The sequence below is a fragment of the Grus americana genome, chromosome 2 (genome assembly GCF_028858705.1).
Source record: "Grus americana isolate bGruAme1 chromosome 2, bGruAme1.mat, whole genome shotgun sequence".
NCBI classification, from domain to species: domain Eukaryota; kingdom Metazoa; phylum Chordata; class Aves; order Gruiformes; family Gruidae; genus Grus; species Grus americana.
Window position 1 is genome coordinate 51,626,152 of NC_072853.1, and position 228,217 is coordinate 51,854,368.

The 228,217-nt window shown below is 42.3% G+C and overlaps 5 protein-coding genes across 10 annotated transcripts; 2 read left to right on the forward strand and 3 right to left on the reverse strand.

Moving 5' to 3' along the window:
• Positions 1 to 11,973: 11,973 nt before the first annotated feature.
• NPC1 (NPC intracellular cholesterol transporter 1) lies at positions 11,974 to 40,338 on the forward strand. Its single transcript, XM_054814869.1, has 25 exons — positions 11,974 to 12,285; positions 19,416 to 19,538; positions 20,801 to 20,907; positions 21,496 to 21,671; positions 22,588 to 22,755; positions 23,389 to 23,638; positions 25,553 to 25,629; positions 26,294 to 26,664; positions 27,049 to 27,275; positions 27,828 to 27,928; positions 28,865 to 28,967; positions 29,741 to 29,930; positions 30,340 to 30,522; positions 31,248 to 31,362; positions 32,356 to 32,483; positions 32,566 to 32,706; positions 33,284 to 33,373; positions 33,487 to 33,677; positions 34,450 to 34,565; positions 35,141 to 35,270; positions 35,669 to 35,869; positions 36,729 to 36,960; positions 38,016 to 38,129; positions 38,916 to 39,078; positions 39,710 to 40,338. Exons 1-25 carry the CDS (start codon positions 12,202 to 12,204, stop codon positions 39,790 to 39,792), a joined length of 3,864 nt encoding a protein of 1,287 aa, XP_054670844.1. The 5' UTR covers positions 11,974 to 12,201; the 3' UTR covers positions 39,793 to 40,338.
• Positions 40,254 to 57,030, reverse strand: RMC1 (regulator of MON1-CCZ1). Its single transcript, XM_054814870.1, has 20 exons — positions 56,613 to 57,030; positions 54,245 to 54,321; positions 52,580 to 52,664; positions 52,147 to 52,203; positions 50,950 to 51,036; positions 49,699 to 49,839; positions 47,348 to 47,451; positions 46,788 to 46,877; positions 46,573 to 46,678; positions 45,440 to 45,551; positions 44,326 to 44,370; positions 43,853 to 43,906; positions 43,467 to 43,595; positions 43,033 to 43,139; positions 42,246 to 42,365; positions 41,990 to 42,067; positions 41,699 to 41,803; positions 41,545 to 41,613; positions 41,178 to 41,403; positions 40,254 to 40,431 (listed from the first exon to the last, which is right to left on the reverse strand). The coding sequence occupies exons 1-20, from the start codon at positions 56,784 to 56,786 to the stop codon at positions 40,352 to 40,354; spliced, it is 2,046 nt and encodes a 681-aa protein (XP_054670845.1). The 5' UTR covers positions 56,787 to 57,030; the 3' UTR covers positions 40,254 to 40,351.
• A 2,040-nt stretch (positions 57,031 to 59,070) lies between these two features.
• Positions 59,071 to 71,097, reverse strand: RIOK3 (RIO kinase 3). The gene is made up of 13 exons (XM_054815188.1): positions 70,444 to 71,097; positions 69,254 to 69,375; positions 68,248 to 68,393; positions 68,013 to 68,117; positions 67,367 to 67,476; positions 66,501 to 66,644; positions 65,497 to 65,624; positions 64,283 to 64,468; positions 63,633 to 63,792; positions 62,587 to 62,667; positions 62,409 to 62,498; positions 61,927 to 62,034; positions 59,071 to 60,409 (listed from the first exon to the last, which is right to left on the reverse strand). The coding sequence occupies exons 1-13, from the start codon at positions 70,861 to 70,863 to the stop codon at positions 60,308 to 60,310; spliced, it is 1,902 nt and encodes a 633-aa protein (XP_054671163.1). The 5' UTR covers positions 70,864 to 71,097; the 3' UTR covers positions 59,071 to 60,307.
• Positions 71,098 to 74,048: 2,951 nt separating this feature from the next.
• Positions 74,049 to 142,337, forward strand: TMEM241 (transmembrane protein 241). Of its 5 annotated transcripts, XM_054815191.1 has the most exons (16): positions 74,064 to 74,189; positions 75,100 to 75,181; positions 76,527 to 76,573; positions 79,137 to 79,214; positions 84,084 to 84,165; positions 87,415 to 87,492; positions 88,858 to 88,883; positions 90,312 to 90,363; positions 91,526 to 91,574; positions 93,588 to 93,633; positions 94,588 to 94,623; positions 101,914 to 101,948; positions 103,194 to 103,263; positions 106,010 to 106,103; positions 128,126 to 128,190; positions 131,619 to 132,305. In XM_054815191.1, the coding sequence occupies exons 2-16, from the start codon at positions 75,116 to 75,118 to the stop codon at positions 131,677 to 131,679; spliced, it is 885 nt and encodes a 294-aa protein (XP_054671166.1). In that variant the 5' UTR covers positions 74,064 to 74,189; positions 75,100 to 75,115; the 3' UTR covers positions 131,680 to 132,305. The 5 variants fall into 5 exon arrangements, with proteins under 5 accessions (XP_054671164.1, XP_054671165.1, XP_054671168.1 ...); XM_054815189.1 differs by lacking the exon at positions 75,100 to 75,181 and having other exon boundaries at positions 74,049 to 74,189; XM_054815190.1 differs by lacking the exon at positions 75,100 to 75,181 and having other exon boundaries at positions 74,049 to 74,189; positions 88,861 to 88,883.
• Positions 142,338 to 145,518: 3,181 nt separating this feature from the next.
• CABLES1 (Cdk5 and Abl enzyme substrate 1) lies at positions 145,519 to 219,577 on the reverse strand. 2 transcript variants are annotated; one of them, XM_054816021.1, is made up of 10 exons: positions 218,740 to 219,577; positions 182,970 to 183,041; positions 180,638 to 180,730; positions 174,249 to 174,326; positions 164,176 to 164,275; positions 162,524 to 162,680; positions 161,623 to 161,726; positions 151,440 to 151,546; positions 150,299 to 150,506; positions 145,519 to 148,704 (listed from the first exon to the last, which is right to left on the reverse strand). In XM_054816021.1, the coding sequence occupies exons 1-10, from the start codon at positions 219,255 to 219,257 to the stop codon at positions 148,564 to 148,566; spliced, it is 1,578 nt and encodes a 525-aa protein (XP_054671996.1). In that variant the 5' UTR covers positions 219,258 to 219,577; the 3' UTR covers positions 145,519 to 148,563. The 2 variants fall into 2 exon arrangements, with proteins under 2 accessions (XP_054671996.1, XP_054671997.1); XM_054816022.1 differs by lacking the exon at positions 174,249 to 174,326.
• Positions 219,578 to 228,217: the final 8,640 nt, after the last annotated feature.

Consider the following 228,217-nt stretch of genomic DNA (forward strand, 5'->3'; position numbering starts at 1 on the left):
GAAAGAAAGCTGAGACAACGACATGCAGGTGTCCAGTATCTGCAGGTTGCCTCTCCTTTCTGCCAGGCGCATTTTCTTGTGAGAGTGGTCTCACCCCAGAGGGAGCAGCTACTCCGTGAAGAGCTTCCTCCTGAACTATGCCTGCCCATGGGAAGATGCATGTCTGCTCCCCACCATTTAGAGTAGGACTTTCCAAGTTGGGAGTCCAGCTGCCTCCATGACTGGCCACCGCAGCTGGAGCTCTCGTGCAACAGGTGAAGAACACCTGGGATGCTACGTCCCTTACAGAGCATCTGCTGACCTTCTTCGGAGAGCATGCAGTTACCAGGTCCTCCTTTTTTGAGTGATATTGGGCTATACCTGGCTTTTCTTATTTCTAAACAAAATATGAAATGTGGGGCTGATGCAGGTTGAAGGGAGAGGCTTGTAGCTCCCTCCTCGCTCTCATCAGTGCTGGCTGATAGAGCGCACAGCCTGAGCGGGGCTCCGTGGGGGAGAACCGGCAGCAAAGTCTGTCTCTGTCCTGTTCAAAGTCAAGTTGAATCTAGCTTTAACAAAGAGACTATTCAGCCAGCATGGGATTTTTAGGCATGGAAACCTTCCCATTGGGAGCATCTGTTTCATCTTGGAGCCTTTGGAGAGAGAGCTAGGTTTAGTTTTGGGTTCCCTGTAACCAAAAGGTGCTTATTCTGCCTGTATACAGGCTCGAAAGCTGCAGTACCGTTTCTCACCATGCAATTAACCTTTTCACAAAGAAACCTTAATAATTCTTTGTATTTATGTAGCTGCCGTTATCTTTTAAGTGCTCAGTAAATACTGCTGTGGTTTGTTTGTTGTTCTAAAACGGAAACCTGCTTTCTCTTCCTGGCTGAAGTGATTCACTAATATTGACAGTAGTTCTTTGCATAGTTGTCATGCCTTTTGGGCAAGGCTTTCAAAGTGCTCTGCAGGCACCATTACCTTTGCAAGTTCCAAAATGCATTGCTGGGGGAGGCCGGGAAATAGATGATTTCATTCACACACCAGTGAAAGGCAGCAGCTCTTCATCAGTTCACGTCAATAGACAAGAGTAAATTTAGACTAGAAATTAAGGGGCACCAAATCCATTTCATAGATGGCAGGGTGAAGGTAGGTACTATATAATGATGTGAAATAGAACTGGGACAGGACAACAGGCCAAACTGGGTTGGGTTTTTTTTTGTTGGGTTTTGGCGTCTCTTTTCCCCTAAAAGTGCCATACATATATATATATCTATATATATCTATCTCCATCTTACACCTCTGAAAAATCATCTCTGCCAGCACACTGCTTTTAGGCCTGCCTCTCTGCACATTCAGATCCAGGGGCCCAGCCTGCTGATCTCTCCACCTGGTAGTTATGCGGGTGCTATAGCCTGGTGACTTCCCATCAGTTGCAAGTGAGTACAAAGGATGGGCACCCAAGAACAGGCAACACAAATGAGTCAAGGAAAAGTATAGGGCATCTTTCTTCTATTTCACTAGTATCAAGTCATTGTAGGATGGGGATGAACACAAGGAAAGGCCCATGGGGTATAGAGAGAAGTGGCATCCCATCAGTGACATGGTAGTGGTGTAGCCTCAGAAGTCCCAAATACATGGAGATCTTCATTTAAGACGATCACTGCAGTGCAGTGTGTAGGGACATGTATTTAGCAGTGATACAAAAGGCAATGTGGTACCTCCTGACTTGCACATGCTGTTCTTCCCTGGGGGTGAAACCATCTCACTATTGATCCACCCACCTTTGTTTAGTTCAGAAGAGCTGAGAGGATTAGAGCACCAGATCAAACAACCGCAGGTCATATTTAATGCACTTTAACAATGATGATTATTTGCCTCAGAGTCAGAGCCTAATTGCAAGAATAATTCACGCTTCTTTATTCAGCCAGTCATGGTGACTATTGGGGGATCCATAAGTAAACCAAATCTCGTGTTGTCTCAGAAATTTCAGAATTCTTGTACAGAAAATGAGATAGCACAAACCCTGTCCCATTTGTACTTCACTTAATATGAACACTTAACAGACATAAAATACTGCCTTTGTTTGGTACCCTGGAGTCAGCGGTGTTAAAACGTTAACATTTGCTACGAGTCCAACCAAAGATTATACACATGGCTCTTTTTTCCAGCAATGGAGTATTGTATTGCACACACGGGGCTAAATGGAGTTGTGCCTTCTCATTGTGGCTCTGCATTTGGTCCTCGGAAATGCCACAATAGTTTCATGCTTTTCTGAATTCCACAGTTTCTTTTGACTTGCCCTTTTATGCATTTGATAAAAGCTATATAAATTTGTTAACTCCATGTAAGACTAATATTCTGCAACAGGAATGTTGCTTTGCTAAAACACATTTTTCCATACCATCGTTTCAATAAAAATTACTATACTACTCGGATTATCTTGTCTGCATACTTCAATATTTCTTTCCTTTCCCCCATTCCCTTCCTTTCCACTCTTTCCCTTTGTAGAATACCAGAATTAATTTCCTATTTATGTAAAGACCATTTTGTTCTATTCTAGTTGATTGATTAGACTTTTATTATTTTCCAGGTCTTTACAGATGAGATAGCATTCACAAAACAAATAAAGCCAATGCCCTGGCTTGAGAAACAGGAAAACGTAATTTAGCATGACATAACAAGGTTTGTTTCAAAGAGCCAGACATCACTGACAGACTCCCCTTGACCTTAACAGCCATTAGGTCAGATCTGAAGGGAAAATTATAAAGAGTAACTTAGGAACCAAAGGAGTAAGACTATACTTTTATTCAGTTAGTCAAACATGTCTTGGTGGTTCTGTTATTATTCTGTTATTATTCCTAAATGTTAAACTGGCCCTTACACTGATCTGACCTACTTCAGTTTAAAAAAAAAAAGTCTACACCCTGCTGATATGCTTATTGTGGTATGCAGTAGATTATGAACATTATGAAAGGGGAAAAGAGTCTACACTGAAAACTGTATTTTTGACCTTGTGTTTGACATCCCAGGCTTTTTGCCTTATTCCTACAATTTTCTATTGTGGTGAGCTACATTTTAAATCATCATGAAAAATTCCTACAACCACAACTCAGTAAAGCATCTTCATCTATTCAGAGAATATCAAGAGAAAGTGCTGTGACTTGTTCATGGCCTAAATCACTGCAAAGGATCATTTCTGGTAGTGGAAAGCTCCTTAATTTTGCACATGAAAGCATAACAAAACAGTGTCAAGAGGCTGAAACTAGACAAGTTCAAACTTAAAGCTGTAGATTTTCAAGAGTGAGGATAATTATCTGTTGGAAAAAGTTGCTGAGATAATTCCTTCATAATTTGAATTAAAAAAATAATAAAATTACTTTTCATTCTGAAAGATGTGTTCCACCTGAAACATTTTGTGTTTGATTCGGGAATTACTGGATGGAATTATGTGATATGCAGGAAGTAACATTATGTGATCATAATAGTCTCCTTGATCTTAAAATATATGAATCAATACAATTTTGCGTTATCTCCTCGGTGATTCAAAAGGATGCTAACTCTCATGAGACAAGACCATATGCCTAGCAACTGTGGCTGTAGCTGCATGGCAATATGAAATCTGAGACACGTACCTAAATTGTCTCTAAATAATCCCTTTCGCTCCCACAATGTTGACAAGGCATTTTAACTGGACGAACGCTCTAGTGTCCTGCTTTTAATGTCAAGTCAGTGCGTTCAGAGCTGGCACAAGGGCTGTGTAGTGCTGCACCTTGTCAGGGATCAGCAGAGCAACCTGGGACGTGCCGGTGCGGGACACAGCTAAGTCAGAAAGGAACGAGGGATGCCACTCTTTGCTATGGTAAATGTTTCACTAGCTTGGATACACAGATGGAGCATGACACAACACAGACCTGAAACAGGCTGCGATTCTATATGTACTGCACAGTTGTGTTCCTGTGTGGTATATATGTACACACATATGCAAACATACTTTGTATCCAGTGTATTGGTAGAGGGTCCTAGAATCCCCTTGGAAAAGTGTTACCAGAACCTCATGGTCTGCTTGTCCGGACTACATCACACGAGGAGGCAGGAGAACTATTCCACTTCCTGAAGACTCCCAAAACAGTCTCTGCAGGCACTCCCTTGGCCATGCGACTGCATTGGACCCTACTCACTAGGACAAACTGTTATACAACTGACAAAATGTCTTCAAGCCCATCCATAAACAGGCTGTCTCTCAGGTGGATTGTGGCTCATAAACCTGTTCCTGCCCTCAGGGACTCCCCCGTGACAGTTAATCCTGAGTTACTCACCAAGTGGCAGCATGGTGTTCACAGGGACTCGGTAAACCGATGTTAATGCAAACCAGGAGCCATTCACAGCCATTAATAGGTCAAACCTTGAATTTGTTAGCAAAAGGAAGGGATGAGTGCTCGTAATGGATGACTCTCTGTTGAGGGTCATGGAGGCGCCCATCTGCCAACCTGAAAGGGAGTCATGAGAGGTGTGCTGCCTTCTGGGAGCTAAGGTCCAAGACATTGCCAGGAGGGTGCCACAACTTGTCAAGAGCACAGACTACTATCCACTGCTGCTCTTTCACATGGGCATGAATGGCACTGCAAGCCAGAACCTGGGCAGAATCAAGGAAGACTACAAAGCCCTGGGGGGTACAAGCAAAAAGTATTGGTGCCCATGTTTCCTTCCATTTTACCAGTTGGAGGAAAGGCGCAGCCAGAAATAGACGTATCATGCAAATCAACTTCAATCTTTGTGGCTGGTGCTGTTGTGAGGGTTTTGACTTTTATGATAACAGGACATTCTTTGATGACTATAGCCTTCTAAAGAGGGATGGGATCCACCTGTCTAGAAGAGGCAAAGGAATCTTTGGCAGCAGGCCACTTGGTGAGGCAGGCTTTAAACTTAAGGAGGGTGAGGTCCAAAGTGGCAATACTCACACCACTGCAATCAACTGGGGAATAAGCCAGGCCAACCAGAGCAGCAACAAATGTTCCTTAGCTGCCTCCCAACATGTGAACCACAAGACCAATCACCTCAAGTGTATGTATACCAACGCACACAGCCTGGGGAAACTGGAGCTCTGTGCCCAGTCAGAAAATTATTATATCACAGGAATAGCTGAAATATGGTGGGGCAACTCACACAACTGAAGGATTGTGGTGGATGGCTATAGGCTGTTTTGTAAAGACAGGCAAGGAAGAAGAGGTGGAGGAGTCACACTCTATGTTAAGGAGAACCTTGAATGTTTAAGTGTCAACTACGGAGATTGTGGAAGCCCTATTGAACGCCTCTGGGTCAAGATCAGAGAGGTCATCTCCAAGGGTGATCTTACAGTATGCATCTGCTACCAACCTCCAAACCAAGATGATAAGGGTGATGCAGCAATATTTGGGTCACTTAAGCAAGCTTTGGGTCAACAGAACCTGGTTCTTATGGGTGACTTCAACTACCCAGACATTTGTTGGAAGAACAATACATCAGCTCACATCTCATCCATCAAGTTCCTCATGCAAATGCTAGATGTGACAACCGGGAATGAGGCACTGCTGGACTTGCTACTCACAAACGAAGAAAACCTGCTTTGTAATATCATGGTTAGTGATAGCCTTGGCTGCAATGATGACAATATTGTGGAGTTTGGGATCCCGCTGAGCACACTGAAGGTTAATACTAAGACAAAGGGTTTAGATTTTAGAAGAGCAAACTTCAGCTTGTTCAGAGCTCAGTTGGGAGGGATTCCATAGGAAGCTTCCATGGAGGATAAAGGAACTAGCGAGTCCTGGGAGTTTTTCAAGACCACTCTCCTGGAAGCACAAAACCAGTTCATCCCCTTTAAAGGTAAGGGAAGTAGGCAGAGCAAGAGACCCCCTTGGCTTAACTGTGAGCTTCTGAATCTGCTCAAAACCAAAAGGGAGGCATACCAGAGATGGGAAAGCAGATGAATCCCCTTTGAGAATTACAGGGACATTGCCAGGGCATGCAGAGATGCAGTTAGAAAAGCAAAAGCTCAGGTCAAATTGAAATTGGCCAGATATGTCAAAAACTATAAGAAAGGGTTCTTCAGGTATGTAAACAACAAGCAGAAGCAGAAGGATAATATTGGCCCACCGTTAAACAGGAGAGGTGAATTTGTCACCAACAATGCTGAAAAGGCAGAGGTTCTCAACGCTTTCTTCACCTCTGTCTTTACCAGCACTGTTGGGCTCCAGGTCTTGGGAACAAAAATCCCAGTCAATGCAAACACAGACCCACCATCAGTGAAGGAAGAGTCGGTATGTGAACTATACAGGAGTTTGGCCCTTACAAATCAATGGGCCCCAACAATACCCACCCAAGGGTGTTAAGAGAGCAGGCTGATGTTGTTGCGAGGCTGCTCTCCACAAACTTTGAGAAGTTGTGGAGATCAGGGAATGTCCCTGAAGACTGGAAGAAGGCTAATGTCACCCCCATGTACAAGAAGGGCTTAAAGGAGGATCCAGAAAATGATAGGCCCATCAGTTTTACTTCAATCCCTGGGAAAGTTATGGAACAAATCCTCCTGGGAGCTATCACAAGTCAAATGAAGCACATGGGAAAAGCCAGCACAGATTCACCAAAGGAAAATTGTGCTTGACAAACCTGATCGCCTTCTATGACAAAGTAACCTGCTCAGCTGATGTGGGGCAAGCAGTGGACATTGTCTACCTGGATTTCTCCAAGGCTTTCGATACGATTCCCCACAGCCTCCTCCTACAGAAACTGATGCATTATGGTCTAGACAAGTGGTCTGTGTGGTGGGTGGGGAACTGGCTGGCAGGCCGCACCCAGAGGGTGGTGGGAAATAGCTCCTTTTCAAACTGGCAACCTGTCACAAGTGGGGTCCCCCAGGGATTGATACTGGGCCCAATGCTGTTTAATATATCTTCATGAGTGATCTGGATGATGGGATCAAGTGCACCCTGATGAAGTTTGCAGATGATAGCAAACTGAGTGAGGAAGTAGACACTTCAGAAGGGAGAGCCACCCTGCAGGAAGATCTAGATAGGCTGGAAGAGTGGGCTAACAAGAACCTTATGAAGTTCAACAAGGACAAGTGTAAGGTCTTGCATCTGGGAAAACATGATCCAGGAGTGCAGCACAGGCTGGGATCCACCTGGCTGAAGAGCAGCTCTGTGGAAATGGACCTGGGGTTCCTGGTGGACAGCAAGCTCAATATGAGTGAACAGTGTGCTGCAGTGGCAAAGCAAGCCAACAGGATGCTGGGCTGCATCAACAAGGGCGTCACCAGCAGAGATGATGGGGTCATTATCCCACTCTACTCAGCGCTTGTCAGGCCATATCTGGAATACTGTCTTCAGTTTTGGTCCCCACTACACAAAAAAGATGTGGACAGGCTGGAGAGGGTCCAGAGGAGGGCCAGCAGGACGATCAAAGGACTGGGAAGCCTGCCATATGAAGAAAGGCTGAGAGAATTGGGTTTGTTCAGCCTTGAGAAAAGAAGGCTTAGGGTGACCTCATCACCATATTGCAGTACTTAAAGGGTGGCTACAAAGAAGATGGAGACTCCCTTTTTACAAGGAGTGACATGGAAAAGATAAGCAATAATGGGTGCAAGTTACTCCTGGAGAGATTCCAGTTGGACTCTAGAGGAAAATTTTTTACAATTAGAACAATCAGCCATTAGAATAATCTCCCCACGGAAGTGGTGGATTCTCCAACATTGGACACTTTTCAGATAGGGCTGGATGGGATGCTGGGGCATCTTGTCTAGACAGTGCTTTTGTTTAGACAGAGCTTTTACCAAGAAAGGTTGGACCAGATGATCCTTGAGGTCCCTTCCAACCTAGTATTCTATGATTCTATGATATTACTGCTTATGTACAGTATCTGGCATGAGTACACACTGCACCTATTTGCTCACAGCAACAAGTGCAGCATGCCTCCAGGCCCTGCTGCAATAATTAGCCATGTTTCTACAGTGTTTTCCTTCATCAGCCACCAGGTTGAAACCTGGTTTTGGAGCTCTTGGGCCATGTGTTGCCATGTAATTGGCACCACTTCGCAGAAGAGAAAATTGTACTGGAGAGGTTGGGACCTGCCCAGATCATCCGGTAGCAAAACTGGAATAAACTTTGAATTGTTTGAATTCAAGTCCCAAACTTTTGCTACTAGGCAGTAAATAACTTTGCCTAATTGTAATAAAAATGAACATGTTTCAATGACTTCAACGACAAACGCAGAAAGGATACAATCTTAAAGAGTGACTATAGGACTTTCTAAGGTTAGATAGGGACACACTGACACAGGTTGGTAGAGCAGCCATCAAAATACACTAGGGCAGATACAAAGATGAAAAGATAAAAAGACTTGATTGAGCATCACCTGACATACTACATGTATATTTAAGCGAGTACTGGCAGCATCAGGCAAATTGCTGTCAGCCCCCTCAGTCTGATTTGATCCCACATGGGAAGTCTGAAGCCAAGAGCATCTGACCACAGTAATAGGTACACTGAGGCGGGTATAATTAAAAGGCAAGCAGGCCTCCACAGGTGAGGAAGGCTGACAAATGAGAGCTGATGAAACAAATATGATTTGCTTACAACACCAAATAGGAAACACCACCTTTGATTAGTACCAGTATTATTCTGGTTTAGCTGGAAAAACAGTCTTGGAACAAGCTACAGTGGTTTGGACTGGCCCTACAAAAAAATGGAGGTGTGAGAAACTGGGTGAAACTTCTCACCCACCTGTTGCAGCTTGTCTTCACACAGATTGCAAGACATCCAAGGAGAACATCCTGCTTTCCCATGTGCTTGTACAGGGTGTTGCTTACTGTAGCTCCCACTTCTTACCCGTGCCTCTGGGTGCTATTGCAATAGAAATAATAAATTATGGAGAATAAACAGCAATGGACATTTTAATTGATTTTGCTGCAAAGCAATCACGTACTGTGTTTCCATTTGTATGTGCAAGTAATTCTTCAGACAGATTGCCATCTAGAAATTGCAAGGTCATTACCACTAGGCGCTTGAGTTTCTAGTAGAAGCGGCAACACAAGTTTCATTTCTGCATTGAGCAAAGTGATGGAAACAGAGGCCTACACCTCTGAAAACGATGCTCAGGGTTTTCCGTCAAAGATGTAGAACACAACAAAGCAGGCAGCTATTTTACACAAGCTTCCCAGCAGGCACCTTTACACCATTCGGGGTATTCAGTGAGGGAAAGAGCTTATTTGATCCTAACGGACAATTAAAGGACTTGTTGCGTGTGATGGAGGCACCAAGTGACACCTTACACTGTGAATTAATACTGGCCTCTTCTTCCAGGCAGCAAAATTTAGTTTTGTGTATGCTGCTGAGAACCAGGATAACCATTCCCCATTAGCCTTCCAAGCGGACAGTCCCTAACAGCTATGCATAATCCTGGATTTAAAAGGGAACCTTATAAGACATCACTTGATAAATGTCCTTCGACAGGAGCAGCTGGGAGTGGGGACAGTCATTTTTGGGCCATGTGTACCACAGACAAGGCAATGAGCTGTTGGCAGCATTTACCTGAGTTAACTATTGAGGGCTACTTTTGCCTGCCCGGAAGGAAAGAGATAACTTTAAGATGACACAGTCAACAGTGCCAACTTTATCATCGATAACATTCATGCAACTACATTTAACAGTAATGCAACGAAGATCGAAGGCTGCAGCAGGACTGAAGGAATACCCTACTCTGGTCTGCTGGCTGCCACTGTGCAGAGGCAACATAAAACCAGATACATGTTTGAGTTTCTACATCTGCCATTATGCAAGATTTCAGAAGTCTATATGACCAAAGATAGTCTGATTAGTGGTTCTTAATCAGTCTTCACATTTATATCACTTCACTTTAGCTTGTGAGTGCAAAAAGGCAGTGTTCTCTGAGGGACTGCACTGGAATAAGTGTGAATTTGGACAGCCATCTAAATATAGATATCCCTCAGCGATTTAGATAAATATTAAAATACTACATCTTCTCTTTGTTTATACTGTAGGTGGTAGACAAGTGTGATGTTATGGACTTAATTATTATGGTGGGAATTGTCACTGCAATTGATTCCCTTTTGTTTGTTTTGCAACATTGTAAATCAGTTCTCTCTCACCTATGATTCTTAAATGGCTTCTTCTCTATGTAATTCATTCAGAAGGGAAATGCCATTTTTGTTTAGTCAGTTTTGCTAACCTTCACCTTTTTCATAAGCACTGAAACAAGATTCTTGCATTTTTTTTAACTTGTAGCTATGCAACCTATGCCCACTGCATCCTCTGCTTATGTGGAGTACCTAGAAAATGTGGCAACTGTTTTCAGGATCACACTGCATAGTGCTGAATATTTTTTTTTATTTATGACATAAAAATTAAAACACAATACAACTTTAGCTACTCTAGCTTTGTTTAGCACTTGCCAAAAACCAAGTCCTGCACCTGGGATGGAATAATCCCATGGAAAAGTACAAGTTGGGCAGCGACTAGGTGGAAAGCAGTTTGGCAGAAAAGAACAGGGTGGTTGGGCTGGGCAAGATGCTGAACATGAGTCAGCGGGCTGTATCAGCGAGGCGGTAGCCAGTAGGTCAAGGGTTGGGGACCTTGCTCTTTGGGACTTGCAAGACCACATCTGGACTACTGTGTCCATGTTTGGGCTACCCAGAATGAAAAAAGAAGACACAAATCCAGTTTGCTGCCACCACGATGGCTGGGGCTGCTGGAGCACATGAGCTGTGTTTGCTCAGTTTGCAGAAAGCTGGCTCTGGGGACATCTTGCCACTCTCTGCAGCTATCAAATGGGAGGATGAGGAGAAGGAGGAGCCACACTCTTCTCAGGCGGGCACAATGACTGCACAACAGGCAACGGACTCAAGCTGGAACATGGGAAAATCTCTTTAGACACAGGAAAAAAAAACCATTTTATTCTAAGTGAGGTCAAAGTGTGGAACAGTTTGTCCAAAGAGGCTGTGAAATCTCCATTTCTGAAGGTATTCAAAACACAACCGGACAATTCCCTGAGCTACCTGATCCAACTGGGCTCTGCTTTCAGCAGAAAGTCGGGCTACGTGACTACGGAGGTCCCCAGCGAACAAGCTAGCCCGTGAAGCTATGACACCAAGACTAGGCTGCATTTTTGTCAGCAGATGGCAATATCAGCTAAATTACGTATTGTATTCCAGCAGCGCAATGTGCGCTACCTGGCCGCGAAGGCAGTAAAGTGGAGGGGAAAGCTCAGAGAGGCTGCGTGGGAATGCGTCTCACCCCGCTTTTAGTGTGCCTCCTCCCTGCCAGATCCCAAGCAGATCCCAAACAAACAAACAGATCCCAAACAGAACGGCAGAGCGCAGTCAGCACTCCCAAAACTGCTGATTGCACCATGGGTCAGGCCACATGATGTCAGCCCGTCAGGAGCAGCAAACAGCTCTGCCCCGCTCCCGAATTCATCAGCAGCAAAAGCCCTGGGAGAACGTGGTCTGGTTTTTGTTCGTGTGGTTTTTGTTTTGTTTTGTTTTACCAGGCAGCCTGACCTTGCTTGGGACTCACATTTATTGCAGCTGCACGGTAATAGTACATGGGATTGTGAGACTAACGCTTGGAAATCATGAATTAGTAACTTTGAAGCAAAATTAAGACGCTTTTGTCAAAGCCTGGATTTTTAAAGCGACTTTGGTATTTATAAACTACGTGATTAACGCGTCTGCGCCTATACAAAGCCGCTGACCGGGTGCCGATGCAGCCTAGGCGGGATTCTCCATTCCAGAGAGGCACAGCTGCGCTCTGACACCGGGCTGAGCTTCCTGCCGCCCCCCCGCAGAGCACAGCAGAGCAGAGCACACCGGCACCGGCACCGGCACCGGCACCGGCACCGGCACCGGCACCGCCGCCCCCCGAGGCGCGGCCCGCCCGTGGCGTGAGGCGCGGCCCCGCCCCGCCGCCGGGGGAGGCGGTGCCCAGGGGCGGGGCGGCGGCGGCGGTTGGCGGCGGCGCGCGGGCGCGGTCCCCCCCGCCGCTTCTCGAAGGGGCCGGTGGCGGGGCTGGTAGCGCCGCCCGGCAGCACCGCCCGGCCTGGCGAGGGTGGCCCTTCCGGACCTGCGCGGGCGCGGCTGTCTGTCCCCGTCTCCTCCTACCGCCTCCCTTTCACCGCTTCTCGGTGCTGCGGCCGAGAGCCCTGCTGGCCCCCCGTGCCCCTGCTCTCGCCGCCATGGGGAGCCCGCAAGGCAGCCCCGGGCAGGGCGGCCTCGGCCTGCTCGTCCTCTTCTTTCTTCTGCTTCTGTCGCCTGTGCGGGTGAGTCGCTACCGGGGAGAGCGCCGCGGGGCGGCCGTGCCTGCGGTGGGGGAGGCCGGGCCTCCTGGCAGCGGCGGGAGGAGAGGGAGCGGCGGGTGCCCGTCGTGGGGAGCGGGATCCCCCCGGGTGTTGCTTCAGTGCTGAGGGCAGCCGCGGCGGAAGCCGTGGATCCTTTGGGCGGGGGAAGCGGCTGTCCCGTCAGCCGCCAGGTGTAGGTTAGGCCGCTGGGCTCGGGGCGAAGCTTAGCGCGATACCGCGGTGTCCCCTCCTTGTCCCCGGTGGGGCTCTGCCTCTCCTTTCCCTTACTTCTCCACTTGGTGCTGGGCGGGACGGAGGCGAGGGCCGGGGTGTTGCAGGGGTGCGGGACAGCCTGGTGACACAGCAGGCCCGCCTGGGAGCACCTGTGGCCCGAAAACGGGCGTGCTCGGACTTAGCGAGCTTCAACTTCTGCCCAGTCCTAGTCCCCTGCTATTGCACATAGCAGGAGCTGCCCGGGATGCCGCGCTCCTGCGGTGTCCCTGGTTATGCAATGCCCTATGCATGTGAGTAGCCATGCAGTCACATGTTCGTGCAGAGGCTTGCTTATGTCCTCTCAGTGTCTGGTTCAGTTTGCTCAGAGTGTTTGTTATGCTAGGTGACAGCTTCCCACAAGTAATAGGCTGTGTGCAGTAAGATCAGTTATTTATTGATGTGCCAATATTAAGACTACATGTTTCCTTAATTTTAAGGACTGGAATAAGTTGGACTTATTGATAGTTTAGGAAAAAAAAATCTGTAAAACCTTCACTCTTCTCAGTCATGTTTTATTTATGTTGTAGTCCAAGGTAGGAGTGAGATATTCCACATTCCTCTGGAGAAACAAGGAGTGTCTTGCAAGCCTTAGTGTTGGGCTTGGTTTTTTTTTCCTGCTCTCTAACCAACTTGAAAACATACTTCCTAGGTCAAGTTTAATGCTTAACTCTCTTTAAATTCACAAGTTTATCATATTGTGTGTTCTCCTCTTCTTGTATCCTCTTCAAATAACCTTTAAAGAGCTTGATCAGGAAACTAGGAATTCATTCTTCTATTACTACTAGAGAAACTGATTATTTAGTAATGACTCGTGATCTCCAGGTGCATAGGTAATGGACTTCACACCTTACCAACACTCCTTTATGTAGTGTTTCTGGAGGGAGATACCATCTTGTGGCAATGAGGTGTGTTCTAGGCTAGTAAGGAAATGACAAGATGCTTTCCTTTAGGTGACAGTAGGATACTGAATTAGAGGAGCTTGAAAAAAGTTCCTCTAAGATTTAGGGGATTCTTGTAGAGGATGTGGCCTTATGATCCATAAGAAGTAAACATTGCAAAATTAGTGTAACCATGCAGATTTCAGTTTTATAATATAAGGAGGCAACATTTTTTTGGCCACTAACTGTTACTTACAGCCTAACATGCCACAGAGTGGACCTTGATGTCTTTTAAAGAGAAGCTGGTCCTTCAGTTAGATTGAGCCTATATAGGGTTAGAACCTTGCAGAAGAGAAGCATTGTGAAAGTGAACCTGTTCTTCCCCTCAAGTACACTGGTAGCATAACGTTTTCATGCTTTCAGTTGTGGTGTGAATAAACCAAAGTGCCATGTGTCATGCTGCTGCTTTTTAAAGAAGTCAGTGGACTAGAGTGACATTTTAATTTGCAGTCCTTCCATTACGTACACTGTCACAATGAACTTGAAGTGGTCAGCCTGAGTAGGATGTAACTTTGACTCTGAACAGTGCACGGTACAGGACTTGTGCCAGCTAACCCATTACTAGTTGATAGTTAACTACCTATTTATACCATATAAGAGCTACATTGAAAATCTTGGCTCCTTTAGTCCTGTTTCTGAATGTGAACTTACAGGAGGATGAAGTCTTGAAACTGTTCCTCTTAATATCCTAATGTACTGGATGGCATCTTGTGTGCTTAATGGCAGCTGTTTCAATTGATCCTTGTATAATTATACTAAAACACAAACTGTCAAATTAGTGACTAAGTGAGGTTGGACACAGGTTTCCTATGGGCAACTGGGATCCCAAGCTGTAGGATGTATTTGAGTTTGAAATCCTATGGGAAGATGTTAATGGCAGGTGCTGCTCTGTCTCACTTGCCAAGTGACCTGCAGTGTGGTGTTACCTGGCCTTGGGCATGAAGTTCTGAAATGCCTGTGTGGAGCAGCTTGCTTGGCAGGGATGGCAATGTCGCTTCAGATCAAGACAGTAACCGCTTTACTTAAGTTACTTCCTGGAAAATCAGGAGGGACTTGTTCATAGTCTTTCTGGATGGAAAGTGAGGAAGCCTTCTTAAAAGGGGAGAGGGGACTGAAGGGAATGACTGGTAGAATTGAGTAGTACTTTGCTGGGTAGTAGACAAAACAATCTAAGTGTTGTGCAGTATTATTACTATTCCCTTGCAGGATATCAGGTGTTTTGGTGCAGATGGCCTTAGTTGCAGACAGCTACTAGTTAGGGCCCTGTACTTTCTGACCATGCATGCAGTAAGTGTGTAACTTCCCAATAAGTCACTGTCAGCTAACACCAGCTTGCTCCCACAGATACTGAACTGTTACCATTATTGCAACTTTCTCTTCCTACTTGACCTTGACTTTCCTGTGACATGTGAAGTGTGCTTGGATAACTCCAGAACTGGGGCTTTGCTTTGCTTGACTAGGAGTAGCTAATGATTTTTTTTCTGTCTGAAAGGGAACAGTCCCTTACCTATGAATGAAGGAACGAGAGGAGTTTGGCAGATAGCTTGTCTCTGAATTGGCTGCCTCTGAACAAGTTACTGAAAGACAAAGTAAGAGTAAGAATTAAACCCGTAAAGTTTCTTTTAGTCCATGGACCCCCTCCTCTCATAGGGAGGGGGCTGTGAGGTGCAACTTCTGGGGCAGATCTGCAAACTTGACCTGGTCACTTGTTTCCATAAATCAGTCTTGCCATTTATTAAGGGTATTGTGGTAATTGGGTTTCCCTAGAACTCAATTTCTCAACCTAGTGGGCAGTACCAGCTATTAAGTGTGATGTGGACTAGATATTGGGGGTGGGGGAGGGGGAGGGGAGTGAGTATGCTGTTTCTTGGAATCTTTCTTCTTGCCCCACAAGATCCCAGATGTACCATCCTAGATGAAGGAAGGGGAAACAGCTGTATCTGATGTGGTTGCCTTTTCCATACATTAGTAATCTTAATCTGGAGAGCCAAACAATGTTCACTTGTCATCTGGTATTTGCAAGACTACAAATAGTTGCTGTTTCTGTATACAATGCCATCATTGTTCTTTGTCTGCTTAGCAGCTACATATTTATTGTTGGTGATGGCTAATGTTGCTGGAAGTGTTGAATATTATTGATTTGTTCCAACATGCAGTTGAAGAAACTTGGACTGAAGTAAATGTGTTTATGATCTGTTGGAGCACTAGTGTTGTTACAAACAAATGATAATGTCTGGGAACTAGAAAGCTGTAACAGAACCTTTGTAGAATGTTAATAGTCATGAAATGCCCATACTTGCTTGTGTACAAGTTCTTTATTAGGGCTCCTGGAGCTTTGATCTGAGGTGAAATTTCTCTTCAAACAGAATAAGTCTACCAGAAGTATGAATACACTTTTCTGAACTCTGGGGATGTACTGAAGGCTAGTGTTAGTGTACTGCCAGATGGTTTCTAAGCTGTGCTGGGGACAGGAGGGAGCAGCCTTAATCTAAGGTTATGTTGCTGTTGCTTTGTAAAGTACTTAAAGTCCCATTTTAAAATATGGAGCACTTAGTAATGTGCTAACACTAACATGAAAACTCAACCCTGTGTTAGTCTTATGGAGTATCTTGCCTTGTTTAGAAGGCAGTTGGGTTCAACACAGCATTTGTCTTTTAATTTGGGGGCTAGGAAGGCTTTCACCCTTTAAGAAAGATTATTTTTCACCCAAATCTTAAGTGACTTGAAAGTCTTACTCTGCAAGCAGTAGCTTTGGTAACTATGACTTCTTTACAACCACACTTACTCATCCCTATCTCTTCCTACCAGTGCAGGAATGTTCTTCTGAAAGAATGGAAAGAGCAAAGTACTTGTCTTATTCTGTAACTTAATCTAGCTTTTACTAGAGGGTTTTTGAGGGAAGAACTTCCAGCTATATCTTATCAGTGGTAGTGGAGTAGTTACTTAGTTACTTGTAGAATCACTGAATACTGCCTGAACCCTAGGAGACCAGCCCTCTCCCATTTTTTGTGGCTGACTCAGTGATGAGCATGCTATTATTGACTCTTTAATGTCTGAGAGCAATGTTGGTGACTTCAGGCTGCTGGCTTCGAATGATTTAGTGTTTTGTAGGTTTATTGTCTTGGTTCAGCCACTGAAAATCAAGGATCATCAAAGCTTACTGGTTCAGGGAACAAATTCAGACTTTTGAGTGAGATCCTGCTAGGTCATGGCATAAATACCTAATCTCAGATTGTTTCTGAAATTTAATTCTTGGTGTTAATATTGCAATAGAGTATTCAAATTTGCAGTTCTAGGTCTAAGTGCTCTGGTAGTAGTTAAAAGTAACTGATCTGTACAGCTTTTTTAAACAGGCTGAAAGTTTGAGTGACAAACATTGGGTTTCGCATTGTAGGTTTTACCAATGTGGAACTTCAGTAATACAGTTCTAAATTCCTTATTCATATTACAAGTGTAAGCTAACACTTGGCTGAAACACCTCATCCGGCTCTATTTTCTTGCGTGTTTAGCTGAATACTTTTTGGTGCATGATAGTGTCATTTGCAAGTCAGCTGTTTTATGTTCTGTCCTGAAAACAATGGCAAAAAGCCTTGTAGGTAAATTTACGGGCATAACACAGCTTGTATTTTATTTTGTGTCTGTGTAGTTATAACCAAGGAAGTGTTACCTTGAAATACAGATAACATTTTTAAAACTGTAGAACTATCAGTCTGACTGATGTGGTAGCTGAAATTTACTATAAGTTTTTCCATGCAAGAAGTGCCCTGGGAAGTTTTTTGTAACTAGTAACAAAAATTGCCAGTTTTACCACACTTCCTACTCTGGAAGAAGCTATGTTTTTCTGAAGAGAGTAGGTTGATAACTTTGTGGGATTTAAAAATTGAAGTGTTAGAAAACAAGACTTAATGAAGCATAGAAAGTGGTTGTGTGTGTTTTTTAGAAAGCATTCATAGAAAGAATGATTACAAACCATTCTAGTCTAAACATGGAAGCCAGCCTGATATTGAAGAAATACCAAATTCTGTTCTCATGGGCAGTAGCAAGCAGCTCAAAATTCTTTGCCCTTTTGCAAGAATAACAGTCAATCTGTGCTTCCTCTTGAATAGATGATTAATTCACTTCTGACACTGGTACATACAAACACTAAACCATCATCTTTCCCTACTAGTAGATTGTTTGCTATTAAAACTGGGGTATCTAGATGTGAGGAAGCAGAGGTGAAGATAGTGACTTCTAAACTTGCATCAAAGAAGTGTTGACTTCTTAGATCAATTTGCATGAACAGCTTTACAATGTAGCTTCTGTAGATAGTCCCCAAATTATGGGAATTTAACTTTTAGGCTTATGCTGATGTTAAACATTCAGTGTTTACAAGTGCAATCTTGAGGGATGCTTTCCAGCTTGTATGTAAGAATATGGTGATACTTAGCAGCTGGTTACAGCTTTAGCTAGGAGAAATACTAGAGTAGACAAAAGAAATAGTGATCTGGATGACTGGTACTTAAACTGACTTTTGGACCTGGCTTATAGTGAGTAACTTTGAGTTGGGCCATGTTGCTTAGGTTAAGTTAAAGAGAAAACAGTTCTAACAGTCAGGTAAATTGGTGATGGTTAGTGTCCCTGATTTAAAAAAAAATAAAAAATTATGTACTTTTTGAAGAACTGTCAGTGTTGTTCAGCACAAAAATAGATGCTGTGGAGGCATTATAATTCTGGGTAGCTCTTGGGTATTATGAATACAGCCTTTCAGGGGCCTCCCTAGTCAGTAAACAATATTATTCATGGTCAAACACAAAGCACAGCAGTCTGTCCTTGCAGTGTAAGCATATGGTGTTTCTACAAATGCTAGGTCAAAGTTGTTCAGGAGATAAAAATAGGTCAGTTATCTCTCAAACTGTACCATGCAAATTTCTGATCAGAGCTGGCAGAAGTGTAATAAATATTTGTTCAGTCTGTTTTCTGTTTGCAGCCCAGGTGCATAGGAAAACCTTGAAGCTGTCTTAAAGATTTTGCTGTAAATAACTTGTTATTGCATTAAATGTTTTAATTTTCAGAATAAATATTTTGGTTTAGCATTTCAGATGTTCAGTGGTACTGACACTGAGACAAATACAAGGCTTGCAAGGTGCCTTTTTTGTTTCCTTCATTTTGTGCACATAATAAAGAATCAATTTCTCAATTTTTCAATAGTCCCTTAAATCAAAACATCTTTAAATGAGACTTGAAGCTTTTTTATCTTTACTTAGCACTGTAAGCCAATTTAAATGTTGCATGCTTAGTCTTGAAAGTGGTGGAGAGTGTCCTTTGAGATTGTGAAAATATATGGTGTTCTATGGTGAGTGCAGAGCTGTGAGGATTCTGAAGCAGAACTTTTTTTATGCTGCTGCTTCCTCCAAATCAGTCACTGTAAGTGGCTGAGTTTGCAAGGATTAAAAGGTGATAGGAGGAACTGAAGTATTGCATATAAGTAATGCACTTTTCTCCATGTACACTGACTCATGTGCTCTAAAGTGACAGTTTTAACCCACTAATTATGTGCATGGTCTTGCATAAACAAATTGTCTACATCACCTTATATTTGGAGATACTTTTCAAGTATTGATTTAGGTATTTCTTAAGTAACTGTTATACTTTGTCTTAACTATAGATGGTGTGCTTTCTGTTTCTAGGCTGGGCAAGGAAGGATAGGGAGCTGACCTGGAGATCAGTGATTTGTACCCTGTCAAAAAACCATGCTTTTGTTAATGGGTGTTTTATGTTGGACATGCTGATGTTTAAATTAGCAGGAAGCTACCTAATCTGGATTGTAGATGATTTTTTGAATAGTTGCACATAAACTCTCCAATAGCTGAGGAATTTGGCGGTTATTCCTTGCAGTTAATCAGTTCTCGTGTTGATTAGGTACTTCCACAATCATGTGTCTGGTATGGAGAATGTGGAGTTGCTTCTGGAGACAAGAGATACAACTGTGCTTATGATGGACCACCAATAGCACTACCAGAGGATGGCTATGACTTAATGCAGGTGAGTTTCTTTTGGAGGTCTGCTGCTAAAAAATAATTCTACACTTTAGAGTTCTGTGTGGATTCTGTTGGACTTGTGCTATGACCTTTAGCTTTTTCATCCTAATGTGATGAGAGAGTGACAGATTATCTCTGATTTCTCAGGTATAGCTGGTAGCCCCAACTGTGTGAAGGTAATATACCTCAGTTTCTGTTCAGAGATGTGAGGTGTCTCCAAAACATATGATTACAGGCTTTCACAAACATGACCTTAAATATAGAACTGGTTTACTTTCCTGTTTATTTTTCTCACTGGTTTGAGCTCTCTAGTCAGACTAGGTTTTTTTAGGACTCTTCCAAACTATGATACATTCTGTGGTTATGCCCTTCTGATCTCTAAAGGACAAGACTACTGTGTTTTCCATCAGATGATTATTCCTGGTCCTTCCTTAAATAGGAATGCAGTAACTGTCCCTCATTCAAATGGAGCAAACTTGGACAAAGTTCTGTCTCCTTAGCTGTACCTAGTGTGAGACCATATTTTCTTATCTGAGCTTTAGCTGTCAAAACGAACAAAACAGCAGTCAAAGCAGAGTTTATGCATCTGATGCACAATATAGGATGATATTGCAGACTTGCCTTCTGGTAGATGCTAGCTCAAAGTTTTTGAGTGTGAAATAGCTGTAGAGTTAAACAATGGTTTGGCTGGTGGCAGAAGTGACTTAAATATGTAGGTGAGCTAACTGCTATTTTATACTGTTTCTGAAGACTTAATGTACAGTTCATGTATGTTACTCTCAGTTATTCTTGTATTAAATGCGTTTGTCTCTTCTATAAACTGAACATGAAATAGCTCTTCCAGATAATAAATGATTTTGTGGATAGTGGCTTGCCTTCTGAGACTCCAGAATCTGATACTATCCAGAAGGTATACTGGAGGATAAGCTGCAAGAATACTTTTAACTTGGATAAACATGTGTTGTCCTCTCACCAATAGACTCTCAAATACCATTATCATTCTATATATAGACCCTGGTGACTAAAGATCATCTGAAGGAGCTTGTTAAAAGGAAGTGATGCCTTGAATAAAAGAAGTGATTCTTTTCCCTATTCTCTAAAGAATCTTATTGGCTAGACTGATATTTCTTTCTATGTATCTCCCACAGCAACAGCTAGTGTCTTCTGAAATATGTTGTAGCAGAATCCATAACTAATGAGTTCTGAAGTCTTAAACATGCTTTTTTTTCTTTCTTCCCCTTGATCTTAATACTGCTTTTATTGAAGGAACTCTGTCCAGGTTTATTCTTCGGCAATGTTAGCACTTGCTGTGACGTTCGTCAGCTTCAGACTTTGAAAAACAACTTGCAGCTGCCTCTGCAGTTTCTCTCCAGGTATGCTAATGAATGGCAAAGTGACTAGAGCTTTGTAAGATAATAAGAAAGCACATTAAGACTCTTCTGGTCAAGCAGCCTGTAGAAAAGGTGGTCATTTCATTTGAAGGCTTACTGGAGCAAGCTCTTGGAGAGACTTCCTCATCCATATCAGGATGCTTTAATTTCGTGAAACAACTGCTTGCAGTCTGGATTGAGTTAGTTGGTAGAATAAACATTACCTTAGTTTGTCTCAAACTACTGTATTTGTAACAAAGCCTTCAGAAGAGGGTGACGTAAAGTACTGTTCGGTCTTCTTGTTCTAACAGAAGTCTTCCTGCTAGCAGCAGTTAAGTTTTCTGTCAAATTCTGCCTATGTCTGCTATTTGAGGTAGGCAGTTTTGCTAGTGAATGGTGTTGATGCTACTGATGAGTAAGCAATTTTAAGCACCAACTAATGTTGCATTGCTGATTAAAAATTTGTGGAACTTAAATATTTTGTTCTGTCACTCTGAGCAGAACGCTTATGCTTGCTGTGTAGGTCAAATCAAATATGCCTTGCATCTCTACCTCTTAATATGAATACTGTTCATTGACTTTCCTACCCAGATGTCCGTCGTGTTTTTACAACTTGATTAACCTCTTCTGTGAACTGACTTGCAGTCCAAATCAGTCTGACTTTTTGAATGTTACAAGCACCATACCTTATTATGATCCAATTTTAAAAGAGAACAAAAGTAGCGTTACGGAACTGCAGTACTTTGTTGGAGAACGCTTTGCAAATGGTGAGTAAACAGTGTGTTAATATACCTAGGCTTTTGTCAATGTAACAAGACCAATGCTTTCTCAGGAAGAACTGGGAGGGGGAAACATCTTTTTGGCTGTCTTTTGAAGTTTGAGACCTCAAATAGGCACCAGTAGGTTCCCCCTTGACACTGCTGGAACACTAACTTCTGCCTGGGTAGGAGACATTATGCTGATGCTGTTAATAACAGTGTTTTTGAAGACTCAGCTGAGACTGGACATCTATACAAATGGCTAATAGCTGATAACCCTGATGGCAAAATCTTTGTTTTTCTAAAGTTAAAGTCAAACACTGAATGTCCAAAGCCTACCTGATATTGAAACTGTCTAGCAAGTATGATAGTGAAGTTTGAATGCAGCATGCTACAATGGCTTTCTAAGAGGCACTTGCTCCTCTTGAAATGGACTGTTCTAGTCCTTTGTCAAATACAAATATTTTGTCCAAGAACAAACAAGTCTGGCTTGTATTTGGGTTTTATAGCAAGCCTGAAGCATTAATTCAGTCTTCATACACTTCATGCAGTGACCTTTAATCAAGTTATGAGACACTTGTAGGCCATATATGACTTCCAGGTCAAGAGTACCTTAAATATTTGTCATAACTTTCCCTGAAAGGAACTTTACTGCTTGAGTGGGAACAGTACTTAATATTCTAGGTTCTAGCATAATGCAGATTCAGGTGGCCTACTCAGAGTAAGATAGTTGTAACAAAGCATTGCAACCTCGAATACTATAAATGCAACCAAAAGCATTATTTCACTATTTTAAGATGTTTCCTCTTGAAAGCTATAAGCATGTTCTTTGAACTTGGTCAGGCTCTAATTATTGGAAATACTTGGAATGCTCACTTAACAACACTGGTTTAATGACTTTCCTGTCTTCATGCACTCTTCCTAGCAATGTATAATGCCTGTAAAGATGTGGAGGCTCCATCAAGTAATGTTAAAGCACTGGGGCTGCTGTGTGGGAAGGATGTCAAGGACTGCAATGCAACCAACTGGATTGAGTACATGTTTAGTAAAGACAATGGACAAACTCCTTTCAGCATTATTCCTATCTTTTCAGGTAAGGAACGGAATACTCTTTACCTTTTGAAGCTTCTGACAAAGGCTGTGTGCTATAGCTGGTATACTAACTTGTTAAACAGCTGCCCAGCAATGAATGTCAGCAGTCAGAGGCTTTCAAAGCATTGTAAGATAAACTGATTATCTCTTCATTTCTGCTTGGAAGCCATACTTTGGGCTTGTTTTGTATGCAGCTTCTTGCTGTGTAAATCTCTAAAACTCATTAAGGGATGGACTGAGCTTAGGCGACTGGATAGCTTGTATTCCTTGGGAAGCTAGGGCAGTACCCTGATCCTTTAGGATTTCTTTAAGGAAATTGTTACACATCTCACAATCTGAACAGATGAGGGGGGTGACAAATCATTGCTGGGATGATAAAGTGTGTGCTTATTAGTTTTACAGACTGAAGTGTTCAAAATATGACTAGTTAATTAGTAGACAACTGTAAATAGTCAGTACCTGCTATGGAAAAGGCTGTGGCTTCTTCACTTTTAAGACCAAGATAAGCTATTCTATATAGAGGCTAGGGGCTTTCATATAAAGGGTTAACTCAATTAACTGTGAAGCTTGTGTTGTGAAGGTCTGAATTTTTACCTGGTAGTAAACTGGTTCTGCAACTTGTGATTTGTCACAGATGTTCTTGTCCATGGAATGAACCCTATGAACAATGCTACCAAAGGCTGTAATGAGTCTGTGGATGATTCGACAGGACCATGCAGCTGTCAGGACTGTTCAATTGTTTGTGGTCCAAAACCTCAACCCCCTCCACTACCTGCTCCTTGGCTTTTGTTTGGTTTGGATGCTGTGTATGTCATCATGTGGATCTCCTACATGGGATTTCTACTCATATTTTTTGCACTAGTTTTTGGAGTCTGGTGTTACAGGTAAAGCACTCAAAATGCTCAGCTCTGAAAGTCACTTGCCTTTTCCCTGAAAACTTCATTTGCCCAGGACAGAATTCTTATGTGTTTACTTCTTCGCGCAACCAAAAGTCATGCTCTGTGGCAGATGCTTATACTTGCAGGGAGTGTTCCAACACCTAAAACCATGTGATAGAAAGTGAGTGCAGAAGTCAGTTTAGTTGATGCGAGACTCTCATAGCATCTCTAGCTACAGGATCAAATATACAAATCTAGAACTTTCATAAGCAAGAACTTGAGAGTATGTAAAAGTCTGGGAAAATGCATATATTTGCTTAATCTGATATTAAGCCTTTGTGGTAAAGAGTAACGTCTCGGTTCAACCGTGTCTGTTCTTGAACGGTATGCATTAAGATAGTAGAACAGTGAACTGCCTTCGTACTCAAATGGCAAACTTCTCTGGAAGCTGTGGGGTTTTACAATGCTTAAGACTACTAAATAAACTACTAATAAACTAATACCTTAGAGAACCCATATGACTAAGTAAAAATGCAATCCTGTTCTCTTCCTGAAATCACTTGTTCCTTAAACAATAATTGGAATGAGCTGGAAAATTCCAATGATGGAGAGGCCTGTTTACCACATAGTAATAGAGGCTTTAATGAAACACTTCTGACTGTTACATGTGCAACAAAGTGTTTAATGCACCATGCTTTTTGAGGAGATGTGGCTGAAGGGGAAAGAATCACTAAAAGTTTGACTTAAAGATAATGGGATTGTAGGAACTCGATTCAGGATCAGTGGGAGAGAGCAAGATCTAGTATTCGCAGTCACATGCAATCATAGCATAGTTTTCCTGCAGACTAATACTTGTAAAAAACCAGTTACTATCCTATTGCAAATTAAGTGGTGAATACTTTTCCTTAGTTTCCTGGTTTGAAAACACAAAAGCTGAGCTTCCAGTAACTATAGCATTTTTGTAATGGCAGCAAGCCAGCTTCTCTGTGCTTTGTGATACTCACTAGTAAAGTGCACAAGTAACTGTAGCTGTAAATGCTTTGGTGTGGGTGTGCTAGCAATCCAGAGCAGTGGAAACCTATTAATTTTTCTTAATAGTGTTTTCCAGGGGCTTACACTATCTAATATCCTTAAGTATGGTGGTACTTCTCAGTGCAACTTTAATACTGTTCAGTTATGATCAGGAATCTGAAACTGCAGTATAGTAAGAATTAAATCTGTGTGGAAGAGGATAGTGGGTACATCAAACTTATGACATGCTCAGTGGCCTTATCTTACTGTGCAACATGCATAGTAAACTATGTGAAATGGTAAGGGTGTTTGAGATGTCTGTTTCATAGCCCAAAACCTCCTGCCATAATTGGAGGTCTGATTAGATTACCATGAGAAAGCTGTTGAACTCATCTCCTGCTCTGGGTATCAGGAATGAGTATAAGCAATATAGGTCTATCATAAGTGCTCTGGGCTATAACTTGCCTGTCTTCAGGACAGGAAGAAAGTACTGTACTTCCTCTTTTCCTCACTTCCCCATTTCTTCAGGATAAGTAGATGTAACTTAAGCAGTTTGACTAATGAAGTCAAATATTCCTAATGTAGAAATTTCTTGCGGATGTTACCACTCTAAGTCATGATCAATTTAAAGAGATTCTCTGTGCTGTTAATACTGCTGATCTTCTTAAATGCATAAAGAATGTGTGCTTGATCCAAGCTGGAAAAGTTTAAGACAGCATGGCTGTAAGTTGTTCCAAAGGATCATAAAGCTGGAGAATGCCATTCTTGAGTGGATGGGTGTACATGTTGCTTGTAGATTCTGGAGGAGTCAAATATCAAATTTATTACTAGCATTGGACTCTATTACTGTAAAAACCCCAAAAGATACCTTTTGGGGGGAGCAGGGTAACATAACTTTTTGTCTTGCAGGAGGCGGCACTTTGTCTCAGAGTACACACCAATTGACAGCAATATAGCCTTTTCTGTGAATTCCCATCGTGACGATGGTATGTCTTGGACAAGAGTAGTAGATTTATTAGAAACTCTGCTTTAGTACATCCCCTTCCTGTGGATGGCCTCTGGAATTTTAGCTTTGTTAGGCCATATAACCCATTTTTACAGGGTTTTATTTCAGTCTTTTAGCTAGTATCTCTCTTCTTAGAGTAGTACTTAACCCTGTTTTGCTGGATGCTGAAAGCCCTGGTTGCACAGTTTATGGGTCTAGCTATATCCTAAGAAGTTCTGGAGTGCTTTGCAGCTGGGGGCAAAGGGAGCAACATGATGCTAAAATAAATTTGATCATGTTCTGCCCCATCCTTGTATCCATTCAAAGCATGCTATGAAAGAAGTGTAGTTTAAATTCTGTAGCAGCTAAGGTAGCTCATTTTAATGCTTATGTATCTTTTAGCTGCTTCCTACTTTTATTTACTATGCCTACTACTGTCAAAGACAATTCTGCATTAGAAGGGGGAGTGTTAGGTACAAGCTGGTTTCTGTCCCCTTGACCTCAGTCAAGGCTTGGTCCCTGGGTCTGGCTGTCAGTGCAGACATAGCTTCTGGTGCTTACTACAAACAAAGCTAGAATAAAATTTCATCTTTCCTAGTGGACTTCAAGAAAATGCTGCTTAACTGACTTCTCAAACACTTACTGCTTCTGCCTTGCTCTTACAGGGAAAATTACCTGTGGTGAAAGGCTTGGGGAAAGGTTTGAGAATGGCCTGAGGATGACATTCACATCATGGGGGGCTTTCTGTGTCAGAAATCCACGTCCTGTTATCCTCTTCTCTGTGGTCTTCGTTGCAATGTGCTGCTCAGGCTTTGTATATGTTAAAGCAACTACGAACCCTGTAGATCTCTGGTCAGCACCAAGCAGCCAAGCTCGCAAGGAGAAGGAGTACTTTGACACACGCTTTGGGCCTTTCTTTCGTACTGAGCAACTTATTATTCAAGCACCAAACAGCCGTCCAGACACCTATTCACCTTACCCATCAGGAGCAGATGTACCTTTTGGGCCACCACTTACCAAAGAGATTCTCCATCAGGTAAGTGGGACTTCCCAAGAGCAAAGACCTAAACATGCCTAACAGGTATACCCATATGGAGTGAGCTTCCATCTGTAATACCATGTGTCCATCAAAACAATCACTAGATCTTTTTGTATTAAAAATCCTAGTCTTACTATAAAGCTTTTTGCTGAAAACCTTGTATTTTGATGTCCTCTGTTAGAGGTAAACTTGCAAGCTGAATCCTAGTAAGTGTTCTTAGTGTGAACACAGAAATAGTAAGATTTAGTCATGTGCTTCTATTGATGTGTGCCACTGCCTTTAGAAACTTAGAGGAATATAGCATGCACTTAAGTCCTGCCTTGTAAGGGAAATGCTTTCTTGTGCTGCACTTAAACTATGGTTTGGTTGGTTTTTTTCAAGGTGCTGAATTTGCAGGATGCTATTGTCAACATAACTGCTTCTTTTGACAATGAGACTGTAATGCTGAAAGACATTTGCCTGGCTCCTCTTGCTCCCTACAACAACAACTGCACTATACTGAGTGTACTCAACTACTTTCAGAACAGTCATTCTGTTCTAGATCACACTATTGGGGATGAGTTCTTTGTCTATGCTGACTACCACACTCACTTCTTATACTGTGTTCGGTAAGCAGTACAATCACGTGTTTTTTCAAAGTGTAGGCCAACTAGGTATTTGTCTTGCTGGCAAACAAAACTAGCTATTTCTTGTTGCTGCCCTGAACCTTTTCTTGCCCCTTTTTGAACTAGCAGTACTATGTGGAACCACAGATTAGTATAGGTTACTTGTTTTACTATGTCTTAGTGCTTTAGCAGGAGTTACATTTTCATCAGGTTTCCAGTTAAGCTGGGTTTGGTGCAGACACTGGCTCTGTTTTACCTTAAATGTGATTCAAACACATCTCAGAAGTGGAGTTCTGTAGCAGAAGACAGTTTCTAAGCATTTGTTTCAGTTTATTGTTCAGTTGGGTAGAAGATATTCCTTGTCTTAGAAGCTATAGGGAAGACTCCTTTAAAACAGTATTTGAATTCAAAGCGCATGTAGCACAAGGGCAATGTATCACTAGCAGTCTTATTTCTCATAGTCAGTCATAACACAACAGCTTTTTACTTGTCATGTGGTGCTGTGCCTCAAGTTATCAAGCAGAAGCTAACAACTGTTGCTGGTGGTCTCTTTAGGGCTCCAGCATCACTGAATGACACAAGCTTGCTTCACGATCCTTGCTTAGGAACATTTGGTGGACCTGTATTTCCATGGCTGGTGTTGGGAGGATACGATGGTAGGTGGCAACAGTATTGCAGTTTAAGTCTTGAGAGTACATACTTGTGTGCTGTCTTTGACGCTAAAGGTGCATTCTTAATTAACACAAGTTTAAATACACTCCAGAGAAACTGGAGTTTTATTAAACTTTCAGTGAGTAAGGATATCTTAAATAACTCCGCAGTGGATCAGTGCTGAGATTGGAGGCAGATTACCCTGGAAGTGCAAAATGTAAGCAGTCTATTACTGGAACATACTTGCCCTGTTGACAAGTACGCAAATGTTCCATCTGCTTTGGGCCTGCTGAAGGATCTCTAGTTTCTGGAGACTAGAAAAAGATGTGAAGTATCTCAAGTTGATGTGCTGGGATGTGCGTGTATTTTGCATTTGAGTTAGAATAAAGTTTTGTTACTGATCTGACAAAGCAGTTAAAAATAGATCAAGGTGTTAATAAAGGAAATTCTTCCATAATTATTCTGAAGCCAGAATTTTGTTCAAGCAATTTATCCAGCTAAACATAACTTGATAGATACATCAAACACAAACATACTAAAACAGCCTTTGAAGGCAAGCAGTTCTTGGTTAAATGGTAGGACTTTTGCATACTTAGATTTTACTCAGAGCAAGTACAAGAGGCACAGTGTAGGAAACCACATCCTCTTTCTCAGTCATAAGCCCTAGTTAGATTTGTTGCATGGTTAGACAAGGTGCTACTATTTAATGTTGGGGTGCCATGAGCATGGTAAATAATGAATAAGTATGTTTTCAAACAATCTGGAGTGCTTATTGTCTTCTATTCTTATTTCAATACTGCATTTAAGAACTCTGTGTTGTTACAGATTGCTTTTAAAGGAGTTGTAGGGATGGGATTGCTTTGGACAATACTCATTTTAAACTTAATTGTACCTACCTATACTGGAATGTAAGTTCCATTTACATTTTTTCTATTCTATAGATGATAATTATAATAACGCTACAGCTCTTGTTATTACTTTTCCTGTCAACAACTACTACAATGACTCAAGAAAGCTAATGAAAGCCTTGGCATGGGAAAAAGAGTAAGTAGGCTTCCTGTATTCTGAAATACCTTACTTAAAGCAGCTTTAAATGTAGATACATGAAAAACACCTGTACTGTACTGACAGTCTCTCAGTATAACTACAGGGATGTCTTGAGAGGCAGCAAAACTGGTTAAGGGCAGACTATACTGGTCATAAGATTTTTACTTTATCTGTCATACTTCATTTGCTTTGAGGAGATAGGTTCTAGTCTTGTTAGTGACCATGTAGTCTAGTAGTACTTGCTGATAAGTAACTTGATAAAGATTTGATGTGTTTTACTTTGGCTAGAACGCAGGTTAGACTCTTCACTCTACTGGACCGTTAATCACCAGTGGAAAGGTCCAGCATTATCCTGTAATTTTAATTTTTAAAAATGTCTTCCAGATGAAGATCTAAAGCTTTCATCCCCTTCACCATCTTGAGGAGCTGATGTTGGCTTACACAGGCCAACCACTCTGGCTAACAGTTCAGATAAAAACTACTGTACCAGAGTGTCTGAGACTAAGTATGAGTATAACTAGTGTCTACCTGTGTCACTCTGAAGAGAACATGCAAAGTATTTCAGCATGGTGTATTTCTAGTGCTTGGAGTAGAGTGGGGATGTGTAGCCAGCACCCCTCTTCTAAAAATGAGGAACATCTCTAAGTACTGTCTGTCCACAGTGCACTCTTGTACCACACAGATGATTTAAATTTGCCTTCAGCAGACTTCCAAGTATGTCTAATACAAGGTGGCTTAGCCTTTAAAGTGTGACTGACTTTTTTTTTCAGGTTTATTAACTTTTTGAAGAACTATGATAATCCAAACTTAACTATATCATTTTCTGCTGAACGGAGTATTGAAGATGAGATCAATCGCGAAAGCAACAGCGATATTGGTACTGTGTTGATAAGCTATATTGTAATGTTTGTGTACATCTCCATAGCTTTGGGACATATCCAGAGCTGTAGAAGACTGCTGGTAGGTGTACAGTTCTCATTGCTGTAAATACTGAAGCTACAGCTTGCTGACTAGTTTCTCTTAGCTTTAAGTGGCTTAAATGTTTTTGCAGAATACTCTTATTCAATCTTGTCTTAAAGCATTGAGCCTTCCCTGGGCAGGAGCTACCGGGGAGCATTGTCCTTGTCATACTTGACAATTTGTGTGTGCTTCATAGCCTCAACTCAGTCTATTTTCACTTGAAATGTGCAGTTAACTTAAACTTTAAGGCTTCAAGTCTGTTTTTAACATATATCTGGATCTTCAAAAGAACCAGAAAAGCTTTCTACTGACTATGCTAAATATAAGAATATTTTTTAACCTTTGCTATAATCTGTTCTGTGTGATGATGCTAGTTTGGTTAACAGTTGTTACCACCTTTTTTTTTTAGGTGGATTCAAAGATCTCCCTGGGCATTGCAGGCATCCTGATTGTACTGAGCTCGGTGGCATGTTCTATAGGCATCTTCAGCTACTTTGGAATCCCGCTGACACTGATTGTGATAGAAGTAATTCCCTTCTTGGTGCTGGCTATTGGAGTGGATAACATTTTCATTTTAGTCCAGACACTTCAGGTAGGTGTTCTTTCATACAGACTCTTCTAAATGTGCCTGTCATCTTTTGAAGGCTGTTAACTTGGAGCCGAAAGTCTTCTGCATTCCAGTGCTCAGCCCAGTCTGAGCAGCTCTGGGCTCTCAGAGAGTATCTAGTGGTCTTGAAGAGAGCCAAGATTATAGGTATATTCCACCCCCAAAAAAAAAAATTAGAAGACCTCTGCTTTTCCTTACTGCTGATTGATATCAAGCTCATTTAACATAGTTTTTAGTCCACATACAAATCACGTACAAATGAATAATACTTTTAATGTCCTTCTTTGGTAGCTGTAGAACTTGACTACCGTTTTGATCACTTGTAACTTTAGTGTATTGTGAGCAGTAATCATGGACTGAACTACATGCTTCTGACACTAAGTCTTAGTGGCTTATTGGCTTTTTAATTTGACAGGCTCAGTAACCCACTGAAACTGGCACTGCCTCTGGCAAGTGTGTGGTTTGGGGTGAAGTACTCAACTTACTACTGTATTTTAACCTAAGGTTGAAGCAAGGCAACAGGGGTATTCATGCTGCTTTTGTATTAGAGAATCTCTGCTTTTTTTATTTAACTTGGGTTAATGCAGTGAAAATGATAAAAGATAGCTTTGGATGTTTGAAAGCTGTTGGCTTTTTAAAGCAACATGAAATCACTCTAAATTGCATGATTGCTAATTATAATAATTATAAATAATAAATTATTGCCTTAGAGAGATGAGCGCCTTCAAGGTGAAACTCTGGATAAACAGATTGGCAGAGTCTTGGGAGATGTGGCACCCAGTATGTTCCTCTCATCTTTTTCGGAGACTGTAGCATTCTTTCTTGGTAAGACTTTCTTAATATTTTAAGATAAGAGCCTTATGTCTGCATGTTGCAAGAATAAATGTAAAACTAAAATATAAAAACAAAGCAAGAATTTGTAGAGGAAGCTTAGCTTAGTTGTTCATTACTATAATCAAATTTGACTTGACTTCTGCTGGGGATAGGCATCATAGTAATTTTAGAGACTGGCACAATTAAAAAGATCTAATTCTGAATCTGTCAAGCTCTTCAGCTTGAAAGGCTGGAGCTTTTTACTGACTTGTGACTGAGAAGTCTAAATTTGACCTTAGCAATATATTAAATGTCAGGGTGTACTAACTCCTATATGGCACTTGGTCATCTTGCCACTGCCTGGAAAAATGTCCCATGACAGGTTATATTTGAGGTTCGCTCCTACAGTATGTGTTAGAGGCATACATTATGTTGTTACCCTTCAAGTATAACTTGGCCTCCTTTCATAATGAACTTGCTTACTTGGAGTGTAATTTGCCATTGATTCAACTTGCATTGAGTGGCTTCAATATTGAAGTAAGATCTTGCTTGACGGCACTCCGTAACTACCCTTTTACGCAGCCTGCACAAGACAGGTAACTTGAATTGAGAAATGTCTTAAAGCTAGTCACTACTTAGCACAACCTTAATGCTGTCAAACAAGTCAAAGACAGCAATTGTAGCCAGGCTCATATCAGCTGTTTTCTTTACTCTGAAGAGAAAGGCTGTTTGTCCTGCTAACACTTAAATTGGACATCTGTGTAGAAAATGCTCATGCGCCTAAGAGAAGGGAGTGAGACACTGGAACAGGTTGCCCAGAGAGGTTGTGGATGCCCCCTCCCTGGAAGTGGTCAAGGCCAGGTTGGATGGGACTTCAGGCAACCTGGTCTAGTGGAGGGTGTCCCTGCCTATGGGAGGGGGGTTGGAGGTAGATGATCTTTGAGGTTCCTTCCAACCCAAACCATTCTGTGATTCTGATTTAACAAATTGGATCACTTCCTTCAGGGACACTGTCTACGATGCCAGCAGTTCGCACGTTCTCACTTTTTGCTGGAATGGCTGTGCTCATAGACTTTATTCTTCAAGTCACGTGCTTTGTAAGTCTCCTGGGCTTGGATATTAAGCGTCAAGAGGTGAGTAACTGTAACTGCAGTGTAATAGGGATTAGCATCTTCTGCAGAACTGTACTAAATCTGGCATTTAATCCATTTTCAGAGGAATAGACTGGATATTTTGTGTTGCATCAAAAGCAATGAAGAAATGAGTGGAGTCCAGTGTTCTGAGAGCATCTTATTTATGGTCTTCAAAAATCTGTATTCTCCATATCTGCTTAAGGATTGGATGAGACCAATAATAGTATGTATACTGTCTTTAAAGTAAGCAGTCTTCTAAACTTGAGCAGAAGTGTAGTGAGCCTGAAGGTCTAAATACTGAAGAAAAATCTTCAACACAATGAAACAACTGAAGCTTCTAGTAATTTTTCTTTCAGCATTAGTATTGGAATAAGCTTTTGTAACTGCAGGAATATTTCTAGTAAATAGAAGCTTGACCTTGGATTATCCAAAGCCCAGATTTAAGAGTTGTATTACTGACAATCACATTACTTTAGGCGTATGTCAAAAATCAGCACATGTTGGCTCCTACACTGCATTAATCTGAAGTGTTGTTGCTGAATCCATGATTCACTTTGAGGTTACTGTGTTTGACACATCTTTCACTTCTGCCTTCTAAGTATAAATTTTCCCTTACTGGCCCCGAAGGGAACGCCAAGTCACTAGGTTTTACTGCCGCTGTTGTACTAAACCTGGGTAGCATACATAAACTAGAGCCTCTTTGCATGGTTCCTGTTAACTTAGTACATCACTTCTGTTGCTTGTTGTTTCCGTACAGTTCTTGCTTCCATGAACTTGCTTTTTTAAATTTTTTTTTACAGATAGCAGTGTTTGTAGGTGTTCTGTCATTTAGTACAGCAGTTATGCATAATGTTGAGATTGGACTGGATCAGTCTCTCTCAATGCCAGATGTAAGTCTTGAGATCATGTTGCTCTTCAGCAATTTGTGACTAAATTGAAACCTTGATATCTTCTTGTGCTACCTCAATATTATGTAATAGTAACTCAAAGCTTTCTCTTTAAGGACTCCTATGTAATGGATTACTTCAGCCAGATCAGCAAGTACCTGCACACAGGTCCTCCTGTCTACTTTGTCCTAGAAGAAGGGCACAACTACACCTCTTTGGAAGGGCAGAACATGGTGTGTGGTGGAATGGGATGTAATAATGATTCACTTGTCCAGCAAGTCTTCAATGCTGCAGAAATTGGTAGCTAGTAAGTCTTTCGTGCTCTTCTCTGCATAATCACATGGAAGATATGTAGCTGACCAGTGTGTCTTCTACTTTAGTTCAGGCTCAGCTGTTAATAGTATAACTGATGCTCTATCATACTTGCTTTATACTGTGGTTTTGGGAGGGGGGGAGGGAAGAAGCTGTGGCATCTCCTAGAATGAGGATAAAACTGGTGGGATATATTGATGTACTTGGGTTTGGAAGAGGGGCTTGATCCTTCAAGGAATCTGGGAATGGTAGGAACTAAAACACATGAAAACATCTCAGTATGGCTAAGCTCTCCTGGAAAATGTCTTGCATGCTCAGCTTCTACACTTGGTGGATAAACTAGCCTAGAAAGGCTAAGCAGGAATTGTATCTGGAGTTCAGTAGCTAACAACTGAAGAAAGTCTCTTCCTGACTCCTTCCGCTGTAGTTTGGTGGCTTTACTTCAGCCTAACTGAAGGAGGAGCCTTGCTTGAAAACTGAGGCAGCAGTATGTGGAATAAGCTGGGGTGGAGAGTGGACAGGAGGATGGAAAGCTGAGCTTGGCAATGGAACTTGAATGCGGGGAAGAAGCTCCTGCTGTTTGCTAGCTGCAGTGTTATGAGGAAGACTGGCTCTTGGATGGGGTACTAGAGCAAGAGACTACATGGAGAGTTAAGTAGCTTGGACTAGAATGAGCTGACATGGAGTAAGTCAGCACTGGAGAGGTTAAGGGATACATTCTGGAATGAAACATGAAAGTACTGATTATGCATATGTTCTTTTATTAGCACAAGGATAGGCTATGCCCCATCATCCTGGATTGATGACTACTTTGACTGGGTGAAGCCACAGTCATCCTGTTGCAGAGTCTACAATACTACTGGACAGTTTTGCAATGCTTCAGGTATTAACATCCATTTCATTGCTGGGGATTAGCTTGGTTTGTAATTTTTGCAGCCAAAACATTTTATCATGGTATGAGTCAGGGGAATAGTTTTTTGTACTATGAGCAGGCACATCTTGAGCTGCCCTCTAATTTGTTTGAACTGCTGTTTGAGTTAACTTAAACATTCTGCTGGAATGCTGCAGGTTGAAGACGGCCTACCTAGACAGCCAATGTAATGACTATTCCAAAAATAACTTGTTATAAAAAACTTTATCTTTCTGCTGGTTTCATTAGAGCACACAAACTTAGTGCTCTGTTTTGTTCAGGTCCTTCAGTTTGGTGTAATTCTCATCGGGTCTAATGTAGATAGTGCACAAGTAACTGAATGGTCTGGTAGCCCTTGCCTTAGTAGTAATAAATAAAAAATAAAGGACTACAAATTTTGTACAGAATTTCAGAGCTAATCAGTTATTTTTGTCAGTGTAAATGCTTTTTATGGAACTGTATCCTGTAGTATTGCAAGTCAGACTTAACTAGTGTTATGACAAAGAATACTTGATGCTGTATCTGACCATATTCCTGTATTTCTTCAGTCACTGATCCATCCTGCACTCGTTGTCGACCACTGACTCAAGAAGGCAAGCAGAGACCACAGGGCAAAGACTTCATGACATTTTTGCCAATGTTCCTATCGGACAACCCTAATCCGAAATGTGGCAAAGGGTAAGAGCCATATGCTGTATATCTTGCTTAGACTAGCATGTCAAAGATACTTGCTCTGGAAGTGTGACTCTTTTCTGTCTGCAGGGTTGGGTATCTAATGTCCTTCTAAAGGCATACAAACATTGACATCTTGCCTGTTCTTCAGTGTTTTCTGAAGCAAAACTGGGAAAACAAATGCATCATCAACTAAATGGAGCAGCAGTTTTCCCCTGTACAAAGAGAAACAACTTCTATAGTCAGTCTGTTCTAGTGTATCCTGTGCAATCTTGAAATGTATTGTACTGAAGCTTTTATCAGTTTTGGGAACTGTTAGAAACAAGACTGTAAGTTATAAAAGCTAATGAATTTGAATGGTGTTCACTGACATTGACATCTAAAATGTTACTATGTTGATATAGAGGACATGCTGCATATAACTCTGCTGTCAACTTTATAAACAACAAATCTGATGTTGGAGCTACTTATTTTATGACTTACCATACTGTACTGAAAAAGTCATCTGACTTTATTGATGCTATGAAGAAAGCTCGGGCTATAGCAGATAACATTACTGAAACTATGGGCATCAAAGAGAAGAACTACCGGGTGTTTCCTTACAGGTATGCTTAGATCTTTCTTGCCTTAGTGACAAATATTCAGCTTGAGGAACTGAGAAGAGGTACTGGTTAATAACATTTTAGAGACTTGAGTCTGGAGTTTGGCTGAACAGGAGATAATATAGACACTGTGGAATTTCTAGTATAAACCACAAAAATACAACTTAGATCCACAGCACTAACTTCTCTTTACTGTGGTTGATAAGCATTTTCTTTTTTTTTTTTCCAGCTGTCCTTTGCTACAAAGGTAGCTCTGGCTTCAGCTTGAGCACTTCCTAGCTTTCATAGCAGGGTTTAATAGCTCTAACTTAAGCAGATATGTTGATCTGGGTTCTTGCAAGCAGTAATGTCAATGTATTGACTTCAAAGTTATTTAAACTTAAAGCAAAGGCAGCAGTGATGTCAAGTACTGCTTGTCTAATGGTTGCATGGTTAACATGCTAAGGACTCTGTAAAAGTACCACAATGAAATTGAGTTGGAATCTGTACAGCTGAAATACTAATCTGCTTCACAGAATGCTATCCACCCCTGTGGTCTCACTGCATAATGAATCAGTTCAAACTCTCTGCTGTAGTTCCTGCAGACACCACAATCAATGTGAGAAACTACCTTCTGGCAACTACTGTAGCTGCTTATATGGAAGTGTGGGAATTGCTCTGACTTCCAGATACAACCCTCATTTCAAGTGTTAGTGAAGGGTTGTCATATAACAGCCAGAATTCTGTTGGAGTCAGTCCACTGATGCCAGGAAGCCAGTTCCTGTTGGTGACTCCTATAAGGAGGGAACTCTTCTATCCTTAGCACAGAAGCTAATCTAGTAACAAGGAAGATGGCTAACTACAACTTCTCTTCTTTCCACAGTGTGTTTTATGTCTTCTATGAACAATACTTGACAATTGTGCATGATGCTATCTTTAACCTCTGCATCTCCTTGGGATCAATATTTTTGGTGACAACTGTGCTGCTTGGTTTTGAAGTATGGGCTGCTGTTATAGTTTCAATCACTATTGCGATGATAATCATCAACATGTTTGGAGTGATGTGGCTCTGGGGCATCAGCTTGAATGCGGTTTCATTAGTAAATCTTGTCATGGTAAGTTAACAAGGCATCCCTCTGCTTCTGTTTCCAAGTCTTGAACAGTTCTGTGTGTCTTATGTATGTATTCATGATGCTGAGTAATATTTTCTACTGAACTTTGCCAGGCGTTTGAACAGTAGTGGAACTATCTTAAAACGTTGAAATGGTGTGTAGAAAACAGGCTTATTCTGACAACTAGTCCTAGTACAAGATACGGCAAATGAACTGTAAGCTGTACTGCATCTGGTGGGGGTCTCTTCCGTTCTGCAGCAACGGTTGTATTGCTCCTGTGTAGGCTAGAGCAGAGGTTGGTTGTGCCTGAGGTAAGGATACATAGGTTAGTGTTCAGGCTTCTGCTGTATTTGTGCTTTACAGAGTAAACCTGTGATGTGCTAGCACCAGCCTTGTCCTGTATAAATGGATGAAACCACTCGGGCAGAGCACGCCTTGGTGAAACACTCCAGAACCTGGTGAACAACAGCTGAGTGCTGGAGCTCTGGTTTACCGTGCTCTCTAGGGACTTGGGGCAGATCTGAGAAAGTTATGAGAGAGTAAGCTATTGCCCTATGTTACAACTAGGCATATGTTCATGCAAGTCTGCCTGCTAGATAAGTCTAAGATTTGTTGACTGTTCAACTAGCGTTGTAAATGACTGTTTCAACAGCTGAACTTTTTTTATGGTATCAAATCAGCATATATATATTTAGTGTTGCTCTCAAGCAATGTTATTGCAGCTAATATCTGTAAACTGATTTTAGTGTTCATTGTTCACTGCCTGCACAGTACTGAAGCTAGCTTTCTTCAACATCAGGAAACTTTTGTCCTCCAAAACGATCTCGTGTTCTGATTCCTGTTTAATCAGATTAATTGTCCTTTAGTAATGGCTGGTGGTAAGATGCCATACAGTACCTGCAACAGCCTCTAGACTGAGCTTGTAACTTCCAGTGACACTTTAACTCTGGGAACTGATCGTGGCTGCTAGAACCTTTCTAGCCTGTCTAGAGTTCTGAGTAAACCTTACCATCAAAGTGCTCATCTAAATGGTATTTTCATGTTTCTTTTCACTCTAGAGTTGTGGTATTGCTGTTGAATTCTGCAGTCATGTGACAAGAGCATTCACTGTTAGTACCAAGGGCAGTCGAGTAGAACGTGCAGAAGAAGCCCTGTCTCACATGGGCAGTTCAGTAAGTATCTACTGTATGGGGTGGGGGGGAAATGAGTAGCCAAGTTACAACTTTACAGACTGTGCCAATATTCTTCAGTCATAAGGGTGGCCTTGCCTCTTCTTTTTTGGAATACTTGATTAAAACTCTTACAGGTCAACCTAGGCTTCTACTAATAATAGGGGTGATCAAGACTCCAATTTTTAGTCTGATGTTATGGCTACCTAATAGTACAGAACAGTGTGAAAAGCTTTAGCTGAACTAGTAGTTTGGATTAATCTTGAATTGTCCCATTAAAGTGCTTTTCCCTTCTAAATACTCAGAGGTGACTGGGAAAGGTGGTTGTGAATATCAGATGTGATTCCTGCTTTGGGAATGCAAGCAGGGCTCGGTATTTAGGCAGTACTGTCGTATTGTGTAGTCTAAGGTAAGTGACCTGGATGGGGTTGGAATAGACTGTTCTGGTGATGTATGTACTGGACCCAAGTAAGAACTTCCCTGGAATGTGAGTTACTTCATCTGTTTCTGCCTGAAGTAAAAATTAAACTAAAACTAGGTGGCTCTATAGATCAGAGTAGATTTTTAATTGTACTGAGCCTGTCCTGTGGTGTGAGTTTCTAGTAAGACCAAGAAGTTGAATTCTTCTCCTGAGTAGGTCTTGGATTTGGTTCTAAGGACTAACAGGGAAGGAGGTATATTGCATGTAGGAGCCTCAAATTACATGAGAAACCTAACAAACGTTCGGTACTTGAAGGAAAGGGATTACATAAAGCCCTGCTTCTCACTTAAACACTTCTTTATTGACAGGTTTTCAGTGGTATCACACTGACCAAATTTGGAGGAATTGTAGTACTGGCTTTTTCCAAATCTCAAATCTTCAAGGTATTCTACTTTAGGATGTATCTAGCTATGGTTCTGCTGGGAGCAACACATGGACTAATATTTCTTCCAGTTCTGCTTAGTTACATAGGTAAGATGTGACAGTCTGCTGTGAAACAAATTTCAAACAAAAATAGCTGGCTACCTGTGGATGCTTCCTCCCTGTTAAATGGGAAGGACTGCAAGGATCAAAAGCAGGCCTTGAATGTGCCTCTCAGTCATTCAAGTTGCCGGTCTGTTGGCAAGCAAGGCTGGCTGGTGGCAGTGCAAGCCCAGGCTCAGAGGTGTGCAGAACTGCAGTGCCCACAACCTGCCCTGAGGCCTTGCACTGTGCTCCTCCTTCTGGAGGCAGCTGCATAACAGAGAGCAGCGTGGTCCATGTCTCCCAACCTGTGGGCACAATGGTGGGTGGAAGCAACAAACCTTCAGTGGGGCAGTGTTCCTGCACTTGCAGAAGCAGTCTCGCTTTGCAGTAAGGACAGTCTAAACACTGTCCTCTTGGATTTGGAAATTCACACCTACGGTGTAGTTCTTAAAAGCAGGCTTTAACTGAGCCTTACTTATGGGGGTTAAGACCAATGCAGATTCACCTACTGCCTTTGCTGCTGACAGCTGTTAACAGCTGAGAAGAAGCGTGTGGCTTGCGTGGTGTTATTGACGACTGACTGATCTGCTATAATGCTGAGACTTTGGACTAACTCTCTTTCTTTTCTCTCACTCAGGCCCATCAGTAAATAAAGCTAAAACTCGTGCCACACAAGAGAGGACCAGAGGTACAGAACGGGAGAGACTCCTCTACTTCTAGTTTTTAACAGTGTTCAGTGGACTCATGAACTGTGGTTTAGGTTTAGGCCCAGCTCTTAAGAACTGAAATGCAGCAATGTTCAATGACTATCACACTGTAACCACCACTGACTTGGCTCCTGCACAGATTCAACTAGAAGATATCAGCTGCAGCTTTGGATATAGCTTTAAACTCAGGAAATGCTACGTGTGGCTCATGTAACAATATTACTAAAACTAGATGTGTTAACAAGATTACTAAAACACTTCTATTTTCAAGAGGTTGCATCTTTCTTCTAGAAACCTAAACCAGCTGTATTAAGAGTTGAATAGCTCTTTTCATTGAAAACTGAGGTAATGTGTAAGAGAACGGACAGCTAAACCACTGACACTAATTTTAAATGCAGGTCAATGCAATTTTTGTCTCTATTTTTAGGGGGAAGCCATCACAAGTTGTAATATTTTTAGAACTATTTGCCAAAATGTCTTGTATATACTTTATTATAAAATAGCAATTTTGTAGTTCAAAAATCTACTTAAATGCAATAAATTAAGTTTATACATTTCAGTGGAAGAGTCTTTCAGAATGTCGTGGGCTTCATGAGAGCTTGTTCTCCAAAAACTTGTTTGAAGAAGGTGACATGTTCTTCACAGTGCTCACCTGGGAGGGGTGTGGGGCAAAATACAAGTTAACATTAACTTTGAGAAACTGAGAAGCAAGATTGCATAGTTTCACTTAACTCAACTTGTAAGTACTAATTCTTATCTTTAATGCCTTAAAGGAGTTTAACAATTTTAAAGCAGTGGACTACTGAGGTATCTCCAGTCCTGTGACAAGTACTCTTGTGGTGAAGCAGATGTCTGATCTAGTTCCTGCATCTAACCAGCAGATTAATAACCATGTGAGTTCTTCACTGTCAAGTTGTATCATCTTGGAATGGGATTCAGAGCCTACAGACTATCTGGTGATTAAGAACATCTTGCCAGTGCAAGCAGTTTAGCTTGGGTTTTGTGGTGAGAGGAACTGCAGTATACAACAGACCTTGAATTTTTGTAATCTGTGGAAATAGACAACTGAACTCAAAAGTTTCTTGGCCCAGTTCCTGGCTTCAGGAGAAAGCATTAATTGGAGGTAATGGCTTTGCTAAACTAAGCAAGCAACTACAAGCCAAACAGGTTAGCTTAATCTGCAAGTTCCTGTTTGGCTCAGTCTTTACTCCTGGGTGCAATATACAAAGGGGTAAGACAAGTTAACTTTAGAACTATGCTTAAAGGTAAGCCTAAAACACAGGCTAGAATGCACCAAGAGTTTTATCCTGTAACACAAACTCAGCTGAAGTGGAAGTGAAACAAACTTTAGTTCTGTTTGCACAACTGAGTATCTTGGTCTAACCACTTATTGCTTACCTGGTGTGAAACTAGGGTTTCCTCGTAACCGCTGATTTCTTTGTTCAAAGAATCTGAATATAGTATAGAAAAGCATATCATCTTCTGCTTGTTTTGCCGCATCGAGGAATTTGCGGGCTGAAATGCTGTCATGTCCTCCAATACCCCTGATGAATCTCAAGGCAGCCAAAACTTGGTGTTTCGACAACAGAACTTCCACTATTTCATCATTTGCTGTGGAAAGTCTCTGTGAAATCAATCACAGCTGTAAGACTATGCTTCTAAAAAATGACTGAGATGTTAGCTAGTCACTTCAAGCTTGGTCAGGTAAACTTTGACAAGTCTAACCCACATGTGACATGGAGTTACTATAGTCTGAAATGCTTACTTTTAACATGTCCAGAGAGAGCTGATGTGCAGGAGGATAAATGCTTTCCAGGGACAGTAACAGACAAGCCTAGGGCAAAAGTAAAAATAACCTTAGAATTCTAAAGACCTCCTACCTCCTTCACTAGCTTATTGAAGCAACTTGCTTTACATACCAAAGGCTTGGAGTCACTGAGCACATGGTACTGCAGAAACTGATGGAGCATGTAGAACAAGTTGTGTTGAACAAGGGTTTTGATGACCAACTCATACAAGTAGTGCTGTGAATACAGGAAGACGACCATCAAAGGTATGTCTCAATACCAGTGTTTTACAATCTAGAAGGTAGTATTGTATAGGACTTAGACCAGTCTTGATCATGTCTTTGAAATTCTTTGAATTTGAAGTTGAATAACTTCATGGAGTGAGGTGATATACTTGGTACTTCATGTATGCAAGTACTTTACCTGAACTGCAATCTGGAACTGGTTAAGAGAGCGAATGTATTCCATCAAGACTGCTATAGTGAACTTGTGAGGCGCTTCCTTGACAAGAAAAAAGTGTTAGGTGCAACTTGCATAGTTTCCCCTGTTAAAGACCACCCTGTAAGAATGGGTATTTTGATGCCCAAATGCTGACACTAAAGTCTTCTGCAGGCTATTTCAAGCAGCCAACTTGTTTGCTGTGAGATGGCTGCCAAACTAGCACTTAATTTTAACTTACCTTCTTCTCTGTAAACACAGATAAAACATGTGTGTACATGTCAGACTGGTCAATAACTGCTTGAGTGCGGACTGGACGCTTCAGGAGTGGATTACTTCTACTCAGGCCTGCTTCTACCACCTACAAGAAGAAAGCCTTTTTAAAAGAAAACCGTAGTGCTGCAGTACAGTTTTAGTCAATCTCATCTGTATAGAAAGTGTTTTCCACTAAGAACATAACTATAGACATGTTTTGTTACTGAGCAAATTCACAGCTGTGGTCATGTTATACTTGGATGCATTCTCTGCAGTGTGGGCTTTTGTATTAAAACAGCTTTTAAAAGTTATAAATGTAGCTGCTATTATGTCTCAAATCCAAAAGATGAATCAAACTTACTATGTTGACACAGGCCCTCAGCTTTAAAAGGATATTTAGTATAAGGCTGTACTATGTGAACTCACTAGTTCAACAGAAATAATTGAGATGTATCAGTGCTGCATATGTTGTGCCATGAAATCAATGGCTTGGAAACTATGGTAGTAGTTATGGATTCCAAGTTGCTCTTTGAGCTTCTACCCTCTGTCTGTTACTTGTCGTGCTGCAGATGAACTATGCAGCATCTGTCACACCAGAGTCCTCAGTGGGAGGTCTTGTTGCACCTTGCACAGTAGACTACCTACTGTGAGCCTGAGGCAGCCTCATTTCCTAAGCAGGAAAGAACAGGTATTTCACCTTCACTATGATGCAACTTGAAACACAAATAGCATCCTCCTATCTTTGTAAGCTGCTGTAGCTAATAATGGTTTACCATAGTATAGCTTTGCTCAGCTTCCAAGTACTTCTTATATTCGTAATTCAGTTTGTCAAAAACTGTTGCAATCACAGACAGCGATCCCCTTTCTGGCTCACTGAGCACTGAAAAGATAAAAAGAACAAAGAACTATGAGGAGGAGTAACCAGGGGCTTCAATGTTGTCTTTTTCAAAAGGTGAGCTCTATTCTAAACTTCAAATAAACAGTCAGCTGTCAGATGTATTTTAATGAAATGAAGGGGAGTTGAATTCTTTCATGCTGTTAATTAACTCCTTGAGGATGGTGACTGAGGGTACTCTAGGCATCTGACATTGTCCAGGACCAAGCTAGCTTCAGAAGGGATCTCAAATCTAAGAACAGCCCAGCTAACTTGTGAACACTTATTCATAAGCAGTATTGTATTTTCAAGAGACAAAGCATGTGAACTTACTTTGAGAGCATACAGAAAGGATAACCATTTTGCATTCTTTCCTTTGGAGAAGGAAATCCATTAGTTTTCCTTTATCTAGTAAGAGGTTAACTACAGGTTCAAGTTTCACTTGAAGACTCCAGAGGTAACCTTGATTTGAAGAAGTAAAAGTCAATTGGCTTATATTGTATAGCATAGATACCAACTTTTCCATGTTAAGTTAGAACACATCTAGATTATGATTTATTTGCCTTCCTCAGTCTATGTTTTAAAGCAGCATTACTACAAGTTTGAGGGTAAAGATATCAGTTGTCACTACCAAAACTAGTCATCTCACTGGGTACATCTGCTTAGTCACTTTAGTTTTAAGCTTTGTACACTGAAGGTGTCAAACAGTCTCCACTTACCTTCACTTGCACTGATGATAATATCAGGTTGAAAGACAATCCAAGATGAAGAATCTAAATGTTAAAGTTCTAACATCCATATTAACATTGATTCTAAGCTACTGCTACTCAATTCACGTTACTGTACTGAAGCAGACCCCATTAACATACTTTCATTTACCATCACAGCCCTCTTCTCATACAGTCTTGAAACGTATTCTTAGAATTGTAGCTTCAGTTTCATGGTGTTCCTATTCAATAATTTCATACAAGCATCTCATGACCAAGAAATCTTAATGTAAAATACTGATTTCCATATTTACAACTCTATGAAAGCATTAAAGTCTCTTATGAAGCATACTAGTTTGTCTTGAGGTAAATATGCACAGTTAGCTAAAGCTGGACTTAATGGGTCAAGGTAACAAATGCTTAGCTGCTTCTATGCTTGGTAAGTAGCATGAGGCTTTTGCACTTTTAGAGTACTTAAAGGATACAGAGTTTACATGGAACAGGAGACTGACTTGTCACAGAGGCTGGACCTGCAGAAAAATAAACTTCAGGTAAAGTTCTGGCAGTTCTACACTAACAAAATACATGCTACAAGCTTACACAGGAAAGGCAAGTATGGATTGTAACATGTCTAGCAGTCCTACAGCATGCAGGCAAAAGAGATATCCATTTGTGTAGTCAGATCATCTACAAAGAAAATCTAACATGTAGAAAGGCAAACATTCTTCAAAACAATTCTTTTGTTTTTCAGCCAAGTGAAATCATGCATGCAGAATTATTCTATCTCTAGTACTATAATTCTAAATACACAGATTCCACATGCTGTATTTATGTAATCACTTCGGTTCCTTAAAAAGCAAGACTGGTTTGGACTTTCTGATCCTAACCTTTGTTTAATACAAACCTCCACCCACAGATTTGTCAGTCATACTTTCTACTAGTGACTTCAACATTCAGATGTTAGAGCTTTTTAAGGTGCAATCATTCCTATGGAAGAGTCTCTCTTCTATACAGAGAGCCACACTATGCTCAGATTATTTCTAGCCACTTCCAGCTTGAGGGTAACTATCTGCTACACTTCTAGGAAAAGATAATCCAAGAAGAATCTTAAGTGCTGAAGTACTAACATTGATCTTAGCATTGCTTCTAAACTGGATTTGAAGCTTGGATTGTCTTTCAGCCTTTTTCTGTGACTTAGGAAGTTAAATAGTCATGATTTAAGCCAGAGAAGAAAGAAGCATTTTTGAGCGAGACACAAGCTTTTATAGCTGGGGGGGAGGAAACAAAACAACAAAAAACCAAAACAAAAAACCCCCACCAAACAAACAAAAAACCCAAAAAGCCCTCCCTTTGCTTTTACGCTTCAAAGTACTATGGGAATTATACACCTTCAACAGCAACTCTTTCTTTTCCATAGTATGCACAAATTTGGAACAAAAATTTGTGCTCAATTCCTTTTCTTTCTTCCCTCACCCTCTCCTAAATATGTACAATAGAAGTGTTAGGAACCAGTTACACTGAAACACTCTTGCATGCCAGCTGTTACATTTAGATGATACTGATGACAGTGCTAACATATTTATTATATAGTAGTTCTACCTGCTACAGGTATTTGATATGGTTGTATTGATCGAGGAGGAAGTACAAACTGATGGATGGTAGTAGACCCATCGAATTCTCCTTTTAGCTTGATGTCAAATATAACTGAAGTCTGCAATTAAGAAGAGGAAATTAGTAGTCACAAACATGAATTACCAGCCATTTACATGTATTTGGGCTGCTTTTCACATTTCCATCTTGTGTTCTCCATTAGAATCATAGAATGGGTTGGAAGGGATGTGCTGCGAGCAGGGACATACCCTCGTACTTCTACCATTCAGTATTGTTCAACTCCGGTCACTAATGCTCCTAGACTGTATGGACAACGTTCTTAGCCTTGCACAGTGGAAATTTGCTTCACTTTCAGTGGTAATGAAGCATGACTTCATTTGTTAGTATCTACCCTATTCAATCTGATTTTGTTTTCTGTGTTTATATAGTTAGATGTTTATAGCTTGACTGAAATGCTGGAGAATAAGTGCCCTGGGGTTGAATGCTAATGTGTAGAATTAACATCAATTACAACTGAAACATCAACTAATCATCCTAACAAGATACATGTCCCACTTCTTGAAGCTGCCCAAGAGAAGATAATACAAAAAGCTAAAGCCTTTCCACATATTAAGAGCAAGGTACTACTTTAGCTTTACCATTGATCAAGCCCTGCTACTGAGACTACAGACACGCAAGTTTTACCTATGCTACCATATGCATAAGATCATTTGTGTTCACAGAAGTTTTTGTAGATCCAGGCCTTCAACCTACAAGAGCCTAAGTTTGTGTCACAGAAGAGGTTCCCAGGATTAATAATTTAGTATCCAATTTCACTCTACTTCTTTGTATAACACCTTAAAAGCCTACACAGTGCAGCAGCAGAATATCATAGCAAACTAAAAAGGAAAAAAAAAGCATATGAAAAAACAGGTATTAGCAACAGCCCTGATTAAATGTTAGCCCATCAATGTAAAAGGATAACTTAGAATCTCTTATATGGTTTTGTTGTTGCAAATACTCTGGCTTTTGGCAAAACTAAGCACATACAAAAATATTTTCTAGACCTTACAGGCACTGTTAATAAAATTTGCACATAACTTTTGAAAGGTAAGGCACAACATAATATAAATAAATCAGACCTCAGTATCCTGATGATGCACTACCACCAAGTTATCCACAACATTCAGTGCAAACTTTCCAGTTCTGTTCAGCTTTAAAATATGTGTCTTCTTACAGGAGCCCTCTCTGTGGAAAAAGAGGTGAGAACTGGTTCAGTAAGCCTATTTAAACTAGAAAAGCTGAAGTCTCTTACACACATGTGAATTGCCGCTAATGTTCTTCATTCTGCTCTTACCTTGGTAAGTGATAGAGGACTACTTCTGCTCCTGTGCTGTTGGAAGTCCTTGAGTGATGCCTCAAATAGAGAACATAAAGCTGCCCATATCTAAAAAGACAACAGGATTAAAGCATTATTTTCAAATACAAGGTCTACCAGTCTGTTAGAGCCACATATTTTATCCTAAAAGATGATGTGAGATTACCTAAGTCAGGTAATCAATTAAAAGACTAAACCAAGCACTTGATAAATCACAAGGCACAGCCTATACTCACGCAAGTTAGGCACCTAAGAACAACCCTGCCAACCTATCAATCAGTTCAAAAATGAAACATTCTCAAAATTTCTGCACTAATCAAGAACAATTTAATGTAAGACTTCTCAGTTAGCTTTCCCTCCCCACCTTGCTCTAAAAGAGTTGGTTAGATGCTTTGTTCGAGGCAGTAACTGAAGCATTTTACAGCAGTAGCTCTGCTAAAAAAAGAAATACGTGCAACTATGTTAACGTTCTTGTCTTCCCTCAGCATTCCCAAACTATCATACTTTTCCAAGAAAGGCCTGATTAGTTAGATACATACATTGTAGCCATAGCAATATCTCTTTCAGAAAGGCTGAGCTTGGAGGACTTGGGTGCTGCAGGTAACTCGATTTCAAATTTTGATAGTTTTGACATTGTTCCACTCTGTTAAACAGAAAAAAAAAAAACCACCCAAAGAAATCCATTGTTAAGACTTGAAACAGAAAGGTCTCAAGTAACTTATACTCAAAGGCTGTATCAATAGCACCCCCATGAGGTGAACAGTGGTGATAGTTAAACAGGAAAAAAGGGTTCGATACTTTTTTCCCAACTGTGATCCTAAGCACATACTTCTGGTATTTTAATTTTAGCAGCTTTATCATCTTAATTTTATACTATCAGCTTCAGCTAGCAAAACACTTCCATTTTAATAAAGACAAATTTGTATGCAAATCTTTTTTACAACTGGCCTGGAGATCTCAAATAGCAGTTCTCTTGACTTCCTCTCTCCCAGCAAAAAAATACATGCCAACTCTCAAATACCTACTCCCTATCAGTCAGAGTCTCCTTTTGTTCTTGCTAACACCAGAATCTGCCTCATACTAGAATGTGCTGCTTTTGGCTGTGATGGAGTTAATTTTCTTCAGAGTAGCTAGTACGGGGCTGTTTTGCATTTGTGCTGAAAACAGTGTTGATAATATAGATGTTTTCATTATTGCTTAGCAGTGCTCACACAGAGCCAAGGCTTTTTCTGCAGGGACACACTGCCCCACCAGTGAGCAGACGGGGGGTGCACAAGAAGCTGGGAGGGGACACAGCCAGGACAGCTGACCCCAACTGACCAAAGAGTTATTCCATACCACGTGATGTCATGCTCAGCATATAAAGCTAGGGGAAGAAGGAGGAAGGTGGGGACACATGTTCAGAGTGATGGCATTTGTCTTCCCAAGTCACCATTACATGTGATGGAGCCCTGCTTTCCTGGAGATGGCTGAACACCTGCCTGCCCATGGGAAGTGGTGAATGAATTCCTTGTCTTGCTTTGCTTGTGCACGCGGTGTTTGCTTTACCTATTGAACTGTCTTTATCTCAACCCATGAGTTTTGTCACTTTTCCTGTTCTGATTCTCTTCCCCATCCTGCCAGGGGGGTAAATGAGTGAGCAGTTGCATGAGGCTTAGATGCCAGCTGGGGCAAAACCACATCATCAGAGCATATCGCTGCTCCTGCCCAACATTTCCTCTCTCCTCTTCCTCTTTTCTTATAGAATTTATATTTAAGTTTTCAGAGTTTCCAAAGCTTCTACTGAAATTCACTTCCTATTCTCATTAACTCATTCTTGAAAGTCAAGTGTGAACACTATAGAAATATCTTATTTGCTAGAGCTCTATTTTCAAAGATTATTTTAGTACAGTACCTTTCTCAGGAAATCTTTGAGGATTACCTTCTGAACACAAAATAAAAAATATTTAGCTTCAAGCTACAACTTGACACAAAACGCTAAGGAGGGGGAAGCATGACCTAAGTCCCTAAAAAGAAAACTGTGAGAGACTAGTAAGTTCCACCTAGCCACCTAAGAGAACATCATTTCAGGATCCAGTACAGACCCTACACAAGATCAACCCAAAACAGGAAACCTATTTTAATAAGCTTCTTTCTAATCTCTTCCCTTACACTACCAGAGAAATCTTCCTAATCCTCTGAGAGAAGGAAGATGAACTCTGTAGTTCTTTTCCTCATTTTTTAAATCATCTTAGTGCATGATTAACTTCAAACAGATACTAGCTTTCACTACGCACTTTTTCCAAGCCAAAAAGAAAAATATTTTCCCAGTAACCTTAAGTGTTGTCCACAGGAAAGAACACCAAGAGAAAGAAATACTGTAAGGTCAGCCACAACATGCTTGGGACAATAGTTGTTTCTTAAGCACTACCTTTTTTCTCTCTTTTTCCAATTCATCCACTCACATTGGGAAGGTTGTAATTATAATCACAAGTGAAAGGCCCTTATTTTCTCTTTATTATCACACTACAGAGTGCAAATGTTCATATTAAAAGTAGATAACATATACTTATTTAAGTGAAAAAAGATCTCTTGAAAGATATTTAAGTTGTCAAATATTGGGTCACTAGGGTTTTTTTTTTTTTTCTTTCTCAAAATCAACTGTCCAACTTTAGCTGGACACATCTCTTTCCAAAGAGGACATAAGAAAGAGCGAATTACTTAAAATTAAGCCAACACCTAGGAACTACCTTATAGATTTTTGCTTTGTCCTTTGCTTATTATCATACAAGGATGTGAACACGTGCACCTCTTGGAAGAAATCCAGAAAAAGCAATAGAATATTTTAGTGAAGCAGCACCCTAAAAAAAGTAAGCACACAAAATTAAAAGTTTGGAGGATATCCCTTTACCTTGAAATAGAATGGCTGCAGGACATTGCCAAGGACAGTGGTTGACAGAAGAATAACAGAGCTTTCTGGACAATACATGTACCAGTTGACATTAATACTCTGATTCTTCAGAAGTTTTAAACTTCGTTTCTCTGGTAATACCTGGAAACACAGGATATTAGCATTACATTACCATCGGGATTCTAACAGCATAAATGGTACTACACAGTAGCTAGGAATGTTAACTGAGAAACAGTTAAATGTAAGAGTATTTACAGTGCTAGAATTAAAAATCATAAACCTGACAATTACAGCTTAGGCCTCAATGATACTATAGCTAAGGAAATGCACATTGAATCCTCCTCAAATTCTAAAGAGCTGAAAGGTGTTGTGTCTTCCACCTCATCCAGGTCTGGGTATAAGTTCTGTCCATAATGGAGAAAACACCTAGCTTGACACAACTAGTGAAGTTTTATTAAAAAGTTATTACAATATCTTCGCTGCCTTCACTCCCCAGCTTCCTTAATCTTTTAAGAACTAACATAGTATATAAAATGATTCTCTTCATTTTAAGGACTTAAATAACTTGTCTTCAAAATAATAACTGCTTTTTCAGTTACTTTCTTTAACACTAGTTATTAGTAATAGTAATTATGTAAAACACCACGTCTTAGCTCCAGGACTGCAACTACTGGGAAGTGCACAACTTCCTCAGAAGTTTATCATATCACTCATCATGAATGTCAGAAAGGGCTATTTACTCATTAAATTTCTTCAAAAACATAAGCAAAGGTAATTAGACATAACGCAGAGGAAGTCAGACGATGAGATCAACATAGTGGAAAGCTGTCAATTTGCAGAAGGGTATCACTAGTCAATTATCTGTTCTTTGCTGCATTTTAAGCATGCACACATCCTCCCCAAAGCGGATTTGTTTTGCATGAAGTGATATTTCACATTGTATTTAGATACTCATTTCCATACAAGCCAAGAGCATCTATTAATCTAGAGTTCTCAAGGCTTAATTCAGTGCTCCTTTACACAGGGCCTTTGTTAGCTGTGCTAAATAACCTATTAATGATAAATTCCCTCTGCCCCAAAAATGTATTCCTCTCAAAGAAAAATAATAGTCTGCAAACAAAGCAGCAGAATCTCTTTTTTCAGTAGTGCACTTTCTCAATTATAGAGCTTGAGGAAAGGAATTAAAAGATACAGTCCCAAATTTACATTCTTAAATCTCTAAATATGTGCTACAGAAGTTATTTGTATTACCTGGTAGAATTCAATTCCTTGATCTGTGATGAACACGATTTCTGTAGAACTTGTCCAGCAGAATCCTAGAATATTGGCATTCTTTGTCTTTTAACAAACAAGCAAATGAATACTCTTTTACTTGGAAAATTTAACTATTCAGATAAGCTAATATTACTAAATGAAGAATGCCAGTCCAAAGGCAATTTAGGTATCCAGTCACTGGTGTTAATGCTTTTGGCCAATTAGATATCCAGCATGCATCAGATACTTTTCTAAAGACTCCCAAAACTATGTATGAACACAACTACCATATGACCTCAATTTTTGGCAGGATGTGAGATTCACACATTTATTACACAGCCAATTTTTTCTTTTCCCCCTGAATACAACCAAGTTCTTCTGGTTCAAATCATACTGCCAATTCAAACAATTCCTGACATGAAAAGATGGTTCCTTCTGTGAACAGCAATCAAGAACTAAGTGGAAATATTTGTCATGACTTCACTCAGAACACTACCATAAATGCTTTACCAGAATGGTTTACTCAAACACATAATCCTAAATAAAGAAGCAGAGGATGCTTCAGGTTTAAAGTCTACAGGAATAAAGGGATCTTTGCAAATCAGATGTTTAAAAATTTACTTTAGCATTCAATTACTCCAAAATGTAATTTATCTTAGTTAAAAGTTGAAAAGTACCATACAATGACAATGGTACTTGTTTCTGCTAAAATAATCATCAAAAAACTAGAAGAGTCCTTTAAAACCACCAAACAGCATGCAAACTAGTAATCTACTATCACTATCACTGATAAGTGATCTACTTAATCTACTAACCTACTATCACTGATCAGTGTAATTAGGGTAAAACATCCACATTAACTATCTGGCATTAGTATAATTCCTGTCCACTGTTTCTGTATCATTGGCACTTTGTCTCTTCTCCTTCCCAAACCTTGACATTTGTTGCCTCCACAGCATTTCCAGTCCTTTCTAGGAAAGGATTAAAGTGACTGGATCAGGAAGTTTTTTATGGTATTGTTAATATCTGTTCATTTACCTCAATTCAGATCGGTAGTAGTGACTACATATCTCACTGAGTAAATGCTAGTGTTTTGAAAGGTATCTCAGTTAGTTCTCCTGTAGAGCAGAGGCCACCAGTGTAACTAACATTACAGTTTTACTTAAGCATATAAGCTCGGGTCATTTAACTTACCTTACATTCCTGTGTATATTCTAGCTGAGGGCTATCTGGAATAAAATTCAAAAAATCCTGCAAAAACGCCCATGAATTGTATTAGCAATTATGAAGCACAGACAAGATACATACATAGATACAAGGGAATAGATACTAGTTTATCAAATTATTTTGGATGAGATATATAGAAGAAAAACTTGACTTACTATATTCCACTTCACCCCTGCCAAGGAATTCTTTATAGAAGTTGGCTCCCCCCACACTTTTTCTCAAATGATACTAGCAAAACAACAATGTTGCCTGTTCAGCCTCTCAGGATGGTAGAGGAATTTTCGCTACAGCTGTTGTTAGCTACCAGACCTCTTGAACATTTGTCTCAGAGGCTTCTACTCTGGTACTCTAAGTAGATTTGCAGCTCCAATTCCCTATCTGCAGGGTGCAGGTTTCTTACCACACTCTTCAAAGTTCTCTGCACAGCCAGTATCTTGTTCCCCAAGGAAAACTTGATGCACTTCACTTCTCCTTTGTCTTCCATCCTATATGGAAAGAAAAAGAAGTTATGGAAATACAGTCTAAAATAGTTTCTTACGGAACTCTGTAATATACCCGCAAAAAGACGATGAGAGGGGAAAAAAAAGCATAATGCAAATGCTCTTGAATACAACTTATGAGTGTTGCCTGACAAGTACAGGATTCAAAATTCAGATGAGATAGTGGCAGTCCACTCTTCAGAAGTCCTGAACACATCTGTTAGAGAAATATGGCTAAGGTCACACAAATTAGCATCTGAAGTTACTAGAAAGGCTCAGCTCTGTTGGCCTGTGATGTGGAATTGGAAGACTGGGACTATTCAAACCTGCATTGTCAGTTCTCCCCAAGTGAGTCTGGAGTTCTGTGACATGCACCAACATCCTGCAATCAACTCCTTTACTCCCAGATCTACTGCTGATTCATAGAATCACAGAATGGTTTGGGCTGGAAGGAACCTCAAAGATCACCTAGTTCCAACCCCCCTGCCATGGGCAGGGACACCCTCCACTAGACCAGGTTGCCCAATGCCCCATGCAACCTGGCCTTGAACACTTCCAGGGAGGGGGCATCCACAGCCTCTCTGGGCAAGAGAGACACAAGCCTACTTGCTTTCCCATTAGGACACATCCTCTAGAAGAATTGCTCACGTTAATGGGAGAGTGAGGCTGTTCTTACACCATTTGAAAAAATAAAAACTGTATTCTTACCAAACAAGCATCAGTACAATTGGCATGAGCAAGGCAGCTATACTTCCAGTATGCGTTACTAAGTCCAGACAAAGAGAGAGCTAGTCAGTCAAGCAGGAAAATTGTGGAACCTCCTGAAGTTCACTCAGTATTTTCAGCTCCCTCAGGATGTGTTGACAAGTGTAGTCATGTAAAAATAGCAACTTTCAGGACAGGCCCTGTGCAATATCTGACAGATCACAGTAAACACACCTAGAGTACAAATCGCTTCATCTGTATCTGGACTGAAGCAACCTTCGAGTAAAAGAATACTTCCTTACATATGGACAGCAGAGTTCAAAGAGCCATCACTCTTAACACAGGCATATATAAAGTAGTTTTCTAAAGATAAAGTAGTTTCATTGAAAGCACTGTTGATTCTGCAAAAAAAATGTTTCCACAAGAAATGGAAGACACAAAAGAAGCCAGTTTAGAATAACAAGAAACAGAATGTAGGAAACACTGTGCTTGAATCACAGGCATGAAATTCCGAAATCATGGTTCTCTACATATTTATTTTGTTTAACTTGCTAAACTGCATCCTTGGATAAGTCATTGCTTCAGTAGGAATCACAAGTTTGAATCCCCACAAACTCTCAAAATATATTACGTGTTTTAACAAAACATTGCTGTTAAAAAAAAAAAAGCCACAGCCTAGTAACTTTTTTTTCACCCCAGAAGACTATAAATTAATGAGGGCAAAGCTTGCCATCTTAATTGCAAGATTATGTCTAAAAAAAATAAAAATATTATTACAACTACTGATAAGCTTTATGCCTGAATTAGATCAGAACTAAGTACCACATCATTTTGAGACTGCAGAATTCCATCCCAAGACAACAAAGATGAAGATGCCTTACCTGAAGGAAATGGGATTTCTATCCTCCAACCCTTTAACAACAACTCCTGTAGCTCCACCAGATCGAACAGCAAAAACCTATAAAAAAGGTTTGAACATATTTGTAGCTTATTCAAAATCATAACCTTAACATGCTTTCTTTTCTATAAGCCATACCTTTAATTCTTTTACTAGACACGATTTTTGTTCTTACATAATCTGCCAGTTCACACTGAGATTCAGTAAATAATCAATTTCTTCCTCTGGAGTTTCAAGTTTACTTAAGAATTGACAGGTTTCCAATGGTACACTAACAGTCTTCTAGGCATACTCTGAACTACTGGACAAGTTAAACTGGTAAAAGTCTGTATAAGCTTTTTTTTTTTTTAAAGATTTTTCTAAGTCAGGTACTAGTAAAAGTATCTGAGACACCAGGGCATTGTTTAAAACAAAAAGGAAGTCAGCTTGGGGATTGGGAAGAGATGCGACACAACAATCCAGAAGCTTGATCTTGTCAGAACATGTTATTAGATAGGAATAGTGTAATAGTAATCTGCAGTTTTGCATGTACCTAAGAAGTTTCAGCCAACTTGCACTAACAACTTAAAGAATTCCTTTAGCACAACTGCACATATACATGTATAAAACCTGCTAGAGCTATACCATTTGTTGACCTGGAATAAGATAACATTAAAAAAAAGTGATGCTGTTACAAACTTTAACTGGCTTAGAAAAAGAAAGTCAGGCAGATGCTTTATTTGTTCTTGTTATATATGTAGAAGCACTAGACACACAGATCAGGTCTCAGAATAACAGATACATTGTTTTGTAATACTAGCCATACTACTGGTGCAGTATGCTCATATGCAGGAATACAGGTGTCAAGACTAAAAATTGCAAATAAGCTCACAGCCTTCCTAGAATGACAAATACTTAGTTTAACTACTTTTAATATTGATGTACATAAAAAATGAAGGCAACACTCTCTCTTAATCTTTGCGAGATGAGAAGATTACAAGGACGGATCTCTCGGCCATTCACGTAGGAAACTGTCACTGCAATGCTGGTTACAAATGATTTATAGAGCCACATCAGAAATTAAACGATTTTAGACTAGAAAGAAAACATGTAAGTTTCTTTCAAGTGAGCTCTTAACTATCAGTTTCTGTGTAGTTATATCATACCCATGCTATGATTTAGTGTCTTCTGACAGGCATGTTTAAGTAATCTTATTTCAACCGGCCCTCAAAATGTAAGTAAAGGATTATGGTTTATAAAGAGAAAGGACACCAATAATTCTGAACAAAGTACAACAGCAAGAAACATATCCCAGAAATACTCCCCTCCTCTCCAAATATACTACCGATCATGTCCACGCTGCATGTGGCAAACCACGCCATTGATATGGGGAAGAAAGCTTGAATGTTTCAATTCTGTGAATGCTGAAGTCACAGAATGGTTACAGGAATTAGACAGCGGGATGTATCAACATCTGTATAAGCCTCATGACAGATTGTGGATCTTTTCGCTATACTGAGTTGAATCTCAGAAGCCCACAGGGATATTAAGGAGAAACACACTTAAAAGAACTAAAGCCAAGAAATGAAAAGCAAACTGTCCACTCAGGTCCAAGCCACAAATAAAGCTACAAATATTAATTTGTATTAATATATTGAACATTAGGAATTCAAAAGGAAAAAAAAAAAGTCAGAGAAATGAAGCTAAGAGCAAAGTGACAAAGTTTGCCAGTAACATTGGTGCATTTGGAATAGAAGAAAATTGCTGACTCTGAAGAATTTCAGAAAGACCTTACAGCAGTGAGAGTAAAGGCAGGCAAAATTTAACCTAATAACTCTATGTTGATGCATTTGAGGAAGAAAAAATATTCTACTGTCTCTAGCAAGATGACAGGTTCTGAGCCAGCCACCCAGCAGCAGTACCTCGCACCGCAGCAGTTCCACAGAGGGGGAACAACCAGCCTCATGCTCAGCAGCCGAGGAAAGGGGAGGAAACCAAACCCTGGCATGAGAGCCTCCAGACCCCTCTTCTCAGCAGGGCAACAAAGCAGCAACGGGAAAGCCTGAGGCAACAGGCCCGAAGCCGTGACCCCAGCCAGCAGAACCATGCGAGGCACGGGGAGGAAAGTGTCCAGGAGCCGCCGGGAGCCCCGTCTCCCCACACGCCCACCAGGACAGGCTGGCGGGGCGGGGGCTCGGCGCTGACAAAAGGCAGCGGTTCTTCCCTCACACAGCCCCGAGGCAGGGCGTGGGCCCAGGACTTGAGGCGACGATCCGTCGCTCGACAAACACCGCCCGGCGGCCTGTCAGCACGGCGGAGCGCGGCCTCCCGCTGCCCCCGCGGGGAGGAACCGCCGCCGCCGCTCCCCCCACCTGCTTGTTGGCCTCGTCGAAGAAGACGCAGTTGACAGGGTTGGCCTTCTCGAAGTGCACGGGCCGCGCGCAGAGCGCCAGGTAGCAGCCGCCCTCCCCGGCTCTCGCTCTCCCTTCTCCTTCTCCATCTCCTCCCGGCGCCTCTTCCTCCCCCGGCGGCAGCTCGCGGCTCATGGCGACGGCTCGCGGCGTAAGTCACCCAGCGCTTCGCTAAACGGTCCCTTAACGAACCCACCCCACCTCCCGGCCGGCCGCTTCCTGTTTATACTCCCCTCACATGTGACGTGGGACCGGCCTGCCTTAAAGGCGCAGGGCTCCGCGGCGGGAGGGGAGAGCGCAGGTGATCGCCGCCGCCGGGCCGGCAGGGGAGGGAGCGGCCGCTGAGGGATGCGAGGGCCCCGCCCCGCGCTCGGGCGCGCGCGCCTCCCACACAGGCGGTGTGCGCGCGGGGAGGGGGCGGGGCTCCAGTCTGCCCCGCCTACCCCGTCCTCTGGTTCGCCATCGCGGGCACCACGGCGCCGGCCGGGCCCTTCGCCTTCCCCGCTCCCCGGGCAGGGCGGGCCTCCGTGGGAACAGGTCCTGCCGGCGCAACCGGCCGCTTCCTGGAGAGGGGCCGCGCCTCAGACGCAGCCCGTGGTGTTGCCGGCGTGGGAGCGGCGGGGGTTCGGTACCGCTCTGCGGTGCGGCGTCACGGTGAAATCCCTTCCGGTACGTGGGAAAGGCCTCTTCGATAGCTAGCTGGTTCTGGAAGGAAAATACTGACAGCCGAGAGATAAACACGTTTGGGCCAACCTTTTATAGTGCTTTCTCAAAAAAATACCCCAAAACTTTTGGGTGGGGGGAAAAAAAAAAAAAACCAACTGCTTCAGAGCTCTGTTGTAACTTGGCCACGCTTCACGGCATCACCGCTGAAAAGCGGTCACTGTTTACACTGCTGCCGGGCATGAAACTGCTTTTTAGTGGCTCGTAAGTGGAAAGGGAAATTACAAAGAACAATATTAATAAAGCATTATTGAAGTGAAAGTCTGGGTTGTTTTTCAGCATTTATGCTTATTTTTATTTTAGATTGGACAATAAACTAGCAGTGGGGTTTGTGGTTGATGGTTAATGCCTTAGTTCGTTAGTTGCAAAACCTACAGTATAATTTAGAAATTCTGTGAGAACATCAATTACATACTTGCTTATTAAACTGCCTTAAAGTTTATCATTTTTTACAAAATAAATTCATTGCACATTAGCAAAAGTTTAGTGAATCTGACATCAAAAGTTAAGAAATTCTACTGATGTTTAACTTACCCTACAGGACAGAAAGTACTTTCTAAAATTGCAACAGGAACATTAAGTAGAAACTGAGGTATGGGGGGAGAGGGAAATCAGCAGACAACTATATAAACACACAACTTGGGAACTATTGTGATAGTTTTAGAATAGTCATGTCAGAAAAGTTAAATTAAGCCAGTGGCTTCATTAACAATGAAAAAAAAATCTAGATTTACTTTTAATATTTGCTTAATAATAACCCTAGAACCTCTTATTTCAAAGGAGTTCAGGAAAACACTTGTTTTAGCAATTTCCTTGTTTTCAACTACTTGACAACATGCCCAGGTGTCTTAAAATCTCAAAGCAAATTCCCAAACCAGTTTTACTGCTGGAAGTGAAAAGATGTTTAGGCAATATAGTCGGGGTCAGGAGCTTTAAATTAGAGGCTTGAGGACCGTTCTTTCGGTTTTTTGACTCTGTGCTAGGTTTTAGAAATTAAAAATAACAGTAACAACTGCGGCTTCAGTCCAAGCACAACGATAGGAGCAGGTGCCTCCGTTTCAAATGACAGCTCAAAAATCACCCTCCTCTCACTTCCCCTCATTTCTGCTCTCTCTTCCTCTCACTTCATGCAAATATCCTTAACAATCACCATCTTTCCTAGACAAGCACAGTGTAAGGTATTAGCAACTGCTTGGAGGTATTTTTTTCCTCTAAGAAATGTTAAGAGAATTGAAACTTGTAATAAGCCTAGAATAGGAGTATCCTTTTTCTTTTTAAAAGCCTTCTCCTCTGAAGGAGATTTGGTTATATTAGACAACAGAAGCTTTTAGTCTTCCTGAGGGGGTGAGGTAACTAGCACCTCCCTCTCAGTACCTAGTCTGTTCTTTCCCCCGTACTGTTATTTTGGGCAACTCTTTCACTGCGCAATGAGGAGTAGACTTAAAGGAACTTAGGTCTTTTCAAGACTTATTTCAAAAGTATGGGGTAAACGTCAAATTTAGAAAAGGGAAGAGGATCAAAGTACTGGGATGAAACTGGCAAAAAACATCAAGGTCGTTTACTGTTTACGTAGCACCCACCAAGAGAGTCATTTTTCTATTGTTACAAGGACCTAGGGTAGCCCTACCCTAACACTGCTTTAGTGCAGCACTGAGGATCAATGAAGACCTGTACAATGCAAAGAACAACGCAAGAATACCACCACCAAAATCTTAAGTTTTTACTTCACCAGTTTTCCAACCAAAAAAAAAAATTTAAAAAAATCACTTTCACAGCACACTGTGAGAATGTCACATGTAGCAACACGATATTCTGCTTGATAAAGAGCAGCATCAGAAACAGCAATCAGTTAAAAAGAAGTTGATCAGAATTAATTTTTTAATTCCAAACCACCCTACTGCATCAGTTCATCTTTAAATGCATTGTTTTGGCCAGAAACATTGCTAGGTTTTTAAAACTTGCTAAAATAGAGACTGACATTAAGAATAAAAGTATGAGAAAGACAAATTTGAGTATTCTTTTTGCACTTGTAAGCAAAAAGCTTCATTTAGAAATAATGATGATCAATATTTAGTTTTCATAGTCTATGATTATCTTCGGACTGTTTGATGCTCTACTCAGAATTTCTGTTTAGGGACAGGATTATTATACAGGTTTTTGGGGTTTTTTGTTGCTTGCACCGAGTTCTTGGAACCACTTGTATATTAAGAGTGAAGCTAACCGAACTTACTCTTTGTTACACAACATTGATGCAGCCCTCAGGATTTCCTGGCACATCACCAAAGAAGTCCTCTGCTAGTTGGATTCAAATCTGTTTCTCATGTAATACCCAATTGCATTTACAGAGATAGTTAGAGCCATATTTCATGTACTTCAAATAAAAAGGTCCAGACTTTTCCATATATAAAGACATTGGTTTGTTAAATTAACATTTGCATATGATTGCAACACATAGCTTGACTTTTCATTTTGTCCTTGGTGGAGATGGATGAAAGATTTTTTAATTAGTTTTTCAAGTAGCAAGGGGTGGGGGGGAGAAGAGGGACTCTCCTAGTGTGCTTTCCCACTAAATACTTCAGACCATCTAGATGATTAATTACTTTTTTTTAAACTAAAACATCTAAGCTCTGAATCACGCAAAATATGACCACCTCAGCTACATTAGTCTAACGTAACTGGGCGATTGGTGAAGTTGTCAGACCATCCAAAGAGGTAGTGACAGTCTATTCTCACAGTGCCAGCCTGATATGCAGGCTAAGTTAAAAAAAAAAAAAAACCACCAGGGCATCACAGTATGCTCGCTGTGTTTTCCATTTTGGTATTCCCAGTCAACCACTCTCTCTTGACATTGGTAGTTGACGTTTACCACTGCACCAACATAGTTAGAAGCAGTAAATTTGTGTTTCATTTCATTAGCAGCTATACACTCAGTGCTATTCATCATATATAGGGGGGTCTCCATCGCTTGAAAACATTGACAGTTTCTTTCCGTGATTCTGCACATGATCTTCATTCATCTTCTCCAAAGCTTCAATCTAGAGAGCCAAAAATAAAGCCATGCTGAAATCATAAAACCACACGTGCACCAGAATGTTTCTAAACAACATTAAAAGGCTGCTTTACATGACTGATCAGATATATACAATATTCCTACTTCAATGATTCAGTCACATATATGGGAGCAACATAGTTTGTAAGTACAGATTGAAATATCAGCTCTCAACAAGTTCCTAGAAGAGCAGCACTCCTTTATAGTTTCATGCTAGGTAACTGAAATGCATCAGTTGCAGTGAGGACTGGATGATTCTTAAGACTTCAGCTGTATTCCCCAAATACAGAAGTGTCCCTTTCTCCAACTCCAAACATCTCTACTGTAACTCAGCCAATCCATCAGCACTGGAGAAATTCTAAGTAATACTAAAATTACAAATCCACTGCAACCATCTTTAAGAGCAAAAGTTGAAGATGGTTACACTTCAGTGTTCCGTGCAAAGTAACACAGTACAGTAGCTTATTTTGATCTTCAGATTGTTATGCTTGGATTACTTCCTCTTGTACTCCAGGGGAGACAATTTTAGTTACTGGTGACTAAAGTCAAAGCCTGAAGTTAAAGGATGAGCTGCTCAAATTCACCTCTATGTAAACAGCTATGTAAGTCTTTCCCATAAAACTTATAAGCACAAAAGAGGATGTAAAACAACAAAAAAAACCAACCCACCTCCCAGTGCTCACAACAGTCACTGAGGGAATTGGTTTTCACTTGATTAACTGATACATAAGGATCTTGGAACAGTGACATTGTGTTCCCTTTATCCCTTCCTCACTTTGAGGACTACTCCAGGAGTTAACGAGTTTCAAGCTCCCACATACCAGGTGCTGGAGTAGCATAAACTGACACTGTCATTAGGAATCCAAGTAAAGTGGAATAGACATGTTGCCCTTACTTTAGTTAGTAAATACAGAATGTTTGACAACTTATTTTTATAAATGTCTGCTATGAGGATGCACACCTTGAGGAGTTACAGCCAAAATTTGAAAATTAAAAGCCAAAAGGTGACCAAAGATTCCTAGTCCATATTTCCATTAGCATGATTTTAGGTTTGAAAAATTGAAAATGCTAGCCTAAACTTTAAATTCAATTAAGTTAAAATCTGAAACACAAAACATAAGCCGTAGAACAATTATTATTTTTAACCCAGCTCTCCTTTCTCTGCACAACCTTTAACGTATGTAAGGAAAGACAAAAAAGCTAGCCTTTAAAGCAGCTCACTAAATTTTCCTCAACACCGAAAGAAGCAAGTTATATGCAACATGAAGCCTTTTATGGCTAGGAGCAGGAAAAGGACGGGGTGGAGAGAGGCCTGTCAATCTGAGTTTCTGAAAACATTTGTACTAGGTTGAAATAATCAAGTTTTGAAAGGAGAGATGAAGAATGATTGCTGAAATTATACTTCCACACACTAATCAACAAACTAAATGTGGAAAGTTAAGGTATTACAATAGCTACTATAGCTAACCAAGTTAAAAATGTGAGACACAGAGAAAGCTATACCTCTGCTTGGAAGTCTACTTCATTGTCAGCTGTAATATTTAAACCTGAGACAGCATTGAAGAGTTCACGCTCATTAAGTGCTTCTGCCACACCTCCTTTCTGGAAGAACTAGTCAATATAAAAAGCACATGTTAAACACTTTACTACACAAAACGAAATATTCCTTTTCCTTCCCCAAGCTACAACTACAATATTTAGTCAAAATGACATTTTTTGCTTTTGTTGACCTACAGATAAAAATATCTGAAAGAAATTCTTAGTTCCAGTGGTACCGTTTTACTCTTCCACACTTTTTTCCCCTTTTGGAGAACACCACCATCAGTATGGACAACATGCAAGAGTAATCTTACATGTAAGTGGTGGTAATAATTTTTTACACAGTTGCACTGGTTGATTTTTTGTTAGCTCTGAATTGATTTGATGCTGTTTTATCTTGAAAAACATTCAGCGTTACAGAGAATTGTCAGATGAAGAGGTCCTACCTGTGAAACATTCCTACAGTCTCTGAACAAAAACTCGAGTCCATGAGGATGGGTTGGCTCCACGGACTGACTGACATCAATAAGCCAGACCTGTAGTCACAGAGAGGTGGCAATTTACTTTGTATTAACATTTCACATTAGATGAAACCTCTCCTTCCCACGTTAAGAATATGCTCACCTTCCCATCATGCCAAAGCATGTTATATTCACTCAGATCAGCATGGACCAGGTTGCACTCCTTATACAACTGTTGCATCATCTGCAAGGAAACAAATTAATGAATCAAGTGTGCTATACTCCAAATAAATATCGTTTGCATTACTATAACAAAACAAAGCCTTTCCCCAATCACCCACCCAATTTACATAATTTTTTCCCAAGTATTCAATAAAGTTTCACCCAGGGAATGGCAATCAGTCTGGTAAACTCATGTCAGCTCTGCCAACTCTGTCCAAGTGCACCAGACTGATAAATACATTCTCTGAATACACCTGTCATTCTCACCCCTATCACACAGGAAAGAAGTCTCACTGGTTTAGATACTGAATCCTAACTAGTACGTATATTCACTTGAAACATTCTTGTGTTTTAAGTGAATTTTAATCTAGTCTCAAGATTTGAGGCACAGACCACTTGCATTATCAAGCTGCAGAGTTGGTTGGTGGCTGGGTTTTTTAATGTCTATAGGAAGCTAAAAGTGAGTGGACAGTTAGCAGGTACATGTTTAAACCAATTACAGCAGATAACAGGAAAGTAAAGTATCCACCATGAAATACTCTAATTCATTCTCTGATTTCTAGATTTGTGGAAGAAAAAAAAAAGGGGGGGGGGTAGGGACAGGGCTATCCACTGGAGAGTGCTTACACATTGTAAATCAAGTATTCAGTAAGCCCAGAAAGACTTCAGAACACTTTCTAAACCATGTACTGCTTCTATAAAAGGAGGACTAATTGCTCATAATTTCTCTGCTGCTAAATATCTGTTTGTCATCAAGTTCTAGCATGTTTTCTACTCAGATTAAGATTCAATTTATTTTTTTTAGCGCATAATTTCTTATTTACTCTATGTCACACATTAAACAGCAGCAAAATAAGCCTTTGGACTCCGTATCTTGAAAGTGATGCAAGCATCCTGAAAAGTAAATAAATGCTAATTTGTCCTTTAAATTATTCCCCTGAAAGAAGACAAAACCCAGAATTGGAGAAGAAATCAGCATTGTCTTACATTAAGAATCTGATAGTAGGCTTTTTTCATATCTTCACTACTAAGTGTTACATCCTTTAGTTTAGGAGCTGGGACTTGATCCTGGCCAATGAAAGACATAACCAAGACATGTTTCTTAAGCATAACCACTTGAGGACAAGGAATTCCTGCATTTTGCATTCTGTGGATCAGAAAATAGATACTGATTAAGAAAAGCAAAACAAAATATCCCAAACCCTACAGTTCTAGTCCCTGCCTCCCCATTTCAAATCTTAAGAGAGCTGTGAGAAACTTGATCCAGAGTCAAAAAGCCTTTGAAATAGACCGAATTGAAAACTGAATATATATATATTTTTCACAGTATTTCACATAGGAAAATTCAGATCTTAAAGTCATAAATGGGTCTAAAAACACTCACTGAAAACGAATTAGTTTAATAGGCTCTAGCTGTACATTTCATTGGCTTGTAAATACTGCTGCCAAATCACTGAAAATGCTGACAATTCATTAAACTGTAATAAACCAGAGGCCTATTCAGTCTGTGCCAGGTTCTATATTGTGTAGCCTAAAAATGAAATGTAAAGTTCTACCCAGACATAGTGTAACTTCCTTAAGTAGAGAATAGGAAACTGACAGGTATCTGGCAACAGCTAAACTTTTTTTTTCTTTACCTTGTCAAGTTATGCATTTCTTTCTCAGCCCACATACGAATAATCTTTCGTGGATTCAATTTACTGAAGCGGTCTTTAAATCTGTAGTCATCCTTAATATATTTGTCACGGTTCTTGAATTCATTAAGAGTTGTTTTAAACACTTTGATGGCACATTCTGGAGGTATAACTTTATCTTCAGTTGCACTTCAGGTGGAAAAAGTCAAATATATAACAAAAGTTAACTATTCACATCTTTACAAGCAAATGCATGGGTATGGTTTTTTTTTTTTTAAACACTGCAAGATATAGCAATTTTTAACATAAGAGGGGAAAAGGTCTGATTTTCTATCAAATTTGGAAGCCAATTCACATTAAGTTTAGAAGAGTTCTATGACTAAGCTTATATATGAATGTTTGGGTTTTGGCATTTTGATTACATGTTGCTTACCAAATAGGTTCCATCTCCCAATTTCTTAGTATTTTACTTAAATGTCATGGCTAATAACAGCCCTGTTCATGGATGTACTTGCTTCAAGAAATTACGAGTGAAAAAAGTCTTGCATTAGAACAATAACAGTAGTATCACAATGTTTTCTTAAGCACCACAAAGATATTGCGCATTGAATAATACTAAGCAAAAGAACACTCCTGACCATCATCCAAGCAAAGGTCAATTAAAAAAAGCAAATAGAAACCAACACAAAAGCAGCATCTTTTCTCCCCACCCCCAACTTACCTCTCTCTCAACATCTCTAAATAGGTTACCTGTATTTGGGTTTTACTACTTCTTTCTTAACTCACTTTAAACTAGTGGTCTTTCACTGCATTACAATCACTGCTAACATACTACAATCCTTCCAGCATGGTAGTCTTTAAAACTGGACTCTTGCATGACTTGCAAAGTGAAGGGCATCTCAACACTATTCTCAAGGTAAACAAACAGCACCTCCACTGAACTGCACAGGTGGAGCTGATAACACAGAAAGGTATAGCGGATTTGTCCCTCTTCAGTAAATGGTCTCCCAGGAGGAAAGTAGGGATTTTTTTTTTACTTTACGGTTGGTACCATCTGGTTTTTTTCAAATTTTATTATTATATGCATGTACATGAATACAAACTTTAAGTCTTGGGAATGAAAAAAAGCACAGGTTGTTTTAATATTTTTGTGGTTTCTGCTTTTTAAACCATCTCTAGTACTTAAAGCTACTGTTAGTAACAAACAACATACTTACTTTCCTCCATATGCATGAAAAACAACAGATTCTTTTCCTGTGCTGATGCAGCCTGTGATGGTCTCCAGCATCCCAGCATTGACCATCTTGTACAGAAGTAAACGTGTTTTAGGATCCACTGCTTTCTCCTACAGTCAAGAAATGAATACTCAGTTTATTAAAATAATTGTTTGCTTTACAGTGAGTTTAGAGTATTTATACACTGCAAGTGTTCAACTAGGCGGAAAGAATAAAGTATTGAGAGCATTCTCTCAACTGATAGAAAAAAGCCAACAAACCAAACAGATGAAACAGAGCCGAACTGCTCCAGCACTGTCATCTTTAGTCCTTAAGATTTAATACTCTCAGGTACCTATCAGCTGTGTAGCACATACACTATTTTACCAATTACACATAAAGTACATACTGTGGGTCAAAAATACTTTCTATAGTGTTTTCAAGAAGTCTTTGAAAATCATGAATCAAAATATCCCAAATATGATATTCCTTTTATATCAGTAACAATAAAATAAACACCCAAATCTGAAGAAGTCCGTAACAGGAATTAACAGAGGCCTTGCTATAAACTCACCCATAAAGCATATCAACTGACTTCCTAAATTATTATGTCAGAATTTATTTGGTCACCTCATCTTCCTGAAACTTGCTATGAAGACAAATATTTGGAGTCACATGATTTAGCTGCAGATGATTAGTCCTCTGGATGGTTTCTATAAATACTTTCTAGGCAGTTTATTCATTATAACTGATTAAGAGACAAGTTTAGAAAGACAAAAGAGAGAAAAATGGAAGCTGCTTGTTCTTATTTTGATACGGCTGTCACAACAATGCAGCTCAGATAAAGACAGTCTTTTTCTAGTAGGAGCTGGCTGATACCATCTCCTTCAGCAACATTAACATAATATTGCTTAACTGTTTTACTAAATAGCAAATGTTTCAAATAATTACCAAAACAGTGTTACACAAGATAAAAAGTATATAGAGAGAGTCTATTAAAAACATACAGCAGTGGAGTGCTCCTTCTTTTCGTGGAGCCTTGCACTTCGACGTTCCTCAGAGTAGGCATGCTGCTTTAAGGCATTGAAGACTTGATTTGACAACTTTAAGTCCATCCCAATTCCATCCCCAACTTGGAATTCAGGTGCAAACTACAAGTAGAAATAATAGAAATTTAAGCATTGTTACTAGTAGACACCAGAAGATGGCACAAGCAGAAATTTCTCATTCTGATTTGCAAAAGCCGGGGGTAGATTAAGATCTATGTGAAACCCATTTTGTGTAATGTCATCACTATGTTAAAAACCAAATTGCTCTAAACTCAGAACTCGAAGTTCTGCCCACATTGATATGAGATTACCTAATATCCTGTAAAAAGGGCCCTTGCAGCATTTCCATATTTGCAGTTGTACCAGTTACATTAAAGAAAACAGAAGGTATGTGCTATGGATAAATAGACTGAAAAGCTGCAAATCAAACAACTAACTGAAAATAAGTTACTTGACTCAGATAAAATTATTTTAGTTTTTTTAAATTAGGTTACACGATAGCTATGCTTTTCAAAAATAGCTTTGGTGTTTTATTTGTCTGTGTACCAAACTTGTGATAGTTTTGTTTTGCCAAAATAGTTCTGTGCAAATTCTTGAATCATGGTCGTTAACAAACTATTATTAAACAAAAAACCTGCACAACTCAAACTGCCCATTTGAATAACTAATCCAGACACCACATTGCTTTCATCTGATGAAAAAAACCCCCAAAAATTAAAAAAAAAAAAAAAAATCAGCACCATATACAATAGCACAGATGGACAAGCATTAGTTGGTTGAATTATAGCATTCCAGTTTTACACACAAAATAAGTTTTCACTTACATTTTCCATGCGAGCAGTGTTCTTTCTTCCACATACCACTTCATCATGTTTAGTAGTAATGTCTTTTCCTTTTCCTATGAAGCCCTTTCTTGATGTAGTAGTAGGTTTATCTGCCAGCAGTGAGAAAAATAAATCTAACTTTACATCTAAACAAACATAACTAATGCTCATAAGCATTCCACAATGCCCACAAAAGTAATGTAATTTTATTTATCAAAGAGAATACAATACTTCAATTGTATGATCTTAATGCAGTCTTCTCTTATCCTAAAGATGACAGCTTCTTTTGCTATGTTATGACTGACTTCTGTGTCTCCTCTGGACATACCTTTGGCATGTTAAAGACAGGAATATTCAATATCATATGCAGATGCCCCTAACCAAATGTAGATGACAGATACATATATCCCACAATACTTTCCATGTACAACAGTTATTTAACTAGATTCAGCCACCAAAGCCAATATACTGGCCAACAGAAGCCTGAAGTTACCCGCCCAACTTCCTGCATAACATCTCCCAATTAAGTGACCTGATTTTACATAAAACCAGTATGTCTCCTTACATTAAAAAACCCTAATTTAACTATGTCATATTCTCAGATCTATTCACCAAAGAAATTGTATTGTTTAAAACTGCCACATACCTGCTCTATAAGGATCATGACGAGTATCCTGCCAATCAACCTCATCTTCTGAGCTGTCACTGTCATAGGGATGTACCTTCCGATAATTTTCAAAGGATATGGAGACTTGAGAAACAAAACAAATAAGGATGTCTGTGATTATCAGGGATTTGCTACTTCCTCACAGCTCTGTCAACTTAAGCACAGTGCCAAGAATATCTCCAAAGCAAAAACATATTTCTTCTGATGAGGGTACCTTTGCTATCTCCATTGATCTTCTTCTCTTCACGCCGAAGCTGTGCATCATATTCCCTGTCAAATTCCATCTGCAGCATCTGAGCTAGCATTAAGTCACTAGAAGTGTCAATATTTTCTCCTGTAATAAATGGTCCTTCAGCAACACTATGTAAAATGAAAACAGAAATTTAAAAAATTAAACACAGTAATCTAAACAGAAGCACCGCTTTCTACCATTTCATATCTCTGTACAAAAGATCTCATACAGAGCTGCATAGAAACTAATGCATCTCAACTGTTCACCCCCACCTCCAAGCCAACACTAAGTATTAAGAGAGCATGACTTCATTTCTCTGTGCCATTCCTTTACAATGCAAACATTACTTAAATTTTACTTGTTTACCATTTTGTAAGAAGCATTAGGCCCTATTTTTAAGATGCCCTTCATGAAATTGAAAGGAGGCATACAGGGGTGTGTGTGTATGTGTGTGTATACATTTATATATTTTATAAATAAATAAATAAAAACAAATTAAAAAAACAACCAGTGTTGCTTTGCTCTGCTTCACAGAAAAGCCCACAGGCAAAATTTATATGAATTTAGAACTAGTAAGCTCTTGGCCTATGTTTAGAGCTTCCAAGTATTAGGAGGATACAGGTGATACACCTGACAGTTCTCAAAATAACATTGTACACTGTTAACAAGAGTCTCTAAAAGGGAAAGAAAAACCCCACATTTCAGACAATGTTTCTCAAAACATAGCTTACAGACTGGCCTAAAGCACCCAAAACAATGCAAAGAAAATATCAAGAAAGAAGGAAGGGTGACAGAGAAGAGAATCTAAGGAAGAGTTTTAATTAGGGAAGCCATCTTCACTGAAAAAGACCTGAAGAAGCAGAGTTAGGAGACAATAGGCAAAGCATTTACTATATCACTATACCTTAAGCCCACTGTAAGAAAATGCACAAGAGAGAGAAGATGGCTTCACAACTGTGGAGATCACTAATCCAGGATTTAAACTTACGCAACCACTTCAGGAAAAGCAGCATTTTCTTCTTCCAGCTGCAGCTCCTTCGCCAGCTGTTCACTCATTACATCAGCAAGGGAACATGATATTGATGTTGTGTTAGGGGCTCCCCATGGACACTGTAAATAAACATTTTATTCAAGTCAGCAAGAAATGCAGTGGCAACACAATAATCAGAATAATTAGCCACCACTGGCTCTAAAATAAGCTCATGTAATCTTATAAGAGCTTGTCTTGTACAGATACTTAGGGAAGTATGATAAACTAAACTACTGAAAATATCTCAAGGAGTAGTTTCATAAACTCAATAGGGAGAACTGTGATTAAAAGGACGTTGATGGTCACTTACTAACGGGGTGGGAGGGGGAGAGTTAGTTTGTCAGCATCAGCAACCTCTGAAGACAGGGGCACAGCCTTCCCAGAAAGCTTGCTTACAAGTGTACACAGTCAATGTAAAACTTCTCTTGGATTAACACTACATTAATGGCTTAGGCGCAGCTTCCTCCCCCATATCTAGAGCTCTGCAGAGACAGCCATCATAAACATCCCTTCAAACACTCAGCAGCATGCACACAACTTTGCTTGAGGCGGCGGGGGTTGGGGAATGATGAATCCAACCAAGTTGTGACTCACTGCCTCGAAAACCAAACTCACTTAGATCCAATTTCCTGCTCACCAACAGAGCCTGGAGAGAAGCGACTCACTTATCAGGGTCTAGCAGCAGCTCTCTCCACCAGGAAGAAAGATAATTGCTAGTAGCAGCGAACCACGCTATACCCTGTCCAGCGCGGCTGCCTACTCAGGCAGCGGAGCCAAGCGCTCAGTTTGCCAAATAACTGGGAGCCTTGTTTTGTTGGCACCACTTCGCAGCGTCCTTTCCATGGCCTCAGAGGGAGGCGGGCGGAAGAAGGGCAGCCGCGTACCGGCGTTACCTACGTGCCTGCCCCCCTGCCGTGAGCGAAGATCGGCCGGAGACGGTGCCCGTGCGCCGGCATGCCTTTGTCTTCATCCACCCTCAGGAGCCAGGCCAGCGGCGGCCGCATCTCTACGGCCCTGGAGGGTCGAGGTACCGCGGGCGGCCGTGGGGTGCCGGACACAGCCCGGACACAAGGCCTGGCAGCGCCCAGCCGCCGCCGTTAAGGCCCGCCGGGCCTGCGCCCACGCCCCCCCGCCCAGCCCACGCTCACCTTGCTCTGCCAGGCGGGGCCCGGCCCGGCGTCGGGGGCGGCGGCGACTCCTACCGGGTCCATCTGCGCATGCAAGGGCGGGCGGGCAGCACGGCGACGGCGGCAGCGGGGGCTCTCCTCAAAGCAGCGACGCTCCGAATGCGAACCCTTCCGGGTTCTCCCCCATTCTCTCCTCTCGTCACCTGCCGTAAGGCTCCCCATTGGCCGGCGGCTCGCGGCCTCACCCGCCTTTCCGGTGATGTCACCGTGGCGGCCGTGGGGTCCCCAGTGGACTCCGGAGCCGCTCGGGGCTGGAAGCGAATTGAGGCGGCGGGCCGGCCGGCCAGCTGGCCGCACCGTGGGAGCTAATGGGTAGCGCTGGGTGCGAGGGCGATGGCAGCGGCCAGACCGCCGGGGAGCTGTGCTCACAGAAAACCACATAGCATAACATTGGATAAGTGACGTTTGCTTTTATCGAAGGAAGTAACCAAGAGAAGCGGGGGGGACGACACCAACACCCCATAAGTGAACAATTTCATTTGATCCTGGTCCCATAACTCACTGTAAATACAAAATCAAATACTTCGTATGTGATCTGACACCTGTTACACCTCAATGTTATATGTGATGTTTATCTGGAAAATAGTATTGTGATCAAAATGCCCTCTTTCCAGGACAGACACAACTGCATGGTGTTTTGTTGCAATACAGTCACTGTCTGACATCTGCTTGAGAAAGTTTCCCAACAGGAAGGAAGCAACGCCTAGAAACCCCCTCGGGCCTGGCTCACCTCCAGCTATCTGAGGCATCTGCTCACATAGATGAATGTGCTGTAGCAGCTGCTGTCGGTAACCAGAAAACCACCCTAGCAAAGCTGGCTGGCTCCAAGAGCAGGAGAAGTGGGAAGGGGTCGTACATCCCCCATGGCATCCCCCGGCCTGCTCAGAGTTAAGTTCCCCGTTACACATCTAGCAAAGCCAGCGCTGCCAGGGCAGGCCCAGCAAGAGCCGCTCTCGTCGACTCGGGAATACAAGAATCAGGTTTGTCAGCCAAAGTTCATCTAATTTGTCTTTAACAACCTGCAATGACGTAAGATGTTACAATCTCCCAAGACAACCTGTTCCAGTGTTCATTCCTGCAATAAGTCTAAAGGGCAGATGGTTTGGAAAAGGGTTGGGACCCAGGTCGCAACGCTTGCCTCAGCTACGTGCAGCCTGTGGGCACGACACAGGTGTGTGCCACGGAGGCATTAGGACAGCCCAGTCTGGTGATGCAGTACCAGCGTGGTTCTTATCCTCTCTGCCCTTAGCCCTGGCAGAAAGAGATTATTTCTCTCCCTTTGCAGTCACCTTTTGGTGTGTGAAGATTGTTGCCATGCCCCCTGCAATCTTCCTTGGCTAAATTTATCAGTTTTATAAATAGGCAGAATGTCAAAGCAATGTCCTGCTGCCCCAAGAAAATCATTGCTCTAGCAGAGCTGTACAAGCACTGATTAAGAAAACTGGGTTTGGTATGTTTTATTTCAAAAATATATTAACAATGACTTAATATTCCTATGTCTTTTAATTAAGTTTTTAATTTTCAGAAACAAGTCTTTTATATTAGTCTCTTAAATATTACATGATTAGGCCTCGATCCCACAACCTCTTATATGAATGGATCAAGCTTCAAACTGAATTATATTAAGAAGAAATGTTCTGTAAGATTACATGTAAACAAAATCATTTGCCACACATTCCCAGCTCCTAATAAAAAGTTAAAAATCTAGATAGAGCAGAAACTTCCCTTCATAATACTCAAAATAATTCCAAAGCTGCATAGCAATTACTTAATATGTAATTCAAGTTAGTCATGATAATCAACATTGGCATAAACTTCTATCTTCATTCTTAATGTGACAGAAAAATTCAGGTCTGCTTCTGCATTTTGCTGTAGGAAGATAGATCATCTTTGCCCGAGTCTCCCACTTTTGAAAAGAAATGCTGCAAGAAACACAGAGAGAGATCACTGTAATAATTTGCATGAAAATGATACTCCACTAAAATAAAAAGTCAAGAGTATTCTTATGCTTACATTAGTGTTTGTAGATACCTCTAAACTTTTCTTATGTTTTTTTAAAGCTTTACAGCCTGAATTTGTGGTGCAATGTGAAGTATACTTTTGCCTGCCCAAGTACACGTTTGACGTGCATACAGATTTTCAGAGCTTTTTAACATATGCTCTGCAAAGTGGAAATGCTGTGTCACCTACCCTGCCATCTCTATCACATCCATTGCTGTGGTATGTCAGTGATCTCTGTAGGCCTGCATGAACCAAACCTTTCAGCACTGGAAATCAGATGTTTGGTTTGGGCCACCTCCTTACAAACCAGATAGGATGGTGTCTAATGGACCAAGGTGCTTGAATTTGTCTTGGTGCAGCAGAGACCATTGAGCTGTTGTGCTCTGTCTGCTGACTTTGTCTTCTGAGGCTAAACGAGGCAGGTTAGACAGGCTTATTTTGTGGGCTGGATTTGGCCTCTGGTCTACCAGTTAGTGCCCTCCTCACTCCCCAGTTGAGGTCTCGCTCGGTTCCTTATTTGTGCTGCTTTGCTCTGTCTCTAAAAACAGGACATACGTGTACGGAGAGAGCCCTGCACTTTGCATTACCTGCGCAAAGTCAAGGTGAGAACTGCAGAGACAGGGCCTTGCTAATACCAGATCTGGGAAGAACAAGGCTTATCTAGGCCATAATAAAAGAACACCCAGTAATCGTGACTTGGTAGAGCACATCTTTCACTCCTTCTCTACCTCCCTGGGATATTTATAGTTTACACGTCACTGATGAATCATAGAATTACAGAATCACAGAATGGTTTGGGTTGGAAGGGACCTTTACAGGTCATCTAGTCCAACACCCCTACAGCAAGCAGGGACATCTTCAACCAGATCACATTGCTCAGAGCCCCATCCAACCCAAACTTGAATGTTTCCAGGGATGGGGCATCTACCACCTCTCTGGGCAACATGTTCCAGTGCCTCACCACCCTCATCATAAAAAAAATATTCCTTATACCTAGTCAGAATCTACACCCTTTTAGTTTAAAACTACTACCCTGTGTCCTCTCACTCCATGCCCTTGTAAACAGTCCCTCTCCAGCTTTCCTGTAGGCCCCTTTTTAGGTACTGGAAGGCTGCTATAAGGTCTCCCTGGAGCCTTCTCTTCTCTGGGCTGAACAACCCCAACTCTCTCAGCCTGTCCTCATAGGAGAGGTGCTCCAGCCCTCCGGTCATCTTGGTGGCCCTCCTCTGGACTCGCTCCAACAGCTCCATGTCCTTCTTATGTTGGGGCCCCCAGAGCTGGACGCAGTACTCCAGGTGGGGTCTCACAAGAGTGGAGTAGAGGGGCAGGATCACCTCCCTCGACCTGCTGGCCACGCTGCTTTTGATACAGTCCAGGACACGGTTGGATTTCTGGGCTACGAGGGCACATAGCCGGCTCATGCCCAGCGTTTCACCCACCGGTAACCCCAGTCCTTCTCCACAGGGCTGCACAGCACCGCTGCGAGGCGGTAGCCACGGCACTTTAAGGAGGCGGCGCCCGGCGGCGGGAGCCCGGTGCCCATTGGAGCGGCCGCGGCTCTACGTGTCGCTGCGATGGCCGCCGCGGAGCGGGTCCGCGCACCGAGGCGTTCGCGGCGGGTCGTGCGGTGACAGATGTATTTGAAGAGGCCGGCGGGCGGCCTCGCCTTCTGCCTCTTCTACCTGGCGTCCTGCTTCACCAACAAGGTGAGGGCGGGCGCGGAGCCACCCCAGTCTCGGAGGGGCCGGGACCGGGCGAGGCGGAGGGAAGCGCGGGGGCGCTGGGCGCTCCATCCGCTGTAGCAGGAGCGGGGGGCCGCGCCTGAGGGGGCGAGATAAGTGCAGGGACCCAGGAGGAGGAAGAGGGACGGTGCCCTCTGCTTGCCCTGCCCTGCCCGGGGAGAGCCGGCGGCTCAGCCCCTCCCGGAGGAGGACTGCCCCACGAGTGAAAAAGAAAAAATAACCAAACCCTGGCATTTCAGCGCAACGGCCCTCCGCCGCCCATCCCCATGTCCGCTCGTAGGTGAGGAGACAGCTGTCCGCTCCCACTGGTCGCGTTTTTCTCAGCGTGCCATGTCTTCACCTTTCCATGACATACGTGTTTCAATAACGGCATACCTCAGAGAGTAAAGGGGTGACATCGTATTACTTAATGAATGAAATGTCAGTCATAGTGCCAGGAATTATCCTGCTTTGAAAGCATCAGTGATACTGAATATATTTTATTATTGGGTATCTAGCAACCACTGAATGCACAGTCATTCCTAAAAGATCTGTTAACTGGAACAATAATACCGAGTATCCAAGGGAAAAAATCTGAAATATTCAAAGCATTATAGTAGTAGTGAAACAAATATTAACTTCCATGCACCCTTTGACAGTTTAATTAACCTGCAAATTAAGGACAAGAAGTCTGTTTTCCACTGTGCAGCTTAGTTGCCTGTTGGTATTGCTGAAATGCCAAAGCAGAAGGAGAAGTAGGCTGAAGATGGCCACACCGTGAATAAAATTGTGTAGTTTAAACATAGTTTGAAGTAGTTTGTTTGTTCTGGGTGTAAGAGATAGAGCAGCAACTCCTTGCTGTCCAATTTATTAGAGAGTGTGTCTGTGTTTCTAGTGCAGATTTCTGAAACATGTTTTTGAAGCAACCAGGATGTGGATGTCCAGAGGGAGAGTTAGCAAAAAGCAGCATTTCAGAGGTAAAAATGAAATCTCTTCTCAGCATCAGCCCCTGGTTTCTGTTCCAAGGTACACTTGCCATTAAGGATGCCCAGAAGTAGACTGAAGACCAGACGTGAAGTTTGTAGTGAGAGATAATACACTTGATTTGACAGATTGCTAGAAGCAGTGATTAGTTAAACAGAAAAGGGGTAGAAGAACTGCCAGATTGCATCATGCATTGGAAAAGGTACTTGGCTTAACTATACTTGAGAGGAAGATGGAAGGACTTTAACATGAATGTACCTGAATGTAGGTTTTAGTGCAATAAAGTTAAAAATAACCAGAATATGGACCTTTCGGTTGTCGCAGGTGGTATGTAACTGCAAGTGGGGGTACAGGCATGTGCAGGTATATCATCTTGATTTAAAACCCACGTGGCAGTTCAGACAAGCATATGTGTAACACGACCCTTTGTGAATCAACATGCCTTATCTCTGTATATTGATGCCAGCTTCTTAGCAATACACCCTGCTAAAAACTGGACCTTGCACAGTGCTCGGCACAGTTTCCTCTCTGTTGAAAGGTTTCAGCTTCTCCTTTTGAGAACTTCTGCTGGCTCCTGGAAGGAATGGCAGGTATCTTTCCTCAGAGCAAGCTTCAGTCATTCTTCTCCTTTGCAGAAATAATATTTATATACTTTATTATGGGAAGTTGTTAGATACTGATAGACACATCAAAAGGCATATGTATTTCCACCTCATACTTGCATATTACACATATAGTGGGAGAAGACACTAGCATCCATACGTGCAGACCCTGACAAAGCATCCTAAAGCAACGACACAGAGGCTTTGCTTTTTCCCCCCATATATTAATCTCCAGAGGGCTTTATGGACTTTTTAATATTTTACACAAAACAATGCGTGAACAGAATGTTAAGTCTGTAAAATGAATTAATCATCAGGAGACGATTATGTTAACATTATTGATCTTGACTCTACCAAGGGTTGCCTCTGAGGTATGATATGATTTTAATTTATAAGTGCTTGTGTCTTTTTGTTCCTGTTAATCCTTTTCCCATGCAGTGCGATGTGTGGAGTGTGCTCAGAAAGTGAAAGAGCAATTCGGAAGGTAGCCTTCTCTCCATTGTTCAGTGTGTCCACTCCACACCTCATGTACTTCAGTGTCTGCTACCTTCCACAGTGACTGGCGCAGCATCCAGCAGTTCTGGCATGGGAAGAGAAATTACTGATTTTTTTTTTTTTTGGTCTTTTTATCTTTCTTTATTTTGGTAGAAACTTTTCATGTTTTGTTGCTCTCATGATTGTTAATGTTATAAGCTGTAGGTGTTTGATGTCCGTTAATTTGGTATTTGTTTTCCAGTATGTCCTGTCTGTCCTGAAATTTACCTACCCTACCCTTTTTCAAGGGTAAGTACCATTTTAAGAATACAGTTCTTTAAATAATTACTTTAATCAGTAAATGTCTTACTGTTCCATGCTGAAACTAACTTTAGTACCTCTTATCATTACTGGCTTTTGCTGTCTAAAGAGCATACTTCATGAAGCCTTAGTAAAGCATTCATTAATTTGTCTTGGTTAATTTTTAAATGTCATGGTGGTGACGTAATTAAGATATATAGACTCCATCACTTCTCATTTTTCTGAAAGTCTTACGCTTCAGCATAGAAAAGTTGCAATTACAGTACAACCTGTCTTCTTTGGAAATGTCACTCATGGATAATGTCCAGTTGTGGTATATCCTTTCGCTATGCTAATGAAAACCAACCTTAAACCCATCTTTAGGCATACACAAATATCATGTGGCTTATCTTCACGCTTAGCCTTTGTTGTAATTCTGCATCACAAGTCACTATCATATCTTAATGATTATAACGAGAAATGTAATGTTTTGTCAAGTATCCATATATACCATCAGAGTTGTTAATAATTTGTGAGACATTTAGCGAAAACCTGACCTCATAGAGTCAAGACTTTCCCCATTTGTTCTTTTGAGATAATGATAAAATCTGCAGACACTGGATATCTTTAATTCCTTCACTGCTGCTTGGCATGGCTTATATTTTTGCCTGACTTGCAGGCATAGGACTGTGATCAGCTCTAGGAATAACTGCCTTGGGAATCTCTTTTTTTTTTTTTTTTTTTGAGTGTACTCATCTCTATTAAATATGCAACGAATGCTTTCTTCAGTTCTGACACACACACAGACTGCCTCTTGGACAAGGCTTTTATCATATGGGGGAAGGTTTTTGAGTAATGTATGTAAAATACGAGTGTGGTAAATCAGCAGTAAAAAAGCATATTTCAATGGCAGGTAACTGCCTTATGGTATCTGTATTACCAGTTATTTCTTTTTCTATGATTTGGAAATGCATCTCAGCATCTTAATATTTTTCTGTAAGTTCTGGCTTTTAAAGGTGACCTTTCCTTGATAATTATTAAGTGGCTCAGATGCTCTTTCATTTAGAGCTATGACAGATGAGCAAAGGAGGAAAAGCGTGTTATTCTCAGTTCATGCTGTTATTGTTCGTTGTCATTGTTTATGTTCCCTATATAATCTAAGACTATATTGCATAGTGCTAAGGATCTGGAGCTGTTACCAACTTCTGTCCTTAAAACCTGAGACAAGAGGAAATACTTCACAATAAAGTTGATGGGAATTCATCACTGGCTTGGAATAGAGCACGGTCAAGCCTACAGCAAACATCAGGGATACCTGGCTTTTAAGCTCTCATATGCTCATTTAAAAAAGGTGAAGTGAGCTGTGATAGTAGCATTGAACATTCATCATACCCATGTGGACAATGAGCTCGCTTTTCTCTGATACTGTCCAACTGTATAATACTGCATAGAGTGAATATTTGTTTATTTGCATATGCGTGAGATTTTAAATCATTTCTTAAATGCATTGCAATGAATGGGAATAATAAATCACCTCTATACCTGTTACAGATGTTAATGTGATTTAACACTGTAGTACAGTATCTCTATCTGAACTATGCTAGATGTTCAAGGATTTTCACCAAGAAACATGAAACACCTCTCTGAAAACCACTAGCGTAAGGAAGAAAGAAGCTAATCACATATTTTAAAGCTTTTTAAAAAAAGTGTGTCTCATTACTAATTTTAAGTTATCTGCAAGCATTTCTAAGGCTTCACATACTATTTCTATACTAGACTAAGGAATGCCTTTATGGTAGGATAAGTCATTAGATAGTTAAGTCAGTGCAGAATGTGTGTAATTGTAACATACCTTTTCAACGAGAAAACCACAGTATTGTGGTTTATATGCAAGGGTATCTGGCTGTAGAGATGTTTTCTCTAGAGGCTCTGAATCAGAGGCTCATGCAGCATAAAGATATTATTGTTGATGACACTTCACTTGGTGCTTGCTGCACAAGAAGGGGGGGCCGCAGGAAGCAGTCTGAGTTTGAGGGAGCTTGTAATCTAAGCTCAGCATGAATAAACATGGGAAGTTAATGTTTGAAACTACTAGGACTACACACGTCATCCTTGGGGCCTATTACTTCAGCTGAAGCGAGTCTTTGAATTCTGAAATCATGTTTATTTGTTCTAACAATAACAGTTTATGTATGAAAAGATATTATCTCTTGTCGCAAACCTTGCCTCACTTGCATCTTCAGATCATCATAGCTGTAGCATTGCTATTATTATTGTAAACCTTGTTGGGAAGAGATGATAAAATGAGGATTCAATAACATGACTAAGGTAATTGTGGTAGATGGTAATTCACAAAACATATGAAACGGAAGGTTTAGAAAACTTGGAGAAAATAAAGGCCCATAAAAATCAAAGCTTCAAAGAGGAATAGTGGCATCCCTGGAAACCTAGAGAAATGGTAGATAACAAGAGTTGTGGGTGTGCTGTGAGAAATTTTGTGGATTCTAAGGTCATGCTCCACGTGGTTAAAAAGGAAAAACAATTCACAGGTGCTGTTTTGTTTCTCTTTCAGGTGGCAGACATTAGTGGGTGCACTTCTGCTTCATGTCTCCTGGAGGCTGGGCTGGGTGGAGATAAACTTGTGTTCAAGGTACTGTGGGGGTTTCAGTATCTGCTAAATACTTATTTTCTGTAGCTGGGTTACGACATAGTTAAGTTGGCTGTGGAAGTTACTAACTTGCTAAAATATAAGTTGGTGTGTGTTTGTATCCGTTCTACTTCACAGGTATAGGAGAGATCTTGTGTTTTAGTCTAATGAATGTTCAGTGACACATACTTCCAACCGATTACTAATATGAAGTGGATTCAATTTAACCTTGGTAAGACAATCAAAAAAGCATAGCCATTAGTGAAAACTATAAGGATAACTTATCCAACCGTCTGTCCACATCTCTTCCCTGGATTATTTTACAGTATTATAAGAGAAACCTTGGTAATGTTAGTTAAGTGCATTGACACATGCTTCCGCAAAACCTCAGTACAGCAAAGTCCGCAAATGTGATCTGCCTTTGTCTCTAAGAAGTATGTCCCATAAATGGGAATCTTTCACCCTTGCCTAACTCTAGCATTTATAACTGCACTGGGAGAGCAGCCATTGCAGTACAGGATTGATATAATAATCAAATTAAAAGGTGCTTTGTCAACAAAGATCATCTGCTTGAACTGAGTGTGACAGCAACTCAGAAGAGTCATCCGGCATACTGTACTCTGCTCAGGTGGATCCATTCTGTGGTATGGAATGTGGCATGTATTTTTTTATTTCGCAAAATATTGTGATTTAGAAGATGTATGCCCACGGCAATTGCTGAATCTCCATCTCTGGAGATATTAAAAACTTTACTGGACAATGTACTGAGAAATGTGACTTGACTCTGATGCTGGGGGTTTTTGGACTAGATGGCTGCTAGAGTTCCCTTCTAATGTAACTTTTTCCAGTGATTCTGTATTAGCAAGTTACAGCTGATGAATTTTCTGTTTAGGATTCAAACAGTTGTTTTGCAAAACTGAATCTCCTCATTTGGAATGAAATCCTGTGTGTATGTCAGAAGAATTAGGCTAAGTTCAGTTTTCATGTCCACGCAAGTGACTACATCACCACTGAAATCTAAATGCAATTGTAAATGGAAACAGAATTTAACTTCCTAGCTTTTATCTGCAGTGTAGATAAAATGAGGATATTGGTGTAAAAGCTGTCAATGATGTAGGTAGAGGCAGGATTAGGGTCCAAACCTTGCTTTAGTGGCAGTTACTGATACATATATTACTATCAAATGCATATTGTTCAGGCAGGCTTTGTCTGTTTAAAGGACAAAGGAATATAGCCATCAGTAATGTCCTTTTTAGTTCAACTTTTCATCGCTAGATGATCACTTTTGCTTTAAACTGTGAAATTGAAGAAGTTGAACTTTTTTCCCCAGATTGGAAAATATATTTTCATTTTTTCAAAACTTGGAAGACATTAAATAAAATATGGACAAGAACCATTTTCTGCTGTTGAAGAGGATATTTTTATCTAAGAAAAAGGTTTTGGTGAAAAATTAGTTTGTGTTTTGACCATGGAGACTTCGGGCCACTAGATGTCAGCACACTATAGGAAATAATATAGGGATTAAAAACACGTCTTGAGAAACCTCTTCATTAGTTTATCTTACACAGAATGCCTGTTCTAGAATAAACCAAATGAAATGACCAGAATTAATGAATATGTTTTGACTATAATTCAGCCAGCTACTTAAGCATGAGTTTAAATCCGTCTTTCTTCAGAAGAATTAGGCATGTGCTGTAATGCTTTGCTGAACTAGATTTGTAGCATGTATCTCCTGTATTTAAAAAAACCAAACAAAACCACACCAAAACCAACCACCCCCCCAAAAAAACTAACCAAACAAAAAACTCTCCAACAAACAAACATAATGTCTACCACTTCTTCTCAAGTTCCTTCCCCCTCCAAAGGTGAGGACATTTCCGCCCCGCCTTACAGAATCGTGGTCTCTGAATCTATCTGGGATTTTTTGTGGGTTGTTTGGTGTATGTATAGGATACTTAAGAATACCATATCTAGTCCTCAGTCTTGTCGTGCTTCAAATAATAAGCTGCTACCCATTTGTTTGTTTATTTCCACAAAGTCTCGGTATTTCTTTCATGTAGACTGATGTCATGTGCTGTTGGAGCCAGTTCAGGTTATCCCAGAGTGTCTCAGCAGAATTTATTTATTACATGGACATCATCACACTTTGTCTAAAGTCAGAAATACTAGCTTCACAATAAAGACCAAATAAAAACATACTACTTAGAGTAGTTTCTCTTGGGTTTTGTGGATATCCTGCTTTTCATCTGCTTCCCCCCAGTACTCCCAGCTGTAAGGGACTCTGTCACCGATATTGGTTTTTTTAAAAGGCGAATGGTGACTGTCTGCAAAACCTGTATCCAAAGCAAGGGCTCTGTGGAGTGCCGAGGAATATGTGTAGCATCTGTATAATGCTTCCAGCACTGCCACCCAGGTTCTGCCTAACCCTTGTAGGCACTTAAGTCCTACGTGTTCTGGTTGGCATTTCTTGCAGTGTTGAATTTTCCCCACAGCTAAGCAGCAGCTCAAAGCCTTACTTAAACCAAAGCTCCTAAGTGTGGTTTAGGGGAAGTTACCCATTGACTTTAGTGGGCTTTGGATCTAGCTCTACAACTACAAGCTCATCAGTTCTTTGTGTCACTGAGCTTTCCTGTTTTGCAAGTACGTCACTGTATTGCCAACATAAGAAGCAACTAATTGGTTTACATACAAGACAGATTGTTGGTGCTGACACTTTACATCAAACATCCGTGCATTCTTTTTCAGTCCTGAAATTCTCACTTGGCAGCATAAAATTCTACGCTTACATCATGGAAAAAACATCTGAAGTCCTTTTCCATTGCACTTCACAGCATTGCATTGGAGATGAACATTCCTAGAATTTAGTGGTGGGGAACATGAAAGAGTGTTATGCTCTAAATGAAAATTCAGTTTTCATCGTGTGTTCCTTTCATCTTCCCAGCTCTCCTTTCTTTTCTTCCCTCTCTATTTCTTCCATTCGTTGCAGTTCCAATAGGGTGGGGGTATTTTTGTTGGTATCCAAGGTTATTAACTTCCAGTGTTCCTTAAAAGGAAGTGTTTTTATAAAAAATAACGGTGACTACCCAAAAAAACAGAGCAAATATTTATGCCAATGAAAGGATCCCCATTACCCTGGGTTTTTGATCAAGTATCTTAGAGAATTATGTATAGAAATGTTGTGGTTTAACCCAGCAGGCAGCTGAAACGACGACGCAGCAGTTCACTCGTTCCCCCTCACACCTTCAACCAGTGGGATGGGGAAGAGAATAAAAAAAGAGTAAAACTCCTGGGTTGAGATAAAAACAGTTTAATAGGACTGAAAAGGAAGATGGTGATGATGATGATGATGATGATCATCATCATCATCTGCAAAACAAGTGTTGCACAGCACAACTGCTCACCACCTGCTGACCGATGCCCAGTTAGTTCCTGAGCCACGGTGCCTGCAGACTAGCCTCCCCCCAGTTATATACAAAGCATGACATCATATGGTGTGGAATATCCCTTTGGCCAGTCTGGGTCAGCTGCCCTGGCTGTGTCCCCTCCCAGCTTCTTGGGCACCCCCCACCTTCCTGTTGGCAGGGCAGTATGAGAAGCTGAAAAGTCCTTGACTGTTCAGCAACAACTAAAACCATCAATGTGTTATCAACATTGTTCTCATCCTAAATCCAAAATACAGCACTGTACCAGCTGCTAGGAAGAAAATTAACTCTATCCCAGCCGAAACCGTGACAAAACAAAAAGGAAACATGATGTTTAGGGTTTTTCCTTGTCTGGGTTTACATGAATCTTTGGGCATGTTTTATCTTCATTCAGACTGTTCTGATTTCATCATTTAGTGGTCTATTTTTCTTTTGTTCCATGAAGCGTGATAGTGTAGCAGTACCTATAGTTACGTTTTAACTCTTACACGCTTAGTTGGATCTGTAATCCAAATTAAAGAACTGCAAGCAGTTTAGTTTTGTTTTGAGAACCGGCATTATTCACTAACATTTTCTTGACTTTAGTTCAAAGCTTGGGAAGAGTGAATGGGGGTAGCAGTGTCTTCAGTCCTGGAAAGTCTTTGGATCAGGCCTTTAGATCACTGCTACTCCTTTCCTTCCTTGCTCAAAATCTCATGTTATTTTCTCTGAAATTTACCGCCTACCTGATCCCTTTTTCCCCTTAAGTACCAAGATCAAAAAGAAAAAATGTAAATTCTGAAGCCCCTTCTCAGAACTGAAACCTGACCCTACTGGAATAACCATGGCTAAAAAAAAAATATCAGATCAATCTGTGATGACTTCATGCCTCCATTAGTTGTCAAACTGCCTCTAGGAGTTTGGCTTAGTTAAATGAGTATCATTAGGAAATCTCAAGAGACAAGGCTCCCACAGAGACAATCTGATCTTTAGGAAGAATCTCTTTGTAAATCTGGCTGAGAAATTAATGTGTGGGTGGGCAAGTATATTTGTATGTAGTGAAAATGTGTGCTGTCTGTGCAAGTATGCCATTTTATGCCTGCATTTGTCAGATTTTCTTCCTTTTACAGTGCATCAAGGAAATTAGTTGAAATTTCTCTCCCTTAAAACCGACAGGAGTAATTGCTATGAAACAAACAAGTTTGCAGGGAGAGGAGCCAGGGAAAGAGTAAAAGAAAGAAAATATATCTGCAGATAGCTCCTATCTGGGATTAGACAAAGTGAGTAATTACTGTCTCAGACTTCTTTACTACATGGGACGAATACTGAACAATCAGAGAATGAATTTAATGTGCACACCTTTGAAATATATGTCCATATATACGTATTACTATATTCCTTGCAAGCAACTGTTGCTGACTGTATGTAAACACAATGTGGTGAAGTAATGGGATTTTAATTGTTTTCACAGGTCTGAAATCCTGTCATGGCTTCCTGCTTCCGTACTGTTTGTTGGCATTATTTATGCTGGCTCTAGGGCACTCTCTAGATTGGTAAGAAACGTGCAAGTAGAAGTTGGTTCTTTATTACCTCTACTTTATGAGCAAAGACCATTCCCTTCATACAAGGTGTTTAATGCTGTTCCTGGGTTGGGAGGAAAGAAGGGAGGAGGGGTTTAAATAATATGTACATTGTTTGTGGTGCTAGAGCAGCAATCCCATCCTAGGAAGCGTTGAGCAGTACCAAAGAGCACTTCTGTGACAGTCCAAAGCACTCAGCATCTCTCCAGAGCACTCAGTGTCTTGCAGAACAGATCCTTAGTGATCTGAATTGTGCAAACAGGGAACAAGCTGAAGAAGTTGCTAGCTGTGACTTTGCAAAAGCGGGAATGGGGCTGTGGGATGTGGGACATCCTTCCAGGAAAAGGATGAAGACCGTTTCAGTGAAAGGCTTTTGATGCTTTACAGGATTTGAAAAAATAAATTGCAAGTTGGAAAGGGATTATGGAAGAGTTAGATTAATCAGTTTTACGATCCATTTGAATCACAATAACCTACCAAATGTTCAGAGGATATCAAATCTGCTTTCATTAAAGTTGAATGCTTTTTACTTAAATGATATAATCTTTCTTAAAAAAAAAAAAAAAGCAGCGGTGACATGAATTTTTAAAACCAGCAATGTTTTACTGCTGTTATGCAGTCTGCAAGGCCATACTCTGCACTAGTTCCCTTCTGCATTCTGTCAGTGCATCTTAATCTAATTCCAGAGCCAGGTCCCTCCTGCCAGCTCCTAAACCCCAGGAAGGATCAAAAGGGAATTTTGGACAAGATTCTGCTTGTAGTGATCCCTTGAACATCCCAGTGGAGAGGCAGGGCAGAAGTGCACAGGAAGTCTCTGTCCTCACAAACACAGCTGGGGGCCTCATCTCGGACTCAAGTGACCTTTGGAAAGCACAGGCCTGTGCTCAGAAGCCCCATGCCTCCAGATTAGCTCTGTCTTGGGGTGATTGCATTTACTTCCTCTTGGTTCCTCGTCAAAGTGAGTCCCATTGGGCTTCCCTGGTGTAAACTGAGCAAAAATCCCCAAGGAGAGCCCTGTCTGGAAACAGCAGTAAAGCATTGGCAGCAGCATCTTTTCTGTCTGCTCACCTGGGAGGTGGAGGAGGTATGAATCGCATCCTCTCTGCTATTTCTTCTTATTTCCCAGTCATCCCATAAGTGACCTTGTCTCTCCTCTGTCCCTGCTCTGGTCATTCAGAGTGAGATGCGCTGGAGTGGCAGAGGGGCTGTGAATGGTTTTGATTTGTGTCCCAAACCTTTCTTAAGGAGCATCTCCCATTTCTGCATGGCTTTTTGTTGTACATGAATGGGGATTTAAAGGCCTATTTCTGTGGCCATTTTGGAGGAAAAACAAAAAGACAAGTAGTCTTAGGCCATAGTTACTATGCAATGCCTTGTACTGGGGCTAAATTCAATCCTACGTAGAAGCTTTACTTACAGTAACTTGGCGTACAGCAATTTTATGATATAGTGAGAAGGAAAATGGACTCTCCCAATGTCGTAGCTGAATTGGATCACCTCAGCAGTGTATTTGAATTAAATGGATTTATTCCTAAAGCAGAAATTACGTGCACTTTTTTGATGAAAGCCAGGGAGACCCAGTTTCAAACACTCCTGTATACTGGCAGGGCTACAATCTTAATCTCTGTTTGTGCCTCTCCCTAGAGGTGCTGGCAGTCTCCCCTGCCCAGGAGTTCAGGGCTGGAACTGGAGGAGGGCTGCTTAGCTCTGGACTGTGATGCATTAACAAAAGTATGCGGAGCTGTGAGGGGAGGTTTGTACAGAGTCTATTCACCCTGCCTGCCCAACCAGCAAACCTTTCTTTTCGTAAGCTTTAAGCCCACTCACAAATCTAAGAAATAGTCACATCAAAGACAATAGACATATGGAGAAGGTTAACTGGGCTAGGCAAACTGGAGCCATTGTTGGCTCCAAAACACATTTGGAAGAGCCAAAAGCAAGGGGGAGGAAAGAAAAACCCAATAAATTGGCTTCATAAAAGGAAGAATGTAAATTCTGCTGTCAGCTTTCCTTGTGTATGGTTATTTCTTGTATTTCCTATTATTGTGTCAGGCTCAGGATGCTTATGTTTGACACTTCTGGTTTTATGTTCTCAGTTGTCCAGCAACAGGGCTGAGAATTGGTTTTCAGAATCAGTGAAGCTGGGGCTGACAACTTCATGCCAGTTGTGTTTGTGTGATTTTCATTCCTTGCTTGTTTAGAGGTATTAAAAGTTATCTTGGTGTAACTGTTCTGTTTATGGATCCCCATGAGTTGTCATTATGACTTAAAATATTTAATTAGCAATGCTTATCCAGTTTTATGTGAATGAAAAGAAAAATCCAGAAAAATACAGATTTCTGAATACCAAGTCAAACTTAAGAGATATTTGCTGCTTATATCACCTGATACTTAAAAGGCACAGACATCACTGAGGAATTAACTCATTCTCTACTCATGTGATTTAAATACTGTACATAAGTGGGGAAATACTGCTTCCTAAAACTGCCTTAGTCTTTAGATTATCTTAATTGGAGCAGAGAATTGCTTCTCTTTCAACTGTCTGAGAGACCATGGATCTGATTTGGAGGAAGAATTATGAACCACTAATTCTGGATGAGTTTGCCTGGGGCAATGGGTGTTTGATTCATTATTGTTATCACTGGGGTTTGTTTCTTAATGATTTCATGTTGGGATGGCGTCCAGATACCTCAATGGGTATAATTTCAACATCACTTGTGTATGAACTATTACATTTCTACCCTTATTTTGGGCAGCTCTTCCTAGCAGTAACTGAAAGCAATCACCTAAAATCATCTTGCCCATAATTCTGTTGCTAGGAGTCACGCTGTATTCTTAGTTCCAGTAGACAGAGATGGGAAGACTACTGAGAACTGTTTACTGTGGAGGCTGCAGATATTTGAACAGAGAGGCAAAACTAGAGGCAGAAACCTGGAGCAAATCTCACCGAGGTAGCTGTGTACAAACAAAGCGACTGAGCGCTCGAAATTGGGGGAAGCAGCAAGCAGGGTCTGCATTTAAAGATGCCTGTGCCATGTAATAGTGATTGGAATGGGTCTAAGTCCCTTTTAGGAGATGTGGCATGGGTTTACAGCTTAAAAAACAGAACAAAAACCACAAACACAAACATGTGGGACAGCTGTCCCTAAGAGGAATGCCCCTTTCCTATGTGTGTGACTGTTCTGGGTTGATTTGGGAATTTTTGTTCTCTCCCAATGGCAGCCGATCCCAGTGTTCCTCACCGTGCACAATGCGGCAGAAGTTATAACCTGTGGGTTCCAGAAGTTTGTGCAGAAAGAGGTAATTGATCTGTTAATTGATATATTCAAGGTACCTCCTGTGATATAATTGCCTTATAACAAGAAACCTAATTTCTTTTAATACGAGCATTACCACCATGTGCTTTTCTAGTCTCGCTGTGATAGCTAGTCATTAATAAGACCCAGAGAGAGCCTTGCTGTTGACAAGTATCTATATTGATGTTTTCTTTTCCGCTTTAGTTGATGAAACACTGCAAACGTGTATCGACAGTTTGATCTGCATTTTTAAGACTGGCTTGGTCCTATTTGTTTTTCCTTTTGAAAATGAGTATCACCTCTCTCTCATGCCCCACGTAAGATTCTCATTGAGCTGAGAGAGAGGAGGACTGGGTCCTTAGATCTAACTACGATAATATATCTAGTATCTGATGTATTGCATGATTGTAGATAGATCACATCTCCACATGAAATGCAGGAAAAACAGTGCATTTTTGGATTTGTTTTGAATGCTCGAGAATCTGTCCCAAGATCTATTAAAGTCAGGAAAGTAATTTAGTAAGAGCTCACACAACTACAAGTCCTTACAAACTACATTGGGAATCCTCCTTTTTAGGCCATGAAATGCTTTTCTAATTGACCAGAGAGCTGCTGTGTGAGGTAATGCTGGGAAATAATTTATCACAAAGTTGTTTCTACAGCAGCCCCTGGCTTGCTGTGGAAGCGATCTTCCATTCATTGCCTCTGTGTATATATAAAAGACAAATAGCCCATGTTTGCTACTCCTAACACACTGAAGAGGTCACTAAGGTTACGCCTAAGGGACATAGCAGTGTGTACCATGGCATGTTCCTTGTTGCATTGTCCTCTGATTAGTGTCCCTCTCGAAGTGTTTCATATTTTCCTTCTAGCTCAGATGTTTATGTCTCCTCTCTTGGAAAACAAAAAGCACTGTGGACAAGGATAATGCAAACACAGGTCTTGCTGGGAAGATTCTAGAGAGTAATTTTGGACCAAAGGATTGGGAAACTCTCATGCGTTTAGACCAAGACTGATTTGGCTGGACTAGTACCTAATTAATTAAGAATACTCAACTATTACATAGTTTTGGTATAGACCAGGTATAAAGTTCATCTCTGGTTTTAGGTTTACCTCCTGGTAAGTAATCTGAAAATATAAATCAAGTTGAAGTAGACTGATCTGTAGTCCTGGTTCTTTTTTTCAAATTAAATTTGCTAAGCAGTGCTCAAACATAATGGGCTGTTCAATGTCACTCACTGGATTTTTAACGCGTTTGGTGTAGTAAGATCAGCTGTCATCACTTTCCTGTTTTTGGAAGGAGAAAGCTCTGCTTCACCATTTTTATTTTTAAATTTTAATTTTTTTAATCATACTTTCTTTTTTACAGCAGACCTCTCATCTGAAAGTCTGTAGGTAAGCTTTTAAAACTGCTCAGATTCAGATTCAGACTTGTTTTGGCTCCAGCTTCTGTATTTGCTTTAGATAATGGCACACCAAAACAATGAAGAATGTAAGGCACATTCCTGTGGGCGGTGAGCCTAAATTGCAACATAGGAGTAATTAAATATTTTTAAAATGTTGTGGGTTATTTTTTTTAACAAGTGCTTAAATAGAGACACTTTTTTCTCCTTATAAAAATAAAAAAAGCCAGAAAGCCAGTCTTCCTGAATAACAAAGCAGTGCTTATAAGTATGTTTTTGGAAAGGAGATAGAAATCAGATTTGAAGTTCCTGTGGGTAATTTTAAACAGTAAGAGAAAGATAATTAATGTGATAGAAAATAGCTAAAAATGCCTTTCCTAAGAAAGAAAAGGTGAGTGATATCCAGTTCTCCTGGAATCATTCATATTAAGCCACACAACCTACCAACCCTCGTTGGTCCTAGTTGTTGAGGCTTCGAAAAGGAGATAGAAAGGGACAAGCAGAAGTCGGCCAGTCATGTATTAAAAGTTTCATTCTTCCCCCCTCATCCCTTTGATGAATGCATATTTGCTGTCCTCCACATTCTGTAATCTTTTAGCTGTACTTAGAGTGGATAATGTTGGGTGGTTATTTAGTGTACTTAGAGGCACCATCTTCCTAATTTCTTCCTGTTGTTTCCATTATCATCTGACTTGCTGTGGCCTTGTTTTCACCACTGGATTATTTTCAAGGATACCAGGGTTTTTATCATCTTTATTCTGTCTTTTCCTATGCCTCTAGAGAGCAGGAAAATAAGCTGCAAAAGCAAATGTTTGTTATTATTAATAGTGACAGGCCACAGAAATTTCACATCAGTGTATTCAGCGTAGCCTGTAGAAATACTGACTCAGCCACAGGTTAAGAATTCATTTAGTCCAAATCAATGGACTAGGGGAGGACTTGCACTGTCCTTAAGCCATTTCTAGCATAATACCACTCACTCCCACTTTGCCTTGTGTTCTGGAGTTACACTTTTAACTTTTAATGGAGTCACACTATTGTCGTAATAGCAATTCACCTTAATGAAAGAACTTTTTGGTAGCCGTTGACAGCCAGAAATTGGTTGATTTTGGCTTTCTGAAGCAGCATAGGGAGGCAAGATGGCAAGTGAAGAATAATATTCCCTACCAAAAAACTTGTTTCATCACTGCTGAGATGTTTTGTGCTGCATCTCTTCTCAGACAACTTTGCTGTGTATGAGTTATGAAGAATGCATGATGTAAAACTTAATGGTGGTGGCAGGAATTACTTTTTAAATATGGGATAAAAAATAAACAAATGAAATGTCAGTGTAAAATTGAGTGGAATTACTTATACTTTGCTGAGAATACAAATCCAGCTTTTGGTCGTCTTTGTTGGTTTTTTTTTTTCTTCTCCACAGTGTGCTGTTCCTCCTGGTAGCAGCAGTGTGCCTTCCTCTGTGTGACACACAGGTGAGCTCCGCTTTGTAAAGCAGCTCTGTTTAGACCTCGATGTTTGACATCTTGTTAGCATATGAGGGATGCAGCTTTTACTTGCAAATTAGGGTGGGATTCCTGCAAAGGAATTGTAATTGTTGCCTGTTGCTGTGTTGTAGTCTTGCTGGTTTTAACGTGTTGGCATCATGGTAAAACCTCTGAGCAGTGCAGACATACAGCTCTTTGGTGAAGGTCGAGGCTGGGGAATCCACTAACTTCTTATAGGGCTTAGAGCAAATCACTTAGGTTTGAATTAATTGCACGTACTTTCAGGACGTTCCTAAAGTAGCTTTGTAATCACTCTACACGCTTTCTGTACCTGGAGAAATAAAGGAGGTAGCTCCAGAGAGTGCTCAGTCCAGCAAAGATCCTATTCCTCAGAGGTGCTTTTCTCTTTTGGAGACTTAGGAAGGCTGCTGCTTTGTTTTAGATACTTTAGTTAATATCTGAAGTCAGTTGGGATGAATCTGGGCACTTGTCTGGATGCATCTGATCGAATGTAGCCATCAGAAGTGTTGCACCTGCGCTAGCTCCCTTCATAGTCCATGGTGCAGAGCAGGAACTTCTGGTGTATAATTCATCTCCCCTGAAAGCAGACATCTAAAATATGCCAGGTGAATTCCTCTCAAAAATGTTTATTTTTTTCCCCATTGATTGTGAAGAGAGCTGACCTTGCTCAGAGACAGATGTCTGTTTAAAGCACTCTTTTCGATACTCTCTGTTTAGTTGGAGCCTTGGGGAGACAGACTGCTTAGCTGCGGCAGGGGCTGAGAGGGGAAAGGAGACGAGACAAAAACCTTAGTGATGGTCTTCTGATCCTCTTGCCCCTGCCTGCCTGCCAATGCAAGACTAAACAGACAGGGGTCCTTATGTTCAGATTGTTTAAAGTGGTATACATCTTTGAAAGAAATAGAGCTATTCTCACAAAGACTAGCCGACAGCCTGGGTCACGGGCATATGCCAGGTGTCTAAGCAGGACAGGAAAAATTTCAGTCTTCCTAGTCTTTAGCCATGTTCTCTTTCTTTGTAGCATAGCTCCCACTCGCTGTACTTGCTTCGTAAAGCTAACTGCAGGGGAATAGCAATACATATGTTTACATGAATGTGCTTTTATTTATGTAGATGTTCTTCATTGCAGTTTGATCCAAACGGTTATTTATGGGCTCTGATTCACTTGATCTGTGTAGGTAAGTCATTTTCTTTTTGGAAAAGAATTTGGAAGAGTAAATGTGTTGGGGAAATCAGCTTTATTATGAAGTTACTGATGTTTAAGGTTCTTAATGTGAGAATCACTTGGAAAGAATGGAGAAGCTCAGTAAATGTTAAGAAAGTGGTTTCCTTTTATAGCTTTTACGTTGAAAACAATAACAGAATATACTAGATATTTCAGTCAGTTAACAGGAGATGAGAAAATGCACATACAATTTTAATCAGCACTAAGCTCTTGTGGGAGTTTTTGATGGTTGCCTACTAAGAGACACTTCTTTTTGAGGGGAGAAGAAACATAAAAAAAAAAGCAATGACTTAGAGCTTTATTGCACACACTGATTTTATTTAAAAACTGACAAAAATATTCTAAAATATCATGGAATATGCTCCCAGAGGAAGGATGTTGAAATGTTGGGGGTTTTTATGCAATCATATGCATTTTTTAAAAATTTTAACAATGAGTTGCATAACCTGTCAGGTTTTCTTGTGTCTTTTTCAGACTAAACATTGATTTGGATAAATCATAATTCTTCCCTGAAAAGCTAGAAGCAATCAGACCCAAAAAATACAAAGAAAACAAGAGCAGTAATTTTTAAGTAGGAGATTTGTGTCTTTTGGAGCATTAGGCTGGGTAGTAAGGGACTTTATTTGGTTCTTAGCTGTCCTATAGGCTTAGCGAGTAGACTCATTCATATGTTAAGTCTTGTCTGCAAATTAGGGTTGATTCCTTCCTAATTTTGTCTCTTCATACTGTAAAATTTTCAGGGCAGAGGTAATGTGTTTATGTGTATTTGTGTCTAGGGAGGTCTAGAGATCCCATTCTAAAATGTTGTTAACAGACAAATAAGAAATAGTATAATTTTTTTTTTCCTTTAGGAAATGTTATATGGTAAGCATTTGCTTATTTAGATAAAACAAAAAGCTAAGGATTTTTCATTTCATGTACTTGTTTGCTGTAACAAGTGATGTTATTGCTTTCTCAAAGTCAAGAGGTCTCATTTGTAAAGCAGTGCGAGGCCACGGAGGTGGAAAACTGCTTAGAGAGTCTTCAGGAGGCCTCTTCTGTGTGCTTGAAACGTGTAGGAAGTGCCAACATAATGTTTATTCTCAAAATATAGCTTCTTTCCATTTCTCTTGTTTTCAAGAGAAAGTTGTTTGATAGGACTGTTGGGGTCTTTTTTTGTGTAATTAGATTTCCTATCAACTGACACAGAATAAAGATGCTACAAGAAAGGGCAAATAGATGAACTAACTTATTGCACAGTTAATCAAGACAGCATTAGAGAAAGGACATCTTTTCTACCCTTCAGTTTGTCTAATGGATGCAGAATTGAGGACACCTATTATATAGTGTTCTACTGGATTTGCTTTTCATGTTCTGGTTATCTTTATGAATCAAAAAAAAAAAAAAGTCTTGAATAAAGGGTCTGAAAAAAATAGAGCTTAAAGTTGTATTGTTCCTTCCGTGAGTGCTTAAAGCTTTTCCCAGAATAGAAATGGGAGCTAACCAAGAGGTAGGTAGGTCAAAAATGTAAAGAACCCGGAGACCCTAGAGGTGAGAGAACTCTAAACAGAAAAGACAGTTCAGAGCCAGCAGCTGTAGAGGTCTACATAGATGAAAACACTATAGAAGTTACCCAAAAAATGGGGTGGGCTGAAGAAACCATTCTGCAACACTTTTCTGTATGTATTTACATGTACGTACATACACGCACACACTTTCCTTTGTAGTTGCTGTGAGCTAGGAGTTGTCTCTTCTTCAGAAGGACTAGCAGAAACACATAGCATGACAGCGCTCTGAGATAACACTTTGAAAACCACTCATTTGAAGCAATAGGTTCATTTTACTCATGGTTTAGGCATCCTTTGTGCCGTATTGCTAAACTGTAATTTAGAGGGGCTCCATGTCTGCTGGTACCACAGCCAAACAAGCTGTTGTTTGTCAGAATGATTGCATGGTATGGCAATTACCCATGTCATTTCAATTACAGGGGCTTACAAAGTATTTCACAAGTTATGGAAACCTAGCTCTTTAAGGTAATGTGTTTTCTTATTCTTTTAAAAAGAAAGAGGTTCCTATCAAAGAGGGTTAGAGACACATCTGTGTAGCAGTCAGGTAAACTCTAGGGATCTCTGCATTATCAGTCTGAGCTGGGCCACCTGGTAAATCATTAATGACTTCTCTTGCAAGAGGAGACTTATTTACTGTTGATAACAACAGCATGTGGTTATTGATATACTGTGAGCTCGAACACTGAATTAGTTTTAAACAGTGTGTTATCAAAGGATGATGACAGTCCTGGAAAAAGAACCCCTAATTACTGGCACAGGCATTAAGAGGAATTGTTTGTTTACATTAGCCTTGAAAGCTGCATGGTTTGAATCTGTCAGTATCTGCCTTTGTGACACAGTCTCAAAAGTGTTTAGCAGCTGGTGACTTGCCACAGGACTGGAACAGCTGAGTACCTTAAAAACCTTGAAACCTTGCGCTAATCCCACGTGCATGTTAGAACGTCACCCAGACAGTAGTTGTTTGGAAAGCAGGTGGCATTACATGTTCACAGTGTCTACAATCTGCAGTTGTCTGTATGGATGGAGATGTATATGTTGCCACTGCAGATTATGTATATGTACATAATACATGCATGTATAGGATATGGATAGATCCTGTTTAAAGGGTCTAAATTTTAGTTGGTCTCACTTTATCTTCACTTTAAATGAGACTCCCACTGACATGGTAACAACAGAAAGAATGTGCAAATGATGTGTAAATTAATATGCTGATTAATATATTGATAATATTATAATATAGATTATGGTATAATATATATAATTATAATATAATGTTAGTATTACCTAATTATAGCATTGTGTCATACATAATATTATGTAATATTACAGTGTTATAATACTACTTAATATACTGATCTCTTATACCAAATGAACTGCATTACTAAAAGAACACCTTTTTTTCTTTCCCTTTTCTCCTAGTGATCTGGACCAACAGTACATCAACTATGTATTCAGGTAAATGAATAAGCTTTTGATACATCATAGCTGGTTTTATGTGGTATATGTTTTCATTTTCAACCATGGCTTGTTTAGGAAACTCATAGCTACCACTACTTTAATGTATTTATTTAGCAGGACGTAAACTGAAAGAACACTGCTAAGTTGAATGGTTTAGCAGCTGAATTTTTTTGGCTCTGGTTATAGATGGACATGCCAATATACACCTGGGGAGGTAACGAGGTGTCAATTATGAATTTTTTAATCACCATGTGCACAAGTGATCTATCATTTCCAGAAATAATATTTACAGAGTAACTCCCTAGCAATACCCCACTTCAGAAAATAAAACTTGTACAAAATTGCCAGAAGGGGAGGTAGTGGTTACAAAAGTACGATGTGCAAAGAACATGAGCAGTAACTGATTGTTCAGAGTGCCGTTAGTGGGATTGAGTAATTCAGACTTTCAGTTGTTTTTCTGATTTGGAGATATAAAAGTGGCTTGTTATTTTGTAGTTAGTGAAAGAGCCTGAGTCACTGACCAGACTCCCCTGCGTTTTTTAATTTAAAAAAAAATAAAAAGTCAGTCCTTTCCTCAAAGAGCCATATAAGCCAGAACATTTGGTGTGCATGGCTTCCGCTAGGTTTTTGTAAGGCTTTATTTGAAGTAAGGTATATAGGGACTTAGTAAATTCTCCTCCATCCACAATCCCATCTTGTATATGTTGACCTCTTTTCTTGGAATGGTAGCTAAAGTTGTATGGGAACACTATGGAATATGGATACTAAGTTCTAAGAAAGGATGGTCAAAAGTAGTGAAAGAGAGAGCAGAAGTTAGGAATAAGGATAACAAAAGTGAAGATGTGTTTGTCCATTTGATTAGATGGATGTGTGCTCTTGTCTGACCACATTCTAGATCCTTGGTAAGAACACATCAGGGACACCGGTGTAGGACAGTTACTTCACTTCAATTCCCATTTACCTTGTGAGCATCATCAACGTGATAATACTGTGTATCTCTTTCTGTCTTAGTTCAATCAAAACTCCTATTTCCATAAATAAGTAATGCAGGCCTCTGATTTTGCATTTATATGATTCCAGTGTCTGTTCACCAGGGTCCCATGCATCAACAATATCTGAATATCAGTTTGCTTGAAGTAGGCTCGTTTAAATCAGTTGATGTTTTCCATCTACTATGAAGTGCGAAGCAAATCAATTTTATTCAAGGTAGTTGTGTTTATTGAAAGTGTTCTGAAGAATTAGTTATGGAACTTGCAAATATCTGCTGTGTGCAGAAATAACCCATGAAGTCTTGAATAAGCTGTAGCTATTTGACAGTGTTGAAGGGAGAATCATGAAATAAGCAGTAAAATCAGTTGATTTTTCATTTGTCACCTGCCTGACTATGGCTCTCAGTTGTGTTCTTGGTTGAAAACTGCATCTGGGCCTGAACTTTTACATTTGCATTTTGGCTGAAGGTCTTAATTTTGCAGTTTTGATGGAAAAGTCAGGGCTGGGTTCCTGCTGTGTTAGTTGATGGTATCCTTTGAAGTCTGTGAAGTTGCGTCCAGCAGAGAGCAGGAGTTACACATTACATGGAAAGTATGATTATTGGTTTAGAGGCTTATGAAAGGGAGAAACTTCTCGCTAAGAAACTGCGTGGTGCAGTGGTATGTATTTTAAAACTGTTGTTTTAAAAAAACAACCAAACCAACCAAACAAAAAAACAACAATGGAGTTGTGCAAACTAGAAGGTGGCTCTTTTTTAGCATCTGCTTAAAAGCAAAAATGTGTTATCAAAGTTTGCAAAGATTTTCACCATTAAGGGGCTTAAAGGTCAGTGTAGCTTGCGAGATGATGGTGCAAAGGAATTGCAGGAAAGCAGGTGGCTTAGAGGAGGTAGAAGACTGAATGCTTGTTTGTTTGTCTTGGGTCTGTGGATATCTTTGTCTATGTATCTATAGATGTATATATGTCTATATTTATGTGTGTTAGAGAAGCTCACAGTCCATAGCATTTGGACCTCATCTTGTCTAGGGAAAACAAACAGTACCATGGGCAATGGGATAATGATTTCTTTTAGAGTTTTGTTTTGTCACAATAGTGGATGATGTTTGAAAGGGTGTGAAATTTGGCAGAAGCTCTCTCCTTGTTTCTGACTTCCATGACATGCCACTGCCGTGAAGGTGTCTAATGGGGCTGAAGTCTTTCTGCTGCAGAAGGCACTGGCAGGGTTTGTCTCTTTGAGAGATCCCTGCACATGGTGTTATCTTGGAGATGACTCCCACTTCCCAGATTTGCATGAAGCTAGTCAGCGTATTTGAGAGCTACGTAGAGCTATGCATGTATGTGTACACACAGCTTTATTGCACAAGCTTAATTTCTGTAGAAAACAGTCAAAAGTATTTTTAAATCACACCGAGTGGAGGGCGTTTTACTGTGAACATTCTCTGAATGAGCGCTAGCTCCTTCCAGGCAGTTTTGGGTCAGAATTGCTGTAAGCGTGTGCTTGTCTCTGTTAGAGGGTGCCCAGCACTAAATTTTGTGATTTAGCAGGCATTAAGGTATACGCTGCTTCCTCTACTCAAGGCTGAGTACTTGAGAACTGTTTTGGTCATGACAGGATCCCAGTTCTGCCTCCAGAACAGGACAGTCTAATGCGTACTGGTGGTCTTGTCTCTACAAGCATGATTCTATGATTCTATGATTAATGAAGGAACTTGCTAGTGTGGTATCAATGCAACTTGCTCCTCTTAGCACTACTATCAATAGGCCTTTATAGCTCCTTATTTCTAACCTAGATCAGACAGCTGACATGCAGCTGTGCAGGGAAAAGAAAGCTGCTGTGTGGGCACAGCCAGATAGCGTTTAGAATCATACAATCATAGAATCAGGTTGGAAAAGACCCTGAAGGTCATCAAGTCCAACCGTAAACCTAACACTGCGAAGTCCACCACTGAACCATGTCCCTAAGCACCACATCTACACGTCTTTTAAATACTTCCAGGGATGGTGACTCAACCACTTCCCTGGGCAGCCTGTTCCCAAGCTTGACAACCCTTTTGGTGAAGAAATTTTTCTTAATATATAGGAAAATATGTAGGTTTGCTACAATGGCTGTTGAAAGTGTTTATGTTTGATATGAAAGCAGAGTTGTACTCTGAGTGTAGAGTGCCCAAGCTGCTGGGTGTTAGAATGTACCACTATGTTAGATTAAAAAAATACATGTATTTAAATTAAAAAGAAACATTAACTGTATTGGCTCTGTTGGACACTTTCAGAGGTGCAACTGAAATTAGCAAAGTCTCCTAACATATGCTGTCCCTACATGCCATGCACTGTTTCTTGTTTTAAAATCTGGAACAATTTGGGAGTGGAGAACATCTTAAGCAAATGTACATGAACGGGAACTTTCCAGAACCAAACAGTTCTGAAGAAATATTTGCTGATGTTGAAAGTGTGGCGTTCTCACTTCATCACTTACAGCATGACTATTCAATAGCTTTTTAAAAAGGAGCCAGACCAGGAACAAGTGTAGGAGGGAAAGCAGAGCTGTGCTATGCAGAGAAGGGAGGGGTGATGTTGCTTCTCAGTGCCCAACCCCATCCTGTTCATCCATCTCCCTTGTGTTTAAGCAAGTGGGGCAGGGAGGGGAAGGAAGAGAAGAGGGGAAATGTCCTCCAAGAACCTCCCTCTAATCCTCCAGTCTTGTTCCCACCACCTTTCTCTACTGCAGCATTGTATTTCCCTGCACTCTGACTTCCGCATTAGTGTTCTACTTCCTAGTGGTTTTTCCAGTAATCTTGTATTTTCTTTTATTCCTTTCCAGTCTCCCACTTTTTATCAAGGAGGGAGCCAAGCTTCTCCTATCCCCAGCTAGGTGGCAAGGGGTAGCATGGAGGGGGGTAATAATGTCTACCTGACATGTTGAAGGATGCATAATGCGTCTTAAAAGTCGGTCACGCTCATCTTGGGCTTTCTCCTATGCTGAGGCAGGTAGAGATATGTTACTTCTTGTGGAGAACCTGGAAGAAAGTTTGAGTATATCCCAGTATCCGTCACTGTCTGATATTTGTTCACAAAGGCATGCCGGATAGCCTAGCAGTCACTGGTGAGGAGAAAACAAAGACTGGTAGCGGGAGAGTTTCAAAAGGGGAATAAATGGCACTGACAGAGGCGTGAGGTAAAGGCTCTACTCTATGCAGCTAAACTACATCTGGCTTCTGGAAGAGCTGCTAATCTGTCACTTTTGTGAATTAAAAAAGCTGCAGTAGATTTTCTGCAATAGGGAATAGGCATAAATTGCCATTCTTGCTGACAAAACTTCTTTTTAGCCAGAAAGAAAACCATGGCTGACCCAGCCCTCGGTATTGAGTACAGGGGAAAAAGAGAGGAGCAGAGAAATCTGGCACAGGAATTTTGTTTTTTGCTGCAGCTTGCTGTCCTGCTGAAAACCTCTGCATCCCTAATCTGGTTTTACAGCATCATGGTGTCTTTTCTACTGATTTTCTGTTCAGAGCAGAGTTACAGTACAGCTTTAGTGCCATCTAACCCATTTGCCTTAACCTGCCCCACGCTGGACAAAGGAGGTTTTGTTTTCCTCCTATGTTTTCTTTGGATCAAGGCCTGGGATGTCTGGTAGGGTTATCAATTCCTCTTGGTTGCAGAAGGAAGTTTCTCTCTGAGCATTTCCCAATCTCACTGGATTTTTGTTTAAAAACTAATAATGCCAAAAAGCAAAAGTGGAGAAACATGGCTTAGTCGCAATTCTCACCACTGTTGATACAGTTTCACTTGCCCTGCCAGTCTCCTGTTTTCTCCATTAGTCAAAGGCAATAGGCCTTCCCTTCCTTTTCTCTCTTTACCGGGAAACTGAGGAATTGTGAATTCCTCTTGGCGTCCCGTGTGGGGAGAGCATGCCTGTGTGGGGAGGAGGGGTGGGGGGGAATTGCCTACTGGAAGTGATCTGCTTTGCCTTGTTTAATATCTTTGTGACAACCACATCTTTTAAAAACATGTATAGATATTGACAGTGTGAACATACTGTACCAGCTGATGCCTTTCAAAGACATTGTATAAAACGTTAAGCCTAAAATACCTGCCTGCCTGTCACTCATGAACCATTTCCTCCTTCAGCCCATTGTCTTCCATGGCTGATTTCAGTGACAAGCTTCTGCCCGAGGCTTCCCTGGCCACGGGATTTCCATGCTCTTTGCAGTTCCTTTTGCTACCGCCATCTCTGCGAATGACGCCGGGATTCACCAAAGCATGCCGGGGGCAGGCCACCGAGCACCATAGCCTGGTCATGTAGAGACCTGGGACCAGCTGAGGGCAAGCAGGCTTGGAAATGGGTAGCTGTGTTAATGCTGGCAGGGGGAGTTGCCCTGGTATAAGCACCACACTGATGATACTGTACTGCTGCAGGTACTGGAGTTTGCTTATTTACAGCGAGTTTAGTTTTCTAGTCATAACCTTGTGTGTTGGGAACCACTTCCAGCTCTTTCTCTGCCTTAACTTTTCATTGTGCAGGCTTCCATTCCTCTGCCGGCCGGGTTGGCACTTTACTGCCATTACTGGGCCGAGTGAACTGTAAGAATCGCGGGTAATTAGCCAGGGAAAATTGTCTAGCTTTAGCATTCATAACATTAATGAATGTCTTTTTACTTTTGTAAGTGCAGTGCTTGCTGCTTATCAATAAGCAACCTCTCCAGATACTCTTCTTCTCCCTCTCGTCCTTTGTGTTTGTCATGGACGTTTGTTGTTGGTAACTGGAGGAAGCTGTAGCTCTGCTTTGGAGACATGCATGCCTCTCCCATCTTGCAGTGCCCCAGAATATGTTTCTCTAGCTTTCTAACCTTGGAAAAAACACAGAATGAAAAAATTTGACAAAAAAATCAGAAATTTACCAGAAGAATCAGTAGCACTGAAAAAGGCTCTGTACAGCCTATACCGCAAACTCAGAGGATGAAGTCTTTGCAGGACCTCAGAAATCTTAAGTGATGCTCCAGGTAAAGAACTGGTCACAGCTGATTTTCTTGGTCAGTTGTATCTTTGTGAAAAGTGTGCATCATTTGGGCTGGTACTTGGTTTTATTTTCATGTGGGTTTTTTTTAACTTCTTTAATTGCAGCATTTTTTCTTTCTCTAACTGGCATTTTTGGCATGAATGTGCAATGCATAAGACTCTATATTTGACTCTTATGCTATATATGCATATCCCTATAAAGTGGGCATCTGCACACACACAGCCGAAGTTAATCCTTGGACAGAGAGACACTCAAGTCTAGACACAAGTACAGTTCTCCACAGATTCTGTCTCAGTGGTGTCACCAGCTGGCTGAACAGCAGGTCTATAGAAAAGGACTCGGGGCAACAGTGAATGCTGACATCTATATGGATGGGGCGTTGGGCAACCTGGTCTAGTGGAGGGTGTCCCTGCCCATGGCAGGAGCGTTGGAACTAGATGATCTTTAAGGTCCCTTCCAACCCAAACTATTCTATGATTCTATATGAGGCAGTAGTGCATGCTCATGGCAAATTAAGGCAAATCAGTTATTGGGCTACATTAGAAGGAGCGTGGCTGTCAGATTGAGGGAAGTTATTATGAGCATTGCTGAGGCAGCAGCTGGAATACTCTATATTCAGTTTTGGGCCTCCCAGTTGAAGAAAGGCACTGAGAAATTGAAGATCTAGCAGACAGCTACTGACATTGTCAGGGACCTAGAGCACATGGCCTGCTGCAAGGAGAGTTTGAAGGAGCTAATCTTGTTGAGATGGGCAAAGGTGCAACCTAACAACTGCCTACACCTTCCTGAAAGGGAGTTACAAAGATGACAGAACCAAACTCTTCTAAGGAGTAGCAGGCAGCATAACATGGAACAACAACCATAAATTGCAGCTTTGGTGGTTTAAAAACGGGTCATCAGGAAAAACTTCTTCACTAGGAAGGCAAGGTGGCCCTAGGAAGAGTTACCCAGAGAGTTATGGAATCTCTGTGCTGGGAGGTTTTTGAGACCTGGCTTTTTGAGACAGAGCCACAGAGGACATGATCAAATATGGGTGATAGTCCTACTTCAGGTGAGAGGTTGTATTAGGTGACTCCAGAAATTCCTTCCCTACATACTTTTTTTTTTTATTTAAATTGATACTTATGCCTCAGCTATTCTACTTAACTGGAATAGGTTTCACCACTAAAAAAAAACCAACCAACCAAAAAAACCCAAACAAACGCAAAGCTGTCAATTTATAATGTTCAGGCCATGTCATAAATTCTGTAGTATACAATTAATCCTTTTTTTTTTTTTTTTAGTGTGGTCCTGTTGGCCTCTGCATCCCATCCAGCAGGTAAAGTGGATTGAGTTGTTCCTTTTTTCGGTTTCCATATTGCCTTTTCTTTCCATGCATGTTTTTAGAAGCCAAACCATATAGGATTTTAGCACTGGAATTCAGCAGGAATGTGACCAGTAATATGAGATCCTGTAGGAAGAGGAGAGGAGGGTATATAACACCATGTAATTTGCATATTTACTAATACCTTTCTTGGCTACCCTTTGCAAAGCAGGAGTGTGGGACAGACAACAAAGAACAGCTTTTGAGGTGGTACATGGTAAAGAACAAGGATTCCCTAGGCGAACATGTCCTCTTCAGAGCAGCGTCCCAGCAGTCCATATAGAACTGAGTTTCCTTCTCTGCATTGCCCTCAGTGCTATGCAGAGATTTTGTTACTTTCATAAGAACAGGATGGGCTTGAGCCCACAGCAGGATTTCAAGTAGCAAAAGATCAAAGCTAAAAATGGAGAAATTGAATATTTAATGGTGGCTAATATTGCTACCATACTGGTGCTTTAATAGTTACAAGGTTAAAGATGATTGCCTGTTTCACTAGACATTTGTTCAGTCAGAAAAACAAAGGAAGAAGCTAAATAAATGTAAATTCCCCCATATTGTGTATATAGCATTCCCCCACCAGGATGGATAGACATGTTAAGCAAAGTAGCCCTGCATTTCAAAAAGTGAAAAATGGAGCTTCCTACAAATCTGTAGAGCCTGATGGCTGGAGAACTCCTGGGAGTTGTTGCTACCAAGAGCAACCAGGGCCCAGGTTCCTGGAAATGCAAGTACTCAAGAGCTCTGCTTGTATCTGGCAGAATTTTTTTTTAAATCTCTCAACTTGCTCTGTGTGACAGAGTTCAAATGCCAGAGGGGGAAGCAGCCAACATATGTCTATGTTTCCTGTTACTTCAGGAGGAACTGTCATGAGCTCTGTAATAAAAGAAGTGGATATGATGCATGTCTATCCACTGGCAACTGTTGCTTAAGCAGGATCTTCTGTGTGCTAGTAAAGAATACTCTTACGTATTCCTTTCCCTTTTTTAACCAAAGGCAGGAACTGGCTAGAAGCAAGGTCAGAGAGAAATCATTAAACACACTAGAAATGTGGAAAGCATCATAAATGAAAAGTCAGCCAGCTGTAAAGGCTTGAAAGAATGTTAAACTAGTGATGTTTGTGTAATTGCTGTTCCCCTGCTTGTAACAGTGGGTAATTTTTTTTCCCCTGTGTTCCACTGAGTATATTGCTTTGTCCCTCAGGTGATCTCTTCAGTGCCTTGGACTTTCCATTCCTGTACTTCTACAGGTTTCATAGCAGCTGCTGTGCCAGGTAACTTCTCAATAACAGGAATGTTTCAAAATAAGAGATCCTGCTGACTTCCAACTTTGACTCTCAGTGAAAAATTTTGGAGCATGCAAAACCTTAGTTATTCTGGTTTCTGCTGGCATAAGCCAGTAAAACTGCAGAGAATATGTATCTGTGCATTTGAAGGCCTGAGATTCAAATGTGCTGGAAGTATATGTGTGTGTTTGAGTGCACTCTGATCAGGAGAGTTCCCAGTCACCAGTAAACTAATTTTTACCTAATGTAGCAAAGCTTTGATAAACAGCATCTCTCAAATGCTTCTCAAGTCGGATTAGCCCTTGTAAAACTTGCTGTTTGCAGTGATTACAAAGTATTAGTCTCCAGCAGTATATGGGTGTACATGGATTTATTTGCCTGTACATCTTGTTATTTGGCAGAATGGGTTTTTTGGGGTAAAAGGGAAAAGCTTTAACAAGCGTTCCTTTATTTTGAGTAGCAAAAGTTCACTGCCCAATAGTGTAACTCTCACAGGACAATGTAAATATGTTTCCTATAGGTCTTAATTATTTAAAAAAAAAATTTTCCTGTCTTTCCCCTCCAGTCTTTTGCCAAATGGAAGTATTTTCTTTTTAGAGGGGAAAAATATTTTCATGCTAACTGAGGGCAAAAATATTTCTTGATTGTTAAGGATTTTCTTACTTGTATCTGGATTTTCCATTAAAACAGAATACTAAAAATGATTGTTAAATAAGTTCCCTATATACGTAGTTTTTGTGTACAAAAGTGGCTTTTTTTCAAGAGTGTACTATCCACACTACAAGTAATTTGCAATTACATATTAATGAATAAGTTGTTCCACAGTATGTAGGTGAAATTGATTTCTTCATGAAGGCAAGGTCTAACTGTAGGCTCTAATGGATATCTGTCTAGCTCAGATATTCTTCTCTTGCACTTCATCAGAATTTTACCACTGTTGTAGCCTCCCACTTTTGTTTCTGTTGCCCCAGCTTCAGTACACGTGTAGCAGATAGCACTGTACACTACAGCAAATGGAAAGGAATAGTTAGATGGAGAAACAAGCATCTCAGTTGCTCTGCTACATTTTGTAATCTAGTGTCTTTGTAGACATAAGGGATTTGGAGGAAAACCTGTATGATGTAAAGTAAGGGTAACTGATGCAGTTAAATCTACTACCTGTGCGGAATGTCTGGAGCATTAGTACTAAGGTGCAAAGTGCTTCATTTATTTAATGAAATAACTTGGTGTTAATTGTGACATCAGTATTTCAGGTATTATAATTAGCTGTTTCACTTTTTATCTCTGAATTACACTAAACAGCTTCAAATCACTCTGACTAAAAGCCCTTCTCAGCAGGGCAGAAGATGTGGAATTAACTTAAGCCAGCTACTGGACTTTCAGAAGTCCGTGCAATCACGCTTCATTGAACTCACTGATTTCTCAGAGTGGAATGCTCTACTGCTCAGCACTTCATCCTCTGCAACAAGGAGCTGAGTTTGGGCCTATCTTTTATCATCAAAGCACCATCTGCTTTCTTGGCTCCAGGCACACTGGATAGTCCTTTGGGGTCTCATGTTACGGCTCAGTGTAAGAAACCCTAGTACTTGCTAGTCCTGGGCACTTACCTTACCCTAGTGTTTGGTGTATCAAAACTACCGACGCTGACATGTGGCTGAGATGCAACTTTACTACATGTACTGAGCAGGGAGCAGCACTTGGCTGAGGTGCTGGAGCCCAGCATGGAACTTCTGACCTGGGGAGCCACCATCTTCCACCCTTCCCGCTATTGCAGAGCAGGCACCAACTGCATTGCATCACTATCCAGAACAGCATGCCCTCTTTGAATACCACGGCACTTTTTGTGTCACTGCCTGTGTGCTGTGTTGATCCTGTCACCTTTCCCATGCATCTTCCCACAGTACTTTGTAATCTCTTCTGCCTTTCAACCAGCCACACAGTAATTTGTGCCTTACGTATTTTGAAGTTGCTTTCTATTTCCTGCTTGTTGGTTTACACTATTTCACTGGTTCACAATCAGTGGGTTGTAGGTATGTCACAAGTGAAACAAAATCCAGAGCCAAAGCTTATAAACTCTGTGAGGTCCAGTGAGATGTGGAACAGTTTCCTTAAGAGTAGCCTTGACTATGGAAGCACTGGAGACTACTGTCCTATATGACTTGAGAATCAAAATTCCCTTAATTGTCAGTAGAGAGCTTTGGAGTATTCAGTTCCCAGCACTACTGAGTCATCTGTCTATTTGTTATTCAGTAGAGATGTATTTGACTTCCTAATTGGAATTAAGGCTTCGTGAAGTTTAAACAGCTTGAAAGCTTCAGGCAGAAACTTTCCAGTGGTTATTTTTTTCAGTTCAAGGCTCTGTGGAGGTTGAAGTGAGTTAGTTGCCAAACATGTGTGGCTCCTGTTGAAATTAGCATTGCCTTTATTCAGAGCCATTTCAATGCCTGAAGTTAGTATTTCACCTCATGTTTCCAATAATCTCTAGTTTTCTGATTATGCAAGTGCATTAGAGACCAGCCATAAGAGTGTCAGACTTACTTTACTCAGACTCTAGTCACTGACTGAACAAAACCCAAGATGTACTGGACATAATGTAAGCTCTTTGTCCACCAGCTTTCTTTCTCCAAATGGGATTAACACTGCAGTTCTGCATGAGGAAAACCAAGACGCCTGTAAGAGGTTGCTTAGTTGAAATTAAGAGACTTTATTAACAAGCTTTCCCCATCCCTTGCAGTGGACTGTTGGGATTCTTTCTGATGTTGCACACAGTGAAGCTAAAAAGCAGCACAACCTCAGGGCAGTATGCAGCATGGAGTTTCCTTGCAAAGGTAAGAGAAGGACTGTCACAGGAACACAGTGGATCTGTGTGTCTCCTAGGAGAACTGAGGAATTTCTGCATCTCTCTGGTTTCCCTTGCTAAACCTAGTTGACACTCCTAGGGCCTGTCTGTGCAACCTGCACATAGAGCTGAGGCAACAAATATCAGATGCATAATAAGCCAGGATCATTAGCTGAGATGAAATACTGTGTATAGACTGAGTTTATTTGAGCTGGGCTGATTATTGCAACTAAGGGTTTGGCCTACTGAATCCCCTCTTTCCAAAGGTGTTTTGGAGAAGAATACTCCTTCTGAGTGTTTGTGCACCAGCTGTTGTTTCCAGTGTGTCTTCCCAGAGCCAAGAGTTAAAACTAGTTCCCTGAAGTTCCATACCAGAACTGCCACTGCTATCATTGCAGGGGAGAGCAGTGGATGTCCTTTGCCTTGACATGAACAAGGCTTTTGACAGTATCTCCCACAATGTTCTTATATCCAAATTTGACTGTTAGAGTTTGGGTGGGCAGACAATTAGAAAAATAGTTGGATGATCAGGCTCGGATGGTAGAGGTTAATCATTCCTACTCTAACTGAAGGCTTGTGATAACTGGAGCAGCACAGGGGTCTGTCCTGGGACCCATCCTGTTTAACTTCTTTGTTGAAGAATCAGAGGTGATGGAGTTCACTTACGTTTGCAAAGGACACCAAACCGGGAGGACCTGTTAATAACACTGGAGGATGGGGTTGCCTTCCAGAGAGACCTGGACAGACTGGAGGAATGGGCCAACAGAAATCTTACAAAAGTCAGCAAGGACAGATGTGAAGCCCTGCACGTGGGAAGGAGGACCCCCTGGCGATAATACAGGCTGGGGACTGGACGGCTGGGAAGCGGTTCAGCAGAAAAGGACTTCGGGATTTTGGTAGACAGCAAGCTGAACATGAGCCAGCAGTGTGCCCTGGCAGCCAAGAAGGCCAAAAGTATCCTGGGTTGTACTAACAGCAGCACAAGCCATAAATTCATGGACATGATCATGCCCCTCTACTAAGCACTTGTTAGACCATGTGTGGAATAGGGAGCCTTGTGGGGGAGCCTTGTTCTAGGCACCTCAGTACAAGGAAGATATTGATAAACTGGAGCAGGTTCAGCAGAGGGCTGCCAAGAAAGTTGGGGGGCTGGAGCTCTTGTCTTGTGAGGAGCGGCTGCCAGACCAGGCTTGTTCAGCCTGGAAGAGATACAGTTTTGGGACCACCTAACAAACAGCAGCCACCCAGTAGCTATGGGGAAATTAAGACAGATCCAGGCTCTTCACAGTGCTGCATGGGTCAGGGGAGTGGTGAAAAATAACAAGTGTAAATTGAAACAAGAGAGGTTCAGATTTGGTATAAGGAAAAACTTTTCCACCCCAAGGACAAGTCAGGCAGGGGCACAGGTTGCCCAGCGAGGCTGTGCAGTCTCCGTCTTTGAAGGTTTTCAAGACCCAACTGGACAAAGCCCTGAGCAACCTGGTCTGACCTCCTAAGGTCCGTTTTGTCCTATGATCTAGGATAGATGTAGATCTACAGTCTGGCTGTACTTGATTTAAGTTATTAACAGCTCATTTGTTAAATTATCAGTGGTAAATGCAGTCAGAAGAGTTTGTCAGACTCCTTTTCCCTGGTTAAATTTTACTTAGTTTCATCACTCTGAGCTAGGTCATCTGAAAACCACAACCTTCCTACGTGGTTTGTGATCACAGCTTTCCTACTACAGTGAATGAAGCTGTTACCTTACCAAAAAAAAAAAAAAAAGTAGACTTGCATAATATGCTTATTTAGAAACTGTAGTCAAATGAGTCTTTGGTTTTTCTGGGGATAACAAGAAGGGAGTGATATGGCTCATTTTGTGCTTTGCAAGCTGTTCCATGCTGTACAAGTCACATAGAGTTTCTCACCAGTTTGAATTTCTTCCAAAGATTCTGACTGTGCAGATTTTAGTACCTTAGCTTTCTTCTTGCTCCTTGGTAGCAAGTCAACTGATCTAAAGCTTGCTGTTGCATCTTTTTTTTTTTTTTTTTCTTTTTTAACAGACTGGGTTGGAGATGGGAATAGCTGGCTCTGCTAGTAGGTATTGTGAATAAGGAGAAATGGTTCTACATGTGGTATTTATGACCTATCCGGAAAAAAATGCAGGCAAAGATGTGTTGTGAAATATATTTTAAGCAGATTTGGGTCCTTCCCAGCAGAAATGGATCAGAGCCACAAAGTCTGGACTGGATCAAAGCTTTCCCAAAGTTCAAGAGTTTCTAGATTTGTGGGGTTTTGGCCAACTCTGGACATAAATTAGACAAAGTTTGTTCTAGCCACTGTTGTCAATGAAATTATGTGCCTTGATAGCAACTAAAGATTTGTCCCTGTGTCACCGTGACAATTTAATCTGTTCTTTAGACTTAAAAGTCTGTGTTTGTTAACATGCATGGTTTAATTATCTTGCTTAGGAAGGTTTTTATAACAAAGCAAATTAGTCCTTTTCCTGTTGTAGCTTCTAACCCAGTGCTCAAATTATATCTTGTCTTCAGTTCACAGACGGGAATAAGTAATAAGGACATGAGATCTGTCTGTAGCACTAATAATTTTATCAAAACTAGCAATTTCCCTGATGTCTTTCACTAGTGTTTTAAAGCTTGCTGTAAGAATGATTTTATGGCTCAGTCATACCCACCTAAGGCAGCATGAGGAGCATGGAAAAACTGCTGCTCCAAGTGCTGAAATGCAGCTGATGATGTTGTAGAAGTCAGTGAATGCTTGAAAAATTTGGAAATACTATACATCAGTTTCAGAACAGGGATCAAAAGAGACTGCAGAGACAGACACAGGCAGAAAGCAAGAGCTGAACTGGAGCTTGCCTACAAGGGTAGGTAGGGACTGATCTGCCAGCTCCTTGTAACTGTAAGGAACCATAAATTTACATATGGAGTAGTTAAGAAGAGTTCTATCTATCTGATTACTAATGCTGCTTCCTCCAGGTGTTTGGAAGTGTTAAAACTACATACTGATCCAGCCCAACATTGCCGGGGTATGAGGGCTGTCTCAATCACATCTTAAGTCATCTTAGGTGCAGAAAAACAGTATTTAATTAGTATGGTAAAAATCTGTTTAAATCCAAGTGTGTGACTCCCTTTAAAAAAAAAAAGTTAATGTGGATAAAGAGTAAAGATAGAAACTATTTGAATCTGAACTTGCAGAATGAGATCCAGTAGAAAAAAAAAAAACCTCTGGTCATAACAACAGCTTTGTGTTCCCACATGAGCATTTTTCTTGGATTGAGTAGTGCCCTAGATCATCCTCTTAATCTCTCAGACTGACTGGAGTTTTCACCAGCAGTTGGGAAGGAGCAGCGTTTGAGGCCAGAATATGTTTATCTTGCAAATGAGCCAAGAAAAGAGAATGCTGTAGTCCTCAGACAGCAACGCAGGCCTCTAGGGAGGTGCAGAGAATCAGAAAATCTGTTTTCCATTTGGATGCTTTGTACCTGTGTGACTGATGAGCTGGGGCTGAGATTGTTGCCACCACTTCATTTCGTGTTAAGTGCCGATAGACCAATAAACTAACCATGAGATCTGATCGAGCCTGCTTTGCAGATTCAAGGAGACATTCTTTGTGAAGCCCACATATTTGGCCTCCTTGCCCTCTAATTTTTCATTCACTTAAAAAGTGGAGCTGGGTCGTAACTTGTTTTTATGATACTTACTTTGGCTACGGCAACTTAATCATTGTATGAGGTTTTTAAATTCTTCCCCATAATGATTTCTGACAGCTTTCGTGTCAAAGCATTGCTTTGTGCAGAGACAGATGAAGCACAGGTTTCATCTGTTTATATAGCCCCTGTGATATTTATAGTGACAAATGCTCTCTGCACTTTTGCTGTGAAAGCAAATAGTGTGTGTTAGTCATATCTGTATAGATTCCTGAGAAATGCCAAAAAATCGCTAGTGATCTGCAAAACAAAATAATTGCTTTTAAGAAGCCCAAGAAAGATCAAATGCTTTGTCATAGCCTTGCACAGATTTAATCCCCAGAAGAGCAAAGATTTGAAGCTGTACTGATATTTTTTTGTTTTAATTTGAAAGCTATGCTAGTATCATGGGTCATGTACTGGAAAGAAAAACTGGAGATGCTCATATATACAGGCAGAAGCATCTGGTGAGAACACTAATGAGCTCTAACAGTGCTGTCAGTGAGTTTGTTTAGATTAAGGCTGCCAATCTATGTCTGGTGATGAAACCTGTTAGTGTCTCCAAAAGTTAAGCAGCAGAAATAATTTAAATCTTGAATAGGAGGGGGAAGTGGTATTTCAGAACATTTCTTCAGCAAGATACTGGTTACTTATAAATTCATACTCCCATATCATGTTCAGTGTTATCCCAATAAACTTGTAGTAGGGGATTCAGCTTGTTTCCAGTAGGAACCTATTGAGACAGCTTGTTATAAAGTGGAAGAATAAATGGGAAGGCCAGTGGAAAGTGGATTTTAGATTCTCTCTTTCTTCCTCCCTCCTCTGAAGAAGTGAAGTTGGATAACTGAAACCAAATCTCATTGAGTTTTACACTGGTTTTCTTATGCATTGGTTGGAAGAAAATTTAGATTAATCTGATCAGGACTATGCAGCTCTTTTCTATATGGCCATCCCATGCAGCATTATGTAATCTCTGGTGTACCGGAACAGTGTTGGAGGCACCCTGATACATAAAAGCACTCCCTGACAGCTGCTTCAGTTCCTTGTTTGTTAACTTTAGAAGTGCGTGCCCCAGGTCACCCCATGTTTAACGCTGGCTGCCAGACATTGTGAAAAGTATTTTTGCAGGACCATCTGAAAGAGTATCTTATCCATGGGTCCTATGTACCTAACTGTAGCCCACCGTATTTATACCTCAGCAGTTTTAGTCCTCCCTCAAAATATATAACAGCTATTCAGAATGCCTCCTTTAGTCTTTGATTTTGTATTTTGTTTCTGTGTATCTGCTTCTTTGGTCCCCATGGTGTCTTGAAGAGAATGGATAGACTAGATCTATCTTCATGTCAGTGCAAAAAATGGATGATATCCCTCTTAAAGATTGGAAAAGTACTGATGTTTTTTATTAAATTTTATTTTAAAATTCTCTTTTTCCTGCTTCTCATAAAATGGGAGAGGCCACAACTGCAAGTCTTTTGGAGCTCCTAGCCTGGTTGTGCTCATTGCACCTCTCTTCACAGATAGCAGTTCACATGAGAATTTTATCTGCTTTAGTTCCAGGGGCAAACCAACCAAGAGAAAAAAAAAAACAATTCATATTTTTTCTACATTTTTTGCAGTCTTAAAGTCTCTCCTAAAACATGTGCTCCTATTTGTATCTCTTAATTTGTCTCGCATTGCTGCTTTGCATGCAAGTGCTATAAAATATTCTGGTCCAGAATGTCAGTTCTTTACTTCTGCTGAGGGCTGGTTGCTTGCTGAAATAGGTGCCACTCCAAGAGATTCCTGCCATTGGCATCTTTTGAAGCATATGGTTCTCCTTGTTCATCTCTGCCCTGATGGCAGAGGATTCCACATTAAAAAAATAAATCTTTTTAAAATTTGTATGCATATGTCATAACCAGAACAAGAATGTGTTTGGTTATCTGGCACTTGCCCACTTGGTTATACTGTAGACTGAAGTAGTCTCTTCTTTGCATGCTGCTGTGCTCGGGCAAAAGGGACAGTGAGATTCTTGGCTGAAAATCCCATTGCTTTCTTGGCTTGGACGTCATAAAGCTATAGCAAAAATGTCACAAACTCCCACTGGAGTTCCATAAACACAGTGTGTTTTCATTCAGCAAAGATCCTGCACTGCGTGCGAGGCTGTCTCAAGATCTCTGCCTGCCCAATCTGGAAAAACCTTGGGCAGCTGCAAGCCAAAGCCCTGGAAGAGAGGGAGAATTGTGTGCTATACCTGACCACACTCTGCTGGTAGGTGCTCTCCGTGGCACCAGTGTGGTATGAAGTGCATCTCTAATCTGAGAGAGGGAGTTTCCATGACCCTAAAGCTTTCAAGTGTGCCAAGAAGAGGTTCATAAAAGTAGAAGTGAGCTTCTTCCATCTACACACCTTGTACTCATATGCATGTGGGTATGCACACACATATGCATAAAGATAATTAAAAATGGCAAGAATCCTTATTGATTTGTGGTTGATCCTCGCTGTGTGAAATATGTACATTTATTCTTGACACACATATTTGATTCCTGTGAGTCACCATGGGGACTGTGCAAATACATTGGAAAAGAAAATGTGTTTCTCAGCTGAGCTTGACGAGCAGATAAGGCAATCAGTGTGCCCCTAACTGCATCTCAAGGGTCTATAAAAAAGACCAGTTGCTGAAACCTTAAAAGTATAGGTTTTCAGGTAGTTTCCATGGAGACAGCTTGATAGTTACCTTGTAGCATCCAACACTAATTACACCATATAATTGTTGGGAAGACATCAGTCTCCATAACAACTCCTTTGTGTGCTGCATGACCACTAAGCTGAGTGGCACAGGCTGCCTGGGGCACTAATGCAATTTAAGGAAGCTGTCTTGTAAGAATAGCAGAGACTTGAATCTCCAGGTAATGGCAAATTTTAATATGTACATTAAGAGGGGTTGTATAGGGCTGCAGTTGTGCATCCGTTGAAAATGGGAACTACACAGCTTTTGGGCATGACATGGTCACACAAATAAGTACCTGAAGTTATGTGTCGGGACTTGGGGTAGTACTGCAGCACAATTTTCATCTGTGCTTGATATAATAAATCCAGTCTCAGCAGACATTAATTGATAGATTGAGCCCTAAGAGATGCTCTGAATTAGTTTGTTTCCTTTTATCAATCGTGATATCCATTTGAAGTGCACCATGTACATTTGGTATTGTCATTTTCTTGAACATAAAGCTAACTGCAGAACCACTAGCTTGGAGTATGTCTTTGGAAGGTACTTTTCCACCCCTACCCTGGACAAACCATCTCTATATACTTGACAGTAGAAAATGACAATTTAAAAGTAGATTTTGTCAAATCTAACAGAATTTTGAATTGCAGAGGGTGCAGGTTCATTGATTCCTCTACATAATAGATTCCTAGTCTCCCAGTTTTTTATTTGGTCTCCTGGAGTTACTTACATACGGAGAGCCGAGGCTGGGAGATGAATCCTAAGTGTGACAAAGAGAAGACAAAAGAATGAGAACTGTTTTGGAAATCGTTTCCATTGCTGATGTACTGATGTAAACACCACAATTATATGGGAGAACCGTGCACTATATAACATACTAATGTAGAAGGTTTCAAAGCTAGCTAAGGCTAGGCTTCCAAAAATGAGCGAAAATAGCCACATTTTTCTCCCTTGCTGGTTCGCTGTTCTTTACAGGATCTGGACCACTAGCTGCCTTTTTGGTTCTTAAAAACCTTTGTGGGTGAAATGTCTCCAGACTGCCTCACAAATCTTGACCCTGATCATTGACCTCTCTGTTAGGCACTTGCTGTCACACTCCAGGTTGCTTTCTTCAGAAACTTCCCATGTTAGCAAGCTGCTGCTGTCTGAAGCAGGTCTCCCTGTCTTTCTCTTCCTCTCCCTCCCCAACTCAGAATCAATCTTTGCAAAACCTCAAGTGCGTTCATTTCTCAATCCCACTCTGTACACCTGTTTAAAGATTAGATTTTGACTTTCAACAAAAGTCAGCAAACAGCTGTAGGGCTCTGGGGGAAGCAGACTGAATGGCTTATGTCCTGTCCCTGCAATATGTGGTGCTCAGGGAAATCACAGGGGCTTCAAAAAATCTCAGGAGATGACTGTGAGCTCTTCTCATCCTGTCCACGGCTAGCACGGAGAGGAAGAGAGCAGACTCCAGCTTTCTCTCCATGCATGTTGCTATGGATGGTTGTCCTAAGGGGACAGAAGAGAATGGGTCTTCTTGCAGAGGCTTCTGCACCCTTTCTGAGGGAATGGGAGGCCAAAGGCTGTGGTCAACTATAGTCACTTCTGTCACTGTCTTCCCATGCACGGGACATGCAGGGATTGCTGAGGCACACAGGGCTAAGTGTGTAACCTTGTGACATTGCTCATAAGAGGCATTGCTCAAAATGCATTTGCTGTGTTAATGTTTTAAAAAACATCTTGTCGAGTATCACGTGTTTTAAGGTTTCTGATGGAATATTTTGACCTTTTGTAACAGTGAATGGTTAGAAAGCCCTGGAAAGATTTTTGGTTTTGAATGGAAAAATAAAACCTTAAAGAATACAATTCTTCCTTGCAGTCCTTAGCATAATAATAATAATAATAGCATGTCGATTTCTTTCCATTACATCATTACTAAAACAGCATAAACACACTAGAGAATGGCAATGCAGAGACTGTGTCTCTGTTATTATTGTTGAGTTGTACGGAAAGGGGTCAGCAGGGAGATTTAGTTATCTGGTCTGGGAATTGTTTGTTTATGAATTAGGTTTTCCCAAAGGAGTCGTGAGATGGGAAATACAATAGGAAATGGACTTTATACATGCACAGAAATATCAAAACTGTAAGTGTCTTGCGGGAGAGAGGTTGATGGAAACTTGCTATTTTTGCTAACAGATTTTTAAAAAATACTTGATTACGCATCCTGAAGTTTCCTATACTATTTTTGATACTAGTGATATCCTCCACGGAGTTCTGAGTTAGTCATGACAGAAAAACGTTTTACATATGGTAATGTTGACAAGGAACATAAGCACTTCAGGTGTTTCTATAGATTTTAACAATGGAAAAATGCATTATATTGCTTTTCACTAAAATATTCCCCTTGAGCTAGGCATCCTCATTGGTTCTGACAATATCCTTGAACCCTTTCAGCAACATTTGTGCTTTCTGTGTATAAGTAAAGCAGCATGCGTAGAATCTGTTCTCTTACAGCAGTGATACTGGGCGCAAGAAGGGGTTTGAAGATGCTCTCAAAAAACCACACAGGTCTTGAACGGACAATGGCCTCAATCTGCAGTGTTCAGCCTGAGACCTTCGGGCAATCTAGCATGGAAAGAGCAGTTGCTGAGGATGTGTGCAGCATCCTACCCAGCATCCCCCTCTTCAGCAAGGTACCCCAGATATGGTTGCTCTTGGCACACAGACCCCAGCTGCCAGCAACTTTACACTCTGCCTGCTGGAACCTGCTTTTTTTTGCTTTTTTTTTCTTTTCCTCTGGATGCCAGCTGAGCCACTGCTGAGGGAGGTCATGGTAGCCACCTGTGAGGAGTTTGGAATCGCCTCCTCTCCTGCCTTTAGTCAGAGGTTCTGCTACTGCGGGGCAGTTCTAGTAACAGTTCCTGCCTGATCTGGCTACTGGCCCACCCACTGGCATCTAGCACTTGGGAGGAAGACAGACACGGGCAGATGCTGAGCTTGGTCCTTCCCAAGGAGCCAACTCCTTTTGTGCCGGTTACACGTAGCAGACTGTTAGTTTGCCTGTTAAATTTGCCGCTTAAGTGTGACAATGAAAAGCATGATTGTCTTATCTGGGTTATCAGCCTTCTCTGTCTCTTTATGGTAATCTCTAGTTCATGATCTCATAAGGGTTAGATGAGGTGAAGAATAACTTGGAATGCCAGAAGGCTAGCTCTTGCCGAGCTTAACATAAGATGAAGTGTGTTTTATTGCGGTGTTTTACAGAAGCGGAGCGTTACAACAGCTGGCCACTCCCCAAAACTGAGAAGCAATTATTTTCAAATCAGATAGATAGAAGAAATAATTCTTTAACCCAGTATACCATATTACTTACCAATAAAATTCAGGGCATCAAACAAGATAATATTGAGATAATTGACTGACTAAAAGTAAAGAGAGGTGTATATTTTTTACAGGTTCAGATCTGCTCAAAAGGTTTCAGTGACTGGGTCACTAGTAATTTCAGCAGAAGCAGACATTATATGGAAATCTTTCTAGGACAGAAGTGGAAAGATTAATAAACTGCATGCCATAGGTTGTAAGTTTTGTATCAGCTAAGGTCAAGGAGCAGATCCCTCTTTTCCTCTGATGTGCACATGGACTGCAGACCTGCTGCATTAAGGAAGGATCATAAAATCTCCTGAATTCTCTACCATCAACCAAAACTTGATTAAACAAACCCTTGGTCCACTCCAGTTGGTATCCGTGACCCTAATAGGTAGAACACTTCACTGCTGTTGTTGTTGCTGTTGCAATGCTTACTCCGTTACACAAATATTTAATAATTCATAAAATAAGAACAAGACGATGAATCACATTGCCCTGTCAGCTTTGGAGCTCAGAGGTTTCAGGGGAGAGACTGGCAGAAGTTTAAGGCCTTTGCACTGGGGGCAGCATATAAGGAAAAGAGAGTCCTTGATGGGCCAAAATGACAGAGGAAAAGGACAGTTACGCATTACAATGCACGAAGCATTTACTGGAAACAGTCTTAAGTTTGGTATAACCTGGAAATACAACTATATTTCAGCTTTTGGTCAAATATAGGTGCATGAACAGTCAATCTTGTAACAGCAAGAACGGACAAAGCACTTCTTGGCAAAGTCAATCAGTTATTTGGCCGAAAGAAGTCTTCTCATATCCCTTGTTAAATGACTTTTGTTGTCCTTGCTTGACAAAGCTTCAGCTGCGTGCGTTGTGCCTCTCATTTGCAGAACTGACCTGAACAGATGCTGTTAGTCTGGTGCATGTACGCACACCTGTTTGAATCATGATTGATAGTGTTTCCGTATCAGCTAAGCATGCTTTGGGGAGAACATACGTGAATTGTGCAGGGTTTTCCCTTTGTCTCCTTAATACAGAACCGGAACACCAAGAGTAATAACAGTATCTGCATTACATTTTCAGTGGTCACATTAAGAGAAATATTTAAATATGAACAGAGGCACTGTTAAAATTGTGTTCTGTACTATAACCGCTCTACACTTTAGAGTAGGAGATTGGTGGCACTTCACCAGCTATCTCATTAGTCATAGGAATGGGAAGTGTATGTTTTGGCCATTATCTTCAGTAGCAGAGGGCAAATGTTTCTTGTTTTGGCTTTTTCTTTATTATGCCAGAAGCTCTGATGTTTTTGTTTGAGTGAAGGTAGGGTGGAGTGGTTACTTGCTGTCCAAAAAGAAATAGCTACCATAATTTTCAACCAAATCTAGTATTTTACAAGGGGCAAAGAGTTTTGGTTTTGTTCTCAGGATATCTTTCACATTTTGTAGGAAAGCAAAATGAGTTATGATGTGCTTGTAATAGTTCAGTCCTATCTCATCAGTGATGTATGTTTATATATATCTGTGCTATATATAGTATGTGTTTATATATGAATGTGTCTATGGATGTATGTTTATACATTGATAGATGTAGGCCTTTCTGAAAAGAAAAGGTCTTGTCCTGTTCATGTCTGATCATTGTAAATATGACCATGATATCCTATTTCTTATAAGAGATTTTTCTTACACAAATTCTATTAATTACATTCAGTAACCCACATATCCTTCTTTACTTTCTGTTCTTAACTATTGTAAGGTGTCTCTGCAACATAAAATAATTGCTGTATCTTTCTCTGTGGTGACTCTTGTAAGGTTTAAAAAAAGAGACAGTGCAGAACCAAGGAAATTAAGTTATCGCCAAGAATCAGAAAGCCTGTCCGTTAGCTATACACTAAAATCTCTGTATGGCTGAGAGCTGTAAGACAGGTGCCATGTACCTTAAAGAGGTGAAGGCAGAGGGTTCTCTAAGAAGTTATTCAGAGGCAAGAGACAGATGGGCTTTTCTGAGCCCTTTCTGCATTGCAGGATGGGGCTGGGCATACAGCTGGGTTCCAGAATGACCTAGTAACCACAGCTTCAGTATGCCCTAATGGGTCATTTTCTCCCACAGCCAAACTGCTAATGAGATGCATACGGTGCAAGAACAATAGCTTGGCCACCTTTGTCTCATGAGGAATAAAAGAATGATGACGTTAGACAACGATTCAGCAGTTCTTGTGGCATTCACGTGATTCTCGGGGTTAAAAAATAGTTACTGTAGCATACTAATCTGAAAGGATTATACATTAAATCCTTGACAATGTATTAATCTGATAAAACAGGATGCTGAATGATTTTAAGGAAGCTGATAAACCACCTATTGCTACAATCTTGCACTTGCAGGATCAGTGTCTTGGTTGTATTGGTCATCTCATCCTGGAAAGGAAAAGAACGTACAGAAAACAGCACTGAGAAAAATCTTCATAAATGCAATAGAAAGTAGAGGATGGATACCTAATTCCCTATGAGTATCTAGACACAGAAATGCAGACGAATATTTGCCCTCTAAATGCATACTAGGGATAATTAAGAATTCTGCTTTCTTATAGCAATTGAAAAGCTGGTATATAGAAATACTCCTCTGTGATACAGAATTATTGTTTTGGGTATTGGTAAGGTGAAAGAAACACACCCAACCTTAAAAATACCTGTTGATTTTGCTAGAGGTGAGCATTTATATTGCTTCTGTTTGGAAAACATTTTAGAGGGCAGGTTGCTGGTTGTGTTTGTCATTTGATCTACTCTCCCCCTCTTTTTTTTTTAGTATGTTTTATGTTTTAAATGCAACATGTAGCTGATTTTAAGTTAGGTCAGAAGTTAATTGCTGTGAAAACCCAATAGATTCATTTATACTAGAACTACATTTTATCATTATCATTAGGCATTTGACTGCTAAGGCATGTTTAAACACTGCCCAGTTTTGAGTCACAATACACAGAACTAACTGTGTTCTTAAAGAACCCTTGGAATTTACCATTATTGTTTTAATAATGTGGAAAAAAAATAAAGAGAAATAAATAATAAAAGGAAAGGGCAGAAGAGAGTGACCAAACCTCCTTTGAGAAAAATGTGCATTAGGGAAGCTGGAGATCCGTGCAAGCATCTAGGCAAACATGAAATAAAGGATCGCAAAGAAATTCACAGCTGCTGGTACAGCTTCCGTGTGGCTGGATCAAAGCTGCGTGGATCACAAAGTTGCTGACTCTGTCACCGTTGCCATGGTGCCAGCGTTGCCATGGTGCCAGCATCACTTATCATTTAAATAATAACGCTGCCCAGGCCCATGCACCTCTTGATCCAGGGTGTGTGTCAGGGAGGGTTAAAGGGTTTTCTTCCTTCTGGAGAGCTGAGCAGAGTCCATCTATGAGCAATGAGCACCTAAGTATGCTGTCATGAGCAAACTCATTGCACTGTCTGCTGATTCTGTAGACTGACAGACTCCAGTTAAGTCTCTCAGGGAACGAAAACCCTTAGGGCATGTCTGCACTTTGGTCAGGCTGTGAGGGTAATTCAGTAGACGTGCTCAAGTTAAACTAATGAGCAGAATTGAGAGCAAAACCTGTTTTGCTTTCCCCCTTTCTCCAATGTATTTCACTTTGGATTGTTTCTTTCCCTTGTTTAGGCTGCTCAGCTTTTCAGGCAGGTTCATGGCATTGCTGTGTCCTTTGGGAAGAGCTGTTATTTTGGTGGTTCATGGCTAAAGCTTCATTACTTTTCCTTGGAAAAAGCTGTGTCTCTGCTTAAAATCTTTCCTTGTTGGTGGATTTATTAGTACAGCTCCTTCAGGGGCGTTGTATTATCAGCTGAAGCCATTAGGTTAAGCAGCATATTTTGTCTTGCCTTTTGACCTGGTAACAACAGACCCTCAGAACAAAGTTGAAAACTCTTACAGTTTGTTTCAGTGTATTTGATTAATTTGATTTGTATTTGATTAATACAACTGAATCAGTATCCAGGGGAAGGAGGCTTTACAGGAGAGTTGGTCGGAGGAATTTTGCCCGCATTTGCTCTGTCTCTTTTAACCAGAGATTGGCTTTGGCACTCTAAAGACGGTTTACAAGGAGCCTTCAAACTTCTAGAAATTATCCAGATTGCACAGAAAGCTTTCTCATTGCAATAGGCAGTATGCTCGAAAGCTTCCAGGGAAGTTTTTATTTCCATGGTAGATCATCCCTAAAGCTGACCTGAAATTAAACAGTTAATGCTGGTTTGATTTTGGTCTGGTTCTGTGTGCAGGATCCGTGCAGTACTGTATAGGATGCAGGAGATCTGTGCACAGTATCTGCAGCTCTTAACGGTGCTTTAGTTTGATTGATGACAATGGGAGAAAAATAGTATATTCTTTTTTTTTTTCTTCATGTTTTCATTTGTATTTAATTTTCCCTGCCCTATTTACAGGCAATACAGTTGTACTTGACTTTAGTTCTAGTCCCATCCTATTTTTCTTGTGAGGGAGGATGTGTACCATGTTTGTCATCTTTAGCAGGGATTTTTGCTGCTGATTTACGGCAGGTTTCCAGTGACTGTACCAGCCATCCGCAGGTGGTGAGCTTACTGGGGGTCATTGGTGCTTCTCGTTGTTCATTGCTGACTTTCTGCGGTTTGTGAAACTTCACAGTCAGCACCTGCTCTCAAGTCTGGGTTATTTCAAAAAGACTTGTCAGTACATGCTGGACCACTTTAGTCAGGCTTTAGACAGGTCCCTCAGTGTTCATCCATGTATTTGGCTTTCCCAATAAATGCCTTGTTCATCTGTTTCTGCTGGATCTCTCTGAATCAAAGTATTCTTGCTAAGGTGGAGAGAAGTTCCCCATCTGGCAATGTTTGGTTGGCTTAACTTTAGATGTAGTGAAGCAGAGGAGAGCTAGATAGAAATGGCTCATAGTCCAGCTGAGATGAAAAATGTATGTAAACAAGGAGTAGTGGTGGTAATAATAGCTTAGAAAATTCATGGGAATGAATGAATACAGAAGGTGGCATTTAAAGACTAACTGTTCCTTTTTTCCTCTTCTGAAGATTTTTGTTTCATTTTTGCTAGATCTCCGTACCTGACAGAACATTTTGTGTGCACATACGTACATGTAGACATATATACAAAAGAGATGTAACTCTGAAATCTGGGAAATTATTTCAGTGGCCTCCCTCAAGAAACAGAAGAATGTGTTTTGTTCCTGATGTTTGCCTGCTGTAATGTTTGCCTTTTTGGTAGTACTGGATTATCTTGATGTAGCTGTTTTCAGTGGCACTAACAGTGATCCATTTCCCTGGTGATTTTTGATGATTATCTTAGCAGCTGGTTAAAACATGCAGAAGAGGGACAAAACAAATATTATGTCTATAAAAAGCTTGACATTGCTTTAATTCTACCAGTAGAATGAAAAAAAAGGTTACGTACATCAGAAGCTTTTTCCTGATGTTTTGAGAAGATGACCTGATGATAAATAGAATGATTTATTTTGAACAGTGAGTGAACTTGATGAGCCGTTTCAAAACACTCTCTTTGGAAAAAATACGCATTTTTGTAAGGACAGAGGTTTTGGCAGTTTGGGGAATTGAGGTTACAAGGATTGGCTCTGTGTACACAAACTAAGGAAAACTTTTGTAAAGTATTCTGTGTTCACTTACAGCAAGAACTATGACATTTAACTTTCTAGCAGTTTAACAGTGAATCAGAGGAAACATACTTTTTGTATGGTATGTACAAGTACAGTTGTAATATTAACAAATCACAGTCATGTCTGGACTAAATCCCCCATATCTTTCCATTCCAGATAGGAAGATTAAATCAGAATCTAAATTTTGAAAATGTCCTCATCCATGTTCTTGGCTATATAAACAACATGTTCCTGAACACCTCAGAAATGCTAGATATTCAAAATCTACAGCCAGCTTTTGCAGCTCGAAAATCTTTCTCTAAAGTAGTTGTAAAGTCAGGGATAGAAGGGATCAACGATAGCTTGGTCAAGAATGACACATTTATTTAGCCAATGCTGGCTGGTTTGAACCAATCAAGAATTGACACTGTAGAGGCTTTGGGATAACCAGAGCTAGTCAGTGGAGAAGGCAAGGCAGCAAAGAATGCAGAGTCCTGCGTTTCTGTATCTCCCTGGATCCAAGTTTCTGCTTTGTCAAGGACCAGGAACCCTTACGATGCCATCTCCTGTCTTCAAGCCACGTGTCAAGACTTACCAGAATTCTCTGATGTCATGTGGTCAAAAAATAGATCTAATAGGGAAGCTGGCTCAGCAGTGATCTTGCCTGTTCTTAAGGTTCTTCAGCAAAGAATTCTCCAAACAGTCTTTATTTTTTATTTTGTTATCTATAAAACTAAATTAATTTCTAATTCTAAATTAATTTCTCATTTTTTTCTAATTTTTGGAAACAAATTTTATGAACCAAATTTTGCTTTTTCTTCTGAACATTTTCCTTGTCTGACCATAATGTGATTAGGAGAAAGGAGGGGATCATTCACGTCATGAGTTGTGTGGTTGTCTGTCTATCAAAGTTCCTTGGGAACTCTTTAAAGGTGGTGGTAATAGTGCCTCCCTCCACTCATGAATCACTAAAGCAAATTTACAAATGCAGATGCATGACAGCACATTCTTTCCTAGGGTGATTTTATATCCCTACTGTGCAACAAGTTCTTGGACACATTAGGATATTTCTGCTTTATGAATCTTAGTCTATTACTCAGCACTTGAACGATGCCGTTGTTGTTCTTGTTGCCAATAGTTCAGCCTGATAAGAAGCAAACTCTGGACCTGTGGAACTGACTCCCTTCACTTTGGATCCTGAGGTTGGGCGCTGTGTTGTCCTTCAGAGCAGCTTGTTAAATGTAAATGATGGTGTAAGCAGTGTGCGGGATGTCATATGGCATCCGGGCCTGTCTTTGGTTCCCAGACTGATGGGAATGCCTCAAGTTTTCACCCTTTTTTGTGGGGAACTGAATCTGGGAATCTCTTCTAACCTAGAAGAAGTTTCAAGCTTCTGACAGTCCCACTTCTTGTGGGTTAATACTCTGGAGCCCCACATTCCTCTGCTTTGCCTGGCTGTGGTGTACCCATATCCAAAGCTCAGCCTTTCAGATAGGCATTGCACCGCTGAGGAAGCACAGACTTTTTTCCTCCTAAGTGATTCCTCATGATCCTTCCTTAAAGCTTCACCAGAGTTAATGCCTTACCAACTTCTGATGAGTTATCTTTGATGGCCATGATTTCTCTGATGCACAAACCCTAGAGCTTTTGCATGTCTGTGGTCATTAGGTACAATGATTTCAGCCTCTTCTGTTTCTGTTTCGGTGTTTACAATGAGCATGTCTTTCCTATCACCAAATCTCCTCAAACTACATTGCTCTTATTCAGAAAGTGGAGCAGGGATCTCACAACCTTTGTTTCCCTCTTTAGGGACCAGGTTGTAAGGTGACAAAAGAGTCTGTATTTCTTTGCTGGCCCACCCTTTCTTGGTGGGTCCAGCCCCACTTATGGTACAAACGTGCAAAAGGACTGCTGTTTTAAGACGCTTCTGTGTGGCACAATCCAGGCACAGGGCTGGGTTGCCCTCTGACTTCTCTCCTGGTTCTTGTTCACTCCCTGTCCTAGAGTAGCTGTGTGAAGAAGTCCCATCTGTTCTGTTTCATTACTTAACTATTCAGGCTCAATCTTTGTTCCGGCAGTCCTGCAGCATTCTCCCTGTGCTTGAAATGGTGCTTCTCTAATCTTCTTTCTCTTTCCTGGTGGGATTTGTAGTCCTAGCTCAAGCAGGCTATCTGCATTACTGTAGAAGCTGTTTCATCTTGGGTAAGTTGGGCAGGGCTGATGAATTTCTGCAAGTTGTGTCCTCCAGCAGTGGAGATCAGCCCACTCTCCTCTTATGCACAGACCTCATCCCAGATAAGTATCCATCAAAAGGATACTCTTACTTCCTTCAATGCTGATACACATTGTAAAGAGCTAGAACTGATTTTGATTGAGATAACAAATACACTCTCAAATGCCAGGATTTTTGATGATAAAATTACTTGTAAATAATTCAGTGATTGGAACCACAGAAATAGTTGAGATCAAGAAAAGAGGTGTTAATAAAGTGTTCCTTTAAATGAGTCTTGTTTCCACAGTACAATGGAGTGACACATTAAATTTAGAGTGATTTATTTTAAGAAACAGTATTTTTTCCTTCTTTTTTTTGTTCAAGGAAAGATTTGAAATGATTTCTCAGGAACAATTTCAGCTCACATGGAAATGTTTTGTTAAATGATGCTATGCTTGGATTTTTTTCCTAATCACTGAAAGCTGTGTCAGAATTTTGTAGAAATGTTCATGGTATGAATGTTTTTAAAAATAGCTTTTGTTGTACTGCCTGGTCACAATTCCTTTAAGCAAGTAAGTAGGCAGAGTCCATGGAGCTATTCTTGATTCTAAAATTGTTCTGGTTCAACCACCCAGTCTGTATCATTTGGTAAAATTACCGACTGTACGTCAAATTCTTGGGGACCTTTGTTCAAAGTATGCTGGTTATAGCTAATTAAAATTTCCCTTTCCACCTCATAGTTTTAAAGATTCAGCACTGAAATATATTTGGAAATCATTAACTTTAGTTTGCCCTTTTATTTGCCTTCTTTTGTCTTGCAAGCTCATTCCGTTTCCTAAGGCATCTGAATGCTTAGGAGGACAACTGTGACCTTTAAAGTGAAGAAAGAGATATTACTGCACTTAGCGTGTTGTGGTTTGTTTTTTTAAAGGACATTCAGAACATCAATGTAGGTGGGGTTTTTTTTTTTTTTAGAGTGCACTTAAAACACTTTGGAAAATGCTGAAATGTACTTGAAGGAAAATTACCTTCTGAACTATGTCCCTAGACTTTACATTCTTCCCCTGGAACAAATTATATGGTTAGTTTCCCTGAAAACTTGTTTTTCATTTTTAAATGTGTTCCTCTTTTAGATAAACAATCAAAGGTGGACGTTTTAGCAATTTGTTTTCCTTTTGTTTCGGTGTGGTTTTTTTCTTCCACACACTTACTTCATGTGCTCTTCCAACCCACATTTTGTTTCTCTGGCACTGAGAGACTCTTACATAATTTTTCAAAAATACAACAATGTTCTGCTGTAATAGTCCAAAAGGCTACAGCCTGCATTTTTGCAGAGGTTTGGGATGATTGCAGTAGAATGGTGTATTGTTTTTGATAAGGCTGGTTTTCGGAGGCTTCTTAAATGCTTGTTTCTCTGCTGTTGGCCTCTTCTCAAGTTTCTAATAAACAGGACTCTACAAGGGAGTGGGTGACACAACTTTAACTTGTGTCACTTCTCAAATACAGCACTTCAGTTTGTTTCAGGAGAACAGCTTAAAGAGAAGAATGCTCCGTAGATACCACAGCTGCCATCCTTCATTAGTTCCTGTTTACATGCTTGGTAATGAATATTGCATATTTTTATGTAATAAATTAGTATTAGCCTAAGATAAGCTTAGTGCAGTTAATTCTACAATCGCTCACACTGATGTAAATGAGAAATAGCTCCTCGTAGGTCAGCACAGCTGCTGCAAGGTGTGTAAGGGGAGAACCCAGCCTGCTAGAGCAAGATGTGGATGTATTTTAGAGTGCTGCATTGGAACTGATGGATATCCAGCCTAGGAGCTGTATTTAGGTAAAGTGCATGAAAGATTCCGCTCCCGAATTGTTGTCTTCCACTGTTTGGAGTAGGTGTCAGCTCGCTCTGGCTGCAAGTGACTACGAGACAGGCTAGGGTGTGACCTGAAAAATGGACAGTTTAATATCATGTTCCTGAGTTTTGAAGAGTAACTGTCAGTTTGTGACTTCTCCTCTGTCAGTCTCTTTTGGGTACATCTATTTAGTTATATGTTTGCTTGTATATATACGTACAAGGCTGTAGGGGCAGAGCTGATCACAGAATCACAGAATGGTAGGGGTTGGAAGGGACCTCTGGAGATCATCTAGTCCAAACCCCCCTGCTAAAGCAGGATCACCTAGAGCAGGTTGCACAGGATCACGTCCAGGCAGGTGTTGAGTATCTCCAGAGAAGGAGACTCCACAACCTCTCTGGGCAGCCTGTGCCAGTGCTTGGTTACCCTCACAGTGAAGAAGTTTTTCCACATGTTGAGACAGAACTTCCTGTGTTCCAGTTTGTGCCTGTTGCCCCTTGTCCTGTCACTGGGCACCACTGAAAAGAGTCTGACCCCATCCTCTTGACACCCTGGCAGGGCAGGGAACCGGAGCAGAGGGTCCCTCATCGCACATCCTGGCTCGCCTGGCCTGGAAACCTGCTCGCTTTTATTTGCCGACAGCAGGCTGGGCTGAGCAGTCAGATCCCAGGCTTGAAAAGCCTTATATTTCTGAGGAGAATGAGAGCTTGAAACGTGCTTGTGGGTGTAGAAAAGCAAAAAAAAAAGGAATATAGAGTAAAGAAAAACAATGCAGCTTCAGAATGCAGCTTCAGAAGGTTTATATTATGAATCTCTCATTACACCGAAGTGTCCTGGGCAGAGAAGCTAGGGGCAAATGACTTGATATTTTCATAGTACCGATCTCAGAAACAGCCAGATACCGATATACAATGGTTTGTAACAGATCCCTGCCTCAACAGCTACAGAGCTACCACATCTGCAGCCTGCGCGCAGTTTTGGACATTTTGTTGCCAGATGGATAATGTAAAATGGAAAGAGTTCAGAGAACAGTGACAGAGTCATTAGATGGAGGGATTGATTTTCAGTCAACAGTTAGCATAAGCAATGCCTGTGGGAAAGGAAGACTTGGTAGTGATTTACAAATACTTGGGAAACACAGGCACTGAGGAATGAAAGGAACTATTTAGGATAATACAAAATTGCCCAAGGAAAAAGATGAAATTAAGAAACAAAACATTTAAACAATTATCAGCTAAGATTTCCTAATCGTTGTTTGTCTAGTTGACTCCCAGGGGAGACAGCAGAAACTTCAATCCGTAATCTATTACTTGTTAAAACACTACTACATGTGCAGTGGGGAAGCAAAAGCCATTTTAGAGTAGGCTCTGTGCACCAGACCTTGGACTAACAGTTTGTTGGTCAATACCCACTACATTTGTTATGGCTGCGTTTGAAAAGGCAGGGTTCTGCTTCTGCCTCGACTGTCATCATTGCAGGATCACGAGCAGCAGCGGATGAAGAAGAAATGGTTGTATGTCACTTCACCAGCCCCACTCTAAGAGGTAGCTGGAGAGGGGACAATAATCTAAAGCTGGCAGTGAGACCAGGCAATGACAGTTAAGCACCACACAGGCATGGAGGTGCTTGATGGGGACTATACTGTGAGTGCCTCCTCTGGCCTATTTGGGGATGTTCTCTGCTTTAGGGAGATTCAGTGATGCAGAAGAAGGCTTTTTTTCTTCCTAGAGATTACCTTAAATAACACCCTGACTGTTCTCCGTTTGCCTATAGCACAGAGAAAATGAGGCAGGAGATGGACTTGCTCAAGTCTGCAGATCCACTCCATTCCTGCACAGCAATCAAATTGCTGGTATCAATACAACCCCAGACATACCTCCTGATACGAACTATTCATTCATCTGACTCAAGTATTTGCACAACTGCCTACCACAATAGTGTACAACATGGGCAATACCGTAAAGCTCCAAGCTAGCAGAAGAAGTGAGCTCCCACTCCAGGGGAAAAACAAAGATACATATCAGGGATGCGTGACAAGGGACCCTCTGCTCTGGTTCCCTGTCCTGCCTCTGCTGTGTCCCGGGTTCTGTAGGAGTCAAAATTGAACTGTGATGCGTGACTGTCGTACTATTTTCTCTCTTGGTTTCCCAGCCTAACGAGCAGCATGTTTTGCATGTGTTTTCCCAGCAATACCCCACAGTCAGGATCCTGCCCTGAGCTGGCTGTGCAGCTCGTGTATCCCTGTCTGTTCGGTCTTTTTCGACTGTTTGTGGCCTGCCTTCCGCTGGCCAGGGGGGAAGGAGGTGCCTCCATGTAGTCTCCATACTTACACTGGGAGGAAGGTTGGGCAGGAGTGGAAGCTCTGTGTTTAGCAATGTCTCACTGTTTAGCACAGACTCATTGGGTTCCTCCTCTCTATTGACCATCTATTTTAGGTATTGCATCTAATGGTTAAGAAAACAAAAGGAAAAAAAAAGTGACTGCACATGCAGAAATTTGATTTCAGCAGAAGTATTTCAGTTTTCATTTGTGGTATCACAAGTTCACAAAGTGGTTTTTTTTTTCCTTTCAATTTAACAGGTTATCACTGCTAGCTTATCACCATTCTTCTTTGTCATGACTGCCAATGTACTAACAATTTCTTGGTAAGTGCCTACGTGAACTTTTTTCTTAACAGTGAAAATGAATTTCCACACAGTGCTTCATGTGGAAATACTTTCTAAATGTCAAGTTCTATTAGTGCCAGTAATATTTTGCACGTAAGGAGAACCAGGTGTGCAATGATGGATGCAGTACATTAATACAAATAGAAGAGTGTTTCTTCTGCCTCTGTGGGAGAACATGGACATTTTGGACATTAAGCCTCACCGCAATTCACTCAGCATGATTTACAGCTAGACAAATGGGTGCAATAGGCAAATAAATGACATATTCAAAGTCAGGCTATAAATGAGTGGTGGAATTGGAAATAAAACACAGGAGTCATGGTTTGGTGACAGCATCTTTTTAACCGATAGAGTGTATTCAAGTTTCCCTAACACAGTGTGTACTGTGAATGCATAAAATGAGAATAGTAGAAAAATGAAATAACGATCACAAACTTTTTCCAAAGCTGTATCTGGAACATGTGGCCAAGCATTACGGATCACCTAACCAGAATTTTTTAGTTAGTAAGATAAAGGATTGAAGTGCAAACTCCTTTGGTCAAAGACAATGGGGTTTGTCTGTATTTGTACAGTACCCAGCAAAAGGGAACCCAGCCCATGGCTGATGCTTCTAAATGCTTCTGCAATGCAACTAGTAACTAAATACAGGGTTAGGCATGTACCTCTGAGGACAGATTTGTTGTTGGAAATAAAAATCTGCTTACTTTTGAAAAGCTTTAAGCTTGCTTTTTTCCCCCTCACAGTTTGATTGCCGTCCTAAAGATTCAGCTCTGCACTAAATGGAATTAGCATATTCTTTTTTCAGGTGTGATAGAGAAGTTACAGGAAGGAGAATGTCAGTTTAAACTAGCCCCATATGCATACGTCTGAATATGCATCCCCATAGGTATGTTAGGTGCATGTAATCTCAAATACTAAAATAAGTCATGTAATTTTTTTTATTTCTTGGAATACATGTATGCGGCCTGCGTGTATAAGAGGCTGAACTACTATCAGTGTACCTAAACCACCCCTGGTCTAGACCATTAACTTGCCGTTCCTCACCATGTTTTACATGTGTTTGTGCAGGTCTATCATGTGCGTGCTAGAGGTAGGCTTTTACAGTATGTATGTATTCACTGACGTGTACTAAAAAATCACGTGTACCTTTGTTAATGTGAGTATACACATACGGGTATACATGGACCCATATAGTTGCACACATACTACAGGCCCTGTATGCACTGAAAGTAAAGAACTGATGAACACATCCATACCTTTAAAATAAACTTTGCTTTAGCCTTTAGGCCACTGTTATGCTTTGATTGTCATAATTCAAAAAGATAAGCATTTCTTCTATTTATTTATTTTTTGAGTTCTGTTATTGCTTGTGCATCAGCAGCTTGGCTTATCTGCAAAGCTCTGGAAATAGTTTGTTAGACGATAGCAGCTGCAAAGCATTCATGAGATCATTAATCACTGAGTTTTTAGTGTTGCTCCAGTGTTGTCATGGACAATATCATATGTTAATTTCTGAGTGATGGGCAAATGCAGTTAGCTGTCACCCCACAATAAACAGAAGCTGGAGGATTTGCCAGATGGTAAATTGAAGGTAAATCAAGGGTTGGCGTTTAGCCATGTTTTTGGCTCTGCTTCATCTTGAAGTTATAATGATGGTTTCTGTTGGCCTAGTAATCTGGATTGCATGGGCACGTGGATACCTGAGATTTCAAATCCTTCAGAAAGGGATTCTTCTCCTCTGATGCAGGACATAAGATATTAAAGAACAATTTAGATGCAGGCACCTTTTTACAGAACAGGGCTGTACAGTTTACTATCTTTTGTACAGAATTGCCAATCTGTTTTTTAGAATGATTCATCAGAGATAGGTTGCCTTTTTAAAGTCTCTGTTTAAAATGTTGTAGAAAACAACACACCTATACAAAAGAAAAAGTAATTTCTAAGGCTCTGTTGGTTTTAGGTCTTCCAAAATGCAGTGGGTTTTTTTCTTTAGGATAAAGAATACATTATCCAACTTTCCTTTCCAAAGGAATTAATGCAGAGGGTATGTTTATAAGCAGAGCTGAAATCCAGGCACGACATGGGGGTTAACCCTCTCCAGAGAAAAGTGCTCAGAGGTTGGTAGTGATTACAGGCAAACTCATGTATTTTAGATCTTTTTGAAAAGCTTGCAGCCCTCGCAGCCCTTGGCTCCTTGTTGGTAATTCTGTCTCCACAGCGGACTGTCTACAGACTGTCTGCAGCACCTACTTTCCAGGGCTGTTTACTGCGTAATTGTAAGATATGTTGTTATACAATGTTTGTTCCTCTCAGGAACAAGGGCAATTATGTGATTTTTAAAACGGCTCACCAAAGCTAAGATTTAAGTGAATGTAATACTATTAAAGACCAGAGAGCCTTCAGCTTTACATGCTTTTTTTCCCCCCAAGCAAAAAAAAAAAAAAAAGCCCTCTTAAAAATGAACTTAACAGAAGTTTGTTTTGTTTATAAAGTTCATTAAGGAGCTTTTCTGTTTCATAAGCTAACTAAGCCATGAGGCTAAGATGAAAGGTCAGTACACTTAGGTTTACACTGTTATAAAAGGGGAGACAACTCGGTATTCTACTATATTCCTGTCAGCTATGACAGATAGCAGAGGAGATTTGGGGATTATTAACTATTGCACGGATTGAGTGGCTCGACAGCTTATTTCAGTGAATGGTTTTGTTTGTAAAACCATTCATCCTGATTTGGAGCCCTGCTTCTAGCCTGAGCCTTGGCGAGAAGCGTTAGTGCCACGACTGCTCTGCGAGCAGCACAGAAAGGAAGCGCTTGGGTAGACGTGCCGTTCCGGCTGGGGCACGTCCTTTCACCAGGTTCCTCACGAGAAGCAAACACGAGAATTTCTACTGGCCTCGCTACGCCAGTGGGATCTCCCCAGAGCAAAATTCTTTTTCCCTATTTCCTCAGTCCCCAAAAGCTAGGATTTACATCTCCTCCTGACTTTGTCAAGGGGCAAGTTTTCAGGACAGAATGCAAACAGAAATTGCAAGGGGGAATCATTAACCTAATGAGGTTCAAACTCTCCTGCCTTCCTTTCCCATTCTTGCTAGTGTATGGGTGTGCAGCTATTCTTCTAACTTAAGTGCAACCTTCTCTATCTCAATTTCTGTCTGTGTGTTTTCACGTGAATACCACCAGCCCTAAAATATAGGAAGGGTGGTTTCTGATGAGATCAGTTAAATAAGACATTTCTTGTTTCAGTCTTTTTTTAACAAAGTGAATGAAAAGAATCACCTGGGTTACTGTCTCTAGGTTGAAATGTATTTAGACAAAATTATATCTTTCTCTTAATGTTGTGCTGTTTGGCGTTGTATCAAGTAGAGGGACTTGCCTGACGCTAAATTTGTGGTATACTTTGTTTACAGCCTTGTGATCGGTGGAGTTGGAGAAGCTTTGCTTGTTTACACTGAAAGGACAGGGACATAAAGAGGAACCAGACCTCACCAGCTGGAAAAGAGCTGACTTGCAGCCTAGAGACCCTATCATGAATAAAATGCGGCAGCAGGAATGAAGAAGTGCAACCAAACAGAAGGAAAGAGACCTATTGTTTTTTTATTAAGAAAGAAAAACTATGCTATTAATAGCACTGGTAAGAGAGCAGCATAGTTGGCAGGATGCTTAGGAGCCTTTGCCTCAAAGCACAAGACAAACTACTTCTGATTGATGTGGTTAAGGAAAAACTGCACTGTCTCATGCTGATGGCTCTGTGTTAAACCGCTCAGAACCTCCCTTCTTGCACAGGGAACCGAACTCAGGAAAAGCAGCATTCCCCACTGGATGCCCCCACTTTTTTTTGTTGGAAGCTGACAGCAGGTTGTACCAAATACTGTCAGAGACCAGATCCTGCCATGAATTCAGAATCCGGAAGGATGGATTTTGTCTCCACCTGTTCGGTAAGCAGCAAGCTGCTGCACACAGGTCTCTGGTCACGTCGTCTGAACTGGCACAGTGACTGAGGCCATGGGGCTTCTGGAGATAATCCCCTTCTGGAACTGCAGCGGGTTGACAGCTTTGCAGAATGGGGAAATCAGCAATAAATCTCAATATCTGCAGTGATTGCTCTTTGTGTATTTTTTTCTTCTCCCATTTACCAAGATTTCTTTTGAACTCTGTGAATTTTTGTCAGCTGGAGGGGGTGGAGGGACTCATACTGTTCCCAGCAGTGGTTTGTCTCTTAAATTATTGGAAGAGGCGACAAAGATTATGAACCTTGAATGAACATCATAAAGAGTGTAAGGCAATTCATCTCAAGAGTTCTTAAAATAATTTCATTTCTGGTTGCTTAATGGCTGATGGAAATTAGTCTTGATATATTAGTGCCTGGGAAAGCAATCTGTGTGAAAGTAATATTAAATGACGAGTTGATAATATTGTGGGGAAGGTCTACATGGTAAAAGGAGCTTGATAACAAGTCTTCAATGAGTAAAGGGACTTGTCTCACATGGCACTAGATACCTAAAGTGTAGTCCCTTAATCTAAGTTGACAAAGTTTTCTTCGTAGCAAATGGAAGGAGAGGGGTGCCCTCACCTCACCAGAGAGGTGATTCTTCACAAATAGGTTGCTGTGTTAATGTGACTGGAAGACCCTCTGGAAGTGCTTATCTCTCTGTAGATGGAAATTAGGTGACTAGTCCAGACAAGACACATGGCTTTTAGAAGGCTACAGTTAGCTGAGGCGTATCTCCTTCAATCTAGCAAAGTCCACCAGCTAGGTTTTAAAATATAGCTATATTTTAACTTCAAATAAAACACTGTAGTTTAACAAAGAAGGTAAATTTTACAAAGGATTGCAGTCAATTTCTATGACTGGAGAGTTTTAGGTAAAGATTAGTTGGTTTTCAGAAAAAAATGCTGTAATTTAAAAAAGAGAATTCAGAGAAGTATTCTGGCCTGTATTGTACCTAAGCTGGTCCCAATTAATCGCAAGGGATCTGTTTATACTGGCATGTTGTCCGTGTATGTTGGGTCACTCTCTGGCTTGAGTTTGGAGTGAGCCATTTTCTCGCTGGGTGGTAAAACTCAGGTTTGGGTAGAAAGGAGGAGAGAGGGACAAGCATGGACGATACATGTGCTTGAACTTGAGCACTAGTTCCTGAAACCAACATGAGCCACATGGCACTGGTAGCTGAGCCCATACTCGGGCCCAGTGAGCCAAGACTCAGCCATGGACCCTCAGAGCCTTCCAGTCTGTAATTTCAGACAGTGCTGGGAGTAATGGCTGCAGCATGCTGGCTTTCCGCGGACAGCTAGCTCTGCCAGCCAGTCGTGGCAATATGGTAGGATCCTTGCCGTGCCACCTTTCTGCTGATTTTGAAGTGATGAGTGGCCCTGGGAGACCTCATGAAAGAGTCCTTGGGCGATAACTGAGGTTTTGCAATCGTAGCTGGAACCTTTGCTGGGGGAAAAGCTCATCGTGTACTTCTCTTCTTGCTTAACTTTCAAGGGTAGGCTGCAGGCTGGATTTTTTTTCTTCCTCTCTCTTGTCTGTGCTTTTCATAGCAATGCACCAAAACCCAGAACGCCCATTTGCTTTCTTGCTGGTGGTCTCAGCAGAAAGGCAGTGGCTGTCGCTTTTTGCTTGCAGAGGGCATGCTTGGGGCGGCTGCGGGAAGGTTGGCTGCAGCAGGCATTACGTTGTCTGGGGGAATGCAGTCTCTGCAGCTGCTGAATCAGTACCTCCCTGCATAGTACGTCCACTTCCTTTTTATTTAACACTGAGCTGTTTGCTTCTGCTTTCATTTTTGGGCCTTAGCGCAATCTGCTTGCATTTCTAAGACTCTGCTTGATGTGAGTAAAATACTGCAGGTTTAAATTTATTGCCACAAAAGCCAATCAAGAAAGCAGAACTCATAGTGAAGTTGGCCCCCTCCAGTCAAACATGGCTGGGAGAAAAGGCACCCTCTGGACCGACCTGACCAACCTCACATGAGGTGAAGATGACTCCTGCGGACCAGCACAAGGCTCATCAGTCTTGCTGAAGACTCGAAGGAGGGTGCAAGTGGAGCTCTAGGGCCTTCAAAATCCATACAACTTTGTGTATTCAGAGCTGTCTCAAGGTGCTAAAGGCACGGGTTGGCTTTCTTCTTCCTCAGGCTGTGGCAGAGGTGACCACGGAGCCTGGGTCCAGCATGGCAGCCACCCCTGTGGGAGTGCCTGTGAGCAAAGGGCTGCTCAGGCTGATGGAGGGTTAGCCCTGCCGTGGGGGGAGAGCTGAGAGGGAGAGGCCTTGGGCGGGCAGCTGGCTGTTGGAAGAAGCGGTGCCTTTGCCAACACGTGTGTGCTAAGGCGGGCACGTCAGCCTGGGAACAGCGAGCTGCAGCCCTAAGATGACGTCTCAGCTGGCAGTTCAGAGCAGGCGTGCGATACAAATCTACAGGTGAGCCATGGGAGGCACCTACTGGGAGACCCCGGCTCCTCCCGGCCGCTCGTGGGCAGGGGTGCATTCCCACCAGCGGCACCCGAGGGAGAAGAGACACAGAGGGGTGCCGGTTGGGCTCCCTGGTTGCAACCAGCCCCAGGTGGAAGGCCATGACAGCAGAGGGGAAAGGTGGGGAGGACAGGCACGTGCTGGCCACTTGCGGAGGCTGGTGGCTGGGGGGGATGGGGCAGGATGTTTAATTCGGCCCTGCCTCAGGAGGAGGGATACTACATGTTAAAAACCACATTTCAGGGTTGTCGTAGTGATCTTCGAAGCAGGAAACCTCAGAAGTTGAAGCTTAAGATGGCTCTTGCAAGACAGGCACATAGTTGTGTTCAGTAATTTAGAGAATGAATGTGCAAAGGGTGGATTATTTATATCTAACTGAGCTTTTTTCCAATCAATCAAAGATACAAAGTGACAAACACACTGCTCTGAGGAAGGAGGAGTTCCTTTATGTTGCAAAGATGGAATGCGGCTAATTAATGCCTGAATGCAAGCAATGAGTCTGTAGCTTAGCTGCTGGAAGAACCTCTGGTTTTGTCAGTATCCATCATTTAAGGAACTTACTGTCTGGTGGCTCCACAGTTCTTGGGCCGTAAACAGGTGGGACTGGAGAGAGAACTTGGAGTGTGCTGGTGTTTCTGAGGGACAGCAGGTCCCTGGGGGCTGTTTTCACATCTACTGGTTTTGATCAAACCACTCTGACAGAGATGGTCCTGAACCATGTAATACTTTTTTGATCTTATCTTGCTTGCACTTTTATTTTCCAAATGTCTTTTTTTTCTTTTTTTTCCCTCTCTGAAGTAATTGGTTTGGGGCAAGGCTTGTATCATCTGCTGCAGAGGCGTGACTTGTGCGTGTGGCTGGCCTTCAGGATAAAGAGCCTCTACTTAAAGCCAAGTGCCATGGAAAGCAGACTGAAATAGTAGAGCTGGTGGGTGTTGACTACAAGTGGGTTACTAAAACAGAGGCAGAAGAGATGCTGTTTCGAAACAATCTTCTGGATCTGGCAGCTGTGACATAGCTTCCAGCAGAAAATGTTATTAAATGAATTACATGAACCCGATGCTTATCACTGAAGCGATTCTGTTGTTGCTTATTGCTGCGTGGCTGTTGTACCTCGTGTTGGAAGAGAATCTATGCCAATCTTTCAGTACCAGTTTAACACTGAAGCTGAAAATCTGTAGAGCAAGTGATCTTAGCGAAAAGCAATAAGAAAAGCTTTTCTAATTATTTTTTTTAAAAAGCAATGGACCTATTAAAACACTTGGTAAGGGACAGAGTTCTGATTTACTCTTTTTAATGCCTATGTCCGAGTTGGTGGATGAGTGTGTGTGTGTGTATATATACACATATATATCATTATGTTCTTATTGCCCATCCTCAAACAAGAAGATCTGAAGAATTCAAGAAATGTGATGTCAGCATAGGACATATTTTGAAAAGGATGCTTTTATTAAGTATTGTAGAAAAGTTAGTTGCTGGGAGCTGTACTGAGTGCTGAAGAAAGGTTTCCTCCAGCTTTGTTTTACCTGTAAGCTAAAGGAGATTGTGGTTCGAAGAAAACTCCATTGCAAATTTGTCTTGCCTGGAGCAGAAGCTGAATGAACAGCTTTCAAACAGATCATCTGCTACTGCCAACCAGGCAACGGGCTCAGTGTGAAACTTTAATCCTGTTCCAGACGATAGACACAGGGACAGGCTCATTTTGTTTGAAAAGAAGGCGTGGGTGAGAGGAAGGAGATTGGGGGCAGGATTGAAAAAAATTGAGGCCAAAATGCTTTTGTACCAGGAGATAAAATGGGAAGAGATTTGCTTCTGAAAAATGTGTTGCTTATTCATAGCAGTTTTTTTATTAGGGTATGTTACAAATACATGTCTGTTTAGTCCCAAAAAGGAATTAGAGGAGCCAATGAAGGTTGTGTAACTATTTCCATATTAATTGCCTGGTTTGAGAAGCTTAACCCTTTTTAAACTATGCTTTGAAAGTGACATGGTGTAAGCCTTGATTTCTGCTAGAAAATTGACTATTTTTTGGAAGAATGCTGGTGAAAAAGTTGTGCTATCTCTTCTTGATCACCGAGGTGGGAAGTGTATCTTGTCCTTACTATCTGGGATAGGAAGCAGTCACGCAGTGCTCTTCTACCTTTTAATAAATGTCTTGGCTTCCAGAATAGGTGAGGGCAGCCAGTTGACATGTTACGTTCTTGATTTGATGGTATACAAAATCTCTTTGAAAACTACATTGAGAGCATGCTTAGTATATTTTGTCTTATGGTCTGTCATTAAGATTTAAAAACATATAGCTCAGAACTTGTTCACTTGCCAGCTTCTTGCCTGTATAGAGAAGCCTGTGTATAGAAGAATGTAGTAAACCAGGTGCGAGCCACTCTGAACACTCCTGCCTGGTGATGGATGAAATCCCACAACTGCATTCGCAGACATGACTGTAGGAGATGCTGTGTGATGTCAGGAACTGAGAGCGCTCGAGCTTTTCTTCCTGCTGTTTGCCACCAGCAGTCCCGTACTTTTCATGGCTCCCCACAAATGTCATTTCGAGAGGGAGGCAAACTTGCACTTTTACAGATGAGGCTGGTGCAGAGATACCTGCCCTGAGACTTATGTTGGTTCAAGTACTTGAGGGTCAGTACACCGTGGGAAGCAGACGTAAGGCCCATTTTCCTGTAGGAGTTTGATCCATGTTTACACTTAAGCTGATTTCTGTACCCCTTGCTGATGAGGAAAGCGAGTGCATCGAGTTTGTTTATGCTGGAGTTGCAGGCATCCAGTGCCTTGACACTGTGTAAGGGCAACACTTGCCTGAGGCAAGCGGGCTGAATAAAACAAGCTTCCAGCACAACCCCTTCGAAACTGATAAGGAGGAGGGTTGATGTTGTTTGGAGGAAATGGATATTTGGATCGAGAAATTGGTCGTTTGGAGTTACGCTCTGTAAGTCATTAGGCAATGAAGATGGAAAGGAAAGGTGGAGAGCTGGGAACGTCATTTGCCATGCATGAGTGCAGAAGGAGTATCACTAACACCAGAGGGATTAACAAGAGGGTTAAAGTTTCTGCTAACATGGTTCGAGCATGAAGTTGTTAGGCAGAAATGTTTTTGAGATTTGTGAATGCCCACTGTAAGAACTACGCTGCTGTAATTAGCAGTCACGTCACAAAAGCAGAAAGTATTCGCTGACTGGGGTGGGAAACACCGCAGGGCAAATATTTCTCAGACCTTGCTTTGAAAGCTGTAGAGACTAAGCCAGTCTGGCTCATTGTCCCCTCTAGCCCTGGCTGGAGATGAGAACCAGAAGGAGTTTTTGCTGTTTCTGTGTCACGCACCTTCTCAAGGGATGAGCTTTGGCTTCAAACAAGGCATGGAGAACTTCTCTCAAGGAGCCACCTCTCCCTCACTGATGCCTAGAAATCAGTCTGTTCTTTGCCTTCTCAGGGGAGGGGTCCCTGTGCCTCCGTGCCAGTTACCTCCACAAGTTCACAAGTTAGCAAATGATTAGAGCAGTCAAAAGAACTTTTAATTGAGACCCTCCATCCCCATAAGTCTGCAACCCTGCGGGCAGTCCAATGCCAGCAAAAAGATTATCAGGATGTTGCCAGGGGTGCTCAGCATGATCAGCCCTTACAGTGAGTTTCTTCATTTAAGCTGAATGACAGAAGTGCTACCTCCATTTCGGTGCCACTGGAGATCAAGCTAGAGATAAAGTTGTACGTGCCTTTGCAGGCATTGCCCTGGATCTCACTTGCCAGCAGTTGAATGACCTGGCGTACTTGTGTAGCAAACTTCAGCAGTTAGTGGAGAACAACCCAATAGCTGTAGTTTAAGAGACACAATACATTTTAGGAGGCAGAAGAAAAACACCATCCAAGTTCTTCTCTGCTGTCCTGCTTCTGGCTGTCCCACTGCCAAAGACTGGGATCTCCAAATCACTCCAGCGATGGCCGCTCAGAAAACAGAGTTGAACTTTCTTTAAAACATTGTGCTCCTTCGGGGCAAAGTTAATTGTTTTCTCTCATTTAATGTCTCCAGTTATATTCAAAGAATTAGGATGTAGGATAGACACAGAAGCTAAAAATTTCAGCAAGGCAGCTTTTATTTCTTTATTATACTTGTCTGTTCATACTGTCTTCAGCATGGGTGCTCCTTGGGCTTATTATTGATGATGAATAAGAACAGACTGTGTGGAGATTAACACAGATGGTTGTAGCCTCAAGACTTGATGAGCTGTAACCAAAGAAAATAAATCTCTACTTTCAAGGAGAGCCTTACACAACAGAATTTCATGTGGCTCAGCTGTATTCAAAGTGGAATATTAAAATTGCTGAGCAAAGCATTGAATGGTTCGTGTTGTGAATAGCCATGTTGTATGGGTAAGTTGCTTACCACAGCCTCTCAGATGGAAAAAACTCAACTATATTGTTTTCTTTTGGGTTAAAACAAACAAACAAACCCATAACACAAATCCTTTGTGATTCAGCAATCTTTGGAGAAAAGCAATGTAGTTCACCAGAGCAAATGTTGAATTGCTAAGGCAGCACCACTGAAAATTTTGACAGAGGAACCCTTAACCTCCTGCTACAGAAATTGGTGTAAAAGCTAGAAAACAACTTCCCCTGTTCAAGATATCTCTTGTGTTTTTTACTCTTTTTGTTTCTGAAGATGTGATGCAAGGGCAGCATTCTGGTTCAAACTCATCTTTGAAACCATGAAAAGTCACTTTTAAAAGAGTAAATGCAGTAGAAAAAAGCCGAGATGATGGTGTAACCTCTTGCTGCCAGCATCTGGGGCTTTAGCAATTCCTGGGAAAACAGGGAGAGTTTCTAGAGGAAACTTGGGTCTATTACTGTGTTCTGCACTGTGAGTTAATAAACCACACCTTCTTTATAACTGATGCAAATTAAGTCTGCTTATTAATCAATCATGATACTCTATTTACTACGTATGGGCTTCAGGCTAGATACAGCTCCCTTAAACAGATGGTTGTGCTGGTGGGAATGTCTTAGGCTGTGACTTCAGCTGGGAGGAGGAAAATAATGGAATGCTGTATTGCACCAGCAATCGTTTCATCCAAACGTAAAGGTAAAAAGATTGGAAGGGTTTTGCAAGTGTTTATGTTTTTTAGGGAAAGGAGAGAAGGGAACACGCTCATAAAGAGCCAATGTCTTTCATGTTGGTCTCTCTCAGAGATTTCATGAACTCACCTCATTACAAATTCTTTCATGGGCTGGAGATTCGGCTATCTTGCCTTAATAGGAAGGTACAAAATACTCTGAAATATTTGTGACCACTCCAAAAATACATTCCTGCTATAGAATTCTATCATCATTTTCCATGTGATGGTTTAAAAACAAACAATAAAGCAAGTCCATGGCATGAGATTTCAGCTGGAGCATTCTTTAAGGTTTTGGAGTTTTGAGGGTATTTTTGGTGTAGAATCCATTAAGTTTCCATGTCATCATACTGGTTTCATGTCCACCTATATTCTACAGTAGTCTTACATAAATAACCATAGTTACAGTTGTGCTAAAAATAATTTTTTTTTTACTTTATTGCTACACTGTTAACTGCAAAAAAACCCCCAAACCCCAACATATGAGAACACTAGTGTTATTAAATCTATCGGTAGGTTTAAGAGCAGCAATTCTGCTTGTTTTTCCAGCTTTTTATTGATCTATTTTTCCCCTTAAGAATCCCATTGCTAGGATTTAAGCTCCGTTGCGCTTTGAGACATCTGTTCACCAATTTCCTGGCTTCTGCTCTGTGGACGGCAGCAACACAGGTGTAGATGGGTTTCCATGTGCCTTGATGGGCTTCTCCAGTGTCTGATCAGGTCTTCAGTGAAGGCAGCTGCTGTGATTTCTTCCCCCTACTCAGCTGCTTATTTTAGTGAAACTACAGAATAATGTCCCTGAGACCCCTATCACTTTCTCAGACTCAATGATGAGTACAAAAGTGAGCAGGGAAGGCCTGAGTGTCATCAGATATGTCTCAGATCTTTAAGAAACTAAGGAGACAATAACTTGGATGGTTAGCAAATTTAGCGTCACAGTGATAGATGTCCTATCATATACGTTCAAAAGATCAAGTTTGAAAAGTCTCTGAACTTCCCACTAGTGAGGAATATTTCAATTTCTCAGCCTTGTGGTCTTGCAGACTTTCACACTACCCTCCTTTATCTGTCTAACTAAGGAACTGCGTTGGGTCACAGACTGCCATTTCTTTAATATTTGTCCATAATAATTGTGCTGCCACCATCAATTAAATTCACCAGATATTTTTCTTCCTGGCCTCCTGCAGCTTTAATCTGAAACTTTCCATTTTCCTGTCCATGGACACCATCACAGCCTGAACAGAGTCCAATTTTCCATTAATGGACACAGCAGGCTTTTAAAATAAGTCAGATGAAGGGTGGAGTCTGCAGCTCCGGATGCACCGTGTGAAAGAGTCAGCCAGACCCAATTCCCAGTGCTGCACCGACTTCTTTCTGCTTATCTTTGCATTTATTGAAATAATAAAAGGTGAATCAAAAGGAAAAAAACCCAACAAAACAACACGACACCAAAATGCCTAAATAGCACCAGTCAAGCGAAAAGCACCTAACAAGGAATAAAAGAGGAAACAGGATCTGACAGTTCTTAATCCATCGACATGATCCATAATTTAAACTGTGATACCTGAAATGTTCCTTATAGACTACATCTGAATGGAATGCCTCATATGCTTCACTGACTGGTAGAGGTCTAACTCGGCATGATACTTCTCAGGTTAGAGGAAATGATAGATTGGGTACTGGACAAAAATAGTCATTTTTTTCTTCTATGTAGGTTGTTGTCTTAATTCACCTCCAATCTGTACAGAAATAAGATGATATGCATGGCACCCTGGAAGGCAGATGACAGCTTGAGGAGTCTTGGATTCAGAAAACATTAACGAATCTCTTAGGCTGTCATGAGAGAGGAGCTCTTTGCAGTTCTGGTGTTGGCTTTGTGTGCAATGTAATCTTTGCCCACAGAAATACCCCAGATGCCGATTGGCATCCAGTCTCTGCTGCTCACTGGAGGATGTTTCAAGATAGCTGGGAGGATGTCACTCCAGAAGAAGGCATTAAATATTGAGCTTTCAGAAGCAGTCTGTGCTTTTGAAAGATGTGCATTTAAATGCCCTGGGATTGCTTTATAAGCTTGAGTTGGTCTAGTTTTGGCTAGAAAAAATGCTTACAACTAGAAGAGACTGAGATTGGAACAACCTACTGATGTTTGGAAATGTGTTGGACTTTGTCCATCTGAAATGTCTAAATCATGCTTAGATGTTTCTTTAAAATGCTTGTGCTCCATGAGGAGCTACGGTGCAGTTAGTTTGCAGGTTGCATCATGGAGAGGGCAGAGGTCAGACTTAGTGCTCTTTGAGTGACTGACTTGTGGACTTTTGGCCTTGAAGGCAGAAGGAAGGTTGCCAATGATTGTATTTCGACCATGCTGTTCAGCACCCTTTTCGTCCTCTCACAGCTGGTGGGAGAAGAGAGATCCTTTTCTTAAGAAGAGATGAACATGAAGATGAAGATGATGGACGGGTAGTCATTGCTTCAATTCTCCTTTCTTTAGGTGGGCGTGTCTTTAACATGCCTCAGTTCTCCCTTTTCCCTGGGGATGCTCACATAGACAAATGTGGTGATGGCCTCTTGCATCCCTTCTTGCCAGCACTGTGGGTTTCCTTTTAAAGGAAAGCTGAATGGGTGGTGGGTGGGTGCAGAGCCAGGTCTTACCCCAATGTGCAACCAAGAGGTAGCCAATGTAGATGGGTGGGAACCAGGCCCACCATGCGCTCCTGCCCTCCACTGAAGACAGAGCTAATAGCTTTCTGGATTAAAGAGGACTGCACACAGCAGTTTAATTGACACGTGCTCTCACCCACAGAAGTGGAAGGACACGAGGAAAGTGTCTGGGGTTCAGGCCTCTGGTTAGGGGTGTTCGTACACATGTCATTCTGCAGGAACATCCAGGTGCTGGCAAGCAGGGAGGGACATGGGAAACAGCACGATCCAGACCATTAATCCAACTGGGATGGGAACAATTCAGTCATTTTTGCTCTGAGTGGGATGACAGCAGTTTGGAAATCAAAGCCTTTTATCAATTTTTTTAAAACTTTATAGCTATCTTTCTACATTAGGTTTTTATCTTTTTTAACAACAAAAAAATACAATTGGGCTTCTTTGGTTGCCAGCAGAAAATACCACCGGAAATCACAGACTCCCATTGTTTTCTGCATATTTATAATTTCCCTCCCTCACGCAGCGTGTCAGGCTGTTCAGCTCTGCGATTCTGCGTCTATTCCTGGTGCGTTATCTCCCCTCCCCATCCAGAGCGGCTGTTCAGTCAAGGCAATGTCAAACTGGGGAAGGGTGGGGGAGGCTGTCCAGTCTGCAGCTTTACCAGCTGGGGACGGCCACCTGAGCTCCTTGCGAGGGGGGAGCAGACCAGCATGTAAAGCTTCTCTTGTACTTACCATTTGGTAAGCTTGCTCTTTTTTTTCAGCATTCTAGAAATATTTTGAGATTTGCCATCTTACCTGCTTTTTATTTTAATTTGTGTGTATGCGATGATTGGCTAAGTGTGAGAGAAGGAGAAAGAGCCGAGACCTGTGCACGCCCAGGGCTTCCTCATATGCAAACAGATGGGCAGAAATTTAGGGACCAGTACAGGGACCCTTTTGCCTTGTAGTATGAGAGACTAAAAGTCGATGGTGCGAATGCTGTTCTCGTGCTGCCACACAACGCCTTTGTCCTTTGCAAAAACCCAGCACCGTGCAAGCTGTGTGGGCAACGAAAACAACTGGTGTGGCAACAGAGGAGAAACATGTGGCTTGAGGTAGTCCAGATGTCTCCAAACCTTTCCTTGCTGTAAGGCTCCAGCCTCTACAGGTGCTGAAAAGCTTGTCTAAAACTCAATCTAAAATCTAAAAGAAAATCCCAATATTCCCTCTCCTAAACCAATGAACAGAAGCCATTCCTGGCAAACCAGTCTCTGCTTGCAAACACAGGGGATTTAATATTGGTTTGTAAATAAACCAGGCTTCATACGCTCCTCTTCTGCCTGTCCGTCCTCTTGCTCTCCCAGTCAATTCTCCAAAGTAAAAACCCTCCAGCTGTTGGCAGGAATGCACAGAAAAGGTAAATTAACTTCTGATGGTAGCCAATATTTAGCTCTCACTAAGCGAAGGAAGCATTTGCTGCTCAAGTCAGCAGCAACTTCTTGGTCCACCCCGCCTTGCTTTGAAGGTGTACAGGCCATTTTCCAGGATCACAGTGCCTGCGCTTTCCTAGCAGCATTACTTCTCTCACTCTAGGTCTTGGCATTTGCCACTGGGGTCTAGGCAAGGCATTTTTTGGTTTATAGTGACCGAAAAGCTCTCCTCTGAGCTCATCCAGACCAGCAGGCTCCAGGCCGAGGCAGGGAGTCTCTGGCTGTACGGGCTCACAGTGAAGGTGGTGGGAAGGAACAAGGTTTACGGTTTCAGAAAGACCTTTTTGCTTGTGTGCGTGTTTCGTCGAAGGGATGCACCTGAAGTTTCTTTTTCCTCATTTTTTCCCCTTCACTACAAAGTGTAAAATAGAAGATGAACAAATTAAGCTCAAATCCACCTCCCACGCTCTTCCCCACCTGCCCAAAGGTGCAACTTGGGACAGACTTCAGCCTCAGCTAGTGGTGTTGGCATCGTTGCCATGATTGCTCAGTCTCTCACTTCACTAAACAGCTTTTACCTATTTTTTTTTTCCTTTTTCAAATGTTTAATGTGGCGCCTGGTGCCAAAACCCTTTAGTGTCGTAGGAAGGTGTTATCATCTCCTAACAAACTACTCCTCACTGCTTCCAGGGAAGGCGTATGCTGTGGGCTCTACACGATGGGGCTGGAGCAATTAGCTGAAGTTATATCATTTAAAGATGTTACACACTATCCCAAAGAAGCCATTGTGAGTAGTTTTGGAAGGTGATTAGTAAAGCATTTTTCTGTTTATTTGTATGTTCTGGGGTTTGTGTAAATCCAGCTGGTGTTCATACTGCCACAAATATGACTTACAGCTGAGTCTCTAGGGAACCCCGACAGTGATGGGTGGAGGCAGCGAGCCAAACCTCTAGCGTACCTTTATTAATGTGGAATGAAATTGCACAATAAATGGGTGCTGTTTGGCGAGACCATCTGCCCTAGATAGGCCTAGCTAGGTGTTGGGTTTAGGGGGTGTTGTAAGTGGCAAAAAATAGGCTGAATGTAAATAGGTGGTGGATAATTGGGTGCGTGCATGCATATGAATGTCCAAAACCGAACTGTCGCCCTCCCAAGCGGAAGTGGCTGCTTGTGAACTACAACTGGTATGGGGGCCAGTTGTAAATTTTACTAACACCTGGACTAAACTGAAGTGGTGTATCCCAAATTCTACAGTGAACCAAGGGTTGTGAGACAGGGGCAATGCTGAGGAGCCTGCTTGTGCCTCGTCCTTCTGCACACCAACAGTGTGGACTGGGAGAACCAGGGCCCGGTGGATCAAGGAGCAGCTGCTGCCAAAAAGAAGGGCTTAAAAATAAAAATAATGAAAAAACCCCCAACAAAAACCCCAATGGTCTCAGAAGAAGAAGGTGAAGATCTTGGCTGGAGGAAGTGGGGGCTCTGCAGGGAGACAAATGCCAGGAGATGGCGAGGACCCTCGGGCAATCCCACCACTGGCTTATTAATAAGCAGCTTTATGTCTCAGAAGAAGACAAAACCAAAACCATTTGACACATACAGATGAGAGAACGGAATAATTTTACATACTGTCACTGGTGGAAAAGAGTCTAGGTTTTTCAATTTTTTTTTTTAAACTTTTATTTATTTTTTTAGAAAAGAAATAAACTCTGCATGGTAGAGTGTACGGTATATAATTTCAAAACAGAACAAGTGATATGGAATGGATTATTTTCCCAAACTATTTAAAGTTGAACCTAAAATCATTTGTAAATCAACACTCAATACCATGTAAGACAAAGGCAAACAATCAACATGGTTTTTGTTTGGTACAGATTTCCTCTACCACTTCAGCCTGAATTTTCCCACGGTTGGGGAGAAAAGGGGGGCAAATCCTGCCTGTTGTCCTAACCATAACTGTACTGACCAAGCTTTGTGCTCCGAGATCTAGCATCATATGGCTTTATATACGTTCCTAAGTGAACAGTGCAACATCATCACCATCTTAAGTGTTTCAACAACTTAAGTCCACATTCAAACTGTAACTGAACATCACTCTGAAACCCTTTCCTGCCCCCAAAACAACAACGATGAGAACAACAACGAAAAGCAGGAAGTCTCCAGCAATCAGATTTCTTCCCAGAAATCTGTGTAAACTGTAGATCAGGGTTGGGTAGCAGCACAGAAGACAAAAGATGTGACAGCGTGATTCAATAGCGTCTCTAAAGACTACTGTAAGACTGTCATTCTTTAGTCTGCATCTTGCAATCACAATTTGCATTTTCCCTGCAATACTATAAAGCAACATTAAAAAAAAAAATCAGACTCAAAAGCAAAAGGTAGAAGCCTTTACAGAAAGGTAAAGCTTCTGCTCAGCCTTGAGTGGTCGCTATTAGAAACAGATCTCTGCAATAAGAAGCAAATCTTGAACGTATATACACGATTTCGGTGGGAAGGGATGCGGCCAAGGATGGAAGCCCTCCTGGCAGACCCACAGACCATTCTGGCTTTTAGGTCAACACTACGCTGCCGTTTTGGGTTGAATAAACCGGCAGGGCAGCCATAGACGTTAGGCGCGCCCCAGGCTCTTGGCTTCTCTGTTCCTTGGCTGCGCGGGGGCCGGGAGGAGGAGGAGGAGGGAGGAAGAGTGCCGGTGAGGGCGCCCCTCCCCTCCCCTCACTCTGCAGCCGGCCGAGTGATGCGTGGGTTGCAGCAGCGTGGGGTGTTGCACCAGGGAGGTAAGTGCACGCTTTTCTCTTTACCCCCTCCTCCCCAATCCTGTTGGAATGTATCTAATCAGTAATTAGGTAAGTATTAATAATAACTGTAAGCTAGCATAGTCACCCTCCCCCTTAAAATGGAGGAAGAGCAACAGCATCAAACAAATTCCCATTTGTCCTGACATGTGTAACTTTTCCAGATCCTATAAAGCAATCATACGCAGGTGTTTTTCATACTAGAATTTAAAGGAGCCAAAGCTGGTAAAGAAACTGGATGTTTCCTGGCCTAACTGAAGGAAATAATAAAACTGATTAAAGTAAGAGCGAAAAAAAGCATTAGTGTGTTTACATCCTCTGGTATGTCCCACTTCTCTACACTCTGCTCACAAGCCCTTTCCATACTCTGAGCAAGCACTCCCAAACTTAGAGAGGTAAGGCTTCAGCTAAAATCTCATGCTTGAGATTTTAATTTTTTTTTTATAAATACCATAACTGTAAGTATTTGACTTTACTGGATCCGTGTGGGGCATGTCGAGGGCAAGGCTTGTTAAGTGAACCAGCACAGGAGAAGATTGGACAGGGGTGTAATCCCACAGGATAACAACAACTGAACGATGTCCGTAAGCATGGCGCTAGCTTAGTGTGTATGTAGCATCGGGGAGCTTGGATGAAACCCTCCGGCTTTCTGGGTGTCCAGTCAGAACCAGGGAAGCTGCAAGAAGTTTGACTGTAAAACTCCAGTACTGAAATGTCTAAAGGAACTGGACCTTTTAACTTCAATGGGCACTGATTTTAGGTTTTGCACAGTCAATTCTAGTTAAAAACCAAAAACTTCAACGATAGCTGATGCCCCTGCTGTTGGAGCCTTAAGACACCTGTTATACTGCTGAGCCCTACTCTTTTTTTTTTTTTTTTAATAAAACACTGTTTTAAGATACAGCACAATAAATGTGCTTATTATGCACTCTAACATAGAGCACAGAAATACAACACTACAGAGTGCAAGTCTAACCATCTCCACAGTGGGAAAAGTGCGAAGGTTAAAAATATGCATGTGGCTTAACACAAGATATTTTTAAAAAACATGACATGGAAATCTCATACCAATGCTTTCATCTTTATCACAAACATGACTGAAAACTCAAGGTCAGTTGCTGATCCTTCTCTCATAGTAGTAGTAGTAGTGTAATCCTTTCAAAGGTACAATGTTGGAAAGATCAGAGAATAAAAAAAACAAGTGTCCAAAAATGATCCCATTTACTGCTTTTCCAGTAGTTATGTTTTTCAAGAAGTAAACACGTAAGGTCACCTTGACCTTCGCCATCGGTAACTGATACACTCGGAAACAACTAAGCCAACCACCTGGACTGAGATCAGTTCGGTGTCGCACACGCACACACACACGGAAACACACACAAACACCCCACAGGAAAAAGTGCACTTTCAATTGCTGATACAAAAATAGATTGGCACATTCTTTTTGACACAGTGAAGATATCCTCTTTAAAAGCTTTTTCACGTTAAGAAGTCCTCTTGGAAGCTGCAGCAGGTCTGTAGAAAAAGCGCTATGAGAATGCACTCACGTGGGCTTCCAAGGTTTGTGTGATGGAGAGAGGGGTGGTCATGGAGGCTGCCCATCAAATTTTTGCCTACTTTTATAGCTGTAGTCCCCACAGGTAGGGTCAGTCGCCACCCAGTTTCAGCACGTTAACCATTTACCAACAGCTCAGTCTTCACCTGCTTTGAGAAAGTAACGATACGTAAATTTGTCAAAGCTGAGAGTCTTACGTCGACGCAGTGTTTCCTATATGTTGCCGGAAATACTGTTTTGGGGGGAGAGAGAGAGTGAAGTCTGATTTTGCATTTCCAGTAGTAACTGTGGCTCAGGAGAGCCAAGCGGGAACAGTCGGGAGCCCCTTCCCCGCAGGGCAGCCAGCGCTAGGAGTTCTGCACCAAGCGTCTGTAGTGCGGCATCACTTCGTGCTCGGGAAGGTGGAGAGCAAACTCCAAGGCCACCAGGACCGGGAACTCGAAGGCGATCAGCTCTCGCCTGTTCAGCCGGAACTTCTCTTCCAGTTTCTGCAATGACAGATAAGGGTCGGGGGGAAGTCTTTGTGAATGAGGATTTGACTTTCTAGTGCTTTGTTACAGATTACATTATTCAAAACATGCGTGGTGCTGTCATTAAACCTGTGCCCTGCTGGACTTGCATGGCTGTAGGTTCAGAAAATGAGAGCAGGATGAATTGGACGTACCGATTCCTTACTGTGAAGGTGAACTTACAAAGCTCAGCCAGCCATGCTATTTCTGACATGTTTGCCCTTTCACTCATTCCATCTCCAGCAGATACATCTTCTAATGATCATAGTGATTACCACTGCAGGAAGAGGAAACTCCTGGCTTCATGCAAACATCGAAATCACTTGTGTAATGGAAGACACGCGTCTCCTAACTGCCCGCAAACTTCCTGCACTGCTTGAAATCACTGATTTTCCTTTCAGTATTAGGCTGTGTTACAACACCCTATTGGGGAAATTATTTCTGCTACAATTAGATACACTTGATCTTAATACCTCAGAGGCAGAAGGTGTCATCTGCAACAACTATAAGAACAGTGAGTAACAGAAACTACTATCCTCAAGGGGGACGAGATGGGTTTCATAGTTGGCTTTCTCCTGTAATGTACTAAACCTCCCATCTGCTCTGCTGTTTTCACTGGATTTGGATGCTACAAATAGGAAACCAGCTGTTCAGGGATATTTCCCTCCCGTATCCTCTTCTTATGATCTCCCTGGCTTGCTCCTTCTCTGCTCACTGGATTTACTGAAAAGCTCAATGTGACTTAAGGATGGAACAATGTTTCGGGATAGCAAGAGAGGCCAGATCTTCCAACTCCCACCAGGTTGATTTTTTTTTTTCTGGTTATTCGGAGGGCTTTCTACCAAACTGACTTGTCAACCCAGCTCTGTGCCTGTGGCGGAAGGGCATGAGTCCAGTTCTGCCCCACAACCAAGTTTCCATCTCTCTTGAACTAAGTGACTTGGTGGTAGCCACGTACCCAGCTGCCTGCCCTAACTTTCTGTAGCATTAAATCAGATTGGTATCTCCGTGCTTGCAAACGGGTTATGGAATAACACGCCTCTCTGTTAACTCTTTCATGTGGAGTGAGTGGAAGACCAACCACCTTACTCTATAAAAAAACAGCTGGGGTGAGGTGTCCTAATGGGAACACTTCTTTAGGTTTGCCTGCCCAAAAGCTTAACTTGATGAAAGAAATACAAGCTTCGTAGTCTATTAGACTCCCTCTGAAATTAGTATCTGTATTTACCTCTCAAAGGAGAGTCCTTACTGACACTCTTGAAAACATAATTAAAAGCAAAATGAATTTCACGAGGGTTACCTTTTGACTTATATTGGCAGAATGGTGGTCAGATAACTCTCAGACCTCACAGTATTTGACACCAGGGTCTTCAATCACATCAAACGAGCCTCCCATGCCTCTGCAGTGCCATTGTTCACTACAACTTCCATATAAATGTATAACAAAAAAGGTATTTAGCTGGCTGTACAGCTGGAAATCTAGAGGAGTGCATGACCACTGACAAGCAGGCTTGCATAGAACACACAGGGGCACTTCATGTAGAAGGAACACTGGGAACCTATGGATACGTACATCTATAAGATGCTTGACTTCATGTTTTCTGAGGTCACTGCCAATTTTGGCTGCTAGAAGAACACAGGCTCCAGCACAAAGCTTTCTATTCTGCTTGTTCAGCTTCCCCTTGAGAGCGAGCTTCTCAAAGTAGACAAAGGCCATGGCCACCGTGGGCTCTTCAAAACCACATTCTTCTTGAGCAAGCTTGCGCATTTCTCTCTTCAAGCTGAGTAAAGAGACCAGACAAGTATGCTGTGAACTGCATTTTAAAGCATTTCTCATTTCACCCAGAGTCAGCCTTTCAGAGATTCCTGCTTAGTCAAATGGAGGGGAAAAGGAAAACGTAATTTACTGGGCAGATATCTTTATGCTCTGTTTTGGGCACACATTTCACGGCACATTTTGTCCTCACCCTTCCTCCTCACTGCCCCCAATAGACAGCTGCACCAAACTACAAAAGCAAGTGAAAAACTTTGACATTTTTAGTAACAATATTTCATCAAAGGTTTTAAGCTGCATGCAATTTATTAAGTAACAACAGCTTGACTGCCTGTGCTCTATATGCAGCTTTGCTGCTGGTTATGGTTGGTCAAATCCAAAGCGACACTCTTTCCATGTACTGCAGAATTGTCTGGTTACAGAGCAACACGACTCAGTATCCTTCTGGCCACTTCAGTCAAATTAAATTATCATTACTTTGGTGAAGCAATTTGTCTAGCCTGCTACACTGGAAACAGTGATGAAATACTACAGCTTTGCTGTGAAGCTTGACCACGTGTTTTGCTTCTGGCTGTGCTCTCTGGACAAGGCACAAAACTCAGCATTTCTCTTTCCTCACTCTTTTTAAGCTAATTGCCATGAGCGTAGAGACTCTGTTGTGTTATTTTTCTGGATATTTTAGTACAGTGCATGCCCAGCTCACATCCTCATCCCATTAGATGCTGTGTTTGATACCTGATGGGTGCATGTTTGTACATTCCCCTATCTTGTTTACTCAGCCCACTAATCAAAGCAATCACCTGACTTACTGTGCACGTCTGCTGGCCACTGCTCCTGGAAGATCAATCAGTCCTGTGCTTCCTCTCATGTACAGCAGCAATTGCACTGAAATGTGAGACAGCTGCAGGATGTTGCAGCCTTACCAAGCTTTGCAACGTACCTTCTTATTTTACTGAGGGTTAACTTGATGTGAGGGAACTTCTCCTTAAAGGTCTCATTCATGTCCTTCTTGAGATCTGATGGCTTCACGTAGTCTATGACTGTGGTCTGTAACGCATGGTCAAGAGAGAATTGCTCTTTTAGTTTGTAACGAACAAGATCACTTGATTCCCAAAAGCAAGGAATACCAAACAAGTGTCAGTCGGTCCCAATTCTTTCAGTAGAGGGGAAAATTAAGACTGAATTAAGGCAACAATTTGTTTGTGACTGCTCTGTCAGAACAAGTGACCTGAAATCTGAGACAACTGTTCAGCACAAGCCCCAAACCACACATACCTTATTAGGATCCTCCAAGTATTGCTAAATGTGGGTGGATAAAACCTAGCTGAGAAATCTCGTTAAACCAAAAAAAATCATCACAATAACTGATTTGATGACCAGATTTTGTGTGCATATCTCTATGCAGTTCTGAGACATACTGTGAGTTTCTCTCAAATTGATTCTTGAAAGGAACTGCTGGTACAAATTCTTGACTGCCATAGTGTATATTTGTGATAAAATAGCTAATTAGCCAACACAGCAGGTCATTCAGTAGACTGCGAGATAGTAATGCTGTCATAAATTGACAAAGCACTGGAACAGACTGCCCAGAGAGGCTGTGGAGTCTTCTTCTCCGGAGATAGTCAAAAAACCACCTAGACGTGATCCTGTGAAACTTGCTCTAGGTGATCCTGCTTTAGCGCAGGAGTTGGACTAGATGATCTCGAGAGGTCCCTTCCAACCCCTACCATTCTGTGTGATTCTGTGATAAGTTAGGCAATAAATAGACAAAAATATTGAGTTAGGACAACATTCAAAGTGTACGGTCTATTTCCTTTACATTGCACTTGCTATTCCTTTTTGTCACAACCTCAAGAATTTCCCCAAGAAGCAGAGGGTCCTCCTGGCCAGTACTGCAATGCCAGTGCTCACATCTATGGGTGTGCAGCACTTCTCTCACTCCTTCAGTCTTTATCCAGAAAGCATTTTACCCAAATCTCTGTCATCACTCTCCTGGCCAAAATCTATTAGCTGAACAACAAACCAACCTTCATTTTGGGCATGTGCCAATTCTCTTCCTGGCTTTAGGTCTTTGCCCCTCGGACAGGAGCAGAGACGACTCCCAGCTTGGGCAGCCCAGGGGACAACCTGGTCCCCAGGCACCCAGCTCTCAGCCAGCTTCAAGCACCGGCAGTGGGAGAGCAGCAGTCTGCAGTGCAGTGTATTCTCCTTCCAGTAAAATAATTTTCCTCTTCTAATTTCTGTTTGTGGTTAACCTATATTATGGCAAAGGACTGTTAACGCTAAACAAGAGGTGGAAAGAGGCATCCAAAACACTTGTTGCATGCTATGCCTTTAGAGAAGATGGAGCCTCGCTGTATTATATCCTCATGGGAATCTAAATCAGCCAAAAAAAGACTGACTGGATATGCTTGCAGGGTTTTTTTTCACTAATTAAAATAGTATATGGAAGGGCTTGGGGGAGGAGAGAGTGCAATGGCTCTAGAGAGCAATTGGACAACTCTTGTTACCGGATCATGTTCTCGTCTGGATGTGAAATGAGCACAAAGGGGAGTAAAATATACCTAAATTTTCTTGCACTTTATTTAGGAGATATGGTACTGACATAATGGATAATTACAGGAATTTAAAAGAAAGCGGAGCATATGTTTCCCCTGAATAGCACACAGTAGTATTTGAGGTAAACATACTGTAGTAAGAGAGGAAAAAAACAACTTCTTGCCACAGGGTGTTGTTACGGTCATACACACCTTTTATAATGTGTGCCATTCTGCTATCTGATTTGCAGGTGTGAGAAGCATCATCTGTCCAGATCAATTGCTCCCCACTACGTCCTGGCAGGTAGTTCTGCTGGGCACGTCACGCACAACAGTTGCCTGCTGTCGTCCTAAGTATAAATGCTTGTGAGCCCCCTCTAACACAGTTACATGTTAAGCACCAGTCAAAATTTCGCTCAGTAAAGGGGATAATTTATTAAGGAAATTCAGTCCTATTACAAAAAGCTGCCAGTTATAAGAAATCGTCAAAAAGGAGAAAGCCACATCAACCCTCTTCAGCCACTCCTGCTATCCTGCATGTGTATGGATGAGCTTGAGCGCAGGTCCGGGCGGATGCTGCAGTGCCATTGAGGTTAAAAATTCATATGCTGTCTTGACGCTGAGGCAGGCAACGTGCTACCATGCCTGAATAAAAGGAAGAGAGGAAAAGACAGGGAGGAGGAGAAACCTTGCCCTAGCCAAGGTCAGAGGGAAAGGCTTCAACTGAATGAGTGGGTCTGCCTGGTTTTAATTTTGCTGAAGTTGGAAGGATGTACGCACACATCCCTGTGGCCATGGTTCTTTGTCACCCACAGCTTCTCACGTGTTTCATCTCACCTGAAAGGGCCCAGCCCTCCGAAGCAGAAGAACGAAGATCTTACCAATTACCCCTCCCTTTTCTTTCCCTGGGATGTTGCTGCCTGCCTGCTCCTTGGTTTTGTTGCCAGAGGATCATCAGCAAATTGGTGCTTCTGACACACAGATATGTCAGATGTTTTATGTGTTACTAAGAGGGTTCCTCTTAGTACTGCCGTAAGAGGACTATTGAAACAAGCCACCTAACATAATTCAGACCAGTGCCACCTCCTACTCTAAGTACAGAAACAGTGGTCCATGCTGCTCTTACAGAGTCAAGAGCACATACAGGTTACCTCCTATTAAATCCAAAGATGATTTCAGTTACTACCAGCATTTTTTGGTTGTCTTGGGCAATCCTAGAAAGGGTGAGCTTGGTGCTACTGTGCAAAGCTACACGACACCTTATTTCATGCTTCACTGCAAACCCAACTGCCCATTGTTTGCTCTCCATTACCACGGACCTCCTTGGTTTTATCTTAATTATCTCCCTCAAAATGATCAGTTTTTTCTGGCAGACTTGCCTTTGGCTCTCCCCAGGTAATCACCCTCCCTTGCACGGAGGAGGATGCAATCATGCACAAACCTTGTGTGCACAACAGAAACCACTTCGCAGCAGAAAGAGTACAGCAGTGGAGGGAGGACGTCCGGACTCAGCTGAAGGGCACAGAAATTATGCTGGACAGAAAGCTTCAGTTGCTTTCACCTCCAAAAAGTAGGTGCTGGCATGACCCCAGCTCTGAAGGCCACTGCGCAGAGGGGGAGAGCCCTGGGCTCTACCACATAGCAGCAGCAGCAGCCCCCCGGAGTGCGCCTTTCCCCACGGCCACTCTGCAGGCACCGTCTGTTTTACCTGGGCGTCCTCCAGCCCATGGGAGATTTGCCAGAATTCAGTTAAATTCTTTTTAGAAGGAGAAAAGCTTTTTTTTTTCTTCTAATTTTATTTAAAGCAAAGCACTCAAAGGCTTAAGAATAAGCAGACAGCTTAAAACTGAAAATGGTAAGGAGGTACAGCTATTTTTAAACAGAGAGGTTTGTCAATTTTGTCCTGTTGATAAGAATCTCCCCCTCCAAGTTAGAATACTGTTGCTTCCTGCGAGACAACAGTCTCTATGATATAAATCACAATAATGAAATCCAGATGAAAGCTGGTGTGTGCTGGTTTTGATTCATGTAACAGGATAACAGCAGCATGTTTGAACACACTGGCTCTAAGGCAGCTGTCTCATCTTGTCAGTGCCATGCTGGAGAGCTCAACTAACTGCCCTTACTCTCAAGAAAAGGAATTGTGCAACTTCTTTTTTTTCCCTGCCTTTGGTTGTTTTTTTTCATAGCTGCTGCAAAATCCTGACTCTGAGCAGTGTGATGCTGTTTGCCTGGCTGGTGCCTATAGAATTGCATGCATGTGGGACTCTGCCCACCAGAGGGGTGGGCAGACAGACAGACAGAATGAATAGATAGATAGATAGATAGATAGATAGATAGATAGATAGATAGATAGATAAAGCTGTTGACAGGTAATTTGAAAGCAATGCTGAATTCATGTCTGTTGAGTGATTTAATCAGTTATCCCTTCTAACTGTTTCTGACTAGGGATCCAAGCACCCCTCTTGCTGTACAGCACCCACAAGGCTATGTAGAAATCCTGGTCCCTGACCCCATTCCTGCCCAGGGCACCTCCTGCACCCCACGACCGGCTTGGCACCGAGTAACAACCCCCCTGCTGCTGCCCCTGCCCACAAGGGATGGAGTGGAGGAAACCTCTGGGGTGGCCCAGCGACCCACAAGGACCAGCTGGGATCTGACCCGGGAGGGCTCCGACCTAATGTCTCTGCTCAGTTTACGCTTCTCTTCTCTGTTTTAGGCCATTTCATTGTGTTTGAGCTGCCCGTGAGTCCCAAATGAAGCCCCTGTGTCGAGGAGAAGATATGACTCTAAATGGCATGGATTTTTGTCTGTCTGGAATAAGTCTGGTATTGCCTGTGTAGAAGCACTGTTCAACACCGATGCCCCAAATTTTACAAAGGGTTTGCAAATATTTCCCTAAAAGGAGCACAGCATTTTTCTATCCAAACTATCTATGTTTTCTTATACATAATGTTTGTTATTCCCTACCAGGCAGGCAGCACTCTGCACTCCCAGAGCCGTCAGCCACACGAGCAAAGCACTGGGAACTACCAAACTGTCTCCCTCATACTCTAATCTTGAATGTTTGTAACTTCTGTCATCCAGAAACGTCTGCCTTGTTTCTCACAGCTTATTTGCACAAAACACATTTTGCTCCAGCATTCAGCAATACTCCTTCGTGAGCTCTGTTCATGTTCTCTGTATACAAATCTGTGTATATTTTAGTTTGGCGATGGAAGTTGCACAAGACAAATGAAAGCCTTGATATATGGTAGCTGACAGATGCCTGGACAACACGACGAATGCTTCGGCCGAAGTCTGTACTCTGCACACTTCTTGCATGGCTGGCAGTTTTGAACTTGGAGGTTAGCTTGCGTGTTATTCACAAGCGTTTTCAAGCAGCTGCTTTCTCATAGGAAAGCTGTATATATAGTTTCATAAATAGGGGAGGAGGGAGGATGCCTGAAATGGTTGGAAAGACTGGCAAGATGAAATATTGTTGAAAATAAATCCTACTTTGGCATGCTACCAGTAAAAGATGATCTAGCCTTGGATGCCTCTATCTCCCACTTAAGAAGGATAAAATCAGAATAAAACAGGTGAATAAAAGGAATATGATAGGCTCTCTTCAGCTGTCCTTCTGTGTACCCTCTGACAAATCTAATTCACAGAGAGCAGACAGAAGACTGATACCTTTAACAGACTTTCGGTAGGTCAACGGTAAGTTCTCAACCACGTAACAAATAAAAGAAATCAATGACTCCGCAGTGGCTGGCTACCTTAATGCGTACCAGAGGTGACCAGCTATGTAGCTATAAACCGTCAGTAACCTAATGCATATCCTTATGGCTGAAGATGCATATATATGGGAAATCCTGCTACAGCAGAGGCTTAAAACAGTGATGGAAAATAGGAGAGATTCCTTCTTTATAATAATAAAAAAACCCAAAACACCAAAAAAAACCCCAAAAGGAAAAGGAAGACTAAAAGAAGATGTTTCCGTTGTTAGAAAGTTATTAACATTCATGGATTTTAAACTGAAAGATTTAGAACTTCACAAAGCAATTAATCTCAAAACTGCCTCTTCGAATTAAAGTACATGGAAGGATGCTAGTTTATTTTATACAGTTAACACACTGAAATAATTCTCAATTAATACAGTGCATCATTGTTACAAAATATGTGTTTATTGGAGTCTCAGCCAAATATAGCATCAAATACATACAGCGCAGGGTTTAAATATGACTATATGCCATCACTGTGATCCTCTGCTCCCTGAGGCTTTTGGGTACAAGGTCAGCAGCTGATAAAGAAGCAGTCTGGAGATGCTTAATTTACAACTATGGAAGCAGCTCGAAGAATAGGGTGATGGCACCGAAGGACGCTGGCTGTAGCAGAGTATGCCTGACCTTGATACTCCTTGTGAAAGACAGAACGGGGAAGCGAGAGACCAAATCATCGTGCAGGGCTTTTGTTAGACTAAATGGCAAGGGCAGCAAGCACTTCTAATTTTAAAATCACATTGGAGGACTAATATTTAATAACACAGCCTGGCTGTGCTCGACACTAGTCCTGGCAAATGCAGGCTGAGAGTCAGCCCGCTGTAAGAGCACTGCAGACTTTTGCAACGGTGCTTTTTTATTACTGGTGTAGAGATGTCAATTTGTTTTGACATAATTAAACCAAGGCATTGAAATTGTAGTTAAGTACCCAAACCAATTTCCAAGTGTATCCCTTGGGCACAGATAGATGGATATTGCAAGGATGTTATTACAGAAGGGTCACTCAAAGTCAAGATGCTACTGATCTGGGCTTTTCTTCTTTTGCTGCAAGATTTGGCAGTGCACAGCAGCCAGCTAACACGCTCCTGTGTTTCTGTGTTACCAACAAAAGCAGGACTGCGGGGTCAGCCTCGCGCCTGTTGCAGAGTGAGTTTTCTCCTCCTGCATGGAAGGAGTTTGTTTCTGCTGGCAAGAATGCAGGGAGGCCAGGGAGGCATGGCCGAGGCTGGGCGTACGCTGGTTGACACGAGACTCTAGCAAAGAAATTACTGCACTGTCTGGTAGATAAAGTTCCTATTCTAAAGAGATTTAAGAATCTGCAAGAATTCCTGTTTTAGCAGTATCAGCCAGGAAGACATCTGTTAACCATGACATGATGTTTCCCTCCTCCCGCCCGCCCCCCAGCGTGAAATTTTTCTACCTCTTACTGTTTATATTGAAGCAGAGATTGTAGACTCTCCTACAAAGACAACACAGTGAAGTCAGGGCAGACCAGAATTTAAATATGACTAATACAAATAGAAGCCGTAGAGTTTGTGTTGGGAAAGTACTGAAGTGCTTTTTCAGAATCGTCCCTTGACAGGCTCTTTGTGGGTATTACTTTTAGAAATGTGACAGGGAAGTGTATACCCTTTCAAGCCAGGAACTTCACTGCAACAAAAAGACCAAACTGAAAGCATTTCTCCTTCCCCACAGCTATCTTCAAGGAGGAAGCTCAGCTACCCCTTGAAAACAGCCGAGGACTTGCAGTTAAAAATCCTCTGCAAGTCAGGACTAATTCAGCTCAATAAAATTACAAGAGTATAAAGTCAATGTCAGTGACGATAAACTCAGGCTCCACAAAAATGGAAGGAACTGCATGTCAAGTGCTAACTCCATGTATTTCAGGGTAAAATCCAGGCCGGACCACACATTTTGTCCATCTTACGCCTCGGGATAAAGCCTGCAGTGTTTACTGATGCAGCATTCACACAGACCTCAACAGTGGAGAAATCCTGGCCTGCAGAGCACGAGCCAGGCTCCCAGGAATAATATCAGCGCATGTAGCTCTATCCCGCAGCCAGCGCTGCAGCCCAGCATCCAGCCTCGCTCATCCACACCGCCATGTGTTCACATTCCTCTCGCACACCTTCCTCCCATTAACTGCTCTGACATCCATACGGAGGCGAGGGGTGGGGGGGAATATCCACAACCTTGCAGCTGCCAAGCATTTATGCTAAATGCTGACCAAGTAACGAAACTTTAATTACAAGCTGCAGCTCTCCACACACAACAAAATGTTCGGCGCTGACATCAGAGCTGCTCTCAGCTGCTCCGGCACTTGCAAGAGGCAGTAATTACAGCTATATTCCGCTTAGGACCAGAGACTGGTTTCAATCTGCGTACAGCAGCTCTACAGCTCTGCGGTCATTTGGCAGAGGTCTGCCACTACCGCAACGGCTGTGCACGGTCAGGGAAAAAACCACAGGTTTCTTGCTGGCCTCAGACTGCAATTTGGTTTAATTGCAGCATACGCTGATTTTTGTATTTGGGGAAGAAAATTACTTGAAATTAGAGCCTATTATGCTCCTGTTCACACTGATGTGAACTGCAGGGAGGGGGAACGCCAGCTGAGTCAGGAAAGTCTAATATGGATGCAAGTAAGTTCTCCTACATAGCCAATATGGCCTTATATTCACCAGCTCAATGCACAAGCCCTCCTTACCCGCAGCCCGAGGTGCAAAACCCTATTTAACCTGCAAGCTCCCAGGATGCTCCAGCACTACCTTTTCTCCTCTCGGTTGAATGAAGCACCAGCCCCCCGTGAAATCTCTCAGACGAGCACTGAAGAACAACCACCCGCTCTTCAGTTTCTTGGAAAGCTGTGCAGCTCCTGCATGGCATCACAGCTACATTGCTTCGACGGGGGGCGGGTGAAATCCTTGAGCAAGGCACGTGCCTGTGATTCTCACCAAAAGAAACACAGCACTTAATGTCCTTCAGCCCTTAGATCAGTGCCTGCATTCAGAGAGGGAGATGGGAGTGCTGCAGACCCTCAGGCAGTGCTGAAGTGAGGGCTGAAATGCAAATTCAGGCAAAAAACTCCAAAATGTCAAATAAGACATTTTTCCAGACACAGCAGCAATTAACCCCTAGAGAAAATGAAAAAGCAGGGAGACTCCTGTCAATGCAGATATACTCTAGACAATGACATTGATTTTAACAATTGCCCTTGAAGTCCAATTTTCACTTTTAAAGCATCTAGCCATACCAGTGGAAATCCCCAGTCAGCTCCTTTTTGCAATAAAAGTACAAATACGGACCTCAAAATGCTGGAAGTAACCAGCATATGGAAAAGAAGGGCTTCAAAGAGACCTCCCCTCAGATGGAGACCTCCCCTGCAGGACGCTATCCTGGCTGCCGTATTTTGACTCAGCCAACCATGTCCATCTCAACACCAAGTCGAAAAGAGATCAAAGATCTTGGATGATCCTGAAGGACTCAGATTGCCTGGCATGCGTTTGCGGCCTGAGGACGGTTAGAAATACAACCATGACAGCTAAAGCTATGTTCATTTTGGATGCCGGTTAACAACACCTTTCTCTTTGAGGGAAGACAGCTCCCTCTCCATGACAATAACCATATCAAAACCTAACAAAATATTTTCCCACCCAGATGTAGCTGCCATAAAAGGTTGACGCTCTGTGGGCTGGCAGCCAAAAAATAACTTGCCAACCCTAAGAGTAAAACTGGCTGAAAGTAAGCAGAGGACATACTGGACTTCCCATTCGAAAACTCAGCACAAACACAGCCTCAAGAGCTCAATTAAGCCTCTCTGTGCAACAGGCAGAATTCTCCTGCCAGCAGGGAGATAAGCTTCAATCTACACGGAACACCTGAAATCCATTTATTTTGAAGAAGGAGCACCCAAGAGTCCTACTATCAAATAAAGACCAGAGTGGAGGGCAGAAGAGAACCTGCAAAGACTGTACTTTTACATTCATTAGCAGTTTCTTAAATAATATCTTCTGTTCCAAGTTAAGTGAGGACATGGATGACACTTTAGACTTCAGTGTTTCAAATCCTATCCTATTTGTACATAGATAAGAGTACTCCGCCACCACTTTGTGAAAAAAAATAAAAGAAGCTTTTCCCTGCTGCCTACTACTACTTTGGATGTACGATTCAGACAGATACAGGCTCACACACATATGATGGCTCTGCACCAGACTTGGTGCAACCAAAAAAAGTCTCTCAGCACAGAAAACATCGAGTTTGAGCACAGATCAAGGAACAGTTATATGTCTGTATTGTTTACGGGTTGGGACATAGTGAAAAAAATACAAGCTCTGCTCATAATTGCTGCAATTAAAGGAAGGACTATCCCACGGTGAAATAAATACCTGGGAAACAAAGGCTCTACTAGACACCAAAGTGCCGTTCCGAGGAGTGAACGATAAGCATCAAAACACAATGCAGCTTCATGACTTCAGAAAAACCCTAATGGGCATCCTCCTATTTTGTAATAGATGCCAATTAGAGGAAGTATAACTTTTCCTCTGAATGCGAGAGAATGAACACATTGTTCGAACAAGCCTTTCATCTAAAGCATTTATGAAATACAGCAGTAATAAAAGCATTTACTTTTGTAACACCTCCACGAGTTTGCTTTTACATGTCCTGGTAAGTAACTGTCATTTAGAACAAAGCATTCCAAACAGCTGTTATTAGTAGATTGAAAATAATAATAATCTTCTTAAAATTTGGCCAAATGTAACATCAACCTTCCAAATATTGTTACCAAAATTTATCTGTGCCACACCTAATTTTGCATATCACTTACCATATATGAAGGAAATATTAAAACCCGCTTATGTTTGCCACACGGCCATTGGGGATCGTCTAAAAGATTTGGGTCGTATTCAACAAAGTCTCCTAGGTCGCTACCTATAAAACAATGGTAAATATAAGAAAGGAATTCATTACATCAAGAAATCTTTGGACCTAATAGAAGTGGCAAATGAGTTCACAGAAAATGCACAAGATGATCTTCATGCAAGATTTTTGAAAGAGTGGAAATATTTCTCTAAATCTTGAAAACTCTTAAGTATTTCAATACTAATACAATCTGCAAAGATATAGAGGACCTACAGCTTATGAATTACCTGGTAAATGTGAATTTAGGCCTTAGAAAAATACAAAATTACATAAAGCTCGACAATGACTTTTATTCCCGGCAACAAGTTTTCATCTGCTTATGCAGATGTTATGATTTGTTTCATTTAACATGCCAAAATACCTTAAGCATATAGTGCTTTGGCTTATGTTTTGTGCCTGGTTTTGTAAACACAGCCCTTTCCAGCCTAATAAAGGTCACAAGTATGATTTACACCTTCAGCTTATGACTACTGTGTTGCCACTGTAAATTTTCCACAGCAAAGGAAGGTAACGACGAGCCTGATGCAGGAGGAACAAACAATGTTGGTGACAGGAGGAGACACATTGAGTGCCATCAGGGGCTGTCAATACAACCAGCAGCCTTGCTTACTTAACTTTCCATCTTCAGTAATCCAGCTTTGCTAAACAAACAGGGAATGAGCTGTGTTTCACCCATGACACGAGACTGTATTTTGCTTAATTCAAGCAAAAAAGGGAGCTATAACATAACATACGTCCATACTTCACAGTAACTGCCTATCATCAGGTTACCCAAGGATATTAAAACAAGCTTCTTGAGAGGTTACCTGCATCAATGCTCCCCTGGGTGCTGTTAGCTCTTGCCAAAGAAAGGCTACGATGGCTTGCATTGCGAAATTGGGAGAAGGATGAGGTGGAGTCTATCGTGTTTCTCCGAGTTCCCAGAGCATTGGTGGGAAATAGGAACTGTGTATAAGAAACCGTCTAAAAAGAAAGTCAGAATGGACAGTTATTCTCAGCCCAGCTCGAGCGCAGTGGGATGCCTTTGGTGCATCCCAGTTGGAAGCAAGGGAAGCCAAATTAGTGGAGGATTTTCTGGATTTAATAGTTAGGCACAGATGAATAAACACCAGTCACCTATGTTTGCTTCAGTGCAGTCAGTTTATCCATGCAAAAAAAAGCTTTTGCAAGGGCATTAATTCTTCAACAAAACAAAACCACAAACACATACACACAAGCTCTAATACACTGGATTTACAAAATCCTACTCAAGGGTCAGATTTAAAAATATGTCAGTTTGATTGGGTTTTTTTCAGTGGGCCTTCTCTGTAGCAGATTTCAGCTCTGCTGAAACAGCATCATCTATACAGGTCCCTCAGCACAGAGCTGCCAGAGGCAAATCACTTGGACGCTGTTAAACTTAAAACACTTTCTCCAGTATTTTTCTCCTTTAGGATTTTGTCTGGCAGAGTCTTATTGGTGTCGTAAGTGAGCTCCGGTTTATAGCAAAGGTTGCGGGAGATCACTTACTACCTCCCAACATGGACTAAGTGTGAATGAATAACTTGCAACAAAAATATTTTTAGAGCATACTGATCCTCTGCTTGTACCCTTGGCTAGGAATACGCTATGCCTTGCCTCTTGTAGGTTTACTTTCCAAAAATAACATTATATTGAAGAAAAAAAAATGAGTCTCAGACTCTAGAGTAGTTTATGAGGAGGTCAGAGCAGGTATCAAATAAAACGTGAGCTTTAATTTATTTATAAGCAGACAGATTGTCCTCAGGAATTTACAGTCCGTGGTCTGGCCTGACACCTGGTTAGGTAAGCACACCATGTGTAGCAGCATTGACCTAGGGCCTTTAAATCCATGTATGACAGCAGATTGGGTAAACTGAACTGTAAAAAGTAAATCAGGCTTTCAGTAAAAAATGTTTTCATTTATGATTAAACTTGTCTCTCCTCTATATATTTGTTTAAAACCGATCACTTGCCCTAAAGATTCATAATTGCTTATTCTATTCAAGTGAATGCACTCTTGGATTTTGAAATACTCATCACATTTGTACTGCTGTCTTCCTGCTCTTTGGAAAAATACACTGTTAAGCAAAATTTATTTTATTAAATTGAGAGCAAACAGAATTACAGCTTACAACTCTCACCAGAAATTATTTTCAAGCCCCTGACAATATACTGTGCAGTGATATCTCCTGCTAGAGCCAGGGGAAAGCTGTGCGATTCAGTAATGCTTTACAGACTCAGATGTTGCCAGAGGCAAATTTCAAGGAGACAGAGTTGTTTGCACTGACAGCTTGGGCAGTCCTTCTGAATGTCTGCTAAGCTTATTTACAGCTTGCACATACTGTCCTTTAACTACTGTGTTACACTGCATGTTATAATTTATGTTTATATTTATTAGTTAAGCCATTTTTCCCTTATTACATAAAATCTAAAGGAGTAGGAACTGCACCATCCCCACCTTCCCATCTGCTCCGAGCTCCACACCTTCCAGACCAATTATCTCTTTCAGACACACTCCAGTAGAATGGCACTGGCGTCCACCGTCCAGCTTCATATCCCTGGGAAACCAGAGCAGAAACAGCTCTTAATACACACGCCTTGCTCACCTTCCACCGCCCCAATGCTGAAATAAGGTAGCAGCATTAATCCAAACATGCCAACTCAAAGCACAGACCAGAAAACATTTCCTATGGGCAGCCCTTGTGTTGTCTAAAACACATTATAGAGAAAACCCCCATTTGGTTCCAGGTTGCACCTCATACTCCACCTATGGTGCAGAGCAAGGTTCCCCATCGTTGGACACCTCTGACAGAACCTGGCACTGGGAAGGAACTGGAAGTCATATACATTTCAGATGAGATCCGACAATCTAGCTTGAACACTTGACTGCAACGTATCCAGCAGACAGACACTCCCAGAGTACATCCCCACGTCCCCCTACGCCTTTGGACAGAGGTAATTGCCTGGGAAAGCCTCTGGGAGGGATTCCTGCTCCTCTCCTTCCTGCTGGAGGCTGGCGGGAGAAGCCCAGCTCTCCATTGCCTCAGAATGGAAACTTGGGGATCTATTTTATAAGGACTGACCCACTCAGCATCTTATACTTGGAGGTAAATGAGATGCCTGAGACAACCAGGCTGTATCCCATGCTTTAGCCTCGTGATCAAAATGTGAGTGAAGGTAAAAAAGACTATAAGCAAATTTGCACTCCGCAAATGACAGCTGTATACAACTTCAGAGTATTTATCTCACAGTCATTTCCGCTGAGGTCCAAGTATATGTTTAAAAATCTGTGTGGGAGAGATGCTGACACTGTGGCAGGCAGAAGCCCTGCAGGCTCTTCACCCAATTCCAGGGCTGCGCTATCTCCTGCTGTGTCTCTGCACACCCTGTTTCCTCGTCTTCCCTTTCCAACCTGACACTCACTTCTCTGAAATGTGGCAATCGTGAGTCCCCAGTAAATCATGTACTTCACTGCTAGAAAAATCCAACGTGTCTATCGTCTGGAAAACATACTTCTGTGACAAAGGAAAAAACTGTATCAAGTTTCTAATCCCAACAAAGCCCTCTTAGTTTCTTGACTGGAGTTCACTTAGCACAGTGTCACATTATCATTCTTCTTTCCTGATATCGTACTACTGAGGGGCTGGACAAATAATTATGTAAAAATAACCCTCTGTCAGAGGCACGGGATTAGCCTCTCCGCCCTTGCACAGAAAGTGATTAAAGGAACTATTTCCCATAGAGATAAATGCCAAATAGTAACCATTTCAGCAGATCTTATCTACAAAACAAACAAACACACAACCTGAGGAAGCCCCCAAACCCCAAAATGAAAACAAATATCTGAATTACCTGAAATAATATCAGAACAGTTTAGTTTCCTTCCACACCAAACCTTACAGACATAGAATAAGAAATAATGTTGTTACGACTTTGAAAACAAGTCATGGAGAAATTTCTCCATGCAATTAACAGACAAGGATAGATAACTCTGTAATTCATCAAGTGAAAATGTGTCACCCTTTGAAGAGTCAGCACAGCAGCTTTATAAAAAAAGAGCAGCTCTGAGGACTGAAAAGAAATCAGTGCTCTGGGAGCAGTGTCAGCTGGCACATGTGAGCACACACGGGAATGATTCCTGGACATTAGCTAAAGATCGATGGACATTAATGCCTCCGTTTTCCCATCGTTCTGATGTTTCTAAAGAAGACTCTACCTTCAGGACCCTGTGAACAGGGTCCCTCATCCTAGGTGTTTTGCACAGGCTGCTTAGGTTCTCTCCCTCCTCTACATATGCTCTGTATTTCTAGGTAGTACATGATTGCGTGTGTTGTAAACCACAGCAATAAAATATTACTGTTTGGAGAGAAACCTGTCCATAAAACAGAGAACTAAACTCCCTCTCTTGAGGAAAATCAGTGCTAACCAATGTGTAGCTTCTTAGCAACATATAAAAGGGAAGGCTCATCCCGGCTTATACCCATCCTCCTCTCACTGGGAAAAGAGCTTGATGAATACCTAATAAGAAATTCCCAGGCAACTTTACTGTATCCTTTTTGAATTCCCTATCACTTTGACCAACAGCAAGCCAGTCAAGTTTTTGCAAGACAAGCTTTGATTTTTTTTCCCCTCCCTCCCATTACAAATAAAAAGCTCACAAATGTCTCAGCAAAGCTCTTGCTGGGAAAGCAAGCCCAAGGGCTGCCACCCTGCTGCTGGGGGAGCCCCAGCACAACTGCTTCCTCCCTACATCCCCAAAATCCCAAGAGCAACTAGAAAAGACTTGGGGGGATGCCTCCACTTTGCCCTCTCCAAATGGCTGAATCGTGCCTGGGGAACAGTCAGGATGGTTGTTGGGGTACAGCCATTGCACCAGTGCTGCCAACCACCACCAAGTCCTTCAGGACACGTGCCCTCGGGTGGCACCATGGTCAATGGGCCCCGTGGTGTGGAAGCATATGGAGGAGGCACTTTATATAAAAAAAAAAATTAAAAATCAAGCTTGCACTGTGTTTAAGGTATTTAGATCACTGATGGGTCTGAGGAACTGCACAAACCAATATCCAGTAATAAAAGATGCTTACAAAACGCAGAGTAGAAAAGATGGTCCCTGCCAAAGAGGCTTTTAAGTGAAGACAACTTCCTTCCTCCTCCTCCTCATTTTTTATTTTCCTGTTTTATTTTCCAAAAGTGCTTTTTAACAGTGTTTTCAAGGGATTCAAGCAGACACCAAAAAGCAAAAATAAACCATGGGAACTTAATTTTACTACCTTCACTTTATTTGAGCAGAGAAAGCTTGAGGAAATGAGATGATCAGGGATGACATTTCCTTAGGAGGCAAAAAACTAGATCCCAGTTTCTGACAAAGTTTGGGGAGTTACTCTGAGTTACATCAATGTCAAGCTCTAGGTATTCTATTCATGCATACCATTTCCAGAAAGATGAGCAGTGTTATAAGCTACACTCAAAACTAAGCATATTGTTTTAGTTTCTCCACCTAACAGAGTTCACGCATTTTCTTGGAACAGTACCAGGTGACTTGGGATCCCACATTTGTTGTGGGACAGTGAAAAGTTTTATGTCTTTTATTAGTCAGGGCATGATTAACAGAATATAAATTGGATGCTATTACCTTTGGAAGTATAACATTTCTTTAATGAATCAAATGTTATGCTTTGACGTGATCTACAAAGCCCCATGCAAGACTCCTGCTGGGCACTTGCTCTTTAAATGACAGCAACAGTTGAACACTTTAACCTGTGAATAATTTAGGAGTCCATTAAATATTAAATAGATTTCCAGATACATGAAAAAGCCTTCTGCTTATTGCACAAAGGAATCTGATAATTGTTATTTACAGATGTTAAGCCTTTTGTGTCTATATTTTATGCTTAGTGATTCCTGACTGTTAAGATTTATTCTAAAAGCAAAGGTGGTTCATGAGACATCAAGAAAAGATACTGGTCTTATCCATCACGGTTAATAATTTCTACTTATCGTCTCTGTTTATAGGGACAAGGACAATGACAGCTTTGGAAAAGACGTGCTGCCAGCCAGTCCAGCAGCAGATCTCTCGCTGCCAAAGACTGGCTGCTTTAATTGATCGAAAGCTTTCAGATCCTAATTGCCATTAGTGTTGCTAGAACAACAACTCCAGTGGCAGTTTATAGGGAGTGGAGGTGGAGAAACTCCTGGAAAGACGGCTCTAATGAGCCAGCATCCTTTTTCTCTCTCCAAACATATTCAGGTGTCAGTACGTCAGCTCTTGTCCTGATGTTTTGCCCAACACAGGGAACACGTTCAAAATTTAAATCTATTTGCTTTTGGGGGTTCATTGCTTAATTTCAATCTAAAGAAATGGGGCAAGTCACGAAAATGAGCAACAATGGCTCTATAAAATTCATACACGAGATGATTAATTTTGAAATTTCTTGGTGTGGGAAAAAAAACAGATTTATGTGTCCTTCTGTAAAGCTAATATGCACTTAGTTTTGGATTTTGTTCGATTTGGGAGAAGTAAGGAAAGCAGGCAATGGTAAAGCAAAGCAGGGATATTTCAGTTTCCCTGTTATCAGCCAAAACCAGATAGTTATTCTTCCCCAAGCCTACAGAATGATAAATGTTCAGGAAAAGCACTCGAGATTGATGACTTAATCAAAACTGCCTGGCATACAAAATCTGTTGGGGAAGAATAGCAAGGAACTTGGTAACAAATCTGAAGGACGTAACAGAGTATCCCACTTTGCTGTGTGCTTATTTCTACTATCCTCACAGCAATTTGGATGGTCTCATTTCTCCTGTAAATATTCCCATTTTCCATTCTCACTGCAATGGTTGTTACCTGACCTGCCAAATAACTGATGGCAGGGGTTATTAGGTGAGATGACCTCACCGAAATGCTTCTTTTTGCCTCATTTTGCATATGAGTTTCTTACCCAGTTTAAACAAACAGAGATTTCAGAGTTTAGGTAACAAAGGCCATTAGGATTCACAGATCGTTGTGTCTACATGTTATCTGAGGTGATGGTGCTGAAAACCTCTTACTTGCAGCGTCACTGAACTCATTAGTGTTCTGGCCACCACTCAGTTAAATTTAAAATTAAATTCAGCACTGATTTATCTTTAGAAACTGGATGAAGCTGGTTTGTAGCACAAATTCTTTTTATCTAATGACTTGCTGCTTTACTTCAGAAGAATGGTCCATTTCCTCGGCTTCAATCCATTTGATTACTCATATTGTAACCTTAACTGGAAGCAAGTTTAGTCAGATGAATACCTATATTCTTGTCAAGACGGCAATATCCAGCAGCTATGCCTACTGCAGGTTAAGTTTCTAACCACTTAATGAATTCACTGCCATGAAGAATAAAAGATGAGGTGAACTGGCTGGTTTTATAAGGACACACAAGATCTGATACTCTGGATTTTTCTGTCCTGTAGCTCACCACGTCCAGCCCCAATGCCAGTCAGCCACCGCGAGCCCCGCGGCTGAGCGTCGAATGTAAAACTAGCCATGTTGCAGTGCCACATCCGTGCGACACCACTAGCTCTGCTCCTCCCCTGTGTCCTCTAGATTAATCTTCTGGGCAGGACTTCACAGGAACTTGGAAGCTCTTAAAAGGTTCTTACAACATCACGAAATAAAATATCATTAGAATAGGTATGATTTCAATCTGTGAATGTTTTTGCCATTAACAAAAACAAGCTCCAAAAGTCCCTTTTCAAAAATGTTTTTAAATTATGAACCATAAAGATGCATGCCAAAGGAAAAAAATAAAAACCACAACACAACAGAACTATAAATCCAACTAACTGCACTACCTTCTTTTCCTTTATAACACCTCTAGCAGTAAGAGACGTACATTGCCACCACCTTTTTTGAAAATGCTTAGGCACCCTAAAATACCAACGAGAACTGGATTACTCTCAGTTGGCTGCAAGCATTGTAAAGCCCTTCTGCTGGCCACCATGTCCTGCAGGCCACGTGGAGCAACTCCAACAACATCCATGAGGAGCACCAGAGTTGTCCCATCTCCTTGGATGCTGAAGGAGAAGTAGCGCCTAGAGAAGCTCCAAGAGTAGGCAAGCAATGGAGAATGGGTTCCCTTCTTTCCCTGCCCAAGAAATCTGCCTTTTCCAGGGTACCTACCTGTAGGCAGAGCTGAACCTGGTCCTTCTCCATCCTGACTGGGGTCACACAAAGGGTCCACAGAGCGCCCTGGCACAGACCCTGGTGGGGAGCAGGGTGGGTAGAAACCTGCAGGCATGTTCCCTGTGCTGGCTGCAAGGGAGAGCCTGGCCGTGACAGTTCCTCTTTGGGGACATGCATAGTGACCCTAGTACCTGGAGCATGACCTGCCTAATGGCTAAAAGGCTAATGTCTGCTGGGTCTGATCCCCAGCTCCTGTCTCAAAGGGCTGAAATCCAATTCACCTCAAACCATCTGCAGTCCATCTCCAAATGAGTAATTCCTTCAAGTCTTGTTTAATCCATCTGGAAACGGCTCCCCTCTTTGGTCCGCCATGACATGAATCCCCTCTGAGGGCCTAGAGCAGGTCAGCACACGTGTGTATGTGCATGTGCTGAGGTGCACAAGCTTCCACCGTGACAACCTTTGGCAAAGGAGGTGTGCGCCACAGCAGCTCAGGGGTTGCACAAGGCGCACCTCTGGTAACTGTCATTACCTCTCATTTTCTGCCCATCTTCAGAACTAGATGGGAATTAATTCTCATCTCCTGCAAAGAAGATATAAAGTGGATGCTGAGCCAGAAATCCAGTTTCAATACCCTTCACAAAATAGCTCTTCCATCTTTTAGAGTATTACATTTAAATAAGAAAGAGGAACTTGCAGAATGGTATTAGCATAACATTACATACGATGCTTCAAATTTGTCAGCATTATTAAAGAATACTGGGGTGTGAACATGATCCACAGTATATCAACAGTGAATAGTGAGAAAGGAGAGGAGAAACAATTTTTATAAAGCACAAATATCTCTCCACAATGGTAAAAAAGGTTCAGTAGTCACTGCTGCATCTCCTCATGGATATGTTTTGTTTGTAAACTTTACTGTAAAATCTCTGTGTGGTAACAGCACGTATGTTTCACAGGTGAGCAAGATTTTGTTCAGCGGAAAAATTCAGATCATGAATACCCTTTAGCCATGAAGATTTCCAATACATTGAAAAAAAGAGTAGCAACCACACAACTGATCCTGCAGTACCACCACTAGCACTTGAACCTAGCCTCTAACCTGGGCATCACACAATGACTTTGTATTTCATAAAAAACACAATCAAAGCCAAACATTCGGACAACATTATCAGTGTTGCTGGATCCTGTAGGTGCTACCTGCCTCTGTAGATCAGCCTGTAATGAAAACGAGAGTTTGTGTGTGTGCCTGTTAATTTAATAACAGAGGCAATAACACAGTTACAGTGCTCTCGGTACAGGGCAACCCTCTCATCGCTGCCCTTAGCCACCACTAAACCTTGTGTAGGGTCTGATGACTTTGGGCTGTAATTCTGCAGGACACTGGGGGCCAAGGGAAGCCAGCAGGCAAGATACTCAGCATCTCTTTCAGCCCCTGCATTGCAGTATGGCCTTCCTTACATTGCTTTCACCTGGCTACATCTGCTCTCACAGCTGCTCTGCTGGGCTAGGTGGGGGAAGGAAAGCAAGCTCTGATCCTGCCCATTACCCTTCTCTTGGCCATGGAAACAGGTGAAGCTGTGCCTGTCATCATGCCACCAGCAAAGATACCAGTGATCTTAATGTAACCAGACCTGAAGAAGAGAAATTATGGCCCAGATCCACAGAAGTACCTGCCTCTCAGTGACTCTAGCAGGAGACAGCGCATCTCAAAACCCTTGTGAATTCAGGTTTTAATTCTCCCCTTTTCCCTTGCACAAAAGCACTATAAGCTGAAGAATTAGGTTTCCATTCATACCAGGTACGGACAAAATTTTGAGTACAGAAAATGCTAGTGATTACTTCTGTTGATGACTTTTTTCTCCCCACCACATCACTCTTTGCTTTGTACTTTTCACTTCTCTTCAGCGTAACAGAGAAAACTAGAGAAAGGAATTCCCCCAGCACATGGTGTCCTTCCTTCTTGGCCCCAGCAAGTACCACTACAGGGGTCTTCTGAAACCACAGGCAGCAAAAACTACCATTCATCACTGGCAGCCTCTGTGCCACTCCAGAGTATGTTTCCCTTCAAAAGCCTGCTGCCAGCTACATTTCGGTGAGCCCGCAGCTGCCTGGCTGCCGGGGAGGGGGATTTGGGAAAGATATTCCAGGGGACAGCTCAAATATCATCCTCTTATATACTTGCATGGCTCTCCTCTCCAGACTTCCATTGGTATTTGCACGACTTAAAAACACAGTCTGGGGGCTTGGGGAGGGTTCTTGCATTTGTAGCTTGGCCTCAGCATGGAAGGTAGGCAAGCAAGGGCCACAGCCTAGGTACATTGCTTGCACCTCGCTGGTAAGGGGCGATGCTACCCCATCCACCCTGGCCGAGTACGCAGAGTTTAGTTGTGTCTGCAGGAACTGCCTTTCAGATCATTTTTTTAAGTGGATCTGTTAGTGCAGTTTAGCTGCCAGCATTGATACAGTAGAGCTCTTCTGTGCTGCCTACAATATAAGAGGGGCCTGGCAGCCTCCCCAAAACACAGCTGTGCCCAGAGATTTCCTTGCTGGCCACAGTGCTTGAGAGTCGGAGCAGAGGTGGAGGAGCAGCAGCAGCTCCACCATGTGCTCCTCTCACACGGAGCAGTCTCCCCTGCACGCACGTCCACCCCGCTCTCCCGCTCCTGCCAGGGCTTACTCCAGCCTAACTGCAGATGTGCCCAACGTTCCCTGCAACTGTTTGTTTCTTTTCCTAAACTATTCAGTAATGTTTGCAGAACGTAAACCAGTTAGGACATCTTGCCCAGGGACAGACATCAGCAGTCTAGAGATTCAGAGAAAGCAAAGCTAAAGGGTGCTGTCACTATGGTACTTCAAAAGGATACCAGTGTCTCTCCCCACCCCCCTTATTTCACATCCAAAATGTGCAAGGAAGTAAGCAAACACTGTGCAGCCTGAACAGAGTGGCTACAGTTTATACTATACTGCCTCATCTGTTCTTTGCACCAGCTGTTCCTGGAAGGAGGTGCCACTGAATTGTTTCCCTCTTCCTCTGATGCTCCTCAGAGCATCAGAGGAAAGACAGACTTTTTTTTTTAAATCTTGGCTTTTTAGCAAAGGGAACAGGGCCGGATTGTTTTCTATGGGCACTTGCTACCTTCTCATCCCATGCCCTTCTTGCTGCGTAAGCATGACACAAGGTATTACATGCTGAAATAATACTCAGGTGTGCAGCTGGGCTCGTTACTGATGTAATTTAGAAGGTATAACCAGTCATCAGCATTTCAAAATGTATTCAATTTTCAATAAAGAGGCAATTTCCACAGAGCAATGACCATAAGTGAATGACAGTGTACCCAAGAAGAACGAACAAAGCTGCCAGTCTGTCAAGAATTTGCCTGATGTGTCATCTCAGTTTAATTAAGGGAAAAATTTACTGTAAGAGACGGGAGAGCAAGTCAACTCTCGTATAAAGGTGCCTCCTTTCCGTTGTGCATTAAAAATACCCTCCCTTTGTTTTGAATTACTGATGCATGAGCAGCTTGTGGCAAATCATTCTCCAGAATTGAATAGATGGCTGAAAAATACGAGCCAAATTCATCCTTTCTGCACTGGATGAATTTGACTGTAGGTGGTTCATGGTTCTTTCCAGTCCACCTCAGTGTAACAGCTGAGTATTTCCCCCAAATTTTGTGCCCTGAGGCACTGAGGCAGGCACTGAGCCGACCTCAACTACAGGCAACTCTCAGCTCAGCAAAAAGCTTCCTCAGTCTTTGGAGAACTGCTTTAATTTGAATAAACTTTTCTATCAGAGGTCTAGTGTCACCGCATGTCAAAGGAATGCAAGGCAGCTCCATGGATGTTGCTTACACCAGCTAAGAACCTGGATGGTATTATGGCCAAAATAATAAATTTTCACTGACTGAATGAACTGACCAATGGCTGAATGTACAATAAAAAGGCATTATGTTTAAATCCCATTATTTCCCTACAGTTCTGGAAATCTAGGTACAGTAGCACCACGTTTGCGTGGGAGAATGAGAAAGCTAAGACTGCTTATAAAATAAAAGTTGCGCTGTCTAGAGTACTTGTTTCATCAAAGACGAGTGAAGTCAGAAGAAACAATAAAACCAGTGCATTTTTCAAGAACATTGATTTCAGGGGGTTAGTTTTCTCCAGTTTAATAATCAAAGATACCACAACACATATAAATAAACTGGCGACTGAGAGCTGTAGTTTTAACCTGGTAATGTACCACAAGGCTAATATTGCTAAGTGCATTTCTCTCATCTCAGAGCAGATATTGAAAAGCATTAGCCTCTGTCATGCTGTTGTCTGTTATCAGGTCTACATGCAGGCCCATAAAGACTATGTAGTACACATATAAATATACATACCCGACTTGGGTACAGTCTCGATATGGCAGCACTGAAAATATGCTACAGAAGGATCTTCTGCTGCTGATAAGGACTATTCTAAAATATAAAAGAAAATAAAAGAAATCAAAGACTAAAATTTTAAAATCCCACCACAATAAGCAAAGCAACAGATGTTACCATTGAGGAATTCACAATCATAACACTTTCATCATGGATGATTTCTCCCTCTTTTTTACCTCACAGGTAGGGTATCACCCTACTGAGTCTTTACACAAGTGCTGAAGCCTGTGCCATACATTACACAGTGAATGAGTAGTGGAGTCCCATCCCCTCTGCAGGCTTTCTAGGAAGACTATCTTGAACACGTTACTTGGAATCCAGGATAGCTCTTTTTCTGGTGAAGGGAGTCCTAGTGGAAAGGAATCTACCCAGCGAGGCAAGGAGCTGTTCTGACAACTCACAATTTCTGAAACTAAACAGACAAATCCAGACGATACACACCAACAACCACCTGTGATACACACCACAACTCTGTGTCTGACTTGGGAGTCTGCATTTATGCAACAAGAATTTCCAGCTGCTGGTCATGGCCCTTCTCTGTTAAACCAAAGGACTCCCTTGATTTCAGCTTCCTGTTCCTGGAATAGGCTGATTCATGGACAAAGTCAAAGTTTGCTATTATCACCAGCTTTCAGATCCTTTCACTGTTTTCCAGGTTTGTCCTTGAGTCTTCTCCAGTTTTTCCCCAGCACCCTTCTTGGCCTCTGGGCAGCATCACTGGCCTCAGCAGTCACACAGATGGCAGATATAAACATCGCATACTTCAGTCTTACCTTTAAGATCAGTGTCTAGCCCTGACGACCCACCAGCCTCTGCGCTCAGTAATCACATCAGCCCTCTTGGTTATGATGTTGCATTGACACTCAAGCATGACCGATCCCACAGCTCCTCCATCACCACGTCTATCCCAGTCACTAACTGTCAGGGTTGAATCCCTCCTGTAAGCATGGCTTGCCTTCATTCCTTATAGGCAGGTAGCTCAAGATGTGGCTACATGAAAGCATATATTATCTGCCTGCACAGAGGTTATCTCAGAAGCCAGGCCACTCTCGCAGCAAATGCCTTGTATTTTTAACCAGTCTCCAAATCTCTGCATCATCTGCAAAGTCATTGTGTGGCATTAAATCAAATACCTTAGAGCAACCTATCTGTTGTGCAGCCACACTACTACCTTTAGCCATCAAGCTCTAACATGTCATTAAGCAACATCAAAACCACCTTGAGGTCAAGACCCACCTTCCAGAAAACTGCATGGACTGCCAATAGCTACATTATTATAGTTTTGGGAGATGCAGATTGGCAAGAAACCAAGAGAAGCTTGATCAAGATGTAAGATATAAAATGCCAATAAATAACTGATTGATTATAAATATACCCTCTTTCCTTACTACCTTCAGGACACCAACAATTGTACAATTGTACAATGTACACTAAAAACACCTTTCTTCCCTCTAAAGTTGACCAACAGGCCGCATCCCCTTAAATTGCTCTAAGACACAGTGATGGCAATTTGTGCCATCTTTTAATTGATTAGTTTTAAAATTTACTGATGTTTTACCTTTCTAAAAATCTCCACTTGTGGTCCAAATGCTAGGACCTACTGCTAGGTTGATTGTCAGGGATATTGCACTTTCTTGCTCTGCTCTGCAACATTGATTTTTCTGATGTTGCAGGCCACAGATCTGTATGTCAGGATTTCACCCAAATTTTTCATCCTTTGTCCTACACTGGTGAAAGTTGAATAATAAAGCCTAGCAAGTTTTTTTGTTCTTTACCATCCAAACACCACCATATGCACCCATAAATCACGTACCAGTTACACTGTTATTGAAACACTGTTTCCTTAAGGGACCAGCTTAGTCATTGTTCTTGGAAAAGGTTTAGATCCCCAAGAGAGCTGCTGCACGTAATGTTTGGAAAAACGTAGAATGATCAATTTTCCTTCTCCTGGATCATTTTGTTATAGCGATCCTATTTTCTTCCTTAAAAGCATGTCTAAAAGCAAAGTGGTATTTACCCTTTAATAAAGGAAGGTTTCTAATAATAAACATGCATACAGCATTAAGTTCTCCTGCAGTAGATAAAGTATGATTTCACTGTTTGTCTGAATGCTGTAACAACCCTTACCTATGGTAAATATCTCGGATCCTGTAAGACGGTCTCATGGTGCAGCAGTAAGTTATAGAGCCGGGGGGAATCAAGTTTTACATTTGAGAAAGGCAATCCATAAGCAAAACAACCTGGCATATGATTAATTTTGTGCTTGCCACTGCTTACTGCTGAATGGTTGCTACTCACAACAGCTTGCTTGTTCACTGGAAGCCTTGTTTGCTGATGTATGAAACTTGGCACAGATTTCTAGGCTGACATCAGAAAGCATCTTTGAATTTGGAAAACCACGGTACCCACTAAGCGTATTCCCCCCACTCCCTCTGGCTGCTTCTGGAAATACAGCTCTTCCACCAACGCCCTACGTCTCCCTAAAAAAAACCCCAACACCTAACTCTTAATACTTAAAGAAAAACAAACTGGTGCTTCCATGTCCACAAGCAGAGACAACAGTGGGAAGTTACCATAGAAAATTTGGTATGTGTATCAGAAGGAATCAGACCAGAAAGGAAGTAAAAAGCACCAGCCCAGACGCTAGTTTTTTTCAGATTTCTTTCCCTTGGGACCCAAGCATTGCCTCTCTCTCCATAAACTGGAGGACACTCTTTGCAGAAGGATCTCTCAGGCAAAGCAGGAGAGAAATCCACGGCCTCCACTGCCAGGATGCCACAAAACCTCATGTGCAGAGCTGCTGAAGGGGGCTGGTGCAAAAGCCTTAGGAGCTAGACTGGAAGAGAATCAGGGAGGGCAGTGGTCAGAAGCTCATCATGGAGGGATAAAATGGCATTTTATTTAGAGGTCAGATGATATGCATGAAAAATGAAAATATTCAGAGGGCTGGCAATAGTCTGCTGGAGCAGAAAGTCCAGAAACTTGTCATAAAGTACACTTTGGAGAAGAAGGTACAGTGGAAGCCAGCTTGCTGTTCAAGAAAATTGAATTATTGTTTATGGGAGAAAAGCATTTTACTGGATTTCAACTCTTCAACAAAGAGCGTCTATGGATCTGTGCAGCTCCGAATCACTATCTCCAATACCAGAAGCAGCCTGAGTTAGAGTTTTTTGGGGTTTGGGTTTACATGCCCTGATTGCCATTGTGCCACCTAGACATATTTAAAATTACTTCACAAAAAGGTTTTCACTCTCTAATTCTCACATTTCACCAAGAAGTTGTACTAATTACTATGGTTCAGAGCAACTGTTATTTTGCAAGAAAGCTCTGACAATGTGCAACTGAGACTGTAAAAGCTAATCTTCCAATTTCTTTTATGAGGTGTATGCTATGAAACTACAAAAACTTACTGAACACAAGGCTCTCCACAGAATCAGTAATTTGCTTGACTTGAAGAAGAAGAATGTCTGTTTTCTTTAGTGTCTGTCTAGGTTTGATTGTGTTGTACCAAATGGCTGCGATTAGGCAATGTGATATACATCAGATGTGCCATATACATGCGGAATACTGTAGCCTTTTTTCTCATACCAGATTGATGATGTTTGACTACCAGAGCTCTGCTGCCCTGCAGGCAAAGGTGAACACACAAACCATGGATGCTCTCTGGGTAGCAACCATCATTTTGGAGTCTCCCAAGTTCAAGTTGGGGCTATTGGAAGGTGGCTGAGAGGATGCTGTGAATAGCCAACCTCTTAGAGTGCATGTGTGTGCATTTCCACAATTAAAAGGGCAGCAAAAGAGACCTTTCATACCCTATGGGTGGTGTTTGGCCTTGGCTTAGATCTATATACTGACAAAAAAATTGAGAAAGCAATGGCATGGGGGTAGCATTGTATTACTGCTTTTATATCTGCTATATAGGATGACTCTAGAAATGTTCTTGTCCCATTCTCACCATGAATTGTTTGCTCAGCTGGCTCAGGTTGCTGTTTCAGTGGCCTGTTTCTGCTAGGTAGGAAATCTTCTGCTTCACAGTTTATAGAAGATACCACCAACAAACCTGCCGAGTAAAGTGGGTGAAACCGCATGCTGGTGGCTACCTGTGCTAATTTACATGTCAGGGTTGGCTTGCCTTTGTCTTTTAATGGGAAAATTTATTCTGTGCTATTTTACAAGACTGCTTTGATAATACAGTCTAGGAAACCTAATTTTCCAGCTCCTTTAATAAGCCATGTCCTACAAATCTGAAGAAACCAGTTTAACCAGTGCAGCGAACCATGAACAGGAAGCTTTACAAGGACTAGCTGATAAGCTGTGGTCTGTGTATAGGTGGTTTTTCTCTGTGCTAAATGGCTGAACTCTTTATTTTAACCACAGGCAGTCCTGCCTCACCGCTGGACTGCTGAAGGCTGGACCCAGAGCACAGTCGCTCAGGGCTGAGAGGGGAAGAGCTTGCAGCGCTGCAGGACAAGGACACGTCAATTCACAGGCTGAGAGCCACAAATAAGGGCAGTAACCAGAGAAAGGAGCCCTGAGCTATCATCCACACTGCAGTTTGCTTTGCTTTGACACAGTCACATGCCAGTGACACCGTTACTGAAAGTGCTAGCTACTTTAAAGCCCAGCTACCAAATTCACCACTCAAAAATATATTCTGTGTAGAAGTTTTCAAAGCTGGGTTCCACAAGTTAAGCAAAAGGCTGACATGGTGTGACAGAAGGGTCAGGGGTTTCAGAGAGAGCTCAGAGAGACCGACTCCAGCCTGACTCAGTGCCTGCGTCCTGCACAACCACGCACGAGCCACCTGGGACGAGGTCCTAGCCACGGGAAGGAGCCCCAGGAGGGTTTTCTGCCCATTGCAATACCTGTGCTCCTTTGTGTCACAGGGAACTGGGGAAGACACCAGCTTCAAAGGTCTTAAGGTACTCAGAAATGCTGTTGATTTTACCATGAACACATAAAGCAGATCCACCTGAATTTCCAGAGGAAAATTTCCATTTTCCATAATGCCTGTTAACTTCAGTGACTGCAACAGCATCCAGACCCCTCAGAAAAACAGGGTATGCACTCATATTACTTACTGCTTGACTTAGCTGGCCTTAGGGGTAACACAAAGTGTTGACTTTGCATTTTATTTTTACCTAATATTGCTGTGGCTCTTTGTCCATAGGACAAAAAGCATTTTCAAAACTGTGTATTTTATTCTGCTTGTATCTGTGTTCTAGATAAAGGGATCTTTATTATGATTATGGAAATATTCTGGAAAACTGTGTCTGCTGATAAAGATAAGACGCCAGTTGAATAACAGAAGCTTACTCACTGTTTTCTTAGCAAGAAAAAAATTCAGTTATATTATCAGACATAATGACTGATATATAAACTAAGATAAAATGCTAGGATATATCTCACAAATACTTTTTTGCAATGGATGGAGAAAAGAGTTCACAAATCAAATATTTATTCATTTCTTTCACAGGTAATATTTCTATCAAGTTTATGGATGTATTTTATATATACATCTCAGTAATTGCGCGTTCTCTGTGGAATTTGCATCATACTTTATGAGTAAGTATTTTTTGCTATAGGAAATTCCCAGAGTGTACATATATTTATGTACAAACCAGACTAAAATTAGAGGGCTGCTTTTCAGTGTTTGACTCCACATGTATTTGTTGCAAAGACAATAATCAGCTGCTAGTCAGACAATAGTTAAGTCAACACTGCTGCATGCATCTGTCTGCTACAAAAGCTGTTTCTAAAAAGCCGTTGTCTCTCAGAGCCACCTTCTGCAATATTTATGCTGATTACTGCCTTTCACTTTGTTTAATTGTATGTGTGAGAATAAACACAAGGAAAATTTTGCTCGAGCCAAGTAGCACCTACCAGAATTCAATTCATAAAACCTGTGGTTCAATGTAACGTCAGAATTTCTATTGACCTGCTTCCACATTTGAAATGTCCTTCAGCCATTGCTAAACTTGTTCCGGGCAGGTTTGGCCGTGTACCCCTCTCACACTTAGCACCTGGCATTACCCTCAAAAAAATACAAACAGATTGTGCCTAGTTTACTCTGACTGATTTTCATTTTACACAAGTTATTTGTGTTATGGAGACACAGGTCTTAATAATCCATAGGCTAACACTTCCATTGACTCATACGTCACCCAAGGAAGGAGCACGCATTGCAGCCTGCACCTTCACAGACTATTTTAAAGGCCATTACTACGTATGTGGTACGTGGTAAGTGGCAAGGACACGCCGTGCTCTTGCACGGGGATGCCGACCCTGCCCTTTCCCCCACGCCCCGTGGATTGCCTTTGCAGAAGCAGCCTTTGGATGCACAGTACCTGCCGTTTCTGGTATCGTGTTGCCGCATGTTCTTGATAAAATGAACCTTCTTAAAGTTCTTTGGTCTGGGTGATCCTGAGAGTGTCCGACATCTGAAAATTAAATCAGTTGGGGGGGGGGGGGGGAGAAAAAAATAAAAGTACTCAGTTCCCTGCTGTACGGCCAAAAGTCTACACAAAGGCAGGAAGGAAAGACGAGACAAATGATTCAAGTTGCCCTGTGTTAGGAATCAGCAAGAACAATAAAGACAATAAGTCTGGAAATGTGACAGCTCAAATAAAAAAACTATTTAAAATAATAATAAGGCACCACCACCCCTCCCTTTACACAAAAAAAACACATCATAAAAAAAATCTCAGCAAAATAAAACTTCCTGTAATCTGCCATGACAGCTTAGCCCAAGCTTTCAGAGGAAAAAAAAAAATTAAACTAAACCAAAACCTGGTAAACATGCAATTTTCCCCCTCACACCAACACCCGCACTTTTGTATCCTCCTCAGCTATTGATAAAGGAGATACTGAGGAAAGTTCGGTTTTGTCTTAATTTTAGAAAGATTTAAAATCTCTCATTTGCAAGGATAATTCCTATTTGCTTTTAAGTCTAAATACTACTTTTCACATTCCTGACAGCATACAAAACAACTGAAAATAAAATAAATTACCTCAGGAAGAAAAAAAACCACCTTTCTTCAAAACATTAATCCTTAAATCTATTTTACATCTGAATGCACTTTTTAAATTGCGGTTAGAGAAAGAAATTGCCAGAGGGAGGAGAGATGAGACAAACAGCAATATCCCCCCCCCCTTCCAGCCTTGCTCTTTTTTAATCAGCTGAAACCGCAACGCATATGAAAGCTTTCTCTGTTTCATCTCAGTGCTGTTTTGCTGCAAGGCACAGCACAGCACGCCGCACCGGAGGTAACTCCTGTGCTCGCTGCACAGCCAGGGCTGCTGGACCACAGTCGCTGCACCCTCCGTGGGAGCTAAGGGACAGGCATCCTGCACCGGCACGTGGGACCAGCGCAGTCCCTGTGAGTTGAGCCTCCCTAACCTATTTTTCCTGTCCTCTCCTATGCATAGACAGAGCTCAGCAGCTTCCCAGCCCCAAGAGGTCCTTTTGTTGGACTGAAACCACAGACCGCTGGTCCCAAACTAGCAGGGACTGCCAGTCCCCATTGCTGTACCCAAACGCCATCATGCTGCTTGGGCACAACCCAAGGGAGGGACCCCATCACTTTGTCATTTCTGCCTTCTTCCTGGTAGTAAAATCCTTGAGATTCCCTCACCCACTGGTTGCAATAAGCCTTGTTAGCGTCTTCAGGGGAACGTACCATTAAGAGAGAGGCTCTACCACCAAACCATACTTTGTTTATATCTTTTGCCAATTATACGTGCTTGAATCATTCATGAGAATGCTTCATAACATGCTGGTAAGCATTCAACAGTAGGCTTGGTAAAAATAATCAAGCCTTGGTAATAGGCCAGTTGGTACAGCCTCTGCTATTAAGTCTTTGCTTCAAGGTGGGGAGAGACAGCTAATCTGCATATGGATAAACAAGGCTATAGGCTAAACATCTATATAAACCAGCTGAATTGCGGGTCCCAAGATAAAGAGATATTCAAAATTAAGCTGCTGCCTTGCCGAACAGCTGACCTGGAAGCATACCACACACTGGTCAGGTTACTGATCAGCCCGTTTCCGAACTGTTAAGCAGTTGCTCCATTTTCCATCGCCCCAGAGGATTGCCTAGTGACTAATTACTGCGGTTCCCAGAGAAGCTGTGGCCTCCTGGATGCAGAAATAAAACCACACTGAAGCTGCTCATATAACAAGGATGGGGGCAGATTTATTAGTGAGGTAGCAGTCACAAACCTACTAGCCAACACAGAAAGACAGTAATGCTGGCTATCAAAATAAGATTGCATGTGCTGAGAGAACAAATTATAAAAATCCATAAAAAATAAGAATACTAAAAATACTAGCCTTCAGAACCTTCCTTTATTAAACCAGCTGTACTTACTTTTTAAAGGTACTGCGTTAGAGGCTAGTCATTCGTGTTAGTGACAACTAAACTTCTCTATTAATCAAACTGAATTTCTATTTCATGACATTTTTTAAAAATATTGACTTTTTATTTAATAACCTAAAGCCAAGGAACATGTAATTCGTGTCACCTACCACCTTGCAAGGGTGCGTGAGGTTTCACTTTGCCCACTATGAAGAACATCCTCATGTGAACACCCAGCTACTTTCCAACACACGCAGGGACAGCAAGTCTGTCCGTGCACATGCCTTACAGACAAGTAACCAGAGAGAGTAAATAAAATGACCTCCGCAGTGGGGCATTTTCCTCGATGTCCTCCAGAGTCTCCAGAGAAGATCGCTGGGAGATCAGCCGACGTCTGCAGAGAAAACAGAACACAAAAGATCACCGTGGGTTAGAGGGCATGAGAAAGTCTTCAGAGCTGTTATTTAGTAAAGCTCACAAACTGCTGAACTGAGCCGTACCTTGGGATATTAATCAATTTTGTTCTGTTCTGCTTACCTTACTAAATCAATTTGATCCCAACCAGAAGCAAACTTACTCCATACAAGCTTCTATAGCAAAACAGAAGTTGACACTTCCCAACAGCTCCTCCTCAGTTTGCGCTTTCAGGTTTTCCTTCCTTCAAGGCTTTAACACCCACCTAACACCAGTCCCACACTTACTGTGGTATAGCCTGCAATGCTACAAGTACAGTTCTTTGATAAAATAATGCAGACACAGATCTACAGAGACTGCCTGTTGTTCACGCTGCCACAGGGGACACTTTTCTTTGCCCCTTGCCCTTTTTACCAAGTCAATGTCACTTGTTTCTCAGTGATGTCCATCTCGTCATTCCTGTGAGGAGTGACTGAAGAGAGATGAAAGATGACGGAGCCAGCAGCACTGGGCACAAACCAGCAGTTTAACAGTGAGCTCTGACCATCTCTCTGAGCAGCACAGATGAGTTTAGTCCTGTTTTAAACCAGTTTTCTATGGCCAAGTCAGATCCCTCCTCCACCTTCAGTGAAATGAAGTAAGGAAATCTTAGCATTTCAAAGACAAAACCAGTCCTCCAAAAAACACCATAAATACAAAAAATAAATGTGCAACATACAGCCCACCTGCAGGCACATAATGAAAAATTAGGCTGGCAATCATCAAAACGACCCCATTGGTGGGCATTAAGCAGCTGCGACAGCCAGCAGAGCCAAGGCGTTGTGCCGCAGCATCTGGAGTCTCAGCACCCATCACTGAGGTGTACAGCACCTTGCCAGTGATTTTATGAGTATGAACTTAAATGATAAAAGTCCTCATAGACTAATACTATTTTTTTCCCCAATTACCTTAACGCGCTCCCCACCGAACTGCCTTACTCCCTTGATCTGCAAGCAAAGAGTTTCCAGAATCTCAATGTGTTCTGAGCACCCCCCGTGCTTGGAAGGGTGCTCATTAATTTATTCCTGGGCTGTATTTTCACAATAAATTGTTTTCTCTGATGCCAGTATAAGCAGTTTCTAATCCTTCTTGCAATTTGTTAGCCCCTCCAGTTGTGCTGCTACAACTGTTCCTGCAACCATGCTGCAAATCTGATTACCGAAATGTTTTTCAGTTCAAAATAACCCTGAGGTTCAGTGGCTCAGTTTATTACTAGTTCAAAAAAATAGATTTCTATCACTAACCCCCAGACAACACATTTCAAGACAGTTTCAATGTGTATGTGGCTTTTTGTGTACTTAGAAAATCATAAAAAACTCCTCAAACAAATTACAGAGCAACTAAGTGTGAAGCGTAATCCTCTTAGGAAAATATGCAAACCTAAATCCCCTCAGGCTTTGTCTAAACTAGAATTTTAGAAGATCTGGTGCAAGATAGGATACACCTTCAAAATGCTAAGAAAAAATAAAGTCTGTATTTCAGAGTGTGCTGAACTCACTGATGTAGACAAGGAAGAAGAGACCAAACATATGTCTCCTGTGCCCACGGGTGCTCTCTCAGCTCCATTCAGTCAGAGGACACAGAGATGCTCTTATAGGAAGAAATTCAGATCAGGAGGAGCTCCTCCTCTGTTTTCAGTTACATCAGTCCATAAACACAAGTTGGAAGTTTCAACTACCAGCACCACTGATGTAGCAGATGATAGCTGTTGCTTTTTAATACCTCTTTATATGTCATTAGCTTAATAACACACTTAAATGATGGCACCCTCCCATCTCGTGGTGTCACAACACCAAAAGCATACTTGCCTGTTGTTAGTCAAAGAGAGATAAACAACAGTACAACCTTGCCACCTTCTTCGTATTAAATTTATCAAAATAGTCACACAGTATTTCCCCACAATGCCTGTTAGATGCCGTAAGGCGTTTGTACAACACCAGATGCATATACCAGCTGCCACTGCAACCCTCCTCCAAGCCTCTCCTCGCCCAAAGTTACGCATCATCTTCAACTTCACTGCCAATGGCTTGGCGGAGATGGGTTTCAAGATCCTGTATTTGCATCTGTTATTAAGGCAGATGGCTTGGTTGGCAGAAATACACGCAACTGCATTTCATCAGCTCCAGGGCAGCTTTAAATGCTGGTCATCCAGTTGCCTGCTGACTGTTCAGATTCCTCTGGCTTCCCTTGCTGGTCTCAACTTCTTAAACCCAGCACCAGGGATGTTGCCTCCTGGTCTTTGCTTGCTAATCTCAAATGCAACACAGGCTGACTAGGAATTGCCCCTCTTGGCACAAAAGATCTCACACTGATTTTCACGGGTAGTGATTTTGCAGTATTTTGGGGACCTAACACAGCAAGTCAGTCTGCACAAAGAAGGGGGGGGAAGCTCTTTGCTCACCCAAGCTTGGGAGAGGAGCACCGATACCTGAGCTCCCTGTTAACTCAACTAGTGTGAACATAAACATGACTCTGGATAAATTTATTCATTCATTCATTCAGGAAGAAAGCAGATAAACTCCCCCGAATCATCAGCAGTGAAGAAGGATGGGTGACACAGACACCTGCAGCGATATAAATGGGGCCTGCCCCAGCCCAATCCCCTCCCTGTGCTGGCATCGGTGGCAGTGAGAGCGAGGATATCCAGTCCAGTACCCAACCCAGCTGAAAACTGCCACATCTTTCACCTCTCCCCAAAATCATTCATTTTCATTGGTTCAGCTCCCTGCACAATCACAGGGGCACCGGTGAGGTGGATTTGCAGCAACTGCTGAAATCAGTTTACACTGCCTGGGAATTGCACCCTCTTTTCATTGAAGCAGCTCAGCCGCAATGAAGTATATGTAATTATTCCACTTTATCTTAAATCTTTATTTCAAGACCTAATTAAGATGACCTAAATACCAATATTTTATAAGCTTTCCACAGCTGGATATTATACCAGAAATGCCAACTAATGAACCTACCTGCTGTGAACCATGTCATATCCTGTGCCACACACATAGGAAGAAAAACAATTTTGGAAAAGCAAAGCTTTTGAAAGGGTGTTCCGGGGAATACAAGCAAAACCAGTTTTTCATTGTCTTCATTAAAAATTAATTGCTTCAACTGGTATTTAACATTTAAATTAATTTATCATCTATCTTTCTTCAACCAAGCAGTCAAGGCTTGTCTATACAACTTCAAAAAGGGTTATTTTTCAAAAATTGATTAATGTGCTATAGCAGCTGGTATATGTAGACACTCGCACTGAAACAACCCAAATTGTTTTACATCACATATCACCATCATTCTGATGTAAAGCCATGTTGATACCTATTTTATAATAAAAAATGCCCTATTTCAATAATAATTAGGGGGAAATCCTTCTATTGTTAAGGAAGAGTATCTCTATGCAGACCAAAACAAAATAGCACTATGTGACTCATATAGGATTCAGGCTTTGGGATGAGTTTTTAGGCAGATGCATTTTCAATATAAAATGATTTAAAACTTGTGCAGAGTAAATGTCAGCCAGCTAACACTCTAAAATACGATTGTCCTCAATAACAAAATTAAAGATGTTTCACGAAAAATGTTAATTTCTCCTAGTTCACGCAAAGCCTTAAAAAAATTCCTCCTAGTTTAACTACCACATCCTTGGTATACCAAACTCGACCCTCTCTGCCTGCACCCCCCCACACACAGAAGAAAGCAGTTTAGCTCTGGAAAGATGATGACCTCCTAGTTCTAACAATCAGCCCCTGGAGGACATTGTTGGTCACAATCTCATTCAACTTACGGATTTTTTTGTTTTAAAATCATGTAATACCACTCTTCCTTAAACACCTATCTAAAATATTTTTCTTTCTATTTCCTCCCTGTTCCCTGTGCAATTGTTACATGAGCCCAGAAATAACCAATACCCTACAAACAAATTCCAATCCCAGTTCAAAGAAAGAGACTAAAGAGATGTTTAATGCCCTGGTATTTTAAACTGTTTTCTAAGATATTCATGACCCTGTTTGCATACTGGATTTATCTTTGGCCAGCTGTCTGAATCTCTGTGGAAGTTTCTTAAAACCTAAAATGGTGTCTCCATTTCCCCTCTCCAAAGTCAGATTAATATTTGGTCAGTTGCAAAAATGAAATAAAATACAAGGACAAAAAAAGAAATAAAATACAAGGACAAATAAAATTTTGGTCTGTAACCAAAACAGCAAATAGTCAAAGTGAGTAGACTGCAAGAAGATTCACTGTAACCAACACATCAATCAGTGGAAAATTATCTTCACTGTCAATTGCTGCAAAATACTCACCTGAATTATGTTGAACATACAAAATCTTAAGCCCCATAGACAGGAGGTGATAAAAAAATGGAGCTGCAATCAGAGCACTGGATAAATTCATCCAGGAAGGAAGGAAGGAAGCCGATGATAATCCAAGAGATAAGGAAAAATAAATCCATGTGTAATGACTTTGTAGCACAGCTACAAAACCAGAAAGAAGCAGCTGCATTTTAAATACACCTAATTTTTGTGAAAGTTGTGGGTGCAGATCCCCCGCTTCTGTTAAGATTACAAGCCTACAACGGCTGAAGCCAGTAGCATGGGTGCCACTGGCTCCCAGAACAAAAGCATCCCTCAGGACAAGCTTCTCCGCTTTGTCAGGGACAACTGAATCCCTTCAGGGATGCAGTGATGATGGGACACATGAGCGCTAACCATCTGAACATGTGCCAACTGCGTTAACACTGACGGGAGAACTTGGGAGATGTTTCAGCAGCTGAAGACTGTTGGTAGTTCACGTGCCCACTGGGTCACCTCCTTCCTTCAGGTGGCCTGGGAAAATGAACGTGCATGAACAAGAGCACCAGACTGCCCGGCATTTGTAAAATGTTGAATTGCTTATTTTCACTCTGCCTTCATCACAGAAGATGTATCCTATGCGCAGGAAGACTACCTTAGATATATACAGAAGGGGAATGAAAAGAAAGCCATTATAAAACTTGCAGAAATGGGGAATGAGATCAGGATACCTGTAAGAACACCTCAGGGCCTGCCTAGAGGTGTAAGTGGAGGGGTTCCCTCTGCCATCCATCCACCCTTCTGCAGGGTGCCAGCTCTATACTCAAAGAGGAGCTCTTGCCCAAAAGCCAACCTACTGTTGCCCAAAATCCAACCTAGTCCTTTGCAAACACTCCCTGGGGAGTTACCAAAACATGCTCTGGTCGTGCAGTTCCCTTAGGCCAAACCAGGCAGAGCATCACCTTGATCCTACCTCTGTAGGAACAGTAACCCTAGGGCTGTTTTTAAATTGTGCTTCATATTGTTCCCTCTAGCACCAAAATGGGTTGAACAGTAAAAGGAAAACAAGGAGAGTATTCGATGAGATCTAAGATCAGGCTTCTAGGTGCTAGAATTGGAAAAAAAAAAGTGATAAGTAAATATATATATATATACACACACACACATACAGAGTTCTGGCCTATAGTCCACAACAAACCCTGGCTGTTCAGTATTTTAGTTCCTTCAGCACACGCTGGCCACAAACGTATCTTCCAAGCAACGCTGAGTTTTGAACAAGGTACATTTACCATTTTCCTCCCTAACCCCTCTGGAGTCAGGACTTGGGTACAAACAGGACCGCCGGTTCCGGCTCTCCCCTGGTCCAGGGGAGCAGGCAGTCAGCAGAGAGTGGCCAGAGGCAGGCAAGGCCCCAGCCCCAGCGGCCCCAGGCAGGCAAGGCCCCGGCCCCAGCGACCCTGGCCACTTCCTCACCCTGGGGAAACCTAAAAGCCCCTTCTCTCCGACTCCTCCTCAGCCTGCCAGCTGAACGCCTATGCCCAAACTCCCAGGCTAAGCTGCTGTCAATTAATACGCTCTTCTGCAATATTATACAAGACATCAGCTGTGCATGAATCCCCATTCACTTCCTGACCCCTGACTCCATGACCCAGCATGAACCCAGATGAAAGTCCCGATAATGAGTCACCTCTCGCCCTCCCTCTCTAGTTTTTACTGGGATTCCTATGTTGCAGCTCATTTTCTTCCTATCTTTTGCCAATATCACAGGAAGACAAACACAGGAAAAACAAACCCTGAGACTATTAAAGATTATTAAGGGAAACAGAGTTTCCAGGAGCTACCCAAACCGATATAAAGCAGTATTTAATTGTGTGCTATCATAATTACGCAGCAGAGCCTTTCTCTGCAAAGAACATCAAACTCCATTTAGGACTTCCAAGCTGCGCAGCGTATTGGCAAGGCTGCCCACAACAGGCATATAAAGCATCTGGCACACGCAGAAAATGGGGTATTTTGTTAATTCAACAGCCCAACCCAAACATACAGAGAATATACCAAGAGACCTCCATTCAGCTGTCACCCACGTGCAGGCAGGATGCAAACACGGTTCAAGACCACAGCCTTCTGCAGTGGGCTGTGAAGGAAAGTCTACGACGCAGAAATCCTGAGCTAGCAGGACCCTCAACAACTTGCCCCTCTTGGCCTACATATTGCAAGGAGAGAGTCCTTCAAACCTTAGGCTAGCGATCATTAGGAGAGTAATGCCATGTCAAATACCTTCTCGGTCTCCATCAACCTTTCGGGGGTAAGCAGGAAGATGGGCAGAAAATAAGGGGATGAGGGGAGAGCTATGGCATGAACATGCCTCCATGCCAGACTCCTCCCAAACCAGATGTCCCCCCTGCACTGAGTATCCTACCTATATTGCCATCCAACTCCTCCTCCTAGCCTCAACCTCCCACAATACCCAAGGCAGAAGCTTCAAAATACACAGCACTCAAACTGCTGCCTGCTGACCTGTCTGCACGTAACATCTCGGCGTAAAAAAATACCTACATTGCCAGTCCAAAGGTAGGAATTTTTTTGTGTGTGTATCAATCACACTCATGTCAAATACAGAGTACAAACAGAAAGAAGGAATGAAGGAAATGAACATGACAATACTGAAATATCCCGCTGACCTTTCGTAGTGTGGCAATGCAACGTAATGTTCTGTTCACAAATTAATACGTAGCTTTACACATGTGATCCTTCAAATGGCCCACAATATTCTAGCACAGCTCTGTCCCAATGTCCCAGAGGAATCATCTGGGGCTGGTTCTATCAAATATAAAATAAGGAGTACCAGCACTGTGAAAAGACAGGGGACTGACTTACACTAGAATTGCTGAGAAGCAAGCTGTTCACTGACAAATCATTGGTATGATGTGAAAGTGTATATGCACATGTGCAGAAAAACAGAAGGTATAGTAGAACTGGGTTTGGGAGTTTTTTTAGCATATTGCACAATTCAACTTGATATATTAATTATTTGTCTTGCTAGAAGACATGCGTCTGGGAGAAATGCATTCAAAATTAGGCATTGATATTAAATATCTGGTGAAGGAAAAAAACAGGTTTGAGTCTAGGGAGAATGGAAGAGCAACCACCACATGTTGTTGATTCTGGAGGCCCTTTCATTTTCACCTTCCCCAGCTGGATTCCCAATTCACCGAAGACAGATCTTGTTTGAAACCTACCGTCTTCCCTCTGCAGGCAGCTGCCTCTGCGCCCAATCCTCCCACTGTTGGCTCTGCCCAAGCCATAATGAGGAGCTACAGCTGCAATTCAGTAAGATTCATTTAAAGACAGCAGAGCTCTCACAAATCCTGAAGCGCCTAAAATCTACACCCTCTATTATCTGTAACCAATGATTTACACATTCACTGTCTTCACTTTACTGACTCTGCAGCAACGTGATATCTTTCAGACGGCTTGTGCACAGTGATTTATTCTGAGTATGCCCAAACGCTGCCACAGCTATATTTCAGAACAGCCATTACCTCATAACCTAACACATATTATCATGGTAAGACATCAATGGGCACCAGCTTAATTAAAGACACTCACAACTAGCAAAGGCGCAAACAACAAGATTAATTATCTGTCCTTATGAAAACAAGATGCTTGCCAAAGCAGATACAATAGCACTGTAAAAACATACAAATTCTCCATCTTTATCTTCTTTTTCTACAGTAAAAGCCACACCATAATAGCCTTTGTCTGAACAACATTAATCTAACAGATTCTTCATGTGTCGTTTCTGCCTGACAAACTGCATTGCAAAACGATGAATATTTAGGTCTGTCCGCATGCAATGTTGCTCCTTAAAAGCCACATCCTAAGGATACCTATTCCTAAGAAAAGAAAAGAAGAATCAACACTTAAACTGAGGACACTACTTGAATAAACTGAGAACACTACTTGAGTAAGCCATACTGCAAAACCAGTTTTTGAAGTATCGAATCCCATGATGTTGTATTTCAGAGCAGCCAAAGTTCTGGAATTAACTAAGAAACTCACTTGGAAGTCAAGGCTATATGCAGTAGATACCATAACACATGGAAACACATATATGCACTACTAAGTCATCTGAAAAAAAGACTTCAATTCTAGCCTGCATACATAACTATGCAATTAAAACTGCTGCCTTTGCCTCTTTGTTTTCCTTTATTTCATTTGTGATATTTCTTAGGTTACCTACAGCCCAACCTCATATCCCTGTCTTGCCTCCCGATGCACATGTGCTATCTGGGAAAACATACTCTGCAATCCCACATCTTAACATTAGACTTAGAAGAGATCTGAACAGGGACAAATGTATCCTAGACACTGTGAATTGCCTGGATAATGAAAAAAAGAAAGTCTCCTATGTGAGCAGGACATAAAGACCAAACCAAATAAGCGCAAGCTAGCATGAGGCATTTCATGCATGAGATATGAATGCTGGCACAGGTGGTGGCAATCAGAGTGTTTACTGGTGCATACTTTGGATTTAGTTCTGGGCACATTTGCTACAAATTCCCTTGGGATCAGGTGCTTTTCCCGCCATCCTATTACATACGCAGGAATCAATGCCCTCCTTTCCCTGGCCATGCATTGCTAAACCCCAAGACAATTCATATGGTTCAGAGAAGTAAAACATTGAATATCTCAGATACACAATACTGAACATACTTTTGGATATCTCTGGTATCTGTGATAATGCAAGTCCAGTGCCATAATTTTTAATATTATTACATCCACAGGGATTAATGCCTTCTTGCCTGTTAGTTCACACACAGTCAGCTTTGATGCCGAAGACATTTGAGCACAAAAAGACATATTTACTTAAAATATTGCATTTGCTTATGCTGTACTTAAAAACATATTTGCAATAATGGAGACACGTTTCAAAAACAGTACAAGATCCATTATTAGGGTAAAAGAAGATCCTTGCTGTCCAGCAGAACTGCATCAACATGCCTGCCAGCTTGTGGGCCTGAGGCTCGCAAGAGAGAGCTTGGTTCTTCCCCATTCTTTCCACGAGGGACAGATTCTGGAGCCTACCAGCATAATTGCTCTGGGAAAAGCAAACTACCTCCTTTTTCCGTCCATCCCTGCCACTGTCACTGGACACAGCACCTTCTTGTTACCTGGCACTGGGCTGATCAGTGGTAGCAGAAGATTAGATCATTTTCTTCTCTCTCTGTTGAGGTCCCTTGCTCAGCATGGCATACTGTAATTGGCACACTCCCAGCCTGACATTGCTCTCTCCTGGTACAGATCTCTATGAAAAATTTAAACGTTTTCTGAAACCAGTTTACTTCAGTCAGAACATTTAGTCTGTATGCTTCGCAGGGTGAAAGACCAGCTACGAACTGAACACGATGGTATAGCTTATGACAGGTACACATACAAAGACCAATCATGGTTTAGAGGGTGACAGTTCAGAGATCGGATCTCTGCAGGGAACCCTCACTTCTCACTACTCCCAGTAAGCAAGTATTACGGGGATCCTCACAATACTGGTAACATTTGATTGTGGAGCTGTATCATTTGCTGACTGTTAAGGTATGGTGGTACAGTAGTGCCCAATATTTAGCGAAGCTTGCCAAGAAGCTTCTCCGCCTGTTTTCACAACAGAGAGTACCCAGCAGACACCCTAATGAACTTTTCATTGACTTGGCAAATGCAGCCTCCATCTGCGAGCTGCAGAACTGCCTTTCCCAGGATCAATACTTCCCCAAGAGCATACACGGCAATCGGCAGAGGCCGGAGGCTCAGAAAGCATCTCCCCTACTCTCTACTGCAAACAGCCTCTTCCAAGGGCACCGTCCCCACTCACTTGGGGAACATGCACTGCTCTGCCACCCCAGAAACAGCTGGATGTGAAGACCTGAAAGGGTCCCAAATTTATGGCCTTTTATATTCTTATATTCCCCACATACTGTCAAAGTGCTGGGTTATCAGATGTACAGAAATAATGCTTCTTCTGGTGATCTGCGCGGTATCCTACTTAGTAAATTACTTAGTGATAAAGGACTGAATTTTTCTGGGTGCCAACTAGTTGGTGGCCCAGCAAATACCCAGTACAGAGATATCAGTTTTCAATCAGGTTGGGGGGAAGAAAAACCCTCCTAGAAATTTGGACAATGCCCTCAATAACACGCTTTAATTTTTGGTCAGCCCTGAAGTGGTCAGGTAGTTGGACTAGATAATCGTTGCAGGTCCCTTCCAACTGAAATATTTTATCCTACTCTATTCTAAAAGCAGATTCATCAACACACCAGAAGTGAGGAAAGCTGCCAGAGGACTCTGCTAAGACAGCGTCTACTGATATTTTATATTATCAGAGCAATAAAAAGCATCTCATAGTGACAAGTCTGGCCAACAAAGTGCAGTGTAGAGGGCTGCTTTAAGACCAGCATTATTAGAAGGCAGCACAAGACCCAGATTTCACATTTACATACTTGGTGAGCTCCCCTGCCTTGGTTCACCCCTGTCAGTGCTGTGTTCGCTATGTCCACGTGGCTACGCTGCACCAGAAGAACCAGAGGCAGCAACTCAGGCAGATGCAAGAGCAGGCAGCCCTCTTAAAGCACACTGATTGCTGTACCAAGTAACTCCAGTGATGATGACTCACATGTTCAGCCTGTCTGCAGCACATCCAAAAGATATGCTGCATTCATATTATGCAATGAAGAAGGGAAGAGGTTGGCTGACCTATCCCTAATGTCACTGCGACCCACTTCAAATGCCTCTTTAGCCCTTGACGTGATCTAATCTAAAGTGCATATAAGAAAACAAATAGATAAAGCAATCATTAATAATATACCTGCAATTCATCTTCTGGTAGAGATGATTAATTGAGAACGGGTTCACACCCTAACCTTATGGGAAGTCTGGAGGATCTGAGTTACCCAGCTCTTCCCATCACAAACAGTTAACACAAACGTTAAGCCGCCCATGGTGCGTTTATATACCCTGTACATTACTTCAGATGGGGGCCTATACACATAGGAGGTGGGGGCAAAAAGTCTAAAAACGACAGTAAAGTCCCAGGAGGGGCAGTTTGTTAGCGGATCTCCCTTCTCCACTTCCGAGGCTCATCAGAGGCAGGGATGGCTTCCACAAGCCCGCATTTGATGATGTCCCTCTCCCTTGTCAAAAGGGATTGCCATAAGCTTTACTAACAAAGCATTTAGAAGGGTGTAATACGCCACTCAACATTTCCAAATCTTCCCAGCAGTCAAAGCTGGCTGCCCGAGGTGCCTGTCTCCAAATGTCTGGGAAGCACAGGGGCAAATCACAGCACCAGACCTGAAAGCCACCTGGCAGGGGAACCTGAGCCGATGCAGTGGTCAGTCCTCTCAAAGCTGAGAGGCCGTACCCTGACTATGCTAAGTACAACCTTAGGCAGAGTAACAGACCTTTGGATGGCAAATGCCATGACTATAGATGCAAAAATTTAGCTCTTCTTTAGCTGAGACTCTTTCTTTTGGGTGTTTTTTCTTGTTGGAGTTTCATTTGTTTATATACATGTACTTTTTAGATGGTTTTAGGAAGAAAAAACACTAAGCCGATGCAGAAATGGATATCTTTGATATTTAAGGCTTTGCCTATCTGCCTGGAACAAATCAATCACATTACCATTTCCCTAGGGTGAGCAGGCACAAGGATGAAACCTATGCGGATGTAAGCTAACAAAGATTTTAATTTTTTCTGATCTCCCCCTTCCTTTCTCTTCTCAAAAACTGCTGCACTTCGACCAGCACCCTTTAGAGACAAGGAGCCCAAGACTTTTTTCAGAGTTGCACTACTGCCTAGTCCTCCATCAATCGGAGGATTTTTCTTGATAACATAAAACAAGGCACTTTGTCATCTGACTCTGTGGCAATTTTAAAGCTCTGCAATGAATTGCAATGAACTTGCAGCTCGTTAGCAATGAATGCAGTTGATGAAAGGTTATGAGGAACCAAGGACAATTTTTACAGAGCATCTCAGGCAGTTTTTCCGGGCCATCAGCTCTCTTTTGCTAACCAACACACATATCTTGCACTCCTTAGAAAGTCAACTGCCTGTTTCCCCATAAAAACCCCCAAAGTATTTCCTAATGAAACACACAAAGAGTCCTTCTCATGCTAAGGGAACACATTTCAGGATTCTGTTCACATGTTCTACTAGGGGATGCTTTGATGTAATAGCATGGGAGAGAAATTTTGAAGGATTTACAGATTAATCAGCCAGAGCGAGGATGTGGGTTAGGACTGCTAGAAGCGTGCTCCTCTGGGATACTATCTGCAGCTCAACTTACCGCAAATGAAATGAACCATGCTTTGGGAATGCAAATGAAATAGGATGTCACAAAAAGTAATTCAATTTGGATCAGCAGGGTTTTAAATTTGGTTAGTTACCTACAAGATCTTTATTTAACTGTAAACCTGGCACAATACCTAGTATGATCACCAATTTGGACTTCATTTTACTGGTATTTTAAAAATTAGGCTTGATAACTCATTCTAACAGGTTTTCAGGTCACATCTATATTATATACATGTATATCTCTATGCACTTACACACATGCATGCTGTGTAACAGATTTGCAGAACAGTGGGATCTTTCATACACATAAAAACGAGGGTAAGATTTTCATTTTACATAATTTCACATATTATCAGTGTGGAAGAAATAAGTGGAACAAGACAGCTTATTAGTCATTCTCCATTTCAATCCTCAATAACCACAAAGAGAGCTTGGTTTTTTTTACTGCAGGCATTGTCTTACATCAAACAATTTGTAGATAAGAAAAATAAGTTCTCTTCCTGAAGGCACATAAGCAAGTATTTTGATATAAAAGATGAAACAGCATTAGAAATTAACTGTAACACTTCTTCCCTTCCCTAGCCACTAGAGTATGTCCATTAGGATGCATTGCTAATATATAACTGTATTATCCAGACTGACAAATTCTGCGCAGTCTGCTGTTTCAGTACCACAGAGCGCAAGCCATTTATAGCTGACTGCCTCATTCAAATGAAACAAGACAATTACCAGCTGTAACTTACACAATTAATACTACCGCTGCCAGCATTTTCAGCAGAGATTTGGTTCTTTTATAGCTCATTTGAAGTCTTTAGAGGACGTGTTATTAGTACATCTGTCCTGCTGTAAACATAATTATCATGCAAAATTCCATTTATCATGCTGATCAGGAAGCACTTTCTATCAGCCTTTCAGCTTGGGAACACTGATAAACAGGCAAGGGAATTTGACTGCCCCGGCTAGCTGGGACCATGCTCATCGCCAGGAGCATTTCCGTTGCTTTCCGACTGAGCCCATGGCAATTTTCTGAAGAGGCACGAGACTTGTGCTAACCTCCAAGCTTGGGGTACATCGTATTTGAGCTTGAGGTACGTCGCATTTGACGCTGCTTGTTTGTCTCACAGTTGATTTTATGTTCTCCTGTAATTCTGCGCTCCCTGCTCCTCTCCAAGACTGAGCAAATGCCTTATAGGTGTCCAGGCTACTGGAGCTGCCGCACAAGGAGTAGGCGGCAACCCGATTCAGCATGATCATGATCCTTTATCGGTACTATAAAACATGTCCATGTCATAGACAACAGGCAACACCTACTGCAATGCAGCATCACTTTTAATAAACAAAAATGGGCTTGGGCCAGGTGTAAACAGACATCAGTTAAACAGATGCCAACCCACACTATACTGAATTTTGTCTTAGATGGGTATGAGGTTTTAAAAAGTGAACACCGTTAAGACGTACCAAACTCTGGCACCTTACATGCAGAATAGCCCACAACCGGAGGCTTGATGTGCAGAGAAACTGTCCTTATAGACAACTTAACCTTCAGAGACCTACAGAACATCCTAACACCAAAATAAGATTAAATGAAGTAAAGGTCATCCCCTGCGTAGACCTCCTGCAAACTACAGCTTCATAATTGGTTTAAACCAGCCTCATTTATGCTAATAATCTGCTGCTGTGACCAAAAGGCACCGTGCTGCTTCAGCCATCTACCCATCCTCTGCATCATGCCAGCAGGACTCCTGCAGCTGGCCAAGTAAGGGAATTGATCCTGCTAACAAGCACACAGGTCAAAAAAAGCCAATTAGTGATCAGCTCTTACTGGGTTTTGTGAGGGAGGAAAAAAAGTGCTGTCCTCAACAGGATCAGCCCAAAACAATCCTCAAATCACAGCAACAGACTTGCTGTTCCTGCATCCCTGGTGGCTGCTCCCGTAGCTCCTGTCTGTCCCCAAGCCTTTCTCCATCGCAGCTACAGGTCCCACCTTCGAGTCAGCCAGTTAGCGGGCATCTAAAACAGCCACAGGGAACAGGTTTAGGCCAGACTCCTTCAAGCTCAACAGACAGAGATGTCAAATAGGCCTGTGGCCAATACTGCCCAGATTCAGCCTTTAGGTACCCGATAGCACAAGTCCAGTGCAGTTGATGGTCTCCTGCTTGAGGCAAAGAAAGCAACACAATGGTAGCAAAATGAGAACCTAATTTTTCTTTATCGGTTCAAACATTCTTTTTCTCCTTGATGTTTAAAAAGTGCCTGGCAGGACGTAAGGGACTCGCAGGATGCCCTGTGGCTGGTGGAATCATGCTCCTGCAGTGAAGGGCGGAAGAGGAGGAGAACAATTCCCAATGATATCAGAAAGCAAATGTTGTTTCAAAGAGAAATTATTTTACTGCTGATAAATGTGTGATAAAGTGTATGTTTTTTTTTTTTTAATGTGGGAGAAATTCATAAATCTAAACCAAGACAACTGCTATTGCAGGCTGACGTTGGTACATGCAGAACAACTGCATGTCCACGGAAACTACTAAATTCACTATGTTAATACATTCAGCCATTATGGATTGTATTTTAGGTAACTTATTCCCAGATCATTCTGATGTTTCATTTAATTTTGTTAAGACAGAGTGGCTGTGAGAAATGAGCTAGCACAGAGGTTCAATCAATTATTCTCTTTAAATTCAAGAACTGTGCATATCCAGACTGCTTAATTTCTCCCATACATCTGCATTTGCACATCTTTCTTCTCCGAAGAGCTTTCAAAAGCTCAAGTTTTAATCAGAGGACTATTTTTGATCCTAATTTTCCAAGCTGCAGTAAAGCTGCTTCATGACCTAATCTGATGGCAAATGTACCATCATTATCGAGTGGTTTCAAGCCAGTTGTACAATAACTAGTCATAATGTTTCTTATTTTTAATCACAGATATACCAGGTGCCTTGTGTCCAATTAGAGTTATCTGTCTGCAAACATCACTTTAACTGAGGTCAGCAAATGACTTGTTGAAGCAAGCGCTGCTGGGTGTGAATAAAATGCATTGCAGAACAGTGTCTGCACATCAACCCCTCGGCCATACTCCAGTGCAAAGGCAGACCTGTTTTCCCTTACACCAAGCTCAGACTTTTGCTAATAAAAATGAGCAGGCCAAAGAGACATGCTTAGGTTCGCAACAGCAAAAAAAAAAAAAAAAAAAGCACGACACAGCTCTGAGGGCAAAATTTCAGGCTGAAAATGCCAAGCAGCTCCAGCAATCAGGAACATGGACTACAACATTTGGGGGCAGAGGCACTGACAGTTGTTGGGTGTGAGGTTTTGACTCAATTACAAAATGAAAAATAATAATAATAAAAAAATTTGTTTTCATTTTAGCCAGTATTCTCAGCAAAATCAAAAAATCTCAGATTTTGCAGGGAACAGAGCATTTTGATTTGCCTGAAGCCAATGTTTCACTTTGAAATTATTTTTTTCTTATTATATATGCACACACACACATATATATTCATCTGCATATATGATATAAAAGACTCATACTCAGAAAAAAAACATGTTTTCCACAGTTTGAACATGTTACCTTTCTGAAGAATTTTGCTTCCTGAAAAAAAAAAAAGCTCTGGTTTGGCTTAACAGCATTAAAGATTGTGTTTCCAGGCAGACAGAAAATCTGGCTTTCCCACAGCTTCCCCCCTCTCCTCCACATTTAACAGTTCGTTGCGACCACAAGAAAGACGGCAACCACTGCTAAAACTTTAATCCCCCCCCCAAAGTCATAATCTTTATATAGTGAATATAATGAGCTTTCTCAGTGACATACTGCAACAATGTTTAACAGGATTGCATAAGCAAAGTTATATTTAAATCCACTGAAAATGCAACCCAATTCTCCCAGTCTGCTCTGGCGATAATTAATGACAGATTTCATTAATATTCACTTATCCAATTTTTTTTGCTAGTAGGCTTGTACCCCACTAACGCAACAGCAGAGAAGAAATCTCTTCTATTAAAGAAGCTCTGTTAGGCATTACAGATAACATACAAAGCATGGCCATGCTGTTCTCTATCCTCTATTACCCCTCAATTTTATTCTCTAGAAGCTCCTTCAGCAGCTACTTCCAGGCTGTAACCACAGGAGAAGCAAGAGGTTTTCTGCCACTGCTGTCAGGCAAAGCAGTGGAGGACAGAAAAGGAAAAAAAAAAATCATTTCAAAATATTTTGCCAAGTGGTCCAAACACTTACAGGTGGCAAGGTTTCCCTCCTCCTGCCCATCAGGCCACAGTGTGAAGCTGTACCAAGGCATCACCAAAACAACGTATTTATTCTCTATTACCATGTATTTCCTGAGCTGTCCTACCTCTCTTATGAGGAGTCACTTTGAATTTAGTTTTCCTGGTTATTTGCCACAAACATTTGAAAAAAAGAGTGAAGAGACCAAGCTGACAGTCATTTGAACAACCTGCTTAGCTTCACTTGCAGGCAAACAGCGTGCACCTTGCTTCACATGCCCCAAAACCACGTTTTCATGCTAAAGGATGGCAATTTTCTGAGCAACTCAGAGCATCAACTCTCTGAAACAGGCAACACCAAATTACCTATCCTATTCTTAAACGAGAACAGTCAAGAGACATTTTTTTCTTACGTCAATGAAACTGCAGTTTCCCGAGGCAACAGAAAGGGTGATGCCCCAAAAGACTGCCTCTTCAGGGCAGCCCTCGGAGTGCTGCTTCTAGCTCCGCACTTCACGCAAACTCAGAAAAATTACATGAAGCCATATCCTCCCAACCAGTCTCCCAATTCAGAGCTCACTACAAAATAAGTCTTGAGCCCAAATCTCTGCAGCATTTTGAGATCCTCCCAGCAATGGGGAAGGGACGAGGGAGTGAAGAGGAAAGCGGGAGGAAGAAGGAAATGGCTGCTTCCCCTTCCCAACCTTCTATTTCCTATGAAAGCTTTGCTCTCCCCTTTACACAAAAAGTAAAAACAGGAGCTACTTTCTTTTCCTCTTTCCTGGAAAAAGATGGACAAAAAAGCCCTACCCTCCTTTGCTCTTGCAAATATCCCACTCCGTCCCTACCAGGTTTGCTGGGGAGCTGGAGCCCTGGAGCAGCCGCTTTCACTGGGCTGCAGAGTCCTGCGCACAGACAACCTTCACTCCGAGCGTTTCTCATTTTTAATTCCCATTTGGAGCCCAGTGAACTACTCCACAGCATAACTAAATACCCATTAATTTTTTCACAGAATCAAGCCTTTAATTTTAAAAATATTTCTCTTGGTATCTGGAAGACGGTCATTTTAAGTTCTGACTGCACAGGCAAAGGATTTGACAGACCATACGTATATAAAAAAGATCACAAACTGAAAGGAAACTCAGTAATACCAATCTCCCAAGCTACTACAGCCAGTAACCCTGTCCAGTTCCACAGGGACTGGGGAGCTGGCCATGGCATTGCCTAATTTCATGAATATTCCAGAGGAGGTATGACCTTATTCCTATTCACAAACTACAACAATTGGAGAAAAATTCTTAAAAATAAGGGTCACAAATACAAGGGGCAGCTCTGCGTCCCATCCCAACTGTGACAATCTTGCAGTGCTGCTTCTTGGTTTTCAAGGTACTTTTACTATGGCCTGTAATTCTGTTATTGTCAAAAGTCATTAAGTCATTCAAACCCAGGTATTTTAATCAGACACTTCATGGCTGGCTTCGTACCCCGAAGACAGGGCTGCGGGCAGCAGTCAGCCCAGAGCCACCATAACCCAAGCGAGAGGTGGCTGTTGGGACTAGTTTCAGCAAGAGCTGGCAATGAGCTACTCGCAGGCACCGCCCCCGGTGTGACCATAAAACACCATTACGAAACCCGTACTCATGCAAAACAGGCAATTTTGAAAAAGCTCCGAGCTGGATTTGAACATCTCAGTCCAGCAGGAGATGACACCCCGTCTTGTGACAGGTTAACAACCTGTCGGGGATTTAGCACGCCCCAGAGCAGCCGGCTGGTTTTGTTGAGACAGGCAACGGTGCCAACCGGGTCACGTCCACAAGCGAGAAGCATTTTCAAAACAGGAGGCAATCGCCTTGCAGAAAAAAAAAAAAAAAAGTAATCATAAGAAAAGAAAATCAGAATTCCTTCCTGACTGATTTCAGTATTACAAATTTCTGGACAAAGAGAGTCCCCATATCCAGATCCCTCCCACAAATATAGCTGGAGAGGTGAGGATGAGAGAACAAAGTTAAAGAGTCAGGGGGATGCATAGCTCCCCTTGCATTTCTCTACACCTCCTCCTGTAAAGTCACAAACCGCATCGCTGGTCGTCAGGGTGTGTTGGCTTGTTTTCCAGTTTCGCATCTCCCTGGCTCCTGTTACAGGAGATGTCAGCGCAGAGGCAATTCACCACAGTCCTACTCCTGGGGGATGCTTCGGTACCGAGGTGCTTGATCTGCCCCAGCCCACCTGCGCTGTACCCAGCAGCATCTTCCCATGACCAGGAGTCCCAAGGCAGACGCTAAAAGCAACATCATGACAGGGACAGTTGTTACCACTTCCATGGTGGTATTCGGCATTTTTCGGAGAGCCTTACCTCCATGAAAAAAATATATGCAAGGACTTTACATGTGCATACGGTGCCTCCAGTATTCATTGCTGATTCTCCGAAAGCAGAAGGCACAAGAGACCTGTGCCTGTATTATCCATTTAAACCACAAATACAAAGCTAAAACATATTAAAAATGTATGAATTTCTGTGAATCCTTAGAGAGTCTTATTTGTGCCTTCAGGTATGTAGGTCTTTAAGGCTGCAGCTTCTTAAAGCTTTTTTTGATCTTGAAAGTTAGGAACTTTGTCAAAAAGACAGAATACAAGGAGATTATTAGGCTAGCATCTCCACCTCATCCCAGTAGTCCAGGAAGTTTAAAAAGCCTCTATCATACATTGCAAGACTTCGAAGTTGGTGATATCGGAATGAGTTCCTCTGCAACAAAGATGGAGAGGAGACATGGGATCCTTTATCGGATCATGTGATTTAGAACTGTTACTAGTGCTTCCAACTGTCATGAAAAAACATAAGAAAAATCTAAAAAACAGCTACTAAAAATTTTAAAAAACATGGCTCACTATCTGTTGTTTGCTCCTCCGTTTCCCCAAGCCAGGAGTGTGATGTGCATGCATATGCTACCTTTCAAACATGATTACCAAGTTCTGCCGAAGGCACTTGCATATGCAGGAAGAGAAGAAAAAAGTTCGAGTCCCTGCAAACAGATGCAGTGGATCTGGCTTCCCTACTCCATTCAATCTAAAAAGCTATCTGTTTCTGAGAGCGGAAATATCTAAATGTGGGGTTGTAAGAGAGCAGAGTCAGACCTGTGTGTTAGCTTAAATCAGCAGCTAATTCAGTTTAAGGTGATACTTTGGGTTGTAAAATAGTTGGACTTGTGAGTGCATTCACTTTGGCCAGCCTCTGCTTTGGGGCCAGTAATCCCTTTAATTGCCCCAAATAACCTAGAGGCACCTCCAGGCAGAAAAGTCTTTGCTCTATAAGCAACATCAGATACACAACAAAAAACTTAAAATAGAAAACCACTGGAAAAAAATCTGACAGCAGCTCATCACATTTCCTTTAATGACTAAGCATGTAAAGGGGAATATAAAGCGTGAAACGCTTTGAAAAAAATCTCAGTGCCCAGTATTCTCCTTGGTTGCTATAAATTATATTCAGCTTCTAATATTACAAGAACTAAATACGTGCATTCATTTGCAGAAACATCTCATAGGTGACCACTGAAAGCCCACTCTTGCCGAGATTTTAAAATATACCAGACTAATAACTGGAAAAAAGTCACTAATACCAATCATTTGATCCAATCCTGCAAAACCTCATGCACTTCAATATTCTAAACAAAGGTACTAACTGCATGACTAATGATGCACTTTTGCGGAAACCTCGGCTGATGGGGCTCGTGCTCAAATGAAACTATGAAACTGCTCATTTTGACTGTGTTAGGCAATGACTTTATAAGCCACAGGCACCAAGTTACCTGGGAGAGTAAGAGTGAATGTATCTGCAAGTGTTCAACAGCAAAAGTTAATTTAGAAATGCTTGTTTCAAACTAATCACCTCTTCCAAAAGATGCAATTAAATATAATGCAAGAGAAGATTTACTTTAGAACGGCCAGGGGGGGTGGGGGGTGTGTGTGAAAACACACAAAAATCTATGTTTCAAAAAAGTAATTAAGACATATTTCGATGGCACAGACATTAAATACAGACGTAACAACTCCGATATACAGATTTTAAATTATTTTCATGTGAAATGTCTAACCTTATAATATCACACATCTTAGATCATCTGACTTGTGTGTCTGTCTGCATATTCAGCATCACAGCCTCAAGCTGAATAAACACGGACGGAGAAGAAAGAGATTCTTGTTTCCTAGTAAAGCTTCTTGCATTAAAGAACTGAAAGCCGGGCAAAAGGCCCATTCAAAAATGTGTCACAAAACACTTTGCTGCAGACCTACTAGCTTTGTTGTGAGAGGGGAAGGAAAAAAAAAGGATTTCGAACAACAATATGGCCTAATGGGATTATGTATACACAACAGTTTCCCGTTTACAATATACAATACCCTACCAGGGAGTTGAACGCAAGCTCGAGTTTTACCTGCGCCTGTACCAGTTACATCATTTTATGACAGATATTAAGCAAACAGGGTACAGACCACAAAGCTGCTACCCAAAATATTTAATCTTCCAAGGAGGATATCAGATAAGCAATTAAAGAAACAATATTCCTCCCCAAAGCAATACATTTTATTATCTGTAAATACGTATCTCTTTTGGCTTTAAGTAGGAGCTCAGGAATCATACACTTTTGTAGTATACTTTTGGTAACTTAAAGCTGTCAAATTATATATAAAATAGTATCTGGATAAGTAATACACAGAAAATAGTATCCTGATAACAATACAACAATGTATGAAGACAAACTGCTTAGCATCCTTTTGAACTTGCTTGCATACAAATATTTCTCTGTATTTGTATTAGCCAGAAGGGTACAGAGAAAGAGGCCCTAGGACTGAGTATTTCCCCTTCCCAATTCCTTCCCTTGTTTTTTTTATATCTGCACTAATTTTGCACCTAACCACAACAAACATACCATACTTTGAAGGTTTTTAAGAAAAACAAAACCCAAAAAACTTGAAAACCAAATTTGGGAATAAAACCATTGCAGCTCTAGACCAGAAAAACCCTGTGTTTTAGCAACCAGAAAAACTTATCCCTGCACCTCATAAAGAATAAATGCAGCTATCAATACAGAATAAACACCCTTGTTTGTACTAATAAGGACAAATATAATATGGACATACAGCTATTGTTTGAAGTAAAGCACATCTATAGCCTTCGCAGCAACAGCTCCAGCCATCCCACCGTGCTCCAGCAATGTCAAAGACAGAAGTGATGGTTGAGCAATCCCTGTGCTGCGGTGAAGCTCTCCAGAAGGTGTAAGGGGGCGGTGGGGAGGGGAGCGGACCAGGGCTTTGCAGCCAATGCTCAGACTCTGCTCCGGGCAATGGTAATCGGGATACTTGATCCCGACAGCGGGAAACCATCTGTACAAGTTCAACAAGTAAAATGGGAGATGCAAGTGCTCACAGAGCTGCATTTGGTTACCTGTAGCAGAGCTACAGGGAGAACTGGGAAGATTGCTTCTCTTGGGCAGGATCTGTGAGACACTATTTGGAAAGCAGGAGACTTATACGTCTTTATTTTTCCTTTAGAAACAGCAGCACCTTACAAAGAATCTGTCCGGCGAAGAAACAAAAAACGCGCTTCTGCCGCTGTGCGTCTGAGTGCCCAAGCACCCGCAGCATTTTCCCTCCTCCCCACGAGTCTCTGCAGAAGAGGAAGCTTGAACTAAGCATTGCTGCACGAGGGCCGTGGCTCCCACAGCAGCAGAAAAAACCCCAAATAATACAAAACTTGTATTGCTTTGCTTCTGTCATCCTTTGCCTCCTCAGACCTGAACAATAATGAGCTTGTCTAATGTGGAAGGGAGAGGGGAATGGCTTTGTGTTTGGATGGGTAAGGGGCAGACAGATGCATAGATGGACAGGCCAAAAGCTGCTGCATCTGGCTGGGAAAGGGGAGAAGCACAACCGTGCATGTGAGGAGCTGCAGACGGCACGGCGGAAGGAGGAGCACAACCTCGACCTCTGCGTGAAACCCTTGTGCGGTTCCCCCTTGCAAATCTCTGGTGCGACCCAACATGAAGGCTCATTTGGTAGCCACTCATATAGAAGTCACAGGCAAAATTTTGCCTTATTGCTTCCACTGAAAGTGAAATCAGCTGTACTTTGTATAAAAGTGGGGGTTTTATTCTTTCTTTTAATTAAACAAATGTACCCTCCTCCCCGGACCTCACGAACAGAAACCACTACTTCCTCAGCCGCTGCATGTTCACTTCTAAAAACAGCTCAGGGCAAGGGTAAAACCGTGCTGGGCATGACATTAGACCTGTGTGTTGATCAGGCTCACAAATTGCCATCAACATGTGCAGAATTTCAAAATTTTGGTTTTCCTGTTTCACCTTTTACAATAAACAGACAGGAAAGATGTCTGTTACTGTGAATAACCATAATAATAATAATAATAATAATAATAATAAATTTTCACAGAATTTACCATATTATGAGATGAAGATTTAGAAAGCCCACAACTGACCAGTAAAAGGAAAACTGATGCCCAGTGCTCTGATTCAGCAAGCAAAAAAAAAAAAATGTTTTCCCCACACAATCTTTCGAAAACCCCCAGTGGAAAGGGGGAAGTCAGTAATTCCCAGTGGAAATGACATGGGGAAAGGCCTCTGAATTCACAGGGTCAAACAAAAAGTGTATTAACTCAAGGGAAGGAAGGGTGTGAGAAATTTAAATTGGCTCAATATGAATCCCTTTTTCCTAGAACAGGGAACTGAGCCTCTATGGGCATATCTCCACCATGTTTGCATGGTGGGAAGCAAGGTGACAATGCAGAAGCACAGCGCCCGTCCTCCAACTACGGCTGGGCGTTCAGTCCACAGGTCCAGGCTTAAGCTGGACATGTGAGTAGATACAGATGGATGCAGAGTGGACATCTGGCCCTCAGCTCCAAGCCCCTGGCTCTACCAACCTGCTCCTGGCTGGGCCATGCCGCTTGTTGACACGGACAAGGCCCTTCTGGATGGAGAAGACCCAATTCTCCCACAAAGGCTCCAGGTTTAAATAATCTATAGTGCTGGTGGTTCTTGTTTAGCTTTGTTTCAGCGCTCTGGATATTTAAACAGCTTGTACAAACCGAGAAAGAGTGCATCCCAGTGGGACTGACTGTCACCCCACGGGCACGTTGTGCGAGGAGCTGACCAAGCCTTTGAGATGTCTTTTTATTCCAGTTTTGCTCTCATTCTGAGCTTGTGGAAACAGCAGCTTGAAAACCAATCAGAGAATTATAGTCACATTGCATTAGAAAAGCACAACCTGCACCTCAATTTTCTGCTTCTTCTGGCCCATGACCCTCCAGGGGCTAAGATGCAAAGGATTAGTAGTGCTGTGGCCTCCAAAGTCACATTTCAAGTTTTATAAAGAGCATTTCTGTCCATTTCTATTAATGTGTCAGCACAAAGCAAGCTCTCTGACCCACTGATTAAACTAGAAATGTGCTGTTAACTTCAACAAAAGCAGAATTACACACAATTACAGCCCACAACAATGCCAAATGCTCCCCAGAAAAATGCCAGGGAGGACAAGTATATAAATGGGAGCTGGTCTGGAGAGTGTGGTAAGCAAAATTTGTGAAAACCCGTAAACGGAAAAAAAGCACATTCTGTCTTTTAAAAGTGAGATTTTCAAAGGAGCTCAGAGAGTTCCTCAAAATTCATGGTTCACAGTCCCCTTCAAAAATCCCAGCTTGAATTGCTCAACTGCTCTGCTCTCTTTAGCCGGAATAACACAAGACAGACATGTAATTCAGAACAAACACTGGAGAAGTGAAGTCAAGTCTTCATTACCATAACCCCACATCTTGGGAAAGTGGATGTGAGGGTCAAGAGCCTCTCAAAAGCTGCGCTTCTTCTAACATATGTAAATGGCACACACATAAAAAAAACCCAAACAAGACCATGTTGAAATATTCCTGGGGATCGTACAAAACAGAGAACTGCAACAACTGCAAGACAACTGCCAGTTACGTGACAGACCATGCCACCCTCAACCGTTGATATTGCATTCATTTATCCAGTAAGATATTCAAGATATGCCATCACTTGACAGGTTGGAAATATTATCTCTGCACCAAAAATAGAAAAGGCCGGCCTAATCCTGTTCTCACTTGTACCTGAGCAATCCTGTGATTAATTCAGAACCCGTTTGTTTTCAGATGCCTCGACCTTTGCAAACATGCGTGGCTCATGAGGGCTTTTTCACTCCAGCCCCTTCTCTCCCACCCAATCCTCCCCAAGGGAGTGAATTCCAGTTATAACCCACACCTTTGTGCGGTGCCCTACTGCACAAACCAGTCTGTGGGCTTGGGGCTTAGCTCCTAAGAGGTATGGAGGAGTAACGGCATTTTGTACAGCACTGAGCACAGCATTGATAGTACACCATTAAAAAAAATCCTCGCTCCTGCTGCAAGGCTACATCCTTCCAGGAGAAGGAAGCTTGCAAGCTCACAAACTCGCTGCGAGAAAATGCACGTTTCCGTTCACATCATCCATTCAACCTTCACACAGAGCTCAAGGATAACAACAGAAAATCCCACCTTGAAAGTGCCTAATTTAAAGGTGCCGGCAAATTCATACAATTTGCATTTTTTGCTTTTAAATGCGTTTGCTCAAACTCTATTCCCTGTTACACCCTAGCACTACCTTTGGCTTGAATAGCCTTACATCAATAAGGAAACTAATGAACAATAAGAAACCAATATTTATAATAATCTCTTTAAAACAAACAAACAGAAGCAAGAAACCTTGGACAATGAAGTCTGTTCCTTAAAACAAATGTGTGCAGGCACTTGCTATCTGTGAGGCTGCTCGTGAGTTCTGCAGTACCTGGAGTGCCTTCTAAAATAGGAAAGCATTTTATCTTGAGGAGACTCATGCACACAGAAAAATACAGATTTTACAAATAAATCTCAAAGGTCACAATGGTGCTACCTGACAGTGGCACTTTCTGTTCTGCTGTAAATAATTCTGTCTTTTTAAGCAACCACTTCTCAGCTGCCACTTCTTCTGGATTAGGTTATGCTAAAAGATGGCATTCTGCAAAACAATAAACATCACCAATTAAAAATCAAACCCAGTTTTGCTTTAATTAAAAGAACAGCCTCATAAAATTAAGGAGGTTCCTAAGATACACAATGGGCTGAAGACGGGAGATTATGTGAACTCCATTTTAGAAAACGTAATTACACCTTTGTGTTTAAAGACCACACTTCCAAGACTATTAACAGCAGACGGTGAGCTCTCCACGCCTTTTTACATAACCTGCTGCAGCACCTGCACGACTCACCTACCCAAGTGATTTAATCGTACTTTGCACTGTAGCATCTGAAAGCTGCTTTTCCTCTCTTCCTATTACCCAAAAAAACACCTCCATGTTTTACAACCTGAAACAATATCATTCACTTAAGTAAATTCAGAGAGCTATGAAGTTCGCTTGTAACTACCAAGCCTGTTCAACTCTGCCCACATCCCAGGTATCAAGATGGAGTCTTCGTTTTCACGTAGCTGGCTGTCAGCTAACGAGGACTTCACTCCCTGCTGTGCAAGTCCACCGCACCCCGCGGACACGTGGGCAATCCTTCTGTCACCCCGCATTTGCCTGGGTGTAGCTGATTGCAACCTCAACTGAAAAAGGAGGAAATTAATCTCCTTTTCTGTTGTATCTGTAGGTACTAAAGCAAGTGCAGAAGCAAAAGGAAAATAGAAGTTTTTACTGTAAAGGGGGTATGAAAGACAAAACACAAGGTATAAGGTTAGTGAGTTAAAAAAAAAAAAAAGTTGTTTTCAAGACACATTTCAGATCACAGCTGACATCTAGCTTCTGCTTTACATTACATCCTTCAGACAGGCTGAGTACAGTGGGGTGGAAGTGCAGGTTCCTAGCACACGCCAGCATACACAAGGAGTAACGAGAGCTTCTTGAGCCGTAGGTATGGACTGTATTTGTGTACACACAAATGTATGTATGTGATCCAAGCAAGCCTGAAGACAAAGAGCCTTATGTGACATTCACCTCCTGGTTCCCCTTTCTCCATCCCTACATGTGCTGGGGGTATTGGATGAAACCAGACATCCCTCCAGGTGACACAACGGTCCTCCCTGAGTGCCAAAGGCATCCTAGGTCCTTGGGGCGTTGAGAGTCTGCTCTCCCCTCCGCCAGCACCATGCACCCAGGAAACTAAAGTTCAGCAGATCTCCCTCTGAAGTAGGCTGGTGAAGCTGTGCTGCTTGCACCCTTCAAAGGGCACACCACCACGCTGGGGTTATAATCCGCTTCTCTGCTAGCAGTGGGGAACAGCCTGCTCCAGTGCTGTGAGTTATCTCTGTAAAAAGCAACGATAATAACATCTGACCCTTTCATCATGATGAAATTAAAATCCGTGCCACCGTGCCAGCATGTACACCTCCTGTTGGGCAGGGACACAGCTCAGCTTGGGGTCTCTCATCTCCTCTTCCTCTCTGGTATATTAACCTCTGTGTGATCCAACCTTGTTGGAAGGCTGGGACCTCTCCCTGGACTTCCACCCATGGCAGACCCACCAGAAACAACAATGCTGGGAATGTTGGAGCCTCCCACATGTTTCCCCATCTACTTTCCTCACTGGGAGTTGCTGACTCTGTACCTGCAGTGGTTCCTTCTCCATCCTGAAATGGGAAAGGAAAAGATGCCCCATGGAGAGGAGAGGACAGAGAGACCCATCACCAGCCTTCCCACCCTGCAGAAGGCACAAACTCAACTCCAAGGACAGCAACAAAACCTACTGGTTGGCACCTTGAGGCTGCACTGGCACCACCACAACATCCCAGTATCACTTCTCTATCCCTTGTGTCTACAGAAAAAATATGTGCCGTGACCATGAGTGAGGCCACACACAGCAGACGGCATGTGGATGGCTGAAAACCACCCAGTTATCTGTAAGCAGGCTGCAAACCAAGTGGCACCACTGACTTCTTGGTGCTCAACACCCTACCCAACACCCAGAGAAAAAGGGAAAAGCAAGCTCAAAAGCTTCATCCCTGTTCGTTCCATACGGCCCGCTTCCAGCTGCATGATGTGGTGCAGAAACAAGTCAACATAATGTCACCTTAGACATTTTGTTGCACAAAATCAGGGGACGTTTTTTTCCCTTTGCAGGAGAATTTATGCTTCTTTTGAATGCCTTTGCCCATAAACTGATGTGCCTATATCTGATTTGCCTTGACAGCATGTAGATTTGAAAAGCTAATCATATTTACTTTGGTAATATGATTGTCTGTAGGAGTACCAAAATGCAATCCGTTGTTGTCTGAAAAATTATTACAAATAGAGTTATCTAGCTTTCTATTTTTTAATCCCACCAATATTACACAGTAAAATCCCTGATATTGCAAAGATTACTTACTAGCATAACTTTATATACTGGCGCTTGATTTAACTGAGGAATTTTATACATATGTAAATGTACGGTTCAGGCTTTGCAGGATCCTGGGTTAGAAAGGACATACCTTCCCCTGCCATCCAAGACAAGAAAGGGAAAACACATTTCGGTTGTGGTGAGTGAATCTTCTTTTCCCCAAACCTCAATTTCACAAAATTGCTAGCTTAATCTAGAACACCATGGAAGAAAACACAACCGCTTGGTAAAAACATGTGCTTGTCCTTTATATTCATATATGGGGTGAAAGGCTTTTTTAAACAAAATACTTCTTCTAGAAAGGAAGGTAGCCTTTGCTTTACTTTTCATTCACTTCAAAATTTTCCACAATAGAAAACCTTCCTTAGGCAAAAACTAAAACATAGCTTCTAAGAGCAGTGTTGACTTTGAAATACATCACGAGAACAGAACATACATTTAGCATTCATGACAGGAAAGGAGTTGCTACGAATATAACACAGTAACTCCTGTAAAGGAACCTCACAGTTCCTTAAATATGTACTCCTCTAAATCTGCATATTGCTGCCTGAAAAGCAAACCCTGAGAGTCCTTAAAGTTTCCCACTAGCACATCATGTTTTCCCCAACCACTGATGAAATTTTCTTCTCCTAACTGATTTGTTGAGCTCTTTACCCTACCCTTGCAGGAAATAAAACTTCTGCTAAGCCCTTCTTATGAAATCAAATACCATTCCTTAAATTTCTCAGCGTGTTATTTGCAAACTGCAGGCCGGCAGATAGATACTCTCCATATGCCAAATTATGTCATTTCCATTTTCTAGGAATAATACGTCTTACAGCAAACTGGCAAGAGGTTTTTTAGTTGGGTTATGAAAAGAGCCAGCTCTGTGTCTCACTGCACCTGCTGCGTTGCTAAGCCTGGTATCTCATGGCAGCCCCACAGCCGTCAACAGCAATTCTGGGTGAAGAAGAGAGAGTGTTTGTCAGAAAGGACTGATTACATCCTTGGAGGTAATAGTGTACGTCCAGAGGTAAATTTTGTGGATATTTGCATGATTCAAATAGAATCTGATTTCCCATATTCATCATGGAATAAGTTGGTGTCTACTGAAGTTTCAATGTGCAGAAGTCCCAACTTATAAAACCAAACTTCTGCATTTTCAGGTTAAATTATGAAGGTGAGCCTTTCCATTCGTGTAGTGGAGATCCTGCCTGAGACACTACTAACAGCTGAAATCAGGGGGGAAAAATTTAAAAAATAAACAAAAATCAGGATTTGGTTCTGCTTCTCGTCTTTACCTCCTATCACACTCACCACTCTACAGAGCCTCTGGACAGCCCACCTGGTATTTACGTCTTTGAAAAGAGGAAGCCACAGAATTGCTAGAGGGTTGGTTTTTTTTTTCCTTTCAGAGAGCACACTTGGGAATCTCATATTTGTGTTTTAGCTGTTTTGAACTGTTCCAAGCTAGGCTTTATCCTCCACCAGAAGAGTTCTCAAAGTCATAATAATTACAAATTAAAGCATACTTCGTATCCAAAAGCTGTCATCAAACTATGATCTGTCATTATCCTATCCATCTACCATCAAACTATGTTTTCTGTGATGGTCTGGAGGGCTGGTGACTCACATGCTTGCTACTGATCTTCATCACCTCAAGACTCTTGCAGCAGTATTGTGCAGAGGCAAGCTGTATAGCAGGCTCCTAAGGAAAAGGGCCGGTCTGCTTGCCTGCACAGGAGCTTTGCTGGTAAAGAAAAGAGTGAAAAGAAAGATCGAGTAATGGAAAAGTACCGGCCCCATAAGCAAACCTGCTGAAATGTCTTGTTCCTCCACTCTCCTGACCACTAATAAGGGGTCACCACATGCCAGCTAGGTACCTGCACTGTACAACCACGGGACTTCCCGAGGTGGGGTTGGACCTCAAAAGCTTTGAATTGGCGGCCAGCAAAGGCAGCCAACGCAAACATGACTCTGCACGTGTTACCAGCTCAGGTTTTCTCACAGGGGTTAATGAGCACCCACCCAGGCAGAGCTCTCTCACCTGTACGGCTCTAAGGCTGTCTCACTCAGAAACCTGCCGAGTCCCAATGCTTCGGCAGAGGCAGCTCCCTCTCAGTGTCTGTCGCTCTGTGAAGGTGTCCGATTAATTCCCTAGTAGTCCTGAACACTACGTTCTGTCCCAGCTCCTCTTCAGAACTGACAGCAAAGGGGTTTTTTCCCTGATTAAGGAATATTATCTCTTTTACCTGCCAGAGATGGTTGCTAAGTAGCATAATAAAAGCTTAAAATATGCCAGAACAAACTTCTGTGGGAAGTTTTTTTTTGAAACTTTGTGTACTAAGAGAACAAGATTGATGCATCTATGCTATCCATCTATCTGTACGTCGTACCGCAGTGACTTCTGAACCATCGGTCAACTTCAACTAACATGTGGAAGATGACTGCAGTTCCGCAAGGTTCAAGGAAGCAACAGAGAGAGGCTCAAACCTGTGCCCTGAACAAGTGAAAAGGCCAGCAGAGACCAATGGTGATGGATGCCAATCAGTGGGGGTGTGGGGCTGGCTGTGCTCGGCACGTACACAGCTCAGAAAGCTGACCGTCAGTCAGTGACTGCTCCTGCACGGCTTCAAGCAACCATGAGGACCCAGCCTCTCAGCATGCTCATGCTGAAGGACATGGATGCTCTCAGTGTCCTTCACAGGACTCCTGGAGGAGCTTGCAAGCTGCGTGCGTGGGGACTGCAAGCCCTTTCTTGGGGGACAGCGGAATTACAGAGGGCCTGCAGCACTGAAAGCAGGCTGTGAGGGATCTGCCCCAAGAGATGCAGCAGGACACTGGTGCAACCAGCGAAACAGCTCTTACTACCTGAGTCTTAACCCTACTGTTGAACATTCCCTCTTCAGGGTGGCACAGGAAGGCCATTCAGCCTCCTCAAGTGACAGCTGAAGTCAATAAGCATCCCCTCCTTTAGAGACAGCAACCATCAGTGGTATACAAGGTCACACACCTATGAAAAGACTCAGTTCAGCATGTGCACTTTCCATTCACTTCTCAGACCATTAAATTGCTGTTTTCACACTATTCTTGTATACATCATTCTGAAACTCGGACTGCCTGAAGGGCTTTAGGTTCAGTGAATAGCAGAGTCTCCATCGCACACAAAAGGTCCGATGTGCTTCCAGCAGCTCACAAGCCAAGTCCTGATGCTGGGATGACCCCACAGGGTGGACGGTGCCCCCTGCTCTTTGTTTTGCTTCTCTTTCAGGACTCTGCCTGTAACACACTTGTTTCTGAGAGACTCTTCTTTTGTCTCTGGCGTGTTCAGTTTGGAGGCATCTTCTGTGGTGAGCTGAGCCTGCACTGCCTGCCTGTCCAAGGCCACGGAGGACTGGGCTCTGATCTCTCAGCCCTCTGCCACGAAACTAAATGGTGGGATTTAGCTCCTCAGCAACACCCTGGAGGCTTCCTCCAGCACTAGCAACCCATCACACTTTGTGAGACCTACAAAAGCTGAGCAAGTCAACCATTCCAGCATCCCCCTTCACTGCATCTCTCTGGAAGATGAATAGTGAGGCCATACACAGCTCTGTATTTTCTAATGGGTAGAAACAAATTGAATTTTCACAAGCTTTACTAATCATAAATTAATTTTAGAATTAATCAGGAAATGAGATTTGTCTTGTAGGTCAATAAATTCTGAAGATAAATCTATTTGTACCACAATAACTTCAATGTCCTTTTGAGTGGACGTCCCCCCAGCAATTACTCAGCAGATACTTCTCTCTGCTTCCTTCCCAGCACCAGCTGCTCCCACAAGGAATTCTCCTGCCCATCTGCGTTCAAGCCTGACACAGCGACACAGACAAATGCAACTGTAAGCGATGTTTAAACTTCAAATCCAATCACTGATTGCTTCCTTAGCAAAAAAAAACCAAACCAAAAACTACAACACAAAAAAGCATGTGCTTGTTTCTAACCACCTGGGCCACTGGACACAGCAGTATTTTTCCCAAAGAAAACTATGGCAACAAGAATTCTAGGCATATGTAAAAACAAGTACCTGGGACCATCACCTAACCTCCAGGATCTGAAATGATTTTAAACAGGTGTTGCTGAAATCTTGTTCCACAGAGCTATTTTAAGATGAAGCTATTAAAATGAATTATAATTTGACATGAAGGAAAACCTGGCAGAACCTGGCCCTAGTTTCCAGCAGTGTCGTGTCCTCAGCCACCCATTCACCACAAAATTGAAACAAACTCCTTCTGCACTAGACAGGAGCCTTTGGCATCAACAAGCCGACTTCTGAACAAGCTTTTTTTTTTTTCCCCATTTATATATAATTACATACTAGCCTCTGAACAGCCAGAAGCTCCATGTTCTTTTTTTGTATCATTTGTTTCTTGTGAATACACATAGAGCACAAACCCAAGCCACATTAATGATAACCTTGTTAAATATAAACTAGTGCGCAATTATACAAACTGCTAACACAAACAAAAAAAGCCAGGAAACTCTGATTATATGTTCACAATGGTTTCTGAAAACTAAATAAAAACAACAACATAAGGCAGCCTGTCTTGCCTGATACTGTAATAGAAGATGGTTTCACGTTACAACATAACTTACGTGTCTCAGCACAGAGGACTAGTCTGTCAAACAGTGCATCAAACTCAATTTCAAGCCCACTGCAAGGAGAGTGGAAGGGAGGAGAGACAGCAGATGCACACATGAACTACAAAAAAAAAAAATCCCTGATTTTCCCCTCTGCTTCTTGGTATCCTCCTTCAGGTGAGCTAATGCCTGTCTCTGGGCAGTTGCTGTGATTCCCACCCCGTCACACTGAGAAAGGCAGGCCACGTGCTGGCCATTTGGCTCTTTCCTCTCCATTAAGAGAGTAGCAGAAGGTTTGCTCAAACTCTCTGTCCCTGGGCTTGCGCCAGCCCTGTGCATGCCTCCAATTTATCTTCTGTGCAGCTAAGAGTGAATCCAGCAATCGGAGCCTCTACCATGTCTTTTCATTGAGATGATGAGGAGAACACACATGATACAACCTCCAGGGTCTGCAGCTGTCTGTTCCTGATGTTTAAAAATATATACCTTTTCCAGAACAAAACAAATCTATAGAAGGCAGGCCAGTCTGCCCCAGGCTGCACATGTGCAGCATCACAACAGTCAGCGAAGCTGGGGCCATAACCCAGAGCTCTCCTGTACCACCACCAGCTGTAAGCAAGTGCTACAATAGAGAGCCTCACACTTGCCGGTGGTTATGCAAGGTCCCTGTCCACCACAGTCAAATCTAGCTCTCAAGAAAACAAAAGAGCATGAGAAAACCAGCACTTCCCCTACATCTTAAACCACAAAAAATATACAGCACAAAGGAGGGCTATTACAGGACTGGAGAAACACCCTGACAAGGTTTCATTAGGTGATTTCCCTTGCCATGGACTTGGGCTATCCATTTAGCCTCACTGTACACTAGCAGCACAGCCGAACTTGCACGACACTGGATTTCTAGGTTGTAAACAAAAACAGTAATTACCTTTCCGTCTTAAACTCCACACTGTTCACATGTAACAATGACAACAAAAAAGCATTGGTTGTGGAAGGAAAAATTCAGAGAGTGGCAAACAGGGGCAAGGGAAAACAATGAGGGGAAGAGGAAGAGCTGAGGGAAGAAGGGATACAGGTGAGACCTGAGCATCCTTCCCAGAACTGAGCACAGGATCAAAGCACACAAGCAAGGAAAACCAAGGAGGATCCTTGGGAGTCCAGAAAGGTAACGTAGGAATCCTGCATCAATAATAAACTCACTAACTGGAAGGCCAAGCAGAATCTCATCTCTTGGAACACTAAGAGGGTACTGCCAAGCACATTACTGCCCAGTCAAAAGTTCAGGAGTAGAAAAGCAATTCCCAAATCATGGTCTGTGGGTCACTTCTCACTCACAAGGTCACAGGCAGCAGTGTGCAGAACCATGCCACAGACTAAAACGTACAAGCGTGTGTGCATCATGTCACTGTGCTGGTGATCCACAGCACAATTACAGGGTTGTCACTGCAGGAAATGTTTTGAGAGACACATGACTGGGAGAAGATGGGTGGTAACCCACTAGCAGGCATTTTACTTAGGAAGGTGGGGCTCCCTAGCACAGCACCTGAAAGGGGGCTCAAAAAAGCCACCAATACAGTCCAGATGGAAGGAAAAAACCCAACAAACCAACCAACGGTGGGGCACACAGCTAAGACAGCTTTCTCCTGGAATACCTCCAATTTCTCCAAGCTAGTTGGTTTTGAAAAGGATTTTTCTACAGCGATCTATGCTCAATTACCCTTATAAACCCTCGCAATAACATGTGACTCAAAGTCTACCTATGTCCAAGGGAGAAACAAGAAGGGAGTGTGGCAAATGGGGAATGTGGGAGTGGCGACCGATGTGGGCTTGGGGAGAGCAGTCATTTCCTCCGGCTTCTTCCCTGGTTCTTCTCTTCCCCCCCCCCCCCCGCCCCCAACCCTTTGATATCCGAGTATGTCATGTTGTTGAAGAAGTGAAGGAAAACGATTTTGTACCCGTGGAGCAATTAATCCATATGCATTTGCACATTTTTACATGACTGGCACCTTCTTAGCCAAAAGTCTCAGCTATTCAAGCAGGTAAGGTTATTCCTCTGAGATGAGCTTATTAAAAGGCAAAAGAGTACCCAGTGGCACGGAACAACCCGCAGGAACACGAAGTGCTTGTAGATAAAAGAGCTTAGTTAGGGAGGTAGCGAGAAGCTGCCTACTCCATGTGTGTACACTGTAATCCATGGGCATCGATGGAAAGATTTCCTTCCCCTTTGTGGGCTACAGATCCGGCTACAGTGCACTTGGCTCAGGGTTGGTACCCAGCCTGCTACCTAGAAGACTGGCAGCACGGCGGGCTAAATCTGCCACCAGCCATGAGAAAGGGGTGACAACTGCTCCGGAGCTGTGCTCGGCTGCAGTAAGGGACAGCCGTACGCCTGCATTGCTTAGGAGGAGCGAAACTTTCAGCGACTCGCGCCCAGGCGTGAATGACTGCTGCCGCCCAGGAGGCTCAGGCGCCGCTGGGTAACCTTTCCAAACCTGCCCCTGCACGCTCGCACATCCCCGCCGCTGCCGCTGCTCCCCCCGGCCAGGCGGCAGCTAAGCGCCCAGGCGCCCGCCCGGCCCCGCGGAGGGAAGCTCCGCGCCACCGGCGCTCACACCCCGCGGCTAACGGGCCTCCCTACGCCTGTCCCCCCTCGCCCCCCCCTCCCCCGCTGCCTGGCTGCCGTGCCCGCCTTTCCCGAGGAGCGAGCCCATCGCCCGCGCATCCCGCGCATCCTTCATCCCCGCATCCCGCGCATCCATCATCCCCGCGGCACGGCTTACCGGGACCGTTGCAGCTCGAAGGCGGCGGCGGGGCCGGGCTGCCCCAGCTCGCCGCCGGCGGTGCCCTGGGGGCTGGCGCGGCCGAAGGGCGCCGGCAGCACCCCCGCCGTGAAGGAGTTGAGGCGGCCGCGGCTGCCCGCCGCCGCGGCGCCCAGGAAGGCGGCGGCTGGCACCTGCACCGCGGCGAAAGCGTCCTCCTCCTCCTCCTCTTCCTCCTCCTCCTGGGCCCGGGGGGGCTCGGCGGGCGCCGCCGGGGGGCTGCCCAGCCGCGGCGGCGGCGGGGCCTGGCGGGGCCTGGCGGCGGAGCCGTCGTTGCCGGGCGGCGGGGGCCGCCCGTCGAGGGAGATGCTGGTGAGGAAGGAGAGCGCGGCCTGCCTGCGGCGGGGGTCGCTGCGCGCCGGCGGCGGCTGCTGCGGCCCCGGCGGCGGCGGCGGCCCCTTCCTGGGGCAGGGCTCCGGCGGCGGCAGGGGCCCGGCGGCGGGACTGCCGGGGCTAGCAGCGGTGGCGGCCGCCGCCATTGTCGGCCGGCTCCCCCTCCCCTCCCCGCTGGCCGGGCGCTGCCTCTCGCTGCCTCCCCCTTAGGCGGGCGGGCGGCGGGGCATGGGTGCCGTCGGCCCGCCGGGGTGCATGGGGGTGGTGCGGGGGTACCCTCCGCCCGGCCGCGCCGTGCCGCGCTGCCCCGGGACCCCGCCGCCCGCCCGCTCCGTATTTATAGGTGCAGCCGCGCCGCCGAGCGCCCTGTGCAATAACACGGCAATCACGTGTGGGAAACGGGGAGCTGGAGGAAAACAAAAGCCCGGCCAGCAGCCCGGAGGAGGAGGGAGAAGGGTGGGTCTCGGCGAGCTCCCTCCTTTCAACCTCTCTTTTTTTTTTCCCTTTCACCCCTTTCCCTCCTCCTCCTCCTCCTCCTCCTCCTTTTTTTCCCTTCCTGGATGCGTGGGGGCGGGCGGGAGCCAGGGAAGGTGGAGTCTGTGCTCGCGGTACATGGCACATGGCCCTCGGAGGCTGGCATCGGCAGCACCGAACCCGGGGGCTGCGGCGTGGCTCGGCTCGGCTCGGCCCGGCCCGCCCGCGGCTGCTCAAGCGGCACCGGGCTGCAGCCGTGCCGTGCCGTGCCGAGCCGTGTCGAGCCGAGGAGCCCGGGTGCTGCCCCGCTGTTTTGCCCGGGTCGGGGTCGGTGCCCCGGGGCAGGCGCTGGCGCCCCGGCGGGCGGGAGGGAAGGGGCGGGGGTGGCATCCCCGGGGGATGCGCTTGGCTGCCAGCGGCGGGTCCCCCGGTGCAGCGAGCCTGGCCTGCCCCAGCTCGCACAGGCGGCCTGCTGCAGTGCAAGGCGTGCATGTGCGTGTGTGTGTGCAAGTAACATCTCACAAGTTCCCTAAACCGGTAAAGCAACCCCCTCCCCAACCCTTCCCTCTCCCCTGCACCAGAGAAAGTGCAGGTATTTAGTTTGCCCTCTTGTATGTAGCCCAAGCCCCAGAATTTGTGTATCCCCTGCCTTCTCCCAAGTGATGGCTGTTGTGCAGCTGCCTGCAGGTCTGCCCGCTCCCTCCTCCTGCAGCTGTGGCTTGGGAGGGCAAGTGGCCAGTCCCACCTCAGCATAAAGCTCCTTCATTTCTTCATTACTTTGTTTTGATCCACTCAACCGTGCTACAAGTGTTCTTGTCCTGCAATGATAATTTCATCAACAGCTTATGTAAGGGTTGGATAACAGATACATACAAACAGCAGAACATATGGTTGTTGCAAGATAGTGACGTGCGCCTTCTTCATAAAGCATTACAATGACTTGTATTATATTCCAGTTATAGTTGGTGGATGATTTACAGTCATCCCAAACTGTCACAAATACTGTAGTGCCCCCTACAATTTTATCAAAAGTTTGCTGATTTCATAAAAAAATGAGATTGTTTGGTCAAAGAGGGGGAGCTAATCCTATTGTTGGAGGAAGCCATGGACCCACATTTGTATTCTTCTCAAAATTGACCTTTTGAGCATTCAATGACTTCAGAATTGAGTTCTGTGACTTGGATTGATATCTGAAAGTTTGTCCTGTACTTACACTGAGTGCCACAAAACCTGAACTTTAAGAGGCCAAGTCCCTGGGGTGGGCTTCTTACACAGTAGTAATGCTGCATCCAGAGCAGGAAGCCCTGAGCAAGAGAAAGGGAAATGATGGAGGAAAGGGATGTTTCCCCGATCCAGCTTTCTTAGAGAGGTAAGTGCTATTCTGAGATGGGCATTCTCATTTCAGACTGCTCTCTTACAGTTTATGTTGATGCTGTCTTTCCTAACAGAGGGCACTGGTATGCCTCTCCCTGTGGCACATCAGGGATGGGTTATTTGGATGGGAAGTGGGTCGGCCTGAGTGCTAGACTCAGCTCCCCAGAGAAGAGCCCAACTGGCATCTCCCACCTGCTGGGAGGATGCTCTGTACCCCTGTGCTTGCAATGTGGCAAACTTCTGTTTCAGAGAGGAAGACTGAGGATTTGCTGGCCTGCCGCCTTCATTTGATGGGGCAGGGAACGCCTGTTTCTGACCATAGGGAACCAGCAGGATGTCTGGTGTTGGAGCAATGATGCACTCGGCTCCTGTGGAGGAACTCCGTGCTCCTTTTGAGACAGTACAGCTTTTAAAGGAATTCAGGAGGAGGGCTCCTGGGCCACAGAGAAGTGTCACAGCTCTGTAACCTGATGGTCATCATGTCCCCTGGATGCAGACCCCTGGTCCAAGGACTACTACTAGATGGTAGATAGGTCATGAAACTCAGGCTTCCCGCATTAAAGCCGAGTAAGGTACACACTGGGATTATTTTTTTTTTCCCTGTTGCATTTCTGAGGGGAATCAGCCACAGTGCGTATTTTTCTCTAGAGCTCAAAAGCTTGCTATGGCAACTGAGTCCTGAAGTGTATTTTCCAAATCCAGCCTCTCACGAGAGATAGGTCTGGGAAAGAGAACCAACACCAAAATGCCAGGTGGGGTTCCGGAGGTCGGTCTGACTTGGGACAATTTCTATGACTGCAGCAGTATGCACTTCTTCCACAGAATCACTCTTGTGATGGGATAAATCCCTCTCTGTTGTAAGCATTATTTTAAATGGAGCCACAACTTCTGCTCTAGAGCTGTTACCCTCCCTGTCCACGTGTGCATCCAGATGCTTTTTGGCACCTGATTTTTACAATACTGTCTCTGAGATCGGGAATGCTGATGTGAATGGTTGAGTTTGTCGAACCTCCTTGCATCAAAATTAGAGGGGTAGGGATAAATTGTAGGTCTTTGCTGGCCTGGCTCATTCAGCTGAGCTCACCTGGTCACCCAGCACAACCTTTGCAAAGTGCCTGTCTGTGGTCACCAGCCGAACTACCTCAGTGGACCTAAACTGATGCCCAACATACACAATCACCTCTGGGGTTACTGTGTGCGTACGGACTGCCTTTTCCAAAAATCACACTGAAGGTGGGTTAAAATACCCCTTCCACTGCATGTGAGAAGAAACCCGTTTGAGAAAGCCACATACAAGAAGAAAAGCATGAATTTTTCAGTCTGAAGTGAAGCTATTTTTGGTAACGAGTGGGGTACCACAGTACGAAGATAATTGGCGTGTTAGAAATGCCAGGTTCTTTAGGACTATTTATACATTTAATAGCAAATTTAAATGAATGTGCACAACCTAAGGTGAATGTTTTTTCCAGTTACTTATGTGCTTTTCATCTGTGCTTAGCAAAACTATAGATGATTACATGTACTATAGTGGTCCTGTCTGCTGGAGGATATGTGGAAATGTTAAACAAATTGACTTTGCCGGTTGAAACTTTTTTCTTTGATGGGGAACCAGTGGTTGACTGGAGGAAATAGCAAAGTTGAAAGGAAAACCAAAAAGACATATTCTGGAAGCTTGCTTTTGTGACTGTTTTTTCAATCATTTCCCTCTCTTGAGTTCTCTTCCAACCAACCAGCTCTACCCAAGTGCAAGCAAATGTTTTTATTTCAGAGGTCACAGGCTTATGTAAGCGGTTGGATGACAAGTGGTAATAGGAGTGGTAGAGCATGATGGCTTTTTCACCCAGTGCACCAAGAGCTGGAAGAGAGACTCATCAGTTGCGGGTGTTTGGAGACAACATGGAATTTGGGAGGGCCATTAACACAGGTGAATGGAAGAGGGTGGAAGGAGTTTGGACAAAAATGAAAGCTCAGCAATTTACCAGTCTGAGACATGAGACCAGAGAAACAGTACCTCTGAGGAAAGTTCATCCAAGTGTGGAAGCCTCACATTGTCTTGGGTTTACTTTAACTAGCATGAGGACAGTCCTGCGGCAATGTGAGCGTGTGGCCAGCAGGATGTGAAGAGCCTGTCCGAAAGGGTGCAGACCCTGAGCTAAAGCTGGGCTCCTGAGCAACTTGCCAAGTCAAGCTTAAAAATATCTTTGCAAGTGAATTGAAAACTTCACCTGGAATTTGAGTTTAGAGGCTGACTTGTATTATACCAAGAGTTAACTCTGCAGGAATAACTGGTCCTGAGTCACCAGTGTGAGTCACCAGGCCAGTTCTTGAGTGGCCTCAGCACAGTGTTTGCCTGCTTTAGTGACAAAAACAAGTTTCTTATTGTCACTCTTACTCGTTAGAGCTGCAGGACCGAGGCAGCTAGGTGAAGAAAGCGTAAATGCAATCGTCTCTTGTAATTTTGACAAGCTTGTTTTCTGACTGTCAGGATCAGTCAAGGTAATGCTGTTATGCAAAGCTCAGCCAAGATGTAGTCTGGAGATAACACTTCTGTGCTTCTGTACTTGAGAACAGAGATCGTTGTGACCGTTGGTCATGGATATCACTATCAGATCCCAACAGTCAGGCAGATTTCCCGCAGCCTGTGAGCACTCTTGCTGTGCGACACTTTGGAGAAACAAAAAATGTGCAATCTTTATAAATTCTTTTTTTCTTTTCTTCCCAGAGTCCCTGTTCAGAAGAGGATTGCACTTCAAAAGAGGAAAGCAGTTGTAACATTGGAGAAAGACTTGGAATATGAATTTAATAATCCTTCTGCTTAGAAGGACTGCCTGGCAGAAAAAAAGTAGAGGGAGTTTGAAAACATTTCACTGAGAGCCATAGTTAAGAATGGAAACTGGATAAAGACAGTACAAATTCTTTACAAAAGACTAATACTGCATCTGGATAGCGAGGCCTGTTTTGGTGCCAGGCCCTAACCTTCAGTCTGTTGTAAATTTAGGCTGATTCTCAGAAATGCTAAGTACTTGTGCTTCCCATTGGTGGTTTTTCAGGATCCTGAGTGTTTTACTTGTTGAGAGCCACCTTTGGCAATTGAAATGTAAAAGCTTGACACTAATGTGTCACCTTGTTTGAAGAGCAGCATTCCTTGGGTATGCGTGGGTCCACACTTGCCTCTTTATGAAGAACCAAACTGGTTACTTGCATCGTTCAAGGGTAGGTGCCAACATCAGCCAGTTAATGTAAAACCAAATTCATATATAGCAGCGGGGAAGTGGGAGAGATTCGTGACCACCTGACAGCATGGTTGGTGTGTGACTGCAGGGCAGGACGTGCAGAAGCAGATGCCCTCAGCAGATGAATTGGTGTCTCTGCAGATCAGCCAAGGTGTGGATGGTCAGGGCGCCCAACCTGCCCGTTAGTTTGGATGTTAGAGGTGTGGCATGCGTGGTGTTTGTATGTGTGTTGAAAGGTTCCTGAGCTCTTCAGTAGGCTGGTAGCACACCTATGGGCGATAGGACCAATTTGATAGTCGTTTGTCTCTTGGAGAAATTAAGACAGTCTAGCTAAGTGATCAAAACCAGAATCTGTATCATTACTCCAACTTACAGTGCCTTTAGGTGGGGCTGGTGGCAGCAGCCATTTATTAAGAATACTTAGCATTTTCCATTGCTAGATCCATGCTAGATCCAATTCAGGCCAAACATTTCTTGGAAAACTTTGGTCAAAATGGTTATGCCAGGTCCAAGAGCAAGACCAAGAAAAACACATTGCTTTGCCCACATTAGAAATTCTTGCAACCTTTCCTTTGAAATACCCCAGCATCCCCATACTGAGACAAGAATTCAGGAGATGGGCTTCTGTCTCTGAGGTGGGGCTGGGGAAAGAGGAGGGGGTGCCCTTTCCATCAAAATCCACTCACCTCTGTCCAGTTTTAAGCCTTTGAATCATAGCTTGCATATGCTAGCTAGGAACTTATTCCTGCCTAGCAGCTAAAACTGCCAGTAAGGCTATATCTTCAAGGAGCAAACCTCAGCCTTCCGCATTTTTGGAAAGGGCAGAGTACATGCGGTCCCCCTGGGACCTACAGGAGCATCGGGAGGGATGTTCCCAGCTGCCCTGGGGCATGGTGGAGGCAGCTGCCGGACCATGGGTGCAGAGTGGGCAAGCGGAGCGGAGGAGGGAGCAGCGTGTTTGGATGTGGAGAGGGAAGGAGCTGCAGGAGGAAAAGATACCATCCTCGAGTCTGGTGCATACGCACAGAGGGGCTGAGGGCCTGCACATCCAACCTGAATTCCTCCTGACTTTTTTTTGCATGCTTGAATTTTTAAAGTTCCTCAAAGCTGGCTTTGAGGCTTTTTGCTGTTGCTGTCGTCATTTGTTCACTCTACATACCATTGGATCCCTTAAAGATCCACACTGAAATGGGAGCTCTGTTTTACTGGGTGCTGCTAAAAAGCTCCCCCATGCCTCAGCGAGCTTGTGGGATAACTAGACAAAACAAGGAAGGTGGCCATGTCAGAACTGCAACTGGAATGTGACTGTTGCTGGCTCCTACTGGAGTGATTAAACGGGAACAGGGCCACATAGCTCCTCCCTCCCTTGAAAAACAAAAACTGGGCACTTGTACAGAAAACAACCTCTGTCTCTGTTTGTCCTTGTCTTGCTGCAGTTTTCTTCTGCAAAATCAGATTATTTTTTTTTCAGTGTCATAATAAGTTAACGTAGGCATGAGGTTCAAAATGGAGTAGTCTTCATTGAAGTGATGAATGGGCAAATGTCCCGTCTGCCTGGAAATCTCCTCAAGCAGCGGCGTAAATAAAAAGCAACTTGTAACTGCAGTAGAACAGAATGACTGTTGCTAAAAAGAGCTTTTTTTTTTTTTTTAAGGTTTTCATTAAATGACAGCTGTGATTTATCCTGTTCTTCACCATTTTGAGACAATTTGAATCAAGTACAGAATCACCGGACATTAAGATTTCAGAGGGAAGCCTGGAAGAACATCCGTCTTCATCACGGCGTCTGTTAATTTTTAATCTCCTCAGGATAATTTTAAAACAGGCTGCAGGTTTCTGAAACATTCATATGAGCAAGTCCTTCAGTTTGTTGGCTGCCGAGGGTAGGAAAATCCTCCAGTTCACAGGACAGTCAGACCGGGGAGCTGGGTGAGAGTGAAAACGCTGTTGACACCTTCTCAGACACGGTCTTCAATGAGTAAAAACATTAAATAAATAGCATCTGAAGTTCCCGGAGGGACGTGCTGGTGGAGTGTTTCACTTCAGAGGCTCTCCTATGAGTTCAGCTTGACTGGAAATGTTTAATATCCAAGAAAAAAAAAAAAGTTCAAAGGATTTTTTTTTTTCTCTTGAAAATATTAAATTCAGGGAGTGTGACTCCAAGGGGAACGAAGGAAGCAAACGGAAAACTTTTTGGCGGAAGGAGCTGAGGTTTTGCGTTCAGCTCCATGGCATTTTTCAGTCTGCGTGCAATGTGATATCCCGTGAGCACCGTGCTCCGTTCACTCCAAAATTTCAGGGAAGATTTTGGAGCCCTTTTAACTTCAGGACATCCTCAGTGGGTAGTGCTCATCACAGGCCGGTGTGGAAAGCAAGCAGCCAGAGAGGAGAAATAAAACCTGCGCCTGCACTCTCGTGTCCCGTCACCTCGGCCACCTGCACGGGGCCTCCGGGGTCTGTGGCCACTTCTTGCCCCCAGGACGGGGCACAGGTCCTGCCTGGATCCTCCGAGCGATAGTCCTGGGTAAATATTTGCCACCAGCACATTTCCAGTGTAATAATACCCAGCCAGGCCTGCCTCTGCCCCAGGGTGGCCAGGAAAACTGGTACAAGCGACTGAGCCTCTGAGAAGGAAGATGAAATGGCAGCAGCCTTGGTGGGGGGGGTAACATGGGGCCAGCCTCACTAAGGGCTGGGTGGGAGAAGGATGGTGGGCAGCTCCTCTCCCCAAACACCTCTGAGCTGCCAAAGGCTGTGCACCTCCGATGCGGGCATGTGCCCGTCTGGGGGGTCTCATCGTGGACTGGGTCAGGTCACAGACTTCCCACCGCAGCCCTGCCAGGTCTTTCACGGCTCCCTGGTGCTCATGTGGGGCTGCTGCCTGCACTTCCCAAATCCTCCTGCTTGCCTTCATATTGGGAGGGGAGGGAGTCCAGCCCCCCACTCGAGGAACAGCAAATTTTCCTGCAGAGGAATGGCCACGGGTGCCCCAGCTCTGCACTGGCGATGGCTTGCTGCCGTTGCAGGGGAAACCAGCAGCTCAACCCTACCCCAAGTAACCATAACTTGCCACACGCACATGTCACATAATCCGATAGAAGTTAAAGCTGCTAAAAATTGGTCTAAACAGGGTACATTTCTCCTCCAAAGGATTTGGCAGAAAATTTTTGTAAGCAGCAAATGGAAATGACATAAACAGAAAGGCAATCTCCTGGCAAGACAGATCCAAAGTCTTCTGCTGTCTCTGCTCAAATTGAATAGCACCTCGGTGTAATAATCTTCATGTTGAGATCAGTGAGGCTGTTTAAATAAATGAAGCATTCAAGTGTAGAAGAAAGTCAGGGAAGAGAGATGGCATTCAAATCAAAAGAATAAAATTCAAGCCTTCTTGAGCCCCAAGGAAAGGATAAATCCATTAAGCTGTGAAGAAATAAGTGATGGAAAGAGTCCATCAGATCCATTCTAAAATTTATTACAAAATAAAACTTACTTAGGGGCCAGAAAGCAAAGTGAAAGAAATGGCAACGTAGCAGGAGGCTACAGCTCTCCTCCTAGCATGGCATTTGGTATGTATTTGCTGCAGCTACAGGTCTTTCTGTTGGGAAGCTTGACACACCAGTGTTTCCTTCTTCCAAAGTGAAGGTTTAAGTTTAGTTCTAATTTACTGCAACTAAACCTTCCAAGGTTTAGTTCTAATTTACTTCAACATCTTTGGAGGTGGCTGGGTTTTGTGCCAGTCCCTCAGGAAAAAAAAAAAAAAAAGTTCAGACATACACCGAAAGGAATTAACAAGATTTTTGATATAGATATAGATTAGATTTAGATATAGATATGAATGTATGTGTGTGTGCATATGTGTATATATATATTTCACTTTGCCCTGTGGGGATGTAATTCTGACTAGATAGAGCAGGACATAATACATACGCTCAAACTCGAGCGGTAGAAGGAATATGTGGCAGAATTATTCTGCTGGCTGTTTTTGGAAATGTTTTAGCCATCTCCGTGATGCCAGCATGACTGTG

Coding starts and splice junctions, on each gene's coding strand:
- CABLES1 (XM_054816021.1), bottom strand. CDS start 219,257: ATGGCGGCGGCCGCCACCGCTGCTAGCCCCGGCAGTCCCGCCGCCGGG. Junction 183,042..218,739: donor TTCGAGCTGCAACGGTCCCG/GTAAGCCGTGCC, acceptor TTTTCTCTGCAG/ACGTCGGCTGATCTCCCAGC. Junction 164,276..174,248: donor CGAGACTGTACCCAAGTCGG/GTATGTATATTT, acceptor CTGGTTTCCCAG/GGATATGAAGCTGGACGGTG.
- NPC1 (XM_054814869.1), top strand. CDS start 12,202: ATGGGGAGCCCGCAAGGCAGCCCCGGGCAGGGCGGCCTCGGCCTGCTC. Junction 29,931..30,339: donor AGAGCTGTAGAAGACTGCTG/GTAGGTGTACAG, acceptor TTTTTTTTTTAG/GTGGATTCAAAGATCTCCCT. Junction 35,870..36,728: donor TACCGGGTGTTTCCTTACAG/GTATGCTTAGAT, acceptor TTCTTTCCACAG/TGTGTTTTATGTCTTCTATG.
- TMEM241 (XM_054815189.1), top strand. CDS start 74,118: ATGTATTTGAAGAGGCCGGCGGGCGGCCTCGCCTTCTGCCTCTTCTAC. Junction 76,574..79,136: donor TACCCTACCCTTTTTCAAGG/GTAAGTACCATT, acceptor TTTCTCTTTCAG/GTGGCAGACATTAGTGGGTG. Junction 88,884..90,311: donor TCTCATCTGAAAGTCTGTAG/GTAAGCTTTTAA, acceptor TCTTCTCCACAG/TGTGCTGTTCCTCCTGGTAG.
- RMC1 (XM_054814870.1), bottom strand. CDS start 56,786: ATGAGCCGCGAGCTGCCGCCGGGGGAGGAAGAGGCGCCGGGAGGAGAT. Junction 46,878..47,347: donor GATATTGCTATGGCTACAAT/GTATGTATCTAA, acceptor TTGTCTTTTTAG/ATATGGGCAGCTTTATGTTC. Junction 43,596..43,852: donor TATCATCAGTGCAAGTGAAG/GTAAGTGGAGAC, acceptor CTTCAAATCAAG/GTTACCTCTGGAGTCTTCAA.
- RIOK3 (XM_054815188.1), bottom strand. CDS start 70,863: ATGTGGTTTTCTGTGAGCACAGCTCCCCGGCGGTCTGGCCGCTGCCAT. Junction 68,118..68,247: donor GATCAATGGAGATAGCAAAG/GTACCCTCATCA, acceptor TTGTTTCTCAAG/TCTCCATATCCTTTGAAAAT. Junction 62,499..62,586: donor TGCTTTGGCATGATGGGAAG/GTGAGCATATTC, acceptor CTGTGACTACAG/GTCTGGCTTATTGATGTCAG.